We start from the raw sequence: 218,785 nt of genomic DNA, 5'->3' as shown, positions 1-218,785 counted from the left end.
TTTTTGTTCCGGTACCATTATTACCTAAATTCATTTGCAGCAGTCCTGGTTGAGATTTGTCACTATTATAATTAATAAAACACAAAACTTAAATCCAACAAATATTTACAAACAAGATTTCAGTTGGATACAAACATTTCAAGCGTCATAACTAGATAGGAATAGGAACTTTGCAAACTTGAAATGAAGTCAATATTTAATTTATTCGATGACATATGCACAGACACAAAAACTTTATACGAATATTTCACAGATCCACCATGTGTCATTATTTGAGGTATTTATATACTGAATGAAATATTGCTAATATGTGGTATCTATATCAACATATTTGTCCCATCGCCCATTATAACGATTCTATACTGCACGAGGAAATCAGAAATACCAAAAATTAGTCTGAACTATCTTTTGTTAACCATGCAATAATATTAACCAAATATGCAAAAACAATAGAACCGTTCGATTTTTCTACTGTGTATACTATGCTTCAACATGCAGATCAAAGTAGCTAAAAGTCTAAACTATACCTTCCGATACATTGATGACATAACACCTATCAATAATAACGGAAATTTCAACAAATATAAAAATGAAATATATCCTCCTGAACTAATATTAAATAAAGAAAATTCCTGTACTATAAATGCATCTGTTCTTGACCTGGACATCAATATAATTAGCAATAAATTTTATGTCGGTGTTTTCGACAAAACGGACAATTTTGGTTTTGAAGTAGTAAAATACCCGTCAATCTATAGTAACATACCAGATACCCATCCTCGGTTACCCAGTGTACTCATTCCGTTCTACTCCACTATACCCTGGGTTAATCTAGGGGGGGGGGGGGCACATTTTCAAGTTATCCGCCCTTCATGATTGTGCTATTTTTATCGACCAATCCCATAAATTGTTATTTGAAAAGGAAGTTGGTAAAGGTAAGTAACTCTCACCAGACAATGTTAAGAGTTGGCCTATTCTAAATGCGTAATTATTAACAACCAAGTATATGTTATGTTATCGTAGAACAGACGTTCATATAATAATGAAATGTCATTAGTTTTATTTAGAATCGTTCGTTCGTTCCGGAACTTTATGTCCACGTGATATCGTAGTCAAGTTATTGTGAATTGTTGTTGTAGTTAGTTAGTTGTATTTTACGTCCGCTTCCACCGAGGTGATATCGCAGAAAAGTTATTGTGAAGTAGTAGTAGTTCTTGGTGTTTAACGTCTGCTTCCACATAAGTGATATCGCAGACAAGACATAGGAGAGCCGAATTTAGCTGATTCCTGTTTTTAGAATATGATTTTGCAATCTTTCCATTTGGCATTAGGCCATGGATTTGGTTTAGTGGGAGTTATTGTGAATCAAATTGCCAAGTATAAGTTCAATAATAATAAACATAACAAAATGACATATTTCAGACAAAGAACAGATAGTAATAATAATAACAAAAGTCAAACATATAGATGTTATACATATTTGAAATCAACAACACATACTACAGATTTTGATAATACAATTAAATATAAATAAATTATAAAATATATACATTATTTACATAAATCATTCAGTAAAAGGACATAAATATGGTTATCTACCCTTATAAAAACGAAGGCGAAACGATTAGTTTGTAAACGTGTTTTTGATTGGTTCGTAGACTATAGCTACATTCTATGCCAGGGCAGATAATTTGAAATCGTGGAAACCCTATGGATTAACCCAGGGTATAGTGGAGTAGCACGGAGTGAGTACACTGGGTAACCGAGGATGACCAGATACCACCCTATATAGTGTTTTCTATTCACAGGCATTACGATTTTTGACAATGTGTAACAATAAAAAACCATTTCTCTCTCGAATAAAATCTCTTTACTTTAAATGCACTGCTAAAGGCGGTACACAATTACGCATTTTAAAAGAAATTTCAAGTTTGACATTTCTTATAAGTATATAACCGACTACATACTGGATATTGATATAGTTTAAATTTTATTTTAGATTTTCTGTAACCCTGTCTGAATTACCTCCCTTATTTATGCCTTTATAAATACATTTACATAGTACGATTTCTTCAGCATACCTGTTTTGCATTTCTTGTGTGGTGTATTGTATTAATATATTAATACATAACTTAATAACTCCGATTAGTCGCTAAAACCTATAGTTTTTAAGCTTTTAACCTTATTTTATCTGAATTATCGCAGTTATTATTGTGATTTTTTTTATCACCTTCTAAGATATGACGTCATTGTACGCAGTCAGTAGACGGCTGTCTCGCGAGACAGTCTACATTTCCTATTTGCTTCTTTGTATTCAGTTTTGTTTTTGTTTTTGTGACGGATGGAACATGTGCCCTATATGTATTAAATACTAAAACGTTTCTTGATTGTTTTTAGAGCATTTAGGTTTAGACTACTTTTTTTTTATATATTTCACCGATGTGGTTACTTGTATAGTTGAATTTTACTACATATGCTTACATTCGTATTTCGTGTAGCATATAGCAGATCATGATTCATGCTGGCATCGCACAATGGTTTCTTTGGGTTGTATTCCTGATTGTTTTCAAATTTGAGTGAAGTCCGTGTCACTACAGACCCGGGACTTTACAGCGCAGTGGACGCCTACGGCTAGCCCCCGGATGCATTCACTTTTTTTTAATTGTCTGTCTGTTTGTGTTTTCCTTAGTATGATGTCTTGTCCGTGTATTTGCTTTGTGTAAATTTTGTGTGGTGCAGCCCCCCTGCACTTACTAATAGAGTAAGGCATGGTCTTTTACACCATTACTATTAATAATAAATACTAAGAGAGAGGAGTAAGGCATGAGCTTTTGTATCATTACCATTACTACTGATAATACATATATACTCAGCCAAATTAAAAACTTGACACTGATGAATTTCAACAATTTGTTTTTTCTGGTAAGTCAAATAAATTTTAAAGTGTTTCTAACGATAGTAAGTAGTAAGAAGCCTTTAATTTCATAAAATTGTAAAGTCACGTGGATCACGCTTTGGTAGTTCTTTTATTACCCTTTCTCTGGTAACTAAAGTCGTGAACTGTTTTGCAAGGTGATGTAATGTAATTACTACGAGCGTAGAAGATTTAGATAAACATTTGATAAGAATGTTAACATGATTGTTATTGTTATCAGGCGTTGTCTCAAGCATATGTTGATGTAATGTAGGAAATACACTGAATGAGCAATAGCTTTGAGGTAGCTCCCTGTCATTTGTTTTGAGCAGTCTTTGAAACGTTTGTTCTGTTGTCAAGCAGATTCTTACAACACTGTCTTATGGTTTGATTATTACAGTTTATTCTCTTTTCCAGATGATAAATATAATCTTAAATCTAGGAATAATCTGTAACAACGTTTAATATACGTGTACTGTCTTGACCAATACACCCCCCCCCCTCCCTCGAAGCTTGAATTTGATGTCGCATTAATAAACGCTTGTATCGGGCTATGAGCTGCAAAACTGTAGGGTTGTTCCTTCCGCCAAAGGAACGTACTGTACAGAAGGAAAGTTGTAAGTCTTGTAAGTTATTATATACTTCAGCTGAGGTGATTCAACATTTATGTTTGGTACAGTTCTAGAGCACTCTTTATAGCACACATAAATTCAGAGGCTTCCAGCAAAAGAGGCATCCACAAATGTTCATTAACGGTGCTTTATAGTTCTTGGCCAGTGAGTTTCTTGAATTTAGTGTGTCAAAAAGCTTGTCAATGATACGAATAAATCGGACAGTTCCTTGAGAATTTCCAAGCTCTTTCCGTTTTAGATGTTGATCACAAAACACTGCTGCTTAAAGTCTGGGCAGCGAAATTCGCTTTCATTTTCTATTTATACCAATCAATGTGGGCAGACTTCAATTTATTGGCTAACCTCAACCCTATTTTTCTTGCACTTTGTGAAGCTCTTCAAAATAATTTCATTTTATCTGATTGCCATCTTCATCTTTAAAAATCCCGCCTGATGTTAAACAGTTTCCCATCAATTTTATCATGTGACACACATCTAAAAAGACAGAAATGGGCGAACCGTCTATTGGATGAGAAAAAACGGGCTTAAAATTAAATGGGTCAAGAGAGGCTCCAAGTTTATTCTTCATACTGGAATGACAAGATGTTCCATCACATGTTAAAGATGAAACTTCAACAGCTACATCATGAAATTTACTTACGCACTGGTTAATTTAAAGTGACTCTTTCTTCTCCTGTCATACCATTTATGAAAAAGTAGCCAACTCAAACTGTCCAGTTACATTTAAGTGCCACTACCATGAAAACCAAATCTTCTGTTTCAATTGAAGTGGAGTCATCTTCAATTTTCGTTCCAACATCCACAAAACCAACCATAACAAAGGACCTCCATCTTGGCAGACTTCATCTTGAGGGCACGAAATGCTTCTTCAGGGAAACCAGGTTCGTCATTAACGACATTATACGGCCCAGACACAAAACACCTGAAAAAGAAATTGGAAAATAAAAAATCCTTTAAAGATGAAAATATTTCTCAAATAAGTATGTTTTCAGCCTGGATTTAAATGAGTCTAATGATAGGTAATTTGAATGAAATTTTCAATATTTATTTATTTTTGATTATCTATTTTTGAATTATTTATTTCTTATCTTTAATAATACGTCTATATAGTATTGTGTTTATATTACCGTGTAAGCCACTGGCTTGAACTAGCTTACCACGACATGGGCTATTCTAGGCTACTACAGTATATATATTTTCTAAAACAATATTCGCTCAAAGATGTGCCCAGAAAAATATTCATGCCGGGCGGTAATAAGTCAACCATATATTTACTCTTAGGCCCCTGGGGACTGAAAAAAGAAAAGAAAATTGTCTATTACTGTGCAAATAAAAGCTTTTTTTTCTTGAACTAGCTTACCACTACACAAGCAATGTCAAGTAGGAGTTGCGCCCCATCCCGCAATAAATCCCATACTTCTTGCATTAATATTAACAAACATTAAAACCCCCATAGAAATTGCCCATATGAAGAGAGAGAAAAAATAAGAGTGTTGGATATTGAACTATCAATGCAATCAAATGGATTTTTTAAAATGGCATTCTTAAATAAGTTTCATGGGCGTCAACATCTTGTTTTAGGACTAGTTACCTCCCTTAGACTCAGGTCATGACAGTGTAAAAGACCGGAAAATCTAGCCAATGATCTATTATTCTCAAATGTTGACAACACATCCAGACTAATATTCGTAGAATATTTTTCTGGATGATAGAGACTACTGGGTGACGGTTTTAGTTTCGTCCCTATGTATTACCGGAAAAGAGCTTTGCTCAAGCACCGCACTTCTGGTGATGCTTCAGAGCTTCGATCTCTATATTATGCTACGTTTGGGAAATATTAATTTGTTTTCATTTTTAAGTGAAGTCGGTATACAGGCCCAGGGCTGTACAGCGCAGTGGACGTTTACGGCTAGTCCCCGGATCCATTCACTTGATCTGATATGTACGTTTGTGATTTCTGCGTATTATATCTTGTCCGTAAATTTGTCTTGTTTAATTGTTTGTGTGTGATGCAGTCCCCCTGCACTTAGCCTACTATTGATTGACAATTACTTGCCTTACGTTGCACTATATGGAAGGGTATCGCTGCTAATGTTAAATGCTTTGCTAAAATGTCTTTACCATTGATTGCGTGTACAAGTCTTAGTACCGATAATGATAAAGTCAAAATACCCCAAGGGTTAAATACAATATGTCAAATGTCAAATTGTTTTTTGGAAAATGCTGTTTTTGACATGTCTAGATTTGACATTTTCCTCATCACATTTTACATTTGCGCTCTGCTGCATCTTTTTGCCCTTCACGCTTTCTACATAGCTACTTACGCAGAGCACTAAGTTTGATATACAAATATAGGATATCACGTGACCTAACATATACGGAAACGAGGCCGAGATCAACCTGGCACACTATAAGATATTTACCACACGATATGGAGGCAATAAACATGGCAAACTCCAAGAAATGCTGGACGGCCGTGTCAGCAATAAAATCATGTGATTGGTATGGCTAATCCGAACCTTCGACTAATAACATAAATTGAAAGTATAGTCAATATTTAGTAATCAGGTTACTGTCGGACAGCGACAACTTTCTTTCGACAAAACAACGAGGATTTTTCTTTCTCTAAAGTAGGTAATTATGAATGTGCCAGGAAACATAACTGATATAGATTCACAGAGCCATAGAAACATACTTTCCAGTGATGTATAACACGATAACTGGACTTTCGTATTGACCCTCGGCACCACTCATCATCTCTCTAAATTTTAGTATAAACTAATTAACTTTAATCTATTTTTTAAAAAAATATAATCATTGTGACCAACAAATAATGAATGTACATGTACTTAAAGAGAGGAATGAGTATACATGAACGTTATTATGTAACATGATATCTGGAATTTCGTATTATGACCCGTATTTTGACATTGCATACCCCCCACCCCCTTCTCCGTTACCATGGTAATATAGTTTAGTACCATCCAAATTTGATAGTTTCTTTTTAAAGATAAGTAAATTTCTTATGGCGTGCCAGATTGTTATACTCATATCGTGTACTGGCTTGAAGTGTGCCAGGTTGATCTCGGCCTCGTTTCCGTATATGTTAATAAGTCATGTGATATCTATATTTGCATATTATATTAGTGAGTGGTCTGCGTAAGATGCTATGTAGAAAGCATGAAGGGCAAAAAGTAAGTGACGAGCGCAAATGTAAAATGTTATGAGAGAAATGTCAAATGTAGACACGTCAAAAACAGCCTTTTCAATAAAACATTTGTCATTTGATTCATTACATTTGACGTTTTACATTTAACTTTGGCCTTAGAGGTCTTTTGACTTCATCCTAACGGTATTAGGACTTTGTGCATTGTACTTTTTACATATAATCAACGGAAAAGACATTTTAACAGAGCATTTAATATTGGCAGCGATACCCTTCCATAGCACTATAGGTGAGCTGTGCATGGCGTCGTGGTTGAAACTACTTTAATGCTATATACTGAATAAAATAAAATAGGGTCATATCTTTTACTATATCCATATTTTAAGTGGCTAAATCCCAATGGCTACGACTGAAGTTCCCCTTGTACATAATTCTTGGACCATTTCTTTCAACGTACACAAAATTGTTAGTGTGGTAACATCGAGATAAAATAATATAGTTCCGTAGCTTTGAATGCTATGAATCTATCACATTTGGATATTAAATTAAAATGGCAAATGCAGACTTTCAGACCATGCACTATGGACATGCCAAGAGCCGCATTGATCCAAAAATTAATCACTTCTCCCCAACATAACAAGGTTCATATATTTTATATTGATTTCTCTGCCAGTCAAACTGTAACCACGAATATCGATGTCAAGATGGCACCTATACCCTACTTTAATTTTTGTTTTGATCGCCAGCAGTATAGACAGAACATACTTTGATTGCTTGAATTTTGAAGCTGGCTGGATATCAAGTTCTAATCCGACAATCTACTTTTTTAACAATCTAATAGTAAATATATCTCATCCACAAACCAGGAGATTGACAGAACTAAATAGTAAACAGCGCTACTGCGCCTTTGAATTGTCGAATTCAAATATAATAGGTATTTCTTTAACACTATAAAGTGTATTTTTTGTTCTGCAAGCTTTTCCGTAAAACCATCTGATTCTTATAATTTACAACTGGATTTATTATTTTATTATCTACGAGGAGATTGTTACTATCTTGTGGACTGGGTCTTCTGATTCTCTGCTACGACATATTTACCCACGTCTGGACATGCCCTTTTTACCTCTTCACACTGCTAAGATACTTCTTGTGTTTGGTCCCAGTAAAGTAAAGGATACAATGCACCGTAGTAAATATACAGCGATTACATACCAATTTACGACAGATATACAGCGGAATAAAAAAAGATTATATTAGAGACTGACGTTGTGAGTGGCCAATGATCCAAATGTAACCCATCGTAACATGGTATCTGAAGGTCTTCCATCTCGATATTGTCACATCTTGGATCTCACACGTGACAATGATGGATTTACACGGTAATAACATCTGAAGCACGACCAAGGTCGTGTAAAATGTCTGTGACACAGGTCATATTATTCTTTGCTGATAACCGTTGGAATGGGTAATAACAAAATTGTATCAAATCGCTCAAGATTACCATAAATACCATGTACCGGTTAATCGCCAAAACTGACCACACAGGTGTATTCATATTGACACAGAGGGTCCCAAGGAAGTTTGACGTCAATTTTGTGCTTCTATTGGAGACGTAAGGCGATCTCCCGTATAGGAGGGAAGGGCTGGTACCATGCCCAGGTCTGGCTCCAGCCGGGTCTCCGGCAACAGACCAGCAAAAGTTTTCAAGTGTTCGTGGATGTTGGCGGGAACACGTAACTGGACTGTAGCTCGGACGACATCATTGGCACTGAACGCATAACTGTCATCAGTGTGCACGGCGCTGCTCAGGTGTTGATAGGTCATCCGGAGCATCGCTTCCACGTTGCACTGCCTGATATTAAGCAGGTAACAAAGCCCAAGGTAGACCTCCATGATGTTTGTCATCGGGCAGATCTCGATCGCCTAGTTAGCCCTGTAGGCAATGAAATGAAATGAAATGAGGTTTAACGTCCTACTGTTCTTCTCCTAACCTGGGCTAGGCAAAGGCTCTGGCAGTGACAAATGAAATGAAATGAGGTTGAACGTCCTACTGTTCTGCTCCGAACTGGGCTAATGAAGACGGGCCTACTCTTATACCAAATTCCAACTGTCAAGGGATATTTTACGTGCACGCCAATGTGTACACGGGACTTCGGTTTTTCGTCCCATTGTCAGGCCCTCCGTACTGCATCACTGACAAGGGGAACCACCCCGGAAAATCGGGATGAACTTTCCCGGCCAATGCAGGGATAGATCACCCGACCTCCAGGCTAGCGAGCCAGCGTCTTACCCACTTAGCCACCGTGATCCCCTCTGGCAGTGACCCTGGAATTGTTGATCAGGCGTGGACCCTGACTTCGGAGCAATCGTTGCAGTGTTTCCAACCGAAACCAGTTTCTACGCGTACTTCATAAGTTGTACATGTCTAGCCGCCATAAATGCATATTTTATGATTCAAATTGATTCGATCTGGGGTGAAAATAACAATAGAAGGCTGACGTCTCCTTCGTATCGTCTACTGGCTTCGTACTTGTAACAACACGCCTCAAGTGTTAAAGACCACAAGGTTTTCGCTTTTACACCAACCACTAGCATCCCCTCACCCCTCCATAGTCTTCAGCGTAGAGTATGTGTCTGGATGATAGAGCCAGGCAGACTCAGCGGCCATATTGGATTTACGTAATGACTTCGGTTAAACGTTACGAATTAGGAGAACGCTAGATCGGAGACGGTCCTTCATATGTTAGCACATATGGCGTCATATGTGGGTTAGGGTAAGGGTTAGTCTCGAGATGTAAACAGGGCTAGTGCTTACTCTAAGCCAGGACCAAGCCTAACCCTAACGTAAATCCACATATGACGTCCATTTCCATTTTGTCACTGCCGCCATGCGCCGACGTCACACAAAAACCTAACCAACCTCTGAAGTCTTGTATACTTCCGCCTCAAAATGATGAATATTCACCAAAACCTGGCAGAAAATGTATATGCAAACCATCTTCTTCGATTCTACACCCAAAAGTCAACAAAAATCGCCATGCAAAAGGGGTAAAATGGAAAGGGAGAGACAAACTAAAAATATCTTTGGCACTTGTTTCAATGGTCTAGTCACTGCGGGTTGATTTTGTGTGACGTCAGCGCATGGCGGGAGTGACAAAATGGAAATGGACGAAAGTAATGTACATATTGGAAACAAGTGGCTATGATATCGTTTTGTGGGAGTATTTATGCAAATCAAAACGACTAGATTGAAGAAAAAACATATCTGAGTGAATCGACAGAGGTTTGATTGCCTGACATTACGAATTGTTGAAAAAAAAACGAGCCGAAGCGAGAGCAGGTAAAATCGAGTCATAAACAGGCATTGCATTCCTGTTCTTTTTTATTATATATTGTCTGGTTGGACATGGTGTATGCATATATACTATTCAAAAAAAGTAGGGGATATTTGATTTTTAAGTGTTATTAAAGTCACCTAATGAAACTGACGAAGAAACAAATGACAAAATGAAATGAAGTTCACATTCATCGATTTATTCCAAATGATCGTTAGACTAAGTAAGGCACAGACTGACCATTATAAGGGTAAAATGATACCCGGGGTCAAACAGCGAAGTTACCACAGCATCACAACCAAGTCAGTAACGGGTAAATCCTCCTCTGTTTGCCAAACAAGCATTGATCCGACGTGGCATACTCCTAATGAGACGTCTAAGGTCATTTTGGTCCAGATTGTCCCATTCCTGTTGCAACGCAGCAGCAAGTTCTTGGACATTGGCAGGACGTTGTTGACGTTGACGTAACCTCTGTCCAAGCATGTCCCAGACATGCTCGATGGGGGAGAGGTCGGGACTCAGTGCTAGCCAAGGTAATGTGGTGATGTTCTGTTGTTGGAGGTAACCTGTAGCGATCCTGGCCCTGTGACATCTTGCGTTGTCATCCTGGAAGATGAAACGGCGGCCATGACGTCGTGCGAACGGCACAACATGGACTGCCAAGATGTTGTCCCGGTAGTACTGGCCTGTAACATGCCCTGCAACAACATGTAAAGCCGTTCTTCCAGCAACAGTGATGCCTCCCCACACCATAACAGAACCACCCCCAAATCGATCATGTCTCATGACGTTAACGTCTTGGAAGCGCTCGTTTCGACGACGCCACACCCTCCTACGTCTGTCCAAAAAATCAACAGTGAACCTTGACTCATCTGAAAACATCACATTGCTCCAGCGTCGATTATCCCAGTGTTGACGATCCCTACACCAACGACGTCTTGCCTGAATGTGATGATCTCCCTATGCAGTCGATTCCGAATCGTCTGGCCACTCACTCTCACACCAGTGTCTGTTTGAAGACGAGCGCTGATCTGATTTGCTGTGATGACACGATTTCTCAAGGCCAAGGTACGGATAAATCGATCCTGGGCTTGAGTTGTCGCCCTTGGTCGACCTGAGCGTGGTCTGTCCAGTACAGATTGTGTATCACGGTATCTGGACCATAGCCTGCTTATGACAGACTGAGAAACATTCATCGTCCGCGCCACAACCGCCTGTGTTGTGCCGATCTGTAGCATGCCAAGGGCACGTAACCTTTCATTTTGGGTAAGCTGACGCATATCAAAATTTGTTTTCTGGTCACTAAAACAATTAAACTGATGTTTCCCCCCTGGAATTCAATGCCACAATGACTGTAACATTCAAAGTCAGAGTCGTGCAAATCTTGGGTTGGACCCCCATGATGATCCCAAGCATCACCTGCATTCCATGCGGTAGCTATTGGTGCGTTTGTGCGTCACATGTAACTGGAAATGTTTCTTCTGTTAGGTTCTATAGTGACTTTTTTCGTAGTCATTTGCATATTTTAGTATTATGCCCCCAAAATCAAATATCCCCTACTTTTTTTGAATAGTATATATACGGATAGAAGGTCAGAGTCCTGTGGACCGACTCTGATCTAGCGCTCTCCCACGAAATAGGCTAAGGTCATCGGTCATTTTGGAGTTGGCACGTGGATAACGTCACGTGATGACGTCGCCCCACCCACCCCCACGGACGCCATATGCAATTTTCCAATTACATACACAAATTTCTTTTTTGTGGAATAAATACAGACAGCACCTAATGTTCTTGATTTATTTATTGAAAAGTTTTCCTGGACATGTTTGTCAAATCGCATTAAAATAAGAACTTTGTAGAATTTGGAATTATTAAAATATAAGCAAACATGTGGTCACGTTGTAGCCAGGGCCCCGAATCTTTAATTCTGGGCTCATTTTTACATAAATGTTTTATGGGGAAAGATTTGGCCCAATAGCTGCAGGATGAATCAAATGCATTACATAATGGTCACAGTTCACATGGCCGTCATCGTGATTTTTATACGTCCACATTTGCACACTGATCAGCAGTGAATTTTCGCTAGACCGCTACAATCACTGATAATAGATCAGCAGCCCAGAGCACTTTGGTCAAACGAATGAGGTACCAATATCTGAGTACCGGCATGAATACTGTGTAACCTAGCATATTCGGATATGGATGTCTGCCGGGCTCCAGTTGCTGCGTGTGGCCTTTTGGGCCCCAAAGAGGGCACCCAAAAATGGGCTGGATCAATCATTGTGGATACGTTGAAATAAGTTGAAACGAACAGATACATCTCCCTGAGTACAAAACAGGCCCTGCCAGACAAATTCTCCTCCGCATAGGGCCCGCCAGACGCCCCCAAAGAGCCCCAAATCTTGAGCTAGATTAAACATTGGAGGTACCATACGAAACAAAGTTAAAATTAACAATTAGACATTACTAAGTATACAAATCCCAATACCAGACAAATTGTCTGCTGTAAAAGCCCCGCCAGACACCCCCAAAAGTTGGGCCCCGCAGACATTGTGTTGAAAATGTGCTGGATCAAACATTGTTGATACCACATGAAACTAAATTTAAATGAACTGGTACATCTCATTGAGTACAAAACAGGCCCGGCCGGCCAGGGGTGGGTGACGTACCAAATATATATTTATTTTCAATTGCTGTGCGACGGCTGGGTGGAGATCTATGGATGGGGAGTTGTCTTGCCTTGTACTCAAAAGGTTTGTTAAAGTATATCGTGGCAAGTAATGTGGTTCGTACGGGAAGCTTCCCCATCCTAATGCTAGGTTCCCACTATCACGATTCGCTCTACGATTAAATCGTGGTTTTAATTGGACGTCAAACCCATTTCTCTATGTTTAAAATTAAGCCGTGTAAGATACCTTAAACATACATTATGCAAGAGCTAAATCTGCCTATTGCAGGTCTTTTTTAGGCCAGAAATTATTAATTAGACATTAGTTAACTTATCCAGACCATAATCAACTCTCGATGCCATCGCTAGTCTGCGATATTTAGCTGATTGGAATAATTCTTTTGAAAAATAATTAAACGTAAAATTGGATAATCGAGACTTTGTTGGGTTTTTTTTTTATCGTACCGACTTTAGTAATGATGATCGGGGCTAGGATAAAATTTAAAACTTAATATCTCGGTTCTGCGAGGAGCAATTTGACTGACATTTTTAGCATATTCTATTTACGTTATCTATTTTTTAACTATTATAGCGAGAACTGTTAACTCTTTATCTAATCTCCCATAATAGTTGATAAAGTAATCTAATATGTTTCTGAACTCATTTCTCCAGAAAACTAGGTCACGTAGATAATTTTAAAACGTCAGCGTAGACTCGATTGTCTTCCTAGCGAAAATTAGTGAGTATTGTCACTGGTTGACGGAATCTTGAGTAGTGAACTTTAATCCCAACTATTTTGTTCCAACCCGTTTCTCACCTTGGTATTATTATTGGGTTGCTCGATTGTCAGCCCGGAACGTCCCGAATTGACAGAATTGCAATCAAGTGATATGGAATTCAGCCCTGTCACAGTTCTGCCAGTCCCGACAGCTGAGGTGGTGTGAGTAGAATCGTGACGTATTTTAAGTAACAAATATGTTTCAGCTGTCATGATCGGATGAGATAATTTTTTTATGCAGTCGGCACATGCGTTGTACTCCGAAATTCACCCTTTCACTCGATTGACACTATTTTTGGAATTGAGAGAATTTAAAGATACATTATGGGAGATAAGATAACGAGATGGCAGTTCTCGCTATAATAGTTAAAAACTAGACAGTGTAAAGGTAATTTGCTAAAAATTTCAGTCAAATTGATCCACTATGAGCCGAGAACGAAGCGGGTGAAATTTTCGCATAGTCTCGGTCATCATTACTAAAATCATTAATATAAACAGCATGGTCTCGATTATCCACTGTTTTGATTTAATTATCAATGGCCGTTAAGCGGCATATAGGAATCTAATCCAGCCAACATCGAAGGCTAGCCTTGACATAGAGAGTTTATTATGGTCTGGATAAGTTAAATGATGTCTAATTGATAATTTAGATAACATTTCAGGCCTAAAGAAAGATTTGTAATAAGCAGATTTTGCTCTTGCATAATGCATGTCTAATCGAGTATCCCCTATATCTACTGAAAAGGGGTGGGGGGAGATGGCCGAATGATTAGCACGTTCGCGGTGTATCATAAGGTCTGTCATGCATTGAGTCAACTGGCGTGGTTTCGATTCCCCTGTTGTACGTGACAAGGAGTGGGGTCGCCTGTCCAACCTCGTGGGGTTTCTCCGGGTCCTCCGGTTTCCCCCTACTGCTAAAAAAAACTACGCGCAAGCGAATTATTGAAATAAAATTGCACCATGCGTTAGTCCCGAAATGACCTAGTTTGTGTCGAGTGGACGTTAAACTCCATTTCTCTCTCTCGTCGTTTGCATTTTTCTGACACGAATAAATACAGACTAAAATGTGCCCAAAGTGATTATTTAACATTTAATTAGGAAAACGAAATCTAAATATCAACAGTAGATAAAACGAGGCCCATGCGGGACTGGTTTGTTTATATCGTCTACTAAGTTTGTCGAATGTTGACAATTAATGTTCAGTTATCAAATTTCTGTAAATACTAAAGGAAATGCAGCCATTTTTTAACTGATTTTCCCTTTACAGATTCCAGAATATTAATTAATCATGTATAAGAAACCTTATGAAATGTTTATATTTATATATATCTAAATGTATTAATGGTTAATATTAAAAAAGTTTCTTATATTATACAAGTTTCAATTAATAATGAATGTTTGTTATTTTCATTATAACTTTGATATATTACTTAATTACACCCTTAGTCAATAGCATTGTATAATAATTTATGTATTGTATAAACGTATTAGAACCCTGACCAGTTGTTCCTGTATTTAGTTCCAGACTCCGTATTGTATAGAGACTGATTATTTAGATCTTCCATAATATGGCTATTTTGTTGATCTGTCCCCAAATGGACGCAGACCACCATTAAATTTGGGATAGAAGAGCATGGCTATTAGCCATATTCCATCAACAGTATTACTTATGTGGACATATACCACATCAACATTTTTATGGGGTGGGCTTACAAGTTTCACTATAGTTCCTTACAGTTGTTACCTTCAATGCATTCAATTTGCAGCTTGTCTTCTTGTATACTGGCCAAGGTTTCTAGAAATAAATGCCTATCATCTCAGACATTCCACGAAATAGGGAAATAATGTTATTTTAAGCCATACAAAGTGTCAAAAATGGACCATTTTGTAGAAAAAGGTAAATGAAAGTCAATTTTTGAAAAATATTCCAATAATTTGAATATTTTTTATGTGACTTGTTTGTAACTCTTTAAATCTTTTCGCAGAACTCCTATTTTGACAAAATTAAGAAAGAATCTTCAATTCTAGAACAAAAGGCCCATGGACCTGAGCTGCAATCCAGTATACAAAACAGTACATAACTTTAAAGGGTCAGCATGTCTGCAGTAATTATTTTTTTGTGATTCATTATTATAATAATGTTGCAAAATAAATGTGAAGCTATAAAGAAAAGAAGTTTGATGATATATGAACTTATAAAACCATATAGGAGGCAGACCACCATTAAATTTCACCATCTCGGTACCCACAAATTGTAGTTCATCTATTTATAGCAATTCTCTCTCTGTCTCTTTTCTCCCCTTTTGCATGCCTATTTTGGTTGATTTTTTTTTTATCTAGAATGGATGAAGAGGGTTTGAATTAACATTTTCTGCCAGGTTTTGGTAAATATTCATGATTTTGAGGCGGAAGGATAATGGGGTTATCCGGTTGGCTACGGTGACATATACGGCAACTAGTTACATGTTTTAGTATGCTTCTTCAAGTTTGTGTATCTCAAAATTTTGGTGGTCAACCCCATACAAATTTTAGTGCAAAGACATGACCATTTGTTCCTCTGTCTTTAGTGAAAAGTATTTAGCCTAACGAAAATTTGGGGAAAAGTTGGAGGTGCGCAAAGAGGTCAGAATTAAAATTGAAGTCAATGGGGAAATAAATGGTAGTCTGCCTCCAAATAGACATACAACTCGATTACCTCCCCTGAATTGTAATTCAATTTATTAGCAGGAGACGTTGCTCTTTCTAGGGCGGGACACTACCCAATACATACGACTACTTCAATACTGTGAAAAACTAACAGAATGCTTCAATTATATATAAAAAATGAGTTAATTCGTTGCTCTTTCTGTTTTTAAAAAAGGGGTCCTAAGCTCAACTAAAGTTTAGATTGTGGCCTGTCACCATGAGTAAAAAAAAACAGCGTTGTCGTTATTTAACATGTCTCCACGGGTAGCAATAAAATAGTAGAGCGCACAATACTTAAAATTACAAAGACCCCAATGGGTGATGCTAATTGTAGGCCGGTTGGAGAGGTTCGGGATTTTCCGACGCTAAATTGGACCGAATTTGAGTCAACAATGGCCGCTTTATAAAGGGTTAGGGTTGGTATTCCGTCAAAATACTGATTTCTGGGATGGATTCGGCAATCATCGGAAATTCCCGAACCTCCCCAACCGGGCCACAGTTAGCATCACCCGAGCCGAATCTATAGGCAATGGCGTCTTTTTCTCAGACTAATATAATGTTTACTTCCTGATCTATCGGCGTCAAATTATGAATATTCACTCGAATTTGATTGTAAATTCAAACAACTCTTTGATTCTGGACAAAAAAGTCAACAAAATTGCCATGAAAACGGGTAGAAAATTATTCTGGAGAAACATGTAAATCTTTAGAAAACATTGTTCCTGGAAATGCAGTATATACATAGCACATGCAATTCTGGCACTGTTGTAATTGCCGAACCAATTTAAATTATGAATAATGGACCCAAGTAGTGGTCCATTACTGCCTGACATTTCGAGAATCAAGCGAGCAGATGTTTTCTGTTTTAATAATTCCATCCGAATAGATAGAACACCAAAAATTATGTTCAGCCCTTTACAACTTTAAATGAAATGAAATGAAATAGGGTTTAACGTCCTACTGTTCTGCTCCTACCCTGGGCTAATGAGGGAAATTTTGCCCGGGCAGCGACGCTACAGCCTACTCTTATATCGAATTCCAACTGCCAAGGCATCTTTTACGTGCACGCCAATGTCTACACGGGACCTCGGATTTTCGTCCCATCTGAACGACTAGACAGCTGACGTCCTTGTCAGCCCCCCCCCCCTCCCGTCCTGCATCACTGACAAGGGGAAACCACGCCGGAAAATCGGGATGAACTTTCTCGGCCAATGCAGGGATCGAACACCCGACCTCCAGGCTAGCGAGCCAGCGTCTTACCCACTTAGCCACGTGATCCCCCTTACAACTTTAAATCTAGTTATATTTTTTTCTCTACGACAAAGATGGTCGGCCAAGACAAACGTTTCACACCTAAAATCAATTTGATATATTCCCTAAAATATTTTCGAGACACCCCGTGATGTCTGCATCGCTTTTCTTTTTATTTGAAACTGAAATTGAAAGTTTGCTCTCCCCTCATATCTTTGCATGACATCTTCATTTGCCTTGCATTATAACAACTGGTATTAACCTTACATATTTCAACACTCATCCTTCTTGCTCTTGGGGCAAACAAGAAATTTAATAGCGTCAAAATATTTCATTGATGTTCCATTGCAAGTCAGCGTGTGTTCTCTTGTTTAACGTCGTGCGTATCACATTTAACTCGATAATTTTCTGTTGATATCACATTTAAAATGGTTTAAGCCGCGTCTTTGTAACCCGCATGTTTATTTTCAAAAGGTCGAGACGGTTACCATATATTTGCACATGGTTTTTACAGCGAATCTTAATGTATACTGTACAACAGTGTGTACGGCATACAAAAAGCCATTCCTGCTGTGAAGCTGTTTAAAACAGGGGTCTGCTTTTACCGCACCTGATCATGGAAGTCTGTTCAACAAGCGACATGCACAACCCTGGGTTGTATTAAACAGTCGAAAGGAGCAGCCAGAGAGATCTCAATACCGAAGAACCGGCTAATCACTAAGGTCGATACATTCCCCTACAGATAACTGACAGACGTAAATAGACACCATGGCGTCTTTGATTGGCTCACAATAAAGTGAAAGACAGATTGATAACATTTGAAACCACGCCCCTACCTCGTGGTGCCAGTTGGGTGGAATTGGTAAGAAAAAAAATGAATATTGTGTCGGACATAGCAGATCTAAGAAGTTAGGATATTGTTTTGTTTGTAGAAAATGCAGGAATTTTCTGCATTCAAGTTATACCTGTTAGTTAGTGTTTTGGGAACATGGCTTATTCCGTTAACACATACCATTTCCAGGAATCAAGGTAGGTTCTTTATTCTTATAACAAAGATAAAATAATACGGGTTTTACCTGCCATTTATATATATGTAACACTCTTGAAACAATTGAAGCCTTTTATCAATTTGACTTTTGTCATTTTTACATGTTCATTTATAATGCGCTGATATATTTGCGAAATAGAGATAGCTGGCGCGTTTTTGGAAGCGCGTTGCCAAAGATGAGTGTAAGATTGTGGGAGAGTCCCGGTGGCTCAGTGTGTGAGGCCCTGGCTCGCTAAACTGGGGGTCCCGTGTTCAATCACGGTGTTGGCCGAGAAAGTTTCCCGGGTATTTACTGCGGGGTTCTCCGTTGTCAATGATACAGGACGGAGGGCCTGGGAAGGACCGCGTCTGTAGTCGTAAGTATGGGACGAAAAACTGAGGTCCCGTAAACACATCGGATATGTGGAATAAAATTAAAGATACGTAATAGCTTGTTGAAACCTAATACTTTCGATTTATTCATTATGATTAGAGTGTGGTGTCTGGTAGTTTCGCAGTCTGAATGCTTGAAGCCGACATCTTCGATTTTCTTGAACAGTAATATGACGATAAAGAGTATAATATTGCCATATGGTGTTTGTAACGTACCAGTGTGATAAAAGATGATGATTTGAATGTTTTATCTTAAAGACCAAATGCTCCTCTCCACCTTTCACCCACTTGTTTCATTAGATTGCACCGGCCAATGCAAATTGTTTGGATTTATCTGGAATAATGTTTGCTAGTATAATATAGATCCCTTCCTAGTTGTTCGGCATGGACAAAAACTCGAAATCCCATGTTGTTTATATTGACTGTGGCCGTAAAACATCACAATATCGATAATACATACCATACCACCCCAATGCGCACCCAAACTACAGTATTTTGATTGATGGAGTCAGTTACTCTTACAGATTAAAGTGGGTGCAAAGGCCCACCCCACTCCCATTTCAGAACACTTACCATTTAGTACCCTAAAAACTGTTCTCAGATAATAAATCCATAAAATACTTGGTGAGGAAATAATAAAATCTTTTGTTAAAAGTACTAATAGTCATTTGCGTTTTTCGGAGAATAGTACGGAAATATGTACTCAAATTAATTACTCAAAATCAAAATATCCACGTTAGATAATCTCTCGGCTTGAAATTTTTACAAAGTTTTAATTCCTCATAATAATTAGCGGAATTGAACCATTTTTGGACTGATATTCCTTTTAGAGATTCAACGTTTACAATATAAAATTGTATTTTGCAAGGAATTAAAATCCCCTAAATGACGTACAGAGACTTCAACGTTTGCTTTTTATCTTAGGTCATCAGTTGAAACTGTACACTATTGGTTTTTTTCATTGATGATCTATTCTGTCTGGAGACTTACAGGGACTGTTAATAAAGCCAATCTGTATCCACTAAACTCCAATACGACATTGATTCAATTATAGCTATAAGATATTGAATTTTTAATCATTAAATTCCAACATTAATAGGCTTTTTATGGGCCGCTGTGAACTAAACTGGTTTGTTCGGCGCTATAATGTTTGGGGTAGGGGGGGGGGGGGGGCGAATGGTTAGCACGCGCGCGCAATATCATACGGCCTGTCATTGAGTCAACTGGCGGGGTTTGGGTTCCCCGGTTGTTCGTGACAAGGCGTAACGTCGCCTGTCCAACCACGTGGGTTTTATCCGGGTCCTCCGGTTTCCTCCCACTGCTAAAGACCCCTACTCGCAAGCGAATTATTGAAATAAAATTGAACCATGTAAACCCCATCTCTCTCTCTCTCTCTCTCTCTCTCTCTAATGTTTGACTAATGAAACACAAACCCCACAAAATTCAAAATCAAAAGTTGGATTTTGCCAATGGAATCATGTTTGGAAATAAATTAAACATGTAGGCTACCAGGCAAATCGTGGAAATTACACAATGTCAAAAGACCGTTTCGTTTCAGAACAACTTAACCTGCACTGCCAATTGTCTAAAAATTTCTAGTGTCGGGGCAATGTTTATTTCGTACATTTGCGATGATAATAAAACATAGTCATATTACTCAATTTACTGGACCAACGAGACGAAATCTCCATTATTCATTTTATTGTTATTTTTTATTTTATTTTTTTTTGGGGGGGGGGGGCTCTAATCCATTTTAATCTATGCTATCGGATGAGTTTGAAAGTTGAATATGGGCTTGTCATGTGAATAAATCTCTAAATAATAGTTTATATAACATTTGAAGCCAAAATAAAGATCGACATAATGCATCTAAATTCTCAATTCAATGTTAAGGAGTATATTGTGCTTCCTTCGCTGTTCCATCCTATTGTTTCAAGATAGATTTGGTGAGAGTACAGTTAGAAATGTCGAATGATATACGCTTGACTAATGTTATTTATGTTCAAGATGTTCTAATTTCCTGTACCAACTTTACATCATCTTATTCTATCAGGCGTACAGATTTCTAAGATTTAATCTAGTTAGAAGACATATGATAAACTTGACAACTTGCTTCATGTATCAAATATTTCTTATTTCTCTAGAAATATTATACCAGAGGTCGTGGACATGTAGTCTAATTAAAATTATGTTGTTTATTCCACTCCATCTTGGTTGGTTCGTTCGTTAGTGGAGGTTAGGGTGATAATGCAAACAAACTTTCCTGGTGTTGATAGGCAAGTGGGTAAAGGAGGACGAAAAAGGAAACTCGCAGCCTCCCATCCGCGTGGTTAAAGGTGCAGCTGTGCCTTATGATATTCGGTGTATAATGGGAACTTGTCTCGCCCGATTCGATAGCTAAAGTAACTTATCAGGACCGCTGGGAAGCTGGCAAGAAAGACTGGTACTGATTGATCCATGTTGCCACCCTCGCCGCTCCGATCTGGAGTAGGTTGTGTGCTGACTTGCAGTAGGACGACCGGGGGCCGCGGGGGCAAAGTGAATAAGGCACTGGCTAGCTATCCTGGAGGTCCCGGGTATCATTCTGGTGTTGGCCGGGAAAGTTTCTCGTGATTTTACCGCGAGCTTTCCTCTTGTCAGTAGTGCAGGACGGAGTTTCTGGCAAGGAACAGCATCTAGTTCGAAAAACGGAGGATCCTATGTACACCTTGACGTTCACGTAAAATAACCTTTGGCAGTAGAAGTAGAAAAGTAGGATGTTAAACCTTATTTCCTTCCTTCATTCATTCCTTAATTCTCGTTCGAAATCATCTTGGTCTATAACTGACATTTCTTCATTGGGTGCCTTCAGTAATGTCCAAGATGTGGTTGGTCGACTGCTGATCAAGCAACCAATCAAATAAAAAATTATTCAGGCTTACTAACAAAGGTCACGGGGTACAATGTTTTGTCATATCAAAGAACTCATTTTTTATTAACCATATCTTTAAATGTAAATATTCAAATCTGAATAAATTAGTCAGTTACGTGACGTTTTATTTCTCTGTGAACGAAACAAATTTGTAATCTAATTTCAAATAGACTTGATTACTTCTGACTCGGCGATTAAGATCAGGTGAAACACTGATACTGACTCTAAATTTTAATTTGTACAATTTCAGACATTCAGCACACACATTTTACTTGTGACATTTCATGTCTTGTGATATTGAAACACGTGTTTTCTCAGTCAACAGGCGCCTTTTGTACAAATGTGCACTATAATGATTTGCAACCCCCAGGCGATCACTGGTTCAAAACTCTCATAGCATCAAATTCGGGAGAACAGCCGAATCGTCGACATAAACAACATTGACAATCTGTGTTTGAAATAATTCCAGAGAATAGGCGTGGGGGTAGTGTTCATTGCATGCATATAAACTATCGACTGATATAATCCATGGAAGGTAGAATTAGTGTGGGTTAATTAGTGTGAGGAATCAGTGTAAGGCTTGGCCTTGGCAAAATTCCCACCCATTGTCAGTTTTAATATAAATATTATCAAATCTGGCAAATTGACGAAGTTTTTAGCGTAAGTTATATAGTAGACATATAAATCACCATGAAACAATACAGGCTTCCTTCATTTCTGAAGTTTATTATTATATATTGCATACTCTTCTCATATTGAACTTATTGTCGGTCTTTTCCATTATGATATTGAACGACTCATCGTATTGCCGCCAAATCCCCTTCTTGTCTTGACCTTTACCTTAGGATTCATCCATAGGCTAGAAAATCTGCAACCTATAGAACAAAGGGGTTTGGCCTATAGATATAAAACCTGAGGGTAAATCCACTAACGTGACCCAGTACTGCCAACTTACCAATCATTGATTGTGTGGGTTAGTGTGTCGATCTAATCTGACAAAAAGAGACCATGCGTATAATATAATATGATATCGTTCATTATATTTATATAATAACATAATGTTAGTAAATTAGACTATCAGTAACTGATGTTATTAAAACAAAGATTTATTGATTTAATCTTAACAAGTCTTATTATCTCGATAAGTTACAACTTGTACTATGAGCCAGTTGGGATATATTCTACTGAAATAGATGGTATATGAAATGGGTGGAATTCCACCTAATAAGTATGGTCATCTTGACTGTTACCTTCAAACCAGATGTTCAGTGTATTGGTCACAGTTGACGTAAAAGTTGGTAATAGAAAAGTTAATTCATGCAGCCAAACTTTATAATGGCACATATCTCTGCTAGCTCTGGACTATCACACGCCATTCGTGATCTACTTACATATTTATAATAAACTATGTAAGTTAGTGTCATGATACTAGCGATAGTATTAGACCACCCCTCGTTAATATTGTTAAATATTTCTCGCATGGTTCATTCTTCACTCACCGTGATATTAATGAATCAGCGATGCCTTTAATGTGTTTGAACTATCTTACTATGTTATGTAATTAACGGAGAGTGTTTAGATGTACAATATAGCCTACAGATTATAGCCATATGGTGAACCGGAAGACACCACCACCAGTTATAATCAACGTTTATTGAAGAAATGTTAAGCCTATAGGGTAGTATCCTGTAGTATTTAACGTACTAGCACAAAAGTTAAAGTACACGGCCTTTACTTCTTCAAAATGGTGCATGTTTAAAACAGTCACTGTAGTTAGAGAATGGGGTTTAACGTCCACCCGACACTACAGCGTCTTTTGAAGACCAACATATGATTTATATTTAATTGCAATAATTAGCTTTCGCACAGGGCTCTTTAGAAGTAGGTGGAAATCAGAGTACCTGGAGAAATCAAATAAGGTCAGACAGGCAAGGCGACTCCTTGTAACGAACATACCAGTAATTTGTCACTTTCTGATGTCTCGGTTTTCTATCAACAGGTCACATTTGTGTCTTTGATCTCATCCTGTGTTGAAGCGAGGGTAAATGTCTGGAAGTAGTAGTAATAGCTAGACGACTATGGCCAAATCGAGATGGGCACAAGAAGAACAAGAGACTCTCAAACCGGCAGAAGACATACTGGTTACCCTCTAGATCCATATCGGCAACCATTGGGTAGCAAATGTCAAGTTCTATAGTCTATGCACTGACTTGAACAAAATCGGTTCTCACTGAAGACTTATTATTAGATTTCTTATGTTTTGTATTTCTTTACCCACTACACAGCAATCTCATTTCTGACAGATCTATACAGTTTAAAATATTTAAAGTTTTTCATCAGAGAATGTTGATCTAAGTTGTTCTAATCATCGGGTTGGGTGATCCTAAATGGAAAACTCGTGTTATTATCGTTCAGTATAATAAAACATGGTTTCAATAATATATAATGTGCTTTAAAACCTTCTATTTATACAGTGGTACGTTTTTACTACTTTTAATACGACCTAGTTAAAACTATAATACTAGTTTAGTGGTATTGCGTTACTAATAAAATCCATTTTAAAAAAGAACAAGAAGAATTGTTTTATTTACGTGTCACATATTGTACAATAATAAATTTTAACAATAAAAATACAATTAAAAATAGAATTGTACAATGTTTCGCCTTTAATGGGTACGAGACACAACATGCATGATAAATCGTTTAAACTTTTTTTAAGTTTTTAAAGTTTAACATTTTTATTAAAACTCGGATAATTTTGAAGACAACGTCGTGCGTTGCTGTCGACAATACAAGTGGAAATTAACATTGCTGTTAAATTTTGAGGAAATGCCAAAATTTAGTTTTGCATTAAAACAAGTTTATAAATTAAGAATCTGGCGACTTATAAAACAGCTTATCTTTCATTCAATTCAGATCAACTTGACATCTAAATGTAAATAAACGTTTCATAAACATATAACTATCTGGCCCAGAATTTAGCTGTGGTAATCATATTGGTAAACACAAAGAAATAAAGTAATTTGGTGTACTCAAGATGTGGGTTCCAGTATTCCTAAGAGCTGCTAATAAATGGAAATGGACCCAAGGGGGTGGTGGAATGGTTAACGCGCGTTTGATCAATAGGTCTGTCATTGAGTCAAGTGGCGTAGTCGCCCAACTGTTCTGCTTCCACTGTGCTAATGAAGACGTTCTAATAAAAGAGAACAAGACAAACAATAAAGAGGCTACAATCTGTTGTATCTATAGATCTTTTCTCACTTGTGAGCTGTGAAATTCAGAGTACTTACATGTATTGAGATATCACCATTTTAAAATAACACGTCATCGTCCTATTCATAAAGAGACAAGTACAATTATAAAATCGAAATAGCATTATACTATATTAACAATAATCCTGTCTTGTACGTCCTTAATAGTAATAAATTAATTTGAACATAAGCGAAGCCCAATATAACAAAGTGAATATTCGGGAACAGTAAAGTTTAAAGATACATTGGCTTCAAATGTTATATAAATTATTATTTAGACATTTATTCACATGACAAGCCTAAAATCAACTCTTTAGACTATCGGATGGCACATATGTAAACGGGTTGAAATACGATTGCCATTAATTATTTAAATTAAAACTGGATAAGCGAGACTAAGTCTCGATTAACAAGTAACGTTGCTACGATATTAAACAATCTATACCAAACCTTCAAAAATTGATAACGTCGCTCAGAATAAAGTAATTTGAATGAAATTTTCAATATATTCATTTTGAATTATCTATTTTGTAACTATAATAGCAAGAACGGTCAGTTCTTATAATCTTCATGTAAATATATATAATACATCTTTGAGATAAAATGAAAAACGTGGTCCACCTTCTGGATATTGTAACACGGGACAGTTATATTATTTCTGTTGTATATAAATTTAAGGCATTTGAAGACGGGTATCATGTCACCTCGTTCGTCTTGAAGGGGTTAGTGTGCACTGTTTAGTGCAACTCTACAGAACAGCAACAAACGTCAAATTTCAATTTATCCCCAGGCTTGATTGCACATCAAACATGGTCTTCAGTAAACTCTTTGATATATCATCATGTTCATCTAAATTGTATCATCGAACTATCTAATAACCATCCTGGCAAAAATAGGCTACGTTTGGTGTGTGTCCTGACATTCCAGACGTCACTTACAGACTCGCCACGAAAGGGCAAAAGATCGTTATCTATTTTGATTTCATTATGACGGACCATGAGTCCTTGGTTTCATCTACTGATCTTAGCCAAATAGAATATCATCTATTTCTCGTAAAAGCTTTCAATGGATATATCGAGTCCTCGTATAAGAACAATTCTTTATTGATATAAGCCGCTTGGGAACATTAACTAGCAGACGTCAAGATATTGAAAGAATGATTTAAGTTAATTCTTTAAACTCAGTGTTCGGGTACATTTTTTAAAGTGGCATTCCACTGAAAGTTTTAATCGCGTGGCGATTATTTTACTTAGCTTCCATGATATATTATCCTAAATTTAACATTGTTGATATAATTTTGATGATAAGAACGAATGAATAAAAATAAAAGCAATCACTGCTGATTCTCGGGAGTTTCATGAACAATACGTCATACAACGACATCCTTTTTTTGATCTTGAACGTGACTAAATATAAATAGCAATGTCCTTTCATTCATTCTTTTCAGTTAAATTAACTCGCTCCAATTCGATTTTACTTTTCTGTTTTGGTTTTTTGGGGAACAAATATATAAGAAAGATTACGTCGGAATAAAAACTATTGTACTGTTTGGCATTATTTTTGGTTTGGTAGGATTTAATAGACATTTAAGAATACCGGCTCCATTAAAGAACCTAGAGACCGATACTTTAAGCTGATTGACTCGACCTAAAAGACCATGACAAACTTTTTAATACTATTGCCCAAGAAAATCGGTCAAATTAAAGACAGAACATTCAGTCTGGAATGAATAACGGATTTTCTAACGATGTAATGTCATGCTTAGTGCTTTAACGTTATTTATTTTCTGCTTTCCCGCCAATTATCAAAATTACACAGCACTAAAGCTTTAGAAACATCACAGTGAATTCCAGCAATTATAGATATATTCTTGTTATAGTGTCTGGTTAAAGCCAATATTTCACTAGTGTTTTTATTGTTTGAACAATTGCTATTAGGTTATACTCAATTACAAGAGCAATAAAACAACTAATGGGATTTATGAGATGATTCAAATTTCTTTGAAGTACTTGTTTCTTTTAAACCCAGTGAATGTAGAGATATATGGCAAATTATTTGTATAAAATTCTTCGTTTTATTGTCAAAGTCACCAGTATATACTGATTGCAGTACATTTAACAAACTGTGAGTGTTCTTGTAACATCAACGTTATCGTATAAAAAACAATGGTTGATGATATTCTGTGACTCAAGGATGATTAAAATAATCTTGTCAGTAGAATCACTTTGATCATTCTGGTACTTTCTTTTATCAGAATCTCTTTTGATAAAGAAACTTAAGATCTACTTAACTGTGACTAACGGATCAAAATAGATTTGCGATGACGGACAACCGCGATTTCAATTCGATTGGTTTCGGATGTAATCTGGAGATGCGACACGCTATTTGCTGAAGCATGCATAGGTGGGAAAATATAGACACCCAAATTTTAAAAAAAACCCAACGCATTCTTTATATGCCAGATTTGTAAATATGACCGAATATTACCATGTCCCTTGTCCTCCACATTATCATCTGATCTTTGTAAAATTAATATTCATTATTAAAGGGACATTAGGTAGGATTAGATAAAGAGCTGACAGTTCTCGTTATAATAGTTAAAGTTAGATAATGAAAACAGAAAATGCTGAAAATGTCAGCCTAATTACTTCACTCTAAATCGAGATCAAGATAATAACGATTCAATTATTTGAATTATTTGAATTAGTGAAACTAAGAAACCTTTTGAATCTCAGCAATTTCCGTTAACTACCTCTAGAATTATGACCATTGTTTCACTACGATAAAAGATGTCATCCGATCTATATGAAATTGATATGCATTATTTGAATAAGTAAAACGAGGATTCCTATTGAATTTAAGCAATTTCCGAAATGACAAAAGTTATCATCCGATTATTTAAATTACCGGTGGTGAAACAATCAATAATTTTTGTATACTGAATTTCAATAATTTTTGTATATTGAATTTCAATAATTTTCATACGCCCACATGGACATCATTCGATATGTATGAAATTTATTTGCATCATTTAAATTTGTGAAACGGAGGTCTACTGAATTTCAGAAATTTCCTTCAATTACCTCTAGAGTTATGGCCCTCGTTTTACTTTGTGACCATTGTGTCAAATGTTACCATCCGATCTGTATGAAATTTATATGCATTATTTAAATTAGTGAAATAAAAAAGCATGTCAAATTTCAAAATTTTCGATAAATTACTTCCAGGGTTAATACACTTGTTTCAGTTTCTAGAACCTTGTGAACCCTGAAACGACCAAAATTATAATCTGACCTGCATGAAATTGTCTTGTAAATGCCCCTAATTACCTACAAAAGAATAAATACGCGACAACTCTTGACGACCACTCGGACGATTTAGCTGCTGTGGGCGTATATTTTGTTGCCTGTCAACCTATCTTTGTATATTACTTCCAGAGTTAAGGTCTTGTTTCAGTTTGTAACACCTTGTGAACCATCAAAGAAAATTATAATCTGATTTGTATAAAAAATTGTCCTGTAATACATGCTTAATATGATATGAGGAAGCGTATAGCATTTCAGTACATACATAAGTATTACCGATGGTCTTCTGGACGGAAATTTACATGTATAAATAGTTGTTATTCTATGCATGTATGTACTCAGTGAGGCACTGAAGCCCATTAAATTGTGTGACTTTTGATAATTACCCCAGGAGTTTTTGTTCTTTACAAATGGGTCTTTGTTTGATATATAATAACGCTATAGTTAGCCTATCGTTGACTCTAAAGTGTTTATAAGAATAACAAAGTTATACATGCGTATTTAACTTAATAATATTATTAATTATATTGCCATGGAAAGAAGAAGAAAAAATCGGAAAATAAGAAGGCAGATATATAAGTATGATGTTATAATTGTTATCAAATGTTGGTATATAAAACTTGGCTATTAACCAACAATATCCCAATTTATCAACCTATCTATATTATTTATTGGATGCATTTCACTCTATGTTTATCTGCGTGTATTTTACCACCAAAATGTTGAGAATAAAAAAACCCATCCTGAACGTTTTGTAGAATTTGTTTAAATCGTATTGATACAGCACGATTATCTATGCTAATTCAACGAGAAAAGACGCGTTTCATATCATTTTTTAACAATAATATGATTAAGTGAACTGATAGGGCAAATGCCATTCTATTCTATTCAGACAATTGGTCTGTATCATCTTCCAAACTACAGAAATATTAAACACTTAAAAAATAACTGATAAGACATGGACGTTCTTTCAAAATCCTGCACTGGGAATATAAAATGTATTAAAATTAAAAGTAGTGTCGAATTACATATACAATTACATAGATAAACCTGATAAGATATATACTGTGTTGTATTAGGTATTTTCATTTATCCTTTCCTTTTCAATATCAAATCAGATAGTCTGAAGGAATCCCCCACCATTATTACCCAGACACGTTTAAGAGCTCATTGTTTATTCATTTAAAGCTTTTGGCGCCAAAAATTGTACAATGGTTTGTGTTTTTGACGCCTTTTATGTGAATGAGATAGATATATGCACGAAAACTTCAGTTATAACATGCACAATCGTTTATATTCAATGGAGGAAGTTTAAATTAAATGTACCATTTGAACAACATTTATATCGATAAGTCACGAATAATAACCAATACAATCTAAAGTTGTTAGACTTTTATTACTCTAAAACCTGATTCTGTGCAATCTCTGCTAATGTATTACAACAGTCTTATACCATATAATTTCCGGTTTACACAACTGCTGCCTTTACTTGAATAAAAGAAAAGTATCCATTTAATGTGTTATTTAATTTATTTTTTGAAGTGTTATCTACATTTGAAATTGTGAGGGTGGGTAATGGGCGAATGGTTAACACGTGCTTGATAAGGAGTAGGGTCGCCTGTCCAACCTCGTGGGTTTTCTCCTGGGCCTCCGGCTGCCTCCCACTGCAAAAGACCCTTACGGGCAAGCGACTTATTGAAATAAAACTGAACAATGTTAGTCCCAAAATGACATAGTCTGTGTCAAGTGGACGTTAAACCCCATTTCTCTCCCTCTCTCTAAAATTGTGGCCAATTGTGGGTCCATATACATGTATGGAAAAATATAACTGATATTGTGTTACACTGTCGACAGTTTAAGCCAAAAGTAGGCAAACTGACTTTCATTTAATATTTCCAAATTTCAAATATATCTCGAAGATTCTGTCCTTACAATAATCAACATAGCACATAAGTACAAATTTAACACTTTATTTTGACCTATGTTAAAAAGGTTCAGATCCGTTAACATACATTATGCAAGATCTAAATCTTTCTATTGCATGACTTTCTTTAAACCTGAAATTATATCTAAATTGTTAATGAGACATTAATTGATTTATCCAGACCATAATCAACTCTCGGTGCCATATATTTAGTGGATTTGAATACATTTTGTGATGGATAGTTTAACCTGAAAGTGAATAATCGAGACTTAGGTTATTATTGTACCAACGTTAGTAATGATGATTGAGGCTAGCCTAAAATTGAATCCCTAATATTTCGGTTTAGAGTGAAACTATTCAACATGTTCTATTTTCATTGTCTGTTTTTAACTATTATAGCGCGAACGGTTAGCTCTCTATCTAATCGTACCTAATGCCCTTAAGTCAATACTAATTGTGATTGTGACCAATGTGCACTTGATCAAACTGACAGAGAGAAATGAAGAAATGTTTACATTTCTATATGTCACTTCAGCTTAATTTAAATTTAATTACTTATTACATAGACAAAGGAAATACCGCAGCACTGTAATGATATAAATATTAATAGTATGACACGTATGTGTGTATTTAGATAAACTTATTACGTGACATTTAATTTTTGCTTGTAATGTGTTTTAGTTGAATTGTATGTTTCCGTTTTTTGGACCAGCCATAATATTATACTGAGTTCTCGATATTCTTTTGGCATTCAAAGAATCTTTGTTTTACGTCAGATCAGGAAGTTCGTAAAGGGTGGGGTGCCATTTTGATAATCGGTATATAACGGATAGATGTCATATTACGAATTTCCAAATTCCCCTGTCAAAGATACAATTCTCTTTATTAAAAGGATAGTGCTCCCGACCTTAAAATAGTTCTTCTATCTTTCGTTCTTTATTCAAAAGGACAGCCAATCTCAAATGACATAAATTTCCAAACTAAGTCAGTTAACCATAATGTCAAAAATACAGTATAGCGATTCCTTAGTAGTCCGTACGTGGTGAAAGTTTCTGGAAACATCCTTTCTGGAAATTCACAAGGACCAGACATTTTAATGTTTTGTTTGTAGATTGCAATATGAGACATGCGTGATTTTATAGTTTTTCTGTGAGACGTTCATCTAGATTTATTTTTCATTTATATTTTGTTTATATTATGTTTATAAGTGTATTTTGTTTCATGAGATTTTTAAAAAATAACTGTCTTCTCTAAATAACGATTATCTCCAAAAAGATGTTAATTTCAGGATTAACTTGAAAAACCGCGTTAATGTTCTAGTTTTAATTAACAAGACGTGTTTTCAATCTTTTAATGTTTCAATTTTAATCATTACTGACAGAAACGGTATGAAAAGGGATTTAAACTTTTCATTAGCTTAGTAATTTAAGTTAAAAATATTACATACAATATATTACATACGTGTAATGTTTACTGAAGATATGATATCTAAATTTATCCATTACAAATTTTGATTCCCTTAATGCCAGGTTCCCGCAACGATTGAAATCGTGGTTTTAATCGTGGAGTAATCGTGGTGATCCTATCAGGTCTTATCATATATTGTGGTCCGTCGTAGCAATCGTTTTTCCAGAATCCCCAATGACAGTGTCAATTTGGAGGGGGTGGGTGGGTGTAGAGATTCTCAAGTGTGAAAAGAACTTGGGAGTTGATTTAAGTATACAAGCACATTCACCTTCGTTAGAATGTGTGCCACTATGAGTCACACGAGGGAAAATACCCGCCAAACTGCATGTTCCTTAAGCAATGGCCCGATAAATCCCTCTCTTGACATTGCTGTACTTTTAGAGCGAAAATCTAGATTTTTGACGGAGTCGGTCTATTTTAAACCTCCCTTGAGTTCCATTTTTGGAAGTCGTCGTAGTTCTATCCAGTTTTTTGAAATAAAATAGAAGGTAACACTGTTTCTTTGATCTGGGGTCTTTCCTAAACTTCGGACAGTTAATTACATGTAATTGAAGCTGGTGAAATATTGTTCGTCTGCTGCGTGGTCCAGCAGATGATAAAAAGATTTCGCATGTGGCGATTACCTAATGTTTACACCGCGAGGAGTATGGCCAAACTGTAGCAATGGCTGCTAATACTAAACACCAAATCTATAACGTGAAGTATGAATTAATGTTATAATATTGCTGATGGTGGTATTACGTAATTACAGTTTGGATTGTCAGAGGAATACAGCTTTGCGTAACACTCGTTTGATTCGAAAGAAATTGGGCCACCTTTAAATGCACAAATCATAAACAAGGAAATGTGGAACATGGCCGCCATCTTGTTTCTGTCACTTAAACTATCTTACTGTTAATTACATCATTTATCAACATAAAAACTTCTCATTTACATTGACACGAGAAAAGTTAACGAAGCCAAAAACAGACTTTTAATTAACAGTATCCTACACCACGCTGTGTTTATAAACAACAGTCCGTTGACCGACAAATCTCATGCTTACACGCTGGCATTAAAGAATTCCATTATTCCCATGGTAAAATATATTGCTGTCAAATTAACTAGGAAAGTTTCTTTTACAACCAGTTCTGTATCACCACGTTACAAAAGAACTCAAATGAAATTGAAGAAGTAAACATAAGACGTTATTTACGTAACACACAATTACGATCGTTACAGGAGCTCATTGACGTATATTGATGGAGTGTGCTTTAAGTTTTGAATTCAGAATTCCGCCAAAGTTATTTCTATTGAAGTCACACCATTTGAAATTCAATTTGGTGTTTTAAATTGACGTCTTACCAGATGGTGTTTTAAGTTACATGTAACGTTATTATCAATGATCCTTTTTGAGTTCAATCAACAACTTCAATATTTTTTACTTTGAATTATTATCAGGTTAAGTAAGAATTTTATCAAATTTAATTCGTTCCGTATTATATTTCGATTGTTGACTCCACTTTATCTTAGTCTAAAGATTTTATTTGAAGGGCCTGTTCTGAAATGTGTAAGTTGTGATTGGTCGACTTCAGATCAGCCTGCCAATCGAAACTCATAATAAAGAAGATTCTTCAAATTCCAGATACAGTTACTAGATGATATTAACTTGTATTTTTATACGCCCATATTGAAATATATTCTCGTTCGTCCGCCTGTCCGCCCGTTCAAATTCCAGATACAGTTACTAGATTATATTATATTTTTATACGCCCATATTGAAATATATTCTCGTTCGTCCGCCTGTCCGCTCGTTCGTCCATCCTCGTGGGTTTTCTCCGAATCCTCCGGTTTCCTCCCACTGCTAAAGACCCCTACGCGCAAGCGAATTATGTAAATAAAATTAAACCATATGTTAGTCCCGAAATGACCTAGTTTGTGTCGAGTGGACGTTAAACCCCATTTCTCTCTCTCTCTCTCTCTCTCTCTCTCTCTCTCTCTCTCTCTCTCTCTCTCCGCTCGTTCGTTTAAAGTCATGAGATGAAGAGGCATGTTGATTTTCAATGATTTCCGGTAATTACTGCCAGAGTTATAGACCTTGATCACTTTGAAAAATCTTGTAGATGCTTTAGAGACCATAGTTATCATCTGATTGACTTTATATTTACACACCGTGTTTACGCCTATATATAACTGTTATAACTTTAAGGTCTTGAGACGAACAAGTATATTGATTTTCAATGATTTTTGATAACTTGAACAGTCAAATCCATGATATTAAATGTTTTGTATACTAATGATTTTCTGATAATTACTAAATGAGTTGTTACTTTTAATCAGATTTAAGTGTATTATAAATGTTTCATTATTCACAAAAGTAAAAATACGCGACAACTCTTGTTGACTGCCCGGACGATCTAGCTGCTGAGGACCTATGTTTCGTTGCCTGACAACCTATCTTATCATTGAGAAAAACGTAGATTTGATCGTGCTTTTTTTAATTTTTTTTAGGATCTTAAATCTTTAAGCAGTTTGGTGTGCAAGCTTCATTTATGTTTATTTATTCAATTTAAACAAAATTGAATTGAAACTCTTGAGAAAACCAACACGTGAATTCAACCATTAACACGTGGGATTAACAACTTTGTAATACTTGAGTAACAATTTTATACAAATTTATAACATAACTTTTCACTTTGCGTCGAATTCCTTTAACGCGTAAAAAGCGACTAGTGGTCTACATACATACGTAGAAGCTGTCTTATATCCTGAATGAATAGCATATCATATGGTAGGCTCCTGTGGAGTGTTTTTAGCAATAGAAGCTCTGACTAGGAAGATGGTATATGAAAAAGTCTGTTGTTTATTTAGATTGATTGGTTGATAAAATGATGAAGCTTTTAGCCATGATGGATTTACTTTTAACAAATTATGATTAGACGACGTTGATTTAATTAAATTTTCTGTCATAGAACTTTCTTTTTTTACCCAGTTCGTGTTTTCCACCCTTATTTTTTGTTGTTAAATCTATAATAAGTAAATTTTTAATATAAACATCCTTGCCAGATTATGACAGTTTCTTAATTCATAAAATAAATAGTCTTAAGAGTTATATATTTATGTTATCTTTAGTTACTATATTACATAAACCATGCATAATTAATAGTTTAAAGTGATAGTTTATTTATTTGTATTAGACACTATTGTACAGAAACCACGATAAACCTGGCTAGAGGCAGCCCAACAATTTTCAACAAGGGTTTCCATAAATTTTAAGAGCTAAAAGAAAAATTTTTGTTATTTTTTTGTTATCAAGACCGGGCATGATGAGCCGGGGACCAAGGTGAACCAATTTCATCACTTCCGGTTTTAATAAAAGTTAATAGCTCGTGTTACAGGGGTGATTATTTCTAAAAATATATTCAAAATTTATGGAAACCTTGTTGAAAATCGCTTGTCTTCCCCTTTAACCTAGTTTTATAAGCACACATAGAAATATGGTCCTTCGGTCCGTCGTCCACAATTTATTGTGCATACCTTACAGACTAAATATATTATCCAATCGTTTTGAAAATATTATATGGGTTATGGCCCTTGTTCCACTTTGTAGACCCCTGTGAACGCTCTAACGACACAAGTTATCATCCGATCTGTATAAAATGTATATGCATTATTTAGATTCGTACTGTGGACAAATTATTTGTTGCCTGGCAACCTGTCTTTACGTATTGGTGATATAATGTTTAAATAAACAAATACCAATTAACGTAAAATCGTTTATTTATAATTTAATTATACCTTTAACCAATATTAAATTATATGCGCAACAGTTAATTTCTGTTATCTGAACTTCCAAAATAAAACAGAAATGGTAAAAGGTATTGTCGAAAGAGTACCGGGTCTTATGCAGGACATTATGTTTGTGGTATATTAATAATGTGTAGTAGGCGTTATCCGTCAACGTCTGAAATATAGTTCCTCTCTATCCATCTATGGGTAACAATTGGATTGAGAAGAACAAGTATCAGATAAATTAATTGTGATCTCTAAAAATACCTACAAGAATTTTGGACGATGAATAATATCAGAAACAAATAGTGTTAATGAGGCTATAAATTATACAACTACTTTTTCATTACAATTTACCGGATGTACATTTACATACATCAACACAAGTTTAAATAAAGATTGGTTTTTGTAATTTAGGTTTTCATTTTTGTTTTCAAATCATAACATGGGATACAATTATACATATTATGTGAAATGTGCATATTTTTACTTTCACCTGTTGACAGGCCTTTAGACATTAGGAAGTATATTTTAATGGGCGGTTACACCCAAACAACTATAGTAGTGTCATAAATAAAGTCTAATGAGGTTAATATTCAAATGTTATTGTCTTGGTTGGTGGTGGGGGCTTGTTGAAGTCCAATATTTTACACTTTGCTTATCCCGCCCTTTTCGTTTTAGAACTACAAGACATGAAGAGCCTCTCTCGGGAAGTCAATGTTATAAGCGAATATCACTCCTGTTGATGCCAAGATCAACATTAATAGAATTTACCAGATGATGCAGAACTGTAATGGAACCAATATTGTATCAACAATTTCGCGCGATAAAATAACATGGCGTCTAAATAATGATTCTTGTAGCAATGGCGGTGATATTCTGTTGTATAAAGCCGGCCAATTCTTATTAAAGCAAACGTCTTCATTTACATCAGCATGTTAAGGCACGTGCGTTTAGACTTTCTTATATATCTTATTAGGCGTAACTTTCATTTTCTACACGTTTTAAGAAACTATTTACATGTGGAACTTGTTAAAATACATGATACCAACTATGGGATACACATGTTCTTTAGAAGGGTGACACGGCATTTTAAAGACATTAAGTTGGTGGGTTTACTGAGTCTAAAGAACTATTTAGACTAGTTTTATATCAAGAACCGAATTTCAACAATTCAAAATGTTGATGCTGAGCAAAAATTGTAGAATTATTAAAATGCTTAGGATCTTTTGTATACTAATCATGTATGTTATTGTAACTATATCTTTGTATACCTATAACCAGGAGGTCCCGGGTGCAGAACTGAGGGCCTGACAAGGAACAATGGTTAGACGTTCGTATAGGACGAAAAACCGAAGTCCAGTGTACACATTAGCGTGCACACAAAAGAACCCTTGACAGCTGGAATTCAAAATAAACATTGGTTGGTCGTAGTGTCGCTGTCTGGACAAAATTTTCCTCATAGAACACTGTATGGCGCATGTCCGTCTTAATTAGACCAATCGGTACAAAAAAGTAGGACGTTAAATATCCCATTTCATTTCATGTTTGATTATCCATGCACATAAGCGTGTAAGATTTTGTATGCAATGAAGTTCCTTCTGTAGTATATAATATGGTTAGACGGTTTAACGTCCATTCACAATCGGAAAGGCGACTCAGTGGTGTTAACCCATTGATTCGGGGTTGCTTATCGTTTACAAAGGCGAGCGGAATTCTTCTTGAAATACCAGCTTGTCATCATAATCAATGTCCAGCAACTGTTATTGTGTTATCTGTAATAATTTGCGGGTTCTATCTAGGATAATAAATTTATACCCACTGGTTTCTATTAATCAAGTTTGTTTATCATTTACTGTCCAATACCTTTTAAGATAGCACTTCACATGGGCAAAGATGTGGTTATAATTATTATGTGTTATATGTTGAAAATATTGTAACTGGAAGGGGTAGTCCAACGCCACTTAGCCTATGTTACTCCTGGTCCGAGCTACCTCTATATCCTACACCAAGAGAGACAAACGAACAGACAAACAAGTACAGACAAACGACAGTCACAAATATTAGTATAGATGCAATAAGTTGATCGCGGGTATGTAACAGACCTATACAATGGCGGATTCCCATTTCAGTATGAATCTTGTTTGATTTCCCAGTTAATTACCCGTGCTTTAAGGTGAGACTCACGGAACGAACAACAATAGATGAAAACGTTAATCGCAATTCCTTAATTCGTTCCTGTATAGCATATTCCTTTCTCAGACAATTTCATAAACTGAGCAGAAAATGGGGTGTTTAATATTGACTGAACAAATAGCTGAGCGTTTACCCAGCAGTATGCTATACTGTCGTATGCGGCTGTCGCGACATGCGAAATGGCGAAGGCGAGGTCTACCAACATGCTTGATTTTAAACCTACACTTAACCTGTTGTAACCTTAGCAAATGTCTGATGAAATGTTTGAATGTTTTATTAAAGTCAACTATTCACGTCTTTGATGAACCTAGACTTGCTTAGAACCAAATGATTACAGCCGCTTTATGTTGTATTTATCGCCAACATAAACAAGACCAGATGTACAGGGCTGTGTTTAGTCCTGCCGTACATGTAAAATAATGATAATATCATAGGGCTAAAACCAAAAGCAGATTGGTGCAAGAATAACTCTTGAAAAATAGATTTATAAAATAGAATCTCCTTCTGCTTCTAGGTTTAACGGTGAAATCCAGAAATGTATCGCACAACGAACGAATGGGTTGCTCGTTTGTAGAGGTGTTCTGTTCTTGTGTCACTGGTTCTGTAAATGAAATGGAATTAAATGGGCTAATGAAGACGGGCATATGCTAAACAATGTGCTATGAGGGAAATTTTGCCCGGGCAGCGGCACAATGGCCTACCCTTATATCGAATACCAACACTCCAATGTATACACGGGTCCTCGGTTTTTCGTCCCATCCGAACGATTAGCCAGCTGTCCTTGTCAAGCCCTCCGCCCTGCACCACTGACAAGGGGAAACCAGGTCGGAAATTCCCGATGAACTTTCTCGGCCAATGCAGGGACCGAACACGCGACCTCCGGGCTCGCGAGCTAGCGTGTTACCCACTTAGCCATCGTGGCTCCCACCAGTTTTGTAAGTTTCTTATCAAATGTTGTCATATTTTGTGTAGTGAGATGGTGTCAATGCTAGAGAATTTTCTATACGACTTCTTAATTTTCTCAACAGAAGTACAGTCATGAAAATTGTATGGAAGCGCCAAAATCTTCAAGGCTGTGAAAACTCCTCGATTCACCCTTAACGCATGACACATCTCGAAAAGCAAACTAGGAAATCAACAAAGTTGACAGTTTAGCAGCTACCCCCGACCCCCTTGTCAACGTTCAAAGGGCTGTGTTGCAAGAGGTGAAAATACATTAGTATATCATTAAATGTATCAGTCAATTCGACCTGATTGAAATACATTTAAACGTAGTGCAAAGGACTCATTCATCCAGCTGTTCTTGGAATAACATTGTCGTATTGAAACTGTTTTCGTTATCGTACCAGAAAGTAAATATGTTACATGACTACCTATAATCACAATCACTCGAAACACCTGAATACATAATGACTATATTGCATGATGATTACTATTCTTGTAAACCAGTTTACGATGTGGTTTGAAATAAAACTTGTACAAGTATCTTACTTTGACCTTCGCAGCTTTACCACCATTGCTGCGAAAACAAATTAAGCGAAATTTGAACTACAGACAACGAAACGAAATAGGATCTGTCCATTAATCGGAATGGACGGACCACTGTAACATTCAACTTAAGGAATCAAGGGGCTAGAATTTGGGACGGGGGTTTCATGCAAACTCATCTATGTCAGGATCAATTACACCCCCATCCCACGTTAGTTCAATCATTTGAAAAGAAAAAACTCAAGACCTTACCCATTACAGTAAAATTGTTTTGATCATCATAATGATGATAAAAACGTACACAAGTCAACGATCTCGAATTAGGTTTGTATGTTGAAACTTTTTCTTCAACGCTCGACTAATATTAAATGAACCATGTTGGTGATGATTCCAGTAGTGACCAACTTCAGTATAATCAAATAGTTATTGTTATTAAATAATTATCAATGTCGTCAAGTACATGTATACATAATTAATTCTGACTTGCTGCCACATATACAAGACTTCTCCTTGTCTAAATACCAATAAACAAATACTGGACTCTGTTATGATTTGGGCGACTTGCCTTATGGTAGCCATTTTAACCATGGCATGGCGTATATCAATGATGATTAACAAACGGACTTCTACATGTGTGTGTTTATATACAATAAGGTTAAACACATCCAAATTTGACCGACTTTAACCCATACACAAAATATGGTCGTGGTTGGTGTCACGCTAATTATAACATGCAGAGACAATGAAAACGGAGCTTTCTGTAACGTCAACTGAAGAAGATATGTCAGAGGCACGGTTGCTACTGACCTCCTATTTAACAGTTCTTAATCTTATTCCATATTATTGTAAACATATTTAATTTGGGGGCATCTGGTTAATTTGGAGCAGATTGCCTTGGAATGGAATGAGATTGGGTGGAAATTTAATACTAAACACGGTGGAAAGTCTAAACGAACTTAAAGACTAGAGAAGCCTAGTCGAAACGTCGGTCAGTAATGAACAGTAATTGTGTTCAACAGATTGTATATTTCCAGTCTGTAGTTAGAAAATCATCCGCTTTTGCTATCGCAACCGAAAACGTGCAGCGAATCGCAGTGGATGAACACCTGTGGTTATGATTTCATGTCGTACGTCGTATAGCAGTGAATCACAGCGTTTGGGGCTAGTTTTAGATGTTCAATAAATCGTAAAAGAAGTGTTTTATCGCTATTTGTTTCACAAGACACCAGGACTAACCTACACCCAAGGCTAGGGGCATTTTATTATTGTATTAATAGATCTGTAAGATCTTCGCCAAAATATACAGATATAAAAGAGGTTTAATTTTTCTACCATATTAGTTATCACCTGTAATTAATAATATGTTTCATTATACTAACATGCAATTACAGCGAGATACCAGATTATATAAAATATCTGCAAGTTGATTATGACAACACCTGTTTCAATTATGGTATGGTGCAAACTGAACTGATTTTCAATCACATTTTTATTTATTATACCGATTATAACATGCAGAAGTATCCATATCAAAAGGATCCATATCAAGTTTTCTCTTCGGATTCGGCTTTTTCTTTCAATTTTGTTTTTGGACAATGTTCCCAATGGATGTTGGAGATACCGTATGAGCCTCTCGAGCCCTGCCTCCTTTTAAAAACGGTAAACAGTCAACGAATTTTAACTTCCTACGGATCTTTTCCGTACAGTCACGACATTTAGTGAATTCTTCTCATTAGTAACATTTAATTTGGAGAGTATTGCAGTTGTTATTGTTACCGTAGTTACCACTTATCTCATAATCCTTCAGTTAAAGCGTCTTTTCTCAAAGCTTTCGCATTATATAATTATAAAATCTCATCCTTTCTAATAAAAATATAATGTTAAATTCATCCTGCAGTTATACAAATTATAATTATTTACATTGAAACAAAAATCTTCTTTACGCTATCATCCACTTTTCAACAGCGTGCAAATTGTTTATTAGTTCTGTTACTCAACCACACATGAGATGGGACAAGCACTGAACTAAATAGACTCGTCTTAATGTCGGCGATACTTACTACATATAAGTAAATAATGCAATAACGAAAGGTGCGATGATTGAAGTAAAATACTCATTTACCTTTAGAATACTTTGTTTACTCTCACTTTCAACACATCTGATTCTTTCTACCGACATAATCGTTTATGTTGTTGTATAATTGGTAAAGGCTTAAACCTGCCTTAATTGTATACTGACAATATTGTAAGCTCGCACAAAGAAGTTTTTAGCCTTTCTATGTGTTTTTTTTTTATTCATTTCGAATATATAAAAGGTTATTTTTCAAGTGAATCATTAATCAGATCACTACAAGGATTCGTTTTATCGTATTTTTTAGATGTCGATCAATCACCGAAGCGTACACAGTCACCCCCGTAAAATACAATTTATATCGCCCAACCAGACGATCAACGCATCGAAAATAAACTACCGGCGGCAATTACTAGCCATTTTCTCGTTTGTCTTTCAACGAGTAAGGCTTTTGACGTCTGTCCGTAGTCCATCAGGTGATTCCCGCCTCCTTTGAGACGTCTGATAAGTTGACCCTTCACCCCTTCAACATCTTCATTGGCAGATGTCATACATTATGTCGATTTCATTCATAAATCACAGATTTCAAATTTATTATAATGACGGGCGTCATAGATGAAATGGCTTTCATGCACACCTATAACGTACTTTGCGAATATTTCAGTGTCAAAGAATGTTAATTAAATGATCTTAAGCACTATGGAAAGCGTATGGATTTCATTCTCATTATGAAATTGCCCTGTGATGTTATTATTCATCAATCAGTAATGAATTACCCAGATCCTAACTACAGCATTATCTCTTGTGGTGTCTTGTTTATGATTGATTTAATTACTATGATTTTTATTTCCTTTTATTTAAGGATAATATTGGGTGGTGAATAAAATCGTATGCTCGTGTTTTTATATATTATATATATATATAGTCTGAGATTCTCACATTATACGACAAGGAATGCATTGATGGAACATGAGATAACTTATTATAAGAACGTTTCTGTTAATCTATTGATGGGTGACTATATAATAATTTATTTTTATAGTAAACTTTTAAAAGTGGTGATAGCCGATAAAACTAGTAGTTACAAATAAGTTTTCTAAAGTTATTAACATCATATTATTTATCCTATAAATGATTCCAAAGGCTTAAAACAGTTTACAACGTGTCTACAGGGCACATTTTATTGATTAACAGAACATTTTGAGGCCGTTTTCTTATTATGGTCCTATGGCGGGTCGCTTTGAATTGGGTTTATCTTCTGACAACGACGTAATTCCACACAGAAGAGTATTTCTAGACCTAATATACTCTAGTTTCTTTTCATGTTTCCAATTTAAAAGAACCGGTTTTGGAACATTTCCGTTCTTTGGTCCTAACTCTTCGGTTGCAAAAATCGAGCAGCGTGTAAAACGGCCATAAAACTCTACAGCATTAAACAATAAACAAGTACATAATCCCTTTAAGTAGATATAAATGTTCTTACATCCGTTAATATATTACTTACACGTGTCAGAAATTAATTGATACAGTAGTGATGTTACACAGGAATGTCAGTAACCTTCTCACCATAGGTAAGACAAGCGAACTACTGAAGGATTCCGTTAAGGGTTGGTGCGAGCGATATATCCCTGTGGGATTGTATCCACGCATCCTGTACATCCCTAGAGTACAGTATCTATGATATGAATATCTTATTATCATCGATTCGTGAACTTTTCTGACTTTTAACTCGAGCAAGACTTCCTCCTTCAAAAGCACTGCCAGCCGATAAAAGAAAACATGTTTTATGAAGTAATAATGGCTTCTACGTATGTACACTAAATATCTATGTGTATATAGGTACTGGAAAGTACATCAATTTGTATTTACGTAATGTTAACAGCGCCGACAGGTCACCATTTTGAAGGCGCCGATCTGTATCTCCAATGTACACCCTCACGTCTCGTTATGATAGGCTTAATAGGGTTAACAGTAGGGGAGCATTTAGTTTTTCAACATCAGTTGTTAAGATTTCTTTGACGTTCTGAAAATCTGTTGAAAGAAAGATATAGATACAGAATGGGCTGGGCGGAACCACAAATTCCAGTTGTTTTGGTGACTGTGATGTTGCGATTAATAAGCTTGATTTATGAATCTAAGAAACTTTTTGAAATCGAAGCTTAAATTTTTACGTTTCATATTTACAAAATAAATAGTGGTTGTAAATAAAGATTTCCCAAATATAGAACAGCACAAGTAATGTTGAATTTGATTTGAAGAGTTTGTATGACGTCAAATTGGTGGCGACGAGCTAAAAATGTTTAAAATATTAACACTGAAAATAAGAAATGAAATATTATATAGCATTGTCTTCCATGAGGAGAAATAGCAATACGGCCATTAATCAGTTTCGAGTGTAACTTCCATCTAGATACATTTTGATATTAGATAAATCCAGGTTTTAGCACAATGAGCTTGATTTATTGAAAATTTCAATATTAATAAATTAATGAGAATTCTGCATGTCTCGGAGATTTCACATTAATCAAGATATTTTCCATATTTTGTTAAAGATAATGTATTGTACTAAGGTTAATGGTTTAACTTGGAGACAATATGTCTGTATAGATTTTAAATTCACATTTTGTTCGAACTCAGATATGGCTGCTTTGTGATTGATTGGGTTCCAGTGGGCATCTTGTCTTTCGTGGAAAAAAGTATGATGAACATCGGATTCAGAAAAAACATTGAATCCCCGGTTGTACGTGACAAAGAGTAGGGGCGCCTGTCCAACCTCGTGGGTTTTCTCCGGGTCCTCCGGTTTCCTCCCACTGCTAAAGACCCCTACGCGCAAGCTAATTATTGAAATAAAATTAAACCATATGTTAGTCCCGAAATGACCTAGTTTGTGCTCCATTTCTCTCTCTCTCAGTAAAAACATTGATTGGTATACTGTGTGATAAAGCTATAGAAGCTGTAGTTAAAAATGATAATGTTAGATGATATTCGTCGGAGAGAGAGAGAGAGAGAGAGAGAGAGAGAGATTATATTAACACGTGGTTTATCATCACTTCAATAATTCGCTTGTTAGCAGTAGTAGAAAACCGGAAAATCTGGGTTTCAGACGGAAATGGCTGAGCAGAATGTGTCATTTAATCAGAAAATATTGCTAATCTATTCCACTGAATAATATTTCTTTTAAACCAAATAATAGTAAACTTGGGTAAAAACAATTTAATACCAACCAAATAAAATTGTAAACTGGTAACCTTGGAGAATCTAAAATGAAAGTGTTTGGGTGCTTTTTATCTGCCGATGTTAAACATAATATATCTAAATTAAACACATATATTTTTAGGTATTGTATTATATTCTGGACCGCTAGGCCCCACCCAATCAAATATCCTTTCTGTATACATACCATAGTAAAATCCTGGATCAAATCCTCTTGTAGTCGAGATTCAGGTTCACCGGTAGGTCTATAAAGTTCTGTATTCGGCAGCCTGATCTTGGTCCACCATTTATATTACCATTACTAGAAAAAAAACAGTTTCCGCAAAGTTCATCAGTACCAAAAACGGACATTCCTCTTATAAGACGAATATCTCTAAGTAGCTAATCCAGAATTAATATATTCGTGTAATTAAAAGAAGTATAGGCCAGTACAAACTATAACAACAACAAAAATATATTCTTAAAAGCATATGGTTGTATATTTGTAGTTTATAGAACAAACATATCATAAGGATATTTATTTATTTTCATATGTCTGCTAGTTTTTAATGAATATACCTGCTTAACAAAACCGAGAAAAATAACACATATGGTGATGAATAAATAAAACTACACTAGGTGAATATGGAAATTATTTGTATATTTATGTAATTATTGATGTAGGTTATTCTCGTGTTATTTCACTGGGTTACTGAGTAAACTGATAACAATTCCTGTCGAGGTGTAAAAATAACTTTTATTCGTGGAAGGTGTAGGGCCAAGAGATTATATCGCAGATAGTGTATAATAATAAATGTCGATTACAAATGCCACACCTTTGGTTGAGATTTTTTCTGGGGTTCTTATCACAAAGATAAAACAGTAATTCCACAAATATTGGGATGGCTTTAAAACAAATGGATGAAAAAGTTCATAAGATATGTATTATATAACTTTATACGTGGCATACTTAGATCAGATAGACAACATGGTATATTAGTTTGTGATTATATTGTTCGGTTATATATGCAGGTTGTTAATATGCAGGTGATTGCATGCATGTGGTATGAGTTGGTATTATATGATATTGGTTGTTGGTTTACAGTTGGTTCTTAAAAATACATTATGCAAGAGCGAAATCTGCCTATTGTAGGTCTTTCTTAATACCTGAAATGTTATCTAAATTATTAATTATACATTAATTAACTGATCCAGGCCATAATCAACTCTCGATGGCGTCAGATTTCTCCGGTATTAAATAAATTAGAAAGGTTCAGCCATATTTTGATTTAATTTAAAAAATGGAGGAGCGAGATCTAGCTTCGAACAACCAGTACGGTGATTGAAATTATTGCACACGTCTTGTCAAACCTTCAAAGGCTAATATCTTTCCGGGGCAATAGAGTAATTTGAATGAAATTTTCAAATTATTCATTTTACATTATCTTTTTTCGAACTATTATAGCAAGAATGACTAGCTCTTTATCTAAATCTTACATAATGTATCTTTAATGCTGATAATAGTATGTTGTTTGTTCTTAGAAGTGGGCCAGTGGACTGATCTCAATTCTGGTAGGAAGTTGTTTCAATTTTGGGGATTGTTGAATGCTATGCCATGGTTGTTGATTTGTTTTATACTTGAATTGTTGCATACTGTGGTGTTTTTACTGATGTTAGGCGTATTTTAGGTGCCACTTGCACTTGGGTATAGGTCACCCCCGCCCGTATAATACACAAATACCGGCAGAAAAACACACAAAAAACCCTTTTTGAAATTAATTTAGAGCCCCATAGCCCGTTCAGACGCGTAAGATAAACCGATATTTAAACTCCTGCGATCGTTAAACCAGTTTAACTTTCTGAACTCAAAAGGTGGGACAAATAAATCAGCGTGAGCGCAACACAAAATATTGTCTTACTCCCCCCCCCCCCACACACAAACACACATACATACGCTCCCGGGAATCTTAAAATCTTAAACTAGTTTAACAAAGAAACAAAAACCAAACTTGTCTATAAAATACTATATCAGTCTGAGATCTTTTGCTATGTCTTTAGATACTATATCAGTCGGAGAACTGGGGCCATAGATTTGAAACTTTATAAAGCTTATCTCAGTAAATGTATCATCTGACCGTTTAGAAAGTTGTTTGTTGATGTAGACGGGTGAAAACTACCATTTACTTATTTACTTGTAATATATCGCCGTCATGGAGAAGTTTGTTATTCTGATTTTATCTTTTAGTAACATTTGATGGGTCATTTACTAAAGGGTCAAAACAGTGGATAAAGAAAACCAAGCTTCAAAATATCCCTTTCTTTATCTTTATCAACACACCGGCAAACAATTTAAATTCCGAAAGGGGCAAAAAACTTGCCAAAAGGCGATTTCAGCCATCATTAATTTGTTAAAATCACCTTTAGCATCTTCTGGTTGGCTCATTATAAAGATTATTTATTCTCGCCTCGTACGCTCGAGTGGTCTGTTTATGAACCGTAACAATTGTTAATACATATGGTTCCTGTAGAATTGAGCCGAGCCAATTCCACATAACGATAAGCAATAGATAAAACAAACAAACTAAACGTAAAGGAGGCTACGGGGCTTGGCATTATTGGAATTATACCCCATCTCTTCCCTTATATCATTGCCAAACGCTTATAAGAATCCTTATAAGATGAGGTCAGAAGTAGGCATAAAACATCATCCTCCGGGTTAAGTGCTGGGCACTATATTATACTGTTTACGGCGTATTTATTTTAAGATAATTAGCCCAAATTGCTGAATTACTGTATAATTTTAACTGGAAACGGGTTCAGATGCTCACCTCACAAATTATCAAAAAAGGCACCATTATTAAATTGGAAAGAGTATAAACGGTGCTGATTGCTCAAGTATGGGGCAAGGAGGGGTTATTGGCCTCGGGTTTCACAGTAGAACCTATCGTTACGCATGAGCACGTCTGATCATTTTGCCAGGATGACCATATTGTACATGGTCATGCTCAGCTAGAGCTGGCGTTTTTAAGTCGATCCATTTAGACAGCCCAGATAAGCCAGCGTTTAAGAAAATTCTTACCATCTAGGGTTTTAAGCTGCACAGTTAAAAATAATAAGGTTGTTTACACCAATTTGGGTGGAAACTATAGTTGCCACCTAAATAGAGGTAACTCCTAGCCTTTAGTGGTGTAAACTCATAACACCCAACTAATGTAGAACATTATATTACACCAATTCAGGTGGAAACTAGTTGCCACTTCCAGCAGTGTGACCTGTCTGATGCACCCATACAGTGTAATGTTACACCCGTGGGTGTAGATTAAGCATTACCCCTCAAGGATGCTTTGTAAATTACACTTTTATTTTAATTATTACACCAACGCGGGTGTAATTTGTTTTGTTGGATATTTATTTCTAGCCAACAACTTCTAAGTTCAGAAAACTTGAAATTGGCTATCGATCTCTATGATTATTAGTATAGGGCGTTTATACAAGCTAAAATAATCTATACTTTACTCGTTATGAGTAAACACTCTAAAATGAGTTATAGTTGTGTTATTAGTGCAATTAACGCCATATTTTACCCAAAGAAAATCAAATTGGAGTACACAAATAATTTTGTAACACAAGATACGGTGTAAAATTGATACCTTATTCGGAGGAATGTTTCCCTAAAATAATTACACATGTTTGTGTTAATGCCAGGTAACCCATCCCCAACACCCTTTAGTGGCTACAATTACGCATATCCTGGTGTTCAGTACTCATTAATACCGATTACATTTTTGCAACCCAATAAACGCTGTAAAATTAAGGTTTTTCTATGTTTTATTCCCCAATAATAGTTACACCCTTTGGTGTAAATGCAGTATAACACTGGTAGTGGTGTAGCTTATCAAATAAAACCCACAATTACACCTATTCAGGTGTTCAGTGGTCATGAATATCGGTTACACTTGATAGGTGTAGTTCTTTTAGTTGGTTACCCTTGGAAAGGTATTACATTTATAAAACGCTAGCTGTGGTGTAAAGTTTACACTTAATTAGCACTGCTTATAGTTTTTAATTACGTGTACACTCATTTTTAACAGTGTGGCTTATTTGCTCCACCCTTGCGTTCAGAAAATAAAATAAGTTAAGCTGGTTTAACGATCGTCGACATTTTGAAACAAGTTTAACTTAAGCGTCTGAGCGACCTGCACTGTGAATGGAAATGCTCAGACACGGCTTTTTACGCTTATCGTATTACTAGCCAGCTATTTGGTGTCCTGTTTCAGAAGGAACGCTAGTCAATCCGGGTTGTATTCAGTTTTCAATGGAAAAGACATCGCTATGTTTATGGTACGGATGTTTTTCTTGTCTTGAACTCTAAAGAAAGTAGCAACATAATAATGTTTTTTCAAGTACAGTAGATCGATTAACACCAAACAAAACATTCTAAATGTTTATTTTCATCCTAATGGGTGTGCAATAGAAAAGAAATTAGTGAGTACAACACTAATAGTCTTTCCGGGTGCACAGAAATATGCTGAGTCAATTATAAACTGAACATAAAGGAAATAATACTGCAACAGCATTCATTGAATATATTCTAGAACCTTAATGAAACGAGTATTAGAAGCAATACCGTTTCATTACAAATATATTATGTTCACGCTCCTTCTGAAGTCCTCGAGACATATTTTATTGGACTTCAGAAATCCTGCAAGTAAAGTAATAAAAAAAGTTTACTGTTTAGATTAAACAAATCACAAACTACTTTAACGTGTACACTATAATAATATGAAGTCATTCCCTAAGATTGACAAGTTTGAAAGACTTGGAAACTGATTTAATTGCTGGGGGTGTTGTCAGGTTTGGGACTCTTTGTTTTAAAGAGAAAGAAAATACCTAAAGTTGGTCCCAAAGACAAAAATAGAAATAATGTTTTAATTAAATCTCACAAGTTTATTATTGTTTTTACATTAATGTTACAACATGAAGTAATGCCATGCTTGTAATAAAATAAACAGTACAATAATCTGACATGTGCTTAAGTAATAATAAAATGTCTTTTTTACAGAACAGGAATCACAGACATTAAAACGACTGCAGAATGAAGTATATAAATTAAGATTCCAAGAACATCCAGAATTTGCTACATTTTTCGGTATACACGACTTCGATGATTCCCTGGAGTCGTATACTATGGAGGCTTACAAGCGGAGGAAAGTAAGTCTAATGTAAATTTTTAGTGAACTGAATTAAGTATAGAACGAGCTATTCCATAACATTCGGGTGAAAAGTAGCCCAATACGAAAGGAAAAGCATTTCGATTACTGACAAGTGATCTGTCAATAATACTGATTAACCCACGGTCATTTACCATTTACTACGATTATACTATCGACTGTAGAAGGCAAATCGCCTAATCTGGACTATCGAGTTGAGCAGCATGCGGAAAATTTATGTTAGCAAAAAGGTTAGCAAAATATACAAAATCATCCAAATGGAACAGGCTAGCATGACTATTGGCGGGAAAAGCCACCTTAGCGAGATGGTAACAAACGGACATTTAGATGGATGGAATAACAAAGCAAAGTAAAACGAAGCATTAGATATTGGGGTCCACTCATCCGTGTGACGCCCATTGTATTGGTCTAATGGTCACTGGATCAACGCTTATTGGTCTTGCGAGTGTATTGGCGTTTTAATAATAAAGTATTAGAGTGTTTGTATTATTTGGGGATATTTTGAACATGGAATTCAAACATTCTCCGAAGACGCCCTACAGTTGGAATTGACATTTAAAAAGGCATTGTCGAATTCGATGACCGTGCGATTTTATTGATAATTTTAGTGAATAGAAAGAATACTGATATGTATAATATGTCTTTATCAAATAAATCAGGTTCCAAATTATAACCTCTATAATATGCAGTGTTTGAAAATAGATATTACCTGCATAATCGAAGCTATTATGGGTGCCGTAAGGCGACATACCTAAAGTCTAGCTCACAACCAACCATACGTGCTACGACGGGCAGTCTACGGGGGAAATTCACGCGTCACCTGCGTGTGCTCGGCACCGTAGAATATCGCAGATAGGCCTTAGAGACTGTTGGTCCTGCACATACAAGCCGAGCCGAACACTCGCAAGTGACACGTAAGTCTCTCGCACAGGTTTACTGAAATTTTCCCCGTGGACTGTCCGTAGACGTACCTCGGGGTTGTGAGCTAGCATTTACTCTCGTCGTCTAAGTGTTGATTGGAATAAGGATGAAAAACATACAACTGTTTTGTGACTATATTGTAAATTGAATCGTTCAGTTAAGCTGTAATCTCTGACAATAATTGAAGTCGTAAATATGCTGATTTTCTTTCACTTTAAAAATAAGCACCAATGACAGATTTAATTACCCGTTTTCACTTCAAGATCTTTATTAATTAAACTTCTTCACATAAAAAATGGATATTATTGTTTGTTTTTTTCCCTGTTTGTAAATGATTAATTATATACAGTCACGAAAAGCATCTTTCTTTTGACAAAATACATTTCTTTTTTTTTTACAAACCGATTTCTTATCAGCTTTTCTTTGTTTACTTTGACCTCGTTTATTTCTAATTAATTGCATACGGTACAATAGTTAAGTCACGAAAGACTTAAAGTAGCTAAGTCTCTAACCCAATATTATCCAAAGTCTTCTACATTGAGAACACGAATTATTTGTCAATTTAAATCAACATTGATGTCGTGGTCTTACCGGGAAATGATGGGCTTCTGATATCCAATATTTAAGACAAAAAATAAACATTTTACCTTTGGTACACGAAACGTGTACCATAATTCGTTTCAGCGCTATTTGTAAAAAGGGACTCGAGGAACGAGGCTATACATATTCCACGGCGACAACATATTATTCTTATCTGGAGAGCATGGCAATAAATACTTTCGATGTAGACTGGAATAACCAGACTCTAAAGATTGCCATTCGATTGAGACTTCTAGCGTAATTTGAGAGAGAGAGAGAGAGAGAGAGATGGGGTTTAACGTCCACTCGACACAAACTAGGTCATTTCGGGACTAACATAATAATGGTTTAATTTTATTTCAATAATTCGCTTGCGCATAGGGGTCTTTAGCAGTGGGAGGAAACCGGAGGACCCGGAGAAAACCCACGAGGTTGGACAGGCGCCCCTACTCCTTGTCACGTACAACCGGGGATTCGAAACCACGCCAGTCGACTCAATGACAGACTTTATGATACAGCGCGCGCACGCTAACCATTCAGCCATCCAACCCCCCGCGTAATTTGAACATAGCTGATTTGAAATTAGAGTAAAAACGGAAACGATTTAAAGATGGGTTCCCGCGTACAAAATTTGTGATTTAATGGTATATATAGACTAAAAACATATTCAAACTAATTAATTTGTCATAACTTTGCTTCAATTCCGTCTCAAACATTGTAATTGCGAAGGAATGTCCTGCTATAAAAATTTCGATCAAACCAGGTCATGTTTACGTCACGTCTTGGAAGTCAGAGGTGAATTCATTGCATACATAAGACGATGTTGTCTTTGATCGCTTACTATTTATTACAAATATCGAATCCTAATTAAATTCTCGGATTATCCACCACCCGCGTCTTTTTCCGTCATTTTTATCTCAGAAAGTGTTGTACGTCTAACTCTTCATAAAGTTTATCAGCTTGTACATCAAGCGCTCAATGTTCGCGTGTGACCTTTGACATCACGCGTTCAAAAATTCCTAATCGTCGGGCTGTTGATTAGGGGAACCCTTACATTTTTGTCCTGTATACGCTCCATGAGTGTTTTTCGGGGAATCCAGTATTTTTCTAGTAAGATTGGATATCTCTACTTTCCATATATACCAAAATTACCATACTTTCATTGGAATTAACCACCCGATAAATACTTTTCTGGGAACCTATCTTTAATGTAAATCAGTTTATATACATTCATATTACACTATTATATGCGTTGCGACCCATTTGTGTCATTTTTTAGGTCCCAAATATCAGCGATTTAGCTCCTTTAACATATCAATTTTGTAGACTAAACACCTAAGCTATAAGATTTAAATAAAAAGTAAATAGGTTTAGTATTTATTTTAATATACCCCCCCCCCCTCCTTTATGCTGCTTTGGCGGCTACCCGCGAAAAAGAGGGAAAATGGAAAATGCAAATACTCCTACTCGACACTGCATTATACTATTTATTGGCCTCGTTCCTGAACCCAGTTCAGCTCAAACACTTAACTTTATTTATAGGTTCAGTCAGATATGATTTATTGATTCATTAAAATATTTTAATTTGATTGGTCTCTTCATTTAAATCCTTGTTGGAAATACTCATTAATTCAGTAATAATGGAAGTCTACAGATATAAATTTAAGCCCAAGTCGTAACCAATTTATCAATTTAACTGCAAATCCAGACTATTGATAATGTTCGCAGGCTACTAAAATATTTAAACCGTTTTTATTAAAACAGATATTCATATTTTTCTGATTCTTTATTTAAATGCTACATGTTTTATTCAAAACGACCATACAGACAAATCATTCAAGATTACGTGGATGTATATCTGAAGATAATACTTTCAAAAATTCTATAACCTTGAATTCATACTCGGGATAATCAGTGTATATATACTATTCAAAAAAAGTAGGGGATATTTGATTTTTAAGTGTTATTAAAGTCACCTAATGAAACTGACGAAGAAACAAATGACAAAATGAAATGAAGTTCACATTCATCGATTTATTCCAAATGATCGTTAGACTAAGTAAGGCACAGACTGACCATTATAAGGGTAAAATGATACCCGGGGTCAAACAGCAAAGTTACCACAGCATCACAACCAAGTCAGTAACGGGTAAATCCTCCTCTGTTTGCCAAACAAGCATTGATCCGACGTTGCATACTCCTAATGAGACGTCTAAGGTCATTTTGGTCCAGATTGTCCCATTCCTGTTGCAACGCAGCAGCAAGTTCTTGGACATTGGCAGGACGTTGTTGACGTTGACGTAACCTCTGTCCAAGCATGTCCCAGACATGCTCGATGGGGGAGAGGTCGGGACTCAGTGCTGGCCAAGGTAATGTGGTGATGTTCTGTTGTTGGAGGTAACCTGTAACGATCCTGGCCCTGTGACATCTTACGTTGTCATCCTGGAAGATGAAACGGCGGCCATGACGTCGTGCGAACGGCACAACATGGACTGCCAAGATGTTGTCCCGGTAGTACTGGCCTGTAACACGCCCTGCAACAACATGTAAAGCCGTTCTTCCAGCAACAGTGATGCCTCCCCACACCATAACAGAACCACCCCCAAATCGATCATGTCTGATGACGTTAACGTCTTGGAAGCGCTCGTTTCGACGACGCCACACCCTCCTACGTCTGTCCAAAAAATCAACAGTGAACCTTGACTCATCTGAAAACATCACATTGCTCCAGCGTCGATTATCCCAGTGTTGACGATCCCTACACCAACGACGTCTTGCCTGAATGTGATGATCTCTCAAACAAGGGATCACGCGAGGACGTCGGGCGCGAAGGTGACCCCTATGCAGTCGATTCCGAATCGTCTGGCCACTCACTCTCACACCAGTGTCTGTTTGAAGACGAGCGCTGATCTGATTTGCTGTGATGACACGATTTCTCAAGGCCAAGGTACGGATAAATCGATCCTGGGCTTGAGTTGTCGCCCTTGATCGACCTGAGCGTGGTCTGTCCTGTACAGATTGTGTATCACGGTATCTGGACCATAGCCTGCTTATGACAGACTGAGAAACATTCATCGTCCGCGCCACAACCGCCTGTGTTGTGCCGATCTGTAGCATGCCAAGGGCACGTAACCTTTCATTTTGGGTAAGCCGACGCATATCAAAATTTGTTTTCTGGTCACTAAAACAATTAAACTGATGTTTCCACCCTGGAATTCAATGCCACAATGACTGTAACATTCAAAGTCAGAGTCGTGCAAATCTTGGGTTGGACTCCCATGATGATCCCAAGCATCACCTGCATTCCATGCGGTAGCTATTGGTGCGTTTGGGCGTCACATGTAACTGGAAATGTTTCTTCTGTTAGGTTCTATAGTGACTTTTTTCGTAGTCATTTGCATATTTTAGTATTATGCCCCCAAAATCAAATATCCCCTACTTTTTTTGAATAGTATATTATTGTGGCCCAGCGATAATGGGGGTTTGATGGCCGAATGGTTATTGAGTCAACTGGCGTGGAGTAGGGTCGCCTGTCCAATCTCGTGGGTTTTCTCCGGGTCCTCCTGTTTCCTCTCATTGCTAAATACCTCTACGCGCAAGCGAATTTTTGAAATAATATTGAACCATATGTTAGTCCCGAAATCACCTAGTTTGAGTAAAGTGGACGTTAAATCCCATTTCTCTCCCTCTCTCTCACTGCGTCTACGATAATATAATTGATACTATCACAGAGATGGATCATTATTTTTTGACTAATCAAAATCTGTGTGACACGACTATTCAGATTGGGTATTAACGTTCACTCAACACAAACTAGGTCATTTCGTAACTAACATATTGAATAGAGCGCTTAGCGGTGGGGTAACCCGGAGGACCCACGAGGTTAGGCAGGCGACCCTCTTCTTTCCACGGACAAGTGTGGGATCGTTAATCATAGACCGTATGATCTACAATACACGCGTTAGACCATTCGACCACACAACTCCACAGACTGGCTGATAAGATCTATCTGATCTCAAAACCAGTAAGGGGCGATAACGGCGAACTTGATTTTATTAGTTTGGTTTAGAAGGTATTTTCAAAGAGATTATCGTCTAGTCTTTCTAATTAAGTATTGGCAAGTGTTGGACATCAATGTCATTACAATTTATATCATTTCGCGCTATTATAAATTGTTTTGACGGGTTATTATTGTCCTGATAATTTGCTTGAATAGACTTCGTTACAGCGGTGTATTATTGTATATGTATTGCTATTACCCATATTACATTCTTGGACCCATGTTTTATGTAATTAATGCTGACATTAGTCAAGTATTTACACTATAAAAATCACTTCTAACTTTTTATAATTACAAACCGTCTGGTAAACAGACAGACAAAATGAGATTTGAAAGCAAAATAACATAAACAGCAGGGTGAGTGCAGCATCATTTTCGTTCGTTCGTGGGACTTAACATCCACTTTCATCTAGGGTGTTCTCGCAGGATCAGAATTACCGTGTTTAATAAAAGGTTCGTTTTTTTGGTTTTCATGTCGTCTTTTTGTCGCTCGTGGACAATGGCAGCGGAAGACAAAAAGTATGTCACTTACCTGATTTATCACCCGTGGGAATATAAATGTGGTTATTATTTATCGAACATGATGAAGACGATTATTGTCTTCCGTAGAAGAAATGCATAAATTCAAGGCGAGGGCTATTATTTATTAAGAATATGATTTGTGCATGAAACAATTGCCTAGTGATTCACTGTGTCATTCAGATTTAAAGGTGATTGTCTCATTCTTTATAACGGGGCTGGGGGGGGGGGGGCGGCAAATAAAAAGAAATGGGGTTTAACGTTCTACTGTTCTGCACCGAATGGGTTAATGAAGACGGGCAAAGTATCATGCAGTATGCTGTGAGGGAACCTTTAGCAGAACACTGGCACTACAGTCTGCTCTTATTTCGAATTCCAACTGTCAGGGATTCTTTTACATACACGCCAATGTGTACATGGGACCTCCATTTTTTGTCCCCTCCGAACAACTAGGGAGGCAAACGAAGCTGTGAACACGCAGTTCTGACTGTGACCGAGTATCGGTTCCTGATATGTGCATGCAAATTATATTTGAAGTAGGAGAATTTATATACTGTGTCCGCTGAAATAAGTGTTAATTTACGGATAATTTTGTACACCCAAATTTCACTTGGTTGTTTATTAATTGGTTGTTGATCAAACCTGTCACCCCATGCGTCGTCCATTCTAAAATTCATAACCGCCTTGGTCACTTTGAAAAATTTTGTGAACGATCGACAGGCGTAAGCTACCATTCGATGTATACGAGTATTTCTGAGTACGACAACCTTTGCGGACTGTAGGATGACTTAAATTCTGTGAGCGTGTCTCGTTTCCTAGTAACCTATTTTTCTTCAAAGAGTGCGAATAGCGTACATAATGTGAAATAAGCATCCCATCTGGGTAATTACCGTGTCGTAGGAAATGGTTATAAAAAGTGGTTGGTTCAGTAATGATATTAATTAGTTAAGACAGTCAAGGTTGTATCATGTCGAGTTAATATCGTATAATTGTATAAATTGGCCCCAAGATTAGCTATGTTTACTACTACTGTATTACATATGTATATAAAAACAAACACGACTGATTAACATGTCTATCATACAATCATAAAGCATACAATTCATTATGACATTCATTAATTAACAAGAGGCATCGTAAATAGATAGCCAAGCAAGTGGAATTAGATCAGGTGTGGTGGCGTAGACGGTCTAGATCATAAATGGTTAGGGAAGATAATGTTATGAGGTCGGGTCAAGGCAGTGGCGTACAGAGAGGCTGTGGGAGGGGGTGCATCCAATCCAAGAGTGAAATTAAAATCAAAGTATTTTGAAATTAACGTTGTTAACTTTGTTGGACAAGCTGGTCCACTTAATTTGAAATAAAAAAAAGTCTATTTCTGCTGTATGGCACAATTAAGATGTCGTCCATTCCCACATTTATGAGTATAAATAATACTTGGAAGTCATGTGGCAAATAGTTGGCACCGAGCATCACCAAACCGCTACATGCTTCTGATGGGTGTGGTGTTGGTGGTGTTGGTGGTGGTAGCGGAGGGGGTGCACCTGGATTCCGGGGCCTAAGATTACATTCCCACATTTATGAGTATAAACTCTATACATGTACTTGGAAGTCATGTGGTCAAATAGTTGGCACCGGGCATCACCAAACCGCTACACGCTTCTGGCCTGAGGGGTATGGTGTTGGTGGTAATGGTGGTGTTGTTGGTGGTGGTGGGGGAGGGGGTGGTGTTGTTGGTGGTGGTGGGGGAGGGGGTGCACCTGGGTTCCGGGGCCTAAGATTACATTGATCTTTTTAAATTTATGTTGCTTGGTTTACGTTTGTAAGATGAAGAAATCTACAGACTGTAGTTATTATCAGTTCGTTTTCATATTTAAATATGAAATAAGATATAGAAGTTTAGTGAATATCAATATTTTTGGTTCATACGTCACAACCCTTGATAACGTGTACATCGTGTGGATTGTTACCTTTGACAATTTAAACTATATCTGAATAATATGTGAACAATTTAATTATTTTTTATATTTCCCTCTTTCGGTAGATGTTGTGAAAATTCCTTTATTCAACATTAAGGAACTATTTGAGACAGTAATAATACATGATTCGCAGTAAAACAAAGAAGTTAGTGGATGTTTGCTTTGTTGCTTGACACGTAACAGCCCGTGTATTCGGACATAGATTTCGATAGTTTTATCCAAATTAATTAAATCGAAAGAATATGTTCAAGTACAGCATCTTTAATATTATAGAATAAGAGAATACTATAACTTTTGACTCATACTTTATATACACTGACAGCGTGAACCCATCAAACACCAGATTAAATCATGATATATTACTGTTAAGCAAACGTTTAATTTTTTTAAACTTTGAGTTATGAGAATCTGACGTTTTTTCAATTCTCAAGTAGCAAATTACTTGTAAGTTATAACCACTACGAGAGGTTTTTTTTTCACATAGTAAAATTAATAAGAATTGGGAAGATTTTTTTAAGGTACTTGAAAAACTTTAAGATAACAATTGTTAGTCATATATAGATAAACTATAAACAGTTAATTGAATAAAAGGTCAAATTACTCATTAGTATTTGGAGACGCGGGGGCTCAGTGAGTAAGACGCAGGCTCGCTAAACAGGAGGTCTCGGGTTTGCTTCCGGTGTTGTCCGAGAAAGTTCTTCTGGATTTCCCCATGCAGTTTCCCCTTATCAGTGATGCAAGACGGAGTTCCTGACAATCGCATTGTTTAGTCGTTCAGATTGGACAAAAAATCCTGTGTAAACATTGGCTTGCACATAAAAAAAAACAGGCCCGGCGGAGTGGGGGGGGCTAGGGGGGGTGCTTTAGCCCCCCCCCCCCCCCAATAATTTGGCCGCAAGTACTCTTTTCTCCAGGTTATTGCGGCCCCTAGGCCCACGCTTATAAGGACCTAGGATTGAAGCCCCCCCCCCCCCCCAATCAAGAATTGCTTCCGCCGGCCCTGAAAAAACCTTGCTAGCTTGAATTCGAACTAATAGTAGGCCGCAGCGCCGATGTGCGGGAAAAAACAACAAAAACAGTAAAGAAAGGTCGTTCAATTATCACCTAAGACGTATATTTAGAAATAAGGTCTAAAACTAGACAAAAAGTCTAGCCCTATCGACTAGCAATACATCATCAATGATACTTCAATGATATCGTCGCCATTTTCCCCAAAGTCAGGTAACCGTATACTTCATTAACGGTGCGAGAGTTTCTTATCCGATTTGCGCAGCGATAGACGCAACGACCTGTTTCAGGGATCACTTTAAATCTATACTGAGATTTGTGACTGTCGTTTGTTTGTCTGTTCAGGGTTGGCGGCTAAACTAGGACTGTCCCGAGGCTGAAATTTGGTGTATAGAGGTAGCTCGGACCGGGGAGTAATATAGGAATGGGGGCGATGGCCTACCACTTCCGGTTTCGGAGTTTTGGGCACAACCCATGCAGCGCCGGGTCAACCGCTAGTGCGACTTATAAATTAAGGAATTATGTGGGTCGAAAAACGCGGACATTTCTTTCAGCTTGGACCTTTTTAGTCCTATATTTGGCCAGGCTGATTTTTTTTCCTCGACTCTTTGCAATAAAAACACCGTGATTTAGTTCTATAGTTTTCGTCCCCGACCCTTTGTTATAAAACCTATTTCAGGTTATTCCTGACGGTAATCTTTGCGTCAATAGCAGGGACGGACCGGTGGGGGTTTAAAATCTTAACACTTAGTACTCAGGTCCAGTTTGTTACTATTACAATCTTACATTTGGAATTTGTTTAATTTTACTTCATAAATAAACGACATCAATATGTACACGTTTTTCTAATATAATGACTAAGAAAGCTGAACAATATTACCACTTGAAATTAAACTTAACGAACCTTACTCTATACACTCACAGCATCAGTCAATTTAAACATACTCCTAAAGAAATTATACAAGAATTTGGCATGGTAGAATGCCAACACTAATTGTTTATAAAGCCGATACACATGCTAAATACTAGTTTACAAGAAACTGAATTCCATGGGTTTTTATATTACGCTTGACATGAATACAATAGCTGATAGAATTTCCTGCCATTCATGAAATATACATTATTCTCATTGTATAATCTTAACTTTTGACTTTCTGATTTACCACCATCCATGAAAAAAAGGGAACTCGGTTTTTAATTTTATTTACAGACTTTTGATTGACAGTTATAATGTTTCTCACAGGGTTTGAAACAGAAATCTCGTTACGTTAGAGATTACAAGCTAGTATTGTGTAACTTAGAATAGATTTAAAAGAAAGGGGAGATTTATTGACTTAGTTTCAAGTTTATGGTTCTCGATACGGGCCGATTGTTTTAAATCTTGTAAAGCTATGCAAACGGCGTGGTTGTGAATACTCCCAGGGTAGTGCTTGAGAGAACTATGAAATGAAATAGAGTTTAACGCCCTACTTTTCTGCACCAACCGGGATAATGAAGATGGGCTATAGGGGAGATCGTGCCCGGATAGAGATGGTACGGTCTACTTTTATTTCGAATTCGATCTAAGGTTCTTTTACGTGCACGCCAATGTATGCACACGCCACTGACAAGGGAGCTACGCCTGTGGATCCAGAGGGAATTTCACGGTTAACATCGGGAGCGAAAGTCAGCCACAAGAGAGAACTTTGTGCTGTTCATGTTTTATTCTTTGTCTTAAAGCTAAATTTGCAAGTTATATCATAATTTTGCCACCACTGAACAACAAGGGTTTGAAGGGTGTAAGAAAATCTAGTGAACATTTTCTGTAATCGCTACTCTGACAATAAATAGATGATTTTAAACGAGTAAACGATGATTTTAAACCAGCTTAACTATTTATTCTAAGCGAAATGGTATCCACGATTCCTGCGATTCCATAAACGGTCTACTTTAGTTTGAAATGAGGATCTGTTTCGAATTAAGAACCTCACAATTCTCAGTTAGTGATGCCCTTTTATTGAAACTCTGTTTGCCGATAAACAATGATTCTAAACGCGTTTAACTGTTCATTTTAGGCGAAAAATGGCATCCATGATTCCCTCGAGTCCATATGACACTTTCTCTTGTGTAGCTGGATATCATGATCAGTTAGTAGTGTCCCTAATATAGAATCTGTGTATAAAACTCTGGTTAAAGATACATGTAAGAAGCAACAGTATTAAAACAGTGGTTTATTAAAATAGATTTAACGAGTATCTACTAAAAGTTGTATATATCTGTTAGATGCTATTTATGATATAAACATATAACAAAGTAAAATCTAATGGTCTATAAATATAAATAAAGACACAATCTATCATGCCATTTCTACCAGTTTAACCTCCAATATAAACACCTATAGATTGTGTTTTTATATATTTTGATATGTGAACATATGTTTTACAACATACAGTTCACACTGACACGCTGTATGATTACAGATGTTTATATACAATAATATCTAACCCTGTAAATACAAGTCAACATGACGTAACTGTGGTATGTGATCAATGGCTAGTATTTCAGTACATGGGGAAAAAATGAGGCGATATTGTGACACTTTATAACTCTTTAGTATTAAAGGGACAAAACAATCTGATTAAAATCACTTTTATTTCTGAGTCGGGTTTTTTTTTTTGGGGGGGGGGGGGGGGTATTTGTTTTTTCTTTTTTTTTTGTATTCCGTATTTTGATTCGCCCATATTGAAAGGAATCAGACTAGTATCCTCCTCCCATTGGCTTTACATCCATGGAATTTCCTGGCCTATATATAACATGTTTTGTTGATTCCGATGAACATAATCTTTATAACCAGAAAGAGCCCAACAGGTCACAATCATCTGATAAAACATATAAATGGGTGTTGACCGTCTCGATCTTTTGCTATCACCTGTCAAAGGAATCTATAGGCTCTGGTGGCATTTGCGTACGTGATTTCTCTAATTCATACCTGTTTCCTGGTCCTACCTGTAGAGGTATTCCAATTTCTCTAATTCATGCCTGTTTACTTCCTGGTCCTTCCTCCGCAAAGGCAGCACAAATACCATGAAAAGGGGTTGGGTGGAGAAAGACGGAACTGCAATTGCAAAAAATAAAGACACTACATTCATACATAATGAACTGAGGGGAAAGATTATTAGTAGTAATTCAAATGTGGTTTTATATTGTCAGCACATTCTAGAAGTTAAAGTTATCATCAGGTTGATTTAAACTTTATGTTTAGTGTTTATGTTGATTTATATTGATTTTCAATGATTTCTGATAATTACTTTGAGAGTTGTTGCCCTGGATAAAGTTGTATTTTGTTTTTAGACTTAATCTATATAGCAGATACTTAATCAACGTAAATCAACTTTTTTCTTCACTAAAACATTAAAACTTTCTGTGTGTGTGTTTTTTTAAAATTATTTTGGAAAAAGACCGTTAGAGTAATAATCTATTCTTCTACACCTGTCTCGTTTTCATTTATTAAACAAAATGGCGATCAATGAATTTGGTGTAAAAATTAAACTTTACTTAAAAAAAACGGAGCTTCAGTAACGGTCGTTAGAAAAAAAAACCCATAGGGCAATTACCGCCGAAATAGTATCCTAGAACGGTAACTCTGTCTTAAGAGATACAAAGACAATTATGTATTTATTTGTAAACCTGTGAATATAATCAGATTCTCTTAATTAATTTACGAAAATATCAAGTTTTATCGAAAGTCTTCGAAAAGTTTGATTATTTGTTTGTTTCTGAGATGAAACATTTTAAAACACTGTAAGAGATACTTTCTTCTACCACTCTGATACAAAGACTACGTGTAGATGTATTCCACTTTCCGCGAAATGAACGGTACGACGACAATATACCCACATTATTGTACGTCCCACAGCAGCTTTGTCGAAAGACAAGAATATTTGAAATCCCAATTGAGATTAAATATAATCAAAAGAAAATCATTCCTTAATCAAAATACACATTGTCTCGGAATTATATTCGTCATTTCTGTGTAGTGTGAGTAGAATCGTGATTTAATTAAACACATTGAACATGCTTCAGCTGTCATGATTGAGGTATTTCCTCGGGCAGTCGGCACATGTGTTCTAGCCCCAAATCACTATTTTCACTTGATTGTCACAATTTTTGGGTTTGATAGAATTAAATTCCAGAGTATCGCCTATATATACTCTTCAAAAAAAAAGTAGGGGATATTCAGAAACAATACAAAACTGCGGAAACGCACTGCTGTTTTTATTGGAGGTAACCAGTGTATGTTAATAACAGGCAAAAAGATACAATTGCTCCACCAATCCTCAGACATTCAGCAATTTGTCGTGGCATGCTCCTAACCAATTGTCCAATGACGATTTGGAGCAATCTGACCCACTCCTCTTGCAGTGCCACGGCCAATTCTTGCAGGGTTGACGTTGACGTCGACGAACACGTCTCCCGATCAAATTAAACGTAACACACTAAAGCAAAGATACGCTAAACAGTAAATCTTATGCAAGAACCGATAGGAAAGCAAACATGGATAGGATAATTTAGCAAGCGGCAGTTTTCACCAACCCTTCCTTGAAGTGTCAAATTTGACAATGAACCCCTCCCACGTGTATGGCGCTATTGCGTGTCGCACATGCAGCTCAGTGGTTCTGTTGGGGTGATAAGTTCTTCATCAGTGAACATACTCTCAAAGCATGTTAAGTATTTATCATATCACAACCTACATAGGTATTTGCATTTCAATATCCCCTACTTTTTGTTACGAGTATATTACAACAAGTTCTGGTAATAACTAATAGAGTTATGACCCTTCATTATGTTGAACAATATTATAACTTAGAGATATGGTGCTGAAAAATCCAAAATATACTCGTTAATAGGGGTAAACACTCAACCGCGCCGTTTAACCAATACTGGTTATACTTATCGACAAGATCGCGTTTTTTAAATGCGGACCTTCTCGCTTATGTTTTAAGTCCAATTCATCACTGAATTAGTATCCAATAACGATAACTCTAAGAGATGCGGAGTCAAGGATGTATTAAATTTATAAACCTGTCAATATAATCAGATTCTCGAAATTATTTTAGGAAAATAACAGGTTCTATCGATAATCATCGAAAAAAATGATTATTTGTTTGTTTATAGGATGAGACATTTTTAAACATTGTAAGAGATACTTTCTTCTACCATTGTAATACAAAGACTACGTGTAGAGGTATTCCACTTTCTCTAATACCTGCCTGATTACTTCCTGGTCCTTCCACCGCAAAGGCAGCGCAAAAACAATGCAAATCGAGTTGGGGGGAGAAAGACGGAACTGCAATTGCAAAAAATAAAGGCACTACATTTGTACATAATGAAAATGAGGGGAAAGTATTATTAATCGTAATCCAAATGTGGTTTTACATTGTCAGCACATTCTAGAAGTTAAAGTTATCATTAGCTTCATTTAAACTTTATGTTTAGTGTTTATGTTGATTTATATTGATTTTCAATGATTTCTGATAATTACTTTGAGAGTTGTTGCCCTTGATAAAATTATCCCAGACTTGCCTCACTCGGCAAACCTCAGCAGACTCCAGTACCCTACATCTAGCCATTGGAACTACTTTCAAGTTCCCGGATTACCAACGGAGTCGCCCATGACGACTCCTTTGAAGAATGTTTTATCATACAAAGCTTTCAAAGTCTGAAGCTGTTTTTCTTTCAAGTTTATCCGATTTACTTAAAACAAGGACAAGATTGCACTGAAAATTCTACATAATCTTCGAACGTCGCAATTTGGAGAGCTTCTTTCTCAGTCGGCAAGTTTTCTTAATAAGTAAACACGAGCCGAGGCTAGATGTAGAGTACCAAAATCTGCCGAGGTTTGCCGAGTAAGGCTTGAATTTAATTTCGATCTAATGTGTATTTTCAAGAGAAAAACGGTTCTGTTAATGTTCAACAACATTAATTTTGTTAACACTTCCTAGACAGTTTTACTCACAAGCCAAAAAGGTTACTCGATTTTGAGTACCGGGATGATCTTTACGCCGTCATTAGATTGCTGTCAATGCACTCTTGCTACCGTTTTCATTATTATAAAATAAAAATGGGGGAAATGGTATCAAATATTAACGCTATAGTCATTAACTGGCTGGATTTGCCAAATCATTGGTTGTGTTTAGGACTGTTGAAAAATGAAAAGATTTGTTTTCAAAAAATGAAATAGGATCACTAAAATGCATGTTTCCGTAGGCTGCAAACATTTTAGTACCATTTTCTTTAATACTCATCACAAATCGCTACTTCAAGTCCTCGAAGCAAGTGTAATTTCATTTGAACAACACTCAGGTATAAAATTTAAAAAATGATATCTTTAATGTACATAATAAGGATTCATACCGGGCGATGACCTGAACTGGAATTAAACAATCAACATCTTTATATTAAAGTCATATCTGGTTCAACTCACTAACGATTTAATAAAAAAAGTACTTGTAGATAGTGCGTGTTGATAGACGAATTACATTTAACTTCCAGACTTAAAAATACTATATCACGTTTAACTTCGCAATTATATTCTAAACTGATAATGATAGACAACAGAAAGTAAATAAATCTATTTTACATCTTTCATTGTGATAACTAAGTTTTCTAAGCATCTAGCCGTCACAGTTTTAAATTAACTTTACCATTTCTTGTCTTCCAATTGAAGAAAAGTTGTATTTAGTTTTTAGACTTGATCTATATAGCAGATACTTAATCAACGTAAATCAACTTTTTTCTTCACTAAAACATTAAAAATTTCTGTGTGTTTTGTTCTTTTTTAATTATTTTGGAAAAAAGACCGTTAGAGTAATAATCTATTCTTCTACACCTGTCTCGTTTTCATTTTTATTAAACAAAATGGCGATCAATGAATTTGGTGTAAAAATTAAATTTTACTTTAAAAAACGGAGCTTCAGAAAAAAAAACATAGGGCAATTTGAATATACACATATAAATTATTTATATTATACCAGTGTGGACTATAAAACAAAATAGTATATAGAAAGTTTTGACATGAGGGTTTGTTTTATTGTTTGTTTTAAGAGAACATATTTTTAAACATTTATTAAAGAAAGATATTACCATTATATATAATAAACATACTATGGGTAGAAATATCCATCTTTCTGAACTGGGCACGTTGTAACACTCACCCCACCGCAACCTTTGTCGTAAACTTTTTGCGATGTAAATACAATCAAAAGAATTTTATTTATCACTTTTGGACCGTTATAATTCTGTGATTAAAATAGGCTGGTCACAATTCAAGCACCCGGTCCTATAGTCTTATTTTTATTTCACATCTAATTTGAGTTTATATTATGTATTACAACAATTTCTGGTAATAGCTTATAGAGTTATGGTCCTTGATAATGTCATAGATTCTTGTCAATGCGTCAATATTGTAAAGTATAACATAAGAAAAAATGGTGCTGAAACATGTCGAAATTTACTCTCAAGTTCAGAATCAGAGGTGTCCCATTTAGAAATCCATGCCAATTGTTAAACCTATTCAGTAGAAAATCATGTAATTATAATAGTTTGATGGCCATGCAAAGAGAGAGAGAGAGAGATGGGGTTTAACGTCCACTCGACACAAACTAGGTCATTTCGGGACTAACACATGGTTCAATTTTATTTCAATAATTCGCTTGCGCGTAGGGGTCTTTAGCAGTGGGAGGAAACCGGAGAACCCGGAGAAAAACCACGAGATTGGACAGGCGACCCTACTCCTTGTCACGTACAACCGCGGAATCGAAACCCCGCCAGTTGTCTCAATGACAGACCGTATTATACAGCGCAGAGCGCACGTGCTAACCATTCGACCATCCAACCCCCGCCATGCATAGAAAGAGGAACATTTTGCGCTGAGCCGTTTAAACATCATTATAACATCTTTATAATAAGGGTAATCACTCAGCTGCTCCATTTAACCATTACCAGTTACTGACCAATAAGATCGCTTTTTTAAAAAAAAAAAAATCAGACCTTCTCACTTAGTATCCGTCAAGTCCAACTCACCGCCCAAATAGTATCCAAGAACGGTAACTCTGTATTAAGAGATACAAAGACAATCATGTATTTATTTATAAACCTGTAAATATAATCAGATTCTCTTAATTAATTAACAAAAATATAAAGTTTTATCGAAAGTCTTCGAAAAGTTTGATTATTTGTTTGTTTCTGAGATGAAACATTTTAAAACACTGTAACAGATACTTTCTTCTACCACTCTAATACAAAGACTACGTGTAGAGGTATTCCACTTCCCGCGTAATGAACAGTACGACGACAATATACCCACATTATTGTACGTCCCACAGCAGCTTTGTCGTAAAGACAGAATATTTGAAATCCTAATTGGGATTAGATATAATCAAAAGAAATTTATTCCTTAATCGTATTACAAAATACACATTGTCTCGGAATTATTGTCATTATTTCTGATCTACGTTTCGTTTATTGCGATGAATAACTATGGGGGGGGGGGATGCTCGATTGTCCGTCCACAACCTCACGAATTGAAGGAATTGCCATCGTGTGACGCGAAATTAAGTCCCGTCACAGTTCTGTCTGTCCTGAAAACGCAGGTGGTGTGAGTAGAATCGTGATTTAATTAAATATGCTTCAGCTGTCATGATTGAGGTATTTCCTCGTGCAGTCGACACATGTGTTCAAGCCCCAAATCACTATTTTCACTTGATTGTCACAATTTTTGGGTTTGATAGAATTAAATTCCAGAGCATCGCCTATATATTACAACAAGTTCTGGTAATAACTTATGGATTTATGACCTTTGATTATGTTGAATAATATTATAACTTAGAGATATGGTGCTGAAATATCGACAAGATCGCGTTTTTTAAATGCGGACCTTCTCGCTTATGTTTTAAGTCCAATTCATCACCGAATTAGTATCCAATAACGATAACTCTGTCTAAGAGATGCGGAGTCAAGCATGCATTTATTTATAAACCTGTCAATATAATCAGATTCTCAAAATTATTTTAGGAAAATAACAGGTTCTATCGATAATCATCGAAAAAATTGTTTGTTTATAAGATGAGACATTTTAAAACATTGTTGGGGGGGGGGGGGTATTTGGTTGGTTTTTTTTGGGGGGGGGGATTCCCTGGCTTAAATATAACATGTTTTGTGTATTCCGATGAACATAATCTTTATAACCAGAAAGAGCCCAACAGGTCACAATCATCTGATAAAACATATAAATGGGTGTTGACCGTCTCGATCTTTTGCTATCACCTGTCAAAGGAATCTATAGGGTCTGATGTCATTTGCGTATGTGATTTCTCTAATTCATGCTTGTTTCCTGGTCCTACGTGTAGAGGTATTCCATTTTCTCTAATTCATGCCTGTTTACTTCCTGGTTCTTCCTCCGCAAAGGCAGCACAAATACCATGAAAAGGGGTTGGGTGGAGAAAGACGGAACTGCAATTGCAAAAAATAAAGGCACTACATTCATACATAATGAAATGAGGGGAAAGGATTATTAATCGTAATTCAAATGTGGTTTTATATTGTCAGCACATTCTAGAAGTTAAAGTTATCATCAGGTTAATTTAAACTTTATGTTTAGTGTTTATGTTGATTTATATTGATTTTCAATGATTTCTGATAATTACTTTGAGAATTGTTGCCCATGATAAAGTTGTATTTTGTTTTTAGACTTTATCTATATAGCAGATACTTAACGTAAATCAACTTTTGTCTTCACTAAAACATTAAAAATTTCTTTGTGTGGTTTTTTTTTTTAATTATTTTGGAAAAAAAGGGCCGTTAGAGTAATAATCTATTCTTCTACACCTGTCTCGTTTTCATTTGTTAAATAAAATGGCGATCAATGAATTTCTTGTAAAAATTAAATTTTACTTTAAAAAACGGAGCTTTAGAAACGGTAGTTAGACAAAAAAAACCCCCCAAAAATAGGTCAATTTGAATATACACATATAAATTATTTATATTATACCAGCGTGGACTATAAAACAAAATAGTATATAGAAATTTTTGACATGAGAGGGTTTGTTTTATTGTTTGTTTTAAGAGAACATATTTGAAATATTACCATTATATTAAAATAAACATACTACGGGTAGAAATATCACTCTTTCTGAACTGTGCACGTTGTAACACTCACCCTACCGCAAGCTTTGAGATGTAAATACAATCAAAAGAATTTTATTTATCACTTTTGGACCGTTATAATTCTGTGATTAAAATAGGCTGGTCACAATTCAAGCACCCGGTCCTATAGTCTTATTTTTATTTCACATCTAATTTGAGTTTATATTATGTATTACAACAATTTCTGGTAATAGCTTATAGAGTTATGGTCCTTGATAATGTCATAGAATCTTGTCAGTGCGTCAATATTGTAAAGTATAACTTAAGAAAAAATGGTGCTGAAACATCTCGAAATTTACTCTCAAGTTCAGAATCAGAGGTGCCCCATTTAGAAATAAAGGTGGAATTTATAAATCGTTTTCATGCCAATTGTTAAACCCATTCAGTAGAAAATCATGTAATTATAATAGTTTGATGGCCATGCATAGAAGGAGATACATTTTGCGCTGAGCCGTTTAAACTATCATTATAACATCTTTATAATAAGGGTAAACACTCAGCTGCTCCATTTAACCATTACCAGTTACTGACCGATAAGATCGCTTTTTTTTTAAATTCAGACCTTCTTACTTATTATCAGTCAAGTCCAACACACCGCCGAAATAGTATCCAAGAACGGTAACTATGTCGTAAGAGATACAAAGACAGGCATGTATTGATTTATAAACCTGTGAATATAATCAGATTCTCTTAATTAATTTACGAAAATATCAAGTTTTATCGAAAGTCTTCGAAAAGTTTGATTATTTGTTTGTTTCTGAGATGAAACATTTTAAAACATTGTAAGAGATACTTTCTTCTACCACTCTAATACAAAGACTACGTGTAGGGGTATTCCACTTTCCGCGAAATGTACAGTACGACGACAATATACCCACATTATTGTACGTCCCACAGCAGCTTTGTCGAAAGACAAGAATATTTGAAATCCCAATTGGGGTTAATTATAATCAAAAGAAATTTATTTAGCAATTTGTTCCTTAATCATAGTACAAAATACACATTCTCTAGGAATTATTATCATCATTTCTATATTTCTGATCTACGTTTCGTGTATTGCGATGAATAACTATGGGGGGATGCTCGTTTGTCCGTCCACAGCAGGGCCGTATCTAGCGGGATGCAGGGGGTATATTGCACACCCAGAAAAATAAGGCGCCCCGAGAAAAAGCGCCCCTTCAAAAAAAAAAAAAAATGACAACCTTTCAATTAAAATAATACACTTGATTATGATCACACAGTGATGCTCTTAAGGCACTGATCAGTCGGTCGGTTTTAATGGCACCCACACGCCAATAGGTACCTGATTCGTTTGCCCTGATCCAAACTTTCTTATATCACTTATGTGGAGGCTATGGGGCGCCACGCGTTTGCAAATTGAAGAATATGGCGACAATATACCCCGCATTATTGAACGTCCCACAGAAGCTTTGTCTTAAGGAAAATGAATATATGAAATCCCATTTGGGATTAAGATATAATCAAAAGAATTTTATTTAACATTTATGGCATTTTGTTCTGTGATCATCGTAGCCAACGTCAATTAAGCATAATAATATAAGACAGCTTGTCTGCGATATCACCTTCTAATAGAAGAACTGCTCAGTATGACGACAATATGACAATATACCCCACACTATTGTATATCCAACAGCAGCTTTGTCTTAAAGACTAGAATATTTGAAATCCCTACTGGAATTGAAACTAAGTACAACGGTCTCCAGTCTGTTCATATTTTATGACACGAATGTTCGTTGCATTTCCCAACTCGAAACTTGAATGGCTATCTGATCCTTTACTGTTTTTTTTACGCATGGCTATCTGATCCTTTACTATTCTTTTCCCGCATGAATTTCTTTCTCTTCAATGTAAAAAGTTTAATTAAAATACAACTATATATCGCAGACGCCTGTAACATGGAAAATCTATTTTAAATATAATACTAAAAAGAGGCTAAGTAATACGTCTAAAGTCTATAGTGTCCGTGTAGGATAAAGCACGAGACTGAGTTTATGCTGGGGAAAGAAAGACTGTCGAGGGGTTTTTTCTGAAGTCTTTCTTCCCCAGCATAACCGAAGTCGATGACTTCATCTTGCTTATAAACCGTCTATGTTTACATGTACGCAAGATGGTAATATCTCAGAATTCCCACAAGAAAAACCATATATCATGTTTTCTGATGGGGAAAAAACCTACCCTGGAAGAATAACCCGTTACAGGTTTAAAGAAAAACTTTCAGAAGAATAACCCCAAATTTCCCTGTATATATCCAAAACCTCCCCCGACTTTCAGACCTCCAGTTATTCTGGGCATAGAATATACCCCAAAGATCAAAGAGATTTACTGTTACAGGTTTATAAATGTTCGTAATTCTAACTAGTTAGACAATCCAGTTAGTCTACGACGTTAATTGAAAATGGTAGACTCGAGGATGTGATAATCGTCGTAGACGCAATTGTCTAAGTAGTCATGAGAATTAGCGAATACTACGACTGGTTGACGGGATTTAGGGTTGTGGACTTTGATCACACCTTTCTTTGACAGTGTGTTTCGTGCCTTTCTATGTTATACATGTTGATAGAGAATTGTTTACAGATGAATAAATTGCTATTAAATTTGATAATTTCACATACGAACTTAACCATAATAGACTTTGTATAATACTTAGATTCAGTTTAATGTTATTTTTGAATGAGATTTTCCATGTCTCAAGCGCTTGTTCTATTTATCACAGTCCTGGTGGCTGTATCGTAGGCCAAATTACTGGATAAACAAAAGTCCAACGTCATGCTCACATAGAACCGCCAATTTCAATATTTCATTTTTATAAAGTGTTACTAGTTGTGTTTGTGGAACATTACTCTATCAGTCCAGCATACGCATTGCAGCAGGAAATTATAACTCTAATGTATTTCACAGGAAATAAACCAATAGATAAATAACTGAAGTGAATATGCAAAGTTAAATCAGTATACTATTATATAGTATATTGCATTAAACGATGTCAATAATCGTCCAATATTGTGAACCAGTTTAACTTGGTTTAAAGGTGTATTAATCTCTGTAGATGATAACGATATATTTCATTTTTGTTACAGGAAATATGTGAGAACTTCTTAAAGTTGGTAGATGACATTGACCAGACTCAACTTAATCGAGGAGAAAAGAGAGAATTAAGGATACTGAAGTCGTATTTACAAGCATTTATAGATGGATATGAATGGAAGGAGTAAGTAGATAATAAAGGCTGGTCAATCGAACATCAATCAAAATCACAATCTACATCGTAGATTACACAACGGTCTCCATACATTTTTCTAGAGCCACATCAATGGATGTGTTCCCTAACTATTCCGTAAATTCCACCCCAACTCTCCTTTATTCAACCCATCTTCGTTAATTACCTCTATAGTTATGGCCGTTGTTGAATTTTTGATCGCTCTAGTAACAAAACGTCTGATCTGCTTGAAAATTATATACATTGTCCAAGTTCGTAAAAGGGGGGATCCTATTGAATTACAGCAATTCATATTAATTACATCTAGAGTTCAATCTGATTTAGAGTTATTACACTTGTTTTCTTTTAAATTCTTGTGACAAACGTTAGCATTTACTTATATTAATTGTTCAAATTACCGAGACGACGAAGCTTAAGCCTATAGAATTTGAACAAATCCATTAATAAAAACCCTTGTAAATTCTTGTGAATGGTCTACCGACAACAAAATAGCAATAAATTTGAATGTATATGAAGAGTTCAAATTACAATTTGTGTTAATTACATCTAGAGAGAGGTAACTTGCCTGAAAAGCTATATTAACAGATTATAATTATGTTTTTTGTCCTTGGATTTTAATCTGTAAAAATTGTCTGCGATATCACAATTGTGCAAACAGACGTTAAACGACTAAGGGCTAGATGTGTTAAAAATAAGTTATACCGTCCAATTGATAGTCCGAAGCGCAATATCAATAACATTATGGTTGTTATTTGACAAAAAAAGCAAGTTTGTGACAATCGTTTATGGCCAATGAAGCGACATAAAGCTGGTGGGCGTATCTTTTCATCTATAATATTATTTGCACAAAGTAATCAATTACACATGTTTGTGGGATAGCTTTATTTAATGTCCTCTTCCACCAAAGATATCTTCGACAAGATAATTATGTAGCTATACCAATTCCGACGCATTACAATATCATTGATGTGTTTTCATCAGATTTTCTTCCTTACACTGATGAGTGAATTTCGTGAAGCCTTATTTTCACTATCTACCTTATGTAGTATTACTTATGTTCACCTTTACAATCTCTTACAACTCGCAGAAACAAAGAACTAAATCTTAAACGAAATAACTGAAAAACAAAGAAGGTCATTATTTCTATTCTTATTCTATGAATAATATGTTCTTGTAACAGTAGACTCCGTATCTATATTAATACTTACTATAAATATACGACTTGAAAAAAATGTATATTTTCACTAGTGGTGTAAATGAAATATCTCATAGATTATGTCAAACAGCTTGGATTAACAGTGAAAATATAACACCTTTTAGCTCGGTAGTATTAAAAATAATACCACCCGGCTTGTTTACAAAAATATTATGACATTTCTGTTGGCATTTACTCAAAAACACATTTTCTTTTTTGGAAAAGTAATTCTTTTGCTAAGTAATTTTATCTAATAAAAGCGATAACACTCATTTACAATGATTGATTAGCTTGTTTAAGTACAATAATAGAATTCACTTTTGCTTAAAGATAGAATGTAAAGGTGGCTGAACAAAGATACGGTTAATCACATGAATTAAGGCTAAATAAATCAAGTAACACAATGCGGTCTAAAGTCATCTGTACTTTGAATATATTTCGTTTTGTATTTAATTCGTATGAATATATGGATAAATATATTTGACTGCGATATCCCTTTTGTGGAAGCAGGCGTTAAGATCTACATTTATTTATTTAAGTGAAGTTTCAATTTAAAAATTGTTACGATTTATATATCCATTTTCTAAATGACTATGAAAGCTGAAATTTGGATCAACCCATCGTAAAAGACAAGTTGTCGGAGAGTGCTTATTCAAAAACTAGAATATTGATTACACACGAACAAATCTTTATAAGTGTATAGCACAAGCAAAGATCTCGGTATAGACAACTTCAGCACCTCACGATAGGCACCATTCGTCTTATGATAGGCGTTTGTTATACTCATCTCTATCATGTAACGTGTTTGAACATAATGTTACTTTAACGATGCTTTATTAATGGACCCAAAATATCTTTCTAGTGAACTGTGTGAAAACAACAGGGTGTTTTTCGTGGTTTGCATACTTGTATTGTAAAACAGATGCCATAGCAATGCTTGTTGTTTGAAACCACACGTAGGCGCTCGTCAGTCTTCACATATTCATACACATAAATTATCACAGACGGTATACATAGTTATCAACAACTTTGAGTACAACTCAAACAAATTTTCTTGATATAGACCAGAAAAGTCTAAACTGGGATACAATAGGTTTGGAACGTTTTGATAGCATATAAAATACATTTTCGTCGTGGGTTGTCTTTTGACCACCAGGACGAATACGGTCATGTTCGACCAAGTGCATTGTCTTTTAGAAAATCGCACAGGACATCGCGCTTTATGGAGGACCCTGCGGTATGTGAGACAAAAATCACCAATTTTATGAAAATTCCACAATGTAGTGAATGTACAAACTGTGAGCCCCTCAGCTGGCGGTAAATACATTTCTACAGTCGATGGTGTCGGGCCAATTCCTTGATTGTATGGCCCAAAGAAGTAAATATAAGGTCTACTGAAGAAGTAGTTTATATTGATCAGAAGAGTCAATTTCTAAGAACAAACCAGCAGGGCCAGCTTTAATGGTTCAGTTGTTTTTATCGGCCCGGTTGTCGCCATAATTGCCTGTGGACTCTTTAGAGACCAATAGAGACTAACGTTGTCCGAATGACTTGAAATTTTTATACACAGCTGTTTTAAGTTAGATACGAAGAATCATTGATTTTCATTTTTTTTCGGTAGAGGTTTTGTAAATGAAATTAAATGAAATGGGGTTTAACGTTCTACTGTTCTGCTCCGACTAGGCTAATGAAGACGGTCATACGCCATACAGTGTGCTATGAGGAAAGTTTTGTCCGGGCAGCGGCACTATGGCATACACTTATATCGAATTCCAACTAACAAGGGATCGTTTATATGTGCATGCCAATATCTACACGGGACCTCTGTTTTTCGTCCCATCCGAAAGACTAGACAGCTGTCCTTGTCAGACCCTCCGTCCTACATCACTGACAAGGGGAAACCACTTCTTTAAATCCCGATGAACTTTCTGGGCCAATGCAGGTAGAGGTTTTGTACAATAATTAGGAATGACAAGAAGCCAATCAAATTTAATATGACAGTTACTTCATGGATTGTTACGCCCCATTACCTACAAAACAATATGTACGTACGTATGCATGCATGCATGCATGTATTGTATTGTATTGTATTGTATTGTATTGTATTGTATTGTATTGTATTGTATTGTATGTATGTATGTATGTATGTATTTATTTGTGAATGGATTAATCAAGTTGATAATATCATAAAGTAGTAATACCGGCCGGCGGCTTAATATCTTAGAGTAGTAATACCGACTGGCAGCTTACTAATTAATCATTATAATGTCCAATAATCTACCACTGCTAGCTGCGGGTTAATTTCCCCTTCCACCGCGAGTTATACCTCGGACAATATTTCCGAAGAAACTTTCCAAAAAGGCCAATCATGACTGGGAAAAGGGAAAATCGCAACCCAGATTCAATTCTAAAATAAAAAGACGCAGCCGTGTCAATAGAGATCTAACAACCTCGCCAGGACCGTAGGGAGACAGGCTAGTCGCTTTACGAATCTTATGCATTGTTTAAAGTTGTCAGCAATCGATTATTGTGGTCAGCAAAACGTCCGACAACCAAGGTTTTAAACATTCGCCTTTATGTCTGCAGTTAATGAAATATAAACTTAAATCCCATTAAAAGATTCTTAATAATATTAACAACTTAAATTATATGTTACAGAATCAGTGAAAATATAAATTTCATTACAAACGAACGAAAAGTTTAGCCTCTCTCTTTAACACCAGATCAGCCCTGAGAAGGCTTATCAGGTGATCGATCAGACACAATCCATCTTGAAATTACACCCGTCTGTACAAAAATGTCTGGAACTTCAGTATGGTCTTTTACTCGTGACTGATGCCTTGTTTAATGGGAATCGGCATCATTAAAGTTCTGTAATTATGTCTCTGCAACACCCCTTGTAATGTAAAAGGATTTTAAACAACTTAAGAACATTCATTCTAGACAAGATAGAATCTTAACTATGCTTAATGGTCGGTTTTATAAGAATAAGTTACTGTTCCGTGTCTGAATTCCAATCTGGAGTGTTTTAAACCATTATACCCATTTTTTTAAAAAGAAAAATCTAACCACTTCTATTTTATTTACTCTTTCTTGATCGCTTGCAACTTGTCTTAAAATTTGTACATTTACCGTACTATATGTCAGCCATTTGCTTTTGTAAGTTGTTTAGATTGGTGCACGGGAAGTGGAAAGTGCGGTTTAGATCAATTTCATTTAAGTGTTTTATGAAAGCCATTGTATCTTTCTAAATTCGACAAAACCAAATGTACCTCTAAGAAATAATATTACAAAAATCACATGTTTCGCCGCGCTAAATGCGTTACCGTAAATTGGTTTCTTGGAAAACTGTGTTTAATTAACCCCAAATTTATACCTTTAAATATTGGATTCTACTTCAAGGTTAACAAGTTCAATAATTCTTATTTACAGGTGATCCCAATTGCATTTGCACTTGCATGTCGCAATCTAAATTAGTTTCATACACGACGATAGCAGACTTCTGCCTACAATAAGATAGGATCAAATTCTGCCTAGAAGAATGTTTTGATGTGGAATAATAAAGATATAGATAGTATAATTATTTAATAAGCTTAAGGTATCTACCTTAATTTATCTATAGCACGTGCGTCACGCTGCGTGTAGGTAATAAATTTAAGTAATTATATTTTTACCGGCGGCTTATCTATAAATTATTGGGATGTTTTGACATAAGAATTCCACATTTTCTGAACAAAACATCTTTATAATCTCTAGTTTATCCATATTAATCCCAGTTTTATGAAAAATATTGATTTTGTTGCTTGCTATCTTGCCCTGTATTGGTCCGTGGGATAATTGCTATAATAAATTTTGAATTACAAGATAAAGAAATCTGTTATTTTTCTAGCATGTTGATCTCAATATTTTAGCCAAAATTGACATCACTGGCGCCAAAACAGAATTGATTTATTCCTGTAAATGACACGCTTTCACCCCCTTTACAAAAAGTATTGAATTCAAATTTCATCGATCTATGCTGCTCGCTATGTAATAAGATCTAAGATTTCCGCCATTTTGATTTGGGCGAACAAACTTGATCGGCCCGTTTTAAATCCAATTGAATCCAAGCCGTCAGATTATATAGCGTTTATATTTTGATTTTGTTTTCTGAATTAAATGTTAAATATGATTACATATTACCGTGGATTAAGCCTAAGAAATTTGATATTTTAACGAAATGGTGAATCGTTACTTTAACCATAACAGACAGAAACCGATCAACTTAGCTGGAGTATAGTCTATACGATCTTGCCGTCAGGTAAAATCATCCCCGAAACAGGTATACGCACGAGACCATTTTAACCAGTAGAATTTTAAAAAGTGTCGGCATTTTACGCATTTTCGTCAACTTGTCAACCCCGTGTTTCTTGTGAGCCATAGTCTTTTGCTTAACACGAGGTATTTAAAAATATATTGAGAAATTTTAAGAAGTGATGACAATGATGAAAGCTACTTGGATCAACTTTAGAAGAATTCTAGGTGCCTCGTTCAAAATACTGGTTAGTGACATCATCAAAACTACCAGATCTTTCGATATGGCGTTGTTAAGATGGTTTTAGTAAATAGATCAAACCTGGCCATTTTGTGTGTCGAAATTATCTTAGTCGTGATTCTAGCATCTCCAATTTGAAATTATTAGTTCTGGTTTCGCTGGAGACAGTATGGACGTGTGACATTTGAAGGAGGCGCCTGGAGAGTTTTTTTAAAGTTAATTCTGTCGTTATAGAATATAGCCATGGGTGTACTCATTTAAGAAGAATAAAATCGAAAACTACGATTAAAGCTGACAAGTAAGTAGTATAAAACAATTACTTCTCGGGTGGCGACCAAGTTCCTAACGTTTAAAGTGTTGTTGTACTGCTAAACTATATGTAGATTATAATCTAACAGGTTTAAAAAATAGCATAACAAAATAACTGTTAACTGTATGGTATTTGTCTCGAGCACTTACCATTCAAAATAAATACTATGAAAAGGCACAATGAAATACCAAATGAGATATATCATATATATAATGATGGAAAGGTGTTTCCAGGATAGTTTCACTTGTTATAATAAAAATCATTAGACGTGAAATTAGTATGAAAAAAAGGAACCACTATGAACTTTACTAAATGCATACTTTTCTCAATGTTAATATCAACAATTTGGACCTAAAATTGTACAATACATTTATACAGTTCTTGGCAAACACATTAAATTCCACGCATTAGTATCTAACAATAGTATTACTCCTCTCGTAAGTAAGTGTTGATCATGTAGACATTTTGGTTTACTTGCAGGGCCTTGTGTGTGAAATTAAAAAAATTCTCTTAGAAACAATGGCGTATTTACATGTAGGTTGTGAAAGACGACTGCTCCGTTTTCCTCTTAAAGGAAATAAATCGCTAATATTTGGGACCTAGAAATTAACACAATGGGCCGCAACGCATATAATAATGTAATATTAAAGATACATTATGGGAGATTCGATAACGAGTTGGCAGTTTTCACTATAATAGTTAAAAACTAGATAATGTAAAGGCAATTTGCTGAAAATTTCCTTCAAATTGATCCACTATGAACCGAGAACAAAGCGATTGAATTTTTCCGCCTAGCCTTGATCATCATTACTAAAGTCAGTACGATAAACAGCATCGATTATGCATTTAATCGTTAAATCGTGAAGGAAAGCTATGCAGTAAATCGGCTCACAATCCACTAAAGATCGCAGGCTAGCGATGCCATCTAGAGTTGATTATGATCTGGATAGGTTAATTAATGTCTAATTAATAATTTAGATAACATTTCAGGCCTAAAGAAATAGACAGATTTAGCTCTTGCATAATGTATGTTTAATGTATATAAACTGATTTACATTCAATCGTTTCCGTTTTTACTCTAATATCCAATCAGTTATGTTCGGCGAAATACGTCAGAAGTCTCAATCGAATGGCAATCTCTGGCGTCTGGTTATTCCAGTACACACCGATAGTATTTATTGTGCATGCTCTCCAGATAAGAATATGGCGTCACCGTTTGACGCATTATGGTACACGATTCCAATGGTAAAATGTTTATTTTGTCTTAAATATTGGATATCAGAAGCCCATCTTTTACCGGTGAGATCACAGCATCAATGTTGATTTAAATTGACAAATAACTTGTGTTTTCAATGTCGAAGACTTTAGATGATTTTGAGTTAGAGACTTACCTACTTTAACACCAAGCCCCTCTTAAATATCAATTTAAGGAGTTTCAACATGTTGTTCCCCCGACCGACCCTAACCAGGTGTAACGATCCTGCATACGCCAAAACTATGTAAATATGGTGTAGAGTTATATAAGAATTAAATAAATAAATTCCGGAATTACTGACATTCCGATTCGATTAAATCTATTCTTTTAATTAATAGCAGACGAGAAAAATAACTTTTCAGTCATAAACTTAATTTAATATGAACTTTAAAGAAAATAGCAGAAACATTTAATGAAAAGATAACAGAATAACCAATCCAATCAGATCAAATTTCTGGTGCATGTTCAAAATATGAACATATGCAAAGTTGACACTGTGCATAAATGTTTTATGGTGAGCCAAATAATTTGCCAGTTAGAAGAGATTGTAGTTCGATAAAGAGTACCTCGTCACACAGTCGAAATGTATGGCGTCCAGGGACTATAAAAACGCCGGTGTTTTTTTAGCCAATCGAACTAAAAACGAAACCATTGTCAGAGATTATAGTTAATACACCTGAATCCGTTCTGCCAGAAAGCTGACCTGTTCAGACGGCCAAGATAAGCCAGCTTAGAAAAAGGACTAAATTTGAAAACAGGTAGCGAGCTGTTTTATTTGTAAACTGGTTTATTTGCACCACCTTTAAGTTCATAGGCAACCTAGTTGAACGATCATCGGTCTTTTGAAAATGGTTAACTTGATCGTACCCTTTACCATGCATGTCTGAAGTAATGTTTATATGAAACTCAAACACACCATGAATGAAAGGCACAAAAACACGTACAAATAGTATCACCAAACCACCAGATGAAATTCCCATTTAAACTTTGTAACCGCTCCACAAAAACGCTAAATCTCTTGCAGAACTTCCAGAAGGATTATTGGTAAAAAATAGAATTAATGATAGCATAGAAAGGAATAATGATGGTCTCTGCTTCTGCTTAAGAACTGATCACGTTCTTTAGTCGACGCGGGAAATTATTGTCGTCTGTTTGTGTACAATATGGTATAATTTTGGTTACGGTAATTGTACAGTCAATAATTACAGATAATTATGACAGAGTGTATCGTATATTGCCAGGATTACTTTGAACAGACTAGCACATATCTAACTGGTTCCACCCTATCGAAGTTGTTTGTATTGTAATTTTGAGGAAATTAACCACCCGACAAATGTTGTGGATTTACTATAGTAAATTCTTTAATCAATAAATAATTGAATAATAAAATATGGTTAGATACAAGTTTCCATGTGTCATATTCAATTTATAAATAATTTGAATGTCCTCTATTAAAGAAGAGAATATTGACGAACTGCATAGTGCATTCTAAATAACAGATAACATTATTTTAAAGGGGCATTATGGAAGATTAGGTGAGAAGTTGACAGTTCTCCTATAATAGTTAAAATATAAATAATGTAAAGGGGATATACTGAAAATTTCAGTCAAATTACTTCACTCTAATCCGGGAATTCTCATTTTAATAACAATTTAGCCTGATCGTCATTGTTACAGCTGTTACGATAATAAACAAAGTCTCGATTATCCATTTTACGGTTAATCATTAACGGCTGTTGAACCGCAAATCGGATTCAAATCTGTGGAAAAGCGGACCCATCAGATAGAATCGAGAGTTGATTATGGTCTTGTCATGTTAACAAATATCTAATTAATAGTTTATGTAAAGGCCTGCAATAGGCAGATTTAGCTCTTGCATAATGTATGTTTAAGAGCCACGTGAAATGAAATTAAATGGGGTTTAACGTCCTACTGTTCTGCTCCGAACTGGGCTAATGAAGACGGTAAGAGCCACGTATAAGGTATAACATTTATTCAATACAGTAGTAAAGAAAGTGCAAGAAAACCGCATCATGCAACACAACAAACGAATCCCAATTCGAAAAGAGAAACACGCGGAACACCATTGAGATTAAACATAGACACTGTAAGAGATTAGAGTATAGGGCCTACCAAATCAAGTGAATGAATCCGGTGCTGGTTTAAAATTAAAATCTCTGTCCATATTGTTTATTTGAAACAGTGTCGTTTTCTGAATAAAACCGTCAACGGTTGTTACCTGTTTTGGTTTCGATGTGGCATAAGTGGCCGAGCCGTCAAACGCTTGTGCTGTATATCACCAAGTGTGTTATCGATGCGAGTGTCGAGAGTTCTATATTGCGTTTTTAATTGCCAGCTAACTATTTTGCTGGCCTCGAATAAGGATTCAGACAATTGACCCAAAACAGTTCGGATTGCCAACTATTTTGCCATTTGGTCATAGGCGTACTGTATACAACCATTAATGCCTGACAATGCTTCTGCCAAAATCAATATGAATCTTTACTATAAGTATTCGTTATTATTTTAGTTATGGTGCCTTGAATCCTATCAATTTTCTAGAGGGGATTACTAATGGACCATTTTGGACGATGTATGCCAAACCTAAAACCAAAGATGATTATCAAAAGTACTTAAAGAGACTGGCGACATTTCCAAAACAGGTAAACCCCTTAAATACAGATAAGAGATTCTTCTCTTGTCTCAAGAAGTCTCATTCCATATCTTAAAGCGGCATTACCGCTTACAACTTATGGTTTCAACAAGAAAATTAATGTAATAAATTTTGTATAATATCGAATTCAAAATAACCTCAGAATTATACATTTATCGAAATTCCAAGCATTAGGGCAAAGCTGTGGCGCGTGTCATGCAAGAGGCAGATTGTGGTTATACTTTTCTCGGTAGCCTGTATCAGTTCTTGCGAACACACAGACGCGATTCTTTTTAAACTGTATAATGTATTGTTGACAAGAGTGAACCATGCGGCAATATTGCAGCAGTGATTTTGTGGTTAGGACATTGGATTCACATTGTAGGGTATGGTGCATGTTGAACGAAGGTAGACATATTTCGTGCAAGAGTAGGCAGAAAAGAGTATCGCTTTTGTACAACTCGAAGAAATAAAAATTACAGGCAAAATAGCCCATGTCAAGTGTCGACGAAACTTTAAACTTCATTGGATTCCATCGATGCTTCAAAGGGAATGAAAAATGAAGGGTTTTTTTTGGCACCTATTATTTATAAACACTGCCGAAAGCATCACTTTAAGCTCAAGAGACATATCCCTTGACCTTTTCAACAACTTTAGTATGTTTATAGATCTAGTTACTGTCCGATCCTACTGATTCTCACAATAATATTAGACAAAGAAAATGGCAAACATACTCAGGGGTTCTGATTATTCCCTCATTTTCTCAAGAGTTACATTTTCCTCTCAATATGAAGTAAGGACCCATGGCGTCTTTTGTGAGAAACTTATAGACAGAGGTTTGATGATGATGAGATTATAGTTCTTCAACAATGTGATGCTATTATAAGTTAAAACCAGTTATAGATTATATGACTTGTTATACCCGCAAATCAATAATTAGTTCTGGATTAGGGTGGCCTACCTAACGCCGTGGGCCCCCCGGTTCACCTTCGCGCAAACGAATTATTGAAATAAAACGCATACAATTTTAATGTTAGTTTCATGTTGAGTGTCGCCTTGAATATCATCACAGATTCTTTACTGCAATGTGGGCAAGTGGGCAAATCTGTCTATATATAAACCAAGACATTCTGAAACAATCCAACCTAAATTTGTTTAGCTGAGACTTCTCTTTTCCCCTTCAGATTGAGGAAGAAATGGATTTAATGAAAAAAGCCATAAGACTGAAAAGAACCAGCCATAAAGTATCTGTTGTAAGATTAAAGTCTTTTTTTAAAAGAGATTACTCAGTTGTGGTTTTAATCACAGGGACTGGTTGAGTGGTCAAACCTGAAATGGATAATGGTTATTTTGTTGCAAAATGGTTTCTTTGAAATTGTTATTTAGAGAATAATAAATCTTATTTATATGTCAATGTTTCTGAGAAAAAAATAATCTAAATTGATATCAAGTGCATCTTATTGTAATTGGTGCCTTTACAGAGTCACTTATAAATGTAGGGCATTTCTGTATTACTTCGATAATATTGTATGTTATACATAAATAATGTGATAAATAATTAATGACGGAATGATTTGTATTTCTGAATTTTGGAAACGGTTTTAATATACAAGACAATGAATCATCAAATATAAAGAAGCTGCAAAGATTACAAAGAATACATATGCTGATTATTTTTTCCAGGACCGTGTACCTAAAATGTTAGAGAACTGGCCAGTTTATCAAATGTTTCTTTATCCATTTCAAGAAGCTTTAGAAGATAGTAAATTGTCACCAGAACTCCGGTGGGTTGCTAACTTTATTTATATTAATCAACATCTAAATATTAAAGACACAACAAGTACATCTTAAGCCACCCTGAAACTCGTACGATTTTCCTTCCCGGAATGGCGCGTGCCACTTGCGTGCCACTTGCGTGAACCATGCGTAAATACTGTGCGAACTCGACGCGAACCCCGCCGACGGGGTGGGAATCCACTACCAGCAGCAGACATGAACAAAGTAATTGCGTTTCAATGCTTACCAATGCGTAACTTATGCGTGTACATTGCGTGAACAGGGTGCAAACGGGTCACGCGTTGCCACGACACATTGCGGGCCATTGCGGTGACAAAAATCGTATAAGGGTGGAATTAGTATAAAAATAACTGCGTAAAGAATTGGCTGCACAATTATCAAAACTATATTTGTATAAGAGAAATGATAATGTCGAGGTGACATCGATAGACCCCAATATAAAATTAAAATGGTTATAAATTAAGTTAGATTTGATGGATTTGAATAACCTCTAAAACAACATATTTCTTTAATAAAAGAACACGCTATAGATGTAACTTTTTTTCTTGCAGGTCGTGGCTTTAACGGGTTCAAACTACTTTGGCTTGTTAGCGTGACAATGCCCATTGTTTTTTGGAAATGCGCAGGCCCGAACTAAAAGGGGGGGGGGGGGGGGCGAAGCGTCCCATGTAAAAATATTGTCCACCATAGATATACATTGTCCGTCAATTTTACAGCCCCCCCTCCCCCGTTGCTCTGAAGTTACGTCCTGGCAATGCGCATGGATGTTTTACGCTAGAAAGGTGAAAAAGCAAGAATAATAGTGCGACAGGTTAGGCAAATGAATAACTTGCTTTGGAAGTTATCGATTGCACCCATTAACACGTTATGGAAACATGTCTTTAAATTTAAACCCACAATTTAATGTATTATATTTCTTTACAGAAGTAAATTAGGACGAAAAGCTGAGGAACTTCTGGTTCCAATCAACAAAAGTTTAAAAAAGTTCCAAAAATTTATGGAAAAGGTGGGTCACTTCTTCGTGGTAATTTCTTGTGATTAATTACAGAGTAAGCTATATAAGATATTTATTTTATAAACACCTGCCTTTCTAGTAATAAATGCCATATGCACAACTTTTAAAACAAAGTTTGTTTCTGATAAGACTGTGCCTTCTTATTTTCAGGGTATTGAGACTTATATTTAATTACTCCGATCCTAGTGCACGATACATATAGTAGCCCCTTAGGAGTCATTTCTCTAAAACATTTACTATCGTTCTACTATTGCATTTTCCTACTACGAGTAGATATTATATTTTGTTATTATACATATGCTTTGATTTTTAAAAATATTCCTGTTTTATTTAACATGTAATCATATATATTTTGAGTCGCGTTGTAAAGCTGGAGATGGTCTTCTTGGATCGCGAAGGTCGCCGTCAGGTCTTGGTGAATCGGAAGCGGATCTTGTTGAAAAGGCATCAACTCAACCTCTTCCTGACGAGTGATCGTGACGGTCCAGGTCGTCCAGGACTAACTCGCTCCATCCCATATCCAACAAGACTTTGATAAGACCTACTCGAATTAATCACGGCCGCAAAACGACGAACTTGCTTCAGTCTAGATACTGTACAGATCCTGTCCAGATCCATCACACCCTCTGCTGAATAGTATAAAATTATGGTAGTGTATAGGAGTCAATAGCGCGATAGATACCGCAATATTAAGTTGGAAATATGACAACATATTGTGATTGTTCTGATGATTTTATCTCTGAAAAGACAATCTTGCCGTGTCAGTTGAGTCAAAGCGCTGTGTTATATGTTCCCATTTCGTTTTAAATGTGCACGTTTGCGTTAAGATATGGTTATTCTAAAGCTTTGCCGACATATTCCATTTCGCGGTAGTATATGTCGACATGTTCGCGAAATATCGCCATGCACTATGTCGACGTATGCATTTAAAACGAAGTGACTCATACAACATAATCAGTTATTCCATCGTGTCTGAATATTCAAGAGTGAACATCCCCTTCTCTTGTTGCGTCACATCGGGGTCGCGTTCGGTCGTGTTAAGGTCTTCTTGCATTGCGTTGGTCGTGTTGAGTGGGTGTTGGGGGCCGTGTTTGATGGTATCGACATCACATAGTTACCGAGTCTGTGGGTCCCGGAGTCTGGTTGAAGTAATATCACCAAATCTGTGCCGTGATTATACGCGACCTGCTAGAAATTATGAATCGCAAAACTTTTTAGATCTGAACCACATCGAGCTTTGGTCTGACGGGAGCTTCACACTTTGAGGCATCCAATTGAGATTTAATACATTGTTTTACACAGCCAAGTTACAGCCCAATTCAATAAAAAAAATTACAGTTATACGTATTTAGATTATATATTTAAAGAAATATATTCATAGTATTATCCCGATACAAAACATGTAGTGCTTCACAAATCCGCTCAAACTTCTTCTTTTACAACGTAAAGATTTGTTGTTTTTATATACGCCACATGAAAATGGGGTCGTATATTCCCGTCGCCCCGTCTGTCCGCGCGTCCGTCCATCGTTCACAATTTCTTATGACCACACTACAGACTACATTTATCATCTGATTGTTTTGAATTTTACATCAGTGAGATGCAGAAGCCAGTTATGGCCCTTGTGCATTATTTAAATTAGTGAACGCTTTAACGACAAAAGTTATCATCCGATCTGAATGAAATTTATATGCATTGTTTAAATTTGTAAAACGAAGAATCCTATTGAATTTCAGCAATTTCTGTTTATTACGTCTAGAATTATGACCCTTGTTTCACTTTGTTGAACCTTGTGAAAGCTCTAACATCAAAGGTTATCTGTCGATTAGTAAAAAGAAGAATCCTATTGAATTTCAGCAATTTCCGTTTATTACATCTAGAGTTATGGCCCTTTTATCACTTAGTTGAATCTTGTGAATGATCTAACGCCAAAAATCATCATCCGATCTTTGTGAAATGTACATGAATTATTGAAATAAGTGAAACGAAGATGCCTATGCAATTCCAGAAAAGTACAATAATTACTTTTAGAGTTATGGCCTTGTTTTCCCTTTTGTTCAACCTTCTTAATGCTGGATTGATGAAAATTATCATCCGTTTCCGTTTATTACATCTGAATTAATGGCCCTTGTTTCACTTTGTTGAACCTTGTGAACGCTCTAACGACAAAAGTTATCATCCGCTCTGTATGAAATTTATATGCATTATTTGAATTAGTAAATCAAATCTGATCTTTATGAAATTGTCTTGTAAATGCCCCCAGTTACCTACAAAAGAATAAATATCTATATCCATCATTTGAATTAGTCAATCGAAGTTATCATCCAATCTATATGACATTTATATGCATTATTTAAATTATTAAATCTGATCTGTATAAAATTTTCTTGTAGATGCCCCCAATTACCTACAAAAGAATAAATATCTATATCCATCATTTGAATTAGTGAAACGAAGTTATCATCCAATCTATATGAAATTTATTTGCATTATATAAATTAATAAATTAAGTCTGATCGCTATGAAATTGTCTTGTAAATGCCACCAATTACCCAGAAAATAATAAATATGCGACAACCTTTGTCAACCCGTAGGGCGTATGTTTCGTTGCCTGGCAAACTATTGACCTAAAGAGTCATAATGCGGACACTTTATGGACTACAGGGACGACGTAGATGCTGTGGGCGTATACTTCGCTGCATGGCAACCTATTTGTACAATATGTTCTAGATTCTAACAAACATTTTGTGAAGCTATAAGATATATGTGTTTGCATATTTTAAACATGTGACCAGCTGTCAGGAATTTGGATATAGAATAGGATACTACAAAAACGTGACCGATGAAATAGAGACAGGGTTTGTTCTTTATTATTTGTTACATCATGAAAGGAAATGGGGTTCAAGCTTTAGGCAGTGTTTTTGATGATACGAAGGTCTTCCGGTCTTGTAATATTGAAAGCTTATTGCAGCTTCCGACCGTCTGTTGTTCTCAACACATGATTTGTGTAATATTGTTGACGTTATTCTCTAGAAACACGCGTCAAACAAGAAGTACATGTATTCAGTGTTTTGGGGTTTTTTTTTGTATTACCAGCAGATAACAAATGTATTGGTTACACCCATAGTATGTAATATTGGCTGTTTCTAGCCGATTTATATTACCAATGTTCTATAAGGAGTGTAATATTCATAATTGTTCAGATACTCTAGCCCATTCTGCACACAAGAGATCCAGCTACTTCATTTCTCTAGAATAGATCTCTGTCCTAAATGACCCCCATATCCAAAATTTGGTATGTTGTGTTGTAATGCGTGTCTACTTCGTTTAACATCTGTCATAGACACAAAGACTAAATAAACTTTTTCAATTTTATTAAATGGAAGCAGAATAAATACATAACACAATTCTTGAAGTATACTTAGTGTTTTCGACTAAAATCGTCGATTTAGGACTTAAAATGTCGGTCAACTAGCTTAGTGTCTGCTCTCAGGCGGAGCTATTATAACTGTAGACAGACAGCCTAAGTTTAGTATGACTCTAGCCAGTAGCTTCAACGTTTTTATCAATCAACATTCGACTTTACCAGTGGTCGAATCAAGGGAAAGGGTGGATGTCGTCTTTACACATTTTACGCCCGTTTTATACGCCCACGTTCCAATGTGGTAGTATAATTGTCACCTCTATCCGTTTGTTCGTCCGTCGTCCACTATTGCTTGTAGACGCTCTAGAGACTTCAGTTATTATCCGAAAATCTTTAAATTTATACAGAATGTTAATGTTCATGAGACGAAGACGCCGATAATTTCGGGGTCATTGCCCATGATCACTTTTTAAATCGCCACCCAGTTAGTGTCTTGTAAATGCATACCTTACCTGCAAAACAATAAATATGCTACAACCTCAATGGACTGCCTAAACGACTTACCTTGCTGTGGGTGTATGTTACGTTGCCGGGAAACCTGTCTTTTCTGTCAGCTGTCCATACAAATTCTTTTCACCAAATGCACCGAAGGAATGCATAATTCAATATTGTGTCATTGGTTAATTAGCGGAGCTTATATGAAGTATAAAACAGAAGTATAACTATTTAGCACCGAGGGAAAGAGGATATCAAGGAGGCTTTTTTCCAATACCGTATGGAGCACAATAAGGGCTCACGCCATAGACGACGATATCCAGCATAGGGCCCCTTGTATAAGCTTTGCATCACATCGAAAGCTAAAACAGGTTTTTTTAAGTTTTAAGTTTTAATATTTTATATTTATTTCGAATTACATACATTATGGGGGCACCATAATCTTTTCAGTGCTAGTAATTTTACCAAAAATTTCACGTCTGTCCCTGCTTGGCGAAACCGCCCTTTGTCACTATACTTTTCCCTTGGCTTCGTAAGACGGGCATACGCGTGCCATGATTGAAATTGTACCCGGACAGCAACGCTACGGCCTACTCTTTACCTTCACGCAAATGTATACATGGGACCTCGGCTTTTCGTCCCATCCGAACGGGGGGGGGGGGCGGGCGAATGGTTAGCACGCGCGCGCTGTAGCATATGGTCTGTCATTGAGTCAACTGACGGGGTTTCGATTCCCCGGTTGTACGTGACAAGGAGTAGGGTCGCCTGTCCAACCTCGTGGGTTTTCTCCGGGCCCTCCAGTTTCCTCCCACTGCTAAAGACCCCTACGCGCAAGCGAATTAAAGAAATAAAATTGAACCATGTGTTAGTCCCAAAATGACCTAGTTTGTGACGAGTGGACATTAAACCCCATTTCTCTCTCTCCCCAATCCGAACGGCCATACGTTATCCCTTGTCAGGCCCACTGTCCTGATATGGGAAAATCACGCCGAGAAACCCGAATAAACTTTAATTCTTGCCCAACACCTGAATCGAACATGGAACCTGCAAGTTAGCGAGCCTACGTCTTACTCACTGAGCCAACACGACTCCAAACAGATATCGTGTGATCGTGTGGGATCAGAGATCACGTCGAACTTGATGCTCGAATCTGTCAAAGTACAGTATCCAAAAGAAATATCGAATCCGAAAAAAAAAAAACACGAATTAAAGATTTAACTTTAATTAGTTTGTGTCGCTTCATTACAAATATCTCTCAAGAAGGGTATTATATGATTGCTATTTCTAAGAAAGAAATGTTGGGCAAAATAACTAGGCATCTATTTTCTTCTTTTCCCAATTTCATGTAAATCACTTTAATTCGGCGTTATTCCAAAGATTTGTCTCAAATGACTAGATCAGTGTCTTGAATACTTGAATACGATTCTACATTGGAAAAAAATCTTCATTTAAAGAACACTGTTCCATCTCCATTAAGTACAGTTAGTGTCGTAGCAAAAACTACACAGATAAAAAGGTATTTAAAGTTCAAACTGAACTATACTTTCAGCTGCACACGGTAAATATATGTTAAAAGGTGCGATATTCTCTAAGGTATATGTTTAAGTATAACTTAAAACATGTACGTAGTTTCATAACGACTCCTGCTCCTTGTGTATGCACGTGATATTAGAGTAGGTTGATCCGACAAGGGTATGGGTTACAACCCTACATATTCACTAACAAATGTAAACAGTTTGCATGTGTTAGAATTTCCATTTGTTTTATAATTCCTTTTGATATTTTCTCACAAAAGGGTCATATTTGGTAGTAAGTTTTAAACTGGCAATACTTGTAGTATATAGTTCACGAAGCTTAAAGTAGCCATATGTATGAATTTATTTCAATCAAACGAAATGTGAAACTATTGACACAATGTAAATCTTTGAAACTATCCAGGAATAGGGTATTGTTTATTGTGCATAGGGATATATGATAATAAACACGTGTTTACAATCTACGGTAACCAGACCATTGGCTCCAAAGAATTCTCTCGCTTAATACAAAGACGCTTTGTCAGTTTAGTGATGTATCTATCAGTAAAGTTAGTGCTATTTTGTCGCGGGTTATTTTTATTGGTTTATAAAAAATAAAAATCACAATTTTTTTTTATTATTATCAAACTGTATTTGTTTCGAAAATATTGTACAATTTAAAGGCATAAAGAAGAGGACATAAAAACAAGCAAAGCTTATATTAATTTGCTTCCTTCTGAGTAGGGTGTATAATAATAATATGTGCAATTTCAAGTAATAGATAGACAAACCATAATTACAGTATTTTAGTTACGGTACAAACAATTAAGTATAAGTAAGTTAATATAAATAAATAAATAAACACTAGTTCTTTTTTTTTTCTTTTTTTTTATTACGTCAATTATTAAAACTATAAAATACCTAACTTCGGAAATTGTAGTCTGTCTTTCTGTAGCCAAATAATAAAATACATATAACATCTAAGTCTTCACACAGAAAACAAAGATAAATAAATATCGTTTCGACATTACTTTTGAAGCTTTCAATATCCAATAACGATAACTCCATATTTCGTGAGAAAGCTGTAGATGGCAAGTAAGCACATATTAACATGAAAAAATACATATTTACTATATATTATATGCTAATATATTGACATGTAACAAAAACGAGAGATTATAGAGCTTTAGTGTTGTATGCAGCGATTTTTCTTTTATAAAGTGGGGTTTCACATCCTATTTTATTTTTCTGTCCCTACAAGTCGGCTAATGACATGTAAGAAATCTGTAAATATCTCATTGATTTATCTCTCGAGTGTCATCACTGTTAAAACACTATTTTATCAATAATCAAGAAATGTAACTTGATATGTATCCATTGATTTCAATACTAATTTCGTCAACATGTTTGTACAATCTCATTTGAATTTACAAATCACAACAATATAAGGTTAAATTCAAAGTACATGTCCGTCTAGATTGCCTTGAATATGTGAGATTCTATAAACAAAATCAAGCATATTTTAAATTTTACAACAAAAACAAACATCAAGGATACAGAAAATAGTTTTAAATCATTTATAAAAGGTATGGAGAACAACCAACATTATCATTACTCTTTCCAAATTTGAGATAACTCGTTTCATATTTTAATAAATATCTTTATATAATGCATGTTTATTCTCTTTATATCCACTAATATCAAGAAATTGACGATTACTTTTGAATAACGGTAATTGTTTTATTGTTTATTTCAAGAAATAGTTTTATTGATATTATCTCGTTTGCCAAAAACGGTGTGTACTTTAAAAGGTATTTCTTATACTGTGTTTGGTTTGACGACAATATACCCACATATCGTACGCCCAACAGCAGCTATGTCGAAAAGATAAAAGAATATTATTCATCTTATTATTTGCAGGGCTATAATTCCACGTAAATCTAGATTAAATAAAATGGTTAGTTTAGTATTCTGACTTGAGATCGGGCTTAACGTTTGCTTCTACCCAGGGCCAGGGTGATATCACAGACAATGTCATGAAATACTCTTTTGGGTTTTCTCCGGGTCCTGCCACTGCTAAAGACCCCTACGCACAAGCGAATTATTGAAATAAATTTGAACATGTTAGTCCCGAAATGATCTACGTTGTGTCGAGTGGACATTAAACCCCATTTTTCTCTTTCTCTATATATATTAAATAGATTAAGGTGAATCGGAATTCAAGAACGATAACTCGTTTCATGGGAGAAAATTATACGGACTCAGACTAGCAATTATTTGCCCATTGACTTCAATGTTAAATGACTGTAACATCACAGGTTGTAGCTTTTTGCTCAACATTCCGTTGGTTCCAATCTTTATAGGCACAATGGGGACAACATTTGGCAATCTCCTCATCATAATTTTGTAGGGGGTTGACCATTTAGATTTTTTGCTACACAGATTTGAAGTTGACAGGGGTGAAAATCTCACTTCCGACACAATGATTGCTCTGCAGAAAGACACTTTACACCCCCTATCCCTCCGCTGTAATATCATCAGTATTACCCAAAACTGCTATGAAATTGCAAATTTGATCCCTTTTCTCCAATTCTAGACCAAAAAGTCAACCCAAAAATGCAGGAAGAGGGGAGAAAAAAATTAAGAGAAAAATTGTCTATTTATAACTCGCACTACATTCGTGAAATAAGGGGAAATAATTACTAGTCTTAGTCCATACATACTAATTTCAATGTCTCTCAAAGATGGATATTCATTCTCCTAATATACTACAAAACAAAGATTACTTTTAGGAAATAAATTAATTTATAGTCTTTTTTAAGAAATAGTTCTATTGATAGGAATTGGTGTATCTCTTTTACCGTCTTAAAATCTGTGTACATTAAAATGTGTCGCCTTTACTCTGAATACTGTGGTATGACGACAATATACCCACAGTGTACGTCTCACGGCAACTATGTCGAAAGAAAACTTATTGAATATTTGAAATCCACTTAGGTGGGTTTATATAAAGTACGTAAAATCGATGATGATCCTTCTAATGTATGCTACTTAACACAAAACTGGAACCATAACTCGTTTTATCGGAGAAAATTAGAGATAATATTTTAATAAATATATCAATTTCTTATTTGAATTATAATTCACAACTACAATATGATGCAAAGATACCTTTCCGTGTATATTACCTTGAAAATTTGACATTATTTCACAAAATCGGGAATAATCAGAGTTTTACAACACACACACAAATACCAGTGGGTATGCAGAATAGACACGTCATTAGTATGTCTATGAGAATAACTGGCATTTTGTTCATTAAATTCAAGAACGATAACTCGTTTAATCGGAAAAACATAGTGATAATAGTTTGGTAAATATCATTCACAAATACATCTTTATTTCTTTAATATATTGAACAAAATCGGGGAATTGTGGGTTACATTTCATTAAAATATTTAATATGTTTTATGATACTCAATTAGTTTTAATAATGAGATAGGTAATAGCACTTTTACCAGCGAAAAATAAAATTATGCGTGAAAAGGTATTTCCTACGTGTTTGTTTTAGTAGTTATGACGACAATATATACCCACATTATTGTACGCCCAACAGCAGCTAAGTTGTTATTTGAAGAATATTTGAAATCCACTTTAGTGGATCAATAAAAAAAGTACTAGAACATTTTGTCTGTTAATTGTTACATTCTGTCAACGTCCATATTATAGCAATTCTTGGACACAAAAAATAGGGTCAATCGGAAAATAACTTTTTTTCGCGGGGTACATTAGACAGAAGTGAACCGATATAATAATATAGTCTTTTAAAAACTAAAATTAATTTTTTCTTACCATTCCTATTTCAGTAAGATTTTGGAAGATAATGATAATTTAGCGTGTTGTAAATACCGAAATTTGAGTGTCTGCAGAAAACTACACGAAGACCGATTTGTTAAATTATTTTTTCGCGGTTCCCCCTTGTCAGTGATGCCGTACGGAGGTCCTGACAAGGACAGCTGTCTAGTCGTTCAGATGGGACGAAAAACCGAGGTCCCGTGTACACATTGGCGTACGTTATGGTCTATTACGCACGCTTTGTGAAAGGTTACCCTTAGGTAAATTAAATGCAATTGTTGAGATCATTAATGATTATTTGTTATTTGTAGGACTATGCAGCAGCTACCCGACCTTCACCGGGTGTGCATTCGTATCCCAATGGTGATAAGTATTATCGTGCTTGTTTAAAATGGTATATAGGATATGATATATCGCCTGAAGAAATATTTGAATTGGGAGTAAAAGAAGTGGATCGGATTGAAAGAGAAATGAAAAACGTAAGATTCTAGCAAAGGTAGTATTACTAGAATGTTGACATGGTTCAGGATTTTAAATCGATGAACCATGACAAAAAATATTAAACTTAGATACATTTGACAAACAAATACATTTGATAAATAAACCTTTATTGTCCCCAGTTTTTCGGAGAAAGCAGTGAACTATTAGACGGGTTTTCCTGTCTGCCCGTCTGCCTGTCACTCATTTTGGAACACAATAAATCGGCATATATTTGAAGTAGCTTTGATGTAGATGCCCATTTGGTAAATTCAGTGAGTAGTGAGCCTTTACTGCTTAACCTAAGCAGAGATAAGCCATTTGGTTTGTCGGTGCTTCGGAACTTTGATACTAATTGATATAACATATATCTCACGATGATTGTATATGGTATGTTTTTAGAAAAACATATATTATTGTTTTATTATTTTCAGATTATGGAGTCAGTTGGGTTTCCAAGCGAAGATTTAAAGTCTTTTTTCCAATATGCTAAATACATTCCTAAATTCTATAATCACTCAAAGGTAAAGATTATATTATTATGATGAAAATAAATGACCAGTTGTGAATGTCAATCTTCGTGTAGAAAAGGGCAGGACCAACAGTCGGCTATTCACCCACAAACATTTGGCCATCATCCCCAGTCCATGCAGAAACGTAGGACGTTAAACCCCATTTCATTCCATTTTTATACGCCCACATTGAAATGCTGTCGTATATTGTCGTCAACCCTGCCCGTTTGTCCGCCGTCCACAATTGCTTGTGGACACTCTAGTGGCTAAAGTTAATAACCGATGTTTAAGGTCATGAGACGACAAAGAAACTTATTGACTTTCAACGATTTCCGATAGAGGCTAAAGTGAATATCCGATTAACTTCAAATTTATACACAGTGTTCACGAGCATGCGGCGAAGAAACCTATTGATTTCCGATAATTATAATGTCAGCGTTATGGTCCTTGATCACTTCGAAAATTGTTGTGGGTGCTCTCATCCCATTGACTTTAAAATTTATATACAGTGTTTAAGGTCATCCGATAACTTAAAACAGCTAACTTCATGATATTAAATGTTTCGTGTACTAAGCATTAGCATGTGACAGAACTGTCCGCCAAACAAATAAATTCTAATGCTTTCTGATAGTTACTTAATGGGTTGTTACTCTTAATCAGATTTAGCCATCTTATAATTTAATCATTCTCTACTTTACTTTTTTAAAAAAATTTTTACATCTTTTAAATATATATTTATGTTTGTACTTTTACGGAGAGGGGATCTATAGGCTTCTGTCTGTTCTCCAATTCAGTTTATGTGAATAAATATTGTTTAGAACAAAAAAATCAGATTTTAGTTTGTTGCAAATGTTTTCTTTACCGACAAAAGAAAAAATATGCGACAACCCTAATTGACTGCCGAACGACTTACCTGCTGTGGGCGCATGTTTCGTTGACTGGCAATCTATCATTTTAGCCATCAGGATGTCATGGACATGCGATAAATTCATTTATTATGGCAATGTTAAAATTACATATGTTGCTTATTTTTTAATATGCTAAGGAATTGCATCCAGCAAGCCATTTCCCCACTTTTAGTTTTAAATTCCATGTTTTACAGGAAGAGCTTTTATTCAAGTATAAAGAAATTTTAAATCATAAAATCAGACCTAAATTATCAAGGCTTTTTAACAATATTTCATTACCTAAAATTGCGTAAGTAGAATTTTGTTTTATTAAATAATAAATTTATGAAGTTACATGAACCAAGCCATCTTTATTTACTCAATATCATATATTCCTTATATGTACTTAAATATACAAATTCATTCCCTTCAAACCAGATCACTTTAAATTTGGAACTTTTAATAGCCAGTAGTGTTTCTCATCTTAAATGAAGTAAAGGGAAATCTGTCTAAGAGTATACATAGATTATTTATTTTTATTACAGTATTGTTCCGGTAGAGAAAGATGGCCCGTGGGGTTCTTATGGTAGAAATGTCTTTTATGTTAATTTAAAAGAACCAAGAAAAAGGTTTGTTTAAATATCAACAAATTTTCAGCCACATCTGCCAGTATTTGATTTATGTATTGTGATATTAATGTAAAGGTATTGTATAAGGTAGAACTTTATTTTTCTGTTTTCATAGTTTCATATAGGGAAAAGCTTTTGCTCTCAGCTATAGTACATCTCAAATTGAAGGATTTATGAACTTAATATTTTTTTTAAAATTTAATGCGGCTGATCAAATAAACACATAAAATCGCACATATTATTGACCTCTTGGTGTATTATTGATAATGAGTCTTATTGTTTCAGATCAACGTTTATGATGTTACCATTGGCTATACACGAGACCGATCCTGGTCATCATTTTCAAGAAGCTTATACAGCTCTATATGATGTACCAGCTTATAGAACTCATAGCATGATCAGTAAATTATATTCTGTACCATTTCACTTCCCTGTTTACAGTGCCTATACAGAGGTAAGTAATTTACTTTACAAATACTCGCAGCGATCGTGTACGACACATTCCTGATCTTCACTTATTGTTCTTCTTGACCTCTTTGTCGAATCAAGAGTGTACTAATTGAAGAATGTCCCCATAAAAATTGAGTTGTTCTTATTACACTTAAAGGGCAATATTGGTGTCAATCATTATCACTTGTGTTAGAACTGATTAAACACGTTCCAAATATAATTTTAACACAGAGATCATTTCTACGATAGCTCCGTTGAAGATTTCAAGAAAGGGAAGTGACGAACGCAAAAGGAAAACACGTGTTATCCTTCTATATAACTGATAACAGATACACGGGCTAATTTCTGCTCACTGATAATTCCTTCGAAGACCAAAAGCTGTCATGTGAGGCTATATGAGAGGATATCTGATAATTTAAAAACGTATTTGAATGCCACTGGATAAGGGAAAACGAGAACAATGGAAATAATCCGTAAATTCCCTTGCTTTTATTCATTCTATACTTATATATTAGTAAAAACATGGTAATGCACGGACTTTTCTATTTTTAACCAGTTTAACCAGTTCTATCACATTATGCGATAATGACTGACACCAATATGGTCCTTTAAAAGCTATTACATGTATAGGGTAATTAGGAAAATACGACAGATTGCTTTTTATGGTTAGAAACCAGTATATACATGTAAGCATCATTCTTGCAGACCTGCAACTTTATATGCATCAAAATATGGAATTTATTATAATATAATTTGAAAGTCTATAGGTGTGTGATTGATACATTTGATGTTTACATTCAAACAGGGTATATCAAAGAGCACCAGTTTCTCACAAATATATTATTTCATTAAACAAACATCTATTTTGTTTTGAACATTGCATCAATACAACCATTAAACACTGCAGTATAATGTAACATTGACATTTTTTGTTTTGTTTTAATAACGATACAATCATCAGCCAGTTAGCTGTACCTTCTGTTATACGCGCGGTCTTTTGACTTCATTGATATATAACTGACCGAATCTATAGTGGTATTGTACGGTTAATCAATGTATACTCTTCCAAAAAACCTAGGGGTTATTGAAATGCAAATACATATGCAGATTGCGATATGATAAATAGCCATGGACATTTGACATGCTTTGAGAGTATGTTCACAGATGAAGAACTTATCGTCCCAACAGAACCACTGAGCTGCACATGCGACAGGCAATAGCGTCATACACGTGGGAGGGGTTCATTGTCAAATTTGACACTTCAAGGAAGGGTTGATGAAAACTGCCGCGTGTTGGTTTATCTATCCATGTTTGCTTTCCTATCGGTTCTTGCATAAGATTTACTGTTTAGCCTATCTTTGCTTACTTGTGTTACGTTTAATTTGATCGGGAGACCTGTTTGTCGACGTCAACGTCAACCGACAACACTCAAGAATTGGCCGTGGCACTCCAAGAGGGGTGGGTCAGATTGCCCCAAATCGTGATTGGACGGTTGATTAGGAGCATGCCACGACGAACTGCTGAATGTCTGAAGATTGGTGGAGCAATTACTCATTATTAAGACAAAAATCAAAAACGTCCATTTTCACTTTTGACGGTGTATCTCTTTGCGAGTGAAATGGGGCCGTCAGATAAACCGCCCATATAAACTGTTTATGTTCATGTGTAGGCAATTGGCCTGTTATTAACATACACTGGTTACCTCTAATAAAAACAGCAGTGCATTTCCGCAGTTTTGTATTGTTTCTGAATATCCCCTACTTTTTTTGAAGAGTATATTTAGATGCGGGGTATCCGATATAATAAATACTAAATTTGTTTTGGTTTTATATTTAAAATGCTGAACACAACAGACTTAAAATTTGAATCCCTGATTCCAAAACATTTCCTTAAAATAAGAATGATATGTATTTGCTTGGGGTTGAACAGCATTTAAGAAAACTGTTAGAAATATGTTGATCATGTTGATGGATTGTTCAATATGGTGTAAACACGTGTATATAACATTGTTTATTTCCTGTTAAACCACGTGTAATAACATACACAAGCAGATTAAAGTCTATGACCTAATCTTTCTTATAATAAACAATATCATACATATGTATACCACATATTTTAATATAATACGACAAGTATACGTCATCTACAACTGCACTAAAAACAATGTTCCCGGCGAATTTTATTGGTTTTGACAAAGTTGGCATCAGTTGCTGCACGATAATGAAATGAAATGGGGATTAACGTCCTACTTTTCCTCAACATCATGGTTATGATGACGGGCATACGCCAGACAGGGGCGTAACCACCTACTCTTTGTCGAATTCCATCTGTCAATGGTACTTCTACCAACACAGTAACCTGTACACTTGGCCTCGGGTTTTTGTATCACCCGAACGACTAGAGGTGCATTCTTTATATCGAATTTTCTGTATGTCCATTGTGTACTTTCAGGGTTGGGCTCTGTATGCTGAGTATCTTGGAGATGAAATGGGATTATACAACGATCCATTTGAAAAGTAAGTTAATGACAAATATTATTTACTGAGGTTACATTGACAACGGCGGTTTTCAAAAATCGTAGACATTATACGTTCTTCAACTCCGTGAATTGATTAAAACTTCTACACTATTTTAGAAATCATTCTGCTGTAACAAACATGTACAATTCAAAGTATTTCAAATATTAAATGGTATTATTTCAGGTTTGGAAAATATTGTTCAGAAATATTTCGAGCCTGTAGACTCGTGATAGACACCGGAATCCACGCGTTTGGGTAAGTAAAAAAATATGTCCATCAGTTGTCCTGACATTTCTTTCATTGATGCCGACATTTTATTTATTAACGTCAGCCGACAGCGCCATTTTATAAACAATTGAAAAGCTGTCGTCTGTTGATAATATCAAAAGTCCAAGTGCTTTTGACGGCGCACGTAATGTTTTCTTTTAAACTTATAATTTACATTCAGGCGGTTAGCGTATTCAGACCCGAGGACATAAGTACACCAAGCAAATGTGCTCAAGGGTATAGTCTCGGCGGAAAAGTTTTATTCGGTTAATCAGACACATTACAAACTTTTAAAACTGTTTGCCCTTAAGAAGGCTGTTATTAATATAACGACCATGCAAGGCGGGAGGTTTACCCGGACAGTGACATCTCTCGAATTTACATAGAGGCTAAAGTTATTATCCGATTGACTTTAAAATTTTTACACGGTGTTTAAGGTCACAAGACGATAAAGCCTAGTGATTTCCGCGATTTCCGATAATTACTGCCAGAGTTATGGCCCTTGATCACTTCAAAAAATCTTGTGGACGCTCTAGAGGCCACAGTTAATATCCTATTGACGTTAAATTTATACACAGTGTTTAAGGTCATGAGACGAAGATACCTATTGATTTTCAGCGATTTTCGATAATTAGTGCCAGAGTTATTGCCCTTAATCACTTCAAAGTATCTTGGGGATGCTCTAGAGGCTAAAGTTATCATCCGATTGACTTCAGATTGATACACATAGTTTAAGGACTTGAGACAACAAGTATATTGATTTTCAATGAATTTTGATAACTAGAACAGCTAAATCCATGATATTAAATGTTTCGTATACTAAACGTTAGCATGGGGCAGAACTTTATAAAAACCAAACAAATTGTAATGATTTTCTAATAATTACTTAATGAGATGTTACTCTTAATCAGATTTTAGTGTATTATAAATGTTTCATTACCGAAAAAAGTAAAAATATGCGACAACTCTTGTTGACTGCCCGGACGATTTAGCTGCTGTGGGTGTATGTTTCGTTGCATGGCAACCTATCGTTATTCCAATTAATGTACAATGTATTTATTTTCCAGGTGGACGAGAGAGCGAGCTATAGAGTTTTTAAGTAATTATAGTGATTTTCCCAAAAGTCAAATAGAAGCAGAAGTTGATCGTTACATCACATGGCCTGGTCAAGCCTGTGCTTATAAAATAGGAGAAATGAAAATTAAAAGTCTTCGTAAAAAGGCCGAAACTATTTTAGGTATGTATACAAAAGAAAAGTCTTTCAATTTTGTGTAGGTTTGTTTTTGCGATCCGGGAAATTCTTCTTTTGTTCTCGGTGGCAGTCGGTGCAGGCTTTCTTGAGAATAGTTCAACATTGAAAACTAGTCATCTTGCTAGTGGAAATGGTGCCTTTAGTATGAAAACGCTGAATGTCACTAAAATTGGACAGACAAAATTCCATCTTTATAATGTAATTACGACATACCGCTAACATCTGACACATTGCCGCCTCAATTAACGACCATTGTTAGGCGTAGTTATTTGATAGAGTTTGCGAATGGCCCCGACGCTCACTAATGTCACAAATCATAGAGCTCCTTTATAAACTAATGTAAGGCTATAACTTTTGTTTATCTCCATATAATAATCTATATATCTTTGAATGGTTGCTAGATATTCTTCGTCTCATTATTTGTAAGACAATGACTACTAATATTACCAAGATACCAGACGGTCGTAATGCATTGACATAGAGAACCATACAATACACACGCAGCTGTAACCAACAGTTTGGTTGATGTGCGGTAATTATTTATGTCATATATTTCAGGAAGAGATTTTAATATTAAAGAATTCCATCATGAAATACTGAGTATTGGTAGTGTACCTTTAGATATAATGGAAGAAGTCATAAATGATTGGATTAGTTCTAAACAATTCTGGAACCACAATAGAAATATACGATATGATGCTAACGTTAAACCATCATCAGCTGCAACTTCTAAACAATATCATTGTGGATTAATATTACTGACATTCACAGTGGTGTTTACGTTATTAAATTAACAATCGAATGTTTAGTGATGTTTCAGTTTATTTAATTCATCATTCTAGATTTCTTGTTATTGGGTTTACAATACATTGATAACACATCCCAGAAATGATATTGTAATGAAGCTATTCAATTTGCACTCACAAAATATTCTATATGATAATAAAAGAATGAGTAACTGCATATACTAATGGACCAGGAACCGGGCATGCCAAGAGTCATGTGATTGTAATTGAATTGCCGGAGTCTTAGACTTTTTATACGCCCACATTGAAATGTGGTCGTTTATTGTCGTCGGCCCCGTCTGCCCGGCGTCCACAATTGCTTGTGGACGCTCTAGAGGCTAACGTTAATATCCGATTGACTTCAAATTTATACACATTGTTTAAGATCATGAGACGAAGAATCCCATTGATTTTCAGCGATTTCCGATTATTGCTACCAGAGTTATGGCCCTTGATCACTTCAACAAATCTCGTGGACGCTCTAGAGGTCAGAGTTAATATCCGATTGACTTTAAATTTATACACAGTGTTTAAGGTCATGAAACAAAGAAGCCTATTGATTTTCAACGATTCCCGATAATTACTGCCAAAGTTATGGCCCTTGATCACTTTGAAAAATCTTGTGACGCTCTATAGGCTAAAGTTATCGTCCCATTGACTTCAGATTGATACACAGAGTTTAAGGTCTTGAGGCGAACAAGTATATTGATTTTCAATGAATTTTGATAACTTGAACAGCTAAATCCATGATGTTAAAAGTCTGGTATACTAAACGTTAGTATGGGGCAGAACTTTATAAAAACCAAACAAATTCTAATGGTTTTCTGATAATTACTTAATGAGTTGTTACTCTTAATCAGATTTTAGTGTATTATAAATGTTTCATTTCCGAAAAAAGTAAAAATATGCCACAACTCTTGTTGACTGCCCGGACATAGGTGCTGTGGGCGTATGTTTTGTTGCCTGGCAACCTATCTATTACAAGGGCTCAATTCCTGGTCCAAAAATATCTGTAAATAATGAATTTACGGATGGGAATATGATTCTTAAACCAAAATACTATTGATTTTCCCCCGATGATAATGATGTAGAATAAAATAAATCCATACTGTGGGATAAATAAGCTTCATTTGGACATTGTTCTAATAGCATTATCTAATATATCACCTCTATATTTATTTCATAAATTGTAAAATATGACAGGAATATATTGTTTATATTATGTAAATATGTATAATAAAGACATAAAAGTTATATATTTTAGAAAATATTTGTAAATATGTTATTATTATATAATTATTTTTGTGCTTTTTGTAAAATAACTAATATTTATTTTAGCTTTAATTGTTCTTTACATGTAGGAATCAAAGGGTGATGAACAAGCCAACAAACATACCCAAAGCCAAAATATGTGCCAATCTAATTAGAAAACATAGCAAAATCATCATAACTTTATTTACCTCAGATGCTTAAAGATGGCAACATGAAATCAATTAAAACTGATGGCTATATCTTAAACATACATTATGCAAGAGCTAAATCTGCCTATTGCAAGGGTCTTTCGACTTTAGGCATGAAATGTTATCTAAATTATTAATTAGACATTAATTAACTTATCCAGACCATAATCAACTCTCGATGGCATCGCTAGCCTGCGATGTTTATTGGAATAGGTTCCGATTTCCTGTTTGACTTCCATTCAAAATTTAATCATTAAATGGGTAATCGAGACTATGTTTTTTATCGTACAGACATTAGTAATGATGATCCAGGCTAGGCCAAAAATTCAATAGCTAAAATCTCAGTTCAGGGTGGATCAATTTGACTTAACTTTTCAGCAAATTGCCTTTACATTATCTAGTTTTTAACTATTATAGTGAGAACTACCAGCTCTTTATCTAATCTCCCATAATGTATCTTTATGTACATACGTTTTAGTATGAGTACTTTTGATTGTGTATGATTTTTTGACCCTTTAAGCCAGAGCTATTTCATTCATCATCAGTAACCATAGACAATAGAAACTGGTATTATTATTTTTATTTCTTTAAAATGGCTCTCCTATAATGTATTTGCCTGTTTTAATGATAAACAGGGTAAAAGTTCATATTAATTCAACAGCACAGGGGCTGATGGAGTGAAAGTCTAATTTTAGATTAAATCTTTCATGTTGCACATAAACTTACTGGGGCCCAATGATTTATGTCTTGGAATAAAATTATATAAAGAATCCTTAACATTTCATTTGACAATTATTTTAATTATTTCAATCCTTCATATCTAATGAACATGTATATAATGTTTTAACAATATTGTTGTATAATAAAAAAAGTATCAAAGGCACATCTTTCTCTTCTTGTGAATATATTAAAGTTATTTTATATTTTACGTTGACATTTTATTGCTTTAAATCTTCCTTGTGCAAAAACGGTAAATTTCACCTTTTGACCTCCAGGGTCACTAAGACTAAAGGTGAATTTAGCAAGTGTGATTACTTTCGATCATTTTCAGCTTCTTTTCATAATACAAGAATGACTGCGCATTCACTTTCAGTGCAAATGAAGTCATTTGACCTTTGACCCTGAATATCTCGAAAACGCCCCAACGGCGGACTGATTACCACTCAGCATCGTATTCTACGCAAAATTTTACTCTAGAAAAGTTGGGTCTGGTTTTGTGCCCATTTGATGGAACCCCCCCCCCCCCCCCGCACTGAGCTGCCAGTCTATAAGATTTAGACATCTCTGTCCAGAGATCTGAGGTATTAATGGTATGGTACAGTTGTACTGTCTACACTATTATAAACCCTGAATGTCAATTCACAGGATTTTAATAAATTGATTGATTTTTCATGTTAATTGGATTTATTAGTTCAACCTGTCTATAAATTTGTCACATAATACAGGTCATGTATCTGTATTTCATTCAATTTTTTTATATCTAATTCTTAAATGTTCAGTTAATGGAGTTTTACTGGTTTCCATATATAATACTTGCTCAAGCTCATCACCAACTTTCTTTATTACTCTTGAGATCTATAATGACAAAACAACAATAAATCTGTGTGGCATGGTATACCTACATGTTTAAAAACTTTGAAGAATAGATATACATATCTTGTATCTACCAAGTCTGTGCAACTAGAACTAGTCATTGGTTGACAAGAAAAGGAGGGTCTATTTATTAAAATGGGTGTAAATCTTGAGGAACGAGGGCTCCCATCAATATCATTCTCTTCTTTCAAGCGAACCAAACAGATTACTATGATGCAGTTCCAAGCTCTAGTTCTTATCCAATTTGATTAATTATAGATCCTATCAGTTTTCCTGAACATTCCAGATTCTTTTTTAATAAACATTTTCGTATGTCACTGTTGGCAAGGCATTAAAAACATACATTTTGCATAACAAAATTAAAGATTTCCGAATCCTGTCAATTCAAACTCAAAAATTCTATATAAAATTTGACAGCTGAATAATGCGCACAGAATTAACAATTTCTATGTGTTACTTATTATAAGGGTGTGTCAAAGCAGACACAGTCTTTGGTGAAGGTAGACACATCTTTAAAAACCAGCAGTTGCCAGGCAAGATACACCTACATTTTGCAAAAGATGGATAGAGAACAAGCTAAAAACACATTTTTTCGTACAATCAAGGGCCATAATCCAGAAAGTTGTAGTCTGAAATGGAGGCAGACCACCATTAATTTCCCCATTGACTTCAATGTTAATTCTGGCCTCTTTGCCCACCTCCAACTTTTCCCCAAATTTTCGTTGGGCTGAATGCTTTTCACTACAGACAGAGGAACAAATGGTCATGTCTTTGCACTAAAATTTGTATGAGGTTGACCACCAAAATTTTGAGATACACAAACTTGAAGAAGCATACTAAAAACATGTAACTAGTTGCCGTACATATCGCCGTAGCTAACCTGATAACCCTCTTATCCTTCCGCCTCAAAATCATGAATATTTACCAAAACCTGGCAGAAAATGTTAATTCAAACCCTCTTCGTCCATTCTAGACCAGAAAATCAACACAAATGGGCATGCAAAAGGGGAGAAAAGAGAGAGAGAGAGAATTGCTATAAATAGACGAACTACAATTCGTGGGTACTGAGATGATGAAATTTAATGGTGGTCTGCCTCCTATATGGTTTTATAAGTTCATATATCATCAAAATTCTTTTCTTTATAGCTTCACATTTATTTTTGCAACATTATTATAATACAGAATCAGAAAAAAATAATTACTGCAGAAATGGTGACCCTTTAAAGTTATGTAGTGTTTTGTATACCGGATTGCAGCTCAGGTCCATGGGCCTTTTGTTCTAGAATTGAAGATTCTTTCTTAATTTTGTCGAAATGTGAGTTCTGCGAAAAGATTTAAAGAGTTTCAGACAAGTCACATCATAAATATTCAAAATATTGGAATATTTTTCAAAAATTGACTTTCTTTTACCTTTTTCTACAAAATGGTCCATTTTTGACACTTTGTATGCCTCAAAATGCTAATATTTCCCTATTTCTGGGAAAGTCTGAGATGAAAAGCATTTATTTCTAGAAACCTTGGCCGGTATACAGGAAGACAAGCTGCAAATTTGTTGCATTGAAGGTAACTGTAAGGAACTATAGTGAAACCTGTAAGCCCACCCCCTAAAAATGTTGGTGTGGTAACAAATCCCACTTGTGTCCACATAAGTAATACTGTTGATGGAATATGGCTAAAAGCCATGTTCTTCTATCCCTGGCTTATATACATACATATAAACACAGTTTGTTATAAGAAGTATGAATTATTTATTAAAATATGGATTGATAAATGTAAAATAAATGCTGTATTTAGGTGACAACCAGCCACTCTAATAAAAGGGTCGCAAAGCACTATTTTTTTTTAAAAAATGGGAATATTTCAGTTTTTAAAATACTTTAACAATCAGAGGTATCCTTGAAATTACATAGTGTAAATATTATGTGGAAGCAAGTTGTTTTAATCTTTACATCAATGTCCTGACAAAATGAGATGGAAAAAGGGAGTTCTGACATAATTCAAAGCATAAAAGGGGTATGAAAAGGCTATTAATTAATATTTTATTGCCCTGTAAGTGCTACATTTTCAAAGATCACCACAAATAATAGATTTACATTCAAAATGTAAAACATTAAGCTGCAAAAAACACATCTACAACATATCCATTTTGGGGTGTGGACTCATTTGGAAGAAATGTCATATGATTACATGTTTGACCATAAACAAAAAGTCTTAGAAATCCTTGAAATCTTATATGTAACTATTTGTTTGTGTCAAATAAAATGCTCGGTTACAATTCAAGCACAAAATCAGATTACTGCTAATTTGGAGTCAACAAATGTTCAATTGAATATCCAAATATCATCTTCAAGAAAAGGGGTGGGGTGGGGAGGGTGAGCCAGTCTAAATGAAATGAAGACAGAGAAATTTCCCTGCAAACACATAGATTTTACTTTCTCGAGAAGGGAAATGCAACAATTTCAGGTTTTGAAAGATTAAAATTGTGTTAAGCCTGAGGAAAACAGCAGCAAAATGCAGTTCACTCATGTTTTGAAAATTCTAACACACCTAAGCAGAACATAATTAGACTAAATTTCTTAATTTTTAAATTTTTGACAAACACATGAATACTTTTTCAATATCTGACAAACACATGGATCCTTGCCAAGTTATTTAACAATGAAAATAAAGACATGCAAGACATTTTGGTTCATTTTACAACAGATGAATAATTAAAATTTTGACAGCAATATTGGGGGTAATCTGAAGAATTTCAGACAATTTATCATGATTTTTAGGCAAAATTGAGTGAAATTATGATACTTTCTTCCCGTCTAACAATTATAATGCAGAAAAAGTAAAAATCATACATTAAAATATTTTCCACTAATTTTGAAAAGTAAATAAACACTGAAAATCACAAAATTTTGACCAAAATCAAAATTTCCCCTCCCAAATTTGTCAAATATTTTTGAAATTTTACCATTTCACATTTTTTACTATCAAAATGCCATATATCACATGTTCTGACAATTTGGAGATCATATCATCAAATTTAGGCCTTTCATCCACTGTCAGGTTGTTTTCATATAGGAGGCAGACCACCATTAATTTCCCCATTGACTTCAATGTTAATTCTGGCCTCTTTGCCCACCTCCAACTTTTCCCCAAATTTTCGTTGGGCTGAATGCTTTTCACTACAGACAGAGGAACAAATGGTCATGTCTTTGCACTAAAATTTGTATGAGGTTGACCACCAAAATTTTGAGATACACAAACTTGAAGAAGCATACTAAAAACATGTAACTAGTTGCCGTACATATCGCCGTAGCTAACCTGATAACCCTCTTATCCTTCCGCCTCAAAATCATGAATATTTACCAAAACCTGGCAGAAAATGTTAATTCAAACCCTCTTCGTCCATTCTAGACCAGAAAATCAACACAAATGGGCATGCAAAAGGGGAGAAAAGAGAGAGAGAGAGAATTGCTATAAATAGACGAACTACAATTCGTGGGTACTGAGATGATGAAATTTAATGGTGGTCTGCCTCCAAATGCACAAAAATCCACAACCTTCATATTACATACTTTAACACAATTTGGATACAAAGAGCGGCCATTTTGTTGGGCAGATTAGTTTCGATTTTCCCAAAATTGGAATTCAACCTTCATTATGGTGGAATAGTGATATATATTTAAATAGTTTTTAAAATCGGATAAAAATTGTGACCTCTAGAGAATCTACAAGCTAAAAAACACGATTTTTCGTACAATCAGGGGCCATAATCCAGGAAGGTAAAGTCTCATATGTGTGAATATAGAAAGGAACCAAGACCTTTGGGATATAAACATGTATTTCAAGTTTCATCAAAATCGGACGAAAATTGTGACCTCTAGAGTGTCCACAAGCTAAAAATGTGATTTTTTGTAAATCAGGGGTCATAATCCATGAAGTTATGGTCCGATACATGCCAATACGGAAAGGAACCAAGTTCTTTGGGAGATAGACCTATATTTCAAGTTTTGTCAAAATCAGATAAAAATTGTTACCTGTAGAATGTCCACAAACAAACTGTGCACGTCTGGACGGACGGCATAATACGTCCACATGAAAATGTGGGCGTATAAAAAAGTAGGACCAGGCTACGCGAAGATAAAGTTTCTGTATAGCCATCTCTTGCCATTAACTTATTCTTAGCCTTAAGAAATGTCCACCATGTTTCTATTTTAGCAAACCTACCTTTTTGGTTTCTGGTTCACTACCAAAAGTCAATCTTGCAATAGTATGAGATTCTACCTTTATCTCTTCACCGGTTACCTCCCCTTCTTCTATTAAACTTAATCCTGTAAATAAATAGCAAGGTTTAACAACATCTACTCAGCACAACCAGGTCATATTGGCACTAGCATGCTGTATTTAGTTATTTTCTAAAAAAAAGTACTTATGCACAAATTGCTTCAACTGTAAGTGGAAACCCAGGGGAAATCCACAAGGTAAGGTAGCTGAATAACATATAATAATGTTATCTAACCCTCTACATTATGACCAGCAGAAATGAAATTGGGTTTAAAAGTTTAATATAACTTTAGACCAAGATGAAGCAAGCAAATGAAAAATAAAAAGGAACAAATTACTAAACGATGGTATAATTTTAATTGGACTGTCCGTCATGTAAACCAATATTAGTTTAACATAAATTAAAATACTGATGTGATGTCATCCTTTGATGTTGGCGTACCATTATTTCAAATAATGGTGCGGGCGTCAAGCTACATTATTTATACTAGTTGAAAATTGGACCCATGTGACGTATTTCATTGAAAGGCATGTGATGTATAGTGTCTGTTTTTTAAGTTGTTTAATGGTCTCGTGCAAGACATTGCGTAGTATATTGGATAAAGCACTTGTGCTATCACACTCATACAATATCAATATATTACTTAATGTCTTGTACTCGACCATTAAACCACACTTATTACCCATGTTGTGTGCAGAAACAAAGGCCACTTTGTTGGAATTTGGTTTAATTCTTATGAAACCTATTTCTCTGTGTAATGGTTTTTTTGTAGTACTGTCATACGAATAATAACTGGAATATATAAAAAATAAATAGTCTTTTTTAATTCATTATTAGTTAATAAAATACTTTTCATAACAAAAAATAACATGGTATAAAAAGTACAACACTGATTTATAACTACATATATTCAAAGGGAGACACATACAAAATCCACCAGCTTCTCCAAATTCTACCAGATCCAGAATCCCATAATACCAAGTATTAGGCCACTAACATTACAGAAGACTGATGGAAAATTCAGAAAATAGAGTAACATTTGCAATAATTTCACTAAGAGTTAATCCCAATATTTTCACTTCAGGTTATAGGCTTATGAGATAATGTTATTTTTTTGCAAAGAAAATCCACTTATAGCCTATGGTGGTTTTCAAGGAATTTAGAGGATATTTATTCTAAATACTTTGCTCTATGTAGTTAAAGATACATTAGCGGAGATTTTTATAGAGCGTTGGCCATTCTTGCTATAACAGTTCAAAAGTAGATGATGAAAGAAGAATATATTGAAAAATTCAGTCAAATTACTTTATTCTGAACATAGTTATCATCGTTGTAATATTTGCCTAGAAATGGTAGTGAAATGTGTCTTCACCTTCGCCGGTCGTTTGATTGACAGGTGTTAACTCCACCTACATATCTCGATTATCAAGTAAAGTTTTCAATGGCATACGGAAACGCTTTACAGCGGCCTCGCTAAGTACACTCTATCATTTAGCCTCGATCTAACTGACGTATTTTCATCAGGTTACCCCTTATTTGATTTAATCAATTAGTGAAATCCTATTTAAATCCGAGCTGTAGCCGAGCCATCCGTGGGTCTACAGAGTTGATTTTGGTCTTGTTGTTTAAATAAAGATCTAATTTATAATTTCTATAACATCTGAAGCCTAAATTAAGACTTGCAATAATCAGATTTAGCTCTTGCATAATGCATGTTTAAGTTTAGCTTTAATGAAAAGAAGTCAGACTAGAGTTATTCAAGATATGAATAATGAAAATTTATTAATTAGAAAAGCATACAAATATCAAAAACTATACCTGTATTGGATGTTTGGTTGACCAAACTGAAAGAATTCTAAATCTTCTGCATATTTAAAATCTTTAATGGTAGGAAACTTTCCAACTCCCTCTACCGAACGCCATTTTCCTAGCAACCATTGCAGAGGCTTCAACATATCATGAGCTTTAAAATAAATTTTAAAAAAATCATTGGAAATATAATATTGAGCATTAATATTTTAAAATAAACAAGATATGATTATTTGGGAAAACATTTTAATAAGATATTCAATAAGGGGTTTTAGGGTTGTTGGCAGTTGTTGCATTTTACTTTAAATATTAGTTCTAAAATAAAATTTACACACATACCTGCAGCCATCCTGTTATCAATTAATTTTAACAAATTATTACTATCTTGACTTTAATCTTCAACTGTAAAAATAATTGTGTGTACAAATGCAACATTACAAAAAAGATCACATAAATTATAATTGCTATATTACTATTAGGGTCTTCTTTTCTAGCGATGTTTTCATAATTTTAGTTGCCTATCAAGACATGTCCTTTCCCACCCACCCCTTTCTGTTGGTACAATTAAGCTACTCATTTGTGTGGCACCAACATACGTCTTCCTCCCTGATTTTCTATGTAGTTTACCTATAATATATTGTATAACCAGTAAATTATTCAACATGACTCTAAAACAAAATACATATTTGTTTTATATTAAACATGCATTATGCAAGAGCTAAATCTGCCTATTGCAGGTCTTTCTTTAGGCCTGAAATAATTTCTAAAGTATTAATTAGACATTAATTAACTGATCCAGGCCTTAATCAACTCTCGATGTCATCATATTTCTCCGATATTAAATAGATTAGAATGGTTCAGCGATACTTTGATTTAATATGGAGGACCGAGACTTAGCTTCGATCAACCAGTACGGTGGTTGAAATTATTGCACACGTCTGTCAAACCTTCAAAGGCTAATATCTTCGCTTGCAATAGAGTAATTTGAGTGAAATTTTCAAATTATTCATTTTACATTATCTACTTTCGAACTATTATAGCAAGAATGGCTAGTTCTTTATCTTAATCTTACTTAAAATACAGATGTGACGTCATCCTTTGATGTTGGAGTACCATTATTTCAAATAATCGTACGGGCAATGTGCCAAGCGTAACTTCGTAAAATATTGAACTCGAGTGACGTATTTCATTGCAAAGCATGTGCAAGTGTCTGTATTTTAAGTTGTTTAATGGTCTCGAGCTTAAGACATTGCGTAATATATTGTAAAAACATATTACATTGTAAATATTTATTGTATATTGTAAAAAAATATATATTACTTAATGTCTCGCTCTCGACCATTAAGCAATACATAATGTATCTTTAAGTAACCATAAAATAATGAGATACTTGAAGGTCTTTGATTGGTTTGTCACTTCACTTGAGATTATGATTAAAGTGTAGTAAGACTATTGTCTTTTAATCTAACTGATTGATTGATTGATGGAGTGATTGAATGCAAATTAGCAATAATCTTTGATTACAATATACATCATTTCAGAAATCCACTTTTTAGGTTAAGTATGTCTAAAAAAGGGTCCTACATAAATAGTAGTAAAAGAAAATGTCTAATGCCTTCTTATTCTTGTTATAATTTGTTAAAACTGATTTACATCTTTTTTTAAAATTATAATAAATTGGATTTGTGTCAAATAAACTTAATTTACTTCTTTGGTGCTATAAAATTTGAGGCTTGTCATTTTGGAAATATTTATATGTGGCCTAAAATGTAATTGAAAAGTAATTGATAATGTAATTGATAATGTAATTGACCATTACATGATTTTTGGAATGTAATTAATTACATCTCCACATTACTTATTACTTTTGAAATCTCCCATTACTCATTAGTCATTACATGGCCATTAATTAAAAAAATGTAATGATTACATTTCATTACCATTACCATTACCCCAGCCCTAGTGCCTGCGGTACAATATGATGTGACTGGTGACATAAGTTTCACCTCGGCTATTTAGTACCTGTAGTGCTACAAAGATTAATGTTCATATGAGATAAAGACATTCCATTGCATTTCAAATTGTCACAAACCTAGATAAAAGATATTACAGAGTTTCTGTACATGTAGGACTATGCCATGGCATTATAGTAGTATGTACATGTATCTTTAATGGTTTCCGATATCAAGACAACAATTATAATTCATTGCCCTCCATATATCCACATGATGGCACATATCTGTAGACCCTACATCAAAACAATCAATATTACCTCCATCATGATGCATAATCTATTAATGTGTTTGGACCTGACAAGTTTGGCTAGAAAAATAAGAATCACCTGGTCTGGTTGGATTAGGCTATACAAATTACAATCTCCGTTGAGTTGATCTATCACCTATCTGATTAAAATACAATTCTATATTTCGTTTCGTTTTTTTATACTTTCGATGGCCTGCCTACATGAAGTGAAGGGAGAACGCTAGATCGGCGACGGTCCTGCACATTTTAGCATATATGACATCACATGTGGATTGTGGGTTAGGATTAGGGTAAGGGTTGGGACCTCCAGATTTCATCAAAGTCTCGAGATGTAAACAGGGCTAGCGCTAACCCTAACCCTGGACCAAGCCCAACCCTTACCCTAATCCTAACGCACAATCCACATGACGTCATATGTGCTAAAATGTGCAGGACCGTCTCTGAAGTAAAAAAAAATGCTAGATTGGAGATGGTCATGTGTGGATAATGGGTTAGGGTTAGGACCTGCAGATTTTGTCATAGTCTCCAGAAGTAAACTGGGCTAGCGCTAACCCTAACGCCTGGACCAAGCCTATATAAAACCTGGATTACCCTAACCCTAACGCACATCCAGATATGATGTCATATGTGCAGGACCGTCTCCGAAGTAAAGACAAGTAAAATGAAATTTTGAACAATAAAAAACGAAACGAAATAGGATTTGTGTTTTAATCAGATTGATCTATCACTAAGGTAAAAATATATATATTAAAGGCTCAATACCACTCTTGTTGTAACTGAATAATATGTTCCAATCTTTATTCAGGTAAACAAATTGTACTATTTTAGAATATTTCAATTAATTGATGATACAAATTTCATCTTAACACACCTTATTTAGATATTTTGAAAAATTCAACATAATGGTTTGAAACGTCTAACGTAAACCTTTTCAAATGAAACTTCGATTTAAAAATATTTTCGAACCCTCTGGACAAGTAAAATAGGATGTAATAGATAATTTACACAACAGGTAGGACACTTAAACATCTAGTACTTAGATAGAGATATTATTTATTTTCTGGAGCTTTCAAGCCAACAAGAGTGTTATTATCCCTTTAAGGCTAAAGTAGTAGGCCTATATATTATGGCCTATGTTTTGTTAGCAAGAACTAGCCAGTCTAGCCTACTTATTTATAATTCACACTCTGGTCACAACGCATGCCTTGCTAACCTAGGTTCATCGACCCCGTTCTCCTGAGTATTATAATTTAAATCTAAATGTGCTAACAATTTCAATGTCATTAATCACAATCACAATGGTCGAATGGGCAGTTGCTCTACTTTCATCAGACGGTCGCATGCGTTTCTACATCACGCAGTGTTATGGTTTATTTCGATGGCGTTTATTAGTCAGATTTTTTATCTGACCTATTTCTTGACCAATTGAAAAGTCTTTTAGTATTCCTTTCGGAGTCGGCGCATGCGCAAACTATGTTATGATTTAGCTGGCAATGGAGTACGAAGGTAATAATTGTAAATATTTCCTATTCATTTTCATACGATACATTGATTTTGAATGATTATATATTGAAAACTTAAAATTTGGTTTGTATATAATAATTCGATAAACAAATGAATTGCGAATACCAAGGAAATGTAAACATAAATGTGTCATAAGGCCAATGAAGTTTGGATAATGATGACAAAAAAGAAAAGAAGAAACAAAACAAACACGTACACATCACAAGCAGACGAGTCAGACGGTATTACGTACATGTAGGTAGTTCATCAGAGGACGAACAACCTTGCCTATTACTGACAAACACAATAACAAACAAATGAACCTGTCGTCATTACATTTAATATTAAAATATAAAACATCTCTTGCCATCAAACAGAAGGGTAATTTATCTGTCTCCATCCATCACTCATTCACTGACATCAGACATTCAGCAATGGCTGCAGTCTGCTGATTAAACTCTCGTCTCAATTAATGCCCAAAATACGTTATAATTATAGCCTATAATAAATATGATATTATCTCAACCATCATGATTCAGTTTCTGCTCACGTCTGTTTTCCGACTGGCAAAACTGTTACACTGAATTGGACTCAATTCTGTGTCCCTCGATTGCAATTCCATCAACGTTTCTTCTTCAAGTTCTTGTTAACCCCCCCCCCCTCAAGATTTGAATCAAACGCAAAAAAATGAATCAATTTTGCTCATTCAATCCACATGCATGTATCCTCTAGACTCACATAGGGGATATACATGTAACTTTGATCCTTTAAACTTTAATTAAATCTCTAAGTACCGTACCTACATGTATGTCTGATTGCTGGAAGATATTGTTTGTTTATCACTTTTGATCAATTGGCATGATCACACATATTTCCAGCAGAGCTTCTCCCTTTGACACAGTGATGGATACATACATTTACTTCTATTTGAACTCAAGACAAAAAGTGCTACCGAACAAGGGGTAGAGTTACCGGTAGTCTTATCTGTTACATGTTAGAAGGTATTAGTATGAGCGTGGGAACCGACTTACTTAGGCTCACATCTGATCTGCAGCCTCAGTTATAAAACAGTGCCCTTTTATAATCTCACAGTTTAAACATCATCTATAAGTATTCCAACTAAAACACATTAATTTACAGAACTCAAATTTTGAAATGTATTTACATGTTTTACATGTACATGTAGGTGTCAAGGTGCCCTAATGGACATGTGTACTTGTATTGAACCCGACACATACATTCAACTGTTTTGGAAATATAAAGTATCCAAACTGTGTTAATAGTAATGTACATGTAATGTGGGTCTTTGGTGAAGAGATTCAGCAAAACTAAAAGTCACAGTTTCTTAAGTCTTTGGAGACTCCAAATCTCAAATATGGAATGTAAGTACAATATAGGCTGAATCAAGAAAATCAGATTTGAAATGGACTATGTTTGATACAATATGCATTGTAGTTGAAGACGGATACTTACAACAAAAGGAAGAATTTTAAATGTGAAACTTGCCTGATAATTAATCATAGATAATGTTGCTAATGTTATTACGTAAGCTTACATAGAGAAACAGTCATTATCCTATAATTTTATAATCTCACAGTTTAAACATCATCTATAAGTATTCCAACTAAAACACATTAATTTACAGAACTCAAATTTTGAAATGTATTTACATGTTTTACATGTACATGTAGGTGTCAAGGTGCCCTAATGAACATGTGTACTTGTATTGAACCCGACACATACATTCAACTGTTTTGGAAATATAAAGTATCCAAATTGTGTTAATAGTAATGTACATGTAATGTGGGTCTTTGGTGAAGAGATTCAGCAAAACTAAAAGTCACAGTTTCTTAAGTCTTTGGAGACTCCAAATCTCAAATATGGAATGTAAGTACAATATAGGCTGAATCAAGAAAATCAGATTTGAAATGGACTATGTTTGATACAATATGCATTGTAGTTGAAGACGGATACTTACAACAAAAGGAAGAATTTTAAATGTGAAACTTGCCTGATAATTAATCATAGATAATGTTGCTAATGTTATTACGTAAGCTTACATAGAGAAACAGTCATTATCCTATAATTTTACTTTCATAAAGAATTATTTCCTAGGTTCAAACACACCTACTGTTACATGCATGATTGCTTGTACAAAGTCTATTTAAACTTTAGTCTAAAGACTAAATGACAATGAGACTTGTGCAATGAATTACAAATGAAATGTATTATGCTCACTACAACATCTGCTGATTGATATGCCAATAGGTTTAATGATCTTGAACAATTTTATTGCATTTAGATCAAGAGAAATCTGGTAATCTTTTCAAACTAGATTCATAAACTTAACATTTGATAAATATTATTACTTGTAGTGGTGATAATAGCACAGCTTTTTAATAGTAACATTAGACTACACTATAAATAGTCCTACATGTAATCTAATCAACTAATATACTTAGTAAAAGTGGTGTGAGGACATTTTGACTGGACATTCCTGAGTTGTGTGTTTTAATATTATTATTCAACTCATCTAAAATAAATTAGAGAATGGCATATTTTTTGTGCCAATATGTTGTTCTATCTTAGCAATGGGAATACGGTTTAAAATTTCTCGATGGTTTCATTTTGTCTTTGGAGGTAGGAAAAGTGTTGAATATTTATATCAATAACCTTTGCCATTAATATAGTTAGCCTTATTGATAAATATTTATACATTGTAAAGTTGAAATCTTTTAATTTTTTTTTTAAAAAGAATTTTCAAATTTGATGTGAACCGGTTTTCTGCAATATGCCCCCTTTTCCGAAAACATAGTATTATTTATTAGTATTGCCAATGTTTTAATTGATGTTTTTCACATTACAGTGTAAAGCATTAGGTACATGTAGATAGAGGATAAACCCTATTGAATGCCAGCTGGAGGATAAACCCTATTGAGTTTCAAGTTTGGTGTGAAGCATTGGGGTCGGAGTGGACGAACCCTATTGATTTTCACAGTCAATTACTGTCTATTGATGTCAAGGGTTCTTTTATATTGTTCACACCAAGGACTACCCAGGACTAAAGTTGTTTGTCATATCCTAACAACTAGACACTTTTACTGGTTAGTGAGCCAACCCTTATTCTCTGAGTCACAATGGCTCATCCTTTGGTTAATAATGGTTTGATTTAGCTTATTCTATATTTTCTTTAGGTAGTTTAACCTATGAAAATGGACCATTATATTATGAAGATTTTCCTAGAACAGATGATCCACTTTATATATTAGGAGAAAAATACAGTACGTTATATGGTAAGAAAATTTACAGTGACCTTTTGGTAATAAGTTGAAGATGTTACTCTATATAAGTATTATCATATAGATAACAAAGTGTATGAAGCAATATACATTCATTACATTGTATAGTTACATAGATAACCCTACCAGTTGAATGACATGATTATGAAGTGAATATCTATGGAAGATTACTTTTGCACAATTACTTTCTTTTTTTATGGAGAAAAAGTATAAAATAGCCTAGTTATTTTTGGTTAGTACATGCATCTACAATAGAAATACTTGCAACTTGCATGGTGTATAAACTCACATAAATCTAAATGTTCAAATCATTAATGCGATAAAACTTACTACAACAAATACCAGATGCTCAATAATTTATGAAAAGTCCTTAAGCATCAGAGCCAGTGTCAACCAGACACAACACATAATTACACATTCAACCTCAATTTGTTAACATGGAAGTGAATGACAGTTTATCAACCGATGTCCACCAAACACATTATGAAATGATTTGAAGTTAATCTAAAACTGACATTTGTCTTACTCTTACCAAACCAGTAATCTCTATTCTCCATAATTATTTTTACAGATCGTGATGAATTAAAACATGATATACTATCTAGAATCTGGTTTACATATAGACGTAACTTTGCTGCCATAGGTAAATAGAATTCAGTAATTACGAGTTGTGAAACCTGACTTCAAGTTGAGACTGAAAGAATTGGTGGTTCTGTGTATATAGCAGATCTGTAATATATGTTGAGTTGTCAAGTACATGTGTCTGTTCCTTTTGGTGTATATGAAAAAAACAGTTCATGTCAGAAATTTGCATTGCCCTGCAAGCATTATTTAGTATAAAAGTCAACTAACTAAGGATATTGTGTTGCATCCTCGGTATCTCCAGTAGTCTTGTTTTGTTCTACTCCCCTAGGGGATACCAAGGATGATTATGTTGATAAAATGTGATACGAAATTCATTTTATTTATGATATCAAGTTAAAACTTTTGCGTACAACTGTGTCATGTTATCAGGACTTTAACTAGCTCACAGCAATGGGGGGGGGGGGGCGGAAAGTGTTCTCAGGGGGTGCTAAATTGATGGACAATGAATATTTATTGTTTTTATGGTCGACAATTCTTTCACAGGTGGGGGCTGCAAACTTTTTGCAGTAGAAAGCCCCCCCCCCCCTCCTAGTTACGGGCCTGCATGTTATGATGTTTTGAAAATTTAGTGGAAGGCACAGTCTCCCGTTTATTGACCTTCTTATTTCTTCTTTAATTTATATTTATTGTGTTTCAAGGTGGTAATGGACCTATGAATGATACAGGATGGGGCTGTATGTTAAGATGTGGACAGATGATGTTGGCACAAGCTCTCGTGCTCAGACATCTAGGTAGAAGTAAGTAAATATCTTAAGATATTGATTTCCCATGAGGTCATAATTGTTTTGGCAGCATTTCTTAGAATATATTGAGAAATAATTTCTACTGGTAAATTCTTAAAAAAGATAAATGTGTCTTCTACATGTACCATAATTTTGTAATACAAGATACGGAAATGCTCATTAGTACTGAAGACCATTATTATGTTTATTGAATATTATACTAATTATATTTGGTTTTTCATTTAGAATGGCGATGGAATCCACAGGTGTATGATCAGATATATTGGAAAGTATTAAGCATGTTTCAAGATAAAAAGAGTAGTTATTACTCAATACATCAAATAGGTAAATGTAATAAATTATTAATCAAACTTAACTAATAATTATGTAGGTATATGTACATGTAGGTTACTTGAAATAATATGCTGATTATATGTGTAATGATTGCATATTCTTATTGTTAACCTTTGACCTGTCCGATCTGATGACAATGTATTTTTATTTAAAAATGGGTTCCCAGAAAAGTATTTATCAGGTGGTTATTTCCAATAAAAGTATGGCAATTTTGGTATATATGGAAAGTAGAGATATCCAATCTTACTAGAAAAATACTGGATTCCCCGAAAAACACTCATGGAGCGTATACAGGACAAAAATGAAAGGGTTCCCCTAATCAACAGCCCGACGATTAGGAACTTATGCACGCGTGTTGTCAAAGGTCACAAGCGAACATTGAGCGCTTGATGTACAAGTTGATAAACTTTATGAAGAGTTAGACGTACAATACTTTCTGAGATAAAAATGACGGAAAAAGACGCGGGTAGTGGATAATCCGAGAATTTAATTAGGATTCGATATTTGTAATAAATAGTAAGCGATTAAAGACAACATCGTCTTATGTATGCAATGAATTCTCCTCTGACTCCATAGACGTGACGTAAACATGACCTGGTTTGATCGCATTTTAATAGCAGGGCATTCCTTCACAATTACAATGTTTGAGAAGGATTTGAAGCATAATTATGACAAATTAATTAGTTTGAATATGTTTTTGGTCCATATATACCATTAAATCATCCAGTTTGTACGCGGGAACCCATCTTTAATCAGTGATGTTTGTGATGATGGGTGTAAATTAATTATGAAAAATATAATTGAAACTATTCTCTCACTTAAATTCTCTGGTATTTTTTTAAGCCTCTATGGGTGATTCAGAAGGGAAGGCAGTGGGTCAGTGGTTTGGACCAAATACTATAGCTCAGGTTTTAAAGTAAGTATTTTTAATCAGGATTGAGAGGAGATCATTTGTTTGACAGTAATATTTGTTGTTTTTATATCTGCCTAGGGTTATGAGTATAATATAATGCAGACATATTAAATATTGTAGTGAATGTATATAAAGTGTTTTGTTTATAGGAAAATATCAGTTTATGATGAATGGAGTAATATTGTTGTACATGTTGCTATGGATAATACTGTGATAGAGAGTGATATCAGTAAGTTGGTCATTATAATTTTCTCTTCTTTAAGGTGTGTAAATGTATATTTTCGTCAGTTTATGAGTAGTGGACAAGCATAACCGAGATGACTCCAGATATTTCAACGGTTCTCTGAATCTAATAGGACCCAATTTAAATAAACATGTACATCAATCAGCCACTCATTAACTACCAAAGAGTCTGTCATCATCTGTACAACAACTAGACTATTTTATTTATAGGGAATTCCCTAAAGGTGTCTATTATTCGGCTGGGTGCTGCTACTTGGCGAGTGGCAATCAATTGTGTATTAAAACCTAGTAATTTCAACGTTACATTTGTGTATCATGCAAAATCCCATGGAGTGTGGTGTTTATTTAGATTAATTTTCAAGATCCAACAGCTCATACATTCAATAGCTTAATAAAGTAATTTGGATCTTTTGTATAAAAATGTATTACTTCCTTTAAGTTTTAAAATTTGTTAAAGAATTAAGTGTTACTTGATTTGACAAGTTTTGAACGACTTATTATTGAGATCCTAGTGTATTCTTCATTCTTTCTGCTTTTTATATTGTAGGAAAATTGTGTAGATTATGTGATACAGACAAATCAAATTCAAGTGATATAAATGGAAGTGCTCATCATAAAACAGATAGTGAAGGTTTTACAAACTGTACATTTAATACTGGTCAAACTAATCAATCAGAAACTAGACAAAGATTTATGAAATCAGAAAGATGGAAGCCATTGTTACTTATTATTCCACTACGTCTCGGTCTCACAGATATCAACCCTGTTTATTTTGATAGTTTAAAGGTAAGTTATAGACTATAGGATTCAAGTTGGTTTGTTTACGTTGAAATTTACCTGTTGCAGGTAATATTGACATTCGGATTCGTGTTATACTTATGAAAAGGATATGTTGATGTAATTACTTGCATTATTTTTTTAAAAATTAAAACTTTTCCGGTGACCTTTAAGTAGCTTTCTAAATATAGTAAGGCAAAAAAATGACGAAATGTACTCGTTTTGGGAATTGAAAATGAAAGGCGCACCATTTTCATAGGTCATTTACTAATTATATAAGTGAATTCCTATGAACAGCAGGAATAAGATGATGAGATAAATATAAAATCTTGAAACATGATGTTTGTGAGAAGTAATTTTACCATGTAGTTATCCTTTCACAAAATAAGAATAAAAACCAGATTTTTTGAAAGATTGTCTGAGAACCAGAATTTTTCTATGTTTGGCCTTATATAGCATTTAAAGAGTACCTAAAGCTCCAAAGTGGGTAAGACGCTAGCTCGCTAGCCTGGAGGTCGGGTGTTCGATCCCTGCATTGGCCGAGAAAGTTCATCCAGATTTTCCGGCGTGGTTCTCCCTTGTCAGTGATGCAGGACGGTGGGGCTGACAAGGAAAGCTGTCTAGTCATTCGGATGGGACGAAAAACCGAGGTCCTGTGTACACATTGGCGTGCACGTAAAAGATCCCTTGGCAGTTGGAATTCGATATAAGAGTAGGCCGTAGTGCCGCTGTCCGGCAAAATTTCCCTCATAGCACACTGTATGGCGTATGCCCGTCTTCATTAGCCCAGGTTAGGAGCAGAACAGTAGGACGTTAAACTCCATTTCATTTCATTTCACCTAAAGCTCCAACATTGCTGTGAATTGCTGAATTTGTTTATTACTAAACTTCTTACAATTACAATTTTAAATTATTTTATGTTTTTGTAGAGTTGTTTAGGATTAAGACAGTCTGTAGGTATTATTGGTGGTAAACCAAATCATGCACATTGGTTCATAGGTTATCTTGGTAAGTTTAAACTATTTTATTACAGTCATATTATTTATTATAATACTGTATTTGCTATGAGGAAATCATTATTTTATTTTAACAAACTGACCAAATGTACCATATATTCTAAAAAATAATGTTGAAAAGGTTAACCAAGAATCTAAGTAAAATTAACACACTTATATGGATATACTACTTTTGAATTTTATTAACATGCCACGTTTTAATACACATACAGGTATCATTATCAAGCAAATAATTATTTGCTTCAAGAATCTAAGTGTTTATATTGTTTTATATTTTACCTAACATCTGGTAATTTTATCATTGTATCATATTCTACTTGTAAATAGTATATGAAAATGCAGCATTTCCAAGCAGGTCAAGACATTATACACTGATCTATTCATAAAACCACTAAAGCCTTGTTCATAACTTAGCTGCTCAGAATTATGTGAGATTTTATGTAGCTAAGACAAATAGGAACCACCATCTTCAAAGTGATGTTTAAATCAACATAGACTGCAAAATGAAGGCCACCAATCAAATCTTGGTCATACATATAACTGTCTCAGTGAACACTTGTCCCTACTCTGAGAGCACAGTGGATCATCATAGATGTCACTTACTGAAAGATCATGCAAGAGAAGAAAGAAAAATGTACATGTATTTAAATTTAAGTGATTTTTTAAAAAAAGATTTCTATATTTTTTTTATTTTACTAGGTGAAGAATTGGTATATTTAGATCCACATACTACCCAACTATTTGTAAACTTAGATGATAAAAGTTCTACAGATGATTCCTATCATTGTCCATTTCCTGGTAGAATGAGATTAAATCAGTTAGACCCTTCCGTAGCTGTTGTAAGTATTTATATTTATAACATCTTTGATAACCTATAACTACTATAAATTTGTGACTAGCAGTTTAAGAAGCTGTTTTAGTTGTGTTGCATATATCTAGGGGCAAGTGATCATATGGTGTATCATCGATTCACGTGTGTTGATTTCGATCCTATGGTTGTGCATTACAAGGAGTAGGGTTGCTTGCTGAACTGCATAGTTTTCTTCGGTTTCCTATCACTGCTAAAAGACGAATTATTGATATAAAAGGTGTACAATATGTTAGTCTCAAAATATCCTAGTTTGTGTTTGGTGGATATCATATCAGAATAACAATACTCAAACTGCTATTTCAAAATTTCTTTCTAGGGTGATTTCAATTAATTTCCTGACCACAATAATTAATGCTTTATTATTACTTTATATTCAGGGGTTTTATTGTGGAACAGAAGAAGATTTTGATGATTTGTGTTTAACGTTTCATAAGTTTATAATAAGACCATGTAAAAATCCTATGTTTGAACTGTATAAAGAAAGACCAGCTCATCTGCCATCTTGTGATAGTGATATAGAAACACATCTAGCTTGTAATAGTTCAGGTACAGTAGTATAAATATCGTAATATAATTCTTTTACTGGTCTCCAATTGATCAGTGATGCTGAATATCTTACAGAAATGTATTAATTAATGAGGCTTTTCCATTACAATTGACAGCCAATGATATGACAAAATATGGATAACCAAGCCACAATTGATCTTTAATTATTTTTTGATTACTGGTACATGTGTTGTGATAATTACTTCATAGGTTGTATTTTGTAACCCTTGGTCAGTTTTTAGTGTTTTATACATGTAAATGTTCCCATTACCTATGAAAAAAATAAATATGCAAAAACCTTTGTGGGCTGTTTGGATGACTTAGCTCCTGTAGTTGAAAGCCTAGCCTCTTTGTTTGGAATATATCAGCTATAAACACTATAATGTTGATAACAATACATTGACTTATGAACAAATAACTTTAATTAAGCATACATTATGCAAGAGCTAAATCTGTGTATTGCAGGTCTTTCTTTAGGCCTGAAATGTTATCTAAACTATTAATTAGACATTTATTAACATGACAAGACCATAATCAACTCTCGATGTCATTTTATGCGTCAGATTTTCACTGGATTTGAATCTGATCTACCTTTCAACAGCCATTGATGATTAAACGCAAAAATGGATAATCAAGACTTTTTTTATTTTCTTCACAACGACAGCGATGACAATCGAGGCTACAAGGTTTTTATACGCCCATATTTTCATGTGGACGTATATTGTCGTCGCCCCTGTCCGTCCGTCCACAATTGTTTGTGAACACTCTACAGGTCACAATTTTTATCCGATTTCAATGAAACTTGAAAAATAGGTGTATCACCCTAAGATCTCGGTTCCTTTCAATATTGGCATGTATTGGACTGTACCTTCATGGATTATGGCCCCTGATTTAAAAAAAAACGTTTGAATATATCACCGTTACTCACTCCGTAATGTTTGTTGTGTTCGACAAAATGGCCGCCCCTCGTATGCAAATAGTGTAAACATCTGGTAAATCAATGTTGTGGATCCTCTAGGGGTCACAATTTTGATCCGATTTCGATGAAACTTGAAATGTAAGTCTGTCATTGTGTCAACTGGTGTGGTTTCGATTCCCCGGTTGTATGTGACAAGGAGTAGGGTCGCCTGTCCAACCTCGTGGGTTTTCTCCAGGTCCTCCGGTTTCCTCCCACTGCTAAAGACCCCTACGCGCAAGTGAATTATGGAAATAAAATTGAACCATATATTAGTCCCGAAATGACCTGGTTTGTGTTTAGTGGACGTTAAACCCCATTTCTCTCTCTCTCTCTTGATATTCGCGCATATCGGAACATAACTTCTTGAATTATGGCCCTTGATTGAACAAAAAATCACATTTTTAGCTTGTGGTCCTGTAGAAAATCGAAATGAAACTGCCCGACAAAATGGCCGCGCTTTGTATTCAAATTGTTTACAATTGAGGTCACAATTTTTATCCGATTTTGATGAAACTAAAAAACATATCTTTATATCCCAAAAATCTCTGTCCCTTTTGATATTTGCACATTTCAGGCCATAACTTTCTGGATTATTGCCCCTGATTGTACAAAAAATCACTTTTATCTTTAGCTTGTTCTCTATCCATCTCTTGCAAAATGTGGGCGTATCCTGCCTGGCAGCCGCTGGTTAAAACAAGTATTTCTCAGTTTAGAGTGAAGTAATTTGACTGTATAATTCAATGACAAAAATTTTCATTACTAAAAGGCGAATATGTAGGTTCATAAGTGAACAGTATCAGCTGAACAGTGAAACTTTTTAAAAAATTTCAATAATGTTTTATATTTCAGATTTTACAGTGTTAAAAGGTGTACAAGGTGCTGATGGTGGAGCTGGATCAACTGATAGCGATGAAGAATTTGAGATTTTATAAAGCCACAAATCATTTTTATATCACTAAAGTCTTCAACCACTTATTGCCATTCAAGTTCTTACTAGAGATGTTTTTATATGTTATGAACTGTATACATCAGAAAATTATTTTTGTTTAACTTATTTAATCCAATTTTAACCTGTTACTTATAGGAAACCTATATCTTTATTATTTCCAAACTATGTGTTATTAGCCCATATCGGCCAATAGGTCACCACTTCTGTCTGTATGTCAGTATGTCTGGTGTAAACAAGTAGTCATTTTATTGAAATAAACTTACTTAGCAATAAAGGGACCTGGAAGGGGCACTTTGAAGGGAAAAGTTAGACAATGATGGATTTCAGCTAAATTTAGAACCAGTTGCCAGGATTGTAATTATATAGATTTGCTCAAGTTACATTGTCGGCCCAGAACATAGTATGCCTTTTTATGAAAGTGATTTTCTTTTTAATTTATTGAAAGACACAGACATTAGACAATGATAAAAGAGTTTATGTTGTGGGCATTCCATTCTTATTCTCACTTAGCAAAAAGCTCTTAACTGATTGGCAGTTAAGGCCCTTGCAGATATGTAAGAAATCAAATATGTTAAAGAACATATTCTTTCTTTCAATTAACTAGCATAATTTATGACCTAATTTGTGTTTATTTTCTTTGCAATTAAAGGATACCCAATCTCAGTGACAACTATTAGTTTAAAATTATTTTGTTTTGTTATAGTTTTAAAGTTATATAATTGGTAACGTTACTAATATATATGCTTTGACTCGTTATTATTGATTAAAATTTAAAGAAATTTTGTCGTGTTTAGTTTTACTTTAGTTTCTATATCAACTGAAATTGGCTGTCTTCCTATAAGTGAGAAAATATAATGCATTCCTAATGATAACCATATGTGGGTATATTTCATTGAGTGTATTTTTAGTCTATATGATGTTAGTTTTGTTCAAGATATGTATTACTATAGACTTATCAATATGATTATTGATAGGCATGCTCATCACTTCTCTTATTAATATAGGCACCTTATTCTACTATACTGGAATCTTGCTGCTACATGGATGTCTTTGATAAGTTTTGAAATGCATAGTAATAGCGAAGTTGTGTTCTATGTAAAGATGCCGTTCTTCTTCTAGGTTATTATACAGTATCTATTTATAAGAATTTGTCTACACCTGTCAACAGATTTAAATACATTATTATAAAAAGGTTAATTTAGAATAAAAATTACTAACTGCAAAAGCTCTTTTCTATAATTAATTTGTCAAGTCTTGAAAATGGAAATGTTTGAAATCATCAAGTGAGGTATAACTTGTCCTGTTTTCATGTAATAGAGTTGATGATTTGTATCAACCATGTTTTGTAAAATTAATGCAGTCTTAACTGAAGGATTGCTATGTATATGCATATTGAAATTAATGTTTTAAAATAGACCTACCAGATTCTTAACGAATAATATCATCATTTTTATGTTATCGGGGGACATATTGATTGACTTCAATATAATCACTGATCACCATTGATTGCTTGATAGTTTGGGACAGTGTTACATTTTGACGATAATCTGTACCAGTACTTTATTTATGTTTCAGAATAAATGGGTACTGCTTGCTTTCATTAATTCATGTGTTAATGCAAATGTAGACGTGTAATGCAATGTATATAATAATACAGTGAGTATATATTAATAATTTTCAAGTGGCTTAATATGATAAATGTACCAGCATTGAAATACTTATATTTTATTTATTAATGTTTGTCTGTAATATATATTATGCTGTATATAAACTTCATACAAATAAGTATACCGTTGTTATAGTACCAGTAATAATATATAAATAATAATAATAATTTCAACATTTCTACTACCAGTAATACTAGTCATGACTTTAATGTATCTATTTGTAATTATTAAAATGGTTTTTTGAATAAGAATTGAATATGTGAATTGTTAACTTATTCCATCTCTTTTGCTGTTAAATTCAATGGTTTCTACTATAAGCATCCATTTGAGTTTGGTCAACAAATGACTGCTGTGTGTTAGGGATTTTAAGAAATTCAAGATAATGCAGTTAAATTATTTTACATTTGCTATTTGTAGAAAAATAATAAACTAATAAACAGAGTGAACAGTTATATATTTGGAAGATTTTTTCAGTAGGTCCCTTTTGTGTAATATTTTGAATAAAATAATTTATCAAAATCAAAAACTTTAAATTCCACATCTATCATTTTTATTTTGAAAACAAATTTTGATGTTTACTTTTATCTGCACGATCTGTAATTAAATTAATCCACAAAACACATCACCGATGTTAATCGAAAATTTTATTTCCACACCATAATTCTCAGATTTCATTGGGATGGTCTAAAGGGTGTATACATACTGTATATCTTGTCTTAATCATTCACTAATGCTCATGCGAGAAAATCTTTCAGTCAATCAGATCGATTGGTCATGGTTAGAATTCTTTTCTTTGACCATTTAGATGGGAAAGAAATCAGTTTTAGAAAAAAAATAGTTTGACACTGACTTACCTCAACATACGCCTTAACAGACACGCAGACACCTTGTCAGTCATGGGTATACAGGTACCTAGTTCGTCATACAAACATTCGATTTACAAGATTAGTTTGATGCATTTGTTAAAAAATTCAAAAATTCCAGTCAATCAGATTTCTGCCCAAGTGTGATGATCTGGTTGTTTTTACCAACTCAAGAAAAATATGCTGAAAACCAGGAAGATTGTATCAAATAAGAACTTCTGTTAACAACATTTTATGTTATCCTTAGAATTATTTGTAGGTTTAATTGCTTTAAATGATGACAAATGCTAATGATCACTGTATATAGAAAATGGTAATTATTTGATTGAATCGTTACTGTAATATTTTAATATGTTGAGGCCTTTATGAGGTTATAAACTTGAATAATATCATACATTTTTTAAATTGTTCATACATGTAAATTGTACAGTTATTTGTTGCCTATTAAAGTGAAATGGTTTGAAAATAAATATTGTCAGGCTTTATTGTTGTTTTACTGACCGAGTTTTATTGGAGTTATATCCCTTGATGGTTTGTATCATTCATGACTCATTCACAGATGGCGCCAGTGTAACAAGTGCATTCCCACATATCTGTCTAGGTAATAAAAAGGCATAAACAAAAAAAAACTTCAGGCTGAATTAAAGTTATTGTGTTGTGTATACTGCTGTCGACAATTAGCAAGATATGGCAGGTGGGACAGAGAAATTCGGACACAGGTAATAAATGTAAATATATCAAGGTTACTGTTAAAAAATCAGGTGTGTCCGGTAGAAAATTCATTCAATCTTATTTATTATAAAGTATAATAATATTAATAATAAAGTTGTTAGAATCATCGCCGAGTTCATTAAAACTTATTTGAAACATCCGAATATATCATTTAATTCCTGTTGTTTGATGGAATTGTTTTATCACAGACATAATCATGATGATTGTTACATAGCCTACTGCCAGAGGAATGTTATGGTAAATATGACACTGTCACTCAGTGTTCTTCTATAATTACCGGTACGGTACCAGATAATAACAAAAAGATGACATTTTAAAGCCCAGGACTTCACTTGCACCATCCCTGAGGTCGAGAGTCAGACTAAAAAAAAATCTTAGAGAGCTTTCTCTCTGACCTTGCCATAGTCTAGGCATAGGGAGACTAGGCTTAACGGGGCATTAGGTAAGATTAGATAAAGAGCTGTCCATTCTCACTATAATATTATAGTTAAAAAAAGATAATGAAAATTTCAAATTGCTTCACTCTGAACCAAGATATTAGCGATTCAATTTTAGGCTGGCCTTGATTATCCATTTTTACGTTAAATTATCTATCATAAATGTATTCAAATCCACTAAATATTGCAGGCTAATGACGGCATCGAGAGTCGATTATTGTCTGAATAAGTTAATGTCTAATTAATAATTTAGATAACATTTTAGGCCTAAAGAAAGACGTGCAATAGGCAGATTTAGCTTTTGCATAATGCATGTTTAAGTTTAATTATTCTTTTAGCAATTTTCAGTAATTCAGCTACTGTCGGAACAGCATTGATCAACTTGAAAAAATCTTGTTAACATTTTGTTGACAACTGCTATCACTGCAGTAATCGTGCAATATAGGTAAACAGGGTTGTGTATCTAAATGATTTAGGATGAAATTCTCTCAGTTTGAGATTAACATAATTTAATATACCGTAGTTGTGTGCAAATATGTTAGGAAAGCGAACAAAATGACACTGACAAATACCAGTAGGAATGATATGAGTAGACTGTATAGGTTTTCATAGATTTTACTAAAAAGCTTTTGATAAGGTACCCAGTAACTTGAGACAACAAGATTTATATGTATTTTGATCTATCAAATTTATGTGACTTAGTAATAAAGAATCTAGGTGAAGGTTAAATACTTGGTTTAAAGACATGGAGTAGCTAAATAAGTTGTCATAATGAATACTGATTTTATTATTTAATCAATTAAATCTCATTCAGTTCATTTCAGAGGTCTGGTCAATATCCTTTCTTGTTTTATATTTTTAAATTGTATTAAAGATGATGGTCATAACAGATTTTACTATTCAAACATATAATTAAGTCATTGTTTGAATGTTTTATTTATTTTTTTAATTATATTGATTGATTTCATTGATTGCATACCAGTATTAATAAAAATATTTCATGTGGTAGACAACAAATTGATCAAATTAGGTTAGATTTAATTGACACCAAAAAATATTTCATATGGGAGACAAACTGATCAAATTAGGTTAGATTTAATTGACACCAAAAAATATTTCATATTTGAAACAACAAACTGATCAAATTAGGTTAGATTTAATTGACACCCAAAAATGAATGAAATAAAGTCAGTTCAAATAGCCTAGTTGTGGGAGCACTATATAAAAATAATGTTATTTTGCAGTGATGTGGATGGTTATGGGTTTAAGAGAACAGATGATTTTGATTATAAAGATTATGAAGAGTTTATGTCCCAGTATTTATCTGTATTAGCTAGAAGAGCATCACGGTGGAAGGATATAGTTGGTACTGATGAGTCATCTGTATCAAAATCTTCCAAAGGTACAATAAAATGCTGGTTGATTTAATGTACTTAGTCACTAGTACACAATGTCATATGATCTAAATGTACTAGAAAGGTTTGTAATTTACATGTATGCCACAGTAGGGCTGCTGTGTGGTCTAACGCACTTGCTTTAGATCATGATGCCTGTTATCTTAGTATGTGTTATTTCCTGTTTATGATATGTAGGTGCTATGGAATTTCATTTGCTTTGTTAAACTCAAATTAGAAAGATATTTCGCAGAAAGAGCATGTGACCAACAAGGCATACATGTACATTGTAACATCTTATATTTGTTTATTTGGTGCAATGTCTATTTTCTGTCTTGTTCGCAGGTTTATCTTGTAGATTTTTGTTTTGCGTGTAGTGCGGTCTTCCTGCACTTACTATTAGACAACTCTGTTGCTGTCAACAGTTTTACGATATAGCAAACTTTATTCGGCAAACACATCTACACAGCAATATTCTAGACTGAAACTTAACCTGTCTGCAGGCAGACTTTGTTGTTGACAAACCCGGAACAAACTAGAAAATATGCCATTAATCTATAGCCAGCCAGCTGCCATATCCAAGAATGGACCTATCTCAATCTTCTGACTTCTTGCATTTTTTTTTTTATTATAGATGTTTAGCATTAAGTGTTGTACGTACATGTATACATGCATTCTTGTATATATTTTTACAGTGAAAAGATTTTGTAGAAAAGGTATTCCAAATGAGCACAGAGCAATGGTAAGAATTGCATATATTTTGATCAATTAATAACTGGGCTAAATGAATGCGCTGAAGCAGCTGTTATTAATGTACGAAGTGCAAAGCGTTGAGCACTTGGAGGGCATAATAAAACATATAATGTAAAAATTACTGGTATTTTTCATGTTCTGCTAAACTAATTGAAAATGTGTTATTTTGTTGAACTGCATCTTTGATGAAATAATAATTGAACTGATTATTTAAGAATATAATAACTTTCATGTGTCTATTAATTTGGTTCTAACTAGCTCAATATGAATGTAAAAAATACCTCAAGAAATAATTTTTCATTACAGCCAATTTAATACTATATTTATTGACAGCTGCTTGAAAGAAAATCAGATTTTTAAATATTTTTCTCTAGACGATGTGTTAATAGAGTTTACATAGGAATCAAATGCAACTACATGAGTTTGTAAATTCAATTTATATCAAATAACTCTATATTAATTTTCTTTCTGTAACAGATGGTCTTATGGTTATTTCAATATTCAAACCAATGTTTCTATTACATGTATGAAATGATATATTTCTCTTTACCATAATATTGATTTCATGTATAACAATTTGGAACTTGATGTAAAGCTGTTTTAGGCCAATTTATATTCCAAGTCTGTCTATAACTGATTTGATGTAACTTAACACGGAAATAGTAGTCATGATAAAAAAAATGATGTGGTAGTTTATGATGTTTAAAAGACGCTTACGAATTATTTGTAAAATTATGGAAAAATAAAACAAAATAAAGAATTCACAAGGACGTATCAAAGAAATGTACACGGAATGCAAAAGTTATTCAGTTTTAAAACAATCAGCTAAGACAAACTGAAGATATCCATTTGAAACATGGGGATTCATTTTTTATACGCCCACATTGAAATGTGGTCGTATATTGTTTTCGTCCTCGTACGTCCAGTGTCCACAATTGCTTGTGGACGCTCTAGAGTTAATATCCTTTTGACTTTAAATTTATACACAGTGTTTAAGGTCATGAGACGAAGAAACCTATTGATTTTCAGCGATTTCCGTTAATTACTGCCAAAGTTGTGGCCCTTGATCACTTCAAAAAATCTTGTGGATGCTCTAGAGGTCAAAGTTAATATCTGATTGACTTTAAATTTATACACAGTGTTTAAGGTCATAAGACGAAGAAGTCTATTTAATTTCAGCAATTATCGATAATTACTTCCAGAGTTATGGCCCTTGATCACTTCAAAAAATCTTGTGGATGCTCTAGAGGCTAAAGTAAATATCCAATTGACTTTAAATTTATACACAGTGTTTGAGGTCATGAGACAAAGAATCCTATTGATTTTCAAATATTTTCCTATAATTACTGCTAGAGTTATGGCCCTTGATCACTTTGAAAAAATCTTGTGGACGCTCTAGAGGTCAAAGTTAATATCCGATTGACTTTAAATTTAAACACAGTGTTTAAGGTCATAAGACGAAGAAGTCTATTTAATTTCAGCAATTATCGATAATTGCCCCCCGCCTTTCAAAGAAAGCAGGGGACTATTAAAATGGGTCTGTCTGTCTGCCGTCCGTCCGTCCGTCACACTTTTTGGGACACAATAACTCTCCTTGGGACACGATAACTTTAGTTCTAATTAAGTGAGAGAGATGAAACTTGGTGTATAGTTTCATTACATCAATACCTTGACTAAGTTCGATAATGAGAATTTTCTGCTCAGGGTAAGCAGAGCGATAAGCAATTTGATTGGCCGAGACTTTTGAACACAATAACCCTCCTTCTAATTGAGCTAGAATGTTCAAACTTGGTGTAGATGTTTATTAGGTCAATGCCTTGATGGAGTGTGAAGATAAGCATTTTCTGCTTAGGGTAAGCAAAGATAAGCAGTTTGATTGGTTGATGCTTTGGCATCTATACGCAGTGTTTACGGTCATAAGACGAAGAAGCCTATTGATTTTCAGCAATTTCTGATAATTACAGCCCTTGATCACTTCAAAAAATCATGTGGATGCTCTAGGGGCTAAAGTAAATATCCAATTGACTTTAAATTTATACACAGTGATTGAGGTCATGAGACAAAGAATCCTATTGATTTTCAAATATTTTCCGATAATTACTGCCAAAGTTATGGCCCTTGATCACTTTGACAAATCTTGTGACGCTGTAGAGGCTAAAGTTATCCGATTGACTTCATATTGATAATTACTTCATGAGTTGTTACTCTTAATTAGATTTTAGTGTATTATAAATGTTTCATTACCAAAAAAAGTAAAAGATATGCGACAACACTTGTTGACTGCCTGGACGATTTAGCTGCTGTGGGCCTATGTTTCGTTGCCTGGCAACCTATCTTCAGTCATTTTTGCCGGTCTTGAATGATGGCAGTGGTGAAATAGACATACTCCATTTAGATCATTTTTGGTTGGTCAATTTACATACCATAATGTCAGTCATTTTAAAGAAAAAATAAATACAGATAAAGCTATAGATTTATGTGTAGAAACACTTAAAAATTGGCTTATAAAGTGGGATAATGCTCAAAATTGGCATATTCTTTTTTTAAAAATGTTTTGTTGGTTTGAAATAAACTGTGAACCTTGTTTATTAAGCTATAAATAAACATTAAATTATTATATTCTATGATTATAGGTATGGATGAGTGTAACAAATGCTGATGTCTCCATGAGACAAAATACTGGTTTATATGAAAAATACATCAATGAAAAACTTGAACCTAAAGTTGAGGAATCTATTAAATTAGGTAACATTCTTTTCATGAATCAATGTTGTGCAAAATATTTACCAATCCAGAAGGAAGGCATACTAACAGTCCGATACCAGGTAGTTTTAAAGCTCCTGGTCGACATTGCTAATACCAGTAACTTTAAATTAGTGTCAAATTTGATATTTAATATCTTTCAAAAAAAAATCAGCTCAAAATGTATTCAGGGATCGAGCGCACTGGATATGAAATCGATCTCATATTTGGTTTCCCAATCATTTGGCATTTGACTGCTCCTGTTAGCCCCAGATATTGTGTGCTGTATTAGAATCTAGTAGAACTGGCCTTATCAATGAGTTATTGTATGATCCACCTGACAAATTATCATACAAATATTAGATATTTTGGTAGATATTGCAATTTCGTTCTTCTCCCTCAAGAGAGGATAAAGATTTTGTACATGTCTATTCATTTGTGTTTCCGATGATGTTTCAAACCCATGTTTTAATAATTATTTGATGGTTCAGTGGTTTTCTTATAGTTGACACCGGCCTTTAATACTGATTTTAACAGTTATAAATGAGATAATAATTGTGAGCACCAAGTTGTATGGTACATGTATGCAATATGTCTTACTTATTAATATACTAAATCTCTACTTAGACAAACTTTACAGTCTAGAAGTACACATGACACATACTTTAACCAGTTGGAGCAACTGTTTACTCAAGTTTGTGTACAAAAAAAGTAAATAAAAACTCTGAAGTGCATGACAGAAACCGTGAGTCGTGGTGTCCCTTTCAGTTAGTAGTCCCCGATTCCATTATCGATATATGTATTCTTCTTTTATTATATACTAAAAGGGATAAAACAATCTTTTTCTTGCATTCAGATATTCATCGAACATTCCCAGATAATATATATTTTGCTGATATTCAAGATCCTCAAGCAATGAGAAGACCATTAAAACATGTATTGACAGCTATAGCTAGAAAAAACACTAGAATGGGTTATTGCCAGGTATAGTACTTTATGGGTTATTTCTCAATAAAACAGGAATTGTTTGCAGTGGTAGATTATTGCAGATGGCATGGCGTGGAACTAGAAAGTATATTGTAATGCAACTAGTGGACTTTTTATTTTGGCATTTATTTCTTGTTTTAGAGCACTGATTTAATATCCTGACGACATTCAGACAAAAAGTAATGTTACCTTGGCCTTTACTTACTTTGTGACTGTGTTCATTAAAGATTATGTTTGCCATTCTTGCTATATGAAAAATAAATATATTTGAGGTTGTGTACAAGCTTGTAGTAGTAGTGGTACACATTTGAGATTCCTTGATTGTTGGAATTCAAAGAATTGTCACTGTCTGAATCAAATTATCTCCCTTGCATTGCATGCCATAATATGTTTTCTTTCCTTTCCTGACACTTAAGTATCTGAATTTCTTGTTTATCTTGTATCAAATGTTACTTGACTACATTTTAACTTGGTGCTTCTGGGATGTTTTTTTTCTCTAAAACTATACTTTTGAACTTGCTTAATAATGATGTTTTTTTTGTTTTATTTTTAGGGAATGAATTTTTTGGCTGGTTTACTGTTATTAGCTATACAAAATGAAGAAAAAGTATTCTGGTTAATGGACACTGTTATAAATAAAATTTTGCCCGGTAAGTTTAAAATTTCTCTCTTGAGAAGTGTTTTGTTTTGATTCATAAAGGGTATCACACTGATCAGCAGTGAATTTTCGCTAGGCCGCTACAATCACTGATAAGGATGACATCGATGCGACTTAATGAGTCCCAAATATTAACTTTTTTCTTCCGTCAAATTAAATTCTAAAACATTTTTTTCATTTATTAGAAAAATAAATAAAGATGTTTGAATTATTTATAGGTAAAAATCATTTCCTATTTAGTGTAAATGGGTATTAAAATAAGTAAAATTCACCATTTAGCCTGAAACAGTTACGTCTTATGTAAACAATGCACGTGCTATTGAGCCAATGATTGACGCCGCATTAGAAGATCTCTGTGAAACAGATTGAAAGGATATGGTTAAACATATAAATTTTGAACGTGACTTTGTAATCTTTGGATTAGCTTGATTATAAAGTAAAATCCAATTGTGTTTGCTGAGAGTAACATTATTTTATCTTCAGATTTTTATGGTCCTGATATGCTAGCACTAAAGGCTGAACAAGAATTATTAGGAGAAGTTGTGAAGTAAGTATACTGAGCGCCATGGGAAACGCATCACTTTTTTTCCCAAATATTTTATTACTAGGTGGTTTTGTACATTGTATGTATAATATTATGCAATACCATGAACTATTGATTGTTTCCCACAATGCTCCCAAACGCAAAAAATATCGGCCCGTGTGCACAAAAAAAAATTGCACGAGATGCACATGAAAAACCCAATATTCACGTGCAGCATTGTGTGTCAGCCCTTAAAAAGCATGTTTTCAACTTAATGTGCAGTACATGAACTGTGAAACGTCAATCTGTCGTAATCGAGCTAGAGATGCCGAGACTGAAAATCAACGGAATGAAGCCATGGGAATGTCCAGGGCTGGCATGTCTACACGTGCTATTGCCAGACACTTCAATTGTCATCAGTCCACTATTGTAAGGTTGGTGGAACGTGTTCGAGTTACTGGATCAACACGTGACCGTCAACGTCCTGGTCCACAACGCGTTACAACCCAGACTCAAGACCGCTACATCCAGGTCACTCATCTGCGTGACAGATTCCGCCCAGCGACTCAAACAGGTGCAGCAGTCGTCGGAAGACAAGGACCAGTAAGTGCCAACACCGTAAGACGTCGTCTAAGAGAAGTAGGACTCCGTGCACAACGACCTTATGTTGTAGCTATCCTAAGGGACCATCACCGTCAGCGGCGTTTGATATGGGCTCAAGGACACCAGACTTGGAGAAGACTGGCAAAGTGTGCTCTTCAGTGATGAGAGTCGCTCTCATCTTTATCACGCTGATGGCCGTCAACGTGTGTGGAGACGTCTTGGGGAACGTCTTGCAGACTGCTGCGTCTTCGAAACGAATCAATGGGGTGGGGGAAGTGTAATGGTGTGGGGAGGCTTCACATTTCATCACCGGACCAACCTACACATTTGCAGGGGGTCGCGTTAAGGCTGTAGCCTACCGTGATGATGTCTTACAACCAATTGTTGTTCCGATGTTTCGAGCGCACCCACAACTTCAGCACTTCCAACAGGATAATGCACGTCCACATACCGCCCGTTTTAGTATGGATTACCTGGCTGCTAACAACATCAATGTCTCTGGCCAGCCATGTCTCCGGACATGGCACCGATAGGACATGTCTGGGATGAGATTGGACGCCGTCTGTATCGGAGACCACAGATGCACACCATTGCTGCTTTAGAAGCTGCTCTTGTCCAAGAATCGAACAATTTGCCCCAGGCCTTATTTCAAACATTGGTAAATTCCATGCGACGTCGCTGCACAGCAAGCGTAAGAGCCCATGGAGGACACACGCGCTACTGACATCTGTGTCATACTTTTGGTTTTGACCCCTCTGACTTTGTACCGTTGATTACAGATTAAACATCCATAAGTGTACAAATGTGTTGTTATTGATGTGTTCCCATTTGAATATTGTTCACAATAAGAAGCAAAATAAATAAGATATGTTTACAGGATAACGAAAAACTAAGTGATGCATTTTCCATGGCGCTCAGTATATATAATATACCAGAATATAAAAATTTGTGACAATTGTTTTTAGTTTGTGTAAATTTTTTAACCGATTTAATGTTAGTTGAATACCATTTGTATTGAAATATCGGCATAATGTAATTTTTAATGTTTAAAAAAAAAATAATGTAATTTTTGACTAATCAAAATTGCAGTTTGTATCACTAATGTGAGTCATGACTTATACAGAAATATAAAGAATATCAATCAAGTAATGATTAATGTTGTTATTGCTCTGAGTATTTAGTTGATGTTTAAATATTTTTAGGTGGAAATTACCAGATGTACATGCCCATTTAGAAGAATTAGGTGTACAGTGGTGTTTAATTGGAATGAAGTGGTTTATTTGTTTATATGCTGATGTTATGCCTGTTGAGGTAAATTTATTATAGATAAACATTGCTGTACCAACTGGTCATTTCCGTTTAAGCTAGATTGATTTTCTATTAACAAATTTCATAGATGGTAGTTTGGATTGGTTTTCTTTTTTACAAATGTGGAAAGACCGTATATATGGCACATACAGTTGTGTTACATTGCTTTTAGTGTAAAAACAAAATAGTGGTTTGAACTCTCATTGACCTTTGGCATTGTAACACAAAAACATAGATAGATGTGCCTTTATTTTCTTTTGAAGTAATATAATAGCTTGAACAACAACGAAAAATTAGAATGCTTAAACATGACAACAGATTGAAGATATCAAATTTTAAAGTAAAGGTGACTCAACTAACAGATTCTGTCTGCACCAGTCATTACAGTAACTCAAACCTTGTGGAAACACTGTCACAATGTAAGGGAATTTTATTAGACAAAGTGTCTTTTCTTTTCAGTGTGGAGATGAAAAGGGTGACTTTTCTTTCCCATGTAGTATTGTAGTGTAAGTTTTGTTATAGTTTAGGCAAATATCTTTTCAGACTGTCTTGAGAATATGGGATTGCTTATTTCTGGAAGGACCAAAAATTCTGCTGAGGGTTGCTCTAACGTTGATAAAATTGAATCGAGAGAAAATATTGGCTTGTCGTACTTTCCCTGAAGCTGTTGATTTATTCCGTGATTTAGTTAAAGATCCATCTACACTTCACTGTCATACATTTTTAGAGGTAAATTTACTTACAAATATCATTAGCTGTTCATGCCTTTTATTCTTATTCATAATATCCAAGTTTGGAGTATCTGTTTTTAAACGGAAGAATTGGGAGAGAGTAACATCAAACTGAATTATTGAAAGAATCAATATTGAGATAGAGTTGATACAACATTACATATATCTTCTATGCATAATTGATAATATAGTTTCTAATACTGTCTATCTCTATTAAGTTTTTCCAGAATATTTTATAAATTTCTCCCCTCAAAAGATGTGATTTTCTTTATTTCAGAGTATATTTAAGGAAACAGGTAGTTTTCCTGAGTCTAAGATAAAGAAATTAAGAGAAGAATGTATTGAACGAGTGAAGAAAGATTCATAACTTTACATTCATTTCCGCAGGTTGATTTATCAAAGCCTTTGTTATGATATTTGTATTTCAAAGAAAGCACGGGACTATTAAATGAGTTAATTCGTTTGTCCATCATCTTTCCATCACACATTTTTAAACAAATAACTCTGCTTCTAATTGAACTAGATGTTCAAACATGGTGTTAAGTCTTTATTAGGTGAATGCCTAGATGGGTTCAATTAGGTTAATGTCTTGACTGAGTTCGATGATATAGCATTTTCCCTCCTTACAAATAAGCAGTATGATTAATCAATGTTTGGGACATGATAACTTTGATTTGAATTGAATGAGAGTGGTAAAACTTAGTGTATAGTTTTACTACATGAAAGGTTGTCTCAGTTCAATCATGAGTGTTTTGTGTTTAGATTAAGCTTGATTGCTGGATGCTTTACAAAAACATAGATGTGCAATTAATTAATATGTGTCATCTATGTTTTGTTTGATTGAGGTAGGGTCATCAGTCTCACTGTTGGCTTGTTTAAAATATTGTTTTTAAATGAAAATTTGATATTATATGTGATTAATCTCTAGTCATTATTGTATGTTCTGTTACTGAATCTTGCGTTTGTTATGTATTAAAACCTGTTTTAGACAGCAAAAAAAGAGGGACCTTTTAGAAAAAAAATTTGATAGCTTTTTATAGGACTGAATGAATTAATGTATTTTAATGTTGTATATTGTCAAAGATTTACCATGATTGTAGTTTCATGATACCTGATAGTAGACATAACATTGTAATGGCTTTCACCATTATTTATATTTAATATTTTTGAATGTCTGCTGTATTTATTTTGTTGGTCAGCTGGGCTGAGTTGTCTATTTACATGTTAATTTCAAAATTATTGAAAAGTTTTACTGATGAATTGTTAAATCTAGTATATATAATATTAATGTAGATGAAGCAATCTGTTAGAAACATGTATGATCGTGTGTGTAAATTCTATGTGAGTATCTGTTTAGTCCCTCACATTATGATCTCTGGATATACATTACACTTACCAGTATTTATTGTAAACTTCTGTCATTCAAATCAAGTTGACACAATTTTACTTTCATAGTGTTAAGTGTTTATTGTTTTTATACGTTCACATTTTTATGTGGACGTATATTGTCGTCGGCCCTGTCCCCATCCAGACATCCATCCACAATTTGTTTGTGGACACTCTACAGGTCACAATTTTTATCCGATTTTGATAAAACTTGAAATGTTTATAACCCTAAGATCTTGGTTCCTTTTGCTATTCGCACACATTAGCCTTTAATTGTTCGAAGAGGTCACAACTTTTATCGGATTTAAAAAAAAAACATTTGAATATATCACCATTACACCCTAATGATGGTTGAGTTCGAATTTTGTGAAAATCGGACCGAAACTGACAGACAAAATGGCCGCTTACTGTGCGCAAATAGTGTAAAATACCAAGGATGTGGACCCTTAAGAGGTCACAATTTTTATCTGATTTTGATGAAACTTAGAAATATGTTTATATCCCAAAATCTCTGCTCCTTTCGATATTCGCGCATATCAGACCACAACTTCCTGGATTATAGCCCCTGATTGTACGTAAAATCACATTTTTAGGTTTTGATACTTGCACGTATCAGATCGTAACTTCCTTGATTATAGCGCCTAATTTTACAAACAATTGCTTTTTTTTTTTTAGCTTGTTCTCTTTCCATTTCTTGCAAAATGTGGGCGTATCTTGCCTGGCAATCGCTAGTTCTGTACATATATCGATGAAAATATGATTTGATAAATCAATCAACTTTATTGTGAACAACACCACAACATATTTGAGAACAAGACGGATCAAAATTTGGATGCTGCTTCGCCCATATATGACAGACATGGCCTACACTAGTTGTCAAACGTTCTGACTATTAAACCTTCCGTAGTTGACTGAATTGTGTCATTAACTGAATACAAACAGATGTCAATGCTCTAAACAATGGCCTATTGTATATTTAATATAAATGTACATGCTATATATTCATATTTAATAGTATATTTTATTGTATTTAAATCTTTTTTTATGTGATAACAGTATATGCAAGAACATATATGGGACATTTTCTATATAACCAAACTTTAGAACAAAGACACCAAATTCTAAACCAAACTTTTTGAACAAAGACATTATGGTTAAAGAACAAATACATTATGGTTAAAGCTTTAAGAACAAATACTAAAGAAGACCAAAAGCTTTATGAACAAATAATAGAACAATGACAAGCCTTAGGAACAAATATTAGAACAAAGTAACCACATTCTACCCGAGACTTTGAGAACAAAGTTTCAAACAGACATCCTATTTTACAAATATTTCACATGTAGAGCAAAGACGATGCATAACCCTGTAAGAACAAGTATTAGTATTTATGTGTGCATTGTCAGAACAATGACCAGTATAGATTATGATTCGCTAAAACTGTGCTTTCTGGTTACTATTTCTATTTCCCAAATTAAAGTCAATTTGTACATTATCTATTTTTGTCATCTTGATCTCAACTTTGTTTTGATTGATGTTACTATTATAATTTCTATCATATAACAATGTCATTCTGTTTTCAATTTCTATAGGAAATTTTCTATTATAAAGACAATTTATTATAAAAAAAAACAAAGTCAGAATTTCTGAGAATGAGAATTGCAAGTATATTTTTTCTCATAATTTATGATTATGTACTGTTTGTTGCTTGTTTAAACCAAACTGTATTGACAAACTCATGGGAACAAATTCAACTTCTTTCTTTTTGGTTGTGGGTTTACACAGTTATTGTAGGTTACTTTAGATATACCTTAGAATTGTACTTCTCATTTATTTACCATATTCAGCAAACAGTACTGGTAGTACTGCTTATTTTGTGCAATATTTTATAATATACAGTATACCGGCTCTTTTATTTATATGATATAATGTTATGTATTCAGTATTTCCTTTTGTCAATCATAATTTTTTTTTCTCCAACACTAGCCCATGCCAGCATATGTCGACATTTATATTTGATAAGACCAATATCTGACCCTTTAAAACATACCTATATGTACTATAAGGCTCTCAGCAAACATTACTTGCACATATTGCCAGACATATCCTGCAACAGTTGATTTCTTATATGTTGGTGTTGGGTGATCATAAGCTCTGTGATTGAGTCAAGTGGCGAGGTTTCGATCCCATGTAATTATATGACAGAGAGTAGGGTTGCCTGCCCAACATTGTGGGTTTTATCCAGATCCCCCGGTTTTCATCCCCTTACAAAAGACCCCTATGCACAATCGAATTATTGAAATAAAATTGTACCATGTTCGTTCCAAAATAACATGGTTGTGTCATGTGGACCCCATTTCTCTTTCTCTTTTGAACATGTATGATGAAAACTTGTGTTTTGGGCTCAAGAATATACGAGATATAGACATTTTCTCCCATTTACCCCCAATTGTTAAAAATTTATCATTATATATTTTATTTATATATTTTTGCTAACTTTTTAATTTTCTATTTAGTTGATGAAATAGCTTTCCATTCCAAGTATTTTGTTTTATTGTAAGTATTTATTATTGTAATTAGATCATGTGCCAACTAATATATATTTATCTATACCATATGCTCAAATATTTCCTGGAATAAGCCTCCATATATTTTGCTGTAACATTAGTGTAATTCTAAATAGTAGTAAAATAGCTAAACCAAGTTTAACCAACGTTTGTTTGTTTATAAAGCCAGTTGCACTTGTGATTTTTTTTCCTTCTGTTAAGATATATAGTTCTTTGAATAAAAAATAATATTCTTGTCGGATCAAAATGTCTTGTTTGACATTTTAAGGAGAGTGTATACAGTCATTTGTGCAGTTTAACATAATATGCAAATTAAATAATTATGACTCGGGCTTATGTAATGTCTATTGGGTTCATCCTCACTTTACTACAATTCCACAGATTCATATTTGATACTTTATCAGAGGCAGTTGAGCACGCTAAAAATGGTGGAAATTGACCATATCTAAATAACTGCTCAATGGAATTTTAATGGATCTCAGAGTATGAATTTCATGGTAATTCAAATTAGGAGCGGTTGGGTCTTTAGAGTGTAGTATGGACTTACACTTATCATCGTTATCTGTATGAGCCATCTTTATACTTGTGCTGGCACGTTATATCGTTGAATCGCAATCTGATTAAAAATTTCTTTCGTTTTTTATACTTTCGATGGCCTACACTACATTAAAATTTGACCAGTTGTTTTGTGGGGTCACGTTAGAGATCATACAAGCAGCTTTTGACCCTATGATGTCAGATCTTTGATTAACCAATCAGCATTGATGTTTCTCGTGGATTTCTCACAGTTCCGTGCAGCTCACACCTAAAGCTCACCGTATTATTGGCTAATACCTCACGTCAATGATAACAACTCTTCCAGATCCTAGTGTAGTAAAGACAAGTAAAAGGAAATTTTGAACTATAGAAAACGAAACGAACTAGGATTTGTGTTTTTATCAGATTGGTTGAATTGATATATCGCGATTTACCTTCTCACGATTCATGTATTGAATCGCGAGATGCTGGATCAATGTATCACGATTTGTTTTTAGGGTTTTATGTCTCTTCAGTAAGAACCTGTCACACATTATACATGTCACACATTATCCATTATCCATAGGTACACAAACACTCTTAAATTGATTTGGTCTTTTGATACACATCAATATCGTGTGATAAAATTGTTTTATTACTTCGACATCGGCAGGACTAAAAATATCAATTATTCTTTTATCCTGTTGTTATACGCCCACATTTTCATGTGGACATATTGTCGTCGCCTCTGTCCGTCCGTCCGTCCACAATTGTTTGTGAACAGTCTACAGATCACAATTTTTATCCGATTTCAATGAAACTTGAAATATAGGTTTATCACCCTAAGATCTCGGTTCCTTTCGATATTGGCATCTATTGGACCGTAACTTCATGGATTATGGCCCCTGATTGTACGAAAAATCACGTTTTTGGCTTGTGAACACTGTAGAGGTCACAATTTTCATCCGATTTTGTTGAAACTTGAAATGTAAGTTTATAACACAAAGATCTTGGTTCCTTTCGATATTCTCGCATATCGGACCGTAACTTCATGAATTATGGCCCCTTATTGTATAACAAATCGCGTTTATAGCTTGTGGACCCTATAGAGGTCATAATTTTTATCCGATTTAAAAAACGTTTCTTTATATCACCGTTAAACCCTAAGGACGGTTGAGTTCGAATTTCGTGAAAATCGGCCCAAAACTGACAGACAAAATGGCCGCCGTTCGTTCTCAAATAGCGTAAAAATATGGTATATATCAAGGTTGTGGACTCTATAGAGGTTACAATTTTTATCCGATTTTGTTGAAACTTGAAATTTAAGTTTATAACACAAAGATCTCGGTTCCTTTCGATATTCGCGCATATCGGACCGTAACTTCATGAATTATGGCCCTTGATTATACCTAAAAACGCGTTTTTTGGCTTGTGGACCCTATAGAGGTCATAATTTTTATCCGATTTAAAAATCTGTGTTAATATATCACCGTTACTACACCCTAAGGACGGTTGAGTTCGAATTTCGTGAAAATCGGCCCAAAACTGACAGACAAAATGGCCGCCGTTCGTTCTCAAATAGCGTAAAAATATGGTATATCAAGGTTGTGGACCCTATAGAGGTTACAATTTTTATCCGATTTTGTTGAAACTTGAAATATATGTTTATAACCCAAAGATCTCGGTTCCTGTCGATATTCGCGCATATCGGACTGTAACTTACTGAATTATGGTATTGTACGAAAAATCGCGTTTTAGCTTGTGGACCCTACAGAGGTCATAATTTTTATCCGATTTAAAAAAAAACGTATTATTATATCACCGTTACACCCTAAGGACGACTGAGTTTGAATTTCGTGAAAATCGGCCCAAAACTGACAGACAAAATGGCCACCCCTCGTTCTCAAATTGCGTAAAAATTAGATATATCAAGGTTGTTGACCCTATAGAGGTCACAATTTTTATCCGATTTTGTTGAAACTTGAAATGTAAGTTTATAACTCAAAGATCTTGGTTCCTTTCGATATTTGCGCATATCGAATTGTAATTTCCTGAATTATGGCCCTTGATTGTAGGAAAAATCAATTTCGTTTTAGCTTGTTTTCTATCCATCTCTCGAAAATGTGGGCGTATCCTGCCCATAGGCGTACGAGCTGGGGGGCGGCCGCCCCCCCCCCCCCATTTTGGGCACCAAATGCTGGGAAAATTTGGGCACACAATTGTATTTTGTAGAAGTTGTATAAAAAAAAATATTGTGTTCTTGAATGTGTCCAATTTAACAGCGAATTTATTATTATTATGTAACATACTAAGAACCTAACTACATTTTTTGGGCACCAACCACCACCGCCCCCCCGCCCCCCAGTCAAAAATTTCCCCGTACGCCTATGAGTGGCAGCCGCTGGTTTTCTTGGTAAATATTGACATGGTTATGAATCGTAATACGTATCATAGCACCTTAATTGCAATATGTATGGTATCGTGACTGCAGTGGCAATATCCAGCACTACTTAGTACAACAAAAACTTATTTTCAGCATTAAATGCACCAAATACAAACCTTTTACATTTCTTGTCAAGTTATTTGAAATTTGTAAGTTCAACATTCACAGCCATCAAAGAAACTTTCTCTTTTATATCTAGAGAGATTTTTAAAACTCTAAATCTTGCTCAGAAGGAACATAATAATATAGTGAGTTATATTAAAGATAGCAATGATTAAAAGATTTTAATGTATAGACATTCACATTATTAATGCAGAATAATAGCCTTTAAACAGAGAGGCCCTGGTGATATTAGTACAAATAAAATAATTAAAATGTCAACTACAATCCTACACACTTTGGATCTAATATATAAGTGCCTTTTAAACTAGATCTGAATTCATTTTACGTCTTACTTCCAACAATCGTACACCAGTTGAGGCCACATTTTTCCAGTTCACTTGCACAGTTTGTGGATTTTATTTGCTAGTTTAGGCTGGGTCAAGATAAATGGATTATAATTTATTTATCAAGTAGATTATAATTTATTCAGTAACATAAACCTGTAATAAAAACTTGTGGTGATATTCTTCTGGCAGTAAATTTTCTGTTGAACTTATACAATCCATCCTGTTAACTGACACAATTCACTTTAATAAGTGGCCACTTGACTAAACTGGCTGTCATGCTGATATATGTACAACACCAATATATTACAAAGTCCAAGTAATGTTTGTTCTTTCTCCTCATATTCAATTTTTATCATTTAAGTACATTGCAAGAAATGTCGACAGGCTAATAAATTTTAGGCTTCATTACAAACTTTGCATATATACACAAGCCATTAATAATTGATTAACAACCAGGTCTTATATTGATTTAACTTGCTATGTCACTCCTTATTCATTAAAACAGAGAATTTGATTGCTCTTTTACATGCAATTCATTGAATATAAAGTTAGACAAGAAAAATGCTTAAAGGCACCAACTGGACAGCTGCGTTATATAGGCTTACTCTTATTTCAACTGTCAAGGGTTCTTTTTTGTGCATGCCAATGTGTACATGTGTGACCTCAGTTTATTGTTTCTACCATAGGCTAGAGACTTTAAATGAGTTAAACCTCTAACTCAATATTTTTCATAATATTCGAAATTAAAAACACATTAGATCGAATTTAATATTGGTTCATTTCAAATGGTCAATGTTTTTATATATTGCTGTGAAAATATGGTACCTTAAAATATCCAATATTTAAGACATGATGGACATTTTATAAACAGTACTGTATTCAATGGTTTTGGGTGCCAACCATTTGTAATGAACAAAGAAAAAAAATATCCTGCAAAGCAATTCAGAGGTACTATTGGCCGATTCGAAAACGACAAAATATTTTTTTTTAAAAATGTGTAGAATGGACGAAGCTGTCGTCAACAGCTGTCGTTCAATATGGACTGTTCACGTATTTCACCAAAGATAACTGATTAGAAATTATAATATTTTTGTTTATTTTCAAAAGTTCAAATTAATCTACTTTATAGCTCTTAGACACATTTTTGTCTATTTATTACTGTTCCAAATAATACAGCCCGTACGCCCTTTACGATCAATAACTCGCATGCCAAATACAGGTGCAAATGGGGAGATGGTGATCATCTGGTGTCTCGGACATTTCAACAAGTGAACGCATGTTACCAACACGTTTTATTTCTTTATTTAGACCGTTTCCAAATTGCTGCCACAAGTGAATACGTACGAGGTGTGATGCCAGCATTCATATTTCTATATTTAGCCACATGACTGTGCACGCGCAGTTCATTGTGTATCACTTGGGGAAAATCCCGTTAGACTGAAATAGATTTTATGGACCACATTCTGAATGAATGGACTTTATTTTATTCAAAATCAGTCTATCTTTTTTGATTCCGTAGTTAATAATAATTAAAACTCTAAATATATCAACTTAAAATGGGGATATTTTAGTGAAAACAACCCTGCACATTGACAAAATTAATGGTCAATTCCCATTTATGTCAACCTTGAAATCAGCTGATTCGCCCCCGTTAATCATAGTCACGTGACATTTCGTCTGCTGCGCGAAGTCTTTGTTCGAAGGATGGTTATGGAAGAGAATCTACGCGTTCAATGAATTTAGTGACATCTCAACCATAACTGAACCAAGATTAGTATTTTAAATAAGTTTTCTATGGCATACTTTGACTGATATTTGGTAAGTAACACGTTTTACACATCTCTATGTCTACGAGCACTATTTCATCACGTTATTGCGCATTGCATTTGCAAAAGCCTACTATTTATACTTTGTTATCTCTAGCCTGTAGAGTTCTAGAACAACAGTTAAACTGCATAGCACTGTCAGTGCTATGATTTGATGACTGATGATCAATGAAAGAAATTTAATTGCTCACAGTAAATAGTGTAAGGTACATCCGCTATCTTTTCTGACAACAATTTATAATTATTATATTCATATATTGTATTTCAAAATAACTGGATTGGAATATGAATTTGGTGATATTTCTAAAGTCTGATTGTTATTATTTGACGAAATTTTAGTTGCTTTCAAACAACAATGACCTAAACTAAACCTGGAATCTCTAAAATAAGCATCGGTCTAAAAATGTATCGATTCCATTTAGGAAGCCGGGGGATATACCATTAATATGTTGATTTTGTTTTCTTAATTAAATTTTGAGTACATTTAACCTGTCGGTTTGCTGTATGCTTGAATGACATAGGGAGTGCTTGGATTTGGTGATCGAAAGTCTTGTGGTTGGGAGAATAGAGAGACACTTAAACATACTGCAGACTTTACAATTAAACCGCAGGAAAAAGAAGTTGACAGAGGAGAATCCAAGAATTTACTTATGCTTAGATAATTTAAGGTAAATGGACAGAGAGTAATGACAAATTATACAAGCTGAAAATGGTCCCTCCCCTTAATCAAGCCATGTGACAAAAAAAAAGAAGAATTTTACAGATTTGGATAGGTTTCTTCCAATGAAAATGTTTTGAAAGGGATTTGAACAATTTGAAGCAATATTTTGAGAGATAGAATAGTTTGAATATTGACATTCAGTGGCTTTAATTTTTAATTCAATTGGAATTATCTTCAATAAATTAGAGTACACTTTTTTAAAGGGTTCTTACTAATTTTATAGTCATGTCATTGAATAATTTATACCAAAAGCAGGTTATTTCCAATTCATAGCTTCATGACATAATTATTTTAAAAAATAGTAAGAATTAAAAGCAACAATAAAACGCTACCTGTTTTTTTTTTCGCCCTGTTTTTATTTAAATATATTTTATATAGATTGTTAAGTCATGAATACCAACAACAATAACTGTAAAAATTGTTTGTTTTATGCACATGTTTATGAATACTGCATATTTATGATGTCAAGCTAAGATTATTTTAGTGCTTTTTATAACCCCCTTTTTTCTGGCATAAAACCTGTGCATAAAGATAAGATAGAGAAGATTGCAACAATATATAAATGAATAGGTTATATTACCCTGCAATATATACTTTATATGTATGCCTTTAGGATATTCTGTTGCAGCATTTATATGAGCTTGCATGGTATATTTTAAGAATTACTGGTATATTTGTGTGCAATATGTTCATATTAGTATTACAAACTGGTGTTATCCTACACATACCACTCATTATAAATATAGTATTAATTACAGAAAATGACCTTTTAAAAATATTTCCACAAATTTAAAGTTAAAACAATATGATTACAAGTTTTCTGATTTTTAAAAAAACAAATTCCATTGTAATATAATAATATAACCAACTTTCTGTCACAGACTTACTATGTTATTTTGTCCAGATAAATTCTATTTATATCAGACAATTGTATTGCATAGGATTATACAATTATATAATATAACCTACTAAAGCATACAGAATCATTCCCAAATACACTTTCTCCACTATAGGCAGTCCTTTATATCTATAGTGTACAGACAATTTTATTAGTCATTAGGTTCAGGGTCTGAATAACATAAAACCAAGGGCGTAATGAAGTATCTAAAATTTCTGAAAAGTAGGTAGACAAGCAAAACCTTCGGGAGCTTCCTAAATTGAATTTAAGAGGTGATTTCTTTCTTGTCCATCACCTTTGTAGTGTACCATAGAAACATTATAAATAAGCATGCATGACTGTTAAAATAAATATATTTTTGACAAAAGAAAGGTGAGGGTGGTGGCTTCATTAAAAATCCCTAAAAAATATTGTACTACTCATAAATTGACAGATTTGCATTAAATTTTGTATACAATATAATTTGAATATGGCCCATATAACTGTATATAGTCAAATCTGAACTTTTGTATTTTCATCAACCCGCTATAAGACCTCCAAAGTTCTAATGCCTCTTTAGATATTTTTGTTTATTTTTAATATGTTTATAAGATTATAGAAGATAACACAAGCACAAGGCTTTACAGTTTTGTAATCATTACAGTTAGATAAAAATCACATAATAAAGTAAATAGGCCTACTGTATTTTCAATTTAAACAAACAATATGTAACATATTATTGACTAGTGTCATAAATTTTGAATTTTAAGTTGATCGACAGTGTATTTCATGCAACAGAGGCGGATTCAAGGGGGGGGGGGGCGAGGGGCCGTGCCCCCCCCCCTAATTTTCGACAGTGCTCTTTTTTACTGCTGAAAGTGCCTTTTCTCAGACCCAAATATGTCCGTTCCCAACCCGTTGCAGGGATCCCAAATGACTCAAACCATTGACTCAAACACACCAGTCTGGTCTAATTAATGCTTCCACTTTCAAACGAATTCTTGTTGTTTAGCTGACGGTGCCCTAATCCTATAGAGTGACTATAGACAGACATCTTGTGGAATCGGCGGCGTATACACTCATGTCCATCACCGACGCTCATGAGTGCAACTTGATGTAGCACTGTTTCATGTGTGGACAGTACACAGTACAAGTTACAAGGCTTAAATAGTGAAGTGGCTAGGGAATAGATTCGGTTTTTTTTTGCCATCATAATGCCTCGCTCGCCTTGACAAATTTCGAGTCGCATGTTCAACTGGCTTTTTTGCTCGATTTTAAGGCTCTTTTTCAACGATTTCCGAACGTTTACTTAGACGAAAATATCAGCCAAATAGCTCTTGGAATGGCTAAAGATGCAAGGAAATGATGCAAGGGGCCCCCCCCTCTCAGCGCGTGCCCTCATTTTGCGGCGCCCCCCCTTTTCAAACTTCCTAGATCCGCCCCTGTGCAAGTTAAATTTAGTTATAACTTTGTTTCTGGTATATTAAATTCACTGTAAAATTTGTTACAATACATGTACATGTATTTATATAATTTATCAATTGAATCTGTCAGTGCAAATATCTAAGCAACAGGAAATCAAGAGGAAGTACTGCATATTGTTCTTTTTCTTGTGATCATATATCTACTTTGAAATTAAGGTCATTATTTCCTGAATTATCAATTTAATTTGTGTGTCTGTCTGTACTTGTATTGTAAGTATTAAAGTACAAGATTTTTGTTGATTCTTGATTTGATTAGGTTTTGTATGATGATTAGTTTTGTGGAATGGCATACTGTCTTCGATGACAGACTTAACCCCTAGATAAAGCCATCGTTGACATATGTGTTTTCGAAACAAAAACCTAATGTTATAGAATCTGTGACTACATGTATTATAAATTGAAATATCAAATCAGATCAGTCCAATTCAATATTTTATTTCGATCTATGTGAAAGAGGTTTAGTTCCTTTATGATTGTAATTTACTATTTAGATATCTCATGTCTTGAGAAAGAAACAAAAGTGCTAAATGCTAGTGAAGCTAATCAGGTGTTTCAGACAAATATAAACCAACCTGTCTGGAGATACATATTATGTAGGCCTAAACTATACGTATTTTGCCTTTTCTCTGTGCCAAAATCTGTTCTATGAGCTCATATGGCAACACTCAGATTGTTTTGAGATGACCACAAGTGAACACTGTAAAAATAACTCACATGAATGTTCAAATCTCAGTATGTCAGAGATTCATCTGTTAAGCATAAGTCTTAAAACCTTGGCAGAATTTATAGAAAAACAAACTTGATATTTCTTATGGCAAGAGAAAGAAAACAAGAAAACCAGTATACAAATAGTGAAAGATATTCTTTAAATCTAGTAAAAAATATTTAAATTAAAACATGATAATGGTGAGCATATGTAGTATGATATGAAATTATTGGCCAATATTTAAGATTTTGTGATAAACAAAAGTGAAGTTATCATCTCAGAACATGCACTTTTACATTGGTTTTAGAAATAAATACTTTCATGTAATGAAATGATAATGGGGTTCAACTGTTTTGTGGATCGTATGAGAGTCAGTGAATTTATAGTGCATTTTGTTGTTTATCTCAGATTAACGAAAGTTTTTTTCATAGAAATTTGGCTATTTTTAGCATGATCTAAATTTACATGGATGTACAGCCTATTTTTAGACCTTTTTACACACAGGAACTATAAGTATCACTGTATATACATTCATTTGTTGTGTTTTGGTGTTAAATTTCTCAAAATACTTAATTTTATGGTACAGTATGTAAATTAAATAAAAGTTAAATTCTCCAGTGTACAAGTTTTTGGCTCTATGGATGCATTTATTGTTACTGTTTTATACTATGGTACCTTATCTCCATCATATATTATTGATGGACCACAAGTGTAATTTATGGTTACTGTTTTAAACTTCCTTTCATTTCCATCATAATATATATTATTAATGAACCAGAAGTGGTGGCTACTTTAAAACATTTATGATATACCGTTTCAAGACGGTCTAATCTCAATACTTAAACATACATTATGCAAGAGCGAAATCTGCCAACTGGAGGTCTTTCTTTAGGCCTGAAATGTTATCTAAATTATTAATTAGACATTAATTAACTTATCCAGACCATAATCAACTCTTGATAGCATCACTAGCTTGCGATATTTACTGGATTAGAACCCGGTCTGCTGCTTCTGATTAAATAAAAAAATGGATAGTTGAAACTGTTTTTTATCGTACCAACTTTAGTAATAATGATCGAGGCTAGGCCCAAAATTCAGTCGCTAAATACTCGGTTCAGGGTGGATCAATTTGACTGAAATTTTCAGCAAATTCCCATTACATTATCTAGTTTTTAACTATTATAGTGAGAATTACCAGCTCTTTATCTAATCTCCTATAATGTATCTTTAAATGAATTGACAATTATTCAGATCACATATTTCCAACATTGTTGTAAAATTAAGGGAGATTATGGAGACAGGTAGGATTGAGGGATGTTAGATCTCATTCTTCTACAATTTCAGATGATAAACTGTGCAATTTTGAACTTTTAAAAGTCGTTCTTTTATTGAGATATGCTATCTGAAAATAGTGCAATGTCACTGGGCTCATCTGAAAGGAAGTGGTTGAAGAATGATCTCAAATTAGTCCTATTCCTGATGAAATAAGTACTTCACAAATTATTGTCAGCACTATTGTAATCCTTTCTTGTTGTACTCTCTTTAATAATAAATTGATTTAAACAATAACCACAAAGAGAATAATCAAGAATAGTTTGGAATTAAACAAAAAAAGGAGGCACCTTCTCAATTACTTTAACGAAATGGTAGGACAATTATATTATTTCCATAAGTATGAATTAGAAGATGAGTATACTATCACTTTGCACCCATTTAACTGATGAGTAAATACAGGTTCATCAGTTAGGTGCAGCATTTGGCATCGGTCAACAGGTTTTCATGGTGTGGTGTCTTAAATGCCAAAAAAATAGCATGTTATTATTCACAACAAGCTAGTATCTCGTGAATATACAGGTGTATTTGGTAGAAAGTAAAATCAAAATGTTTGAGTGAATTCCATGAAATTGATTGAACAGGACTTAAACAAGAAGTCTTTATTAGTAAGTGCAGGAGAACAAACAAACAGAAAACCAGAAAACATTGCAATGGACAAAACACACAAAGATCACACAGGCACTGCAGGTAATCAACAACAAACGTACAATCAAATCAAGAGAATGGAACTTGATACCAGGAGTAAATATCCACTGCTCTGTACAGTTGCGGACCTATATATACATGTAAGGGAAACAATCCCTGAAAAAAGGAATATTTCCCAAACATTGTATTATTGATTTATTCTAGTATATATCATGATAAGCTGTGTGTTTATATGACAAAATGGTTTAGGACTTTTCAGTATAGAAATGAAGCCAAGTCCAAAAACAAGGACTTTTATATACGATTTAAAGCATGCTACGCATTTGTAAAATATATAAATGTATTAAGTACGAAGACTATTTGCTAGAACTAAGATAAGAACATAAAGTATTTTCATCAACCAACTTTTACTTCATTTAGATCCGTTTCTTCTCTTGCCAAAAGTACCTATCTAACCTTTATGTAATTTATTATTCTTGTCATGTAGCCATATTTACAGTGATTACCTAAAGCTACTGTACTATACATTAATTGGAGATACATGTGCCATGTATGGTAGAAAAAAGAAGGTCCTCTTGTTTTACCACACATCAAACTCTACTAATTACAAATGTAATTTAGAGTTACAATAACAAAAGATCTATGCTACATCTTCAAACAGTTATAATTACACCTAGAATATTATAGCAAGAACAGCCAGCTCTTTATCTAAATCTTACATATTGCAATTTTAACTAACACTAAGACAGGGAATATTGGATAGTTAGGCTGATAGTTTAATGATGTAAAACAGTATGCTATGAAATGAAATGTGTGAATATGAAGAATATGTGTTGATATAATATGTGAGAGGAAGGTGATCTATTCTAGGTATTATTATTATTATTAACAACTGTCTAGGAATACTAAATGTCATGTTTGTTTATTACGTCTTTTTAGTCCCTGCCAATTACAGACATCTTTCAGTATTGATCCACAGTCATCTTCAAATGTGATCAGCAAACTAAAGTCTTAACTATAGGACTGGTAGTAGAAGCTTAATGGAAAATTTGATGCCTTTAATCTGCTCCAAATATCCTTCAAGTCTAATAGGCTACCAATGTATTTCAGTGTTCAAAAGACAATCAGACAGGTATCTGGTTAAGAAACATTGTAATGTAATTTGTCAAGTCTTAAAATCGCTGATTGCATTTGCATTATTCGGACAATATCGATCTTCTCACTGTATATTTGTTTGGAGGTTAAGTTCCCATTTAAACATCTGAGAATCATAATCTACACTGAGAATGAGATTAACTCATACTGATTATTTAACATTCAGTTAAAAACAAACAATAAAAAATATCAACAGTAAATCATAGGTTTTAACAAAGATTATAAGTTGGGCTGGCTTTATTTGACCGTATCCTGCTTATATTGTTTGCAGAGGATGTGGAATTCTGATGAATTTTCAGTTCATCATATCTGATACGGATTGGAATTGAACCACATTTTGACTGATATTCCTTTTCGAGTTCACGTTTTACTGTACTGAAGTTCGGAAGAGATTAATTTACGAATTTTATGTCATACTATGAAACAAAGAGTATTGTAAAGTTTGCTGTTTTGATATGAGTTATAGTATATAAAAAATATAAAGAAATGTATGGTTTGTATAGTATACAAATCATCAAATAATACTATACTGTAAAGTAAGAATTAATAGAGTTATATAATATTCAACAATGCAGGCATGGACAAGTTGACAAGTGTTAAGGTCTATTCATCTCAATTTCCCTTGGGGTTCAAGATTGTTGAATCGAACAACTGGAAGAACACTGTATCGACTTAAATATTATGAGCATAACAGCTTAAATAATATGAGCCAAGAAAAGACCACCTCTGAAAGCAATAACCAGGTCTGTGTCACCCCCAACTCGAGTAACTCTCATACCCCCAAATTTCAGCCTTGATACAACCCAAGTGTAGCTTCCGCCCTGAACAGATAAACAAATAGACAAGCAACAGTCACAAATATATTTTGTTGTTGATTTTTTTAGTCTGCATCGTAATCTAACCTATTTACTATCAAAATGGTGTGGTGACAGTTCTATATGTATCAACCAGTTATACTTTATCCCGAAACCCTTCAGATCCACTCTTATACACTTGGGTTATAAAATCTCTCTTTCTGTCTTTCTAGATGGTTTACATTTTCTCATTTGCTTCTTTATATTCAGTATTATTTGTTTTTTTTTACTCTGTTGTTTTTGTGGTAAATGGAACATATGCCCTTACTATAATTCACTATACCTTGATTCTATTGAATACTAAAAATGTTTAATTCTCACTTTACGCCCACAGGCAGTGGACGCTTACGACTAGCCCCCAGATCCATTCACTTAATTTGATATGTTTGTTTGTTTGTGATTTCTGCATATTGTGTCTTGTCCGTAGTTTTGTTTTTGTGTAAATTATGTGTGGTGCAGTCCCCCTGCACTTACTATTAGTAATCAGATTGCCAGCGAAATGAGAGTTCTTCGATAATAATGACTTTACTTTTGTTCTTCTTATATGTTGAAAATTTTGAAGCAAAAAACAGAAAATTCTGCATTACAATATTGAGTCGAATTGTCTGGAAAGTGATGTTTATTTCCAGAAATTGCATCATCCTTTTCATCTGCTGCGCAATACTACAGTACCTAAATGCTGTCTATAAGTATTTGTAAGATTAGATGTTACAGCCACTACATACACATTGGATGCTAAATTGCTAATCTTTATTCCTCACAGGTAGGTAGAGTGTCAGGTATATGAGGTTTGGGTTGTATTCAGATAATTGTATTATATTCTTATGCCCATTACTATTTTATTGGTTCACTTAAAGATGCATTATATAAGAGCTAAATCTGCCTATTGCAGGTCTTTATTTTGGCTTCAAATGTTATATAAACTATTATTTAGATATTATTAACTTAATAAACCTATAATCAACTCTCTAGATTTATATGGATTGAAACATCCACAAGATTTAAAAATTTAACGATAAAATGGACAAGCAAGGGTAAGTCTTAAACATACATGTACATTATGCAAGAGCTAAATCTGTCTATTGCAGGTCTTTCTTTAGGCCTGAAATGTTATCTAAATTATTAACTAGACCTTAATTAATCCAGACCATAATCAACTCTAGATGGCATCACTAGCCTGCGATCTTTAGTGGATTGTGAGCTGATTTACTGCATAACTTTCCTTCTCGATTTAACGATTAAATGGATAATCAAGACTATGCTGTTTATTGTACTGACTTTAGTAATGACGATCAAGGCTAGCCGGAAATTTCAAACGCTTAGTTTTCGGTTCATAGTGGATCAATTTGAATGAAATTTTCAGCAAATTACCTTTACATTATCTAGTTTTTAACTATTATAGTGAGAACTGCCAACTCTTTATCGCATCTCCCATAATGTATCTTTCAGTTGTCAAGTATCGTTGCTACAATAATGAATGATCTATGCTATATCTTCAAACAGTCATAACTTTGCTCAGAATAAAGTAATTTGATTGAAATTTTCAATATATTCAATTATTGAACTATAGCAAGACTGTCCAGCTCATTATCTAAATATTACATAATGCATCTTTAAGTGAGTGAAATAATGTACCATGTAACATTACTATTATAAGAAATTAAATATGCTGGAAGCCTTGTACATGTGTACATTAAGATCTTATGGATGTCAGTATACAGCTGTTATCTTTATCTTTTAAGTATGGGGTGAATGGCCAACACCAACACTGTAGATCATAGAGTATGTCGTGGGTGCAGCTGGTGGTGTGGATTCAAAGTGAACTAGTTTGTCTCAAACCCATATTTTCAATTAATCGCCAGTCTTGTCTTATTTTAATTACTTGGACTATGCGGTAGGACAGAGTGCTTTAAGGAAGGTTTTATTATAAAACTAGTGCTTTCCTGGCTCCTGTACCAAATCTATCAGGGACAAAGTGGAACAAATGTCCCAGGGACCCTGCTGGGTTCAGTACAAGATAAAATGTTCCATTAGTTCTCAAATAGGGGCCCCATTTTAATTCCTGGCTGTTTAATTTTACACCAAATTTTCTTGCGGACGCTTACTTATCCCAGCTCGATCCCCAATGCAGTTCCCAATAACATCACAATAAGGAAAACCCAGTCATTGTCTTACATGTTATACTGTTTACCCTGTCAGTCTGTTCATCAATTGCTGGGATTGTTGACTTACAGTAACACCTGATAGTGAAATTATGAATCCTACAGGTGCAATCATTTAATTACAGAATTAATGCCCTGGTATTGAAATCTTGTCATTACTCTCTACATCAGAGTTTTTGAGATATTTGTTTCCTTGTATACTATTCAAAAAAAGTAGGGGATATTTGATTTTGGGGGCATAATACTAAAATATGCAAATGACTACGAAAAAAGTCACTATAGAACCTAACAGAAGAAACATTTCCAGTTACATGTGACGCCCAAACGCACCAATAGCTACCGCATGGAATGCAGGTGATGCTTGGGATCATCATGGGGGTCCAACCCAAGATTTGCACGACTCTGACTTTGAATGTTACAGTCATTGTGGCATTGAATTCCAGGGTGGAAACATCAGTTTAATTGTTTTAGTGACCAGAAAACAAATTTTGATATGCATCGGCTTACCCAAAATGAAAGGTTACGTGCCCTTGGCATGCTACAGATCGGCACAACACAGACGGTTGTGGCGCGGACGATGACTGTTTCTCAGTCTGTCATAAGCAGGCTATGGTCCAGATACCGTGATACACAATCTGTACAGGACAGACCACGCTCAGGTCGACCAAGGGCGACAACTCAAGCCCAGGATCGATTTATCCGTACCTTGGCCTTGAGAAATCGTGTCATCACAGCAAATCAGATCAGCGCTCGTCTTCAAACAGACACTGGTGTGAGTGAGTGGCCAGACGATTCGGAATCGACTGCATAGGGGTCACCTTCGCGCCCGACGTCCTCGCGTGATCCCTTGTTTGAGAGATCATCACATTCAGGCAAGACGTCGTTGGTGTAGGGATCGTCACCACTGGGTTAATCGACGCTGGAGCAATGTGATGTTTTCAGATGAGTCAAGGTTCACTGTTGATTTTTTGGACAGACGTAGGAGGGTGTGGCGTCGTCGAAACGAGCGCTTCCAAGACGTTAACGTCATCAGACATGATCGATTTGGGGGTGGTTCTGTTATGGTGTGGGGAGGCATCACTGTTGCTGGAAGAACGGCTTTACATGTTGTTGCAGGGCGTGTTACAGGCCAGTACTACCGGGACAACATCTTGGCAGTCCATGTTGTGCCGTTCGCACGACGTCATGGCCGCCGTTTCATCTTCCAGGATGACAACGCAAGATGTCACAGGGCCAGGATCGTTACAGGTTACCTCCAACAACAGAACATCACCACATTACCTTGGCCAGCACTGAGTCCCGACCTCTCCCCCATCGAGCATGTCTGGGACATGCTTGGACAGAGGTTACGTCAACGTCAACAACGTCCTGCCAATGTCCAAGAACTTGCTGCTGCGTTGCAACAGGAATGGGACAATCTGGACCAAAATGACCTTAGACGTCTCATTAGGAGTATGCCACGTCGGATCAATGCTTGTTTGGCAAACAGAGGAGGATTTACCCGTTACTGACTTGGTTGTGATGCTGTGGTAACTTTGCTGTTTGACCCCGGGTATCATTTTACCCTTATAATGGTCAGTCTGTGCCTTACTTAGTCTAACGATCATTTGGAATAAATCGATGAATGTGAACTTCATTTCATTTTGTCATTTGTTTCTTCGTCAGTTTCATTAGGTGACTTTAATAACACTTAAAAATCAAATATCCCCTACTTTTTTTGAATAGTATATTATGTTTAAAGCTATATTATAGTCATAAGGATAAATTGGTTTATCGAGTGTATTCTTGTTTCTGTCAGAATGTTTTAGATGCTGGTGGGCATATTTTTCACTGTAATGCTTAGAAACGTGCAGTGCATAGCCATAGAATCAATATCAAATTTTAGTGAAGCTGTCAGCATTCAATTTATTTCAATGGTATATTGTAGATCTCACATTATTTCCATTCACTGTAGCTACCGTAAACTAGCACACTTATAATGCAAAAAATTAACAAAGGATGTACATGTGTCACATTATGCTCTAAAGATTACATTGTATGTAGCTATAACCTATATTACGATCTGTATTCTGTATTATTTCAGAATAGAAATATTGTTGTACTGTTGATAAGATTTCTTTATACAATACAAGTGGGGAATCGAAACCACGGCACTAGACACAATAACAAACTTTATGATCCAACGCATTAAACATTCGACCACCAAACCCCCTGATTACATGTAAATGCAAAATGAAATGCACTGACTCGGGTAATGAAGACAGCATAAAAACATTTGTATGTCTATAATCAGCTGTTTAACTAGTGAACATGTCTTTGACATAAGACATCAGATTTAGATTGGCTGATTATTTACAGAGCATGTGGGTGATTATTAGTTTCATTCATTGTGAATCACAAATAATATCAACATAATCTAAAACAAAGGGGGGCTGGGGAGCATAATTAGTAGTACCATTGAATCTGTGAGAATATGATGATATGGTATATTAATTTCATATAACGCTAATCAAATGCGTGATGAAATTCATTTAGTTAACTAACTGGTATTTTCTTAGAAAATTGCACAGGAAAACAAATGGCCATGACCTTGTAAAAATGAAATAGATTTACTTGAAACGGCTATTTACTGACTTTAAAGGTTACCTATAAACAGATATAATTGTTTATTGTCGATGTTGAGAACATGTTTACAGATAATCCTGGCTGAGGGCAACATGCCAGGTATTGGATAAATTGTTGTAAACATATTAAATGTATCTACACTGCTGTAGTTTATCATCATGGATAATCAGAGTTCACATCTAATATACAATCTATTATCAGATGATTTATTTATTCTTAGTCGTGTTTATGTCAGGTGTATTCATATGATACATAATAAGGTAAATATGTATGTTTATGCTGAAAGTCTTATGGAAATAATTTATATTTTGTGAATTTATTATTGTGTTGGGATTGTATTTGCAAAACTGCAGTATTCATTCCTTTATTACAAATAGATACATGTATAAGAGGTGGATAAAATTACATTCATATAGTACTAAGTATTAAATGAAGCATACTATTCTTCTGGTGACTAATAAACAATTGTTTAGATTGGATCAATAATATTGATCAGATCACAATAAATGTAGTTCAGTAATTTAGCTTTAAAGGTAGGATAGGCCAATGACTTTATTCCGACCTGATTGCATTGTTCAAAATATATATTTTTTCTCTTTTAAAGGCAAGCAATATGTGAACAAAGTTTAATTTCCTTTAAAGGTGCATAATTTGTTGATATATTTGGGCTATAAACTTATTCAAACGGATTTAGCTATCAAAAGTTTGCTTCAAATCCCTTTCAGTTGCAAGAAACTACCGCGAGCTATAGAAATCTATTTTAAGCAGCCTTTTGTTTATCATGATTTGATTAAACGGAAGGTCCATTGAAGCTTGTATTTGTCTTTATTCGCTGTCGATTCACCATACATAATGGAGCCTGATTAAATTTTGGGATCATCCTCTACCAACTTCTTCTTCTTTTGTAGGTTTAAGACTTTTACTATCCTCACAACCACTAACAATACAATCAAAAAATACCATGCATTCCCTACATCAGTCGAGCAGACAACAAGCCAACGGGTTGCCAGTTAGTGATACCCTTACGTTTTTGCCCTGTGTGCACGCTCCATTGGTGTTTTTGAGGGAACCCAATATTTTTTAAAGTAATATTGGGTGTCTCTACTTTCCATATATACTATTCAAAAAAAGTAGGGGATATTTGATTTTGGGGGCATAATACTAAAATATGCAAATAACTACGAAAAAAGTCACTATAGAACCTAACAGAAGAAACATTTCCAGTTACATGTGACGCCCAAACGCACCAATAGCTACGGCATGGAATGCAGGTGATGCTTGGGGTCATCATGGGGGTCCAACCCAAGATTTGCACGACTCTGACTTTGAATGTTACAGTCATTGTGGCATTGAATTCCAGGGTGGAAACATCAGTTTAATTGTTTTAGTGACCAGAAAACAAATTTTGATATGCGTCGGCTTACCCAAAATGAAAGGTTACGTGCCCTTGGCATGCTACAGATCGGCACAACACAGGCGGTTGTGGCGCGGACGATGAATGTTTCTCAGTCTGTCATAAGCAGGCTATGGTCCAGATACCGTGATACACAATCTGTACAGGACAGACCACGCTCAGGTCGACCAAGGGCGACAACTCAAGCCCAGGATCGATTTATCCGTACCTTGGCCTTGAGAAATCGTGTCATCACAGCAAATCAGATCAGCGCTCGTCTTCAAACAGACACTGGTGTGAGAGTGAGTGGCCAGACGATTCGGAATCGACTGCATAGGGGTCACCTTCGCGCCCGACGTCCTCGCGTGATCCCTTGTTTGAGAGATCATCACATTCAGGCAAGACGTCGTTGGTGTAGGGATCGTCAACACTGGGATAATCGACGCTGGAGCAATGTGATGTATTCAGATGAGTCAAGGTTCACTGTTGATTTTTTGGACAGACGTAGGAGGGTGTGGCGTCGTCGAAACGAGCGCTTCCAAGACGTTAACGTCATCAGACATGATCGATTTGGGGGTGGTTCTGTTATGGTGTGGGGAGGCATCACTGTTGCTGGAAGAACGGCTTTACATGTTGTTGCAGGGCGTGTTACAGGCCAGTACTACCGGGACAACATCTTGGCAGTCCATGTTGTGCCGTTCGCACGACGTCATGGCCGCCGTTTCATCTTCCAGGATGACAACGCAAGATGTCACAGGGCCAGGATCGTTACAGGTTACCTCCAACAACAGAACATCACCACATTACCTTGGCCAGCACTGAGTCCCGACCTCTCCCCCATCGAGTATGTCTGGAACATGCTTGGACAGAGGTTACGTCAACGTCAACAACGTCCTGCCAATGTCCAACAGGAATGGGACAATCTGGACCAAAATGACCTTAGACGTCTCATTAGGAGTATGCCACGTCGGATCAATGCTTGTTTGGCAAACAGAGGAGGATTTACCCGTTACTGACTTGGTTGTGATGCTGTGGTAACTTTGCTGTTTGACCCCGGGTATCATTTTACCCTTATAATGGTCAGTTTGTGCCTTACTTAGTCTAACGATCATTTGGAATAAATTGATGAATGTGAACTTCATTTCATTTTGTCATTTGTTTCTTCATCAGTTTCATTAGGTGACTTTAATAACACTTAAAAATCAAATATCCCCTACTTTTTTTGAATAGTATACATACATATTAAATTTGCCACACTTTTATTGGAAATAACTACTCAAGAGATATTTTCGTTGGAATATATCTTTAATCAGTTCTGTAAAAGTTGTATTTAGTCAAATATCAGAAATAATCTGTAGAATGATATTGTGAATAAATTAAACACTAATATTACATGTTTGTGAATGAGTATTTGAAAGGAATTTCAGACCATGGGGAAATGTTTAAAAATTGTGGAGTGACTTTGTTGTGGGAGTAGTATTTACCCCTAAAATTATGGTATTTGTGTTAAAATGAGTGTTGAAATATAATACATGTTTCTGCCACAAGTAGTGTGTACAGGTCATTTGATGCAAATTTTTACCATTGCATGAAATCTAAAGTTTACAGATAGTTGTGAAAAGTTATGAGTGTTAGATGTAGCACAGATTGTTTGCATCAGTACTGGACAAACAAGCTTGATTATCCATTTTATCTTAAATTCCATTTAAATCTCTGCCATCCGATGTCTAGAGAGTTTTATTATTGGCTTGTCATGTTAATAAATTATGTCTAAATAATAGTTTATATAATATTTGAAGTGAAAAAATACAGATCTCTTATGTAATTCATCTTTATTTAATATGCTCAAAGTTTTCACTTTTACATCTGTCGTGTTAAAGATTATACATTGTGCATGTATATGATGACACATTTATTTGATGGTTTCATGGCCTAAAGTATTAAATTGTGATTTGGGTGAGTTATTATGTTAGTTGTGGTTTATGATAGGGGAACCTTAAAAAAGTTTGAATAGAGAAATTCTTTTTAACAACTACATAAAATAAACATTTAATTTGAAAAGAAATTTAACTAAAATATATTCAACTTAATTTATCTTATATGCATTTTATTATATTTTGATTTGAAATTATAATTGTATTTGTACTGGCATGATATTACATAATTAACATCGAATTAAATCAACTCTACGTTCCTTAATGAAGCAGGGCTGACCGAACAGTTTGGCATTGTTGAACTCGGAAATTGAACTTTTCTGATATCAGTGATTCCTTCAGTGCAGTAAAGTCATTGCCTTTCGAAGAAAGCAGGGGACTATTAAAATGGGTTCGTCCATCTGTCTGTCTGTCTGTCTGTCCGTCTGTTTGTCTGTCACACTTTTTGGGACACAATAACTCTCCTCCTAATTGAGCCAGAATGTTCAAACTTGGTCAATGCCGTGATGGAGTTCGAAGATGAGCATTTTTTGCTTAGGGTAAGCAGAGATAGGCAATTTGATTGGTTGATGCTTTGGGACACGATAACTCTCCTTCTATTTGAAGTAAAATGTTCAAACTTGGTGTAGGTGTTTATTAGGTCAATGTCTTTATGGTGTTCGAAGATGAGCTTTTTCTGCTTAGGGTAAGCTGAGATAAGCAATTTGATTGGTTGATGAATGATTGGGACAGGATAACTTTAGTCCTAATTAAATGAGAGTGATGAAATTTCGTGTATAGTTTTATTACATCAATACCTTGACTAAGTTTGATAATGAGCATTTTCTGCTCAGGGTAAGCAGAGCGATAAGAAATTTGATTGGTCGAGACTTTGGAATACAATAACTCTCATTCTAATTGAGCTAGAATGTTCACTCTTGGCGTAGGTGTTTATTAGGTGAATGCCTTGATGGAGTTCGAAGATGAGAATGTTCTGCTCAGGGTAAGCAGAGATAAGTTCTAATTTAGTGAGAGTGAGGAAACTTGGTGTATAGTTTTATCACATCAATACCTTGACTAAGTTCGATAATGAGCACTTTCTGCTCAGGGTAAGCAGAGCGATAAACAATTTGATTGGCCGAGACTTTGGAACACAGTAACCGCCCTTGTAATTGAGGTAGAATGTTTAAACTTGGTGTAGGCGTTCATTAGGTGAATGCCTAGATCTAGTTCGATGATAAACATTGTCTGAAGCAGAGATAAGCAATCTGATTGGTTGATGCTTTTGGGCAAGATAACTTTGGTTATAATTAAGTGAGAGTGATGAAACTCCAAGTATAGATTCATTATATCATTACTTTGACTAAGTTTGATGATGAGAATTTTCTGCTTAGGCTAAGAGATATAAGCAATTTGATTGGTCAAGACTTTGGAACTCTGCTTTTAATTGAGGTAGAATGTTTAAACTTGATGTAGATGTTCATTAGGTGAATGTCTTGACTGAGTTCAATGATTAACATTTCAAGCTAATTAAAGCTAAGCAGAGCTAAGCAATTTCATTGGTCAATGCTTTAGGACCAGATAACTTTGATTCTATCTGATAGTGATGAAATTTAGTGTATAGTTGATAATCAGTTTGATTGCTTGATACTTTTGAAAAAAATAAATGTGCGATAAATTAAAATGTGTCATCTATTTATTTTGGGATTTTGGCTGGGGACATGCGCCTCACTGTTGGCTTGTCTATATAATAAGTAGTTTCAATAAAAAAATAAACCAATTTTGGGGTGAGCAATGCCCCGATTTCATTAAGTGACCCCAGATCCTCCATGTGCCTTAATTCAGCACTGGATAAAGATACATTATGGGAGATTAAAGAGCTGGCAGTTCTCACTATAATAGTTAAAATCTAGATAATGTAAAGGGAATTTGCTGAAAATTTCAGTCAAATTGATCCACTCTGAACCGACAATTTAGTGATTGAATTTTAGGCCTAGCCTCGATCATCATTACTAAAATCGGTATGATAAAAAACATAGTCTCGATTATCCTTTTTTTTTTATTTAATCATCAATGAGCGTTGAACAACAGATCGGATTCTAATCCAGTAAATATCGTAGGCTAGCGATGACATCGGAGTTGGTTATGGTTGGGATAAGTTAATTAATGTCTAATTAATAATTTAGATAAGATTTCAGGCCTAAAGAAAGACCTGCAATAGGCAGATGTAACTCTTTCATAATGTATTTTTAAGTGTTAACTTGAAAGAAGTAGCTAAGTATCTAATTCAATATCATCCAAAGTCTTCGACTTTGAAAACACAAATTATTTGTCAGTTTAAATTAATATTGATGTTGTGATCTTACCGGGAAAAGATGGGCTTCTGATATCCAATATCTAAGACAAAATAAACCTTTTACCATTTCAGTCCCATTTGTAACAAGGAACTCGAAGAACGAGGCTCGACATGTTCCACAATTCATGTCAAACGGTAACACCATTCTTATCTGGAGAGCATGCGCAATAATTTCTATGTAGACTGGAATAACCAGATGCTAGAGATTGCCATTAATTGAGATTTCTGGCATATTTCGCGAAACATAACTGATTTGAAATTAGAGTATTAAAGGAAACGATGGAATATAAATCAGTTTATATACATTCATATTACATTATTATATGTGTTGCGACCCATTTGTGTCTATTTCTAGGTCTCAAATTTTAGCGATTTAGCTCCTTTAAACATAATTTACTTAATTTTAATGTCTTTTTCTTTTCAGGTGAACTCGAAATGACTGAAGAATCTGCTAATTCAATTGTTAACCGGAATTTGTTTGTGCTTGACAGACAGAATACAGTATTGTTTTATATTCTTGGAGAAAAACACAGTTATATTCAAATTTAGATTTATACATCCAAATATTATTGTTAGACACTGCTGAAAGAAAAATGGGTAAGGGAAAACATGAAACCGAGGAATCCCTGAAAAGTGCTACACCTGAAGATGAGGTGTCTAATGCTGCAACTAATGTTCCTCGTCCCCCAGATGGAGGATGGGGATGGGTTGTGGTGTTCTCATCATTCATTGTTCATATCATAGCTGATGGGATTGTGTATTCCTTTGGAGTGTTCTTCATTGAGTTTTTGGATTATTTTAAAGGTGGTAAAGGAGAGACATCATGGGTTGGTTCATTAGTTCCTGCTGTCACTTACAGTGTTGGTAAGTTATAATTTCTTTGTATAATTTGTAAAGCATATGGAGTAAACCTCTACTTCACACACACTGTTTTGTATTTGCTATGTATTTATATGCATTTTAATTCTTTCTTTTTTTAAATTAACATGCATAATTATTAAATGGGTATTGAATGTACATGTAGGCCTAACATTTCTCTTCAATAAATGTACCGGTATGTATGTTAATAGACAAATGTGAAGCGGAAAATCTTTTGTTATCCCTAACTGAAGCAGAGGACACAGACCACAGATTTAATGTTGTCTTCTGTTTTCCATCATAATGGCATTGAATTTACATCTTAGAGATGGGTTAATGCTATAAATATTAATGAGAAGCCAGTGCTAGTAAATTATATTTGAATAATCAAACAATCATGCTACATGTAATGATTAATATTAATTGATTATTCATGACTTACATTGTATTTGTGACAATATAAGTATAGAATGGGTAATTATTTAAAGTTGATGAGTTGACGATATATCTATGTATATTTCCACATCTGTTATCATCTCTATTTTCTTTATAATATAATGATATCATGAATAGATTGTGTTAAATTACATATCTCAGATTACCTGTATATAAACTGAAATAGACATTATATCAGGTTACTTGTGATTTACTTAAAGAGGCATTACATGTATGCACTCTCAAGAAATTAAATGTAATTAATTGTGATAATAGCATATTCTAAATACTGCTAGAACTTGCTCAATTATGAGGAATACAAGTCTGGAACTGGTCATAAGTTCCCAAATTTCATGATGTGGAAATGCCTGGGTAATCATTTCTATAAACTTGTGGCAGTTACATGTACAAACAGTGATCAATATTTTGGTCTTTGATTTTGTATACTTCTGCCTTGTCTTCATTAGCACAGATGGAAGAGAAAAGTAGGAGGTTATACACCATTTCATTTTAGCTGTATGCAGTACATGTACATGTATACTTCCACTTGTATTTACAATGACTTTACAACCTCTTTAAAGCATGTCGTTATTATAAAAAAGGTTATCAAAGTTAATTATATGTAGGTTATCTATAGGGCTTAAATAAAGATTATTAAATCAAAGTTAATAGATACCGGTAATAATTTTATCAATGGTCATTGATTGTAGTAAAGTTAAATTCAGTTTGATAGGTCTTTAATTAAGCCCTTTAGATAATTAACTTCAATGTAATATCAAATCATTATGTTAGCTCCGAGTTAATCAATGAGATCTGGTGACCTGTCTGCTCTTACAGAAGTTTTCAGTGCAGAAATACGATAAGATAAAAGTTATTGCCTAAAAATGCCTAGAGTGAATGACATACAATTACATAAATCATAAACATGTATGTAGTAGTTATTAGCACACTTTCCGAGGTGTATCGGTGAAAATATTTTGAGTTGTAATTAAATAAACCAACTTAAATATATAAAAAAAGAACTTAAAACTAGTCCTGTCAATACATGATGATGAAACTCACTGATATGTTTTATGTAATAAATATCTTATCTTATTTCGGGTGTTTTATGTAATAAATATCTTATCTTATTTGAGTAAGCTTACTTCAAACATATATACATATAAGTATAAATCAAGATAACCCATATCATAATCCAAAAATATACTAATTTAAATTAGTACAGTCACATTAATTATACCAACCAAAGTTTCGTAATGTTGTATTATATAGGTGAAATTTTAAAAAAAAGGCTTTCGCTCTTATGGAAATCAGTCCTAAATGAATTTTCTGATTATAAATGGATTTTATGTCATGATTTGTTTCATGACAATTGTGTTTTCCTGTGTCTAAACAGTAAGCCAAACATGAAAATGAATTTAGTAAACAAACGACATCCTCTTGATATTTTGAAATTAACATCATGTTATAGACAGGGCTTGTCCAATGAATGACTGAAATTCATCAGAAGATCAATAGAATTCAACTCTTTTATTTTAACCAAAATCAAAGAGGTTTAGGGGAACTGCACTACACACCAAGAAAAACACAAGACAAATCTATGGGTAGGACACAATATACACCACAAACAACAAACACACATATCAGATCAAGTGAATGGACTGCGTTATATACATGTACATGTAGTCCCGGACCTGTTTTTAAGGAAATCGTCGAGCTATTTAAAATACATTTTAATTTCTGTCTATCTATTACAGGGCCTTTAGCCAGTGCGTTGACCAACCGTTATGGATGCAGGATTGTAACTATTTTGGGAGCTTTTATATCCTCTCTAGGATTTATTATCAGTATATTTGCTCCCAATATTTATTATCTTTACTTCACTTTTGGAATAATGGCAGGTAAGTACAGTTTTTGTTTTTATTATTATTTACATGAAAATTTTCCATTAAGTATCAACGATAAAAAGAAAGATAGATAAAAGAAGGGTTAAAAATAACCAGTTTCTTAATCTTTTGATCAAGTTCCATTTGAAAACATTTGGCAGAATTTATGATCTGTGTAGTTGGACTGATTGTGAAATTTGCACCAAGTGGAAATAAATGTCTGTTTGGGTATTCAGTATAGATTTCTGATTTTTACATGCTAACATTTATTGCATGTTTGCTTACATTTGACTTTTAAAGCGGGACAATGTTAGATTTAGCATGGATAATTTTGCTACTTGTGGGTGTATAGGGGGGCTAGAGAAGCCCTAGTTAATTTTTAGCTGTCCATCAGAAGTATAATTAATTGTTATCAAAAGATGGCATATGATTTATGTGATTTTGTCTATTTCTAGGACTTGGATTTGGACTGATTTACTTACCAGCTATTGTCAGTGTCGCCAATTATTTTGAGAAGAAGCGTTCATTTGCTACAGGGCTTGCTGTTTGTGGCTCTGGATTTGGAACCTTCATTTTTGCACCATTTTCAAAATTTCTGGTCGATCAATTTACGTGGAAAGGAGCAGTTTTAATTCAAGGAGGTCTTATCCTAAATGTTGTGGTTTGCGGAGCTCTGTTCCGACCTCTTGAAGCACCTGAAGAAAAAGAAGAAATTATTATGAAAAAGTTAAAAAAAGAAGCTTCAGATCTTGAACAACAGACAAAAACTAAAAAGGGATCTATTGATCATGAAGAATTAAAAGTGCTTCTTACTGAAACACCAAGTGCCATTTTCAAAAATCGAAACTTAGAAATTACTGAAACCCATGCCTTAGCAAATAGTCATAATCATCTTAGCTTGCCACGTCCTACTAACGGTGCTTTAGGAATTGCAAATTTAGCTAGGAGTGATGGAGCTATACACCGAGTGCCGAATGGCAAGTCCTCCATCCCTCTTTCAGCTATATCTTTTCAAAGACAGCATTCACATGGCTCTACTGCTGGTCCTCTCATGAGGAAAGATATTTTTTATCAAGCTAGCTTACAGAATATTCCCATGTATAAATCCAATCCCGACTTCTACATAACTAGTGTCACATCTATTCCTGATGCTGGCAAGGAAGACACCGCGGCTTGGAGATTTTGTAACTGCTGCAAGCCATCCATGGAATTTAGAGAAACTATTCATCAAATGTTAGATTTTTCCTTACTAAACGATGTGATTTTTGTTATGTTTGCGGTGTCTAATTTCTTCACTAGCATAGGTTTTAATATGCCGTTCATCTATATCCCTGATCGTGCCCTGGAAGCTGGAATAGATGAAAGTCGTGCTGCCTTTCTGTTGTCTGTGATAGGTATTGCTAACACAGTTGGACGTGTTTTATTTGGATGGCTGTCTGATCGTAGTGGTGTCAATCGACTCATGTTATATAATACTGCCTTAACTATTTGTGGTATTGCTACTGCCTTAAGTCCTTACTGTGGCGGGAATTATGCACTTCTGGTTACATATTGTGCAGTATTTGGATTATTTATTGGTAAGTTATTATCGGATTATTTATAGACCAGAAATATCACAATCATTGTAATATCTTACATGTAAGTATAATATTTGGGTTAATAGAATAATTATGACATTAACCCAGAACATATTATTACAGTGAATGAAGTGTTGACAAAAGCTTACATAGCAGTACAAAATTTTATCCATACTGATTCTATAGCATGCATATCCCAATTGTGGATCTCAAACCATCCATAAAGACATGCTGGATTATAAATAAAATATTTTAACAGTGAATTTATTTTATCATGTACCATAGTTTAAAAAAAATAAAAAGTCTGTGTTAAAAGTTTAACAATCCCCATTCAATTTTAATATAGACATAATTATAAACAAGTTGATTTACTATCAAACCATGTCAATGTGTTAATGTAATTATTATGTATGTTTTATTACAGGTGTATATGTATCTTTAACATCTGTAGTATTAGTGGATTTACTTGGTCTAGATAAATTGACAAATTCTTTTGGACTACTTCTCTTATTTCAAGGAGCAGCTACATTTATTGGTCCACCAATGGCAGGTAATTTAAGAAAATTTTCTTGAATATTAATAATGATTTGGAGTTTTATACATAGGCGTACGAGCTGGGGGGGCAGGGGGGGCGGCCTCCCCCCCATTTTGGGCACCAAATTCTGGGAAAATTTGGGCACACAATATTGTACTTTGTAAAAGTTGTATAAAAAATATTGCGTTCTTGAATGTGTCCAATTAAACAGTGAATTTATTATTATTATGTAACATACTAAGAACCTAACTACATTTTTTGGGCACCAACCACCGACGCCCCCCCCCAGTCAAAAAAATTCCCTTACGCCTATGGTTTTATAGTACATGGAGGGGGAATGGTTGTTTAAAGGTTACAGAAATGGTTTATTGGACCGCATTTATTCTGAATTATGGGATAGATATGCAATCATGTCCCTTATCATATGAAATTGCATACCCATTCTGTAGGTCGTACATCTGTGGAAGGGAAGCAGTGGTGGCTCAGTGAGTAAAACGTTGGCTCTCTAACCTGGAGGTGCCGTATTCGATCCTGATGTCAGCCGAGAAAGTTCATTTGGTTTCCCTTTGTTAGTGCTGCAAGACAAAAGGAAGTACCGTAATTGGTTTAATGACAGTGATTAATTATAAACTACATTCTAATTAAAACTGTTTTTATTGTCTCCTGCCTTTCGAAGAAAGCAGAGACTATTAAAATGGGTTCGTCTGTCTGTCTGTCCGTCACTCTTTTTGGGACACAATAACTCTCTTTCTAATTAAGCTAGAATGTTCAAACTGGGTGTAGGTGTTAATTAGGTCAATGCCTTGATGGAGTTCGAAGATGAACATTTTCTGCTTAGGGTAAGCAGAGATAAGCAATTTGATTGGTTGATGCTTTGGGACACAATAACTTTAGTTCTAATTAAATGAGAGTGATGAAACTTGGTGTATAGTTTCATTACATCAATACCTCGACTAAGTTTGATAATGAGCATTTTCTGCTTGGTGTAAGCAGAGCGATAAGCAATTGGATTGGACGAGACTTTGGAACACAATAACTCTCATTCTAATAGAGCTAGAATGTTCACAATTGGTGTAGGTGTTTATTAGGTCAATGCCTTGATGGAATTCGAAGATTTCTGTTTAGGGTAAGCAGAGATAAGCAATTTGATTGGTTGATGCTTTGGGACACGAGTGAGAGTGAGGACACTTGGTGTAGAGTTTTATTACATCAATACCTTGACTAAGTTCGATAATGAACATTTTCTGCTGTGGGTAAGAAGAGCGACAAGCAATTTGATTGGTCGAGACTTTGGAACACAATAACTCTGCTTCTAATTGAGGTAGAATTTCAAACTTGGCGTAGGCGTTCATTAGATATATGCCTTGATGGAGTTCGATGATGAACATTGTCTGCTTAGGGTAAGCAGAGAAAAGTAATCTGATTGGTTGTTGCTTTGGGACACAATAACTTTGGTTCTAATTAAGTGACAGCGATGAAACTCTGCATATAGATTCATTATATCATTACCTTGACTAAATTCGATGGTGAGAATTTTCTGCTTAGACTAAGGAGCGATAAACAATTTAATTGATTGGTCAAGACATAACAACTCTGCTTTTTATTGAAGTACATGTAGAATGTTTAAACTTGATGTAGCTATTCATTAGGTGAATGTCTTGACTGAGTTCAATGATTAACATTTTGAGCTAAAGCTAAGCAATTTCATCGGTCGATTGCTTTGGGACAAGATAACTTTGATTCTATCTGATAGAGAGTGATGAAACTTAGTGTATAGTCCATAATCAGTTTGATTGCTCTGATACTTTTGAAAAAAAAAATGTGCAATTAATTAATATGTGTCATCTATTTATTTTGGCATTTTGGCGGGTGACATCAGCCTCACTGTTTGGCTTAAGCTTGTTATATACAAATTTATACATGTATAAACTGACCTGTTAGTGTTAAACTGACCTGTTAGTATAGTTCCTAGAACACAATCTGATGCCTTTCTTATAAACCAGTGTTGGTCACAAACACAATATAATGGATACAAAGACTGTAATACATGATTTATATTTTCTAGGTTGGATGTATGATTGGACTGGAAGTTATGATGTATCTTTTCAAGTAAATGGGGCTATGGTGGCATTCAGTGGAGCTATGTTATATTTTATTCCAATGGTAATACGCTATAAAGAGAAAAAATTAGGTATTAGTACTGTTACAGAGGTTGATCTTGGAGATACTTTATGTTCCCCAGAACCAGAACTTGATGTTCGTGTAAGAACTCTTTCTGTGTAAAGTTTGTTTTTAATTTCTTGCAGATATTATGTTTAAAAATGTATGATTTATTTCTGGTTTCCTCTCACTGCTAAAGACCCCTACCCACAAGTGAATTGTTGAAATAAAATTGAACCATAGGTTAGTCCTGAAATGATCTACAAGATTGTGTCGATTGGGCATTAAATTCCATTACACTCTCTGTGTTTGTGTGATTCTTATCACAATTAGTGGTTGCACTAAATAAATGTTTCTGCCCATATGTCATAAAATCTATTTAGTGTGGGACCACCAGAATTAGTTCTTACAATTATTTCTGTTTAATATTAATCAGATATTTTAAAGAAATTGAATGTAATTGACTTCACAGCTTTGATGAAAAATAAAGTACATTGACAATGTACATGTACAAATGTATCTGTAGAATGTGATAAAATATTTCAAAAGAATTTGTTATTGTTGTTAAAAATCCTGTAGTTTGTATATTTACATTTGATATATCAGCATGTCATAACAATTTATGTTACTGTTATTTGTTATGGTATTACTTTATATATTTGTTTATTTAATGGATGTATAGATTCAATAATTTTAAATTATGTTAGTTCAACTAAAGGTACATTCTCTTACATTTACACCTCTTTTAATGTTACATTTACCCCTTTAATGGTAACATTTACTCTTTTTAAGGTTGCATTTACCTCTTTAAAGGTTATATTTACCTCTATAATTGTAACATTTACCTCTTTATATTACCTATTTAAATACAGTGACAAGTCTAACCCCTGAACTGAAACAATGGACTTGAAACAAATGGATTGTGCATTTTAATCTAGGGGATGGTGGTGAAATTTTTTTTTACCTCGCCAACCCATACCCACTTCCAGCCGGACTAGCCTCTCAAACACGACAGGCTCATAGGGTCTATTTTTGCATCACAAGCTATCCAATGTGCATAATAAACTATAGATTTCATAAAATAGGTACATGTAAACACAAGATCATAAAGCATAAATACAACTTTTTGACATGATATTTAAACCGAAATGTAGAGATTGTACCTTTAAGTTCAACTTAAAGATGAATTTTGTTTTGATATAGAAATATGTGATGTATGTTTTAAATGAGCTAGTAGAATTAGAAAGTATATTAAAGTTTGTTAGAGAGAATTTTACCATATTTTTGATCTTTTATCTACATTTTTATATTATATATATATATAATATATATTATAAATATTACACCATACTGTACATGTTTTAATGTATTGTAAGGGTCTGAAGATAAAATTGAAGATGTTCAAGCAGTCATAATAATAGTATATGAAGGCAACCATGTGTAATCATCTCTGGCTAAATATGAGAAATAAATGAAAATGCACATATGCATAATTCTACCTATTAAATGGCCCTTAAATTCATAATACACCATAATATTATTTTCTGAAAAAACACAATTGGAAATTACTGACACAATTAAAACTCAAAAGCCACAAAAAAAGCAAATTTGGTGCATTTCTGATACATTGGAGAAATGGAAATACAATATTCTGGAAACTAAAATTGACAATTTATTATGTTTGTGCCATACATGTATCTGCAAAGAGTAGTATGTGACATGTCTTATTTAGCCAGAGCGGTTGATGATTATTTCACTGTATATGTTGGCTGCCGTTATATAACAAGTCCATTCAACGTGATTGAGAGCCATGCACCAATAAATAATTATGTTTTAACGACTTTTGCTTATACAACATTTTTGCACAAAATATCTGTTATCATATTATGATCTTGTCATATTTTTTATGTTATGTTGATTGATACTGATAGATAATAGTTTTGCAAGATAAAGGCAATATTTTAATCAAAACATATCCATTAATTATAATATTTGATTAGCTTTACATTATTTTAAAATCCATATGCTTTTGTTAACAAATCGGATCCTTTAAATTCCTACTGGTCTTTGTGTACACATCCAATCACTTAATTTTTGAATGCTTTTGAGTGTTATAGTTACATATGTGTAAAACAAATATCCACAAAGTATGTCCACTGTATTATAGTCAACTTTACTAAAATTATTCTAACATTTTGCTCTGTTCTTTAACTCACTTCATTATGTTCAGTAACAAGAAGATTATGATTAGTCAACTCTAGATCAATTTATAAGTCAAAATTTGTGAATCATTTTAAAATGCTTTTATTATCGAGAGGTGGTGGGATCGTTTGATTGGCTGTCTCTAACCAATATATATGATTCACCCAATGTTAGTGTCAGTACAATACAATTGATATTCTGAAAATGACTGCATGCAGTCAGGGCATTATAAAGATTAATTGTTTTTTTGAAAATATACCAATATGTGCACCATTTTTGCCTTGCCAAAAATATCTACATTCTTATATTTTAATATAACATGGTATGAAAGAGTAAGATGAACGATATGAAGTTAAATTTAAGGGATTTTATACGCCCACATGGAAATGTCGTTGCATATTGCCGTCGCCCCCGTCCGTCTGTCGTCCACAATTTCTTGTGAACACTCTACAGACTACATTTATCATCTGATTGTTTTGAAATTAATATATGTTGTTTGTATTAGTGATCTAAAGAAGCCTACCTTGTGAATGCTCGAAGGACAAAAGTTATTATCCGATCTGTATGAAATTCATATGTCTTGTTTAAATTAGTAAAACGAACAAGCCTATTGAGTTTCAGCAAATTTCTGTTAATTACATCTAGAGTTATGGCCCTTGTTTCACTTTGTTGAATCTTGTGAACGCTTGAACGACAAAAGTTATTAGCCAATCTGTATGAAATTCATATACATCATTTAAATTAGTGAAATGAAGAAGTCTATTGTGTCAGCAATTTCCATCAATTACTTCTAGAGTTATGGCCCTTGTTTTACTTTGTTGAACCTTGTGAACGTTCGAACGACAAAAGTTATCATCCGATCTGTATGAAATTTGTATGCATTATTTGAATTAGTAAAACGAAAAAGCCTGTCGAATTTCAACAATTTCTGTAGACTACTTCCAGAGTTACGGCCCTTGTTTTAGTTTTTAGAATCTTGTGAACTCTCAAACGGCGAAAATTATAATGTCATCTGTATGAAATTGTCTATTAAATGCCCCTAATTACCTACAAAAGAATAAATATGCGACAACCCTTGTCGACCGCTCGGACGATTTAGCTGCTGTGGGCGTATGTTTTGTTGCCTGGCAACCCTATCTTTTTTTTGAGAACATGTTAGGTGAATTTTTTCTAGAGAGTGACAGATTTTATTTTTTGAGAAATCTAGAACTTATATTAAGTCTGATTCCAAACTTTTATTTAGTCAGAATCAAATACTTATATTAAGTCGATGTAGAGATGTGTGTTTGTTAGATGTTGTTTTTTTTTTGTGCAGGTATTTTATTAAATAAAATAATTAGCAATATGTCAACTTTTGACATTCCAATCTAGATTATTTCAGTGACCCTATCTCTATAAATCAGTCAACAGCTATATGCTAGAATTATGTGGATCCCTTATTATTATAATTGACTCATTCTAGTTGATTCTATAATATTGTAGAATGAATTTTATAAGATGTATATTTTTAAGAGCCTGAAACAGATAACATTTTACACACAATAAGTTCAAACCTAGTTGAAGAAAAATGAACACTATCATCCCTTACTACACAATAATACTTATCCATGATAATATCACACTGTAATAAAAGTAGGTTATATAATATACCTGCCAATTATCAGTTCAAGATTGCTGTGCAATAAACAATGGGAATATTCATCCCTTTGTTATGATGTTATATGTAATATGTGTAACAGAGAAAAAAAATAAAGGCTATCAAAATGATCTGTAGAGAGGAAAAACAATAAGATAACATTTGATGAGGTCGAGCATTTTATCTACAGCACTTATACTCAGTCTCTTCAGACCTGCTTATCAGTTTTGTTTCAAGTTACATCACGTTATCTATTGATTATATTTACTGTATATGGCACTAATGGAATTTCTGATTAAATTTTAATGCAATTTGCTACTTGACTAAATCAAAAAACCTTATTTCTTTTGTTGAATTATTTGCGAATTTTCTTAATACATTGTTATGGAGAGGTTGTCAAAAATGGGTTTATTGTTAGCTGAGATGTTATTATATTCAAATTATTTGTTTGTATCTGTATGGGATTATGTATTGTTTAAAGAAAATAGGAAAAAAAGAAGCAAATGTCTAATTTAAAGCAATAAAATCACTATATTATGTAAATTGTGTATTGTTTTTGTTTACTTGTTGCTAGGATAGCCATGTGGTTATGGCTGAATTCCCTCATTTAAAACATTTTTTTATATGCCATCACAGATCCCTTTTACTATTTTCTAAAAGTGTAGTGGTGTCCATATGTTTGGAGGTGTGGAGGGAAGGAGAAATAGGCAATTTTTATCTCTGATTATAGGTGGAGTTGCCCAACATGGTTTTAGTGATGTATTATCTCTGATGAAAGGATAAAGAAGTATCTATCACAGCTCTGTTGATGGGATCGTGGAGGGCTTTAGTTGTTATCTCACATAAAGGGAGTGGTGTCCAATACCGAGGAGATAATTTCATCTCCTATATTGAGGAGATGTTACCTAATGGTTGGCAATAGTAAAAGGGCGACATGACATAGTTAATATCGATTAACCACAAAGTGGGAGAAACTAATTTATGGAGCCATTATGCTAGAACTATATTTGCCCATTGCATGGAGTTTTTATTATCATTCAGGCATGTAGTCCCATGACAAGCCAATCATCTCTCTAGTCTATCAGATGACTTGGATATTGAATGGATTAGACAATGGTTGCAATATCTGCGTTAAACGCTAATATGGCAGACAAGCCAAAATTTTCCAAATATATACATGACATGCATCCACAGCGACAATATCTCGTTATACACGGCTTTTTATTTCTATACTATATAATAAAATTCTTATAATTGGATTAAAAGGTTTACAAATATACTTTTCAAAAAAAGGAGGGGATATTGAAATGCAAATACCTATGCAGGTTGTGATGATATGATAAATAGTCATGGACACTAGAAATGCTTTCAGAGTATATTCACAGATGAAGAACCTATCACGCCAACACAACCACTAAGCTGCACATGCGACACGCAATAGCACCAAACACGGGGGGATGGATTCATTGTCAAATTTGGCACTTCAAGGAAGGGTTGATGAAAACTGTCGCATACTGGTTTATCCTATCCATGTTTGCTTTCCTATCGGTTCTTGCATAAGATTTACTGTTTGGCGTATCTTTGCTTTATTGTGTTACGTTTAATTTGCAATGAGACGTCTTCAACATGATGAACGTCTACATGCTGTTGGCTTGGCATGCTTCAAATGGGTTCTACACAGCGAGCAGTAGCCAATTATGCTACCAACAAACACACAATGTTGATGATAGACCTCGTTCAGGTCGTCCTAGAGCAACTACACAAACCCAGGATCGATACATTCGTACACAGGTCCTGTGAAATCGAGGACAAACGGCCAATCAGCTTTCTGTAAACTTGTACCAAGTTACAGGAATTCGAGTTACACCCCAAACGATTAGAAATCAGCTACATGCAGCCCATTTGCATGCGCGACGACCGCGTTTTGTGCCTCAATTATCTCGCCAACATATTGCAAACATGTGTCAATGGTGTAGGCAGCGTAGAAATTCGGGTAATTGTCGATGGGCGCATGTAATGTTCTCAGATGAGTCCAGATTTACTCTGGATTTCACCAATAGGCGTGCTCGTGCTTGGAGGCATGCGTCATGACAGATTCGGGCGTGGGTCTCTTATGGTGTGGGGAGGAATCACCATGACTGGCAGAACGGACTTGCATATTGTTCAAGGAAGGGTCACTGGTGTGTACTACCGTGACCACATCCTGGTACCGATAGTTCTGCCCTTTGCTCAATGTGCAGATGATAATGCCTGTGCCCACCGTGCTCGTGTCGTGAATGACTACCATTAGCATCACCATATTGTTCATATGCCTTGGCCAGTCATGAGTCCTGACCTTTCACCTATAGACCATGTCTGAGATATGATCGGGAGACGTGTTCATTGGCCGTGGCACTGCAAGAGGAGTGGGCCAGATTGCCCCAAATCCTGATTGGACAGTTGATTAGGAGTATGCCACGACGAATTGCTGAATGTCTGGGTATTGGTGGAGCAATTAGCCTACTCATTAATAAGACAAAAATCAAAAACGTCCATTTTCACTTTTGACAGTGTATCTTTGTGAGTGAATTGGGACCGTCAGATAAGCCGTTTATGTTCATGCAATTGGCCTGTTATTAACATACACTGGTTACCTCTAATAACCAGCGGCTGCCAGGCAGAATACGCCCACATTTTCGAGAGATGGATAGAGAACAAGCTAAAAAGAAAGTGATTTTTCCTACAATCAACGGCCATAATTCAGGAAATTACAATTCGATATGCGCAAATATCGACAGGAACTGAAATCTTTGGGTTATAAACTTACATTTCAAGTTTCAACAAAATCGGATAAAAATTGTGACCTCTATAGGGTCCACAACCTTGATATACCATATTTTTAAGCTATTTGTCTGTCAGTTTTGGGCCGATTTTCACGAAATTCGAACTCAGTCGTCCTTATGGTGTAACGGTGATATAATAATACGTTTTTTTAAATCGGATAAAAATTATGACCTCTATAGGGGTCCACAAGCTAAAAACGCGATTTTTCGTACAATCAGGACCATAATTCAGGAAGTTACGGTCCGATATCTGCGAATATCGAAAGAAATCGAGACCTTTGGATTATAAACTTACATTTCAAGTTTCAACAAAATCGGATAAAAATTGTGACCTATTTAGGGTCCACAACCTTGAAATACCCAATTTTTACGCTATTTGAGAACGAAGGGCAGCCATTTTGTCTATCAATTTTGGGCCGATTTTCACGAAATTCAAACTCAGTTGTCTTTAGGGTGTAACGGTGATATAATAATACGTTTTTTTAAATCAGATAAAAATTATGACCTCTATAGGGTCCACAAGCTAAAAACGCGATTTTTCGTACAATCACGGGCCATAATTCAGGAAGTTACGGTCCGATATGCACGAATATCGAAAGGAACCGAGATCTTTGGGTTATAAACCTACACTTTTCAAGTTTCAACAAAATCGGATAAAAATTGTGACCTCTATAGGGTCCACATCCTTGATATACCATATTTTTACGCTAGTTGAGAACGAATGGCGGCCATTTTGTCTGTCAATTTTGGGCCGATTTTTACGAAATTCGAACTCAGTCGTCCTTATGGTGTAACAGTGATATAATTATACGTTTTTTTAAATTGAATAAAAATTATGACCTCTATAGGTCCACAAGCTAAAAACGAACGAACGGCGGCCATTTTGTCTGTCAATTTTGGGCCGATTTTCACGAAATTCGAACTCACTCATCCTTATGGTGTAACAGTATCGGATAAAAATTTTGACCTCTGTAGGGTCCACAAGCTAAAAACGCGATTTTTTGTACAATCAGGGGCCATAATTCAGGAAGTTACGGTCCGATATGCGCGAATATCGAAAGGAACCGAGATCTTTGGGTTATAAACTTACATTTCAAGTTTCAACAAAATCGGATAAAAATTGTGACCTCTATAGGGTCCACAACCTTGATTTACCATATTTTTACGCTATTTGAGAATGAACGGCGGACATTTTGTCTGTCAATTTTAGGTCGATTTTCACGAAATTCGAACTCAGTCGTCCTTATGGTGTAACGGTGATATAATAATACGTTTTTTTAAATCGGATAAAAATTATGACCTCTATAGGGTCCACAAGCTAAAAACGTGATTTTTCGTACAATCAGGGGCCATAATTCAGGAAGTTATGGTCCGATATGCGCGATTATCGAAAAGAATCGAGATCTTTGGATTATAAACTTAAATTTCAAGTTTCAACAAAATCGGATAAAAATTGTGACCTCTATAGGGTCCACAGGCCAAAAACGTGATTTTTCATACAAACAGGGGCCATAATCCATGAAGTGTCGATCCGATACATGCCAATATCGAAAGCAGCCGAGATCTTTTGGAGATACACCTATATTTCAAGTTTCGTTAAAATCGGATAAGAATTGTGACCTGTAGAGTGTCCACAAACAAATTGTGGACGGACGGACAGGGGCGACGGCATAATACGTCCACATGAAAATGTGGGCGTATAAAAACAGCAGTGTATTTCCACAGTTTTGTATTGTTTCTGAATCAGGGGCAGATTGGGGCCGGTAACCGGCCCGAGCTACTGTGTCGGAGCAGCCCCTTTTACTGTCCGCGGAGCTCGGACGGGGGATCCGGGTGCTCTCTCCCGGGAAAATTTTGAAAAATGAACCCCAAATATGCGATTTGGTGGCATATCTGATTATAATCTCTGTCCAATTCAGCCAGCAGACCAGCTATCACCAAATTTTGCTGAGGCCTTAAAATTGAATTTTTTTGGGATATATGAACCATTGGCTGACGTTTCTGGCATATCCCCACAAACAGGGTGCAGGTGACTTAATAATTAGTAAATTTGCGGACGACAGTGTCGGGTGAATCCGATGAAATTTTCGGATAAAATTCGGAATCCCCATTGCAAGATTCCGAATTCCGGCCCAGAAAGTCTATTATACCAGCCCATTCCAGACTCCAGTGATGGTGTGGCGACCCGTTAAAGCCACCGGCCACATAACATGATCATCATCGCTCCAAGGCCGGTCGAATACCCCCGCCATATAATGTTCAGCAGAAAAAAGGTTTTTTAGACGATATTCTGAATATCCACAGTCTGAAACCAGTATAGTCATTCATAACTTTCTTCCTAATTTTTTTTACTATTTTGGAATAGTAACAATTATACCAGCTATTTCTTCAAATCTTCCATTCTGCATCTTATTTCACAGTTAGCTGTCAGGGGAGACTACTATTAATAGTTTTCGTTTTCTCTACTTTTGTTTTGTTCTTTTGTGAAGAAAACAATTTCCTTATATAGCTGTTGCCTAAAGATATATATTAGTTAAATTATACTAGGCTACACTCATCATATATACCTTGATGTGTGTGTGTTGATTACATAGATAAGTGTGATCATCAGTCCGTGTCGTGTAGATGCAACTGATTTTGTCTTGTGACCTTCGAAGGTATAATTCACCCAAGCATATTTCTAAAGTTGCATTAGTTCCAGTGGCAGTGGATTCAAACTTTTACTTTAGTTTGCTGAAGCTAATTAAAGTTACCCACGGACCACAGCATGTAAGTAGCCTAGTGTACGGTACTATAATTAATAATATTATTGTTATGTTTAGTTGCCCTGTTAACCGACTTCAAAATCCATGTCTAACTTCATTTATGAGCTAACCCCTGGGCTACCATTGCAATAGCTGATGTTGTAAAGAAGAGCGCCCTTATTGAATCAAAATGTCAGCTCCATGTAACGAGACACTACCGTAGATAAAACCGTACCGGTACTGGAGCAAGTATTAAAATTTAAAAACAAGGGCGAACAACTCCGTAAGGACAATTGGACACAATTCGTATCTTAAAACTCAACAAAATCTTCCTTCTGATATTCTATTGTTATATTGGGTGTAAACCCCCAATAAAACCTTTAGAATACAACAACAATCTGGGCAATGAGTCTATCGGGTTTTTTTTGTTATTACTACTACGAAATGAAGGCTTCTTAGAAATGATATCTTAATAATTTTCTCTCCATATTTTTCAGTAAATACATGTATCACCCCTATCTAGTATCTGAAGAACGAAAATGGGTGTGTTAACGCAAGCTATTATATTATTAACCGCGATAGGTGTTGCTTCCTCGGGTGTAATTCTGTACACACCACTGCCTGACGGTATGGAACAACCCTGGAGATTGAGAGAATACTATGCCAAGACAAAAATGTCCCTCATTGTTGTAAGTTATGAATAAAATAATTGAATTAATTGTTTTAGCTTTGTTGAAATAAAAACATAATCAGTGATGATAAAATGAAAGATAACTGGTCAAACAGCCAGTATATATTATAACAACAGTTTTATTAAATATCTAAAATTAGAGTGAACATTTTATTGAGGGTTCTCTCCTGGCCTTAAACATGCATTATGCAAGAGCAAAATCTGCTTATTACAAGTCTTTAGGCCTGAAATGTTATCTAAATTATCAATTAGACATTAATTAACTTATCCAGACCATAATAAACTCTCGATGTCAAGGCTAGCCTTCGATGTTGGCTGGATTAGATTCTGATATGCCGCTAACAGCTATTGATAATTAATTACCTGTAAAAATTCTTATGCTCTTTAACAAATCTGTGTAGTTGTAACATGGTTTAATGTAAATCGCACCTGTATGTGCAACTGTTTACTTGTCATGTAAATACAACTGTTGAGGGCGCAATAAGTTTAACATATCCCAAATAAACACTTTAATGATATTCTGATTTTAATTTTCTGCATACTTATTAATATCTACTAAATGCAATGGGTATGATTCCACATTGAAGCCGATACAGGTGTGGCTAATCCCATATGGGTAAAATATTGGACCCAGATGTATTATTTTATATGTGGTAGATGCCATATACATAAGATATTGGCCCCAGATACACATGTGGGTAATCCCATATTGATACCATATTGAACCCATATACATAATTTACATGAATGTGGTTATATCATATCCATACCACACAAGCTTCTGGTGCACATATGCGTAATCCTGTCTGTACAGATTGGTTCACAAAACTAAAAGTATGGATTCAATAATGAACTTATACATACAAATAAGTAATCCCATATGGATACCATATTGGCCCCAGATATACAAAAGTTATATGTAGTCCCATACAGATACCATATTATCTCCAGATACACAAGGTAATCCCATTCCAACCTCGTGGGTTTTCTCTGGGTCCTCCGGTTTCCTCCCACTGCTAAAGACCCCTACGTGCAAGCGAATTATTGAAATAAAGTTAAACCATATGTTAGTCTCGAAATGACCTAGTTTGTGTCGAGTGGACGTTAAACCCCATTTCTCTCTCTCTCTCTCAGTAATCCCATATGGACACCATATTGGCCCCATGTATACAAAACAGAGTTGTTAATGTGAGTAATCCCATATTGGCCCCAGATACACACACTATAAGTTCAGATTATCAATGTAAGAAAGAAGTAAGCATTATATCATTTGGCTTATCTCTGTGATATTAATATATACACAACTAAAAGTATGTATTCAATAATGAACTTATACATAGACTAATAAGTAATCCCATATGGATACCATGTTGGCCCCAGATGTACAAAAGTTATATGTAATCCCATACAGATACCATATTATCCCCAGATACACACACAGGTAATCCCATATGGACACCATATTGGCCCCAAGTGTACAAAAACAGAGTTGTTAATGTGGGAAATCCCATATAGGTCCCATATTGGCCCCAGATACACACACTATACGGTCAGATTATCAATGTAAAAAAGAAGTAACCATTATATCATTTGGCTTGTCTCTGTGATATTAATATATGAAAATAAAGTGTATTTGCGTACATTTGTATGTGGTAAGATAATATGGGTCCTATATGGGGACCTTGTGGTATCACCTGGGCCCACAGCCCATTTTTTCCCCATATGGTCCCCATGTGGCAATGTTTATGGGGTAAATCAGAAAAAGTGGATAATCGAGACTATGTTGTTTATATTAATGATTTTAGTAATGATGACCGAGACTATGCAAAAATTTCACCCGCTTCTTTCTCGGCTCATAGTGGATCAATTTGACTGAAATTTCCAGCAAATTACCTTTACACTATCTAGTTTTTAACTATTATAGCGAGAACTGCCATAATGTATCTTTAATTAAAATAGTAATTGTGTTCCTTCCATATGTTTTGTGTATTAGTTTTAAACTTAAAAAGATAAGAAATGAAACTGTTTGTATTATTTATCTACAGGGTGGATTAGCTGGTCTAGTTGGATATAGTAGTGTAAATGTATCAAGAGTTTTATTAGATAGAATACAACTAACTAATGGTTCATCAGATACTCATCCTAACCTACAGGTAACCCGTCCCTTTTACACCCCCCCCCCCCCATTCCTCCTCCCCCCAATTCCTCCTCCCATCCCCTCCTCATAAAGTTTACACCGAGCTTGGCCTTAAGTAATGAAAGGATTGTAAGAGTCATTCAGGCCTGCATTATATTTAGGCTAAGTTTAGTGGATTTTGTGTTTCTTTTTTTTTTTAAATTCTGTTCCAATGTCCATAACTATATAATTTATATGAACTGAAAGTCGTTTAAAACTTTATTCGACCACAGAGAGTGCTATATTATTATGAAAAGTACTGTTATTTTGTCAGGAAGACATTTATGATATTTTTTTGCTAATTAGTTAATATTTATTATAGGTATCTAATGTATTATTAGATGGTATACAGGCTAGAGTTTATAGACCTATTAATAAAGATGGTCTATTACCGTGCTTTATATATTATCATGGTGGTGGATTAGTCTACAGTATCAGTAAGTTGATTTTGTGTACTTTGGAAAATAAAATGGAGCAGAATGTCAACATTAGCAAATTAAAACTAAATGCATTACGGTACATTAAGTCTGGGCTAGGAATGTCTGATCATGACTTATTCAAATACTTCTAAAATAATACCATTTTTACCCATGCTAACCATTCAGTCTGATTGGAGCTCTTACATGGTTTGTGAGGTTTACTTATTTTGTTTCTGTTCTAGTTTAGTCTAACTTTGATTAATTTATTGCAGAACAAATCGTACAAATGGATTAGAAGTGTAGAACAATTTTTACTAATTTTGTATACTCTCCAATAGAAGATATCATAGAAATTACAAACAGATGAACATACATATTTATATAGTTTCTCTCTCTCTGGGAACATTTCGTCTAAATTGGATCTCAGTATCCCCACTCTATACCGTTTTGTATTTTCTGGGGTTTTTTTTAAAGTTATTTATGTTTTTCAGATACATATGATGGTGTAACAGCTAAAATTGCTAACGATAGTGACATAGTGGTAATATCAATAGAGTAAGTAGGAACTAACCTCGAGGCATAACATTTACAGCCTTTTGTTTGATAAAGTGACACATATCACACTGATATGTGTGTGTCTCACTTTTACACCTGTGGACTACTGGGCAACCCTCTTATCTCACTGCACTGGCTGGCTGGCTTGGTTCTTTAACGTCTGCTTCCTCTTCAGTGATATCGCAGACAAGCTTCTTCCTGTATATTAGAATATGATTTTGCAATCTTTCCATTTACAGCCATAGGCCATGGAGTGATTTAGTGGGAAGTTATGCCCTTTATTTAATAATAAACATATCGTTTAATAGTTGAAATGAAATGAAATGAAATGGGGTTTAACATAACGTCCTACTGTTCTGCTCCTAAACTGGGCTAATGAAGACGGGCATACGCCATACAGTGTGCTATGAGGGAAATTTTGCCCGGGCAGCGGCACTACGGCCTACGCTTATATCGATTTCCAACTGCCAAGGGATCTTTTACGTGCACACCAATGTGTACACGGGACCTCGGTTTTTCTTCCCATCCGAACGACTAGACAGCTATCCTTGTCAGGCCCTCCGTCCTGCATCACTGACAAGGGGAAACCGCGCTGGAAAATCTGGATGAACTTTCTTGGCCAATGCAGGGATCAAACACCCGACCTCCAGGCCAGCGTCTTACCCACTTAGCCAAGTGATCCCCCCGTTTAGTAGTTGATCTGTAGAAACAGCATTTATACGGACATATATGCATCTCTTCTCTAGCTCAGTCTAGGTGTCACCTGTATATTTATGATAGAAAAATATGTATGACCTTAGCTTATGCCCCTTGAATTTGTTAGGCGGTCATTGATTGACTGTTAAAATGTCTGTTAGCCAATCATAATTTGACACAGAAAATACCATTCAGTTCAAGAAAACTTGTTATCAGGCTTAAAATAGTTGGAATTTGGTAATATCACACAGGTAATGAAATTTTACCAAAACACAGATTAACGATTTTGCCGGTATATCCCACCACTTTGCGAAAGGTACAGTCCCTATATATATAGTTGTATGGCAAATTAAATTAAAAACGGAACTAGTCTAATAAGATGGGAGTTATGAGGATTTTGTTCGATGATTTTTTGGATATTGTTATGGGTAATGGCACCCTTTTCAAAACAAATGTGACTATTTTCAGATATAGAAAAATACCAGAGTTTCCCTATCCTGCTTCTATTGATGATGGTTACACAGCTACATTGTATATTCTAAATAATGGAAAAAGGCTGGGTGTTGATCCAACTAAAATATCTATCGGAGGTAGGTCTGCATTTATTTCAGCCCGTAGAAAGTATACATTATGCGATATGTTTATAGCTTCTGTTGGGTGGGGCAAGCCAAAGTAAGAAAATAAATAATACCTTCTATTTGTGACAATGAAAACATATGTAGGTTTGTGGTTCAGATCATATACTGACTATAGTCAGTGCAGGCTTAAAATTATTCATGGGGCAACTTTCACCAAACCTTTCTTTAGGGATTGTTTAGTAAACTGTTGGGTGTAGGTAAGTCTTTTACAAAGGGACTCTGGTCTGCCTTTGAAGGCATTGTGCATTAGGCATTAGAGGGCAATTCACACTGTTCGTTCAACTTAAAGGGGCATTAGGTAAGATTAGATAAAGAGCTGACAATTCTCGTTATAATAGTTAAGAAATAGATAATAAAAATATAATATGCTGAAAATTCGTGGGTTGGATGGCCGAATGGTTTGCACGTGCGTGCTGTATCATAAGGCCTGTCATTGAGTCAACTGGCGTGGCTTCGAATCCCCGGAAGTATGTGACAAGGAGTAGGGTCGCCTGTCCAACCTCGTGGGTTTTCTCCAGGTCCTCCGGTTTCCTCCCACTGCTAAAGGCCCCTATGCGCAAGCAAATTATTGAAATAAAATTAAACCATATGTTAGTCCCAAAATGAAATAGTCTGTGTCAAGTGGACGTTAAACTCTCTCTCTCTCTCTCCCTCTCTCTCTCTGAAAATTCAGTCAAATTGCCTCACTCTGAACCGAGATATTAGTGATTCAATTTTTATGCTAGCCTCGATCATCATTACTAATGTTGATACGATATTAAACAATGTCTTGATTATCCATTTTTGTTAAATTATCCATCATAAAACGTATTCAAATCCACTAAATATTGCAGGATAATGATGGCATCATGAGTTGATTATGGTCTGAATTAATAAGTTAATTTTATCTTAGTATTTTGTTATTTATATGGTGTATTGCAGGTGACAGTGCTGGTGGTAACATGGCGGCTGCACTAGCTCTCAAACTTCGCGACAACAAGGTGACACCCAAAATAGTTGGACAAGTACTTATCTATCCAGTTTTACAAACATGTGATTTGCACACACCAAGTCATCAATTGGGTTCCAATTATCTTTACAATGGCCGGGCATTTGCTGCTGAAGTGGCTGTCATGTATTTGGGATTACCAAGCCATTTTAAACAATTTATTATGAGTGAAAATCTTTCTTCTCCTGAACTGACAAAAAAGTGTAAACGTTTTGTCAATCATAAATATTTACCAGAAGAATTTATACCTCAAGGTTACTTGCGCACTGATGTCACCGCCGATCCTACCAACAAGGATGCATTAATGTTAGGGAAGAAAATGTCAGATCCATACTTTTGTCCGCTTATGGAAGAAATTTTGGGAGATCTTCCACAAACGTTAATTGTTACTGCAGAATTAGATCATATTAGAGATGATGGAGTTATTTATGCCCGGCGTCTACAAAAAGCGGGCGTAAAAACCGAATGGCGTCATCTACCAGATAGTTTCCATGGTGTTTTAACAATGATTGACAAGGATTATGGATTTCAGGGCGGTGAAATAATGATAAACCATATAGCAAATTTCTTAAAAACACTTTACTTTGGGGTATGAATTTTTGATCCATGTTTGCTTGGCATATCTTAAAACTGACATGAGTGAATGATATTATCTTCTATGTGATAAAAGGATACACTGTAGATTCAGAGAACTGAATTTATTTTAATGTTATCTCAGGGAAAACAATAAAAATTTTATACACCCACTAGCATCCAACCAATATAATAATGTCCGCTACAAAATGTGATAAACTTTGCCAAGACTGATACTGTTGAAAATACCTTGTATGTTAAAAAGTTTTAATTTTGTACTTGTTTCTTTTGAGCGTCAGTTTACTATAAATATCTTAATTTTGTGAAGATTTTGTCGATTAATGAAGTGTTGATAATAAATGTAACAGCTAGCCTTCGGTATGGTGTTCACCGCATTAACACCCACCAGCATCCAACATAATTATGCCTGGTACAAAATGTTATAAACTTTGCCAAGACTGAGACCGTTGAAAGTTCCATGTATGTTGTAAAGTTTAAATATTTCTGGTATGCACTTAGATAATTTGCTGTCTCCCAAGAAGTGTTGCCCCCAGGCATATGCCCAACTCTATTCTAAGCACATGCCCCCCATAAAAAATACTCATTTATATAAAGTTGCCATTGTGTTCCCCAACCGGCCTACAATTAGCATCAAGAAAGAAGAAAGTGTAAAAAGTTTGACTTTAGGGAAGATCAATATTAAATACATCTTAATTTTTAAAACTAAAATATGTAAAATTAGTTTTATGTGAGTGTACAATTTGAACTACACCAAATTTTGATCGCTTTGAATTCTAAAATTTGAAATATATTGATTCTTTACCTATTCCTTTAAGCATTTTAATATCTCTCCCTATATTCCAAGTATTGGGAAGTTTCGATATTTGTTATCCACATAAAATTGAATTAAATCGGGGTTGAAAATGCACAATGTAATGTAAAGCTTAGGGCTGACATTATTACAAATCAAATGATCATATATACAAATAAATTCAGTAGCTTGCAACCACACAGTTCATTGTTGATAATTCAGTACATGAATTGACTTAGAGATAGAGATGAGCTATATTTTTTTTTTTTTTTTTTGGTATCGGTTGTGCTATATTGAGGTAACAACAAATGCTACAATTATTGTGTTAATCTGCCATTTTGTCAGGGGAGACAACTTCATTTAATGTTTGCGCCTTGTAGAACTACCAATGTTTTAATATTTAAAAATGTAATTATTATATAACTTCAATTTTAATGCCAAAATTCTCAATAATAAAATCACATGTGCTAGAAAGATCTAAGCGGTATTGTGAATCCATATTATAGTTTATCATTTGAGCGTGATAAAATGTAAAACCACTCAATTAATTAGGTTCCAATTTAATGTTTCCAAATCAAAATCTTCAATGAACACAGTAACACTTAATGCCATCGCCTGTCGGTGAGTCATTTCAGAAACACAACTTTTAAAGTAAACAATATTTGAAATCCACCGCGGGTGGATTAATAAGTAAAGACGACCATGGATGTAAGACGTATGATATCATTAATACATAGTGTAGAGCTCACAGCAAATCCAATATAACAAAGGCAATCCAAAGTGTCAACATAAAAAAGCACAACGCTGCTGCATAAAAATGTTTAAGGGGGGGGGGGTGTAGCATCATAAGGTCTGTCATCTGTTGTGGTTTCGATTCCCCGCTTGTCCAACGGCGTGGGTGTTTCTCCGGGCCCTGGCATTCTCCTCCCTCTCTTCAAATCCACCACAAACCACCCCCACCGCAAAAAAAATGTGATGTCAAGGGAGATAAATCCATTTATGAGTAAATTACGTTTAATAGTATACTTCGTCAACCAATTTCATGTACATTTAATTTCAGTCCTAATTTTTAAAACTAAAATATATAAAATTAGTAAGATTTAAGTGTACAGTAATGTTTATTAAGGATTAGTTGATATGCAATTTAATTGCAATCTTCAAGTGGTCACATTTTGCCACAATAAATTTTCTAATATGAAATATAGTAATTCCTATTCCACACGTTTTCAACTACCCATTTCAATATCCCGAAATATGGAAAAACAACTTCCATGAATGTTTGTAATCCACCTTAAGTGGAATTAAAACATAGATATGACAACCCTTTAATGTTTATAACCAGTATATAGGAGAATGTAGGCTTTTCTTAAACAATCGTCTATTAATTATAAAACTGTCCATTATTTATTGAAAAATGAACATGTATTTTGGGATAATTTATTCTCTGAACAAATTAAATTACAGAACATAAAATTACTTTAAAACCTCATAGTTACCGAAATGTCACATGACCGAATATTGATTTCACGTGTTTGTCTACATAAAGAATTCCACTTAAATCCGCCCGTTTAAAGGCTCAATACCACTCTTGTTGTAACTGAATAATATGCCCCAATCTTTATTCTGATCAACAAATTGTACTATTTTAGAATATTTCAATTAATTGATGATACAAATTTCATCTTAACACACCTTATTTAAAAATTTTGAAAAATTCAACATAATGGTTTGAAACGTCTAACGTAAACCTTTTCAAATGAAATTTTGATTTAAAAATATTTTCGAACCCTCTGGACAAGTAAAATAGGATGTAATGGATAATTTACACAACAGGTAGGACACTTAAACATCTAGTACTTAGATAGAGACATTATTTATTTTCTGGAGCTTTCAAGCCAGCAAGAGTGTTATTGTCCCTTTAATAGTACGTTCGGCACTAGATCGATGATACGTTTTTATACGCCCACATTTTCACATCTTCTTTGTGGACACTCTACATGTCATAACTTGAATTTTCCGGCGTGGCCCCCCCTTGTCAGTGATGCAGGACGAAGGGGCTGACAAGGACAGCTGTCTAGTCCTTCGGATGAGACGAAAAACCGAGGTCCCGTCTATACATTGGAATGCACGTAAAAGATCCCTTGGCAGTTGGAAATCGATATAAGAGTAGGCGATAGTGTCGCTGCCCGGACAAAATTTCCCTCAAAGCACACTGTATGACGTATGCCCGTCTTCATTAGCCCAGCATAGGAGCAGAACAGTAGGACGTTAAACCCCATTTCATTTCATAACTTGAAATATAGGTATATATCCCAAAGATCTCGGTTTCTTTCGATATTGGCTTGTATGGGACCAGTGCCGGACTGGTGGGCCGAAGGCCCGCCTGTCAGGTCATTGACCAAGGCCCACACAGGTACGCGCCGAAGGCGCGCGAACGTCCGAGGGAGGTTCGGGGGGGGGGGGGTCTCCCCCCAAGAAAATTTTGAAAATTGACAAACACAAACCCATTGTCCAAGCAGAAGAAGGCAAATTTTTGATTTCCTGATACAATTAGATAACAGAATGACCTAAGAGCACTAGCTTACTTTTAAAGTTCTTTCCTTGTAGTACACTTCTTTTTTTGTGTTGTTTGTCAGTCATTTTTTTTCCTATCTTTTCTTTCTCCTGTCCTGTGTCCTGTCCTGTCCTCTCCTTCCTTCTTTCTTTTCTTTCCTTCCCCTCTCATTTCTTTCTCTTTTCTTTTTTCTTTCTCTTTTTTCTTTTTTCTTTATAGGCTTAGGCCCACTTTTTTTTAATGAGCTTAGACCCGTCTGTCACGGACAGGTGGACACAGTCCGACACTGTATGGGACCGTAACTTCGTGGATTATGGCCCCTGACTGTACACACTATAATAGAGGTCACAATTATTAGCCCATTTTGATGAAACTGAACATGTGTGTTTATAACCCAAAGATCTCAATTCCTTGCGATATTACGGCTCCTTAATGAACAAAAACAAAAACATCCCCCCCCCCCTAATTTTCGTTGCAGGGATCCCAAATGACTCAAACCATCGACTCAAACACACCAGTCTGGTCTAATTAATGCTTCCACTTTCAAACGAATTCTTGACAATTTTCGAGTCGCATGTTCAACTGACCTTTTTGTTCGATTTTAAGTCTCTTTTTCAACGATTTCCGATATGTTTACTTAGACGAAAATATCAGCCAAATAGCTCTTGGAATGGCTACAAATGCAAGGAAATGGCGGATAATTTTCTTGGGGGACCCCCCCCCCCCCAAACCCTCCCTATTAGCGGCGTGCCCCGTCTCCGCGGTCAGTGCCCGCCCCCCCGCCTTTTCAAAATTCCTAGATCCGCCCCTGGTTACACTATAATGTCGGTTGAGATTGAATTTCATGAATTGGTTTGATCCTGTGTCCTGTCACTTATGGGGGGGGGGGGGGATGGCCGAATGGTTAGCACGTGCGTGCTGTATCATAAAGCCTGTCATTGAGTCAACTGGCGTGGTTTCGAATCCCCGGTTGTACGTGACAAGGAGTAGGGTCGCCTGTCCAACCTCGTGGGTTTTCTTCGGGTCCTCCGGTTTCGTCCCACTGCTAAAGACCCCTACGCGCAAGCGAATTATTGAAATAAAATTAAAAACCATGTTAGTCCCGAAATGACCTAGTTTGTGTCGAGTGGACGTTAAACCCCATTTCTCCCCTCCCTCTCTCTCTCTCTCTCTCTCTCTCTCACTTATATCAGAGTATATATTGAATTTTAAATCAAAATTTGGACTCCTCGTACCCTCCATATTAACCACAGTACTAAGAATATTATCAATATCTAAATCAATCTCGTGAGCAGCCTTTCCATCACAACTTTCCCCCATATCAAGAACATCAAAATTTTTACGGCTATTATCTTCCATATCGAGTACATTATCAGTATCCAAATGCTTATCACATATATTCTCATTATTAATAATATTTGTTTTCGACTGTGTTATAAACATGTCGTCTCCGTGTCGAATATTTTGGTCTGTCTGTGTATGCTTGCATTGTATGACTGGAGTGTTTTGTCACATGCATTCATGAGCATATTTTAAGAATATATCCATTATTTTATGGCTTGTTGTTTTAGAAAACTACCCATTATTTGTATCTAACGCCCCTTAGTTGTTCTTTCCATTTACATAATGGACAGTCTTTGGCCATTATCCATCACTGCTTTTAATTTCGAATTGTATGGAAATATTGGGTAAGAGGTTTAGCTCCTTTAACGTTTAACAATAGTAATAGGTACTTTTATATTATACCTTTACACTGGTAATGTTAGGGGAGAGAAATGGCTATTCTATTCATCTTCGATTTCCATAAGCCAAGGAATATTTTTACGTGCGCTACCAATTTGTGGACGTCTAATTTCCTACCCAGGCATTGAATTTCTCGTCTGCCTTAGATGAAAACTTTTTAAAGAGGTCACTTTCAGGTTGTCCATTTTATTTTTTTGCTTTAATTTAAATCCACATAAGTGGATTTCAAATATTCACCTTTCCATCTCTTGAAAGGGCGTATCTTGCTTTCATGTGGCGATATAATGTCGTCGTAATCTAAAAGTGGGATTGAAGAAAGAAAATACAAACAATATCGTTTATTAAATAGTGGTACATTGAACATCATTTTATTACATCAACATATATTTTTATTCATTTAAACCATAACCTTATACCCGCAATGACTATAGAGATAGTACTGCATATTTTGGTACTAAAAATTACACGTAATTTATTTTCCTTAAAAGGTATTTGATAAATTTAAAAATCAAAGACATATAATTATCTCCCTTTAATGTCTATCTCTTCTACAAGCACACTGATCCGCAGTGAATATTCGCTAGGCTGCGACAATCACTGATACGGTTGACATCGATGGGACTTAATGGGCCAAAAATTAAATTCTAAAACATTATTTTTATGTTTTAGAAACATAAATAAAGACGTTTGAAGTATTTGTAGGTAAAAATTATTTCGTATTTTAGTGTAAATAGGTATTAAAATGAGTAAAAGGCGCCATTCTGCTCGAATCAGTAACGTCTTATTTAAACAATGCACGCGGCATTGAGCCAGTGATCGACGCCGTGTGATATGACGTTATGTGTTGAAGACAGTCATCTTTTACAGAGATATTAGAAGAGTTTCGTAATACTCTGCGAAACAGATTGGTCTACAACAAGTCGAGTGGCTCAGCAAATTGATATGGACGTTCCGGACAAAATCGCTAACCATTGCCCCAGCTTTTCATATTTAATAGGGACCACTTCCTCGAAATGGATCTTCAAAATTACACTATTACGTAAATTATTAGCGGCACATTTCAACTCGATCAAGAAAAATATGTCTTAATCGAACTAATGAAGCACTGTTTAAGAAAGATTTCTCTTATTCTTATTTTAAAGGATTTACCAATAGGATAATATGCAATTAAAGATACATTATGGGAGATTAGATAAAGGTCTGGCAATTCTCACTATAAAAGCTAAAAACTAGATAATGTAAAGGGAATTTGCGGAAAATTTCAGTCAAACTGATCCTTTCTGAACCGAAATTTTAGCGACTGAATTTCGGCCTAGCCTCGATCACCATTACTAAAGTCGATACAATAAAAAAAACATAGTCTCGATTATCCATTTCATGAATAAATCACGAACGAAGGAAAATTGAGCAGTAAATTGGATCTTAATCCAATAAATATCGCAGGTTAGCGTTCACATTGAGAGTTGATTATGGTCTGGATAAGTTAATTAATGTCTAATTAATAATATAGATAAATTTCAGGCCTAAAGAAAGACCTGCAATAGGCAGACTTAGCTCTTGCATAATGTATATTTAAAGACCCAGCATGCCAGCATAAACGTCAAATAGCTAGAGTTTAAAGAACATCAACAATAATTACCTTTACAACCTTTTGATAGACGGTCTTTATCGTAGATGATACTTACCGTCTTTTTTTATTGATAATACCTATCGCATTATGGCGGGTTTAGTTATTGTTATATAACTGATGATACATATCTTGCCCTGACACGTATTGTGTGACGCTTGGTTTATTTTTGGGTCTCTAGATTGGTGACACTTATCGTGTCCTAATGACACTTATCGTGTCCTGCTGGTTTAAATTGCTGTCTCCTCATTAATTATACATAGCGTGTTATGGTGAGTTTTACTTACCGTCACCAGATTTTATTTTTATTTTTATTTTATTTATTGTTCCCTGATTGATAATCCGTCCATGTCCTGATACTTATCGACTGACGATACTCATCCTGTTCTGCTGGTCTTATTTACAGCACCCCGTTGTATTCACCTACTGTCTCTTGACTGTTGATACTTATCGTGTCCTGCTGATTCTACTAACACCATCTTGCTCAAATGGTGACAATTAATAAGACCTGCTGGTTTTTCTACTTACCGCCTTTTGAATGATGATACTTATCGTTTTCATTTGGTTTTACCCTCGGATGCTTTTCATTTCTCGTTTTAGATATTAGACTTCAGAATTTCTCTCTCTCTCCCCCATCCACAATTTTTGGGTTCGCACACCTCCCCACTACTATCAACATCATCAAATAATTGCTTCGCTAACCACATTACACCACATTACACTACATTACATTACTTTCTGTATTTTAACCCCCTTTGTACTTAAACTACGATATGTCCGATATAATATTGCAACATTGAGAGTATACATTTTTCTTTGTAAATTTAAACCGTTATATAATTTATGATTATAATTTCAAACACTGTATTTATATTGTTGTAAACAGGGAGATGAATTTATATAAGCCCCGGCTTGTTTTCAGATCCCAGATTTATATATATTATATTTATAGTTTGTAAACATTCATTGAATAAATAGTGTTAGAAAAAAAAAACAATAATTACCGTCATCATTCTCTAAAACAATTTTTGCAAAATGTGGCCGTATCTTACATGGCAACCACTTGTTTTAAAAATAAGATCAAACTCTTTCAACAAGTTTTTGCAAATCACATTTAATTGTTGTTGTTCTTAGCGTTTAACGTCCGCTTCCACCGAAGGTGATATCGCAGACAAGTTCATTTTAATGATCTTAGCGCACGCGCAGGGGTCTTTGCTGTGGGAGGAAACCGGAGTACCCGGAGTAAACCCACGAGGTTGAGAAGGCGCCCCTATCTCCAAGCCACATACGCTCACACCAGGGATCGAAACCACAGCCGCAAGCCAGAGGTGACCGGCCAACTAGAGGTCGAAGAAGCGTGACACTCTAGACCACTAGGCCATCCCAACCCCCCCCCCAATTTAATTAAAATACTTTACTTAATACCTAAATAGAGATTTTGTCCAGAGCGTCCATATCAACTTGCTAAGCTAACTTGTTGTCAGGTCGGTAGACATTAAAGGGAGTTGTAACATGGACGGGAAATCTTCCTTTGTTCTTTTCGTTGTATAAGCAGATTGTTTCCCTCTAGTAGATTGGGTGGAGCTTAACCGTACAATAACTAGACATGTTCAATGTTATTACACTCTTTTGCTGGTTTACACTAGTTTTAGTAGAAATCATACAGAGAAGTGGGGTTGATTTTCTGTGCAATAACAACAAGCATGTTGAGCAGGCGTCAATGTTACAAGTCAATTATAGCACGTTTCATTCGTTAACTCATGAAAGCCGTGCTATAAATATACCTTAATTATATGTACATACACATCTGAATATTGTACACAACGAAAATCACTTTTCTGCATCCACTGCCCGGGTATAATACCTGGCGTAATCCCGTCTTCGGTAGCCCAGCCGGACGTTAAACCCCATTTCCTTTCATTTCTCTCCTCTCAAATTCCAAGCAAACCACCGCCAATTGTTGATGTCAAGGGAGATAAATCCATTTATGAGTAAACTATGTTTCAAAGTTTACTTCATCAATTAATTTCAATCTTAATTTTTAAATCTGAAATAATTATATGTATTTGCACAACCGCAATACATTTCATAGAAATTAAATTTCAGTTGATTTTACCACCAAAATACGCAATGCCATCTCTATACTGATTGAGGATGTTGGCTTATGATTTTTATTCTTTAAACTCACTTGTAAGAATTGTCTACGATATCACCCAAGGTGGAAGCGGACGTAAAACCCCACAAACGAAAGAACGGACTTATAAGTTACGACGATATAATACCGCCACATGAAATCAAAATACAACCATCTACAAGATGATCGAATAGAATATCTGGAATCCATCTATGGGGATAACAATTAAATTTAACTAAAAACAATAGATGCGACAACGAGACACAGAATTCATATCTATGGCTTGAGATAAACTAATTTAATAGGATTAGTACACAGCAGCTGGTCTCAGACACCCAGAACATCATAGTCTTCAACGAACCGAGGGTCCTGGATATGCTAGGCCCCCACTCCCATGCGATGCGTTACGATAGGATTGTCCCTATTGAATCCGGTACATGCAGATACGTTCGGAAACGTTTCGATACGATCAACACGATTGCTACGACTGACCCAATATATGATAAGACCTATAGGACCACCACGATTACTCCACGATTAAATGTCCACATGCATTATTATAAACAAACATGAACCGTGACGACGAATTAGGATTTACAGTACATATATAAAACAACGAAACAAAAAAAAAAACAGATATTATCCTTGAATAGTGAAATTTTTACAATAAATTTTTCAGGAGTGATGGACATTGATCAGGCAATGCAAATGGCACATTGTATAAGTGCTATTTACCCCGCTTATTACGCTGAAAAAAGTTGTTTTGAAATGGGCCAATATTGATTTTTTTTTTCGTGCTTTTAATTTCGAATTTTATGGAAATATTGAGTAAGAGGTTTAGCTCGTTTAACGTTTAACAATAGTAATAGGTACTTTTATATTATACCTTTACACTGGTAATGTTAGGGGAGAGAAATAGCTATTCTGTTCGTCTTCGATTTCCATAAGCCACGGAATGTTTTTACGTGCGCTACCAATTTGTGAACGTCCTCCCCAGGCATTGAATTTCTCGTCTGCCTTAGATGAAAACGTCTTTAAGAGGTCACTTGTCCAGTTTATCTTTTTGCTTTAATTTAAATCCACGTAAGTGGATTTCAAATATTCACCTTTCCATCTCTTGAAAGGGCGTATCTTGCTTTCATGTGGCGATATAATGTCGTCGTGAATTAACAGCGCGATTGAAGAAGGAAAATACAAACAATATCGTTCATTAAATAGTGGTACATTGAACATAATTTTATAACATCAACATATAATTTTATTCATTTAAACCAAGACCTAATATTATCAATCACTAAAAAGTAAGTACTGCATATTTCGGTACTAACAATTACACGTAATTTATTTTCTTTAAAGGGTATTTCATAAATTTAAAAGTCAAAGCCATATAATTATCTCCCTTTAATGTCTACCCTTTCTACAAGTTGAGCCGCTCAACAAATTGATATGGACGTTCCGTACAAAATCGCTAACCATTGCTCTAGCTTTCCATAATTAATAGGGAACACTTCCTCCAAATGGATCTTCAAAATTACACAATTATGTAAAAACCTATTCCTACCCATATGAAACACCATCAGTGTTTGACTGAAGATTAGTTTTATACATGATAAACAAGAACATCAACACATAATTATACCTGTCTTCATTAGCCCAGCCGGAGCAGAACAGTAGGACGTTAAATCCCATTTCATGTTATATCTCTTTCCTCTCAAATCCTAGGGTCGCCTCTTCAACCTCGTGGGTTTTCTCCGGGTCCTCCGGATTCCTCTCACTGCTAAACCCCCTACTCGCAAGCGAGTTATTGAAATAAAATTGGACCATGTGTTAGTCCGAAACCACCCGTCCCACATTTCTATACAGTAATATGCGTGTATCTAGTCTCGCGATCTAATCTATTTGAGTATTAGTCTAGTCAAAGTACTGAAATACCCACCACAAATTCCTTTAGAAGTTCTTTTGGTACTAACTTGTAGATGACCTTTCCCTGCATGTAGATCATACTGAAAAACCACCGAAATCCACCGGCGTGGTCCTCCCTTGTCACTAGAGCAGGACGGAGGGCCTTGGACAACGTATACTCATTCGGGTGAGACGTAAAAGAATTCGATATAAAAGTAAGCCGTAGCACCGGTCCCGGGCACAATTTCCCTCATAGCTGGACATAATATGGCGTATGCCCGTCTTCATTAAACCCCATTTCATACGCTTAGCTCAAAGGAATATATATTTTAATGTAATAAACGTAAGAAATGGAAAATATTGCCGCCACCAAAACAAAAATCAACGAATATATTCTATATAACATTGACACCACACCCCCTCTCTTGCACTACAACTACAACCACTATCAGCAGCGCAACCCACAACACCACGACCATCACCATACTCAAAGAACATAAATTTAAATGAATATAATTAATTCACATATTATATTTTTAAAAAATATTCTAAATAGACACACTCCTTCAAAAGCGCAAGTATATCAGAAGCTAATCCAGCAATGGCCAGAGAGGGACTTCTCGGGTCATTGCTTCAGAAATATGCACTACCAGTAGAATTCTCAGTTCTCTGTCAATACATCTTCTAATATCTCCAAATATTAACTTACAACTTGGAAAACGTGCTTTGTCCTATGTTAGACCTTTTCTATTGAATAAACTATCAAAATTGTCAAAACAGTCGAGGGAGAGAGAGAAGAGAGGGAAATGAAATGGAGTTTAACGTCCTACTGTTCTGCTCCTAACCTGGGCTAATGAAGACGGGCATACGCCATACAGTGTGCTATGAGGGAAATTTTGCCCGGACAGCGGCGCTACGGCCTACTCTTATATCGAATTCCAACTGCCAAGGGATCTTTTACGTGCACGCCAATGTGTACACGGGACCTCGGTTTTTCGTCCCATCCGAACGACTAGACAGCTTTCCTTGTCAGCCCCTCCGTCACTGACAAGGGAGAACCACGCCGGAAAATCTGGATGAACTTTCTCGGCCAATGCAGGGATCGAACACCCGACCTCCAGGCTAGCGAGCTAGCGGAAAAAGATAAATGGAATTTTACGCCCACTCGACACAAACTATAATTCGCTTGCACATATAAGGTCTTTAGCTTTGGGAGGAAACCAAAACAACTCGGGGAATCGAAACCACGCCACTTGACTCAATGACAGAACTTATGATCTAAAGCGCATGCGTTAACCAATGCCCCCCCCCCCTTACCCAAAAAACAATAAAATTAAATAAATAGAGGATATTTGTCGTTTTAGAGTGAATAACATATTTTATTTCATCGAGAAGCAAGAAAACTTATATTTTCACGAATGCGTAGCATGAGTGAAAATATAAACGTTTTCTTGCTTAGAGATAAAATAAAATATGTTATTCACGACAAAACAAAAAATGTTCTATTTATTTTATGATTTTACAATCATTTTAGGTAAAAACAACATGGACTACTTTGTCCGCTTCTAGCCAGTGGAATAACACTTTTATTCCACTGATAAAACGCGGTATTCCACTGCTGATCATAACATAAATACTAGTATTTGTTACATGGTGAATCACATAAACCCAGAACATTAGCTGACTAATGGAACATTTGACGTGACCGAAGGTATGCATTTGGATTACAAATATTATTCTAACCGACCCTCTCGTCGGTGGGCGTATCTTGCTTTCATGTGGCGATATTATGTCGTCGCAACTTGTCTGTGGGTTTGATGAATGAAAACTTGTCTGTGGGTTTGATGAATGAAAACACAAACAACATCGTTTTAAAAATAGAGATACAAATATAACTCTTTTTATAAAATAAATGTTTAATTTTTCATTAAAATTAGAATCTACCATCTTAAATCACTATGGAGATGGCATTGCATATTATGGTATTTGCTATTTTATATCAATTCTATTTGAAAAGTTGGGTAAATACCTAATTATCACCCATTAATGTCTGTTGGTAAGCAGGCGTGTAATTCAATAACTGGGGAGGAAACTGGAAAGGAAATGAAGTGGAGATTAATCTCCCACTGTTCTGCATCGACTGGGCTAATGAAAACGGGCATACTGTGGGGGAAACTTTTCCCAGACAACGGCACTACGGCCTACGCTTATACCGAATTCCAACAGCCAGTGGTTCTTTTACGTGTATGCAAATGTGTATACACGGAACGTCAGTTATTCGTCCCATCTGAACGACTGTACGTTGTGCTTTGCCAGGCCCTCAGACCTGCGCCACTGACTAGGAGGACCACGCCAGGTAATCCCTATGAACATACTCGGCCGACATCGAACGCGGGATCTCCAAGTTACTCATTGAGCCACCATGACCCCCCCCCCCCCCAAAAAAAAAACCCCCAAAAGAAACGGAACAGATACGGGTCAGAATATGTGGTATGTAATTAAGCTTCCATATTTAATGACGACACGCAACCGTCTGATTTTAGTATAAGTATAGACTCAACTTCTCATTATTATTAATGTATGTATAAAGGCTCGCATCCTCCGCAGTTAGAAGGGAGTTATAATTAGGTAGCGGACCCGACAGAGATGCGAATTGTTTATTTAATAATAATAATAATAATAATACAATACTATTCGTTAATCAATCTGATTAAAATCCAGATCTATATCTTGTTTTTTTTATATATATATATACTTTCGATGGCCTACATTACACGAAAATCTGACCGGTTATAGCAGAAGGTCGCGTCAGAAATCATATGAGCGGCTTTTGGCCCTATTACGTCAGGCATTGATTAAAGATACATTATGGGAGATTAGATAAAGAGCTGACAGTTCTCACTATAATAGTTAAAAACTAGATCATGTAAAGGGAATTTGCTGAAAATTTCAGTCAAATTGATTTACTTTGAACCGAGAATTTAGCATTGAATTTTCGGCCTAGCCTCGATCACCATTACTAAAGTCGGTACGATAAAAAAACATAGTCTCGATTATCCATTTCATGACTAAATCATGAACGAAAGTTGAGCAGCAAATGGGATCCTAATCCAGTAAATATCGCAGAGAGTTGATTATGGTCTGGATAAGTAAGTTAATTAATGTCTAATTAATAATTAAGATAACATTCCAGACCTAAAGGAAGACCTGAAATAGTCAGATTTTGCTCTTGCATAATGTATGTTTAAAGACACAGCATGCCAGCGTTGACGTTTCTAGTGGGTTTAGTGCAGTTCCATGCATAGCACGCCAAGAAGTCGCCGTGACAGATGGTTTCATTGGCTAATCCCTCACGCCATCCAGAGTTGCAAAGACAAGTAAAACGAAATTTTGAACTATAAAAAACGAAACGAAATAGGATTCAATCAGATTCAATCTTTAATCAAACAATGGCAATGGTGGTGTTACATATGGGTAGATATAGGTTTTTTTACATCTATAGCGTAATCTTAAAGATCCAAGATGGTTGCCATAACGTAGTTGGAGGAAGTGGTGCCGAACTACCTTCCCAGTCATTGAATTTCTAGTCTGCCTACCCGAAGACGGGTTTGTAGACATTAAAGGGACATAATTATATGTATTTGACATTTTAATTTATCGAATACATTTATAGAAAATATATTTCGTTTGGTTTTAATACCAAAAGATGCAGTACTAACTGTATACCGATTGGGGATGTTAGGTTATGGTTTAAAGGAATAAAATTATATGTTAGTGTTATAATATGATGCCCAATGTACCACTATTTAATAAACGATATTATTGCTAGTGAGTTTTTCGAGTGCAGATTTCCCCCGCAGAGTTAGATTCAGTGCGGTGAGTGTGTATACCACGGTGGTTTATAATGTCTGATCACGTGATTGATGTTGATTTTGAAGATGATGATATTGATGACGATGTCGTTTCCAGGACAGTTAAAGTGACCTTAGACAAGAAGGTAATGGTTTATAGGCCAACGATTTTCAAGATGATATGTTTAGCTTTAGATTCATCCAAGGCTGTTGAAGCGATTAGTAAAAGGGACAAGTCTGAAGAATGGTACGTTACTCTTAAATCTAGTAAAATGGTTGAAGCACTAATATACATAGGTAGCGGTACGTACAATGGCATAAGATATTATTTTTGTGACGCAACCAAGTCGGTGGTGAACCTACGAGTACACTGGGTGCCCAGATACGTTAAGGATAGATTTTTAAGGAAGATTTTTGAAAGATTTGGCGAGGTGACCCGGGTTTACGAAGAGAGATCGTCTTACGAGGGGGTACAGCTTGGTACAGGAATGCGAGCAATAACTTTAGTAGTTTCTGATTTTTTAAAGACCCCTATTCCGCACATGATACGGGTTGAGAAAAGTAATCTGCGTATGCTCGTAACTGCTCCAGGCAGGCTGCCACTATGTTTGAAATGTAACTGTATTGGTCATGTTAGCGCAAACTGTATAAATTCTGTTTGGGGTCCACCCAAAAAAACCTTTGCTGAGGCAGTATCGCCCCCACGTCCTAGCGCAATTTCAGCTGAGCAGGTGCCTGCGGTCGAGGTATTGAAAGAAGGTGAAAAGGATGGTAGTGAGGATGAAAGGGAAATTGATCAGAACAGCGAAGATGGTGATAAACAGGTAGATGGAATGGAAGGTAATATGATTGAAGAAATGGATGATCGCGAGAGTAATACCAATAACGTTATGGAGGAAGAGATTTGTGTGACAGGGGGTAGTAGTCCTCTTTTATCCCCGATCACCCCTTGGCATCCCGGATTGAGACTAACAAATTTTGACTCTCGTAATAAACGTCATATGCAAGATGATGAAGGCTTTACCGTTGTTAAGGACAAAAAGAAAAATAAACTTTAACATGTGTAAATATATAAATGATGTGTTGTTTCAACAAGTTTTTTATTTTGCAGGTTGTAGAACCGCCACTTTAAACTGTTTAGAAAGTGTATATAGTGTGATGTTGTTTTCTGTCGTCTGCTGCGATGTTTGTACAGAGTATGGTTTTATACACACACCAGTCACTGTAGCCTTTACTCACCACTGTTCATGTGAGTTAACAGGTAAAAACGTAATCACTGTAAGCCTGTACGTTTTTGTCTATCTAGTATTCATAATGGGTTTTTGCCAATTAAATATTTTTATATGTATTTTATTGAATTATCTTATTATTGTTTCAATTTCTATAATTGCTGTTATTTCCCCATCTACAATAAAATCGTCACCCAAGAGTTATATTGTTCTATGTCCATTTTTTCAAGTTTTGAGAAAAATGCCATTGAAAATGTGGTGTTTCAATGCCGAGAATTTTACATGTGTATTTATGTCAAATTTTGCTTAATGACAGGCAATACTAACATAACGATTGTTTATGGTGTGATTTGAATCTATCATCTTTTTTTGAAAAAGGGGGCCACATTCCATTTTTGGTAAAGTGGAGATAGAACAAAAATTTTTTGAAATTTTAACAAAGAGTAAGTTCAGATGAGAAAAATTGTTCTATGTCCAAGGGAAATTTTACATTTAACACTGGAATAGAATCGTATGTGCTTTTATAACGCATACCCGTATAAATAAACTACTTTTATGAATCTGACACCTTGACACAAATATTATCCTATAAAATAGTCTTTCTGAGCATGTTAACATGCCCATATTGGTCGATTTGGTCTAATTAACAAAGCGAAACAATATGGAAATAAGCACAGCTTATGGTTCTAACCTTTTCAAGTTATAGAGAGAGAACTTAACGTCCACACAAAACAAACTATGCCATTTCGAGACTAACATATGATAGACTTTTATTCTAATAATTCACTTGCACGTAGGGGTCTTTATCAGTGTGACGGAACCGGAAGACCCGGATAAAACCCAAGAGGTTGGGCAGGTTATTCTACTCCTTGTCTCATAAAAGCTTGAGTCACTTGACTCAATAATGCCAGGCCTTATGATGTAAAGCACATGTGTTAGACCAAGTTTGAAAGGGAATTTGTCAAAACCCTGATGTCAATGACTTTCTGTGTCATATAAATACAAGCACTTACCCTTTATTACTAAAGTTGTCAAAACAACTCGCTCCTGTCTTTTTGTTTCCAAGGTAATAAAGTTAATTTGTGATAATAATGTTGAAATACCATGAACAAGTTATACAAGATGAAGTAACACAAATAACAAAGTCTTTATTATTGATAACATATTTACATCTCGAAATATTCATAATCTAGAGAGAGAGAAATGGATTTAACGTCCACTCGACACAAACTAGGTCATTTCGGGACTAAGACCTGGTTCAATTTTATTTCAATAATTAGCTTGCGCTTAGGAGTCTTTAGCAGTGGGAGGAAACCGGAGGACCCGGAGAAAATCCATGAGGTTGCACAGGCGAGCCTACTTATTCATAATCTACAAATAGCCTTAACATACTGTCGATCTACAGCAGGCATAAATTTTAACATTGCAGTAAGGTCTTTAATTTTATCTTGACTAAGTAAAGATCCACTTGATATCGGAATACTTTTGATTTTTGGCAAAGGGCTCAATAGATTTGGATTAATATTTCTCTCAGGTCTACGATCAACTATTCTTACTTCAAGAAAGTTTTCCGTGTGAATTGTTTTATATAAAACATGGTAAGGATGGGTTGAAAGGTACATAATTTGTTTAGTTTTTGTAAATGGTATATCACTATATTTATACAATTTGCTAACTGATTGATAATCAAAAAAGTGCTCATGTCTCATCTGCAGAACAATGAGTGGGTGCTTGCGATTTACAGATGGTAATATCCTCATTAGGCTAACTGGACTGAAAACTTCACATTTTTTAAGGGTGCGTTCAATAAGACTATGTACTGCATCTACCTCTTGTATAGAGCTATGACCTGGCTGACAGAACTTTTGGGTTATTGAATTAACAAAGGGATACCTCTTTAAAAAATCCTTCAGTGCCACGCACATTATTGAGTTTCGATTCTGAGCTACACATGAGTCAGACCACAATACGATATCTTTAACATCAGGATGTCGTCCCATTACTTTCTCAAGAATGCGAATTAGAGAGGACGCAATATCATTGCCTGTACGACCTGATAAACCTTCACTCCAAATGGCACAATAACCATTTTTGTCAAGAGAACAATGAGCAGTGAGGTTGTATACTGAGAGTTTTCTTCTGTAAAAGAAACTGGATATATTAGCTCGTGGAAGGGATAATACATTTTCTAAATCAAAACAAATTATAGCCCTTTCTTTATTCACCCTATCATTATCTCTTTCTACTTTTGTTTCAGTTTTCATCCGTAGGTGCTCTTCAAACTTTTCTTTTTCTTCATCACTAGCATCAGCATTATTTCGAAATTCTTCACACTTGTCACATCGATCCTTCTTTGGTTTTAAGAATTCAATATTATATTCATAGTTGTAAATGTGTCTATACATATGCTCCTGTACAGGTACAATGGTTCTATCGTTACAGTACTCCTTATACATTTCATACAGTATTTTCAGGTTAAGTGTGGTTTCAAAGTATTCTTTTCTTGTAGTAGAACGGCAGTAATGGGACTCTACTCTTGGTATTGACATTATATGATCATGCACACTCTGTTTTCTATCTTCAGGTATTACACGTTTTGGGTGCTTACCTTTCATTGGTGAACGGGGAATCAGTGTTTGATCTTGGCGTACATGGTCATAGAAATAGGACACTCGTCTTTGACTTATATCCAAGGATGTCAAAAAATACTCCTTGCATACTCTGTGTCGAACACCACCTACTTCAAAAAAATAGAGGAAGGAATATTTTCTACGTGACTGCTCAGAAAGGGTTCTAGTTCTTGCTTTTACTCGCCTTTCTGTAAACTGTGCATAAAAATGAGACTTTCTATCATCTGGCAGTTTCCAAAAATGATTGTGGATAACATCTCGTTCGGCATCACTGATAACCTTGGCACACTGAAATTTGCAGTTACCCTTACAATCCTTCTTAGTTTTAACTTGTCTAGCTCGTTTAATATTTCCCTTAACGTCTTCATATTCTTTTCCAGACTGACAGGCTCGTCTACTTATATTAGCCTTCCATGCTGCTGGGTCACGTTTTCGTTTCCTACTGAGTCTCTTTGATCTGGAAAAATAATTAGAAATGTAAAAGTAACATTAAACTAACACTATACATAAGGCCATTAAATCTTAATCCTTCAGTGTACACAATTTTAATATTGTTCCATTTTTTCAATTCAATCAATACACAAAATCTTTCACCACCTTGAAATAAGATATTATACTGACTAGTTGTTCGGATGAGGGGAAAACGAGATCCTTTGCACACAATGGCGTGCACGTTTAAGAACCCTTAACAGTTGGTATTCGATATACGAGTAGGTCGTAGCGCCGCTGTCTGAGAAAAATCATCCTCATAACACACTAGATGGCTTATGCCTATCTTCATTAACCCAATCAGTGCAGAAACGTAGGACTTTAAACCCCCATTTCATTTCATTTCGTTTACATTGATTTTAGTTTCGGAACTAAATATTCTCGTGCCTATATGAACTTAGATAACAAAATGAAGGAAACGCACATTTTGTCTTCATTTACAGAAGTTTCCGGGTCTGTTTCTGCAACATCATTAACTTCAAAGGTTGGGTCAGCTACCTCATCATCAATGTCCGAATTTGTATCTGATGAACTATCGGACAATACCCTTAATTGGGGTGTAAGCTGAATTCCAATAGGAATAAATTTAACAGTATCAGACCTAAAATGAAACAAAGTATAAAATTTGACATACAACAATGAATGACAGATGAGAGAAGAATTAAAAACCTATGTCTACGCGCCAAATGGAAAATAAGATGAAATTAGATTTAGATTGTTCTATCTCCAAGGCCACACTAATCAGGGTGTTTTGGGTATATTTTAATGTTTTAATTGTTTCTAACTTTACAATTTTAATGACATAGGTTGTAGTTTTCAAATGTACTCACTCTTTCTTGTTTATAACATCATCTTCTTCATCGTCCTTCAAAACTTCATCAATGACCTTAGACAAGTTAAGCCTAGCAGGCGCCATTTTGGAAAATGATCACGTGACTGTTTTGGGGCAGTGTCATTGGATATCGGACATAGAACATTATAACTCTAAATTTTGCTTTCATTAATGAGATAGGACAATAAAATTTTGTGATTTACTCCTATAATTCTTTAAAATCTGACCTTGTAATTTGTTTTCTGTAAAATATTGAAGTTACTTTAATTACTGGTTATAATAACTCCATTTCTTCTAAAAGTGGAGATAGAACACTTTAATTCTGAGGTGACGAAATGTCAATTCCAACTTTAAATATTATCACTATTAATGTTAATGGTTTAGCTGCTTATAAACGTAAAAGACTTGTAATGAACGATATTAATTCGCATAAAGCTGATGTTGTATTCTTACAAGAAACACACATTCAGTCTGTAGCAGACGGCAAAATGTTAGAATCTTTTGGTGATTTTAAGGCCTTTTGGAGTTTCGGGGCAAATAGAGAAAAGGGCGTGGGGATACTTTTATCTAATAGAATTAATTTTAACATTATTAAATTTGATTTTGATTTTTCTGGTCGTATGATTTTTCTAGATGCATCCATTAATAATATATTTTTTAGATTTCTAAATGTGTATGCTCCAGTTGATTGTACCGACAGACGGGAATTTTTTACGTATATCCATAAATTTTGTATTACATCACATGTTCTAATTTTGGGGGGTGATTTTAATTGTGTTTTAGATCGTGAGAAGGATAAAATAGGGGGAAACCCTTTTGCTGTATTGAAAGGCCATGTGCAGTTGAGAAATCTTGTAGCTGATCTTAATTTAGTTGATGTTTTCAGGTCGTTAAACCCTACGGGGGTCATTTCTACGTGGCGCGGGGTGGGGGTTTCATCACGAATAGATAGATTTTATATTTCTCAGAGATATTTACAGTTTGTTAATCATCATCAAGTATTGCCTTGTTCAGCTTCTGATCATGATTTCGTTTTAATCAATATTAATTTAAATTCTTCTGTTACTATTGGGCCAGGTTTTTGGAAGTTGAATAATTCAATACTTGATGATGATAATTTTATTCTTGAATTTAGATTGTTTTGGGAGATATATTTTGATACTGATGAGGTAATTTCTACATCATGGTGGGAACAATGTAAAATAGATATAAAGAATTTTATTGTGTCGTTTTGTAGAAATAAAAATAAGAATAATTGTATTTTACGTAGAGAATTAGAAAAACGTTTTTATCAGTTAATTTCCGCTGAATCGTCCGATCCTGGTGCATATTTTGATCAAATTAAGGCTGTTAAGAAAGAATTGTTAACTTTTAACTTAATTAAAGATAGAGGTCATATTATTAGAGCCAAGGCCCGATACTTAGATAACAACGAAACACCGTCAAAATATTTTTTAAATAAAGAAAGTAAACGCGCCAAAGATAAATATATTTCTAAATTAAATGATCCTTCTTGTAATAAAACTTTTACTGATTCTGAGAATCTAATTCGCATAGCCAGTGACTTTTATTCAAATTTATTCACTAAAGAGCCTATTGACCATGATATAATGAACGATTTTTTACACGATTTACCGACACTTGATGATGAGGAAAGCGAGCTCTGTGATGGGTATATAACTCTGGAAGAAATAAGAACTAGTCTTAATAATTTTAAACATGATCGTAGTCCTGGTCTTGATGGTCTAAGTCGGGAGTTCTTTGCTAAATTTTTTGATATTTTTGGTCCTATTTTATTAGAACTTTATAATTCTTGTTATGATAATTTTTCTCTTTGTGAATCTCAAAAACTTAGTGTTATCACTTTATTATGTAAAGACAGAAATCATGATTATGATATAAAATGTTGGAGACCAATATCTTTACTTAATGTAGATTTTAAGATTTTTTCAAAAATTATTCAACGAAGATTGAGCTGTGTTATCGGGGAAATCGTACATTTTGATCAAACTTGTTCTGTTCCTGGCCGCCAAATCTCTGCTAATCTTCACTTGATACGGAACGTAATTGACTACTGTCAACAAAAACACTTGAAAGTCGCATTTGTTAATCTAGATTCGGCAAAAGCATTTGACCGAGTAGATCACGATTTCCTTTTCGCGTGTTTAAAACGATATAATTTTGGTGAATCTTTTATTAAGTGGGTGAAACTTTTATATACAGATGTATCCAGCTCAGTCCTCGTTAATGGTTTTATATCTAAATCTTTTAAAGTGACACGTTCTGTTAGACAGGGTTGTCCGTTATCACCATTATTATATGTTTTAGCTTTAGAACCTTTTTTGGTTCGCCTTAGGTCTGATCCATTTATTAAAGGTATTTCCCTTCCCGGTAATAACGGCGAGGCTCGTGTCACTGCTTATGCAGATGACGTCACCGGTATTTGCACAACAGCACTGAGTGTCCAGCGGGTTTTAGATGTTTATGAACAATACGGTCGAGGTTCGGGGGCCCGTTTAAATAAAAGTAAGACGAAGGTTTTAACTTTTGGTAATTTTAATATTTCGGATCAGGCCTATGGTGTATCCTGGGTAGATTCTCAGAAAGTTTTGGGAGTTAAATTTGGGAAATCCATTACTGTAGATGATAATTTTAATAAGATTTTGAATTCTTTTATATATGTTACTTTTGATTATGGTGATAGAGATATGAGCATATTTGGTCGTGCTAATATTATAAAAGCAGTTGGTTTATCAAAACTTTGGCATGTTGGAAGTATAATCGACGTTCCGAATATATTAATTCAAAAATTTAATTCAATAATGTTCAAATTTATATGGGGCACTAAACGTTTTGAATGTCTTAAACGTCTGGTTTTATACGGTAGTAAGCGGGAAGGGGGTTTGTCAGTTGTGCATATTTTATTAAAATTTCAATCTCTTAGACTTAAACATATACATAATATTGTTAATGGTTGTAATTCTAATTTTAAGTATTTTGTTTTTTATTGGCTAGGGTTTACTCTCAAAAAAATTGACTCTTCCTTATTTACAAATAATATGCCACATGGTGATTCTGTACCAAGTTTCTATAAGAATTGTAAGGTAATTTTAGAGAATTTCATTAAGCTGTATCCGGATTTTAATTGGCATGATCATACTTCATCTAAAGAATTTTATTATTTATTGTTGAAACCTATAGTTAAACAAAATTTTATAGTTAAGATTATGCCTCAGATTAATTTTCAAACTGTATTTTCTAATGTTCATTGTAATTTTGTTGATCCTCATGTAAGAAGTTTTGCTTGGCGTTTCGCGCATGATATTGTTCCTTGCATGTGGACACTTTTTACACGTAAGCATTCTTTAGAAAAAAAATGTACTTTTTGTAATAATATTGAAACACTGGAACATTTATTTTATACATGTGGAGTTGTCTCCCCTATATGGGTAATTATTCATAATTGGATTGACAGTTTATCTTTAGGCTCTATTGCATTAACTTTTGAATTGATTCGGTTTTTAACTTTTCCTAAAATGAACAAATTTATTTTTGATGTTATTTTGTATATTGTTAATTTAGCGAAAGCTGTTATATGGCGTAATCGTCAGGATTGTAAATTTAAACAGAAGTCTGTATCTACGGAAACTATTATTTGTGATTTCTTAGAGAAATTAAGATTTAGAATAACTGTTGATAAATTTAGATTTACCCCTAGCAAATTTCATAAATATTGGCTTGATCCCGGTTTATTTTGTTTGTTAGATAAAAATGGTAAGTTGTCTTTTAGTTTTTGAATTATAAAAATTTCTCGACTTTTTAATTTAGATTCTTTTCACTTCACATTGTGATTATTCTGTTGTATTAGCTATAGTTTGTTGTGTATTATAATATTGTACATGTGTTTATGTGTATTATGCTTGTAAATATGTTTATTGTTTTATATTATTTGGTGTATATACGTTTTTGGTAATATTTTTGTTAACAGTTAATTTGTACTTTGTTTATTTTTCTAATTGCAATTTAAAGTAAATAATGACAATATTTTAACATTATTCACTCCCCATCATCAATTTTTTAATTTTTATCTTTGTACATTTTTACACTGTTTGTACATTGATGATGGGATTTTTGATATGATGTATAATATTTTTATTGAGTGAATAAATTCTTTATAAAAAAAAAAAAAAAAGTTATTTCACCCACATTTATAAATTACGACGACATAATATCGCCACATGAAAGCAAGATACGCCCTCCAAGAGATGGATGGATTGAATATTTGAAATCCACATATGTGGATTTAATAATAACATAGAAATATAGTCCGGACAGACCTAAAAATTACCTCTTCATATAATATGGTTAAAAGTTCCACTCGACGCAAGTGAGATGTAGTAGCCTCTACCATACCCCAGTGAGAGTTTTGTCTGCACATTCCTTCCTGGAGTTCTTTGTCCAGCAAATCGGCATTTGTCTCCGGCACAAGCCTGTCATTTCCATCTAATTTGATCCACTGGTTAGCGCATACATTAAATTTTTCCCAGCTTGTCGCAGTGAACGGTTTTAGCTCAGTGCTTTTAACAAAATGTACACGAAGTATGCAGTTTTACTTTAGCTACAAGTCAGCCCATATTTAATTTACGCTTTCTATCAAACGTCAAAGAATTGATAAAAGAAAAGTTATGTGACAATACAAAGTAATACTAGAAGAATTAGATGGTGTAGTTTTTTTTTCACCCGAAAATGGTCGGGACGGAGAAACAGAAGCAAGCTAGCTAGAAATTTCACACCACGGCCTACAAGCGAAATAATGAAATAAAATTTAACTATATGTTAGTCCCGAAATGACCTTGTTTGTGTCGAGCGAGATTTTACCTGGCCACTATCCCCCACCATAGACAGACATCTGTTGCCTATATTTTATATATTCATATAAAAATAATAGGTTTCACCATGAATCACACACCTTTTTTTTTCTTTCATCTCTTTAATGTCAAAGACTTTCTAATTTTGTTCTTTCGGTTTGATATTTCATTTTTCACATAAATAATTTAATTTTAAAAATATAATTTATAAACAATAATAATAATGGCCTTTACCATAAAACGTATGAAACATTATTTATTTCTTTTGTGTTTTTGATATCATAGAATTTGACGTTTTTTATATTCAGCCACGTTTTTATCTGGAAACCTTTAAATACAAGCATAATTTCTACATTTTCATCAGATTCCAAATTTGTTTTCTTGGTATCAGCAGTGCAGATTCTAGTATGAAACTTGCAATAACTCTCGCCGTTTTGACCATCGTGGTGGCTGTTCATGGCCGAAGAAGTAAAAGTCACAGCAGCAGTGAGAAAAGCGATGGAAGGAGACAGCACAATGACAATAGATTTAGAGGCAATAACAACGGTAAGTGCAGTTTAAATGACTTTACTACTGGCGTGGACGATTTTTACAATATTGTAGTTTGCGAGGGATTAAAACATCTCCACTCGTATTACCATCGTTACCTTCATACCCCTGTCCTCAATGGTATTTTAAAATAAAAGGTTTACGTTTATTATTCGACAAAAGAGTAAAATATGAACCGCGGGACAACTGTGTACACCCTTGAGATACTCAATTCTATGTTCATTTAAACCCGTCTCCATATATAGTCATGTACATCGTTTATACTATGATATTATTAATAGTAATGTTGTAATCATCTTGGTGCCCTGTGTGAACTTTAAAAATAAATGTACAAAATTTGAAACAATTCATCTTATATAGATAAGCAAGTATTAAACTCAATGTAATCTCCAAATATTACAAATTTTCAAAACAAAAATGTACTCTGAGTTTATATTTTTTCTTTGATTTTAAAGAAAACAAGCTATAATATATAATGAATAAGCTATTTTAACAATAATCATTACCTTAATTACATCTTTTAATCGGCGGAGCAGTTCAGTGCTGATTAGTTGGGGGTCAGGATTTTGAGGGTATTAAAAGTTGTAGTCGAAGTCGGGTGTAGTCGAAATGGGACGTAGTCGAAATGGGAGTGAACCGTCTAATGACCCTCCAGGACCGCAAATTGTTATACTAAGCACGTTTTTAGTTACGTAATAGTTAATCCAGGATTGCCAATGACCATAATGAATATACGAATGGATGTTTATTGTGGCGTCATAGGGCGCTGAAAAATTGCAATACCATAAAGAGATACCGGAAATGCCACTGTCGAGGCACAATTATTCTCCTTATATATTTTGAATGTATATATCTTGACTTAATTTGAACAAGTGTAGGTACCGAAATGCTCTAGTTTAAATAGACATTGAATGCCAATAATATCATTCACGTAATTTTGTTTTTGCTTCAGGAAAGCGAGTTGGGAAACCAGTAGTAGAAGCTAACAGTAACTGTACAGTAGAAGAAGCTCTAGTAGAAGAACCATTACCAACAGGAGAACCAATCGCACCTACCCAAGCACCAATTACCCAAGCACCTACCCAAGCACCAATTACCAAAGCACCTACCCAAGCACCAATTACCCAAGCACCTACCCAAGCACCAATTACCCAAGCACCTACCCAAGCACCAATTACCCAAGCACCTACCCAAGCACCAATTGCCCAAGCACCTACCCAAGCACCAGTTGGCTAAGCACCAATCGTACTCCTACCTCATTAGATTAATTCTATCAACAAAATAAAAGCTGATTAAACAGTACTGATATAAATTATACGTCGTTTGTTGTTTTGACAATCTCCCCGAATAATATAAATTCCCGCCAAAAGACGCCATTTTGGTATCAGGAGTGTTTCCTATTATATCGAACACAATTAAGAAATATAACTGCGGCTTGGCATCGGTCGATTTGGATATTTGACCGAGGACTGGGTGGCAGAATGGTGTAACATGTCCGCTTTAGATCATACGGTCTGTCATGGTGTCATGTGGCATGGTTTCGATTCAACACGTAATATAGGGTCGCCTACCTAACCTCGTGGTGTTTCTCCGGATCTCCGGGTTCCCCTCTCCCAGTCTCTCAGTACCAATCGGATGATAACACGGGCCTCTAGTAATAGTAGACGTCAGACAGTCGGACGGGTATGACGACATTATACGACTACATTTAGATCATTTATCCAACAATCTGAAATGAAGTTTAACATCCTACTGTTCTGAACTGTTCTATGGGAGACATTTTGTTGGGACAGCGGCATTACGGTCTACTCTTATATCGAATTCCAACTGTCAAGGGTTTTTTTTATGTGTACGCCATTGTGTACACTGGGCCTAGGTTTTTCGTCCCATCCGAACGACCATACGTTGTCCGTTGCTATGTCCTTCGTCCTGCACCACTCACAAGGGGTAATCACGCCGGAAAATCCAGATGAACCCCTGCGTTAGCGATTTGGCGTCTAACTCACTGAGCCACCGTGACTCCCCTCAGGCCTAATGCAGGACACCAGACCTCTAATAGATTTGCGAGCCAATGTCTTACTCGCTGGGAGCCACGGTGGCTAGGTGGGTAAGATGCTGGCTCGCTATCCTGGATGTCGCGCGTTCGATCCCTGTATTGGATATAATATGAATAATGTTGAGATTAAAAGATGCCACGGTTCTTACAAATGATGGTCAATAGCGGTTGTGGTAGTATAAGTCAACAAGTATTTATTGCATCTTTATTTACCTTTCTGTGCCGATTCACTCTCTACCGGGTGTGTTGCTCGCATCAATGAGTTCATGCATGACTTATTTTTCAATATTATCACGTCCCGTAAATGACACCTCATGTTTTGACATTTTTGAATAGCATAAACATGCGCCCTTCTACTGTGTAAATGCTGTTAGTCCAGATTAATTAGAGTATCATGTTATTGCCATGAAAACATATGTCCCCATTCAGCAAAACTTTAGTATGCAAAAGTGATATTTGTGGACTTGTAACTTTTGTCTATTGAAAGCTCATAACACTAAACAGGAACCAGTGGACATATCGTCTACAAAACACGTTGTCAGGGGTTTAAACATTAAAGTTTGTGTAAATGTGTTTTTAAAATTAGTCATTTCATGACAGAGTTCACAATAGCTCAATATTTCTTAAAATTGAACTCATTCATGTGCATAATATATAACTAACATGGCATTATGTCCATCAAAATGTGGACCTGTTTGTTTTAAAAGTTCAATTTGCATAAACGATATGTCCATATGGAACCAATTTGCCAGAAGTCAGGAACCAATTTCATTCAAATGATCATCTCGATTTGTGATCGTACCAACCAATATATAACATATATATAGTATATCATGTTCGGATAATTCCCTGATTTGAAATAGGAATTCAAAAGGTTAAAATGCGATTTTCTCGAGGTAGGTTCTGGGTGACCGAGATTATTATTGTTGATGTCTCGTCGGGTACCGTCTCGTCGACTTTTATGCTGGAATGCCGTGTCTTTAATTGCATATTATATTATTATTG

General features: G+C 35.0%; 7 protein-coding genes across 12 annotated transcripts; 5 read left to right on the top strand and 2 right to left on the bottom strand.

Moving 5' to 3' along the window:
* The first annotated feature begins 17,986 nt into the window (after positions 1-17,986).
* Positions 17,987-104,247, top strand: LOC126816216 (uncharacterized). Its single transcript, XM_050542515.1, has 16 exons — positions 17,987-18,458; positions 49,485-49,633; positions 72,000-72,130; positions 81,964-82,096; positions 83,271-83,339; positions 83,770-83,870; positions 84,808-84,889; positions 94,438-94,605; positions 95,038-95,127; positions 96,218-96,312; positions 96,548-96,631; positions 96,917-97,085; positions 99,533-99,597; positions 99,784-99,855; positions 100,935-101,104; positions 101,678-104,247. The coding sequence occupies exons 1-16, from the start codon at positions 18,365-18,367 to the stop codon at positions 101,911-101,913; spliced, it is 1,908 nt and encodes a 635-aa protein (XP_050398472.1). The 5' UTR covers positions 17,987-18,364; the 3' UTR covers positions 101,914-104,247.
* A 361-nt stretch (positions 104,248-104,608) lies between these two features.
* LOC126816304 (peroxynitrite isomerase THAP4) lies at positions 104,609-114,660 on the bottom strand. 3 transcript variants are annotated; one of them, XM_050542648.2, is made up of 6 exons: positions 114,521-114,660; positions 111,385-111,447; positions 111,055-111,199; positions 109,919-110,028; positions 109,179-109,282; positions 104,609-104,939 (listed from the first exon to the last, which is right to left on the bottom strand). In XM_050542648.2, the coding sequence occupies exons 2-6, from the start codon at positions 111,392-111,394 to the stop codon at positions 104,826-104,828; spliced, it is 483 nt and encodes a 160-aa protein (XP_050398605.1). In that variant the 5' UTR covers positions 111,395-111,447; positions 114,521-114,660; the 3' UTR covers positions 104,609-104,825. The 3 variants fall into 3 exon arrangements, with proteins under 3 accessions (XP_050398605.1, XP_050398616.1, XP_050398627.1); XM_050542659.2 differs by having other exon boundaries at positions 114,578-114,660; XM_050542670.2 differs by lacking the exon at positions 114,521-114,660 and adding an exon at positions 113,387-113,408.
* Positions 114,661-114,765: 105 nt separating this feature from the next.
* Positions 114,766-126,792, top strand: LOC126816273 (cysteine protease ATG4B). Of its 2 annotated transcripts, none has more exons than XM_050542573.2 (12): positions 114,766-114,813; positions 118,005-118,103; positions 118,681-118,752; positions 119,393-119,491; positions 119,723-119,821; positions 120,674-120,746; positions 120,893-120,972; positions 121,534-121,772; positions 122,693-122,771; positions 123,479-123,618; positions 124,028-124,196; positions 126,004-126,792. In XM_050542573.2, the coding sequence occupies exons 1-12, from the start codon at positions 114,801-114,803 to the stop codon at positions 126,084-126,086; spliced, it is 1,245 nt and encodes a 414-aa protein (XP_050398530.1). In that variant the 5' UTR covers positions 114,766-114,800; the 3' UTR covers positions 126,087-126,792. The 2 variants fall into 2 exon arrangements, with proteins under 2 accessions (XP_050398530.1, XP_055955420.1); XM_056099445.1 differs by lacking the exon at positions 114,766-114,813 and adding an exon at positions 116,561-116,697.
* A 2,395-nt stretch (positions 126,793-129,187) lies between these two features.
* LOC126816286 (growth hormone-regulated TBC protein 1-A) lies at positions 129,188-143,590 on the top strand. The gene is made up of 10 exons (XM_050542612.1): positions 129,188-129,352; positions 131,047-131,204; positions 131,892-131,938; positions 134,583-134,694; positions 135,548-135,675; positions 136,232-136,328; positions 136,820-136,883; positions 138,665-138,773; positions 139,314-139,499; positions 139,779-143,590. The coding sequence occupies exons 1-10, from the start codon at positions 129,321-129,323 to the stop codon at positions 139,866-139,868; spliced, it is 1,023 nt and encodes a 340-aa protein (XP_050398569.1). The 5' UTR covers positions 129,188-129,320; the 3' UTR covers positions 139,869-143,590.
* A 4,944-nt stretch (positions 143,591-148,534) lies between these two features.
* LOC126816221 (monocarboxylate transporter 12) lies at positions 148,535-178,746 on the top strand. Of its 3 annotated transcripts, none has more exons than XM_050542528.2 (6): positions 148,535-148,680; positions 167,339-167,778; positions 169,965-170,108; positions 170,549-171,670; positions 172,095-172,220; positions 174,271-178,746. In XM_050542528.2, exons 2-6 carry the CDS (start codon positions 167,508-167,510, stop codon positions 174,486-174,488), a joined length of 1,881 nt encoding a protein of 626 aa, XP_050398485.1. In that variant the 5' UTR covers positions 148,535-148,680; positions 167,339-167,507; the 3' UTR covers positions 174,489-178,746. The 3 variants fall into 3 exon arrangements, with proteins under 3 accessions (XP_050398485.1, XP_050398490.1, XP_050398489.1); XM_050542533.2 differs by lacking the exon at positions 148,535-148,680 and adding an exon at positions 155,213-155,326; XM_050542532.2 differs by lacking the exon at positions 148,535-148,680 and adding an exon at positions 157,095-157,228.
* A 4,772-nt stretch (positions 178,747-183,518) lies between these two features.
* Positions 183,519-191,721, top strand: LOC126816284 (arylacetamide deacetylase-like 3). Its single transcript, XM_050542596.2, has 7 exons — positions 183,519-183,794; positions 184,267-184,458; positions 186,506-186,613; positions 186,959-187,073; positions 187,547-187,610; positions 188,775-188,896; positions 189,866-191,721. The coding sequence occupies exons 2-7, from the start codon at positions 184,309-184,311 to the stop codon at positions 190,525-190,527; spliced, it is 1,221 nt and encodes a 406-aa protein (XP_050398553.1). The 5' UTR covers positions 183,519-183,794; positions 184,267-184,308; the 3' UTR covers positions 190,528-191,721.
* Positions 191,722-206,840: 15,119 nt separating this feature from the next.
* LOC126816266 (uncharacterized) lies at positions 206,841-210,629 on the bottom strand. The gene is made up of 2 exons (XM_050542560.2): positions 209,900-210,629; positions 206,841-209,443 (listed from the first exon to the last, which is right to left on the bottom strand). The coding sequence occupies exon 2, from the start codon at positions 208,969-208,971 to the stop codon at positions 207,721-207,723; it is 1,251 nt and encodes a 416-aa protein (XP_050398517.1). The 5' UTR covers positions 208,972-209,443; positions 209,900-210,629; the 3' UTR covers positions 206,841-207,720.
* Between the last annotated feature and the right edge of the window lie 8,156 nt (positions 210,630-218,785).

This window comes from Patella vulgata, chromosome 1 (genome assembly GCF_932274485.2).
Source record: "Patella vulgata chromosome 1, xgPatVulg1.2, whole genome shotgun sequence".
Classification (NCBI taxonomy): Eukaryota; Metazoa; Mollusca; class Gastropoda; family Patellidae; genus Patella; species Patella vulgata.
This window is presented reverse-complemented; position numbering and strand designations above follow the sequence as displayed.

Excerpts from the sequence above, each read along its gene's own strand:
- LOC126816216 (XM_050542515.1), top strand. The coding sequence starts at position 18,365 with ATGCAGGAATTTTCTGCATTCAAGTTATACCTGTTAGTTAGTGTTTTG. Across the intron at positions 72,131-81,963 it reads GATGGATATGAATGGAAGGA|TTATGGTGCCTTGAATCCTA; the intron begins GTAAGTAGATAA and ends TTATTATTTTAG. Across the intron at positions 84,890-94,437 it reads TCCAAAAATTTATGGAAAAG|GACTATGCAGCAGCTACCCG; the intron begins GTGGGTCACTTC and ends TGTTATTTGTAG.
- LOC126816304 (XM_050542648.2), bottom strand. Across the intron at positions 110,029-111,054 it reads CAACCAAACATCCAATACAG|TTATTATTCGTATGACAGTA; the intron begins GTATAGTTTTTG and ends TATATATTCCAG. Across the intron at positions 104,940-109,178 it reads GTGAACCAGAAACCAAAAAG|ATCTCAAGAGTAATAAAGAA; the intron begins GTAGGTTTGCTA and ends TTGTCATTATAG.
- LOC126816273 (XM_050542573.2), top strand. Across the intron at positions 118,104-118,680 it reads AAAATACAGTACGTTATATG|ATCGTGATGAATTAAAACAT; the intron begins GTAAGAAAATTT and ends TTATTTTTACAG. Across the intron at positions 120,973-121,533 it reads TGTGATAGAGAGTGATATCA|GAAAATTGTGTAGATTATGT; the intron begins GTAAGTTGGTCA and ends TTTATATTGTAG.
- LOC126816286 (XM_050542612.1), top strand. The coding sequence starts at position 129,321 with ATGGCAGGTGGGACAGAGAAATTCGGACACAG. Across the intron at positions 138,774-139,313 it reads CTGATGTTATGCCTGTTGAG|ACTGTCTTGAGAATATGGGA; the intron begins GTAAATTTATTA and ends ATATCTTTTCAG. Across the intron at positions 139,500-139,778 it reads ACTGTCATACATTTTTAGAG|AGTATATTTAAGGAAACAGG; the intron begins GTAAATTTACTT and ends TCTTTATTTCAG.
- LOC126816221 (XM_050542528.2), top strand. The coding sequence starts at position 167,508 with ATGGGTAAGGGAAAACATGAAACCGAGGAATCCCTGAAAAGTGCTACA. Across the intron at positions 167,779-169,964 it reads TGCTGTCACTTACAGTGTTG|GGCCTTTAGCCAGTGCGTTG; the intron begins GTAAGTTATAAT and ends TATCTATTACAG. Across the intron at positions 170,109-170,548 it reads CACTTTTGGAATAATGGCAG|GACTTGGATTTGGACTGATT; the intron begins GTAAGTACAGTT and ends GTCTATTTCTAG.
- LOC126816284 (XM_050542596.2), top strand. The coding sequence starts at position 184,309 with ATGGGTGTGTTAACGCAAGCTATTATATTATTAACCGCGATAGGTGTT. Across the intron at positions 184,459-186,505 it reads CAAAAATGTCCCTCATTGTT|GGTGGATTAGCTGGTCTAGT; the intron begins GTAAGTTATGAA and ends ATTTATCTACAG. Across the intron at positions 186,614-186,958 it reads ATACTCATCCTAACCTACAG|GTATCTAATGTATTATTAGA; the intron begins GTAACCCGTCCC and ends TATTTATTATAG.
- LOC126816266 (XM_050542560.2), bottom strand. The coding sequence starts at position 208,971 with ATGAAAGGTAAGCACCCAAAACGTGTAATACCTGAAGATAGAAAACAG.